Source organism: Saccoglossus kowalevskii, chromosome 2 (genome assembly GCF_978046115.1).
Source record: "Saccoglossus kowalevskii chromosome 2, keSacKowa6.1, whole genome shotgun sequence".
NCBI lineage: Eukaryota > Metazoa > Hemichordata > Enteropneusta > Harrimaniidae > Saccoglossus > Saccoglossus kowalevskii.
This window is the reverse complement of record NC_140642.1, coordinates 8,690,707-8,979,064: the sequence shown is the minus strand read 5'-3', so window position 1 is coordinate 8,979,064 and position 288,358 is coordinate 8,690,707. Positions and strand designations below refer to the sequence as shown.

Sequence of the window (288,358 nt, the reverse complement as noted above, 5' to 3'; positions counted from 1 at the left end):
GTAATTGACTCATCCAAACTATTGCTACTCATCAAATCATAAATTGATTCCAACATGAAAGCAGCGCGTTCTCCGTTCCAGAAACGGTGAAAATTTTCGCTATATTTTTCATCCCAGGCTATTTTATAAATTATTGGATCATCACTTGTAACCGGTGCAACATTCGAAGCTACTATAGCATTGCGATTTTGTTTCACACTAAAAATTAAAGGTTGGTGATCTGACTCAATTCTGTCACCCACATGGAAATTTGTTAGATCTTTCATAACTGAGGTATTACATAATAAATAATCCACAACACTACCACCTTGATTTTTTAAACACGTAAAGTAGCCGCTCTTGTCTGCAAAACGTCCATTCATAATACGTAACCCAGATGATTTACATAACTCTAAAAGGCGTTGGCCGTACCGGTTTGTCTCTGTGTCATGTGACCGTCTTGGTGGTATAATATCATCACTCAAATATTCTTCATGACAGGGAACATGTACAGTATTTGCTTGGCTTAAATAATCTACTAGATTCGCAGATCTAGCATTAAAATCACCACAGACCAAGCAATGGTAGTTAGGATACATTTGGGAATATTTAGCGTATTCAATTTCAAGTACATCAAATAAATTAATACCCGACTGCCAGGGTTCACATGGTTCGATATAACCTACTTTGTACTTTTTTTCAAAACCCTGGTTTTTTAAAATACAAAACAAAACTTACCCATCAGCCTATGTCACCAAACTACTGTATAATATGTCTGCCATAGAGACCCATGATAATATCGTTATAATACTGACAGAATGGCCACTATCCACTATTTTAAATACAACCACCATTTTCTCGAAAATTATGGTGGTTTCCTTATATTATCCAGGAGTACAAATTAATTGCATTATGAATAAATTCTGTGTATTTGCATTCACGTCTCGGATTCTACTTTTATTGACACATTATATTACAAGAGTGCGCCCTCAAAAAGTTATATATTTGTTATAGGGGGCGCTGTTTGAAGTGTAAAAACAAAACTGGCGGGACTTAGATAAAGTTGTCTGTTTCCTGGTTCTGATTCCTGCTTCTGCAGCTCGCATTTGGGTCGGTTTGATACGAAGTATGCGAAGTTGTTTCGTATATTCTTGGCTACTAATTTTGACTATAACGTTTCGATGTGATAAAGCAGTTCTCACAGATGAATCCCAGAACGTCAACTGGAGGTACGTTTGCGGTTTGCAATATGTGGCACATATTCTGGTAGTTCATAGCTCTCTTGATTGTCGGTCGTCATTTTCATTTGGTGTATATTTCTGGCCTCTGATATGTAGATCGACTTAGAACAAAATACGATCATGAACATGTCAGATAAGTAAAAAATAAGTTTAAAATCAGTCGTCTGTCGCACTAGCGACCCAGTGTCAAAGTTCTCTATAGCTGCGGATTCGTAGCTCTATCTTGCGACTGACAACTGTTTTACCTTTTTCTTTATTACTTGGACGTCTTCTTTTCAAATTTTGTGTTGTAAGTCGAATATAATGCGGGCCAGCCAAACACTGACGTCCAAAAACGGCCCTCATTTCACATTTATAAATATTTTATATTATACAAATCACGCCTTTATGAAGCCTGGTATGCAAGCAACTATGAAACATGCCTTAAAACTACACACCGAAGGGATAACAAAACTGACAAGTGTCTCAGTTTGTTTTGACAGCTACAAATATAAATTCTGCACTTGTTTGTAATTACTTTTATATCAACAGGGTCGTTATACCAGGTGTTAATCTCGGAGCAAAATTGACAACTAGAAAACCAGTAAGTATACATCAGTAGATTTAATATATACACTCAAACTAGTATTTCCATTTTTCATTATTATTGTTTTCTTGGTTATCCTTATTTTTTGCAAAAACTTGAAGAGTTTGTGATATTTTGCCCAATAAAATGTGTAAACTTTAATAAAAGAATTTGACGAAAATGACAATTCATGTAAAAACAAATTGTTTTAGGTCAACTTTTTGTTCAGCACAAAATTTTTGCCAAACTTCGTCAAAATAATAACCATCACAAAGTTTGACTAAAAAAATATAAAGCCAAAAATCAAATCAGATTGTTAATTTTATTTGTATGTGTTATATATTTCAGTTTTCACTGCAGTTGTTAGAAGATGCTGTAGATGTAGAGTGGAGTATATCTGATGATGGATGTCATTTTACTAATAACAGGTATTTGTTGTATTACAGCATATTGTGTGAGTAGTAATGTATTGCTCTGAAACAAGCTTCTATTTTTCTTTGTTCTGAATATTAAAACTATATTTATTGTTATTCTTTGTTCTGAATATTAATGGTTCAACTATTGTTATTCTCCATTCTGAATATTATCTGGGCATCTACTGTTCTTCTTTGTTCAGAGTACTGATGGTCCATCTAATGTTATTCTCTGTTTGAAATATTTCGATGATTCATCTTTTGTTATTCTCTGTTGCATTATTTATTGTTTTCACAGCTCTTCAGTCACCATGGTACATTGTAGTGAGTCTGGTATACATACAATAATTCTGTCCTTAGTCTTAGACACTGACAGTGTAAGTATAGAACGGAATAAATTTTGTTTTGTAATTATGTTATTATGTTATAACTTCAAATTCGTCAAATATTTTTTTGTGCAGTGCTGCCACCTCGTCTTCGTTATCACATGCTTTGTAACTCACTTGTATATACCATCTTGCTCTTCAATACAAATATGAACCACAATTGCATTTATTTTAACCTTAATTGTAAAATATTCAACTCATAAACATACTTGTCCCTGTCAATACAACATATACGGTAATTACATTCACAAACATTCCAGGTAAAACATTATGCAATTAATTTAATTTCTTTCCAAGATTTATTTTGATATTGTGCCTGTATATATATACTTTTAGAATACAACAAGATCTTACCAGTCTTCCCATGCAGTTTATGTAGATGATGATCCTATGTGTTATACTTGGTATTTTATAGCTCTTCCTAAAGATAGTGTCAGGTATAAAACTTAATGCTTATATCAATATTTCTATACCATATTTGCTTTATTAGTAGCTTATGTTTCTAATAAACATATAAACTAAAAATTGCATTCATTGTATGCTGGGTCATACATACATACCTATATCATTGACCTAAGCACATGTACTACATGCAGCAAATGTTTTGTGCCAATAGCTGCCAACGAACAACACATATTGTCACCCTAGGTGAGTATTGTCATCTTGAGTAAATATATCTTGGAAAAATACTGTTACCTAAAATTAATCAATATGTGTTTTATATATAGTATATGTTAATTATAAATGAACATATAATGTTTATTTCTCTAGTGAGGATTACACTCATCTTTTAAGACTATGGATTGTTGATCCTTATAATGCTGATGAGCAGGAGATGAACTTAACAGCAAGTGTGCCCTCAAAGGTAGGAAATCCTGTCATAGTGTGAATCAAGCTCAGCTTAGACATGATAGCCAGCAACTAATAAGAACAAGAATTGAATAGATGTAGTGTGGGAGGTGATGTAACACATGATATTGTTCTGTTCTCTCAAAGCAATCAGCAGATCTCACCATTCAGTTTATGGACAAGAAACAGAATCCAATAGTGAAACTATCGAAAAATAATCATATGCAGGAATTTACTGTAGTGTCACAGGACATAAATGACTATCTAGGGTAGGTGGGATTCATTGGCAGCCAAGCTAGGTGGGATTCATTGACAGCCAAGCTAGGTGGGATTCATTGGCAGCCAAGCTAGGTGGGATTCATTGGCAGCCAAGCTAGGTGGGATTCATTGACAGCCAGGCTAGGTGGGGTTCATTGGCAGCCAAGCTAGGTGGGATTCATTGGCAGCCAAGCTGGGTGGGATTCGTTGGCAGCCAAGCTAGGTGGGATTCATTGACAGCCAAGCTAGGTGGGATTCATTGACAGCCAAGCTAGGTGGGATTCATTGACAGCCAAGCTAGGTGGGATTCATTGACAGCCAAGCTAGGTGGGATTCATTGGCAGCCAAGCTAGGTGGGGTTCATTGGCAGCCAGGCTAGGTGGGATTCATTGGTAGCCAAGCTAGATGGGGTTCATTGACAGCCAAGCTAGGTGGGATTCATTGGCAGCCAAGCCAGGTGGGATTCATTGACAGCCAGGCTAGGTGGGATTCATTGACAGCCAAGCTAGGTGGGATTCATTGACAGCCAAGCTAGGTGGGGTTCATTGGCAGCCAGGCTAGGTGGGATTCATTGGTAGCCAAGCTAGGTGGGGTTCATTGACAGCCAGGCTAGGTGGGGTTTATTGGCAGCCAGGCCAGGTGGGATTCATTGACAGCCAGGCTAGGTGGGGTTCATTGGCAGCCAAGCTAGGTGGGATTCATTGACAGCCAAGCTAGGTGGAATTCATTGACAGCCAAGCTAGGTGGGATTCATTGACAGCCAGGCTAGGTGGGATTCATTGGCAGCCAAGCTAGGTGGGATTCATTGGCAGCCAAGCTAGGTGGGATTCATTGACAGCCAGGCTAGGTGGGGTTCATTGGCAGCCAAGCTAGGTGGGATTCATTGGCAGCCAAGCTAGGTGGGATTCATTGGCAGCCAAGCCAGGTGGGATTCATTGACAGCCAAGCTAGGTGGGGTTTATTGACAGCCAGGCTAGGTGGGGTTCATTGACAGCCAGGCTAGGTGGGGTTCATTGACAGCCAGGCCAGGTGGGATTCATTGACAGCCAGGCTAGGTGGGGTTCATTGACAGCCAGGCTAGGTGGGGTTCATTGGCAGCCAGGCTAGGTGGGGTTCATTGGCAGCCACGCTAGGTGGGGTTCATTGGCAGCCAAGCTAGTTGGGATTCATTGGCAACCAAGCTAGGTGGGATTCATTGGCAGCCAGGCTAGGTGGGGTTCATTGGCAGCCAGGCTAGGTGGGATTCATTGGTGGCCAAGCTAGGTGGGGTTCATTGACAGCCATGCTAGGTGGGGTTCATTGGCAGCCATGCTAGGTGGGGTTCATTGGCAGCCAGGCTAGGTGGGGTTCATTGGCAGCCAAGCTAGGTGGGATTCATTGGCAGCCAAGCTAGGTGGGGTTCATTGACAGCCAGGCTAGGTGGGGTTCATTGGCAGCCAAGCTAGGTGGGGTTCATTGGCAGCCAAGCTAGGTGGGGTTCATTGGCAGCCAAGCCAGGTGGGGTTCATTGACAGCCAGGCTAGATAGGGTACCTCGACAGCCAAGCTAGGTAGGGTACATTGACAGTCGAGCTAAGTGGGATATTCATTGACAGCCAGGCTAGATGGGATTCAGTGACAGCCAGGCTAGGTGGGGTTCATTGACATCCAGGCTAAGTGGAATTCATTGACAGCCAGGCTAGGCGGGCGAGTTTCAGTGACAGCCAGGCTAGATGGGATTCAGTGACAGCAGGCTAAGTAGGATTCAGTGACAGCCCAGCTTGGCGTGATTCATTGACAGCCGGGCTAAGTGGGATTCTGTGACAGCCTGGCTAGGTGGGATTCAGTGACAGCCCAGCTTGGTGTGATTCATTGACAGCCGGGCTAGGTAGGATTCAGTGACAGTAAGGCTGGATTTGGTTTCAGTGACGGCCAGGCTAGATGGGATTTAGTGACAGCAGGCTAAGTGGGATTCAGTGACAACCCAGCTGGGTGGGTTCATTGACAGCCGGACTAAGTGGGATTCATTGACAGTCAGGTGAGGTGGGATTCAGTAACAGCCCAGCTTGGTGTGATTCATTGACAGCCAAGCTAGGTGGGATTCATTGACAGTAAGGCTGGGTTATGGATTCAGTTACAGCCAGGCTAGATGGGATTTAGTGACAGCAGAGCAGACTAAGTGGGGATTCAGTGACAGCAGGCTAAGTAGGATTCATTGACAGTCAGGTGAGGTGGGATTCAGTAACAGCCCAGCTAGGTGGGATTCAGTGACAAACCAGCTGGGTGAGTTCATTGACAGCCAGGCTAAGTGGGATTTAGTGACAGTCAGGCTAGGTTGGATTCAGTGACAGCCAGGCTAGTTGGAATTCAGTGACAGCCAGGCTAGGTGGGATTTAGTGACAGCCAGGCTAGGTGGGTTTCAGTGACAGCCAGGCTAGGTGGGATTTAGTGACAGCCAGGCTAAGTGGAGTTCAGTGACAGCCAGGCTAAGTGGGATTCAGTGACAACCCAGCTAGGTGAGTTCATTGACAGCCAAGTTAGGTGGGATTTTGTGACAGGCAAGCCAGGTGGGATTCATTGACAGTCAGGCTGGGTGGGATTCAGTGACAGCCAGGCTAAGTGGGATTCAGTGACAGCCAGGCTGGGTGGGGTTCAGTGACAGTCCAGCTAGATGGGATTCAGTGACAACAGGCTAAGTGGGATTCAGTGACAGCCAGGCTGGGTGGGGTTCAGTGACAACCCAGCTAGGTGAGTTCATTGACAGCTAAGCTAGGTGGGATTTTGTGACAGGCAAGCCAGGTGGGATTCATTGACAATCAGGCTGGGTGGGGTTCAGTGACAGTCCAGCTAGATGGGAATCCTTGACAACAGGCTAAGTGGGATTCAGTGACAGCCAGGCTGGGTGGGGTTCAGTGACAGTCCAGCTAGATGGGAATCCTTGACAACAGGCTAAGTGGGATTCATTGACAATCAGGCTGGGTGGGGTTCAGTGACAGTCCAGCTAGATGGGATTCAGTGACAGCCAGGCTAAGTGGGATTCAGTGACAGCCAGGCTGGGTGGGGTTCAGTGACAGTCCAGCTAGATGGGATTCAGTGACAACAGGCTAAGTGGGATTCAATGACTCAGTACCTATCTCAGTATATCAGTACATATACCAGATTGACAGGATGTGTTCTAATCTTGCTTTCTTGCATAATTTATTTTCAAGGTGTTGGGAAATTTACTCAACTCTAAAATATTCTGATGCATACCAGATGGAAATCCATGTTAATGGAAAATCACATCTTGCTGTTGCTAACTGTTTTGTAAGGTTAGTGTTTTCTTGCATGAAGTTTTATGGGTTGAAAACATGTATTTACACCCTGTCTAATTAAACCCTATCAATTTAACTTAATATGTTTCATAACATGTGTATCCTCTATGGTTGAGTTTAAGGGTTAATGGTTGACATTTGTCAGGGTGATAGCTGTGTCTTTTCGAAGTGCAATAAAAAAGATTACTGGGTATCCTTGTCTCAATGAGTAGTTGATTTATACTGGATAATCTTCTACAATAAAATTGCTGTATTGTTTAGATTATTTGTTATTCAATAATAATTTCACTCCAAACTGCTTTGCAGCTTTTTTCAAAAGAAAAAAAAAATGTTGACAAACACTGGATATCATGAGGCAGCGATGAGGGGAATTTGAGTAAAATTGAAGCTAGCATTCCAACTAAATCAAGACTGCAATTATTTGCCTATTTATGTTGTCAAATAATAAAACATCCATCTTCTTTTTTTTAGGGGTACTCTTTAATACTCTCACCGCTGCACAACCTTGTATATGCACATCTGATATTCCTACCTAGAAATCATAATTGTTTTTCAGGTCACAACCTGTACTAGGAATTGTTTTTAACTTCTACCACTGCTTAAACTCAGATATCCATCCCAACCCTGCCACCCTGTACCTTTCTTAGATGTCTTTATTCCAGAGTCTTTACCATTTTAACCCATTATTAATCCAGCCAATTTGAACCTATTCCAGCAGGGCCTGAACTTCACAGTTGAAAGGACCCCTATTTCAAAGGAAGATTTGATAAAATTGTCTTTAGCATATAGGAATAGATTAAGGACAAACTGTATAACTAAGGCCACCAAGGCAAATTACTTGGATATTGAGACAATTGCCTTTAATGTGTTTCATCAAGTCCCCCCCCTATTCTAGAATTCACCATCTCAACCTGAAACTAACCAAACCCTGCATTAGCCAGTACTGTATTTTCTATTTGTTTAGGGACTCTGTGTTTCCTATTACACAACCCAAGTTTGTATTAAGTGATAATAGTGATTGGTTAGCATTGAGAGGGCACAGTGACAGACCAACTATAATACAGGTTGGTACATGTATATACTTATACACAAGAAGTTTTTAGACATTGGGTACAAGTAATCAATTTTTTTCAAGACAAAAATAAAAAAAACGATGAACAGACAATTTCTGTAACCACCTGTGCTAGTTAAAATGTCTGGAAGTGGAATTCTGTTCTTCAACTCACTATATTGTACTTTACTTTTACTGTTCATGAGTTTCTGATTGTTTCCAGGATGCATGTGCACTTAATGTTGTCATTATTCTAACAAGGTTTGTGTGTTCATTATCTTTGTTGATGTATTCAGTAATTATGGGATTTAAAAAAAAAATGCACATTTATTTGATTGCGCAGCTGAATTTGTACATGTATGTGAAGCCATTTCTGGGTTCCAGACTCACCTGCTTACAACAATTGGAAAAATGCATAGATATATGTAATAATGCGGTTTCTTAAAATAAAATCACTATGATCCTGTATATTTTGCTTATTTTATAATTGTATTGGTGGTTGCTTGGTTACAGCAATGGTATGTATATATCCCAAGATAATTTGAAATCAACAAACAGATTATGGATTCAGCGTCTACTTTTACAGGTTTGCTATAACATCTTTGTCCTTTCAGTTTTACATCAAATCATTGTAGGCTCACTAACACAGGGCAATATAAAAGAAGGTATTTAAATTTGTGGTTAATATCTGAATGAACAAATGTTTTAGAAAACATATTAGCCGGTAGATAAATGCACTTGTCGTAGCATTTGTTCAGTTATGCATAAAACATTACCTGAATTCTTTGAATCAAAAGCACTTTGTATGTTTTTGAATTTTGTTTATTAAGATGACAGAGTGCATTGACCTCATGTACTGCCCATATACCTAATATACAAGCTCCATGTGGTAGTCAATGCACTGTTTCTATAGTCACTTCTGCTATGCAAAGAAACAATTATGCATCATTATTTTGTATCCATCTATGTTACAATAGTTATACATGTTTAAAATCAATATGATAATTAAACCATGTGATCAAGCAAAATCTCAGTCAGGTGCACCAGTTCACATTTTGTTCAAAAAAAATGATATAAGAGAAAAATCAGAATAATAACAAAAGGCTTCCACACCCCTATTGGCTTGAACTCTTGATAATAAACTTTCCGTGATATTACAGGACATTGAACCAGTAGTTGAGAATGTAGCACTGTCAAGTTCACACATGTTTATATTAATTGGTGATACATTATATGCAAGAAACACTACACAAAGTCAGTTTGTAGAAATAATAAGTAAGTTGAACTTCTCTGACATTTGCATTCTACTACCTTGTGTTAGTTACTTATGAATGTACAAGCAGTACTTTCAATCAAAGATTACAAAATTTTTTTTCTGTTTTAGAGTTTTCAACTACAGACAGTATTGGTTTAAAATCAAGACAGTCTTATGTTACTGTTTGTAACACTCAGGTATTGTGTTTTTTTTCGTTTTGTCTAAAATGATAGTTCTGTTTCATATAAGATTGTTTATTTAATTCTTGCTTAATTTAGAGTGCCCATAGTGGTATATATACTAGAAATGTTTTTGTATTTCTTCTTATTTAGTTCATCCAAAACTTGGCCAGCTCTTGTTTCAGATTAAACTATCTTTGTCATATTATCAACTCTTCAACTGTATTTCTCCTTTTGTCACTTTATATACTCAATTTATAAACAATACATGGTTTCAGAGAAAAAACAAACCTTGAATGATTTATTGTAATTTTCAGTTTTCATTCATTCATTTTATCATTCATTTTATTGCATTGCTGAAAGTTTTCTGATGTTGTACTATGGGCTAATAGTACACTATACAGAATAGATATTGATTGTGATTTCAACATGAAGAAAACTGTTCACATTATATCAGATAAAATCTTGCAAAGCATGGATTCTATACCAAATAGTTCATCTGTAAGTAATATTATCAGTTCACCATAATGATTAGTTTTTCAATCGCCTTTCACTCTGCTTTCTGTTTACAACCATAATTTAATCAATTTGATCAAAAGATTTGTCATTAGAAAAAAATGTAATATTTTGAAAGAGAAAAAGTTTTGCTGATATATGGTTTACTATGACGCCTCAAATATCAACAAAGTTTACAGTGACTTACCTTCCTAATATTTAGTGGGTCTTTTAACCCTCTCCATTCTCCATTCTGGTCTGGAATTGTCTCCATTTAGCTCATTCACCATGTAAATTTATTCCAACTTCACAAAGTATGTAGTGGTCGAACTTTTAATTAATAGTTTCTGTGCCAACTATCAGTTGATACAGCACATATGGAAAACATACAATTGTTATTCATTGTTTGGGTAATTTCCATATTCAAATAAACCAACTACTAGTAATCACATTGCAACATTGTAACAACAGAGTGATATGAAGAGGGTCAATAGACCAATGAAATAAAAGGAAAGTAACCAGACTAACAGTGAATAAGCAATTGCTAAAACAACATAATATTATTATTGTATTTTTTTAATTGAAATTTTCAGTCTAATTGTTTTGTCTGCCAAAAGTTCAGCACAAAAAAATGCTGACCTAATTTTTGCAAGATTGTTCGACAGCAAGTTATATAATTATTTAAAAGAAATCTTTAATTGTAATTATTACACATTAGCATCAAAGAGTTGTTTGGTATGAAATTATTGTGTTGCTGTGATAAAACATGCTATTTCCATCTGTTTGGTGTTTGATACACATAAAGGGTTTAATGTGATATTGTTTTGTATGGATATACACATAAAGTGATAAAGTTTTGAATGGGAATGTGATCATGTTTTAAATGGGGCACACAAGTGATGAGGTTTTAATTGGGGACACATAAACTGATGACATTTTAAATGGGGACACACAAGTGATGAGGTTTTAATTGGGGGACACATAAACTGATGACATTTTAAATGGGGACACACAAGTGAGGAGGTTTTAAATGTGTTCTTACAAGAGGATGAGTTTGTTGTTTTGTTATGTTTAGCGTATATCATTAGTATCGGGAGTGATACTATATCTGAAGATTGATATATATGATCTAATTTATATTTACAATATAAACTTCTGAATCATAATTGCCTATATTGTGTTTTAGCTTGCAATACAGGATGTTGTATTCACTACTTTACCACATGAAGTCACAGTAATGGTTAAAGTTGAGGGTAGAATTGAATCAAATCTATTGTTTATCAATTGTGATTTACTCAGTGGTGAATGGACACTTTTACCATTTTGGGCAGAGTTAGGTACACCAGGTAAGAACACTACTATGTTTTGGGGCTGAGCTCAGTTCACCAGGTAAGGACACTAGCTCTATTATTGTGGGCTCTCCTGGGTACACCTGGCAAGGACCTTATCTTCTACCATGTTGGGCTGCATAGGTACACCAGGTAGTAAACTTCTATTAGTTTGGGGTGAGCTGGTTAAATACCAGGTTAAACCTAACATATTTGTATCTGATTATTTTGATTTGTAAATCGTTTTCATGCCAACTATTTTATCTGCCAAATTTGTATTATTTTCCGCTCTAAATCATGGTAATGATCCTCTATCATACTTGCAGATATATGTATAACTTGTAAAACTGTTTTCTTTTACAGCTCCATTTAACTTGTTGAATGTACCTGGGGCAAAGCAAAATACAATATTTTGGAATAATGATACTGTATTCCATAGTTATAACAAAGGTAAGATTAGATGTAGTTGTACTATTTATTGAAAATAACTATGTCAATGTCTTATCTGTTAAATATATTAGGCCTTATCCCATTATAGAGTGTATAGTATGAGATAATTACTTTGTTGGCAATGAATATAATAATTATTTCATGACATTTGTTATAGGATTTGATACTGGTATGATGAATGTCAATGAGTGTGATAATAAAACCAGCAATGAAGTGATAGATCAAGTGATACTAGGTCCAATGGCAGAGATTATTATAATCACATCAGAAAACAACTTATATTACACACTAGTTGGTCAGAAGAATTTACTCCAGGTACAGATTACTGATAATGCATTGATTATTGGAAAGTATTTTGAGCATTAACAGTGGAATATGATTTGGTGAGAGTATATAGTAGCCAATACAATTTATTTTTGCTGAATAGACTTTTTGGGTGTTTTGTTTATTTTCACTGATTACTGAAGAGCGGAATGTAAAATATATAAAAAAAAGTATATTCACTGGATTTTATTTTCACTGAATCATTCCTTCAGCGAAAAATAGCGAAAAAATAATTCCAAGCGAAAATTAAGTATACTACAGTATTTCATTAAGTAATGGTAGTGTGAGGTGAGAATTATAATAACCATAATTGTTTGTTTAGCTTTCAGCTTGTATGTTCACTGTTAGCAATGTTACTGTATTCATTGATAAAATGGGGAAGCTGTATGAAATATCAGAACAGTAAGATGCATGTTTTCATTGAAATATTAGTTTACCCACATTTATGTGATTGTGTTATATCGAGTAACGTTTGTGTTTTTTAATTTCACCTGATGTCCACAAAAATGATGTCCAAAAAATGTGCCGTAATTAACTTATAGTTTTTAATCATTTTATTCAGAAATGGTGAAATTGTGAAGATTGTTATGGATTCCCTTGAAGATCTTGTATCTATATCAGAGTATTTGATTGATTCACCTCAACCCTGTCCTGTAAGTATTCTTTCAACTACATTCTTCCACACAATCATCTTAATATTCATCTTTATATACTCCTTGTGATGATATTGGTAATAAAAAGGTAAACAAATATATGTTGACATATGTATGTATGGCTACATCCATTCAGAAAGCTGAAAATAATAAATGCGCATATAAGAAATTTAAAACAATTAACAGATGAATTTAAACCATATTTAATACATGTCAAGAATATCACAAAGTTTAGAATATCAATCATCACATGTTCTACCAGTTGAAAGACTAAAAACATAAACAAGGAAAGTATTCATTGTAATACCAGAGTTATTGTCTCAAGGGAGCCCCCTGAAAACTCATTCTTAACTTGAACAGACAAAATAACAAACATACCAAATCAACTACTTACGAATCATATCCTTATGTATGATATTAAGGCATGGTGTAATCCTGCCCAATGACTATCATTTAAACAGCAATATCTAGCATATCTTCACTACAGTAGGAGATTATATTAAATCTAACTATGTGGAATATGTCTTGTTTGAGTATCACCTGTGCTGACTGTTGTTTTTAAAACGTATTGCATCGACATTGGTGACTTAACTTGTGTATTTCCAGTCACTCAAGTAACTAAAATTGATTTATTTTATAATTTCAGTACAAATACTTAAGTTTCCAGCAAGAACAATCAGATGTTTATTACATTGATATTGATGACTGTGTGCAACTGACATCTCAACTCATTCATTCATCAGTTATATCAAATAATATAGAGGTAATGTTATTATGTACACATTGGAAACGGTCAAACACTGTGTATGCGTAGAAAGTACACCTATATCATCAAATGTAAAAATAGTGTGATTGTCGAGATGTAACTAATACACACTACAAAATAATAAAACCTGACTTCATCTCAACTCTCTGAAGCTTTAGCAGTGATATACATGGAACAACTTCGAAATTGTATATTCAAATCATGGAATAAATGCTGTGATTTTCTCAGAAGATATGAACAATAACATATATTAATATATTATATATATTTTGATTTTGTGTATTAGGTGATAGGCAGTTCCAATAAACTACTGCAATGTAATATTACTGAAACATCATCATATCACGCTGGATGGAGATCAAGAATCAAGGTTTTTTATTAATTTTACGTCATATTGCATCACTAATATTAAATGAAAGCATGCATTATAATTTCATTATTGAAACAATTGATCAACTTAATTGATCATCAGGTTAGTGGTAATATGTACAACGTCTTCAGATCTTTTTAAATTAAGAGTTGTGGTAGTGGTTTAGTTGTGTACCCACATTCTATTCTAAATGAGATTCACCAGTCATACAAAATAAACACATGACTGGTTTGGGGTACAAATAATCCAATACCAAAACAAGTAAAATCTTAGTATTCAGGTACTATATATATGTGTTTGTGTATTCATTAGTTTCAGTTACATATTTAATGCAAAGTATATGTCTTAAAAGTGCTTATTAAATCATTCCTGATTTCAGACTGTGTCAGTATTTTTTCAACAAAGTACAGACAAAATGATCACTGACTACCAATTAACAAATGAGGTAAACAGTGTCTATGTCTTAGAGATTAAGCCATCACAGAGATCAATGTCATGTCCAAGACCCTCTCAATTGGTGAGTAGCTTTAATAATCAATCAGATACATATGTCAAAATGTTCAAGAGTATCTCAAATAGTAAGTTGTTTTAGCATTAAACATGACTCCATTACATAGATATATGTCAAAATGTCCAAGAATATCTCAAATAGTAAGTTGTTTAGCATTAAACATGATTCCATTACATAGATATATGTCAAAATGTCCAAGAGTATCTCAAATGGTAAGTTGGTTTAGCATTAAAGATGAAAACATTACATAGATATATTTCAAAATGTCCAAGACCCTATTATTTAAGGTACTTAAATACTTAAGGTATTATTTAAGGTAAATACTGTTCTACCAATTGGAATATAATAATAATTGTATTGCTTTCTTGTAAATAAAGTGACAACTTATACAATCAACACAATGTATATATAAATACTATTATTCAATGGCCTCTCTTTTGTGTATATAGGTTCAGCTAAATTTGACAAACCTTTGTAATAATAAGTAATAATGTGAATAGAATTTTACTATTTTTCATTTCTTATGGAATCTTAATTTTTTACAAAGGAATGATTTTTTTGATTGATCATTACAGAACATTACATCAACATGCTTTCTTTATAAATCTATAAGTTGTATAATAGATCACATTTAAGTACTCAACTCATTGTTTGAATCTTGGCACTTCAGTGTTTAGATAAAAAGAAACATACAGATTGAATCTGCTTATTTTCTTCATTTGATCTCTAGATTTCATACTTCAGTATTGGTTGTCCACCTGGTAGACATATTAGAGTTAGAAATCCAGGTGCAAGTGATGAGGATTGTAATGTTATAAGCAGTTATCCAGTACTAATTAGGTATATTTAAGTTTTGATGAATTAATATTATATTAATGTGTGTTTAAAAGAACAAGAGAAGAGGTATTTATAGTGATTATATACGTTGTTAAATTATAATAACAACTTATTATATCAACAGCAACTACAGAAATTATTTTACAATCCATCTACAATGGATGAATGAATTTGAAATTACCCTGATAGTAAGAATAAGTACTTTGCAACTGTGGCTAAAGTGTTTAATCTTGTAATGCCTTCTAGTTACTTGATTATCAATAATTTTTTTTTTTTTTTACAGTGATACATTGTTGAACAAAACAACTGAAGAGGTAAGTCTTGGGAAGATGTTATGTCTTTTGAAATACATGAACCATAATTGTTTCCAGAAATTTTACATGTGTCAGTTAATGTCATTGAAACAACATACTACACAGAACTATTTAGGTGAAATGATTAATACTCCTCATACATCTTGTTGATGTTACCAACTGATTTTGTGCCAACACTTATGTCTCTTCCAGGATGTTTATAATAATATAACTGCATCTGGATGTCTGGTATCTAGTCATTATCTTGATGAATTCCGACCTGTTGTAGATCTGTAAGTTTTTTACCAAATTACACTCATCTGAAATAGTTGACAATTTATGTGTTTGATGAAGTATGTTTTAAATCAAATCTCTACTTAAAACAGTTATGATGGTGATTATTTTGTCAAAGAAGTGACAGCTAACTTTGTTGTATGGGAAACATCGAACAGAACTGGGTATAGCTACAACTCTACAATGGCACAGGTAAGGTTTTGTTCTCAAATGACTCTTCTTTTTAATTAAATTACATTACATTACATTACATTACAATACGTTACATTGCATTACATTACATTACAGTAATTACTTCACAAACAATTCCTTTATTACATGTTGCATGTCGTTTTGTGTGTCAATATATATGAATGTGAAATACTTGCTATAAAATAATTGTAACTTTTAAAAACAACACATTCATATTGTGGTATCCACCTGTCCTAATGTAGTGTTCATTACCAGGTTGGATGTCTTAGAGAAGCACAGACATGGACAACTATGAGGGAGTCCAATGACTTGCAGGATTTGTATGATGTCTGGGGTCCTCATGTGAGTATCGCAATCTGATTCAATTTATATTGTAGTAAATAACATCAATTGCTTAACTTGAGATATTTATAAAAAAAATTAACATTTGATATTAACTATTAGTTAATACCTTGTTTTGTCTTGTATGAATTGTTGACTGTATATATCAACTTACCCTGAGTTTTGCCATGCTTAAATATTTATTAATAACCCTGAAATATTATATTTAGTGTCTTCAAGGAAACTTACAATAAATTCACTGTTTCAGAATTATTACAGTTGCTTTACTGCAGATGATGTAGATGACAATGATTTGTCTCAGCAATATGAAATCATGAACAAGACTGGTATATCGTCTATGAAGTGGTTATCTCAAAAAAAAGAAAATGTGTATGAGTTCAATTTAGTTGTTATTGATCCAGCATACAGGTAATTGTTAAAACAATCAAAATTGTGTTTGTTAAGAATGATTTAATAAATAGTCATAAGAAAAAATCATTGTTATTCTAGTTTTATGAGATATAAGATATATATATATATGTATGTATTTGAGCATCGCCAGATTAGATATTTAATAGATTATATGTTTTAATTCCACAGTTTCTGCAGACTGGAAACACAGTTTGCTGTAAGGGTATATGGTGTAGCCACTGAATCAGATACATCATATGAGCTTAAAGTATGCCTGGCAACATTTGTTGCATTGTGCACTGTCATAATAATAGCATCATACTTTCATTTCCGTGAAATACATATCACAAACCTGGAGAAGAGAATTAAAAATGAGCTGGAAGAAGAAGAACATCGGGAATCTAAAAGGGAGTTCAGCCAAAATACTCAAGAAGCAAATGCCACACCTGGCCACATTCCAAAGTTTAATACCAAGAAAGTTATTGCCAGTAGTCATGACAATCAGGAAAATGTAGAAGCTTAGATATACAAGTATAAATGTAGGTGTGTGAAATATAACATGCAGTTTCCATATTGCATATTAAAATAAATGAAACTTGTCACATAAATGAAACTTTCACAGATAAGATTTATTAAAGGGAGATTGAAGTTTATAATTGTGATATAAATCTTGTGATGTGGAATGTTTGTAGAAGATCAACTTGACTGGAAGGTTAACTACCTATTGTGATAGTATTTTTGGGGAATAGTCATACTGATAATGACAAATATTAGTTGCATATGTACAAATCCAAATGTTTATTCTTAAAGACACCCAAGTTTTATCCTCAGCTTCCTTTGTGTTGTTAAATCATATCTTCTTGCCTTTCATATGCTACTCAACAATATTGTGAGGTTTTTAATGATCAATATGGTGTGGTCAAAAAATACATTTAGTGTGATATGTTATATATTATGTTTTCGTACTGAATTTTCATAACAGATGAATAACGAATGCTGATTTGAAAAATTAAACTATCAATAAAATATGTTGTTCTTCATAACGTGTTGTTATGCTCAGAATTTGGTAACTATCGAGTATTGCTAATTTTGTACTGCCTAATGCTTTATTTCAGTATGGACTATGAGTGGCAGTCTCAAAACTAATATTGCTGTTTGTAGACAAGAGGAATATCCATTATGTGCTGTCATTTTAGAATCAATTAAAAAGATGTTTCTGATTGTTGTTGGAGTTCATGAAAATGGTAAAAATAAAAAGAGTAGTTATCAATGGTCATAGATTATTTTGTGTGATTTAATGTGTGGTATATAGATATGAATTTGGCTATGCTTGGATTAAACAAGGTTGGAAATTTTACTATCACTTGTTGCACAAACAGTTAAAGATCATTCGATGCATAATTAGCATAATGATGTAGGGTCGTGAATGAAGCTCTATTAAGTATTAATCCAATGTGGCAAACATATTCCAGAAAACAAACAAATTTGTAAATACTATATTGCAAAGAACATTGTATTGGAGATGAATATCACTTGTATTTGATCAATTACAATGATTTGAGAAAGAAACTAGTTAAAGTTATATTTTCGGAATTTCCAACTGTTGATACATTGTTATCACTGATGCAGTAAAAAATGCTACACTACAAACTCAATCAGCTACTTACTGTGTTACTAGCCTCACATCAATAATCTTTATCAAAGTTTATTTGGTATTTATCGGTTTACAAGTCTCGAATCCTTGATTACGCAATGTGTATTTTGATTAATCACTTATATAAAATTCCACTTTTCGCAATTGTTGATGTCTACTGTATAACTGTATTTGTCCTTCCAATATATAACGGAACACTCTCCCCATGATGCATTGAAAAATCACACACAAAATAAGTCAGTGTAATTGTAAAAACTAAGCAATATGTGATATTCATACCAAGTTTGACCCAAAATATTCAGTGCATTATAAATCGCTGCTGCTTGTAATTATATGCAATAAAACCATGACCAAAAGGTTACATTCATTTTCTTTGGTACATGTATATGAGTAAAAATCACTAAGTGTTAGTGGTGATGTTGTCATCGAAATCACGTTCAGTTCAGGCCACAACTCTCCTAAGTAACATAAACAAATACTTGTGTTATTATTCAAAAATGTTAATGTACTACATCGCCGCAGACTAAAGTAAATTACACATTCGCGTTTCACCCACAGGTTTCACGACGAACGCCCCATATACTTCCACACTTTGATATATATGCCAATCTGATTAAAATCATTTCTAATTGGACTATTTATTTATGTTTTTAACATTTTTTAATGTTATTATTCTTTCTTCTCTTTTTTGTGTGTTATTTAGTTTTTCGATTATTGTTGTTTGTTTGACCGCGAAAGCCCAGAGATCTGAACAATCTCTATAGGATGTCTTGTTCAACTCTCACACTTTGTCGTTTATGCACACATGCCATGATCACTTTATACAAGACTAATCCAGTTATTTGCAGTCCCACGAAGGATAACTTCTATGGAGATTGTTCAGATCTTTGGACGTTCGCAGCCAGGGAATTAAAAAAAATCAAGGCCCAATATAATAAACATACAATTTTAATCAGATTATTATAATAAACAGCAAACAGCGTTTGGTAAAATCAATCAGGGGAGGCAAAGTACTAAGATGATGATTTTGATTATGAATTTGTAATTAATGTTATATGTGGTGCATCTGTTTCTGATTGTGTCGGAAGCGAAAATTAAAGAAACGAAATGGTGGGAGAAATGTTCGTTTTTATCTTTAAAAATATTGTGTAAATACTGTTGGCTGCCGGATCATGATTATTTTGCATAAAATCGAAAGTTGTAAACATATAAGATACAAATCAAATAAACTATGATAAAGATCACAGGTATTACTAGCTCACAGAAGGGGAAAGAGTTCCTTTTACATGTAGCTCCAAAATGATAATAATAAATGATGTTTAGGTGATATTGAATTATTCAGTTGCATTGTGACATCAATATAACTCTGTAAGTATTTGTATAAGAATTGTGGTATTCGTCTGTAGAGTAGACACTGTTATGCTGGCCGTAACTGGGATCTATATAAAAAAGACGTTCTCCGTTTTCACACGACAATGCCTAACACATCGAATCCAATACTGAATAAGTTTCTGTCATCGTATACTGAAACTGATACATTTTAAATTTGTGATAGTCACTGGATAGAATTTTAAGCAGTTATTGTATGAAAGATCGATCTACACCACAAAATTATATTCATGACATGAACTTTAATTGTGTTAAAAATCTGTTAACTGCTAATATTCTAAAACTTACATATATTTTTTTCTGAAAGATAATATCGACTCTGGCAATATTCAGGATACAAACAAATTACAGTTACATATTGGAATGCTTCTAATAAAAAAAAGTCGACGGAGTTAGCATCGATGTAACTGTATAATAGCATAATATATATGTATCCATTTCACTTCACCGTAATGTACATTAACTGTATTATAAAAAGTATCTAGAAATATAGTCAGTACGTATACAGTGGTGATGCCTCGACTGACTGCGTTTTCTTTCCATTCACGGTCACATATCATCGATAGTCTGAAACCCCAAACACATGAAGTATGTGGTTATTTCTACGAATAGATTTATTGTACAATTATGCTATACAAGTTTGTCATAGTAGTCTCAAGAGAGATGCTGAATTTTGAGTTACGAACATCGCGGTACGAAAACATCGACCTAAAAAAATGACCACGCCCACATTTTAGAAACTAAGTAATTCAGCATCTCGTCTCAACATACTAAATCAGAACATACTAGCGCGCGCAAAACAGCATGAAGCGTGATGGTGACTGTATTCATCACAAATAAACAAAATTATACTCACTTCTCGTGCTAGATCTGTTATTTTGTCCAATGTATCCTTCTGGGTTCGTAATATATGCCCATTGCATTCGATGGACGCCAACAGCATGAGAAAATGGCCCATGTATTTTCTTTCCCTGTGGAAGACTAACTTATGAATACCACTACATATGCGGAGAGATATTCTTTGAATTGCGGACAAGGAAATGCAGTAGCAACCCAGTCAAGGACACTCACACAACCCGTGTAGACCAAATATTGGGTTGAACTATTTTGTGGCACAAAAATGGGCAACTGCTGTGTCAGTATGTGAGCAGCTCATGGAGGTGAACTACTTATATCCCATCAATGTATAGTAACTACACATATTAATATATAGAAAATAATTATGTGAAACACTTTACCTTTCGCTGTACTTGTCTGAAGGGTAATAATCCTCTAATGTTTTATGTATCGTACCAGTATCGTAGTCAATATACGAACTTGCTCCTGTAGATATTATAATTGCACAGAGTAAATGTAATGAACAATATGTCATATATGCACACTTTATGTGTGGCATGTTCTGATAAATCTAACGAGAACTATACGTACAAACTTACTTGATGAAGCTTTGTCTGCAGTTTCATCTTCCTCAAACTCGCTCTCACATTCTTCCTGTCGTTATTAAAAGTCATAGTAAAAATATCATATGGCATGGTATAATCTATTTTTCCTTTAATATTTTAAAACCTGACTAATATGTACGCAAGGACGTTCGCGGTACTAGTAACAAAATATAGGACGTGGACAAATTGAATGTCACACTGTGCATGGATTCGTAATGATACACGCATGTCTTACCAATGCAAGTTTTCTTTCAGCTTCTCTCGCCGATGCTGCTTGTAGGGTTAACTGAAAATTGTCAACAAGAACAGCCACAAACAAACTGTTGAAATAACGACATATTGGGTAAAAGTAAATATAGCTGTTGTGATTGATATATATTATCTATTTGTAGCCTTTAACAAAAAGTCGAGCATTGGCGAGCTTTTTTAGACTTCGATTGTGATTGCGTAATCAAGTGCATCGAATCGCACGCGCAATCTTCCGACTGACAATTTTTTTTTTGGCGGTGAGCACCACACCGGCTTCTTATATGTCCATGTCTTGTGCCTAAAGGTCCTTTTCTGTTTTGCTAACTTTATATGACAACTCACAAAATCCGCTGCATTCGTAATAATTAAAAATTGATTGTGAACCGAGGGTGTGAAGTGTCACCTGCGTCACAGATTCATGGCACGCCACCAACGGCAAACTCAGTCGATGCTTGGAGAATGTATGTATCATTTTTTACCCTGCGTCACCGAGCAAAATTCTAGAATATTGAAATATCTATTCGCTATAGAAATTAAAAAACTGAATCCTTACATTTCTATTTTGATTTCGTAATCTCGAAATATACTTACTTGAGAAATATAAAGTACTCCACTGCTATATACGTTATTAAATAGAAAATTATGTGTACAGACGCTGTAAGAACAAAAATATAATTAAAGGGCGGCAGTCGTCGTGCCACGTCCTGTTCGATATGGGACTCATAGCGACGTATACAACGCGTGTAAAATATATTGTTTATTTACATGAAATTCGAACACGCGCTGCGCGACGACCACCGCGCTTTAAAGTGATCGAGATGAGGTAGGGTTTTGACTCAGACACACCGATATCGTAACAATAATATTAATGTTGCTTTAATGTTTATACATGGAAGTATAATATATATGAATGGTATTGGTTATATCAGAGGACAGCGATAATATTTACTATCATTGTCTGTAAATTATATTATATCCCTGGATGTATATTACTTCATGTACGCATTTCGTTCTCGTGTCGATAACATATATTTAGTGGAATTACGTATTAAACTAGAATATTGATACTGGGCGGTGATCGTCTTGACATTCATTGATTAAATTATTTATATATGAGTACATTGGGTGTACATCTAGTTCTTTGCAATATTCATGTTTTATATTATATTTACATGGATCAGCTTCGACAGCATCACTGTAAATGTAGAACCAATCATCTAAGGTAAGCAGCTGAAAAAGAGTATAACTGGCTGTCCACAAGTTGCCAAAACGACGTGGATCAACGTCGGCGTAAAGACCTCTTCCGATGACAGCAAACATATCTACAAGTGAAAATTAAGGACACGTCGCTTCTCGGTACGCATATTCGCTATTTCAGTTCCACGCAACATGGACTCTATTTTGTCCAATAAACGGCCGTGGCGAATACGAATTTGAGGTACTGTCCAATATTTTGTTACGTAATACTTTGATTTAGTCGATCAAAGTGCGCCAGGCGGATCGCAACTACTCGAGAATACTCAGTTGTCAACCACTGGCCGACATAAGCGTGTTAAAAAAAATCCCAGGACACAATTACAAAATTGACCGTATATGACTAAATAGTACATGTCGTCTTGGTGATCGGACTTGGCTATGTCATACCAAAAATTTATTTTCGGATAACTCTTATTTCAAAAGTGTTGGTTAGTACGAGTGACGTCGTGAGCTATGTTTTTCACTCATGTGTCAACAACCGTTTTTATATTTAGACAGCTATTAGTGAAATAGATGATAACATAATCTCTTTTTTTCTCTGCGGTTAGACACACATTATTTATCTGCAAAATAAAATCGATGGTGTTAATGAGCTCTGTTCATTTTCGAACCTCTTCCGCGTGCATTCTAGCTATCTATTTAAGTATGGTGCACACATGTGCCACACATTCTTCAAGTTATTTTGCCTTCATAGTTACATGTCATGCAGTTTACTCTCAGTCACTTGGTTTCCTGTTTTTAACGATCATAAGGCAATTTTCCAATATTTGTTTCTAGCAAGTTAATACAATACATAATTGTTAAGAACAGTCGTAAAACATGGCAAACCAATAAAGGATACACAGAAATAGCGAAATAAGCATAATGATAGCTCCCATAGACTGCACCGATTGTAAACATGTATTCATGATAACTTGCAAATTCTTTAAGAATCTGAAATTGGAAAATAATGCGCAATTATCGATCGCTTGCTTGTTATCGGCCTTGTTGTATGCACCCAGAGAGACCCCACCCCCGCTAGGGACGATGTTTGTCTTTCATGTCTTCAACCATTTGAACCGGGTACAATAGTGTAGTGTATTTCAATGTTATCCGTCTAGACATTCAGCTGTTCGAAATAACATTGTATTCACTGATATACTTAGCTTAATTACCTGACTGTTCGGAGAACCCGTAAAGCTCGAAGCGCCCTCATGGCACGGAACATGACTAGGAAATGAAGAATGTTTACTTCGTTGTCTAAAATAATTTGCGTTAAATAATCAGCAATGTTGGACAGTACGATAATGAAATCTGAAAATAGGCGGTAAGAAAACAATTTAAATCACTATTTGTGTTTCTCAGGTGTTTATAGTTTACATAGATGTGACAGCTGTTATTTGCTCTTTTAAGACTTAGAGTTATTAGCAATAATACTCATAAAACCTACCTATAACGTTCCACTGCTCTTTAAAAAAGTGCCAATGCCACACGAACATTTTTAGAGCACACTCCACGAAATATATAACCATTAACACATTGTCTATTACACGTGCATACCAACCTGTTGGTATAATAAATGGTCGGGAATGTATGACATATGATACTCTATTTGGAAAATAAATTTATGATTTACTACTGTAACATAGAATCTAACTAAGGCACGAACAAATCGACCATGATTGAGGGTAAGACGCAAAGATTTATGCCAAAACACTTCTCCGGCCAGCCAATGGCCGAAGGTCCTCTGGGGTAAATGTTTTATGAATGTTTTATAAAGTTCTATACAAAAAAAAAAATAAGTTCATGCCTCAGTAAAATTCAGTTTACTCTTGAAAGAGCTAGTTTTTTTAATTTCGATCACTTGTGATAACATGTTTGGACGATTGCTGGAATAACATTGTCAAATGGCGTCAATACCAATCAATGCGCCGTAAACTCGTTGATTGACAGACTGGATTCAAGTGTACCTGAGAGAATTATGCATGTAAGTACAATATTGCATTATATTTCTAGCGAATTAGTAGTCATTAAAGAAAGAACGTTTGCCAACTTTTCGTTTACATTACATACTTACCAAATCTGGTTTGTATTTCACTGAACGTCAACGCGCACAATATACCAGTATTGAGTAATATAATGGTCAGTATAAAACCATTAAAGAACGCGGATTCAATAAAAGTATACATACAACGGCGAATGACACCGGCAGTAGCAAATATCTCTCTCGTACGTAACTCCTTTTTTTGGGCTTCTTCTTCGTCTTGTTTCACGATTGTTGCAGCTTCATATCCATGGTTACTTTTTTGTTTTTCTGGTAACTTTGTGGGTTTGTGCTGTTTGAGTACTGTCGCACGACCTTTGAAGTCCGATGGCACCTTCTCTTTTGACAGCGACACGCATAGTGTGAGCGAGTTATCATGGCGAGTAGATATCTCTTGCACGGCCGGTTGCTTACACTTCGTGTCTACGACATCGTTGCCAGTATCGGGGTGCACCTTGTTACTATTCATTTGTGATATCCATATAAGCGTTTTCAAATTATCAGTAATCTAAAAGGAATTACGTAATGGTATTTTATTTTCAAAATAGGAAAAGCTCACTCAATGCCAACGGCGGTACATCGCGCGACTATATAACACCTAAATGAATAAGATGCAAAACATATCACGAACAAACAACATGAACACCGCTTAGATTTTTACTTACTTTTAAAAAAATATTTCTGATTACGAACTCAAATATCGCTTTACATTGTTACCCTATTTTCCGTCAGTTGCTAAAAAAAATCGTCTGCACTGCGAAATTGTTCTTTTGTTCGTGTTACCCAGAATGCCGTGCCACCCCCGGTCGCGTGACGTTATATATGTGATTTGCGCATGCTCTAATACACCAGTTTCTATAATCTCTGATCTGGTCGGGGATTTGGTCTAAATTGTCGTTTTCTTTATATAATATTAGACGTTTGATTTGGTCGAGATGGCTGACAGTGAAGAAAAGGCCATAAAGCTGATTGCCGAAGCTGAGAAGAAAGTGAAATCATCAGAAGGATTCTTCGGTGGTTTATTTGGGTGAGCGTTCATTGATTACATTATATAATTTCCAGTCGAATTTCATCGAGTTTATGTCATCACAAACCGCCCAAACATCTGTCTTTTCATGACAATATTCAATTCCTTACAGGAAGTCTCAGAAACTAGAAGAAGCGAGTGAATTGTACACGAGAGCTGCAAATATGTTTAAAATGGCTAAGAAATGGAGTGGTATGTACATATAAATATGCCGTATAAATAAATATACCTTACTGCAGTTATGTTGGCCCAATAATCTCCATGGCTCAATAATATTGTATTGAGTGCTTTTATTAACAATTGTGATCGGTGTAGTTTAATGATATATTTATATTTTGGTGTCTCTACGCTCGTTTTATTTCTTCCAAGACACGTGGAATTTTTTGAAGCACCTAAAAATAGCTGTGATTGCTTGTTGTGTTGTTATTATTTGAGGGGGGTGTGACTGATGTCACATGACTCATCAGTATAATGTTTACTTATTTCTTGAAATATTTATGCAATTTATAGGTCAGTCAGTTATATCACAGATGTATGAACAGTATTTTAGTCCATGGTTATAATGTTGCAATGATCTATTTGAAATGTTACCCTAATATAATATTCATCATTAATTTAATTTGTTTGAGTGTATATAAAGCATAAGATGTTATTAATGCACAATTGTCACAATAATATGGCTTTTTCATCTATTCATGCAAATTATATTAATATCTTTCATGGTACATCATTATTCTCACATTTGTGTTCATTTTGAACGATAAAAGATTGAATTATATCACCTGTCTTATGGTGGTATGAAATGGACCGCCCTACAGATGAGATTACAGGGATGAGAATTTTCCGTGGATCCGTGGATTTCTAAGCCCAAGGGATCAATTTTCTGAAAGGTCTAAATCTGAAGAAAAATTTTTAGGGGGTATTACAAAGAATACAAATTTTGTTCATTCACCGGAAGTAACCAGGTGTCATTATTGCTGCAAGAGGCCTGTATCAGTGTATGGTCGAGGGGAGACAATTCGTGGTGTCTCCAATGCGGGAATGTTCACGACTCTTTTCATCAGTGCAATCGTAAAATTTGAAGTGGTTTCGAAGTGTTCAAAGTAATATGTAATGATTGACTGGGTTTGCTCTGACGGGCCGATCAGTGAAGAGCTTTCATTTTTCTTGTCACCAATGGCGATATTTTATTATTTCAATTGTTAGCTGCGTCGGATCGTTGTTTACAAGTTTGATGAATTTGGTTACAAACAAGTCAGCTGTGCGAAAGATCTGCAAGTTTCGTAAAATGGTGGCTGAAACTTTCTAGAAATGAAATTGAACCTGAACCTTGCTGATTGCGGCATATTACACAGCATAACTTGGTGATTTTGTTTAGAAAACGAGTAAAATACTTCCCGTCGCTAACACTGCTTTTGGAGGCAGCCATGTTGTGTACGCCCTCAACATCAAAATATGTTCAAAGCTTGAGTTCTCGATGTCAAAACTAGCGGATTTCATTCCTGCAGCTAAGCTTTTCCTGACCAAGCTATGCTGCACGGTGTCAAAGCTGTGATTTTCATTAAAACGCTACACTTTCATTGGTACCCCTGAAATTCTAAAACAGTTGTGGCGTGGATTTTATCTGTATAGTCTTGATGTCTTAAAAAATACTATTATGCTCATTACAAGTTTCTACTCGTATAGACAAGCTGTATTGATGCAAATTAACCCCTATTCTTTCTCCTATAACAAGTACTACAGGTTATTAACAACTGGTGACAGGCACTACATCAGATTATTGAAATGGTTTTCTCTGCTGTTGATAGTTCATTTATACACTAACTAAGATTAATTATTTACTGATTTGCAGCGGCTGGTGGTGCATTTTGTGAATCTGCTTCAATTCAAATGCGTCTTGGTAGCAAACATGAAGCAGCAAGTAATTTTGTTGATGCTGGTACATGTTATAAGAAATCAGACCCACAAGGTAAATTCTACAAATTGTGTAATCCTATTAGTCTATTCTTGTTACTCAATACAAGTCAGTGACTGAGAAATAAGACATGTCCTCATGCAACTTTCATTAGCTGCCTGATAGGGTTCCAACCTTCAGTCCATTGCATTTTCTCAAACATTCATGGACTATTTTTTTCTAAACTTGTTACATAGTTGATACATAATGGTTTAAATATGCTCCCGTTTTTATCAATCATATTCAAAATGGCCTACTAGCTGCCATATTTGATCCAAAAATGGCCTTACAACCTCCATTTATACATGTCACCTGCTTGTGCTGGCCGATTCTGTTCATACTTAAAATAATGGGAAACACCTGTTCACAACCATTATTTTTTAAAGTCCTTTTGACTGTCCATCAAAGATACTTATTTTTGGTCATATTTGCTTAACATGAAAATGCATTCACTTATAAAATACTTCGTACAGAGGCAAATAGAATGTATTATTTCACAAACAATGCAATCCAATATGGCTTTTGATGAAAGTAAACTAATTTCAAATTCACACTGTCCAATTAGATCTAAACATGGTACATGCTCTAATATATATTTACATTACATGTGATTACTTATTTATTTCAGAGGCTGTGAACTGTTTACATAGAGCGGTAGAAATCTTCACAGACATGGGCAGGTTTACTATAGCAGCTAAACACCATATATCTATAGCAGAAATTTATGAAAGTGAAATTATGGATATAGAAAAAGCAATAAGTAATTATGAACAGGCTGCTGATTATTACAGAGGTGAAGAATCCAACAGGTAAGAATATAACACTTCCTTAATATGACACACTATTTGTGGGTTTTGTACATTGCAATCAAATTTTCCTGAACTGCGCTAATTTATGCTAAGTGGACATGTTTATAGTTGTAGTCATTGAGCGTTTCTTAGCAATGTATGTTCAAAATAAACTTTGAGTTGCCATAATCAGGAGATTTGGTGTCACACGAGTAATTGTTATTTACCGGTAGTCTGAAATTATTATATTGTTGTGATAAACACAGTACATTACTGGATTTGTTTCTGTCTGTACTGTTCAAACAGGCATACAACGCATGTCATCTGTGATATTTCACACTAAATGTTACAACTGTGAATGATATGCACCATGGGTATGTGATAATACATATATATACCATCCAAACTTGATTGTCACATTCATTGAGCTCTGCTTTATTTTTAAATATATGACGCATACAATGCATGCATGAAAAATACAATGTTATTTACATGACCTTTGATCATGTAATATGCGATGACTGTGTCACTTTTATTGACTCCCGTGTGCGAAGCACAAAAGGGAGTCTTTGCAGTTACCCTGTCTGTATGTCTGTATTTATGTCACTTTTTTTGTTCCACCATTATCTCAAGAACCACTAATCAAATTTTAGCGAAACTTGGTACATAGATGCTCTGGGATAATGCGCAGAGTTGATTAGGTTTTGGTAAAAATTTATAAATATTAATTACTTAATTTGCATGATAATTAGCTGATTTTTAGCTGTTCCATGACTGTTCCACTGATATTAGGGAACTGATCATTACCACCCAGCCGGTTTCCTGTGAGTTTGACTTGGTTTACTGTACCGGTCATTGCTTTACCGTACCGACCGTTGCTTTACCGTACCGGCCGGTGCTTCACTGTATCGGCTGGACAATTACCGTACTGATAAGACCAATACCGACTATTTATCATCTTCGATTAATGAATGCATGGTAAACAAAGCCACGGTAACTGATCGACACCCTGCCGGTAACCGTGAGTCATGCATAAATTAATTGGGCATTTTGCAAACAATAAGAATTTTTTTTTACCCATTGAAAGTGAATAATTTTAAAAGGACATGACTTGTACAACAGAGTGTTACATCCCAGTCGACTAGAGGACTCGATGGTTTAATGATTTGTTTATATTTGTCAGTAGCTCACACAGTGGAAAGAAAGTCTGACAACCATCGAAATACAAATAAATAAATTAAAAAAAAAAGTCTTTCTGAAATTCTTCGCATGTTTTTTTTTCAATATATGTGTGTTATTCACATATTCATGATCGCCTGTAACGCTATACAACGACAGTCCTACATCGTAGCTTACCCACGACGTTGAATAAAACGTCCCAACCTGTCGCATGAATTCGATGATACTTGCATAATGTGTCAGCGTGATTCGCTTGGCCGAGCTCACATGTATTTAAATTCGGGCTTTTCGAAAATCTGTTTTGATACTTTGTTGACAATAACACGCGCAACGCGTGCACGTAGTCCAGATAAAATTTGAGTGCATAAAACGGAATTTGACCTTGCTCTAGGTCAACATTTTTCCATTGCTTTTTGACCTCATTTTGTGATTTTGTTTATGGAATTGACCCAACATATTTACACACCCCTCCAACAATCCCCAATGTAACTTTATTATAACAAAACAGAGTGTGCAAGTGTGCCGGTATATCTCTTTTTAGAACATGTGATTGGCCCTGAAAAGTGTCGTTTGGTTTGGGGCAGAATACGATTTAGACTGGAAAGGTCGGGACTTTTTTTTTGTTTTACAAAAAAAAATATAATTACAGCCAATACAAAGTCAGCTTGGACTTTCAGTTGTGAGACATGACAAAATAAACGGTGCCAGCGATAGATTTTGCGAATGAAAGAACAAAATAAACTCAATCAAAGGCGCCGACCACGCGCGTTGAAAATAAACTAATAGAACGCATTGCGATGAGAAATCTCGCCTGCATCTATCATTCACGCAAACGCACAAACATGCTATTTTCATATGTTGAATACGTTGGCAATGTCGTAAAATATTTAGCCCAATCACTGAATAAAAAAACATCCAAGCACACGTGCACTGGCGCCAGATGAAGTGAAAAAATTAAAACAAAATTACATCTGCACTGTGCATTTGTAACAATAACCAAAACCATTAGGTTACGTGCCAAAACTACCGACTCAGGATTCATCATACACAAATATAGCCACTTTCATGGAACTGTTATTTTTGTAATCCACTTTGTCGGCTTAGTTGATTTGAGTGCACTGACCCCAATTTAAAAATAAAAATATTGTATAAAATAAAGACACAGTTCCGTCTGTAGTCATATATCCATCATTTGATTGTTCCAAAGTTGCGTTGACAACGACGGGACGCCTTGGTGAAGCTCTCATTTTCACCATGGACGTACTGGGAGGTTCATGGTCTCACAAAAATCATGTGTAGCATTATCACGCGCAACTTGAATGTAAATATTATGCAATAATAATGGTAAAGTTTATTCTCTGACAAATAAAAAGACGCAACAAATTGAACTGGTGGTGTATTTGACCTCGAAAGCTACTGCATAGCAAACTTGAACAAAATGATTTATAAACAGACTATAACTACAAACGAAACAAATTCTACTCAAATTAATTCTACAGTTTTGCTTTCTCTGGCGATTCTGTGCATAAAACTGAATTTTAAACAGGTCGGCAAAATCAATGCATAAATTAACTTGTCAGAAGTGTGAATTGCCTTCTGCCAGTACAGTAACGGTATGAACCGGCCTGAATGGTGAAGAACTGGCCGGTACGGTAAAGCAGCGGCCGGTACGGTAAAGAAACGCACGCCGTGGGAGACTCACAGGAAACCGGCTTGGTGGTAATGATCAGTCAGACCACTCATTGGATTTTGATGAAACTTGGCACATGGATGCTCTGAACTAATGCGCAGCTTTGATAAGTTTTGGGTAAAAATTTATGAATAATAATTACCTAATTTGCATGATAATTAACTGATTTTAAGCTGTTCTATGACTTTTCCACTGATATTTGAAGAACCATTCAAGGAATTTTGATGAAACTTGGCACATGGATGCTCTGAACTAATGCGCAGATTTGATTAATTTTGGGTAAAAATCTGTTTATATTAATTACCTAATTTGCATAATGATTAATCAATTTTCGGCTTTTCTCGAGTACTAATCATAACATTTCAATAAAAACTTGGTACATAGATGTCATATGACACTGCACAGACCTGATAGTTTTTAGGGTAATATCGGTACATATTAATTACCTAATTTGCATAATTAATTAATTGTCAGCTTTTGATATTTCGAGTAGTAACGATCACTTTTCAATGAAACTTGGTACATAGTTACTTGAGGACTGTGCAGAGACTTAATTAGTTTTTGGGTAAATATTTGTGCATATTAATCACCTTATTAGCATAATTAGTTAATTTTCAGCTTTTCACCTGATATCTCAAGTACTAATCATCACATTTCAAAGAGATTTGCGACATAGATCTTCTAGGACTATGCAGAGACCTGATTAATTTTGGGATAAATAATTGTGCATAATTTGCCTAATTTGCACAATTAATTAATTTTTTGCTGTTCTACTGATTTCTAAAGAACCAGTCATTGGATTTTAATGACACTTTTAAAGAGTACCCATCACATTACAATGAACCTAGGACTATACACCATATTAGTTTTTGGTAAATATTTATGCTTCTTAATCACTTAATTAACATAATTAATTAATACTGATATCTCAAGTATTGATCATCACATTTGAATAAAACTTGGTACATAAATGCTCTAGGACAATAGACTGCCTTATTAAGGGACAACATCAAAAGTTCAATGTAGGATAAAAACATAATTCCTTTAGTTTTTTTCCAAACCCCCCACTAAAACTTAATTGATAAATATTTACCATGGCGTCAGACTACATTCACCAATAACTACAAATTGATAATCTGACAGTAGTATGGCGTAGTAGTTGGTTGTCGGGTGGGTGTAAAAAGACTTTACTTTTTACTTTACTTTACTAATTTTGGGGTAAAATCTGTTCATATTAATTATCTAATTAGCATAATAATTAATAATTTTTTGGTTCTAATCATATTTAAATGCAACTTGGTACATTGTGCAGACCTTATTAGTTTTACACTTAAATCTGTTCATATTAGTTATCTTATTTGCATAATTAGTTTTCTGCATCAATATCTCAAGTTCAAGTAATTTTGTGTCTTCAATACTCTCAGCACACGGGAGTTCTTTCTAAGCTTTCTTTGATGTTTGGCTTTACTATTCAATAAAATAATACATGCATTATATAATATATATACCATATGTGGCATGAAATGGTTAGTTTGCCAGGATTTTTAGTTACGCTTGCTTTGAGTTTTGCCAACGTGCATAGCTACAGACATTCAATCTGTGATTGCGCAGTTTGTCTACCTAAATTATCGTCTCGTGTAATGGCACCACTTTGTTTGATTTTGTTACGAGAGAATGGTGTTGACATTGACATAAACCTATACTTAAGCAGTGTGCAGCTTATTTTTAGTCAGTGTACTAATGCGAACTAGAACGCAGTGTAGCCTATAGCTGCGCACTGAGTTGCGTGGGGCGTGTTTGTAAAAAAATAATTCTTCATCAGGCTGAAGCTGCTGAAAATAGGTTTATCAACACAACCATAATAAAACTCAATAGAATTCAATCACTGCTCTAGAACTATTTCCACTTGTATGTTTGTGTTCATACATGCATTCTGCTCTACGAGCGTGACCTAGAAGATTGCCATGATTGAGTGCCACAATTTATTTGGTATAATAACACAAATGTTCACCCTTGACTTCGCCTTGGTTTACAATGTGCTTTTCAGGTCACTAAAACAATATGTCCACCTCTGTTGGGGTGAACATTTTTATATTCACAATTTGCATGATTAGAGGTATTTACGCCTATTTGGAGAAAATAAAACATTGTTTTACGAAACAAGTTGAATTGAGTCATTAATTTCCACAGTACTTTTACACTAAACAAATGCAAATGTACAAAGCAATTTCTATCTTGCTTTGCTGTTTCGTAGAATTATTAAACATGGTTGTCAACAGGTCATTGTCAAAGCCTAGTCTTACCCATTAATATCCCATTCATGATATTCAATTACTGCATTAGACACTGAAATTTGACTATTTGGAAATCAGTGTCAATTTACCAGGTTACTTATTCGACGGCCAAATTTTGGGTGATTTAGAAGGGATGGGTAATAAAACTTATAGGGAATGGGCGTTTATTTTTTGTTATACAGTATTACAATATTTATTTTTAATTTCTTTGTACAGTTCAGCTAACAAATGTTTATTGAAGGTAGCAATGTATGCAGCACAGTTAGAGCTATACCCAAAAGCTATAGAGATCTACGAACAAGTCGCAACATCAGCAATGGATAGCACGCTACTCAAATACAGTGCAAAGGATTATTTCTTTAAAGCTGCTCTCTGCCATATGTGTGTTGATTTGTTGAATGCACAACACGCTATACAAAAGTATGAAGAAATGTTCCCTGCTTTTGCTGATAGTAGAGAACATAAATTAATCAGGGTATGTTTAATTATTATATTATTATCTGAATATGGCTGTTTAAAGGAATTCATTTGCACGACTAGCATACACTAAATGCATTATTTGATTTATATGAGCTTTTATTGGTGATACGCTTTTAATAGAACAAATTTGCCTGAAAGTGAAGAAGGTATGTAACAAAAAAAAGACTGATTCATGGCCAATCCCACCTTTTACAGTGAAGGATACCAAAATAATTGTTCATTTTTTTAGTAATCAGTTACCCCTCTCTACTAAAGTCGGACATTGGCTCATTCATTAACCACGTAAAATCATTTGCAACATCATGAAGAATGGGATAGTTGCACTTTTATCTCTGTGGCAACTATTAGTTGATATAGTGCATGGAGAAGACGCACAACTGTCACTCATTGTTCAAAAAATTAGCATCTTCAGATTAGCAACGTGCAATATTTATCACGAAAGTCAGTCACCTACTGACCTTAGCAGTAAAATCTTAGCAGTAGGTAACCTGTGGAACAGTCATTTGGCATCTAGGCTTGTGATTAACACAGTCTGCAGAATTAAATTCACATGAATTCAAACTTTCTGTATTTTTAAATTTCAGACTCTGATAGCCGCATCAGAAGAGCAGAATGTAGATGCATATACAGATGCTGTAAGTTTGATATTTATTGTTTTATTATCACAACATTGACAAGTTTATTGATTGCACATTTTAACACGTCCCTTTGTTTACGTTGGACGCATTACTGCTATATCTCATTGCAGAAATAGAATCCTGTCTCTGAACACAAATGTTTGTATAGTGTAAAAACCTTTTTTGTTACAACAAGCAGGAAAAATATGTATAATGCTAAGGCTATCATGAGGATATCGCAAAATATGCACTCAGAACTCATATCAGGAACTGATATGATTGCAATTACTACCTTCGTGTCTATTATTGTATTCTTCAGTGGTCGCGTTTACGCAAAAACATGCGTATATTACACATCAATATCACATTGTACGCAACAAAATAAACACAGTGCGTACTATGTACGCAAAAATACGACAATTTAATTTACTTTCACTAACCCCCTGATAGCGATCATTCGGTGATGCCGAACTAAACGGGTCATTCCAACACCGATTAACAAACACGCCGAATGTACAAATTCAGTAACACGTGTACGTGGCTAACACTCTCACAAGGCCACTGAGAAATTGACAACTTTTTTTTTCTCTGCGTCTCTGAACAATAAATTTAAGCCAATTGGAAACACCAAAAATCGCGTCATCCACCCGTCATTTTGACGCGATGGCTGATAACCGCGCGCGAATAGAGCACATGGTATTCACAACATGGAGAAGCCTATTTTTTCATATTTTTCAAGTTCTGTCACCACGAAAAGAGCAAGATCAACATTCTCAGCAGATGATCACAAAAACAAAAATGACTCCATGTTGCTGAATTACCGCCAATGCCCGGGTCTTCGACAGACTCTCGACATACGCACCCCGATGTCACGGATATTACAGAAAAAGGTGTTCTTTGCAGCAAGAAAGCCAAGTTTGTTCCTCAGAAAACGTATCAGTTAGCCTGGGAAGCAGAGTATAAATGGCTACGTCCGGAAAAACGGGAATGCGAAGATAAAACTGTCATGTTCTGCCGACTGTGCGAGGAATGAAGAGAAAATAATGCCTTCACAAAAGGATGCGGGGATTTACAGAAATCGGCATTGAAACGACACATGGACAGTCCCGGACACAGGAGAGCTGTAATGCAGTTGAAGCTAATAAAACCCAGTCCGACACAACGCGGAAAGCTGTTTTTCGCACGGTGTATTTTTTATCCAAACAAGAATTACCGAATGATGTTTATGGAGGGCTTATCGACCTACAGCGTGTGAACGGCTGCCAGGCTTTTAATTCTAAAGATACTGCAATCCCAACACACCATTCGAATGTGACAGAAATGCAGGAAACTATTAAGAAGAATTGCGGAAAGTCCCTTTATTGGAATACTTGTGGACGAAACTGTTAATGTGACAATTTATAAGAAATTAATTGTATTTTTCCGAGTGTTGAATGAGGACGGGAGAGCTGAAACTATTTTTGGTGGTAACTATACTGTTCAAAGTGGTGATGCTGAAACAATTTTTAATAAAATGCAAGAAGTAATAGACGAAAAAGGAGACAACCTGTTCAGCAAATTGGTCGGACTTGGGTCTGACGGCGCGAGTGTCATGATGGGAAGACACAGCGGTGTTGGAGTACGTTTAAAAGGGGCCTTGCCATTCTGCATTCACGTACATTGTGTTGCGCACTGTATAGCCCTGGCATCGTCAAATGCTGCAAAGAAAACCGCCAAAGTCAAAGAATTTAGAGACACCGCCAATTGTATATTCCATTTTTTTCAACATTCCGCAACCCGGTATGGCAGACTACGTGAACTTACTGCCGCCATGTCCGATGAAGACTTTTCAAGTCTCAAGGAGCCCTGCAGTGTACGATGGCTTTCATTGTCACGATCTGTTGCTAGTTTGGACAAAAACTGGGCGGTTTTATATCTTGAGCTTGGTGAGGAAGCAGCAAGAAATAATCCCAAAGCAGAAGGACTATTGCGAGCGATAAAATCATTTTCTTTCGTTGCCACGATGAAAATGCTTCGTGACGTACTTCCAATTGTTGACAGACTAAACCTAATTTTTCAGCGGGACAATGTTAACTTGGGAACTATTCGTCCGATGGTTGAATCTACAGTTCGGGAACTTGAAAGATTCCGTGACACCGATTTTTGTGGTGATAGTGAAAATGAATTCATAACAAATTTTAATCGGGAAACATCGGAGTACAAGAGAAACCGTCTCGTCTACAGTGCTGATGTAAATATAAACGCACATAATGTCATGCGTGCACAATTCATTCAGCATTTAATAGACAATTTACACAGTCGATTTCCTGAGGAAGACCTGTTCCTGTTAGCTAGTCTGGACACAGTGCTCAATGCAAGCAAGTATCCAAGAGATGACAGATTTATAGGTGAACATGGAAGCGTTAAATGTGCTTGCTGATTTTTTTGCCGGCGATGCAGAGGATGGTTTGATCGATGCCGCTACACTTCGCCGTGACTTCCGCCAAATGAAATTGACATTACGAGGACATGGTCACCCAAACTTTGATGAGTCTTGCAGGTTATTAATCAAAGACTACAGTGAAATATACCCAGCATATGCTTCACTAGCAGCAATTTCACTTGTAATTCCAGTAACAAGCGTACCACGTGAGCGTGGGTTTTCCACGCAAAATCGAATAAAATGTGCTAGACGATCTCGTCTAAAGGAAGTGAATGTTGAAAATCTCATGCTGATTTCGATGCATGGACCACCAACAGATCGTTTTGATTTTGATCGTGCACTTGAACTTTATCATCAGAAAAAAGATCGTCGCAAATTGTGAAGGTAACACACTTTAATACTAACTGTGGCTTGAAATACTTAGTTTGCAACATTGTATAAAAAACGTGCTGTTAATAAAAACTACTGAAATTAAACATGTGTCGTGTGTTAAGTGGGTGTACGCGTTGATGATCTGTGGAAACGCATTTGTTTGTGACTGATGCGTTCGATATACGCAACTTGTAGAAACCTAGCGCGATCACTGATTCTTGTGATAACCTCATATTGTGTATAACATCAGTACTTGTTTATAGTTACTGAGAGGGACGAAATCAAAATGATTGTACAATTATGTACAATCGTGAAGTAGCATGTCACTGAACAATTTTGCAACACAAACATGAAAATCTTGCTTTTATGGTTAGAACTTGAGGTTTGGTTTTATTCATATATTCAGTTGCAAAATCTTACCTACAGAATTGAAAACATTTCTGATGTAAATTGTTGATCTTTTTATAAATCAACTTATGTATGTTGTTATACTGTGTTGCAAATAACTAACTACCGCTGTTTTACAGGTGAAAGACTATGACTCCATATCTCGTTTGGATCAGTGGTTGACGACTATTCTACTCAGAATTAAGAAAGGTATTAGTGGAGATCCAGATCTTCGGTAGAAAGAAATCACCAATAGTACACAACCATTAAAAGATAAATTTAAAGACAAAAAATATATTAAAGCAACGCTATTAAATTCCTGGAGATACCATTCTTTTGACATGAAGACACTTGCTTAGTTCTGACATAATACTGTACCATGAGAACAGCATTTTTCACTATTTTTCTGTTTCAACAGTATAAACTTATATAAGTAATGTTCTACACCTCCATTTTTTCTTCTGATGCTCAACAAATTAGAAAAAAGTACTACAGGATGCTTCATTGCTCTAATATAAAGAAACAATAACAGTTAAAAGCATTATTTGATCACTGGTATTTTGACAAAACTATTTTTTAAACCTTTCTTTTCAATAGCATCAAAAGAATGCCTGTCAATTAATTCTAACTATTATTGTCTGGGCTTGGTTTAATTTTTCCAGATGAAAATGTACAAACCTGATTTGTTTACATAAATGTATTCTTTTCAAGCTGTTATTTATTTCAATTGGTGGTTCTTAATAAATGTGTATATAAGATTTTGGGTTTGAATAGGTAATAGATTTTACCATTGTTAATATGTAGATTATACACAGGGAAAAGATTTAGTTTAACCTGTATTCTAGAAATCATAGTATCTACCAGTGGTATCAGTTCCTTTCCATTGCTGGATAAAAACAAGCGACCGATCATGCTGGTATTTCATTCATTGCAGTTTGTGAGTGTTGAAATAGAAATTTTCAATTTTGAATATACATATATATATATATATATCAGTGTACATATTTTTCTCATTTGCATTTATGTTATCAATGCAGTGTGTGTGATGTTGTACAATATCAATGTATGCCAGTATATATCAAAAAGTACATTACTAAGCCAGTGATAACTGAATAAAGTTGTGATTGCATGGGGACAGGGTAACTGTTTTTGGAAGCTTGTTGACAGAACTGTCCTCCTGGGTTGATTATTATTTTTAACTAACAATTATAGTGAAAAGCTACATTCACATTTCCTATTATGTACCCAGTATGTGATCAACACAGTATATGAACTTTTCACCTTGTGAACATTATTGTGTCCATGTTATTGTAAAGTTTTCTAATACTGTGTAAACTATGTGTCAGCAGTGGATGGTTGTATGCCTGGTAAGTTATTGTGGATGCATTATTTCTAGATATAAATAGAAGAATATACTTACATGTGCTCTTGTGATATCTGCATGTTTCTATATGTACAGCAATATTGGATTTATGATATAACAGTGCAGAAGTTGCATTCTTAAATTCAAAACTGTTTAAGGGTTCCTAATAAAACAGTTCTTTGTCTCAGAATGCATGATAGTTGAAACCATGGTTTGGTAGTACTACCCGTTAATACACAACCTTCACTACTCATGATGGAAATCTTATCCTCTTGGATTTTCACTTTCATGTTATTCTTTACTGTGGTTGCACATAAGAGCCCTTTCTGAATAAAACTGAGATGATCTGTGGTTTTGTTCAAAGTAAATTTATAAATTTGTTTTTATTATCATTACTTGAAATACCAATTGTACAATAGTAGCCATGAATAGCTTCTAAATAGCATTGATCTGATAATAGTATATAATACATATTCAAAAATTTAAGACGGCTCTGTTTTCCTCGAAGAACCTTTCATTCATCCATACACAATCATATGGTTGTATTAATGGCGACAGTTTCAGAGCACAACTCGATAAAAGGAAAATTTCAATGTCTGGCTACCTCCTTATCTGGGTTGAAAAATTTGATCACAAGTTTTGATTTGCTTACTACCATACATCTTTACAGTATGATTGCTATTTGTGTATTACAGTTTGAAAGATGTTCTCTAGGTTCAGTAAAATTGGTTAGGGTTTCCACTTGTAGCTGTAATGAGATTTAATTTTTTGTGAATATGCACAAAATTAAAATAAATTTGTCATTTTCCAATTGTTTACATATGACTTGAATGCGGAATTATTAATAAATCCTAAAGTATGAACTTCTAGTTACACGTTTTATTTGTTATTACCATAAGAAGTGTTGTCCATTGTGAGAACTGAACACTAAATTTATTGACTGTTGAAAGATGGCTATGAGGACGATAATATTAGTTAAAGGCATGTTTGAGGTTGATCTACTACAGATACCCCAAACAGGCCTTTAATTATAGTACAACTGTACTTTGAACGAAGTACTGCGAAGTTTGGAGTGTTTTTTTTCTTCGGTCCAATCAGAGGTTGTGTTTTGTCACGGCATATTTGTGTCATGTAACTTCTTTTGTATATGAGAAAGGGTCAATGACTGGTAGATTCATGTACGTATCATACTTAGTTTATTCAGCAGAGTGACTATGCCTCATACAGTTGGTCGATCTGGAAATCATTGGTGTGAATAAAGGGTATCACTGCTCAAATAATGTACAATTATGTATTCCTAGTTTGCAAACTCTGAATATATGCTTCTAATATGTAGTGTGATAGGAACACACTCTACTGATTTTTGGCCGTACATGTAAACATCGGAAAGGCATAGAAACTATAGCAACAATCAATGTTTTCAATGTACCAGGCATAACTATATAAATCTACCATCAAAAAATAGAAAACCAAACATTGGATGGGATCTATGTTCCACATAAACAGATGGAGACACTGTGTCTAAAATTGGCATTACCAAGAACTTTTTCTAGTCAATTCCAGAATGAATGTTTTCTATATGTTATAAACCTTGAAAACAAAAATCGTGCCGAGGTGAAAAATGTATGTATCAAACATGTATCCAGCGTGTTTATAAGAAATTGGGCCAAAATGTAGTTCAATGTAAGGAATTACCGTGATGGAATCATACCACAGTCGCCTGTGGCATAAAGATAAATGCGCCTTTTATCAAAACATCGGAATACGACCGGCCTCTGCATTTGATAAAATGGCCGCTCATATCCCGATGTTTGATAAAAGTCGTATTTATCGCGATACGCCAAAGTGCCTTCTGCATTCCTTATTTCAGTTCAGTCTTTTATTTTAAAAAACATGTTGCAAACACATGGGACGGCAGGTAGACATCATGACCCCCCAACGTTTTCAGGACAAACAAGAAGAGAAATTTGTTTTCGAATTCATTATCAGATATTATCGAAGTTTTAGATCGGTGCCATATCGTGGCATTGGGCTCCGTCTTTGATTTTCTTTATTGGCTAGAATTCTCGCATACCAATTTACCAACGCTTAAAACTACTCGGAAGGAATTAAAATGGTTACAAAACAAAAACATACACTCACTAACAAAACTCACAATACACTTAACAATATTTGCCAAAAATTCCATTATAAAACACAGAATTCAATATATTCATAATTATCGATTCGGAAGTATTAGATCGATATTAGACAGTGGTTTGAGCCTCGTTTTTGGTTTTCTTGGGTCAGAATTCTCGGATAATTATCTAATTGATTTTAGATCGGTATAGGAGTTATATATGTAGTATATATATTTAGAAAGCTTATGTTTAGAAAGCTTATTAGTCCCCGTTCGGACGCAGTCCGAAAACGGGGACTTATGTTTTGACCTCGTGTGTCCGTGCGTGCGTCTGTGCGTACGTCCGGACCTGTATCTTAGGAAAGCATTTCTTGCATTTATGGATGGACTTTGTTCAAACGTATAACATACATAAGGCATTGCAGGTTCCTGATGCACGTCATTTCATTTTTCAGATTGGATTCAAAATAGCTGTCTGGCGGCCATTTTGTTTTAATGATTGTGCTTCGAGAGCCATATCTTTTTAAATGCTTTGACTGATTATACTCAAATTTTATATATTCGTTATACATCATATATATATATATATATGTATTCAAAATGGATGATTTTGAATGCTGTTCCAGAGCAGTATCTCTCAATATGGACAAGTACTTGTTTGACGATCAGATACAAATGTCAATCATTTTAATGTTAAAAAAATCATATTCCTGACATGTTTATATTCTAGCTATATTACTATAAACAAAACTATATATCTTAAATTTGATAACTAATGGGGACTGTACCATGCATGGCTTGTTTTTCAAATAATATGAATTTTTCATTTTGTCTGACATCAATCTGTATTGTATTGTATTGTATTGTATTGTATTGTATTGTATTGTATTGTATTGTATTGTATTGTATTGTATTGTATTGTATTGTGATTTTTGATTTACGGGTATGTAAAACGAAATTACATTAACGGATGTAACTGATAACTTTTCCAATGAAATCCTTAGCACCCCGTTGGCAGGCCAGTCACACTGGTTCTCATCACAAGAGGTTACGATCCCCCCTGCCAAATGCTAAGTACAACTGAAACTAATATCTACATATTTACATGAAAAATTGTCCACCTGTGCGGATCTATTTGTGCAGGAGTTTTACGACCGTATGCCCTTACTGACGTCAACCGAACTTGTTATGTGGGAAGTTGGCACCCAAGGCTCACAGGTGCTACACCTTGCCCAAGGGTGACCTGGAGGTAGTTGCGGCAAAGGGTAACCTCATTCTCCCGAGTACAAAAACTCCGCAACCGGATGCAATTTTAACGTCGTACCCAGGACATTGTATTGTATTGTATTGTATTGTATTGTATTGTATTGTATTAGTGTCCCACTTTAGTTTTTTTAAGAGACAGAATTATCAGATAGCTCTAGATAGTTTTAGATAGTTATTAGCAAAAGCAAATGTGGTTTGAGTTGGATTTCTTTTAGACTTAATAATACGATAATGAAAAAAATGGAATATCCTGCCCTCATGTAGAAAATACTGTCGACGATTTAAATGAGTTTTGTGCAATCATTTTAATAACATGATAATCCAAAACATACATGGATTACCTTACAAAGACATGTGATTTACATGATTTCAAAGATATATTGTACAACATTATGAAGTTGACGAGAAGTTTGTGAACGAGAAAATGGTTCTTCGATCTGAGCCTTGGTGTATGTAGTTCAATGACATAGTTTTTTACCATACGGAGAAACTAAAATACCTTAATAGTATTAGTAAATGTCATCGGGTGGTGTTTGTGCGCTTAATAAATATGCAGATTAGAATATGGTATACCTAGTTTGTGTATAAAAGTTGTCAAGGGGTTTACTTCTCGGGGCTTGCGAGTGGACCACGAGTGGGCACTGCCAATATTAAATTTTCCACTAAAACAAGTTTTACCAAACAAATTTTCAAAATAAATCTGCGAAGAAAACATTAACATCGAAAAGTTTACAAAGTTCAAAGTCACTGCAAGCACGGTTACGAGTAACCGCGTTGCAAGTGAAAGTAATTCCATCGAAATTGCGCCACCCACGGTAAAAAAGAAAACTGACCCTGCTTCTAAGCTAGGGAGTCATCTCTGCAACAATCCGCCATATTGGGATTGCGTTGCCAGTTGTCTCTTCTAACTTGTGTAGTTAAAGAAAAGTACACTTTTTCTCTTCGCAATTTGGTCAGTATGATTGGCTTAAGCATAAAATCACTCAGGCGACACACTGCCGTAAGTATTTATTTAGTGTGCAACCTACTGTAGTCAGTAATTTATTTATGCGCTGAAACAAAAGTTCGTGACGTGTGTGTGCTGACAGAACAAGTGCGACTTGCATGCACATTTCGTTCTAACCATGGGAATTTGATGGAAGCATTTATGCATTTAGCATTTTACTTGTCTGTTTGGGATTACACGTACAGTTTCCCTGGTTCAAAATGCTTGCACTTTTTCTATGTGTGTATATTGGGGTAAGGTCAAGTAAAGGTCAAATTACCAACTAATAATATACTGACTTGCTGCGCGGTGTTCTTTTCATATATGCGTGCCACGTTCGTTTGTGTGATTAAACCAACTTACAAATAAACAAAATAATAATAATCCAACGACCAAAGAAATGAGGAAAGTACCACACAAATGAACTGTCCAAGTAAAGACAAATACCCGTCCGCCGTCCGAAGTTCCAAAATGTGCAACATAAGTCAAAATCAGGATAAATATTTAACTAATTATATATTCATATACGCAAAGTACAAGCAGGGACAGGATTCTAAGTCAATGAAATTCTTGCAAACCTCGAAAGATTCCTGAATCGTTTTCATCTGTTGCAAAAATAAGTTGCTTGTTTTTATTATGGTATGGTGATTTGCGAAACTAATATTGCCAAAATTCAGATCATGTTTAGCCATAACCAAATTAACTTATCAGATAATGTCCTATTAATTGGTGGGAGGAGCAAAAGTTTTGTCCAAATAAAATGCTGCTGTACAAACCCAGTAATAGGACCTCTGATAAGCCAGATTATCACATTAAACAATAGGCGTGGTGTTGCTAGTCTATTAGGCTGTGGTCAAATGCAAGCCCACACAAATGCACCCACGTGGCAGCATCAAAACACGGGCTGCAGGTGTGGTTGCAGGTTGCTGGTTATTAAAGATTTGTAATAGAAACTTATTCATAGTGATGATATCCATTTCATGATTCACACCATCTTTTGCTCAGACCCACCCACCATGCAAGTTTACATTATATATATTTTACCATAAATAATTTATCTTGTTGGATTTATTTTCATTCAACAATTATCTTAATGTACTTATTAGTATTGATGTGTGTATAAATTTCTAAATGTTTATTTTGGCTTCCAAATTCTAATCAGTGTATAGATCCAGAAACATAGCTGAAATGCTTCATTTCAGTATGCAAGAGTTGGGTCTGTTTGTTATCAAGGATTAATGATTTATGTGTATACAAGAATTGTTGATTTTTGCAGGGCAGTGGGCATGTACTGTACTGTGCTTAGTGATCCAACAGAATCATAAATATATGCTTTATTAATGTGTAGAAATGTGACAAAATTGAATCTGTTCAGATAGCTTTAGCTGAAGTTCTGGTGATATAAATATTGTTGTACACACAAATTTTCATTGCTATGTTTGTATTTATTAGCTGATTCCACTGCTGGGCTGTGTAGGCTTGGGTGTTGTAGGTGCTACTTTGTACTTGGCAAGATTGGCGTTTACTGATCCTGATGCAGTGTAAGTACCTTTTATACATCTTCTATACACTTACATCTATGTATTGTTGTTTGCTATAGTCTCCCTGCTCAAGGCAATATACTTTGATGAGCATGTTTAACTGGTACTTGGAGGGCATACTCGGCTGACACAAAATGGTTCATAAATTCAGCTACCTCTAGGTTTTATGGCTTATCAAATGTTGACAATGCTGTTTAGTCTGTATTTTCCAATCAGACTGATAACGTGTACCGAACACTACTGTGAATATACTTGGGTTTAAGTTCAAGGTTGTACATTGAATTTGCTAATTTAAAAATTTAGTGTTTCTGGTATGAACAAATAAATTAATAATCCACCCTACAAAAAAAAAATGTGCGTTTGCAGTGAGTAAAGTATTATTTAGAAGATATAGTAAGTTGAATATATTCTAGTGAACTGTTAGCATGTCCCATTATTCATTATAAATTAGTTACTCATAATGCTCTGTTAATATTGGCGTATTTAATATTGCATATTCTTATCTCCAATACCAGCTTGAAATATGCACCACCACCAACACGGGCATAAACACCTGTTGTTGATAGCAAATCCTAGTTTAATGATGGGGGGGGGGGGGGCAATATTGTGCAATGTTGGCTGTTGAAGCATGTACAGTTTAATTTCCTGTGTAACATTGTATGTTGAGATGAGTTTTATGACTGTGCTCATAAAGATCCCTTGGAATGTTCACGAGCAATGAATCATTCTTCACTTGTAGTTAGCCAGACTAATCACATGCATGAAATAGTACCAGTGGGTTTTATTGTTTGCATGGATGGACAGTAGGAAAATTAATTTTTATGAGCTTTTATTTATTAGAAGTAAATGGGCACAAGGATGTTGAACTCTGACTGACCACTATGTGATCCTTCTAACACTTTCTGTGCTCTATGCACTTCAAAGTTCAAGGCAAATACTGTTAAATTGCCTCATTACCTTATTTGTGCAGATCTGCTTGGGATGCTCTAGTTCTCAAATGCTTTTTCTCACTGATAAATATTTATAATAAACTAAACCCCCCTAACCCTACCCATATCACCAGTGTAGTATATCTTTTTATTATAGCATTGAATTGAATACTTTCTTCATGCTATCTGCATGTCATATGCAGTGTCTGATCCCAAGTCGTATGATTCATACCGATTTTCTTAGTATTATGCGTTTCTAAGATTTTGGTGGCATGTTTTGCCTGGGTACTAACTAATTTTAAGGAATCTTGTGTAAGGAAGGGATCAACATTGCTTAAGCCTGCCCCAACAACTATTGATCTTGCCCATGGCTTTCACTACATTATTAACATATTTATTGATATATCTTCCTTTCGGGGCGCCAGATGGGACAAGAAGAATAACCCACACCCCTGGAAGAAGATCAAGCCCAATGAAAATATTAAGGTCAGTCAGTCAATAACTCTTTAATTCATACATTTGAGTTATCATTTTTTAGCATGTTGACATCCAGACTACTAAAACCATATGTATTGTGGCATTGTCAGTGTTAAGTCAGCTGGAATTTTTTTCCATTTTGAATCAAGGCACTTGTATTCAATTCTACAAGAGATCTGTATTGAACTAGTGATTTTGCAAACTATTTCTAACTTACTTGGTCAATGTTGCATGTTTGATGGTATAAACCATAAATACCCAATGTATTGTTAGGTTCAGACGTGTAATTAAAATCTGTGCTCATTGTTTGATACTTGTATGGTAACGATTAGAAAATTTTGTTTCATGAAATTTAAATTGCTAAGCTTTACAGTTCAACATTACTTCCATATATGACCTATGTGGAGAAAGGGTTGTGAATTGTCAGTGTGGGGAAAATGGTTCCAAACCATCAATGTCAGTGTGGGGAAATGGTTGTAAATTATCAGTGTGGTGAAAATAGTTGCCAACAAACATGTGTCAGTGTGGGGAAAATAGTTGCCAACAAACATGTGTCAGTGTGGGGAAAATAGTTGCCAACAAACATGTGTCATTGTGGGGAAAATAGTTGCCAACAAACATGTGTCAGTGTGGGGAAAATAGTTGCCAACAAACATGTGTCAGTGTGGGGGAAATAGTTGCCAACAAACATGTGTCAGTGTGGGGAAAATAGTTGCCAACAAACATGTGTCAGTGTGGGGAAAATAGTTGCCAACAAACATGTGTCATTGTGGGGAAAATAGTTGCCAACAAACATGTGTCAGTGTGGGGAAAATAGTTGCCAACAAACATGTGTCAGTGTGGGGAAAATAGTTGCCAACAAACATGTGTCAGTGTGGGGAAAATAGTTGCCAACAAACATGTGTCAGTGTGGGGGAAAATAGTTGCCAACAAACATGTGTCAGTGTAGGGAAAATGGTTCCAAACCATCAATGTCAGTGTGGGGAAAATGGTTGAAAATCATCTTGCAGTGAGGGAAAATGGTTGAAAACAAGTGTCAATGTGAGGTTAGGGTCGACAACCATCAGTGTGTGCATGTATTCATGTTTACTATTGTTTTTGCAGTTCTACTCAGCTGGCAAAATTGATTATGAAAGCAAAGAAAAGATTCATCCTGAAATTGACGAGAAAAAATAAAGTAGCTATCAAGAAGAATGTTTTAATGCTGAAATCTGCACCTCGTTTTTTGTTGTAATGAAAACTTAGGCTTAGTACAACATTTATTTCTATTACAAGAAGTTTGAGTCTAGTTTATATTTCTATTCACATCAGTGTTTAACAACAAGCCATAATGCAATCTTGTCAAATTGAAAATACAAATTGTTCATAACATTAATTTCAAAAGTACGTGTCAAATCATGTGATTAATTGAATGTCATGGCCAGTTACAGCAAGAACTACAGGGTTTATAGGAATTCCAGGGTAGTTTGCACTCAAATTATATTCAACACTGTCAATTTATTTTGGATACAATAAACACACCGCATTTGTATGAATATGCAACATGTAGGTTTAATGTTCGTATATGCATGTTTTTCACTCTGATTATACTGATTGACAATACTAGCTTGTGTGTAAATTTGAGGTTGTCAGGGAAAATCACTAAATGCTGCACATTTCATTTTTTGAAATAAATAAAACTTGGGGATTTAATTTGTGTGCTTGGACTTGTTTTATCCTTACTGTACATTGTTTTGCATGCATTAATATATATATTCAGAGGTTTTTCTGGGCCATTATAGGAGATATTGCGAGAAGCATTGATATTTTTTCGAGTGCATAGTGCAAGAACAAAATATCAATACTGAATTAAATCATACCATGCGTTATCTTCCTTGTTAGCTGTATAATGTATTAACCTTTTTTATCATATGTAAAATTGCAATAGTCTTTAAACTGACTGAGCGAATTTACAAGTGTGGAATGATCTGCAGTGAGTGTATTGCACATACTTAAATTTTGAAGTACACTAATTTGTTATGTGGTATTACTCTCAAACATAATGTGATTCACGAAATTACTGAATCCAAATAGATCTCTAACTATTCCATTAATTTTTGTGATCAGACTCAAGATAGCAGCCAAAATTTCATCAAAATTTATCATTTCTCCTGAATCACAAGTACTCCTCTGGTGTATAAATTCTGAACAGATGAGGCGTATTGTGAGAAGGACTTGTCACAGAAATGTAGGAGTGGGGTTAGACTGGCGCAGCCACCGCGATTAATTTGTTTTTTGTAGTTTAGGCCACACAGACTTAATTTTATGGATAACATCCGCGCGCGCGCGCGCGCGCGTATTAGTTTTCGCCTGTCCAAAAAAAAACAAATATCCGACGACGAGTCTCCACAGATCGGTTTTCTGTCCGGAACTTGCCGACTCGTATTGTCGCAAAGTGCCGACTTGACGTAAAACTCGTTATGGACTACCTCAAAACCAAACTCTGCACAGTTAGATGCACGTTACGTAAAGCGCAAAGACCTATGGGAAGGAGATTGTCACAAAACGTGCCAATTTTGTCATAAGTGATCAAACGTGGTGACCACACCACCAAAATATGTGAGCATACAAGTTAAGGGGTAAAACGGAGGTAGCGGCAAGCGAGTTTTGCCCAGACAACTTTAAGGACATATTGTCCTATTGTAGTGGCTGTCCCGTGTTGCTTCTGCAATGATGAGAGAAATGGGAGAGAAGTGGAGGTGTATGGTGGCCTAAAAGTTGGTCAGGCGACAAGTCAGTTTGGTTGCTTTGTTCGCATTGAAGTCGACAAAACTGCAACGAAAGCAGCGGAAGCTCCTCGGCCGAAGTCCCCTTTCGGGGTAAAGAAAAGTTTCTTATTTTTTTTTTCATTTTCTGATTTGGATAATTTGCTTGCACACACAGTCAGTAATATTTTGTAATATTACAGTCAGTAATAGTTAATTTCCAGGTTGCTGTTGACAAACTTATTGTTCATTTTAATTAAATTTTTTTTTTTCAATACAACACAGTAAGTTTTTCTTCATTATTGAGTTGATGTGTATGTCTTTGGCAAAGCTAACACCTGCCTTATCCACTTGCCTTTTCAAAATCAAAGGTGATACCTGTGACAGTATTGTAGTACGAGATGTGTACATCAACATGTGCCTCCTTCAAATCAAGACTTGTTGTTTTTTTGATACACTGTGGTCCAATTCGTAATAACAGCTCCGTAGTCCTGTGGTTTTAGCAGCATTTTTTTTTGGCAAGATTTTTTTTTTTCGCCCTCTCGCATTAGTTTTGGGGTCTTCAGAGGATGTCATCCATAAAATTAAATCAGTGTGGCCTTAAATAAAATTTTAAAAAATCGCACAATGGAGGTGTTAGAGCGAAATCACCCCGACTGGTTTATTCTGTAGGAAATTCATTGCTATTAAATATTCATGAATGCACATATTGTAATGAGGTGGGCGCAGAAATATGTGAATAATGAGGTCAACATGGTAAAGGTCACACTGCAGACCCAACATGGCAGCACGTTGAAATTCAAGTTTGTCGTAGTCGTTGTAAATAGACTTGGAATGTAGCATAGAAACTATAAAACGTAGGTTTTAATGTAGTTTCTAGATGTAGTGAAATTTTCTTTTATTGGCTGCTATAATCAGCCGACGTCTTCTCGGTCAGAGGTCAGTTAAATGGACGTTGTGATTGGCTTAGATGATTGTCAATTAGAACAATCATTAACATAATTACCCGTTGAGATAGATGGCCATGCAGAATAAACCAGTCGGGGTGATTTATTTAAACTACAAACACAAAATAATCGCCCGACTGTGCCAGTCTAGGGTGGGGTTTTAAGTCTGCAGAGTCCTTGTAGTCTGGCCTAATCCTAGTACTTTTCCGGCTTTATATACACTAAATGTCCTGTTTTTGGGTCACACTCATTTTATCAAATCTTTGTTCTCGTGTAAAAAAAAATAGTACTTTTATACAGATAACATATCAATATGCAACACTGACAGTTTCACTGTGCAAGAAGAAACCGCAAATGTTAGGTTCGAACACAGCTCGCACAACATTCGATCTGAGAAACTTGCTGATCATTGAGCTATCTAGAACCCTGTCGGTTATTGGCTTTCAGGGTACTATGATTTTTCTGTTAGATCATGACTATACGTACATGTTGTGTATATGACAATACTGATTACCAAGTCAACTCTAACGCATGCATGCATGTACTGCACGTTTGTATGAGCATTGCCATTTCAGAACTTGAGGTCACTAAAAAGGGTGTTTAGGGCCACCTAAACTAGTGTGCGAAAACAACAGGTATTCAAAATGCTTACAGCCAGTTAAATGGGTATTGGAAAGGATGTTGAAGGTAGTATATTTAGTAATTTAGGGAATTCATCATGCTCAGCACTTAATTAATATTGTTGTAATGATCAAAATGTTATGACTTCAGAGATCACTTGCCTTTATATGTGTGGCATACAATAACTACAGAGTATAGAGACTTGTGATCAGTAGCAGGGACCATAACCAGCAGTAACCCCATGCTTTCCCACGTTGTGCCGAGTGTCCGGGATAAGCCCGTACGTATTAACAGTAACAGATAAATGAAGAGATACATGTATGTAATGATTTAGGACAGTACTACGCGGACTGTGCCCCTAATGTTCACACACTTTTTATGTTCATGTGAGGCATGGAAATAGTTACTCAACTTGCTGGTTATGTAGGACGGAGCAAACCTTAAGGAATATTAGGGGCGTGTATAAAAATAACTGCTACAATGATAGCACACTGGGTGTTTGATTTCAGCATATACCGGTACCTGTACATTTGTATATAGTACCCAAGTAATAATTCTATGCACACGTATCCATGTGATGTTCTCCATGTGATGTATAGTGTTATATCTTTATTATCGATCATAATCAGTCAGGTAGAAAAAAATTGAAATCTTGTAAGAATCAATATATCATCACGAACATTATAATGACTTTCAAACTGAAATTCCGAATACTTCTTCCGTATTTGTTAACCACACACAGTTTATTGTTTACTATCAGCCGAAAAAGTACCATAAGGTGGCAACTGAATGTGATCCAGTGATGTTATGTTATCTTCTTAGAAGTGAAATATCCAAACCTCGCACATTGATAAGCGCCAGCCCAGAACGTATATTCTATTATCAATGAATTTGGCAAAATCGTTTAAAACATTATCAAATACTAAAAATTTTATTGAGATATTACACTGAAGTGGAGCTATTGCCCGAAATATCTGGTTATATTAAAATAAATAATCGTCATATATTGAATAATTACCAATGACTAAGATTACCTACTATTTCTATAAATTACAATTTATAGATGAAGATGAATATCCCGTAAAATAGTACATATACCAGTATATACCCCGGTGAAAGAGGTGAGTCACTGACTTTAAGTTACGTGATTTGTGCATTCAGAAACAGTTCATCCATGTAAGGTTTACCCGAGTGACCCCGAAAGATGTACATTTATTAAATCGTCTGTACCATCAATGCAAAGTATGTAACAAATACTCCAACAACCTGCAAAACAATTAGTAAATATTAGACATACTAAAGTGAATGAAGATACGACATGATATATTTAACTATGTATTTAACACCGTATTTAACTATGTATTTAACATATAATTTTTGGTAATCAGTACTGGTGTGTCACAATCAGACCATACTGCTCCATAAGAATCACCCGTTTCACAAATGTACTTACCGTTATAACGAATTCCTTTGTTATACAGACTAAACCCCACAATGTAAAGCCAATACTGCTTCCATGGAGTTTGAACAAGAACGTCGTCATCTGAAGAAAAAATATTATCGGAATACAAACAATTACAATGTTTTAAACACCCTAAGTCATATCTGTCGGGTACAAAAAACATACTTAAGGATGAGACCCAGGTTCGTGGCATATTTTTAACATGTTTTCCGTACGTCTGTTAGATTGGAAAAAAACTAAAAAAAGGCCTATTTTCGAGAGAAACACGCACACACTTCACTAGTTTGAGGAACAAATAAAATTTTCACACAATTCACACATAGAGTTAACTAAAAATATATAACACACAGGTAGCCATCTTCACTGTGAAATACAGGTATGAATATAATTGCACACGAACCTTAACCTTAACCTTAACGGCAGATTATTTAATTAAAGTTAAAAAGGAGAACGTTCATTTTCATAGTCACAATACAATCAATCAAATACATGGGCATTAGATCACAAAAATGATCAAATCAGTGAAAGAATAATAGGTGGACTTCAATGTATATGAACAAGAGGTCAAACCTCGTCGTACGACCCCTTAAAGCTGATGATTAGAATTGTATCTTTCTAACAATATATGATTTGTTTTGTTTATTTTGTATACAACTTCAGATCATCCCTGGGTCGTGAAAAGATCTACGAAAATCAATTAATGGTCGAATTGTACACTGTTGAGTGTGTCTGTTCTATGTTATCTGTGAATCTTTCTTTATATATTTACTTACCTGCATTAATGATGTATTATCTGGATACACTTTAAATGATATTTGATGTAGACAATGTACTGGTTGGTGAGCCTAAAATAAAAAAGGACATCCCAGATAACGAATCTAGATTCAGTATTCACTTCGAGAAGATTGTAAAGCTGTATCCAATATAAGAATTATGAATAAGTATGTATACTTACGTTTTTGTGTAACAGAGCAGCACACCAACACACAAGGGACATACTGAAAAATACATAAACCATCCAGAATAAAGCCGCAGTTATCACCGATACTGACAGCGTATTGTAATACGCTATGATCTTATAAAGTAAAAACATTTCAATGACTAAACCACTACTGAAGGTGATCAGATTAAACGGTCCATACAACACATCAGCATTCTCAATAGCGTTGCATAGACATTGATGCTCCTCTCGTAGTTCTCCCAGGTCACCTAAAAACGTCCCGTTTTTCCTTATTTGACGCATTAAACACTCATTCAATTTCACCATACCTTCGGATAAAGTTCTGCACACAAAAACAAACTGCAATAACGGAAAAACAAACGCTGCAGAGGCAAAGGCGAGGAATATTAACACGATCATGACACCACCTTCTCCGAAAGGCCATCTAATATGTTCTACTTGCTTCTTCAAATCATCGGATGCCCAGAGGTTTTGGTAGAAAAACTGAAAATTGATTGCAAAAAGAAAGAATACGCCAAATACAACTGCGACGGTTACTTTTTTCTTGAGTCTATCATGGTTCAAATTCAATCCAAGTTTCACGCTACGTTCGGACTGACATTTTCTTTGCCACACTTTAAGGAAATGTGTGAGTCGACTTGAAGAGTAACAGTTAATAAAACAGAGTGTTGCATTGCAGGCACACTGGAATGACCAACCCATAACTGATACAATTACAATAAAACTATCGCTGTCTTTGGACATCCACACCGCAGGAACATAACGGAAAAACGAAAACCAGAGCATCGTGGAGACCGTAAAGCAGTAAGCGCGAATAAAATAGAACTTACAATCTTCTAACTTGCTTTTCGGGTAGGTAACAGTTGGCAAATGGTGTAAACCAAGCAGCGTCATAGAAACGAATAATAGCTTCATGCCCTTGTAAAGCTCAATCCGATCTAGGAAAATATCATCGTCCGGGGTGTCATTACTTGTCTCTTTGTTATTCTCATCCGTGTTTTGCGAGACACTGTGCAGCTTCTGTTGAGATTCGCTTGGGTGGATTTGAACATTTCGTCCAAATCGTCGATCAGTCATGCTAAATAATGCTGCTTTATTGATGTATTGAAGCTCAGTTGATATAAACGACTTTCAAATACGTAGAAGCACGGCATACTCTTGCGATGTGAAATTCCACCTAGCAAACCACATTTTTATATGAGCTCTCGATTATTTGACAAGCAGTCTCGATTCGAAAGTTATGTTTAATGACGTTGAATTGTGTTTACAAACTTGATTGCACTGTGCATAGTTACATGTATTAAGTATTATATATCGTCTAAGTTTATATACATTGCGGATTTTAAAACTATTACATTTTTATGTACATGATTCAGTAGTTGGAACTGACTGATACACATACATACAAATGCTACTTTTCCCTCCGCAAATCATCTTGAAGCATACACTTTTACTGTTTCAAGTATATATGCGTGAGATTTCGCCAATATGCTTACTCTAAGTAATGTTTGCATGACCGTCCCGTTTCTAGGATACTTGAATAATTTAAAGTGAAATTAAAGTTACAAGCAGCTTTGCCGGGGCTTAAGCGGAAGCGGGTTAATGTATGACCTGATAATGTTTATATGAATGATAACATTCAAGGTCAGGTGGCAGGCTGTTATTTTTGTGTGTAGAGCCATTCATAAGGCATCGTTGCATGCAATTTTTATGAAGTTATTACATGTGATAATAATAATAATAATAATAATAATAATAATAATAATAATAATAATAATAATAATAATAATAATAATAATGTTTTCCAACCTTTGTATCGGTAGCATGAAAAAATAGTACATTCTCTAAATACATTCATCATTTCCTAATTAAAGCTGGTGAGGTATTTCCCACATTCTCTTTTATGCTCCATAGTGTATCACCAAAATAGAAATTGAATCTATAGTTTAACTCCCCTGAAAGAATGCTAATGTGATGAAGATTCAACTAATGCTAAATAAAACTCATTTCTATATATGATTAGATTACCTACATAAAGTGGTGAATGTCTTCTGTGCCCTGATTGCAGACTCCAGAAATTCCATTACCCCTGTAATTTTCCTATCCCATTTTGTTACCTTCAAGATCTAAAGAGCTTTACCTAATTTTGAAGACAAATGAGATTCCGTGATGATCATAAGGTTCCATTGTGTAATTTTCTTGTTTAACGTTTCGTTTAATCCAACAGTAGTGTTTTAAAGATTTACTGATTTTGTTAAAATCCATTTTGGGTTTTGGATTATTTCATTTCCATAGATCCATGTCATTACTTTCTAGAATGTTTTCTACATATTTAGGCCAATTCGAAGCCAGTTTAAATTAAATCAGGTGACCTGATTCGACGTGTCACGTTACTCAAAGCATGTTGTATTTGGACAATTTTTCAATATGGCCATGCAGGATTCACGTGCAAATAATGTAACAACATTGTGCTCAACATCTGTGATCTGTGGATGTTGAGAATCAACCAATATAAAACAATATAAAGTAGTATTGCCATCTATTATCTATGAGGATCAGTCGGCGGATCACAGAAAACATTCGTTTATTAAGTGACATTATTGAATGGTGTGAAGAAACAGGGAACAAAGGTGCACTACTGTTTTTAGATTATGCAAAAGCCTTTGACTCAGAGCCTTACAACTTTTTCGTTTTGGCCCGTCATTAATTAGATGGATTAAGACTTTTTATACAAAAACCCAAAGTTGTGTAATCAATAGGGGTACCAGCAATGGGTGGTTTAATCTGCATAAAGGTGTAAGACAGGGATGCCCTCTGTCAACTGCACTTTTTGTCATTTCGATCGAGTTATTAGCTGTATTAGAAGTAACGTACTTGTTAAAGGTATTATTTTACCCTCTGGCCATCAAAAAATACTCTGCTTATACAGATGATACAACACTGATTCTTAAAGTTTCTCTAAATATTTTGTCAAATTTTTCCAAATTATCTGGTTTAGCGCTTAACTTAGATAAAACAGAACTTGTACTTCTTGGTAAGGGGTATGGGAGCTTCCACAGGGCATATTGCCAACAAATAATCCGGTAAGAGTCCTAGGTGCTTATTTGGGCCATAATAAAATTGAAAATGAAAGACTAAATGTTGTGGATAGTCTACAAAAAATGAAAAATAAACTAAACATTTGGAAATCACGGGACTTGACCATCCAAGGAAAAGCTATTTTAGGAAAGTGCTTTGGTGCATCACAATTAATCTACATTATGAATAGTTTATCAGTACCAATCCAATTAGTTAAACAAGCCAGCTCTTTTCTGTTTAATTTTCTGTGGAAAGGTAAAAAGCATCATGTTAAGAATTCAACTATGATTGGAGACGATTCACAGGGTGGTGTAACAATTATGGACCTTGAACTAATGAACAAGGCATTAAAATTATATTGGATTAACAAAACCATAGACTCACAAGCACCATGGATGCACATACCAAACTATTTCTTTAATAAATTGGGCGGATTGAAATTTCTGTTAAACTGTGACTATTCTGTTGATCGTCTTCCAGTCAATGTCCCTAGCTTTTACAAACAAATTCTTACATTTTGGGCAGAATTTACCAAAAAATGTAACGATCCGGTGAATGACCGGCCTAGCCAATACATTATCTGGAATAATAAAAATATACTCGTGGGAGGAAAGTTTGTTTTCTACCGCGACTGTGTAAATAGAGGAGTAAAATCCATGAGCAACTTGGTTGACAATGACGGAAATATCCTAACTTACAATCAATTTAAAAGTAAATATAATATAAAAGTCGATTTTCTCACTTACAATAGCATTATAGTTGCTATACCCAGCCAATGGAAATAACATTAAAATCTTACCCGTGCGACAGAAAGAGAATGTGACCTCTAAACTGTCAAAATATAAATGTCAACATTTTTATAACGATCTGAAAACTAATAAATTTGAAAAAGCATCTGCCACAGACACTTTCAACAGAAAGGGATATGTGGGACACGTTGACTGGCGGGCAATTTGGTTAAACGTGAAACAAATAACTGTTCAAGAAAAATGTTCAATATAAAATACTCCATCGTATTCTCGCAACAAATTCATTTCTAAAACTCAACCAAAAGATTGATGATGATAAACGTAAACACTGTGACCAGACAGAGGATTTAGAACATTTGTTGTGGGAATGTAAGGAAAGTAGACATTTTGGAACTCTTTCAAAACTTTATGGACAAAAATCACGTTTATAGACACTGCACTTGGAAAGAAAGATATTATTTTCAATATTATAGAAGGAATTCAATCAAAGGCCTTGTGGAAGCACTTAATACTACTTGGAAAATATGAATTGTACAGAGTAAGATTTAACAATCTCAAACCAAATTATAATACTTATGTTGACAGTATAAAACAAATAATAGACCTGGAGAAACGTATGGCAAAAACAATCCAACAATATGGAGAGTTTATAGATAAATGGGAGAAAGCTTTATTGTATTTTAAAATCGCACACTAATTTAAATTTAAAGAAATCTGATTATTTTCTTAAATGTAATTTTTCTTTATCTGCCAATAAGGTATGTACTTCGTTCTTTTGACCTTGTGTTTTGTATTGTTCATATAGTTAAAAAAAACTTTATTACATAGTGCAAATTTCATAAGTTACGATTGAGAATAACTCGAGTATCATTTGAATGAATATTTACCTGGATATTAGCAAAAAATCGAAATTAAGTATGCAAATTGTTGTTGATTAAAATTGAAACTCAAAAATCTATAGTGCATACCTCTTAAGAGGATATTAAATATGCTTATACCAAGTTATTGGTTACTTCTCTTTATCTGACGTCAAATAGCTATGTATCTTGTGTTTTTTTCTTTTGAGTTTTGTAATGTTTTATATAGTTGAAAAAAAGTGGTATTGTTTAAAAGATCACCGTTGCTATTTGCATTACAAACATCAGATTCGTAACTAGACTCGCAACATGGGAATGCATTTATTAAAATATGCCAACACATTGGTTACAGGTTTATATCTGCAATCATGGTTAAATCCCTCGATCAATGTCAACCAATTCATGTATGCAACCAATCGAAATTGATGAGTCAGGTGACTAATGCAAAATATTTATATTTCGTTAAGGCGACCAAAGATTCTTCAACCCGATTTTCGAATTGTAATCTGTAGAACCATTCATTTTAAACAAATGTCTGAATATTTTTGGCAGAAAGTCAAGATGGCGGCCAATCCATGTAACGGATTAAAATAATTTTGTCATTGCTTTGTCCATTGCTTTGAGATGTTCGGTCACAGCTCTCGTGTGATACAATTTCCCCAAATTGTGGTAATATTTGTCAGACGAAATCTATGACTGATTAAAAGATGCACCGTTGTAAAAAAAATCGGATCTAAGTACTTTCCTATCGAAGAAATTAAAGATGACAGCCAAACTACATAACACATCGTCATCATATCACATTACACTGTTCCATTCAGTGGTTTTCTTGTAAGTAAAAACAAACAAACAAATCAGAACGATAACAACAGGGACCCAATTGTTGGACCCCGAATAACACAAACTTTGGTCGTACGTCAATGAGAGTGAACATGAACGTATTTAGTAAGCAAAAAACATTCGTAACGTTTCCAGTACAAAACTACCTCAACTAATTATTGGATGCCATAATATTTTTTGTTTTTGACAGATATTTTCGAAAACTGTAATTGTGAAGATATCACTTAACAGTTATCTACCTCGACGTCCACATATACAACCCGTTGAACCACGGATTGTGACTACGTATTGTTTTATGTCATTATTTAGATATACGGATTATGACTACGTATCGCTTGACGTTTTGTGACCCGCGAGTTAGAATCGACGTTATAAAGCTAGAAATCTGAAGGCATCGAACGAGGCTAACACGCCTAGTAGGGGTTTGTGTATTATTTGCAGGTTAATTGTTGTGTTCTTGGAATTTATATTTCGATATACTAAATATGATATTATATTGCAATATGCTTGTGTATTATATTCTAGTATATGTAGATGTGTTTTTCAGATTGTTGTTGTCGATATACAGATTATTGCGTCATGTTTGTGTCGTCGATTTGTTGCCGTGCTGTGCTGTGTATATATGTTGAGTATTTCTTTATGATCCGAGTTACAGTATCATTTCCAACCTTACATAATCAACATAAGTTATTGTATATTAGAGGACATTTTGACTTGGCTTCATACACGTCGACACAAAACACTTGCAGAGGAAATAATGCATATATAGCACTGGAATAGTTATTCCGAGAATTTATATTATCTAAGCACTCATTCGTGTAATCTTTGAATGTTCAAAGTTATTCCAAAATCATATAAATGTCACGCATTCATCCTCATTTTAAGATTGTGGGTTGGGTTGCTGGATGCTCTACTATGAGATGTTCTCTGACTGTAACCGCTATGGTGCATTGTTGGAAGTTATGAGTGTTCATATCAACAGCACTTCCTACTTGTATCTATGACTACTGAATTGAATCCTGTAATACTCAATATTCTCTGCTATCGGTGCCACATACATATGACTAATTGTTTACACTCAATGACTGTATGGTTTATACGTGACTTTTGAGTTTTTTATTTGTTTCCATGACAACATGCAGTTTAATGTATATTGCTCCATTACAACTTACACATTTATTAAATTGAGTCACGCTTAACCAATTTGGGTGATTTTTCTGCACTTCTAAATTATATGTATATAATTAGAAATCACAATATTATAAATATCCGATATTTCGCAGTAGTTACAGTATCATTTCATTTGTGGCTGGTAGATATTGATATTTCAGAATTTTTAAGTAGGTACTGATCAGGATATTTTGGAATTTTGGAACGTGGCAATGAAAAAACACGAGTTCATACATTGATATATCAGTGAGTACAGAAAAATATGATTACAAGCCGGGCCAACGTCATACATAGCCGAATTATGGTTGTATTCGGGAATATTCCGTATTTTTCAAGATAGACAATGTGATAAGAAGAAAGTTAGGTACAATTCACAACACATTGCTGCTTCTGATCAATTGGTTCGATTAACGAGGTATCAGTATTCTAGATTCCAAAAGACACGAATGATCACATATTCACATATGTGGTTTATGCATTGCGTTTTTAATATCACAGTTTGTCTGTGTCTTTGTGGACAGAAAATTAAACTGCGGCAATTATTCAATGACTGGAAGAAATACTACCAAATTGTAGAAAGCAAGATATTGGGTATGGGTATCGATGACAATTGGTTAAAACGCGAAACGTTCTTTATGTCGTTCATTGTAGTATTTGGCGTTGTTGCATATGCAATTAGTCTTCTATGTCAATCTACGAATACCAACAAAAGCGTATCGAATTTGTGTACGATTCCTTGCCGGTCAGCAACTTTGCTCAAATTAAACTTATTTTAAATTTTACTAATTCATTTGTTTAAACATCTATGAATTAGTATATTGAGTACGAGTTTTGATTATCTAGTAAACTCTTTTTGGAAATTATCTATGTAACGTACATGTTTTGTATAATCACTGGCCGTGTACAATAAATTACAGTTACTTTTAGTAACCGTGAAACAATCCTATTGCCGGTGACGTGTCGCCCACCCAATGATTAGCTGAAAATCGCACCAATTCAGAGCCGGAATTCTTGTTTTACAGTGAAAGTTATTGTTTGTTATGATGAGAATGACAACAATCAGGGAAAAATATGTGATATTGATGACGGTCAAGAATCTTAAGCGAATGTTCGTTTAATGCGATTAGAAAGTTGTCCCATTGTTGTTTTCTAATTTAACTTGTTAATAGACTTGGTAATAATTATTGATGTGAAGTGAAAGCGTATTATTTTATGTATTACATTTGTTACCATTGTGTTTGTGTCTTTGGTTCCTCGTTGATACCACTTTTCAAATGTCGGAAATACACACAATTCGTTGGCCTCAATATATTTATAGTACTGTACAATGTGTGTGTGATAGACAGAATGGTTTATATTATAATAAAAAAGTTGATATTGCCACAAGAATTTAGAGTATACGACAGAAAGATTGGATTGGATGTTTATTTCCACCAAGTGCATTCAATCTCTAGAATGTTATTACTAGTGTGATAACACGCCCATGTTCAAACACGCCTCTAAATACGTACATACATTTGGAAAAGAAAAAACTATCCATTCCAAATACGAAACATAAATAGCAAACCCTATTTGGAAGGGAAATCATCGTAATTCTGAACGTCACCTAGGATGAGATGCAGATTCACCCCGGAGATTCGCCGGTTGGTTCGCCAGGTAGATTAACATTAACACATGCATATTGAAAAATAAGCATTGTTGCGGTTATCTTTTCATGTTAGAAAAATTATCCTTTTTATCGATTTTAATATGTGCTTAGACTTGACTATCTGTTTGAAAACCATCCATATTAACCGTATTTGTGTTGCAGCATGCGTGCCAAATTCCAATTCGGGGGGGGGGGCACTCCCGGGGATAAGAAGACGATCACACGTACACTTTCCTTGCCATGAATGCCCATATATGGAGAAGAATGTAATAAATGTACCGGTACTTACACTTGAAATGTAATACCCAATTTCTTGATATTAGTAACCTTTACACAGAAAGCCCATAAAGACGTACTAAAACTTGCTGTATGTGACTACTACTGCTGACACGAGTCTTGAAATTGATTTCAGAATATTTGTTAATTTCGGGCTCTGCGTTGATAAAAATATACGTTGTTATTTGATTGGGCTGGATGTCTTGCAGCTTAGCATCAGTTCTAGACGTATGTTGATGGCGTGATATAGATGGTCAACATGATGAATTGTACACAATGTATGCGACGTTTTCATTAATGACTGTTAACACGTCTTTTTAGCTAGCATGTCATTTTTAGCTAATTTAGCTAATCTGTAATTTCACTAATTCACGATGTCGCTAATTTAGAATAAAGTATATATTCTCACAATGAGATTATTATCATTTTAGCTAAATTAAGATTTTGCTATATTTTATGTATTGAGTCAAATTCGCTAAATGGCATGTAGCTATTTCAATGTGTTTTACATTACATTGTGAATATTTTGAGTAATATTAAAACTGTACATTCCAGTGGATGCTGTGTATCAATTGATCATTAAAATAGTCAGCTGTACCTAGTGGTATTAAACGGTGTTCTGTGAATGTCACAGCATTATTCAAGCTAAAAAGGAAATACCGCTATCCCCGTTAGAAAATATATCGTATGTTTATTTATTTACGGAGGGTTTGAGCCAGTTTATATATGAATTAAAGGCGAGTTCCCACGGTCACCTGACCTATTTTTTTGAACTTGACCACAATTGTATTCTCTAAACATGAAATATGAACAAACCTTTTTTCATTATTTAATAACATTTTCTTCTTCTTTTTTTCCAAATAAACAAATTGAAATCCAACTATTGTTGCAGATATTCAGTATATTAATATCTTCATTTTAGAAAGTTAGAAAAGAAATTATGTCGCGCCATTGTTTTCTCATAGTCTGTGCATTTGTTCGTACAGTCTAGTGGTATTCGTGCAGTCAATATAAAATTGGTAACTTCAAAATTTATGATACACATAATATTAATACTGATTATTCATGTCAGGTTTTCTTTCATTTCGATCAAGTTCATTCATAACCCTGAGATGTAATCATATTTGTATGGTGTTTGAGAAACATTCATAAACGAATTTGACCAATTGATTGTTGTGTCGTCTGCAAATAGGCTTTTCAAGCTTCACAACAGAAAGGTAAAAAATGGTAAATTTACAGTAAGTCATTTCTCACCCTGACCATTGTATAAAATCTCAATGGAAACCCTTACAGTGCAATGGATATTTATATTAAAAACGGCACAAACTGTCAGAAATCAACCAATGATATATGCTGAATGTAAACGAATCTATGAAAACAACTAATCCAGTACTTATGTAAGAAAATTGTATAGTCTGTAAACAATCCAAATGCTATTTATAGATCGATACATGGCAATATTGCTAAAATTATTAAGGAAGAATCACAAGGCAGCTACTGGGTTCCCTTTTATTCTAAACACTTCTGGCTGTCGTATGAGGGCGCTATAATCTGTACATTGTCTACATATATTCAGAACGATATTACAACTTCTGTAAATTTGAAAACAAAGTGTGTAACCTATTGTAGTAAGTTATCAACATCTAGCACTACTTCAGCGTCAAATCAGTGCCTGGAATTGCTGTAATTCTATTCATGTTATATTTTAACATGCCTGATTGATTAATCATGTGATTTTGAGGAAGAAAAGATACAGATAATGTGTCTGTGTGTGATGCTGAAAGTATACCAATGATAAACAAATAGTAGAAAATATTTATGGTGAGTGATATACACCAGTGTCACCATAGATCACACTCATTCCAAGTTAGAAAAATAGCATAACTATCACAACCTTGCCCATTTGATTGACAGATCTTGGAAAGCATATTACTAACATCTAGTTCTTACCTTGTATATAGCACTTGCTCAAAATTGAACTTGACATAGCAATTGATGAGATTGCCATAAAAACAGCTGTGAGAAAACGTGTTTGAAATGCTTGCATTAGTTTCAATGCATTTGAGTACAAAACATATTAAATTATTGTTACCAAATTATGTGCAAATATTTCATAAAAATTGCAATATTATAATGTTAGTATGTCAATGTGGGCTACCTCTTGAAAGCTTGCGCAGCTCTAACTGCAGATAATAGCAATGAAGGAAAATTTAGATTCCAATACTATATACGAATTGGAGATAGTATCACGGTGAGCGGCAGGTGGGGAATCAACAGAAGTGTCAATGTTCATGTCGCCAAGTATAATAGAATCAGTACCCTTGGCTGACAACTGGTGTAGACATATTCAACTGTCAAAATATTCATATGAGATGTACGGTACTTAACGCCTATGATCATCTTTTTGTTATTTATGTGGGTTCGATTCACAGTGCATAATTTTGAATGTGACAATGCAGGTAAAAGACAAGGATTTGTGAGTGTAAAGTGCAACAACTCCACCATTTTAATTGTCACGGTTACATGTAATTAAATTATAGGATGGTAAATTATACTGAGAACAGTTGGAAGTTGAATTCAGCCATGTTTTGGTCAGGCCAATAAAAGATAATTATGTTTTATGACACCCACAAAGGAAACAAGTTCGTTGTTAGAAGTGAAGAGTTAGAATGTGAATTGGTCAACTGAGTAAGAAATGTTGTGTTGTGTATTTATAAACGTTCATGTTCATGTGACTCAAAGTTTAATATATTTAAGTGTATTAGCTGTCGGCAGTGGTGACCTCAGAAGACTAGCACTGGCTCCCTCACATTGTCATGTATAAATAGAATATGACAATTACTTTTATGTCATTAAAGCATTAATTCTAAACTCAATGTTATATTATCAATACATTTTGTCTGATGCAGGTTAAACAAATTAGCATATGTTGTCATCCACATTGTATTTGATATTACCGGTAAATGCATATTGTGTATACACTTAATAGAATCAACACAAATAACGTTTTTGTTTGTTCTTTTATTAGTTTTGTATCTGGAGATCATACAATCATAATATCAGTTAGATAAAACTATTGAATACTAGTCACTAATTCCAAGCATGCCTACCTATTTTTGCATTAGCACAATAAAAAATTTCTCTAGATGTACTCACAGTAGATTTAAATATACAGTCTTATTACATAAACTAAGATGATCCATGCACCCTGGTAAAAAATATTTGTACAGGTAATTAAAAAATTAAAATGATAAATAAAATTATCATATCAGATATCAGCTTTTATTGAATGCTGTGTTTGAATTCAATATTGGAATCAATAGTAGAATTAATCAGTAATCATAAAATATTTGTAAATTTAAACAAGAATATACAATGAATGAATATATTTATTATACACTGGATAAATATTCCTTCATGTCACCATGGATATCATTTGATTACATAACAGTTATAGTGATAGCAGAAGTTTTAACTTAACGTTTTAATTTAACGTTTTAACTTAATCCAAGGGCTTCACATGGATAATGATAGAAAACAATGTTTTCATATTTTTATCCTATATATAATTTTCTCAGATGAAGCATTTCTCACTACACTACTAACGCACTCGCACAGATATATACTAGTATATATATATATATATATATATATATATATATATATATATATATATATAGCATATCAGCTAACCTTGCCTTATATAGTGAGTGAGTGATGATTAATTAATACTGTCTTCTTTGAAAGAATCACTTTCTGATTGGCAGTTGTTCACCAATGTGCTGATTGCAATGAGTATCACTTACTCAAATCCTGATCAGGAGATTGGACATCAGTATATCCACATTTTTTATTCCCCCACTCTGTATTATTTATCCAACTACCATATTTGATTGTATCTTATTCAATTCAATTTACTACTGTAAAATGACTAATTTTCACTGGGTTTAAATTCCGCTGATTTACCATTTCAGGCATATTCATTGGGTTTTAAATTCACAGTTTTATCATCTAGGTAATGTGTTCTATGCTAAATTTTACATATTCACTGAGTTTTAATTTAGCGCATTTTCCAGTCAGCGAAATAAGCAAAATTAAAACCCAGTGTATAATTAACTCCTTTACAGTGTGTTTACATTTGTCTACAGAGCGAAAATAAATCTGCATCAGAATGTATGGAAAGTACATGCAGAAAAGCAAAGTAAAACATCTTTTTTCCTAGTTTTTCCTCATCTCATAACCATGCTGGTCACACTGGTTACATAAGGTTTGGCAAAAATGCTTCGCCATGTTTTTATTGTTAGCAGTAAGTTAGGAAATAGTACAGCCACTAGAGTTCTTAGGATCTTTGCCAGTCTGTGCAATATTAGCTTCTTTTATTGGTTTGATTTCCTCATCTTTTTTCTTATCCTTGAATTAAAAAAAAAATACATGATGTATTTTCAAGCATAATGCAATTACTCATAGGAGTTTATATATGGACATATGGTACTAAGACATTACAATATTTATATTGCATTTATTAGAAGTGCATGTACTTATGTAGGATTGTATGTAAGACAGTAAAATGTGAATAATATGGATGGAGATGGTTACATACACATACCTGTGTATTTTGTCCATCAGATGGTACTTTACTTATATCAAAAGCACTATAGAGCTCTGGTTTCCATGACGAATGAATTGCAGGAGGAGTGTATTGGTCAGGATTAGCCAAACCATAGGATGCCTTGTCTTCTAACTCAGGAACGATTTCCGGCACCTTGTGGAAGTAACTGTGGAATGGATAATAGTAACGTAATCTTACATGTAAAGAGCAAAAAATGTATAGCAACTGATCATTTAAAACAAATTATGTACGACAAATCTTACATGAATCCATTTTCTCTTGTACTTTTTTCTAGTGTTCTGTTAATCATTGGTCCAAGTTTTCTAAAGAATAAATGATTTTCAGGCTTGGCTATAGATCCTGGCCCTTTGGTTGAAGCATAGTCTTTGCACATTTGACAAGCCTTTTCATAAACTACAAAGAAAACATCAAAACACGACTATGTTATTCACCACATAGTAGTATAGACATGTTGCTTAGAATATAACCCTAATGTTAGAACTGATATACCTGTTCTATAATAAGTCATTGAAAATGACACAGTGACACAGTCCCCGTTAAATTTTTGAAAGTTCTCTTTGTGCTCATCATATTAAAGTGGAGGGGTTGTCGCGAGCATGTCCTTGAAACTTGAGTCTCAAGTGGTGTATACAACATATTGTTTATTTACATCAAATTCGAACATGTGTTGCGTGACGGCTCCTTCTGTTTAAGACATAGCAAAGAAAAACATAGATCACAAGTGAAAGCATGTCCAAGTTATCACATTTCAAACAAACTGGTGGCCTGCAGTCGGCCAAATTTGATCAAGTTGCAAATTGAATTGACATGCTAAATATCAATGAAAATGATACATGGGTGACAGAGATATAGTAATATGGCCACAAATAAAAACAGCTGTTATTCGGCCATCTTTGATCTGATTATGAAACAAAATGACATGTATGATGTATGTGCCAAATACAAATGAAAATGGTACATAAATCTTGGAAATATAGTAGTAAGGCCAAATAGTCAGATGACTGTCAATCGGCCATCCTTGATCCGATTTTGAAACAAATTGTCATGGACATGTATCCTAACATGTATAAAGTATGTGCCAAATTTGAATGAAAACTGACAAAGCATGTCCAAAATACAACATTCAAAAAAACAAACAAGATGCCTGCCAGTTGGTCATCTTTGATCCAATTGCGAAAATATTGTCATGGACATGTATCCTAACATGTATAATCTATGTACCAAGTTTGAATGAAACCTGACAAAAGTATGTCCAAAATACAACATTTTCAAAAAAACAAGATGGCTGCCAGTCGGCCATTTTGAATCGTATCGCTAAACCACTGCATGTGCATATGTCCCGCATAAAGTACTATGAACATGCAAAGAATGAACGGAATCAGTCAAAGGGATTCTGAGATATGAATCCGGACGGACGCATGGACGCACAGACGGAGACCAAATTATAAGTCCCCGTTTTCAGACTTCGTCCGAACGGGGACTAACTAGACAAATAAATTTCTGAAAAGAAATAACTGTCAGATGGCTATCAGGTATTAATTTCATAATATTTGGTTAACTCGTTCAAATCATCCAAGACATGGCATGTTTTAATCATTGCCCTCATCCACGTTAGCCCCATTGTCATTTTTGCCATATGCGTGATCAGTGTGACAGAAGACCGCAATTGGTATTGTAAGGAGTCCTGTACTCTGACAGCAATTGGTGTTAAAGTTCATGTGTCAATGTGCACCAAACATTAAACCAGTCATTTTTGACACAACAAATATGGTTGCCAGATGGCTATATTGGATCACACTGGAAACAAATGATGTGCACAAACAGAGTGTACAAAGTCACATAAGAACAAAGCAGGCTTTATTTATCACAAGATGTGAACACACAAAGGTAGTACAACTTACATTTTTTACTTTCTTGTAATGACTTGATTGAGTCACCACATTTATCTTTGCCCAGTAATGTGGTGCCATTGAAACAGTGAGCCTGTGAAAAATAAACATAAATGTGTGTAAATATTAATCCTAGTCCAGATGCTATGGATGGCTGCAGTCATATAGGTATATCAATGAACCATACTGTTTTTATTTCATTAGAACAACTTACATATGCCATGTAAATGATATACTTCAGTTGTAAATATTTTCTCCACTTCGCAACCATGGTAACATCCAACGATGTGAGGGAATCATCCGCTTTTCTGAATAGTTTAGCAGTCTCATGAGCTAACCCGGATACTAGACCGGAGTTATGTTTCAATTCTATGGCTCTAGCTACAGTCACTGTGGGGTAAAACATAGTGAATGTGATGATATGTCATGTAATTAAAGTAGAAACCTGTCGATTGTGTTGCCATCTTTTCTTTTTAATTAATAAATTGGCAATCTAAACCAGAGAAGAAAGACTAAGAATCAGAAGTAAATGATGAACATTTTAATAATTTGTATCATATATGTCAACAGTTATTTATGTTAACGTATTACTCCCTACATTTAACTGATATGCCCAATTCTCTTTCACAGTTAAGTTTTGCATTTTATCCTTTTATAGTATAATAATTTAGTCTTAGTCTTCTTTTTTCTCTGTAATGTATTAGCTTAGTTTTTTATTTTTCTATTTTATTTTATTCATTTTTTTTTAACCTTTGTTCTTTCTTAAACATATGTAACCATTACCAATCTCTCTGGGGAATGTGTATAGTGTTACTAAAATTATCTTACCCTAAATTTAACTAATACACAATCGTTTCATACCTTCTTGTGCTTCCGCTGTACATTGTTCTAAGTAAGCTGTCAATATCCTACTGTCCAAGTCTTCACCTTTTTCTGGTGTGTTCAATAACTTACCAACAAGATTTTCCTGCAAATAACATTTGATGTATTTCCTACATTAGAAGCATGTCTCCAAAATTGTATTGGTACTTCACATTTTGTTTTTGTATTTTAGTTCAAGTGGTAAAATATACTGAGCCAATCATATACATATATATTTAATATGAGGCACAATCCATTATTTCTGTAAATAGATGCATTTCTAACAGAAGTACAGTCAAATATTTTACTTAGTCCATAAAATAGGCCATTGAATTACCTTAACAAAGTTGAATATACCAGCTGCAGTTTTTAGACATGTATGACAGTCCTTAGCATCATCCATGGATACTCTGAAAACATCAAGTATTTTATAGAACATATTTTATTCTAATTATTGATTTACACTTCAACTGACTTCAACCAAATACACATACCCACTAATTTTGTTTGCTGTGCGTGGTGTATATCTTTGTACTTGTAGTCACAGCCAATTGAATTCCTACTGATCAACATATGGCACTTGTACAAAATAAATGGTAGTTTTCATACAAAACAAAATCTACATTGTTATTAACACAGCAACAAAACAAAATCTACATTGTTATTAATACGGCAACAGTGTCATGGTAACAGTGTCAAGGTAACAAGAACAATGCTATACTCATTTAATAATTGATGGTTGTAGTTATAGTTGTCATTTTAGAATGATGATACAAAATATGTTCATATATAAATATAATTAGGACTTGTGATACTACTTTAATCCTTGGTTTATACAGACACACGTCAGTCTAAATGGTTCAATGAGATTATGAAATCTTAATGATATATACTCACTCTTCATGTTCTCCTGCCACTTTGGATGCATGTTTGGTGTACCACAACCCAATATTTATTAACATGTGGCTCATTTCAAATATCACATCTTGTTGCGAGCTGAATATGGATATAAAGAAACATGTTAAGAAGTAGTAGGACCATATTTGCTCTATCAGAAGCACATGCGCTGACCTGTAAAAAATCACCATACATAGGTTTGTGTGCTTTGACACAGCCCACCAAATTACTTAATTAATTACCAAATTTGCCTCAATATGAACCTCTAATGGGAGATGCACTTTTAACATGGTACTGTAAATGCATTAATTATTCACTGGATTTTAATTTTGCTATTATTGCTGATAAGAAAATCCACTAAATTAAATCTATGTGAACATGTAAAATAACAAAATAATAAATTGTTTCCTTGACAAATTCGTAAAACTAAAACACAATGAATATGCTCAAAAAATCAAAATAGTGAAATTCAATGTCAGCGAAAATAAATGGTTTTACAGTAATTACAATATTCATAAACACAAATGTTGTCACTGTACAGACATCCCTAATATTAAAATCATCAAATGTTTTTCAACTAGCAGCTCATTGACTGATATACATGAAGCTATACTGTTTGTCTAAACAACAAAACAACAAAGATATTGTTATGAAATGGTCTATCTATATTTATTCTGTTTCACACACTAAACAATAATCCAAAATATCAGTACCGGGTACTATTTTAGGTAAGATCATGTAATCATGACCAATGTTGTTATGTTATTCAGTAAATTTGTATCGATAATTTAGAAATAACACCATAAGATAATATCACACCTTGGTTCATAACCCATTAAAGAGTTTGTCCACTTGTAATTCAAAATGTATCTCAGTTTACTTTCACCTCCCTTTTCATCACAGGCCTGTATGAAACCTTCCAAGAGAGAGAAATAGTCTTCCACAGCAGTTTTCATTGCACTTGTCTCTATGTTGGGATTACTGACAATTTCCAATAATTTACTTCTTGCTTCTCGTAAATCACTAAAATATAAAATGATGTAATAGAAACTGTAGACATAATTCACCATACCGGGTTTTCCTCTAAAATTCTGGTCAGAAGGCTCAATCAAGAAAGTTGGTATTCTTCATATACAGTATTTAGAAACGTAGGTGGCTAATGAGTTTCTATATAGCCAACATTAGGCTAATAGCCAATAGCACGAAGAAACCCCTGACCACATCAGAGCAAGGTAATTGTCTTTCTCCTTGACAGATATTTAGTTTAATATGCATATATGAAGCAAACAATTTAATCATATTAAAAAGAAAAGACTGCAAAAGAACTATTTGAGTTAGAAATTCAATAAAATGTTAAAAGATTTTAAATACACTAACCCACATGATGACAATTTTAGGAAACAAAGACTAAAAAAGAGAGAGTTGTAAACACAACAACGTGGAACTAAAATGAAAGATACTGAACCCTAGGCGGGAATGTTTCTGATTGGTGGAAGGTTCAAATTGTAGGTGCTATGTAATAAAGTTGTGATTTTTGGCATTGTTCGCATTCTAATTTGTTAAACTAGAAAATGTTTCATATCATCAACACATCTATTTATAGACAATGGTTTCAGACAATGGTTATGTGTATATTATATATTCAAATATGTAATAACGTTCTCATCTGAAAACACAGCATTTAAAAAAATATACGATAATAAATGTTTCAAACAATAATGATCAAAATGCTTAACACAAAATTTCAGTTTAAATTAAATATATGTATTAATAGTGATAAAAACAAATCAGGTTAGTGGTTGTAAAAGTACAATGTATGGTGACCACCGAACTCGGCCAGAATTCTACTCGGCCAGTGACCGATCACGGCCAGTGACCGTACTCGGCCAGCATATGTGTTAATGGGTTTGTCAAAGGGTGTCGATTTCAGTGACGCAACAGTAAAATGTTTAAAAAAAATACACGGGCACCAAGGGTTATCGATCTCAGTGATGCAATAGCGAGCGCGATTTCAGTGATGTCTATCGTGCTTTGTTAATAAAAAAAAGGGTTGTCGATCTCAGTGATGCAAGAGCGAGCGCTGTGTCTTTTGTCATATCACAGTAAAATGTTAAAAAAAATACACGGGCACCAAGGGTTGTCGATCTCAGTGATGCAATAGCGAGCGCAATTTCAGTGATGTCTATCGTGCTTTGTTAATAAAAAAAAAGGGTTGTCGATTTCAGTGACGCAACAGCCAGCGCTGTGTCTTTTGTCATATCACAGTAAAATGTTTAAAAAAAATACACGGGCACCAAGGGTTGTCGATCTCAGTGATGCAATAGCGAGCGCTGTGTCTTTTGTCGTATCACAGTAAAATGTTTAAAAAAAATACACGAGCACCAAGGGTTATCGATCTCAGTGATGCAATAGCGAGCGCTGTATTACAGACTGCCAGAGTCAAATCACAATACAATATAAAAAAATGTACGGGCGTCAAAGGGTGTCGATTTCAGTGATGCTGAAAGGGTTGTCGATTGTTAAAAAATAAAATATGGCCACAAGGATTATCGGTTTCAGTGACGCAGTGCTTTATGGTTAAAAACGTTGGAGTTCGTGTAACCGTGGTGTAACCCTCATGGTTAATTAACACATCTTGCAAGGTGTGATTCTTGTATTAGACGCTTGTTATTGTTTCCGTGTCACAAGCGGCAGCAACGAGCACTGCGTTATTTATGTAAAAATAAATACTGCACGGACGGCAAGGGTTTAATCAAGAATGGTGAGAGGCATGTAGTAATCTTCAGTGGAAATGAAATACAACAGTTTTGAAACTATGCCATGTTATTGTATATACAAACCGGAAGGCTGTTGGCGATCCACTCCACTCAAGCAAGCAACATGTTGCCATGACGATCCGGCCCTGGTTTGGACGATCCAAAACAGATTGGGTATAAATTATATTCGATATGCGTTCATATCTGAACAAACTGTTTCTTTGCACGTTGCGCTTCTGGTTGTTGAGCAATACATTTCAGGGTCCGCATTTTTGTGGTTTGTTAGGATGTGTTTTCGTGGGGGAGATTGCGTGAATAAATTGAGAACTGAAGTCGGAATGTAACAATGTAGCAAGATGTCCCACTCTGTCGCCAAGTTAAATGCCCGACTTCTTGTACTTTATACGCTAAGTTGCAAACAATGACCTGTCAATTGGCGGCAGATCATTGTTTAAAGAAAAAAATTCACGGCTTAAAGGTGTTAACAACATGAATAGAAGTGAGTACGTAATTGATGATGCCGCCTGTACTAAACTTCGACATGTCGCTTTCGAGGCATAGTTTGCAATAGAAAAGGTTACAACAAATAAATAAAATAAAACGAACTAAAATTGTCACTGGGGTTGGTGTCTTTTTTCAAAATATTTCTTTCCGGGTACCTCGCCACAGGGAGTGTTAGACCACTGTTGTTTAGCAAGGCTATGAATTGTGTCTTTGGTGGAAAAGTTTTGGTTTTTGCCGTTTCAAATAGAACATTTCTTTCGGGGGTGTTTCTTTGTGTCTCAATTTTCAAGTTATGGTCACTGAGGTAGAATTTAGTTAGATTTTCGCGCATCTCAATATTTTGCAGGGTAACAAGGTAGGTTTCTAAAGCAAAATTGTTTTTTAATTCACATTATGTTTCTTAACTTATTTTTTAAATGTGGCGCAATCGTTATTCGAAATAACAGTTTTCACTGTTTTCATATTTCCATGTATATTATCAATTTGTGTCATGTTTTTTTTTCAACTTTATGGTCACAAAAACAATGGAGTTCGCGTGATCGGTGCGTAAAATACTTCATAGCTACAAGCGTGGGCATACTAACTTGTAATCGACAGACATGGATGAATAAACACCTCGTGCGAGGCGCGATTTGACTGGTGGCATACGACAGGGGAGCTCTTCTTTAACAAGTCGGTAAAAGGTGTGACCACGTGTAGTTATCAACAGTATTTCCATTGTGATTTTTATGCCAAATATGTCCATTTTTATTGAAACACACAACTTATTACTGCTGGTTTATATTTTATGGGTTGCGTCGATCTCTCAAGATACGCACAGACACAAGCACTCATGATATTGCCAGGTTGTCCCGTGACTTTCAACAACTAAAATAGAATTTCCCCTATGTACAACAACTTGTACCTTACAAGCGCGGCGTAATTGCATTTAGTATTTACCAATAACTCGTATCTTACAAGAACGATGTATTTGCATTTATTTACCAATAACTCGTATCTTACAAGAACGATGTATTTGCATTTATTTACCAATAACTCGTATCTTACAAGAACGGTGTATTTGCATTTATTTACCAATTGCAGTGTTCAAATTGGTCTGTACTTTTCCTAAATAAAACTATTTTTTTGAAAGTAACAAGTCGTGTAAAGGTGTTTTCATTCCTAGCAGAATTTTACAAAGAATTAGGCTTATGGCTATCAGCCGCTAGAGGGTGCAGCCATGGCTGTGAACGTTCCAATAAAACCGGGACGCTTTGCCAAAATGTTTTTGTTATTCCTTGGAGGTATCTTATTAAATCCATGGGTTTTTTTCCAGCGATTAACCGTTATAATGTTCTTATTATTTTTATTTTCATTCATATATACTGCTCCCCCAGCTACGGACAATATATATGTGTGAGTGTAATCACATTGGGCGAGAAAAATGGTATAGATGATGTAACAATCTGGTAATAACCGCGTTGTGTTTTTAAATATATATGCAATGTATGCATAGCTTGGTTCCGCGCATGAAGCATTGTAGCCTTTTCCTGTTTGCCAAGCACAGTGACAAGTTAAAAATAAAGAACTTTTGGTGAGTAAATCTTGCATAAATCTTGTTTACCCACTACAAAGCCATCCGTGAATCGATCTAAACATGGAACTATAGTTCCATGATCTAAAACACTACTGCCTTAGTTCATTTAAACACACCGTGGGTTAGCGCCGATTGTGAATCACACTTGTAGCCTTGTCAAATGGTTTATTATCACGGTGACATGAGTCAAGACGCATGTGAATCATACTCAAGCATAGTCCATTATTATATATACTAGTAGTTTATTTTACCGTAACATAAAGTTTATCTATAACAGAAGTGATTTATTAAATGCAACTCGTAAATCTTCACAATATTTTGTAATGGATCTGAAAAATAAAATGCATTAAGGATCTCACAATAAAATGTTGCGCCATACAAAACTGCTACAAATTGAAACATTAGTTTTAGTGTTTTTACATAGCAGAGCTTTTTCTTTGAAAACTTGCGTCACTGAAATCGACAACAGTCGGGGAAACAGGAGCGTTTCTTTTTTTGTGTGTTGTGTTGTTACACAGCGTAGCCAGACGGTCGCCGATGTGATGTCTGTGATTCCGATGTAATGTCTGTGTTTTTTCTTTGAAAAGAAAATTTGCGTCACTGAAATCGACAATGTTCAGCCAATGTTGAAATCAACAACTTGAACATGTCGGAGAACCAGTAGCGTTTGTGTGTGTATGTAAACTTGCGTTGTTGAAATCGACAATAAAACAGTCACGGGAGTTAGTCAAAAACAGTCAGTGAAACCATGGAGGTAGGTGAAACGGATGCGTCACTGGGTATGTTGTGTAGCATATAACATCTGGAAATAAAATGCCGCCACGGCAACAGACGTGAAAGAAGGTGACAATTGTTGACCAATGACCAGTTAACACCTCGACATTCACAACTGGCCGAGTTGTGCATTTTTTTCGTGGCCGAGTTGAAATCTGGCCGAGTTCGGTTGTATTCCAATGTATATATGCACAGTCCCTGTGATAGAGAGACAGGGTATAGGTAAATAACACTTTATATCATATCATATCATATCATTACTACCATGTGATGTGGACTGTAGACTTGGAGATATTTCCCACAAAGTATGAGAGCATGAACCTAATGGCAGGTTATGACGGTAAATGAATCAAGGGAAGCTCGAATATTCCTGTTTATGACAAGCTGTGGTCTAGTTAGATAATAACATGCCCAGAATACGGGACGCACAATTTATTCCAACTGTAAATTTAATTACTGATGTACTGAAACAAACCAAACCAATAGCCATTGTTATTCAAAAATTTGGAATTCTTCACTAAATTAAAATCAACAATTACTGAATTAGTCATTGTCACTGTGTGTCTGACTGATAAGTTAATGACCACCAGAGTAGGAACTATAAGCGGTAATGTCGAACGGAAGCAAAAGCGGTCGTTAATCGAAACAATATTTACCACACACTTACCTGCACATTTTATTTGCTGGACCAGTGGTAGCCACCGATCGCAGGTCAAATTTCTGTACGGCCGTAGCCTTGATAGGATTCCTGTGAAACCAATGCGCCATTTTGTTTTGGTTTTGGGTACGACAATGACGTCATCAAAGAACTCGGGTCACAACGCCCTGGTATGGCGCCCTCGTGTGTCGACCCTATCATTGATGTCTTAACTAAAGACAATATTGTTGCTGTTGTACTTGTCTGTTGAATATGGCGGAAGTTGAGATTCCATCAACGTCTCCAGATAATAGAAAAATGGCAGGAAAAGAAGAGATAATCGACGAACTGAAAAGACAGGGGTATGACATAGAGGTTTTTGAGCACCCTGAGGTACAGTGTACACTCGTTTAATGTATATGTGTGTAATGTGTAGGATAGGATAGGATATTTTATTTGGAACGTACACAAAAACAAGTTGGTGAATTTGCTACCAAATTGAAAATGGTCGTCGCGCCATGACAATATACACGGGTACTAGGTAACTGTGGTGCATATGAAAAAATCTCATTTGTTGTATACAGAATCATATATATTACTATTTTGCCCATAGAATTTAGAAACAACTTTCTAATTAGCCCTGTGTACATGTCTGTTGTTCCCGGCCGCTATGTGTGTAGGTTGGCGTAGCGGCCGGAACAACAGACATGTACACAGGGCTACTTTCTAATATGCTACTAATACGACAAATATGGTATTTATGTGAACACAAAACGAGAATGCGAAGTGACTGAAAATATGGTTTCAAGCAAGTACAAACATAATTAAATATTTTTTTTGTAGGTATTCACTGTGGAAACTATGATGCCTTATGTTGGACACCTTCCCGGAGTACACACCAAGAACTTCTTCCTTAAAGATAAGAAGAAAAAAGGATTATGGTTGATGACTGTCAAACACGACAGAGAAGTCAATTTGGGAAAGATTTCGAAGGAAGTGGGTGCACCTGGAGGGCTTCGCTTTGCTGATGAATCCATTATGCTCGACAAGATTGGTGTGGGTCAAGGTTGTGTTACACCTATTGCACTATATAACGATAAGAACAAAGATGTGAAGTTCATTTTAGATAGTGATATTATCAACGGCGGACATGAACGCATGTACTGTCATCCCATGGTTAATTCAGCTACAATTGGGATCAAACCTGAAGATTTTAAGTCTTTTATTGAATCCACTGGGCACTCACCAATTTTACTGAACTTTTAATAATTTTATAATCTCTAAACGACCAGTACCAGTAGTTTTCTTGTAATAAATAATATTTAATTTCTTACAAAGGTATTGTTGCATTCTATCTGAAGATGTCTTGGTATGTTTATGCACACATTTCATGGAGAAAATTGCACACTAATATTAACATATAAACTGCCAATTATACTTCAAACCACATTTTTCACAATGGCTGAATGCTTGTATTCCAAGCCTTTCTACTGATTATAGAATATATAATTTCACATGCTGTGAACCAACTCATTTTTATTCAGCCAGTTCACTGTGTACATCTCAGCAATCCAAAATACACATGCCTTCTGACACAGAATACAGCTTCAATTTGGTGGATACAAGTCTGTGGCAGATTGATATCATTTTTTTTTTCAACATTTAGTTTTGTACAAATTGTCCACTGGCTATGTTCATTACTAGCCTCATGTGTGATGCAGACCCTACTAAGTATTAGTTTCTAAGACAAAAAAGTCAGGAATGACAGCAGTGACTTCAATGTCATGAAATGTCGCCTGGCACAAAAGCCACATTTGTGGCCCTTTTTATGATTTTATTTACACAGAAGATTTATCAGAAAATGTGCAATATTGTGCAGGAAAAGGACCACAAATACATGTAGACCCCCAGCTTCTTAGTAGTGCGCCCTCTAGAGACACACTCCCATTTGGTATGAATGGTTGCCAGTCTGTGTTTAATGTAATTTCATGTTTGAAGCAAAATTGTGATTTAATATAAACACACTAAGCTTTATTAGTTATTGTTACGTTAGTTATATTATTAATCAAGTGATTAACATCACATCACTCTAACAGGTAGCCAACCTCACAGCTGATTATATTATAAGTGCGCCCTCATCTGTGTTTTTTAAAAAAGGGTTAGAGATTACTGATATCCTACAAAATTATAAAATTTCATATCAATGAACACTTTTTCACTGAATCATATGGCCCTCATACTGTAAAATAATATTACTTTGATTTAATTTGAATCTGGCTTCTTTCCTGTGAAGCTATCATCTGTGTCATAATTACTAAATTATAATGGTATATTTATTTGGAAATAAAATTAGCACCAGGAAATCCAGTATATCTCACTAGGTTAATTATATGTGATCCAGTCAATGTAAAAATACTTGGGTTGACAAGATTAGGGTTAAATAAACTTATTTACATAATGTACAATTAATGCTTAGATATGTTATTACAATCATCCCAAACAACTTACCGGGGGGTAATTATTTTTAGGCGCATCATACCGATACAAACACTCTACAAATCTTCAACCAAGTCTAGTAATTTGTTTAAAATATTGAGGAAATAAGGTTGTGACTCACACTACATAGAACATGTATCTTGTTTATGTGGTTTTAAATAATCTAATTAAAACGGTGTCAACACATCATTTTTAAATTTTCTCTAGGATGAGAAACAAATTTTGTTGTTGTTGGCCTAATGTGTGGAGAAAGAAGAAATCTGCCATTCAATTAAGGTAAAACATCACTCACAAAAACAACTAGAAGACGACGATTTCAGAAAAAATGGAATGCTTTATTAAAATACCAAGTAACAATTTTTGCTCACATCATTGTGGATTGTGACGTAATAACACAATCTATCTAAAATGAAAAAACCCAATAATTTTTCAACTGACTTAAACTATGTACACATGGGTAGAGATAAGAATAGACCAGGAAAAATATAACTGAAAAGTTGTAAAATGGAGTATGTTTGGTGCTTTCAAAGATATGCAACATTGTACTGGTAAATACATTTCTTAGAAAACAGTCCATATATACCTAAATAATACAAATTGTACGATACATATCAGATCAACCAAAATACAATTTAAATACCACATCCACGTGGCAAAATGAAATAGCTTGCATGTATGAATACCACTGTCTTTATTAAATACACAATTTAATGAGTTATCTCATATATTAATACAGACTAACTAGTACAGTATAATATGGTCTTACAGTTAAATTATTGATGGATTTAAAGATTTATTTAATAATAATGGTAACTGTTAATGCCCAGTTGGTTTGTATTCATGTGAAAAAAATAATTCATTACGTGTGCAAACCATAAGATAAAACTTTATACACAAAACAAAAAGATTGTTTCACCACTGATACTTGCAGCACAGTTTGAATAAACAAACTTGAACTCCTGCACCATCTGATATTTAATATGCTAATTTGATGATATCCTTGTTGGTACAAGTTAGGGTGCAAAGATTATATACATCAGCCAGTCATTGGTTAAAAGTTTCCATATTTATAACTTTCCTATGGTGTAATTATAAAACATGACAGGTAGCATGGGTAACCCATTACTGCATGATAAATCAAAGACATGTGTATGAATAATTATTGATAGGTTACAGCAAATGTCTTCATCTGAGCAATGTTATGGATGAGAAGTATAGGGCCTTAATATTTCAGATAGAAATTTAGAAGACAGAATAGAACACATGCCAAGATTTGTTTATTAAATGCATTAAAATAAACTTTCCACATGAGCAAACATCACACACTTTTGTTGCAAAAAAAAAACCCTGTATATAAATAATTCTGTTCAAAACAATTTGTCACTTTCCAGATCAGAGCTAGCTTTGACATCAACAACATAAAATATCTAAGAGAATACAAACAGTATTGAAGACTCTTGAGTTTATGTTGAAACCAACATTTGAATATGGGCAATTATTGAAATATGAAATGTTGATTCACAGCAAACCATATCCCCTACACTATGTATGCATGTTCTATTGTCAATTCCTGCTCAATATCACCTATACTACAAGCGTGCGTATTTCCACAGTGTTACATAACATTCACATCACTGTTTGTCGCATACTGCCAAACTTTTTTCATTGTATGCACCGCCTGAAGGATGACCAGAGATTCTGGGTTTATACGAGGTTCGAGAATTACAGATTGTGGTAAAATATGCATGTTGTAAATATATAATCCAACAATATTTTCTCTTGTCAGTTATGTTTTTGTGGTTTTCAGAGCAACATCATTCCTCGCCTGTGGTTCAGATTGACATAAAACTTTGGCAGTAATCACTCGTTACTGCTGACGTCAGCCTAAGAGAAATATACGATAGTAGGATTATACATATAAGCACATTATGATATCTTATTATAAAATGTGTAGTATAATTTACTGCGTAATCGCTACACGTTACACTGTATTACACACAGCATATTTGTAACTCTATAATAATAAAAAAATCCCTGTCAATAAAATCTGCTACTCCTGAGGCGACTGAAGACCCCCGACACTACACGTACAATGTACTTCCGATAGCTTAGGGATGGCAAAATAATGAAGGGGGTGTTGTTATATTGCCTTTTTTTTTCAATGCCTACTTATGCAATATCTTTTTGACTTTTTTCTCTGCATGATATTACAACTCTTTGGATTCACTGTTCAGACAACTGAAATGTTACATAAAGTACACCACCTCCAAAAAAACCCACACACACCAATGAATTGTAAATTTGCATTGAAAGTGCTTTCAGAAATGAAATGTTCTTAGAGCCATTGGTTCACTACAGGAACAGATTTCTCTACTTACTCATAAAACTGTTTTGTATAGATGGAATACAATATTTGAGGAAAATACATCACCTTGCTGTAAAAGCAGATTTAACATGATCAAGTAAATGTAATTAACATATCATGTCTTTTTTTATTGTACAGGAAAAGTTACTGCTGATTTGTGCTAGCATCTATTACAATAATCTTTTAAAATCACACATATACTTTTACCATATTATCACCTACAGAATCTCAGTAAAAACTAGTATTTATTGGCAATGTTTTTGTCAATATTCATACTTGCATTATGGGGTATATTGTAACCTCTGTCAATGTGTCTTTACAAATGTATACATGTTCACATCCTGCTACACTAGAATGCAGTTTTATGCATTAAATATGTACATACAATATTATTTTGTTGTCAGAATTCGGACTTCTAATTTAAAGACTACCGGTAATACATTCTGATATAAATATATCATAAGAGAAAGATTTGTGCATGTATTGAACTAGATTGGGATTTATTACTTGAACACTGGTACTGATACCATAATGTTTGGTGTGAGTATCAGAGAAGTGCTTGCAGCATGTTAAACATATGGTCTCATTTTTAGATCAATCTTTAGTAGTGAAACTCTAGAATCTGTTTCTAGATAGCTTGAGGCCAGTTTTATGTAGAAGTCTGGGTTTGGTTCACAAATCACTTGATGTATCTCTTTTGATCATCTTTTTAAACACAGTTACATTTGGGAGAGTAGCAATATTTATTGTAAATGAAATTAATTTTATTCTATATTTCTACAAATTTGTCGTGCCAATTAGACAACAACAGATATAGCTCAAACTAATAAAATAGTGCTATGTAATGTTTTCTCTCTATTGCACAGTTTCCTTCTATAATTCCACCACTTATTCTTACTGGTTGTCACATTGTTTGAACATTACAGTGAATATGTGTGTGCAAGAACAATGAAAAACAATAGATCATGTACATAACAATGGGAGAAAACAAGAGTGTAAAAACATCATAATGTAATTAGATTTAATTGGCATTATATTCAACCTAAGTATAAATAAAAGATTGCTGCTTTTTTAAAAAGATTTTCTAATTATTAGTAAAATACAGTAATAGAAAGAAAGAATTCCATCATACAAAGTTGTTTACAATTAAAAAGCATAAAAATGGAATCTTATTGTACATATGAAATTATTACATTTACAAATACCACCCCCCTCCATTATAATTTAATTTACAAGCTATACCCATACACAGAAAATTATTTTAATATTATTTATCCCTGTACATTTTTTACATTGGCATTATTTGTAACTATCAAAGTGTTATTATTGTTATTGTTTTGTACATTGGTAGTAACAACTTGACCAGCTGACTGAGCTAGTTGAAATGCTGGGAAAACAAGTGGTTGCATTGATAGAGGTGCTGTCACATTACCGGGCTGCATGCTGGACACCTGTGGATTTACAACATTAGGAGCTATGGATAACGTCTGTGGAGATATGTTTCTTATTTGAGACTGGCTTGATGTAAAAACAAGTTGAGTGGCTTGGGGTGATGTCTGTAACACAGGTTGCAATACACTCTGTTGAGGCAAAGCCAAAGCTTGCAGACCTGCAGTGCCGACTGGAATCTGAACACCTGGGCTGATATTTCGCACTGTAATATATTGGACATTTGGATTAAGAGTAGGATTGATTGGACAAAATACAGGGGATGATACTTTGATTGCTTGTAAAGGCACATTAGTGGATGTGGTTGACGGAGTACTTCCTGGGATTGTCAGGATAGGTGTCAAGTTTTGTGGAAATGGAGCAATTCTTCTGTTACTAGATACAAGTGTGTGAGAAATACCTCCAGTTTGAAATTGTGGAGATGTTCTGGATGCAGGTATTCCAGTTGTTGGCGGGATCAACAACTGTCTAGAAGTCATCTGAGGAGACTGGGTTGTAGTAAATGTTAACTGGTTGTTGTCAATGCCACTTGATGTAGGACTGATGATGATTTGTGGGCTGGTCATCACGCCTGGTAATACAGGATGCTGGGATATGGTTGCTAGGTTTGGTTTGATTGCAATCTGTAAGGGATGTGATACAGAAGTCTTGGACAATGGTGAAATCTTTGGCGTGATTTTAGAAATAGGTACAAAACTAGCAGTAGTGATAGGTCTGGGAGGAGAGGACAACAGAGGTTGGTTATTCAAAGCAACAGGTGTGACCAGGAAACCTCCAGAATTATTTAACTGGCCTTGATTAACTACAGTAGCATCTACAGCTGGTTTGAAAAGTCTAGTTTGTGGAGGAGCAGGCATAGTAGAATTAGTGACTGTACTTCCTGTCATAAGAACATTGGTTGGTGAGCTGTTGACTTGTTCAATGGCTGCATTTAATCCACCAATCACAATTGGTTCAGTGTTCATTTTAGCATTAGCTGCTTCATGTTGTAATTTGAAAAGAGATTGAGGTGTGCCTCCCATATTTGCTGCAGTAGTTAACAGAGTAGGCACATGAGTTGTACCATGAACTATACCAGTAGGTGTAACACTCCTCTGAGAATGCGTACTCTGAGTACTTTCGTTAGAACTGCTTCTCTGTTCAGTAGAACTGTCTTTTTTCAATTTGCGCCTCTTTGCTAAAGGTGCATTACTGACGTCCATTAGATGGAAGCCTTGCCTAGCTGCCATGTGGAAAGCATCAAGAGTTACTTTGACAGCGGATTGTACAGATAAACTTGATGAGCTCAACACATCAGGTGTCATTAGTGGAGTAGAACTGTATACTTTGTGTCCTTGTATCCACTCATTTCTCATAAGTTCAGACATTGTTAGTCTGTTGTTTGGATCTACAGTCAGTAGTCCTGCAATAAAACAACAATACATTTGTAACAGCTGGCATCATAACTACAATACGCCAACAATGAGATGTAATTACCATTTTAGAGTGCAGCAAATTCTCATTAATTATCATGCAAAAAATGATTAATTGGTGGCAAATAAATTTATACCGGGGGTATTCTATACATCTGAACTTGCTTTGCCCTCCCCCTCCATCTCTCCTCAATAATTTTGAACCTGAAGCATGTATTTTGAGAATGTATACTTGCCTTGTATTAGACTCTTTGCTTGTTGTGATACTGTGTTCCATTCTTCACCTTTAAATGTGAAATCTCCTTCTTTAATTCTTTGCATAATATCTGAGGCACTGTCATTAGCACCTCGACTGCTCTTCTGAAATGGTACATTCCCTGATAACATGGTATACTGAAACAGAAAAATGTCCTAATTTCAGTATATTCACTGAAAACAAGGCATTGGTGACCAAGAAAATAACTTTCCTGAGCACTGTAATGAGTCATCTCAGGCCTTGTCTTTTGAAAATGGCTGGTGAGCTAAAAATGACTCTCCCGAGCACTGTAATGAGTCATCTCAGGCCTTATCTTTTCAAAATGGCTTGTGAGCTAAAAATTACTCTTCTAGCACTGTAATGAGTAACCTCAGGCCTAATCTTTTCAAAATGGCTGGTGAGCTAAAAATGACTCTCCCGAGCACTGTAATGAGTAATCTCAGGCCTTATCTTTTCAAAATGGCTGGTGAGCTAAAAATTACTCTTCTAGCACTGTAATGAGTAACCTCAGGCCTAGTCTTTTGGAAATGGCTGGTGAGCTAAAAATGACTCTTCTGAGCAGTGTAATGAGTTATCTCAGGCCTTGTCTTTTCAAAATGGCTGGTGAGCTAAAAATTACTCTTCTAGCACTGTAATGAGTAACCTCAGGCCTTGTCTTTTGAAAAAGGCTGGTGAGCTAAAAATGACTTTTGAACACAGTAACACAAGTGAAGCTATGCTACTAAATGATCCAAATTGTGAATAATTAGCTCCTGCAGGTCTTGATTTGTGAGAGTGATACTGGGCAAGGGGTGTCATCACTTGCTTCAAATAGCATGCCCTATAACAGAAAGGTATCATAAGTTTTCTACACTCTGGGCTTATGGTGTGTCACTGTATAATATAATAATAAGATACCGTAATAGCTAGATCATGTGACCAAGGAAATCTCATGACTCAATAAAAGGTCACATGATATTTTACAAGGTGTGTCTGCATTTTGTAGTTGATAACAATGAATTATCTTGAAATGGCAAAATTTGTGCAGTAAAATATATACTCCATTCGTGGTTCCAATATGTTTCATAAGAGTAAGCCCTCGTTATTTGTCCTGCAAAAAAACATGACAGTCCCTATGTATACTTTCATTGATAGAATATAGAAAAACTGCTTCAGTCAGTTCTATTGTTTTTGAGTCACTGCCAACTACCATTACTTAAACTATTTAGATATTTATGTTTCTATAGTTACATAGACATATATGGGATTAAACACCCACTGATCTATCTCTCTCTACATGCAGCATGCAGAACATCATGGATAAGAACAATTTCTAAAATCAGTTTGCCCATGTTCTCCAAACTTACCAGAACCAAGTCTTGGTGATTGCAAAATAGGTCATGACAAATGTGGTGGGTAGAGTAAATAGTTGGAAGTGACTATAAACAATGGAAGTGGCTGAAGCAGGTTGAACTGCTCTCAGCAACTTCCAGTTGATATGTCTGGCCATCTGAGTTGTGTTCCAGGAACCCTGCACCATGCTGAGCTACAGGTTCCTGATAATCATTCATTCAATGAATATTTTGACCAAATGTTAACACTGTAATGGAAAATTATGTTTTGCCAATGAAGTTGTACCTGATTACTGTAAAATACTTTATTTTAGCTGAAAACATTTTTTGGGTGTTTTGTATGGAATTTATTTTCCCTGATTTTTGACGAGTTGAATGTACAATATAGGGAAAAAGGTATATTTGCTGGATTTTATTTTCACTGAATCATGCCTTCAGTGTAAATTGCAAAAATAAATGCCAAGTGAAAGTATTTTACAGTACATCTAATGAAAAGTGGTATTTATACTTACCATAATGACTCCTAAACTCCAAAGATCGCAAGAATCATCATATCCAGTGGGGTCATTATGGTGTTTATGCAATGATGTCTGTCTTAGTACTTCAGGAGCTGCATAGTGTAGGGTGAAACATGGAGTATTCAATGGTTGATTATTGTCAGGTTTCATACGAGCAAACCCAAAATCAACAATCTTCAATTCAGCATCTTCACTATTATCTTTGAACAACAAATTCTGTAGAAGAGAAAAACAAGATTTAAAAAAAAAAAATCATTTTTGTAGTCTCAAAAAATACCAAATTCACTTATAGTAATGATAAAGATGTGTCTATGGTTATAACAAGTCATATTTTCATGATCCAGTATACAATACATTCACTTCTATTGAAGAGCTGGTTCCAACAGAGCAAATACCATACTCCTGAAAAGTACCACTGGTCTGATACAAAACACTAGACTCATAGTAATCACTGTAGGCTATGAAAAAGTGCGTTTTTAGTTAAGAATAATGAGAATTACTCGGTTTGCATAGTGAAATAAAATAACAATCTGAATTAAAATGTTAACTTACTTCAGGTTTCAGGTCCCGATGTACAACTTTTCTATCATGCATATATTTCACAGCTGATACTAATTTCTTCATTATTCTGCTAGCTTCTATTTCATCAAAATGTTGCTTCTTTTTAATTCTTTCTAATAATTCCCCACCCTTGCATAATTCCATAACAAGATAATGATGAAGCTGTAGAGATAAAAGAATGCAGAAAATTCATGTTCTGATGACAGCTGTTGACAAACATCTATTAAAATTAACATAATCCAGTAGACCCTCTAGTAGTTACTTCAATATTTAACACTAAAAATTAAAAAAAAAAAACCTTGCCTGGAAAATGAAATTAAATCTTTTTCACAATAAAAAAACTAACATTGTCATCCCACACGGCAGTTGTTTACCCAGAAACACACTAGCTAACTTAGCATTTGTCCACACATAATAACACATAATATATAACAAGCATCACTTGCAATAAAGCACCAGCTAAACACCAATAAACGGTGAAAATACTACCCATATACTACAAATAACAGCTGAAATAATGCAACTAATTAATAGCATTATTATACATTTGTCACCGAAAGTTATAGCAAGCAAATGCCAAATATGGAACAATTACGTGATATTTTAAAGAAAATAATGTTCAAAGTAAAAAAGTGGCACTGATTTCCACCAGCTTACTTAGTTCCAAGTGTTATTGATTGCGAAGATGTATAATAATAAGGTTACAATGAAGATACCACAAATACCAGTATGGACACAGACAGCAAGGTAATCATATCAATCTTTGATACACATCACCCATGTGCTGTCTTCATGCATACTTTGCGATATTCCCATAATGGAGGTATATAATCCTGATGTACTTACCTCATCATGAAAGACGTCATATAATGAAATTATATTAGGATGACCTTGACATTGCCTCAAACAATGAATTTCCCTTGTACAGTCTATCCTACGACTTACAATCTTCACTGCATATTCTGAACCAGTTTTCCTATGTGTACACATTCTGAGAGCAATAAAGTCAACAGCTATTACATAATGCATTAAAGAAATTGACTACCATTTACCATAAGCTGACAAAATCCTGGTAGAAAAAAATCACTTTTTGTACAAAACATTCAAACTCCCATAAAAATGATGATTTTTAAACCATTTACCATTGACCCTCATTGGTAAGAAAGGTTTCTTCATCATAAGACACAAATCATATGTAGTCATAGTCATAATTATTGGTACAAGAACATCAATTCCTTAGAAAATAGTCTAAAATGGCCTATTTTTGCATGTTTCCAGACAGTTTTTCTCCCAAAATAATATTTCATACTGAGTAAAAAATCAGAAAAGTCAATGACTCATCTAAATCAATAATTATGTAACACTTTAAAAAAAAACTACCCATACAACTATCATGTTGTCAACATCCAATCCTCCCAATTTACTGCCCTCTGTTAACTAACTAAACCTCTCAATACACTTACAACAATCACCTCCTGTCTATTATCTATCTTTCCACACACCTACAAGTCACTTACTGTCCACTACATTTCCATATACCTACAAGTCACTTACTGTCCACTACATTTCCATATACCTACAAGTCACTTACTGTCCACTACATTTCCACACACCCACAAGTCACTTACTATCCACTACATTTCCATATACCTACAAGTCACTTACTGTCCACTACATTTCCATATACCTACAAGTCACTTTACTGTCCACTACATTTCCATATACCTACAGGTCACTTACTGTCCACTACATTTCCATATACCTACAAGTCACTTTACTGTTCACTACATTTCCATATACCTAAGAGTCACTTTACTGTTCACTACATTTCCATATACCTACAAGTCACTTTACTGTCCACTACATTTCCATATACCTACAAGTCACTTACTGTCCACTACATTTCCATATACCCACAAGTCACTTACTGTCCACTACATTTCCACACACCTACAAGTCACTTACTGTCCACTACATTTCCATATACCTACAAGTCACTTACTGTCCACTACATTTCCATATACCTACAAGTCACTTACTGTCCACTACATTTCCATATACCTACAAGTCACTTTACTGTCCACTACATTTCCATATACCTACAAGTCACTTACTGTCCACTACATTTCCACACACCTACAAGTCACTTACTGTCCACTACATTTCCATATACCTACAAGTCACTTTACTGTCCACTACATTTCCATATACCTACAAGTCACTTACTGTCCACTACATTTCCACACACCTACAAGTCACTTACTGTCCAATACATTTCTATATACCTACAAGTCACTTACTGTCCACTACATTTCCATATACCTACAAGTCACTTACTGTCCACTACATTTCCACACACCTACAAGTCACTTACTGTCCACTACATTTCCATATACCTACAAGTCACTTACTGTCCACTACATTTCCATATACCTACAAGTCACTTACTGTCCACTACATTTCTATATACCTACAAGTCACTTACTGTCCACTACATTTCCACACACCTACAAGTCACTTACTGTCCACTACATTTCCACACACCTACAAGTCACTTACTGTCCACTACATTTCTATATACCTACAAGTCACTTACTGTCCACTACATTTCCATATACCTACAAGTCACTTACTGTCCACTACATTTCCATATACCTACAAGTCACTTACTGTCCACTACATTTCCACACACCTACAAGTCACTTACTGTCCACTACATTTCCATATACCCACAAGTCACTTACTGTCCACTACATTTCCACACACCCACAAGTCACTTACTGTCCACTACATTTCTATATACCTACAAGTCACTTACTGTCCACTACATTTCCATATACCTACAAGTCACTTTACTGTCCACTACATTTCTACACACCTACAAGTCACTTACTGTCCACTACATTTCCATATACCTACAAGTCACTTACTGTCCACTACATTTCCATATACCTACAAGTCACTTACTACTGTCCACTACATTTCCATATACCCACAAGTCACTTACTGTCCACTACATTTCCATATACCTACAAGTCACTTACTGTCCACTACATTTCCATATACCTACAAGTCACTTACTGTCCACTACATTTCCACACACCTACAAATCACTTACTGTCCACTACATTTCCATATACCTACAAGTCACTTTACTGTTCACTACATTTCCATATACCTACAAGTCACTTTACTGTCCACTACATTTCCATATACCCACAAGTCACTTACTGTCCACTACATTTCCATATACCTACAAGTCACTTACTGTCCACTACATTTCCATATACCTACAAGTCACTTACTGTCCACTACATTTCCATATACCTACAAGTCACTTACTGTCCACTACATTTCCATATACCTACAAGTCACTTACTGTCCACTACATTTCTATATACCTACAAGTCACTTTACTGTCCACTACATTTCCACACACCTACAAGTCACTTACTACTGTCCACTACATTTCCATATACCTACAAATCACTTACTGTCCACTACATTTCCACACACCTACAAGTCACTTACTGTCCACTACATTTCCATATACCCACAAGTCACTTACTGTCCACTACATTTCCATATACCTACAAGTCACTTACTGTCCACTACATTTCCACACACCTACAAGTCATTTACTGTCCACTACATTTCCATATACCTACAAGTCACTTACTGTCCACTACATTTCCACACACCTACAAGTCACTTACTGTCCACTACATTTCCATATACCCACAAGTCACTTACTGTCCACTACATTTCCATATACCTACAAGTCACTTACTGTCCACTACATTTCCACACACCTACAAGTCACTTACTGTCCACTACATTTCCATATACCTACAAGTCACTTACTGTCCACTACATTTCCACACACCTACAAGTCACTTACTGTCCACTACATTTCCATATACCCACAAGTCACTTACTGTCCACTACATTTCCATATACCTACAAGTCACTTACTGTCCACTACATTTCCACACACCCACAAGTCACTTACTGTCCACTACATTTCTATATACCTACAAGTCACTTACTGTCCACTACATTTCCACACACCCACAAGTCACTTACTGTCCACTACATTTCCATATACCTACAAGTCACTTACTGTCCACTACATTTCCACACACCCACAAGTCACTTACTGTCCACTACATTTCTATATACCTACAAGTCACTTACTGTCCACTACATTTCCACACACCTACAAGTCACTTTACTGTCCACTACATTTCCATATACCTACAAGTCACTTACTGTCCACTACATTTCCACACACCTACAAGTCACGTACTGTCCACTACATTTCCATATACCCACAAGTCACTTACTGTCCACTACATTTCCACACACCTACAAGTCACTTACTGTCCACTACATTTCCATATACCTACAAGTCACTTACTGTCCACTACATTTCCACACACCTACAAGTCACTTACTGTCCACTACATTTCCATATACCCACAAGTCACTTACTGTCCACTACATTTCTATATACCCACAAGTCACTTACTGTCCACTACATTTCCATATACCTACAAGTCACTTACTGTCCACTACATTTCCACACACCTACAAGTCACTTACTGTCCACTACATTTCCATATACCTACAAGTCACTTACTGTCCACTACATTTCCACACACCTACAAGTCACTTACTGTCCACTACATTTCCATATACCCACAAGTCACTTACTGTCCACTACATTTCCATATACCTACAAGTCACTTACTGTCCACTACATTTCCACACACCTACAAGTCACTTACTGTCCACTACATTTCCATATACCTACAAGTCACTTACTGTCCACTACATTTCCACACACCTACAAGTCACTTACTGTCCACTACATTTCCATATACCTACAAGTCACTTACTGTCCACTACATTTCCACACACCTACAAGTCACTTACTGTCCACTACATTTCCATATACCTACAAGTCACTTACTGTCCACTACATTTCCACACACCTACAAGTCACTTACTGTCCACTACATTTCCATATACCCACAAGTCACTTACTGTCCACTACATTTCCATATACCTACAAGTCACTTACTGTCCACTACATTTCCACACACCTACAAGTCACTTACTGTCCACTACATTTCCATATACCTACAAGTCACTTACTGTCCACTACATTTCCATATACCTACAAGTCACTTACTGTCCACTACATTTCCATATACCTACAAGTCACTTACTGTCCACTACATTTCCACACACCTACAAGTCACTTACTGTCCACTACATTTCCATATACCCACAAGTCACTTACTGTCCACTACATTTCCACACACCTACAAGTCACTTACTGTCCACTACATTTCCATATACCTACAAGTCACTTACTGTCCACTACATTTCCACACACCTACAAGTCACTTACTGTCCACTACATTTCCATATACCCACAAGTCACTTACTGTCCACTACATTTCCATATACCTACAAGTCACTTACTGTCCACTACATTTCCACACACCCACAAGTCACTTACTGTCCACTACATTTCCATATACCTACAAGTCACTTACTGTCCACTACATTTCCACACACCCACAAGTCACTTACTGTCCACTACATTTCTATATACCTACAAGTCACTTACTGTCCACTACATTTCCACACACCTACAAGTCACTTTACTGTCCACTACATTTCCATATACCTACAAGTCACTTACTGTCCACTACATTTCCACACACCTACAAGTCACGTACTGTCCACTACATTTCCATATACCCACAAGTCACTTACTGTCCACTACATTTCCACACACCTACAAGTCACTTACTGTCCACTACATTTCCATATACCTACAAGTCACTTACTGTCCACTACATTTCCACACACCTACAAGTCACTTACTGTCCACTACATTTCCATATACCCACAAGTCACTTACTGTCCACTACATTTCTATATACCCACAAGTCACTTACTGTCCACTACATTTCCATATACCTACAAGTCACTTACTGTCCACTACATTTCCACACACCTACAAGTCACTTACTGTCCACTACATTTCCATATACCTACAAGTCACTTACTGTCCACTACATTTCCACACACCTACAAGTCACTTACTGTCCACTACATTTCCATATACCCACAAGTCACTTACTGTCCACTACATTTCCATATACCTACAAGTCACTTACTGTCCACTACATTTCCACACACCTACAAGTCACTTACTGTCCACTACATTTCCATATACCTACAAGTCACTTACTGTCCACTACATTTCCACACACCTACAAGTCACTTACTGTCCACTACATTTCCATATACCTACAAGTCACTTACTGTCCACTACATTTCCACACACCTACAAGTCACTTACTGTCCACTACATTTCCATATACCTACAAGTCACTTACTGTCCACTACATTTCCACACACCTACAAGTCACTTACTGTCCACTACATTTCCATATACCCACAAGTCACTTACTGTCCACTACATTTCCATATACCTACAAGTCACTTACTGTCCACTACATTTCCACACACCTACAAGTCACTTACTGTCCACTACATTTCCACACACCTACAAGTCACTTACTGTCCACTACATTTCCATATACCTACAAGTCACTTACTGTCCACTACATTTCCATATACCTACAAGTCACTTACTGTCCACTACATTTCCATATACCTACAAGTCACTTACTGTCCACTACATTTCCACACACCTACAAGTCACTTACTGTCCACTACATTTCCATATACCCACAAGTCACTTACTGTCCACTACATTTCCATATACCTACAAGTCACTTACTGTCCACTACATTTCCATATACCTACAAGTCACTTACTGTCCACTACATTTCCATATACCCACAAGTCACTTACTGTCCACTACATTTCCATATACCCACAAGTCACTTACTGTCCACTACATTTCCATATACCTACAAGTCACTTACTGTCCACTACATTTCCACACACCTACAAGTCACTTACTGTCCACTACATTTCCATATACCCACAAGTCACTTACTGTCCACTACATTTCCACACACCTACAAGTCACTTACTGTCCACTACATTTCCATATACCTACAAGTCACTTACTGTCCACTACATTTCCACACACCTACAAGTCACTTACTGTCCACTACATTTCTATATACCTACAAGTCACTTACTGTCCACTACATTTCTACACACCTACAAGTCACTTACTGTCCACTACATTTCTACACACCTACAAGTCACTTTACTGTCCACTACATTTCTACACACCTACAAGTCACTTTACTGTTCACTACATTTCCACACACCTACAAGTCACTTACTGTCCACTACATTTCCATATACCTACAAGTCACTTACTGTCCACTACATTTCCACACACCTACAAGTCACTTTACTGTCCACTACATTTCTATATACCTACAAGTCACTTACTGTCCACTACATTTCTATATACCTACAAGTCACTTACTGTCCACTACATTTCCACACACCTACAAGTCACTTACTGTCCACTACATTTCCATATACCTACAAGTCACTTACTGTCCACTACATTTCCATATACCCACAAGTCACTTACTGTCCACTACATTTCCACACACCTACAAGTCACTTACTGTCCACTACATTTCCATATACCTACAAGTCACTTACTGTCCACTACATTTCCATATACCCACAAGTCACTTACTGTCCACTACATTTCCATATACCTACAAGTCACTTACTGTCCACTACATTTCCACACACCTACAAGTCACTTACTGTCCACTACATTTCCATATACCTACAAGTCACTTACTGTCCACTACATTTCCACACACCTACAAGTCACTTACTGTCCACTACATTTCCATATACCTACAAGTCACTTACTGTCCACTACATTTCCACACACCTACAAGTCACTTACTGTCCACTACATTTCCATATACCTACAAGTCACTTACTGTCCACTACATTTCCACACACCTACAAGTCACTTACTGTCCACTACATTTCTATATACCTACAAGTCACTTACTGTCCACTACATTTCTACACACCTACAAGTCACTTACTGTCCACTACATTTCTACACACCTACAAGTCACTTTACTGTCCACTACATTTCTACACACCTACAAGTCACTTTACTGTTCACTACATTTCCACACACCTACAAGTCACCTACTGTCCACTACATTTCCATATACCCACAAGTCACTTACTGTCCACTACATTTCCATATACCTACAAGTCACTTACTGTCCACTACATTTCCACACACCTACAAGTCACTTACTGTCCACTACATTTCCACACACCTACAAGTCACTTACTGTCCACTACATTTCCATATACCTACAAGTCACTTACTGTCCACTACATTTCCACACACCTACAAGTCACTTACTGTCCACTACATTTCCACACACCTACAAGTCACTTACTGTCCACTACATTTCTATATACCTACAAGTCACTTACTGTCCACTACATTTCTACACACCTACAAGTCACTTACTGTCCACTACATTTCCACACACCTACAAGTCACTTACTGTCCACTACATTTCCATATACCCACAAGTCACTTACTGTCCACTACATTTCCACACACCTACAAGTCACTTACTGTCCACTACATTTCTATATACCTACAAGTCACTTACTGTCCACTACATTTCTATATACCTACAAGTCACTTACTGTCCACTACATTTCCACACACCTACAAGTCACTTACTGTCCACTACATTTCCACACACCTACAAGTCACTTACTGTCCACTACATTTCCATATACCCACAAGTCACTTACTGTCCACTACATTTCCACACACCTACAAGTCACTTACTGTCCACTACATTTCCATATACCTACAAGTCACTTACTGTCCACTACATTTCCACACACCTACAAGTCACTTACTGTCCACTACATTTCTATATACCTACAAGTCACTTACTGTCCACTACATTTCTATACACCTACAAGTCACTTACTGTCCACTACATTTCCATATACCTACAAGTCACTTACTGTCCACTACATTTCCATATACCTACAAGTCACTTACTGTCCACTACATTTCCACACACCTACAAGTCACTTACTGTCCACTACATTTCTATATACCTACAAGTCACTTACTGTCCACTACATTTCCATATACCTACAAGTCACTTACTGTCCACTACATTTCCACACACCTACAAGTCACTTACTGTCCACTACATTTCTATATACCTACAAGTCACTTACTGTCCACTACATTTCTATACACCTACAAGTCACTTACTGTCCACTACATTTCCATATACCTACAAGTCACTTACTGTCCACTACATTTCCATATACCTACAAGTCACTTACTGTCCACTACATTTCCACACACCTACAAGTCACTTACTGTCCACTACATTTCTATATACCTACAAGTCACTTACTGTCCACTACATTTCTATATACCTACAAGTCACTTACTGTCCAATACATTTCTATATACCTACAAGTCACTTACTGTCCACTACATTTCTATATACCTACAAGTCACTTACTGTCCACTACATTTCCATATACCTACAAGTCACTTACTGTCCACTACATTTCCACACACCTACAAGTCACTTTACTGTCCACTACATTTCCACACACCTACAAGTCACTTACTGTCCACTACATTTCCATATACCTACAAGTCACTTACTGTCCACTACATTTCCACACACCTACAAGTCACTTACTGTCCACTACATTTCTATATACCTACAAGTCACTTACTGTCCACTACATTTCTATATACCTACAAGTCACTTACTGTCCACTACATTTCTATATACCTACAAGTCACTTACTGTCCACTACATTTCCACACACCTACAAGTCACTTTACTGTCCACTACATTTCCACACACCTACAAGTCACTTACTGTCCACTACATTTCCATATACCTACAAGTCACTTACTGTCCACTACATTTCCACACACCTACAAGTCACTTACTGTCCACTACATTTCTATATACCTACAAGTCACTTACTGTCCACTACATTTCCATATACCTACAAGTCACTTACTGTCCACTACATTTCCACACACCTACAAGTCACTTACTGTCCACTACATTTCTATATACCTACAAGTCACTTACTGTCCACTACATTTCTATATACCTACAAGTCACTTACTGTCCACTACATTTCTATATACCTACAAGTCACTTACTGTCCACTACATTTCCACACACCTACAAGTCACTTTACTGTCCACTACATTTCCACACACCTACAAGTCACTTACTGTCCACTACATTTCCATATACCTACAAGTCACTTACTGTCCACTACATTTCCACACACCTACAAGTCACTTACTGTCCACTACATTTCTATATACCTACAAGTCACTTACTGTCCAATACATTTCTATATACCTACAAGTCACTTACTGTCCACTACATTTCTATATACCTACAAGTCACTTACTGTCCACTACATTTCCATATACCTACAAGTCACTTACTGTCCACTACATTTCCACACACCTACAAGTCACTTACTGTCCACTACATTTCCATATACCTACAAGTCACTTACTGTCCACTACATTTCCATAGACCTACAAATCACTTACTGTCCAATACATTTCTATATACCTACAAGTCACTTACTGTCCACTACATTTCTATATACCTACAAGTCACTTACTGTCCAATACATTTCCACACACCTACAAGTCACTTACTGTCCACTACATTTCCACACACCTACAAGTCACTTACTGTCCACTACATTTCTATATACCTACAAGTCACTTACTGTCCACTACATTTCTATATACCTACAAGTCACTTACTGTCCAATACATTTCTATATACCTACAAGTCACTTACTGTCCACTACATTTCTATATACCTACAAGTCACTTACTGTCCACTACATTTCCACACACCTACAAGTCACTTACTGTCCACTACATTTCCATATACCTACAAGTCACTTACTGTCCACTACATTTCCACACACCTACAAGTCACTTACTGTCCACTACATTTCCATATACCTACAAGTCACTTACTGTCCACTACATTTCCATATACCTACAAGTCACTTACTGTCCAATACATTTCCACACACCTACAAGTCACTTACTGTCCACTACATTTCCACACACCTACAAGTCACTTACTGTCCACTACATTTCTATATACCTACAAGTCACTTACTGTCCACTACATTTCTATATACCTACAAGTCACTTACTGTCCACTACATTTCTATATACCTACAAGTCACTTACTGTCCACTACATTTCTACACACCTACAAGTCACTTACTGTCCACTACATTTCCACACACCTACAAGTCACTTACTGTCCAATACATTTCCATATACCTACAAGTCACTTACTGTCCACTACATTTCTATATACCTACAAGTCACTTACTGTCCACTACATTTCTATATACCTACAAGTCACTTACTGTCCACTACATTTCCATATACCTACAAGTCACTTACTGTCCACTACATTTCCATATACCTACAAGTCACTTACTGTCCACTACATTTCTATATACCTACAAGTCACTTACTGTCCACTACATTTCCACACACCTACAAGTCACTTACTGTCCACTACATTTCCACACACCTACAAGTCACTTACTGTCCACTACATTTCTATATACCTACAAGTCACTTACTGTCCACTACATTTCCATATACCTACAAGTCACTTTACTGTCCACTACATTTCCATATACCTACAAGTCACTTACTGTCCACTACATTTCCACACACCTACAAGTCACTTACTGTCCACTACATTTCTATATACCTACAAGTCACTTACTGTCCACTACATTTCCATATACCTACAAGTCACTTACTGTCCACTACATTTCCACACACCTACAAGTCACTTACTGTCCACTACATTTCCATATACCTACAAGTCACTTACTGTCCACTACATTTCCATATACCTACAAGTCACTTACTGTCCACTACATTTCTATATACCTACAAGTCACTTACTGTCCACTACATTTCCACACACCTACAAGTCACTTACTGTCCACTACATTTCCACACACCTACAAGTCACTTACTGTCCACTACATTTCTATATACCTACAAGTCACTTACTGTCCACTACATTTCCATATACCTACAAGTCACTTACTGTCCACTACATTTCCACACACCTACAAGTCACTTACTGTCCACTACATTTCCATATACCCACAAGTCACTTACTGTCCACTACATTTCCACACGCCTACAAGTCACTTACTGTCCACTACATTTCTATATACCTACAAGTCACTTACTGTCCACTACATTTCCATATACCTACAAGTCACTTTACTGTCCACTACATTTCTACACACCTACAAGTCACTTACTGTCCACTACATTTCCACACACCTACAAGTCACTTACTGTCCACTACATTTCCATATACCTACAAGTCACTTACTGTCCACTACATTTCCATATACCTACAAGTCACTTACTACTGTCCACTACATTTCCATTTACCCACAAGTCACTTACTGTCCACTACATTTCCATATACCTACAAGTCACTTACTGTCCACTACATTTCCATATACCTACAAGTCACTTACTGTCCACTACATTTCCACACACCTACAAATCACTTACTGTCCACTACATTTCCATATACCTACAAGTCACTTACTACTGTCCACTACATTTCCATATACCTACAAGTCACTTACTGTCCACTACATTTCCATATACCTACAAGTCACTTACTGTCCACTACATTTCCACACACCTACAAGTCACTTACTGTCCACTACATTTCCACACACCTACAAATCACTTACTGTCCACTACATTTCCATATACCTACAAATCACTTACTGTCCACTACATTTCCACACACCTACAAGTCACTTACTGTCCACTACATTTCCATATACCTACAAGTCACTTACTGTCCACTACATTTCCATATACCTACAAATCACTTACTGTCCACTACATTTCCATATACCTACAAGTCACTTACTGTCCACTACATTTCCACACACCTACAAGTCACTTACTGTCCACTACATTTCCACACACCTACAAGTCACTTACTACTGTCCACTACATTTCCACACACCTACAAGTCACTTACTGTCCACTACATTTCCATATACCTACAAGTCACGTACTGTCCACTACATTTCCACACACCTACAAGTCACTTACTGTCCACTACATTTCCATATACCTACAAGTCACTTACTGTCCACTACATTTCCACACACCTACAAGTCACTTACTGTCCACTACATTTCCACACACCTACAAGTCACTTACTACTGTCCACTACATTTCCACACACCTACAAGTCACTTACTGTCCACTACATTTCCATATACCTACAAGTCACTTTACTGTCCACTACATTTCCATATACCTACAAGTCACTTACTGTCCACTACATTTCCATATACCTACAAATCACTTACTGTCCACTACATTTCCATATACCTACAAGTCACTTACTGTCCACTACATTTCCACACACCTACAAGTCACTTACTGTCCACTACATTTCCACACACCTACAAGTCACTTACTGTCCACTACATTTCCACACACCTACAAGTCACTTACTGTCCACTACATTTCCATATACCTACAAGTCACGTACTGTCCACTACATTTCCACACACCTACAAATCACTTACTGTCCACTACATTTCCACACACCTACAAGTCACTTACTACTGTCCACTACATTTCCACACACCTACAAGTCACTTACTGTCCACTACATTTCCATATACCCACAAGTCACTTACTGTCCACTACATTTCCATATACCTACAAGTCACTTACTGTCCAGTACATTTCCACACACCTACAGGTCACTTACTGTCCACTACATTTCCACACACCTACAAGTCAATTACTGTCCACTACATTTCCATATACCTACAAATCACTTACTGTCCACTACATTTCCATATACCCACAAGTCACTTACTGTCCACTACATTTCCACACACCTACAAGTCACTTACTGTCCACTACATTTCCACACACCTACAAGTCACTTACTGTCCACTACATTTCCATATACCTACAAGTCACTTACTGTCCACTACATTTCCATATACCTACAAGTCACTTACTGACCACTACATTTCCATATACCCACAAGTCACTTACTGTCCACTACATTTCCATATACCTACAAGTCACTTTACTGTCCCCTACATTTCCACACACCTACAAGTCACTTACTGTCCACTACATTTCTATATACCTACGAGTCACTTACTGTCCACTACATTACCATATACCTACAAGTCACTTTACTGTCCACTACATTTCCACACACCTACAAGTCACTTACTGTCCACTACATTTCCATATACCTACAAGTCACTTACTGTCCACTACATTTCCACACACCTACAAGTCACTTTACTGTCCACTACATTTCCACACACCTACAAGTCACTTACTGTCCACTACATTTCCATATACCTACAAGTCACTTACTGTCCACTACATTTCCATATACCTACAAGTCACTTACTGTCCACTACATTTCCATATGCCCACAAGTCACTTACTGTCCACTACATTTCCACACACCTACAAATCACTTACTGTCCACTACATTTCCATATACCTACAAGTCACTTACTGTCCACTACATTTCCATATACCCACAAGTCACTTACTGTCCACTACATTTCCATATACCTACAAGTCACTTACTGTCCACTACATTTCCACACACCTACAAGTCACTTACTGTCCACTACATTACCATATACCTAAAATACATGATAATACTCACCTACATATTGAATAACTACCATCTCCAAGCATTTCAGATTTCAAATTCAATTTATATTGCTTATTAAAAAGTGAATCCTGAGGAAAAATATACACAAATATAGATAGTAACAATATTCATATTTATTTCAGTATTCATATCCGCAGTAGCAGTGCAATTTGTAGTTTTAAAGTAAATATCACTAGGATATCATGAGCATGTACCTTGATAAAAGCTGCTCTGGATACCATTAGATGAGTAGGTTTTCCAGTGTCTTGAGGGGCTTGTAATGGATCAAATGTTATTGCATTATCACTAAATAAAACTGAAGGAGCTACAAAAGAATATCCCTGTAAACAAAAACAAAAAAATACATGATGAATTACAAATAAGTAAATGATGAAATTTCCAGTGTAAGATGGATGGAAATTGTTGGCTATGATAAACTTACATGTTTTTTTAAACACCAATGGCAGTAAAAATCAGCAATGTTACAATTACATTTTTATCTATATTCACGGAATAGAATGACTGTACTTAAGGTTGTATGTTATCCTATTATTGATTAGTTCAGTTATAAATTTTTAATATACAAGATGTGATCTCATCTCCCTGGTCGACCACCTGAGGGCATTGGATTCTATGCCTATAATCCATAATCCCTTTTTTGACCATATATCATCCAAATGATGCATGATTAGGAAGGTGAGGTTTTTTTGTTTTAAGTGATAATTGCAAGTGCATAAACACCAGGAATAAAACCCAGAACCTCCCTGATGTGCAGCAAACATGTAAACCACTGTACCACCTTCCATGGTTCTTCAATGTACAGTTATTGTATAGTAACAGAGCATTATGGTTGGTGACAGTGACAAAATTCAGCCCCAAATTGTCCCAATATCATGTTGTTTTTTTTTACATTCATATTCATAATTATTCATCCATATTTTCATAGAGACTCCGTAGATTCCTCAAAATAGATTATAACTGATTAATGTGGCAATTGGCTTGAAATGTATATTCATGGTGTTTGGGGGAGATCCTTCATTTGAATGTTTGAGACCATGTATGACAATGTGTTAGATGAATGCAGATGTGGATTATGCATACCTTGAACAATTTGCCATCTGCTGTCTTGGGTATTGCAGCAGGGGAATCAGCTGGTATCATTGTTGTAAATTCTTCAGCAAAATTGCTAACATCCATTTCATCATTAATTCTTGGGCGAAATGGGGCAGGGACTTTTTTCTCTGCCAACTTTTCCCAATTAAGACCCTAAAAAGTGAGAAGATAAATATTATAAATATTTCAAAAGAAATGTTGTTACAGTAGTTAATTAAATTCATCTCAGTGACATCAATAAATATAGGGTATTTTGTAGACATATTTTATCTGGTGTCATGTTAAAAGTTTGAATTCAATATTTGAAGTTTATCTTGATTATTAGAAACAAACAAACAAATCCAAAGGCAGTATGCGTAACAATAGCAAGAAAATCATATACAGTCACCTCCTGTCCATTAGCTACCTTCCCATACACCTACAACAGTCACCTCCTACCCACTAGCTACCTTCCCATACACCAACAACAGTCACCTCCTGTCCACTAGCTACCTTCCCATACACCTACAACAGTCACCTCTTGTCCAACAGCTACCTTCCCATACACCTACAATAGTCACCTCCTACCCACTAGCTACCTTCCCATACACCAACAACAGTCACCTCCTGTCTACTAGCTACCTTCCCATACACCAACAACAGTCACCTCCTGTCCACTAGCTACCTTCCCATACACCAACAACAGTCACCTCCTGTCTACTAGCTACCGTTCCCATGCACCTACAACAGTCACCTCCTGTCCACTAGCCACCTTCCCATACACCTACAATAGTCACCTCCTGTCCAACAGCCACCTTCCTATACACCCACAACAGTCACCTCTTGCCCACTAGCTACCTTCCCATACACCTACAATAGTCACCTCCTGTCCACTAGCTACCTTCCCATACACCTACAATAGTCACCTCCTGTCCACTAGCTACCTTCCCATACACCTACAACAGTCACCTCCTACCCACTAGCTACCTTCCCATACACCTACAACAGTCACCTCTTGTCCAACAGCTACCTTCCCATACACCTACAACAGTCACCTCTTGTCCACTAGATACCTTCCCTTACACCAACAAGTCACCTCCTGTCCACTAGCTACCTTCCCATACACCTACAACAGTCACCTCTTGTCCAACAGCTACCTTCCCATACACCTACAAAAGTCACCTCTTGTCCACTAGATACCTTCCCTTACACCAACAAGTTACCTCCTGTCTAACAGTACCTTCCCATACACCTACAACAGTCACCTCTTGTCCACTAGATACCTTCCCTTACACCAACAAGTCACCTCCTGTCTAACAGTACCTTCCTATACACCCACAACAGTCACCTCTTGCCCACTAGCTACCTTCCCATACACCTACAATAGTCACCTCCTGTCCACGAGCCACCTTCTCATACACCTACAACAGTCACCTCCTACCCACTAGCTACCTTCCCATGCACCTACAACAGTCACCTCCTGTCCACTAGCCACCTTCCCATACACCTACAATAGTCACCTCCTGTCCACTAGCTACCTTCCCATACACCTACAATAGTCACCTCCTGTCCACTAGCCACCTTCTCATACACCTACAATAGTCACCTCCTGTCCACTAGCTACCTTCCCATACACCTAAAACAGTCACCTCCTGTCTAACAGTACCTTCCCATACACCTACAACAGTCACCTCTTGTCCACTAGATACCTTCCCTTACACCAACAAGTCAATGTAAGAATTGTACAAAAAACAATACAAAAGGACTTAACTAGGATTTAAATGTTAAATAAATCTTTGTGTTGTGTAAATATAATTGGCCAGTTCTATAATTATGCCAGGATCTTTGCTTGAGAGTATATATGTGAACTGTATATTTTTATTGTTATTATCTTTTCTAAGGCTATGTTTTAACGAAACATAACACTTTTTCTACTTGTACAAATAAAGTGGTTAGGTCGAAGTATTTGGGGCATTGAGGGTCTTCTACTAGCATTTACCCATGAAAATTGTCTCTATCCTGATCAAGCAATGGCAGACGCTTCTTTGTTTCAATTTGTTTCAATTCAAATTTGATCCAGGTTGCGTGTAAATACATTCCATGTGTGAGGGACGTCTCGTAAACATGCGGACTTATCACTCAACATGCACTTTATTTCTTTATTATATACTATGTATTATGGAATTGTCTGCTAGTTAACACTTTGGTTGTGGCAAATTTAACACCTCTCCGAGGTGAGACTACTTTTGAAACCTGCCATTGTCTTCATTTAAACGGCGGCGCGTGACACAAGAATTCTGTGACCCTTCGGTGAACATGCACCCGTTACTAACTACAATTATAATTCTATGATTCTTTAATCGCTGACCACGGGTTCATACTAATTTTACCGAAAAGAAAAAACAATTTTCACATGTTATGCGAAGTGTGCTGGCTGGTCATGGCCGTTTATTAAATTATTGTGCTTTCACGTTTCCTGTGCAATTTCGTGAAGAGCAAACATCGATTCTATGCAAAAGACTGAACGGACTTTTTTGATACAGCATCATGCCAATCTTAACCAACCATGTACACATCATTTCATAACCATGCTAAATATTTTATTTTACTGTGATAAAACACAATTGAACGTACGTTGTTATATTATAAGCAAACGTTACAAGCCTTTGTATTACCCCTCGCATAGGGCTTTTTTGCTACTAGCAAACGATACATTTTACCACTCGCATATGCCGTTTTTACCACTAGCATAAGGCATATTGTGCTACTTGCGACTCGCAACTTGGTACTCGCATACGGCACTATTTCTAGGTCGTACATACCTGCCTGTCCACTAGCTACTTTCCCATGCACCTACAACAGTCACCTCCTGTCCACTAGCCACCTTCCCATACACCTACAATAGTCACCTCCTGTCCACTAGCTACCTTCCCATACACCTAAAACAGTCACCTCCTGTCCACTAGCCACCTTCTCATATACCTATAACAGTCACCTCCGACCCACTTGCTACCTTCCCATACACCTGCAACAGTCACCTCTTGTCCAATAGCTACCTTCCCATACACCTACAACAGACACTTCTTGTCCACTAGATACCTTCCCTTACACCAACAACAGTCACCTCCTGTCCACTAGCTACCTTCCCATGCACCTACAACATTCACCTTCTGTCCACTAGCCACCTTCCCATACACCCACAATAGTCACCTCCTGTCCACTAGCTACCTTTCCATACACCTACAACAGTCACCTTCTATCCACTAGCTACCTTCCCTTACACCTACAACAGTCACCTCCTGTCCACTAGCTACCTTTCAATACACCTACAACAGTCACCTTCTATCCACTAGCTATCTTCCCTTACACCTACAAGTCACCTTCTGTCCACTAGCTACCTTCCCATACACCTACAACAGTCATCTCCTGTCCACTAGCTACCTTTCAATACACCCACAACAGTCACCTCCTGTCTACTAGCTACCTTTCAATACACCTACAGCAGTCACCTTCTATCCACTAGCTACCTTCCCTTACACCTACAACAGTCACCTCCTGTCCACTAGCTACATTTCCATACATCTACAACAGTCACCTCCTGTCAACTAGCTATCTTCCCTTACACCAACAGTCACTTTTCAATACTATCCTTATATTTTACGACAGGCATTCAAATCAAACAAAATTTAGGATTGTTAGGATTGAAAATAAATGTAGCAAAGCAGGCTCAGTTGCTGAAAGCTTTAATAAGATGGTCCAATGAAATGAAAATCGTTGGTATTTGTAATTTTTACTATACATTAATGAATATGTTAATTATTTAGTCAAACAGATGCTGATATCTGACGTAATATATTTGCTTTAACATTTTTATGATAACTTTATGGAAAACTGAACAAAACCAATGCATTGCCACAAATGCTACTGATAGTACTTTGAATAGATAGCCAACAGGTGTCAGTGGTGTATTGTGCAGAATTAATCAAATCACATGCGTCCCAAAACAGTTTTCAGTAAAAACTGGGCTAAGCTTTACAATTGGCATGTATAAAAACACAGCTGAACAAATGTGAACAAAAACTGCCAAGGCATGCATAAGATACCACATTTTCAAAAAACAAAATGACTGCCAATTAGCCATCTTGGATTGAATCAATAATCCACTGCATGTACATATATCCCAGATAAAGTACTAGGCACATGCAAAGAATGAACATATTTGGTCCATAGAAGGACAAACAGACAAAGACCGAATTATAAGTCTGTGTTTTGATTTTGTTTGAATGTGGACTAAAAAATAAAGCAAAGGGTCAAGGAAAGAGTGTAAGATCAGAAGACTGTTATGCTGCAGTAAACAGCAATTGATCTCATAAAGCAAAAATTATTGTATTTCATTAATGCCATCTTGAACAAAGATAAAACCAATATCCTACAACCTTGAATATATCTGTGTACATGTACCATGGATATCAATTTGGTGCATGCATTTGATATAACTTTATTATGATTGCACAATTTGTCTGGGTAATTATATACTGCATTATCTCTGATTTTTCATCACTAGAATGATTTACATAGAATGATTTCTTTTGTTTTCTGCTTATAGAGACATACAAATAGCAAAATAGTCATCTAAACATAGGTTGGCAGTATATCACACAAATAATGCCATACAAATTTTCAGTTCAACATTTTTTGATAATTTTGAAAAACTACAATTACTGCTAGAGGTAATTAACTGTCCTTCTAAAATGAAATGCATCATTATGGCAAGGAAAAAAATCATGCTTTATTTTTTATTTTGTTACATGTATTAAATGAAGACACGGTTTTTATAAGATAAAGGCATGCAATTTTTATATCTAAGTATGATAAAGATCCTATTCCACTTGTTTGTCAATCAAATACATTTTTAAACCAATGGCATCACAGAATGCAGTGAGCACTTGGGAAGGTTTGACTGGGTTCAAAAATGCAACACTGACATAATTTGTACGTAATTTCTTTCATTGTGGTCTATGGGAATCACTACTAAACTGCTATTTTATGCATGTTATTTGATTTTTGACACAGAAATAAAATATCTGATTATAGTAGATAATTGACAGTCATAACGCATTGTAAGAAGTACTAATTTATTGAATCCTACTAAAACAAGACATGAATGTCATAATCCCTGTATTTAAAAAGAATACTTGATATATCGTAACTAAATTCATTCTCAAACTCAAAATGAAATGTTTTGTTTTTTCCACTGTGTGAAATATTTTCCCCTAACATTTAGACATGCATGATTTTTTCTAAGATTTCTTCAAATTTGGACTTTTTTTACATTTTAAAACAAATATTATGGAATGTGTTTTCTGTGACAAAATGGCATTACTTATGTTTTACAGTCAAAAGAATGAGAGTGCAAATGCATTTATAGCCTATGATGTTGATTCTATAGATATTATTCAAATATCATTTTACACAGTCTATCTGGGTCAATTTCGAAATAGTAAAACATCTACAACTGTTTGGCAGATTATTTTTTGTAAAATGAAGAAAAAACAGCTTCGAAAAATCAGTATGAATTTTTTTCAGATTATTCAAGTGTTGTCTACTATGACCAAGTATATTTCCTGTTATAAGGATGCAACAGAACCCATTGACCTAGATTTGACTTGGACGTAATATTTTATTTCCATCACTGTGAGTGACTTGATGAACTGCCAATTTCAGACTCGTGTGATGTTTTTAGTAGCAATGGTTGTCAAATATTGTATCATTAGATTGTGGATCAGTAGTAGACTGTGCCTGAACGGAAACTATAAGATACGCAGCAATACAATATTAGAATTGTACCAAGATACCAACTGATTGAGCACACTGACATAAGATGATTTGAGTCCAAGCCTGCATATTCTACACAGCATAAGATTATGGAAAAGTAAAAAAAAAAAGTTTGTACCTTGAAAAATGGGTGTCTCTTGATTTCTGCAGCACCACTAGTTCCAGATCCCAAACGCTTCCTTGGATCTTTCTGGAGAAGTTTCAAAATAAAATCTTTGACTTCAGGAGAGAACATTGACAGCATTGGTGGATTATTCTTTAAAATTCTCCTGAAAACAAAACAGAGCATTGTCTGGTGAAAACAGCAATCAATTTGTCAGATCTCTTTCAAAAACAGCATTGTCAGATTGTTGGTAAATTCAACTCCCTGTCTCTATTTAACTGACATTCACAAATTTTGAGAATCTTAAATCAGATTAATGTTAAGAGCCCTCTAGAAGGCATTTGAGACCAGTTTTGAGACTCTCCCACAGAGGAACATGCCATTTGAGACAGTGTTTGAGACCGATTTAGAGACTCTCGGATGCCACATAGACAGCAAATGAGACCGTGTTTGAGACCAGCTTTAGAGACTCGCAGATGCCACGCAGATCGGAAATGAGACCGTGTCTGAGACCAGCTTTAGAGACTGTCAATTCACGAAGTCTGATTGGACAACCTTCTGACATCCGAAATTGTATTCTACTCTTGTCATCATGGATTTAGGAATGGAAAAATTGTTGACAGATTTGTTAGCGTACGAGAAAATTAAGACGCTAAAAAGAGAAAAGAAAACGTGACAACAACATAAATACCTCATTTGGAGAATAGTTTGATGACATACAAGACTGTATTATGATGTAGTGTATTCTGAAACATGAAGCTCGGAATATTTAGTAACTGTGTTGTTTATGGCAGTTGACATAATCGTTAACAAACCCTACATGTATATTATCCAGAAAAACAGGCGCAAAATTCACGCAATTTAATAGCCAGTTAACGGATAGTAACCTCGCTCTCTGGGCCTTTTTAATTTTTGAACTCTACTCATCAGGTGAGTAACTAGCAGGTTATTTTTAGCCAACGGAATGTCAAGCACTTAATACACTAATACATAATAATTTAATACACTGTGTATATAACTTCTCATTAACAAATATAAAACTTACTTTGATATTTCAGTTTGTGAGTTTCTTTCTCCTTCTACTGTAAAGGGAGATGCTCCTGTCAGTAATTCATATGTTAGTACACCGAGTGACCACCAGTCAACAGCTTTATCATGACCATCACTTCCACCTCTGACTACTTCTGGTGCCATGTACTCTATTGTACCACAAAAAGAATAGGCTCGATTCTCCTAAAATACAGACAAATTATAGTCATTAGCATGGTGTTAAGATCAAAATCATATAATGTATATATTTTTGGAATAATGACCACTATCAGAATTAGAGGGCAGAAATAACAGGGCACAGACAGGGATGACTGAGCCACACACATTTTTGTTTGTGCATTGACTTCAATCACTGCCTTGTTTTCATCTGATAATGCATGTACTGGTCGGCCAAAAGGAACAACTGTATTTACTGTAATTTGATGTTCATGACTGATAATTAATATTTCCTGTTTGATGAAAATTTATACATTTTTAAAATTAGCTCATACATCAGGTACACAGAACATTAGTGAAAGTAAAATATGACAAATTTATTAATAATTACTTTAAACAATCTGATTATTATTCTACAAAGTATTTTTAAATGAAATAAAATTATTATACATCATTGCATTACTTGAAAAACAATTTTTACAGATAATTACTGATAAATTATAAGCTTTCATAGAAAAATCCCCCACTGTTTCAAAAATAAAACAAAAAAACATTGGCTTTGGTATCAAACGTGGAACACATCTGATTATCAGTATTCCCCTATGTATTTTTAGGCCATTTTAAGCACACACACAGTACAGTTTAATGTCTTCAATTTAGGCTATGTGGATTATAAACAGCGAGTTCAATGTCTTCAATTTAGGCTATGTGGATTATAAACAGCGAGTTCAATGTCTTCAATTTAGGTTGTGTTCAATTGCATTTCTCAAATCTTCAAAATGAATAATATATGTAATTATATACTCAATGCTATTGATTGCTGTGATAAAATTTCACATTTTATCGATGATAATTACTATTTATTGATGAGTTTACTATAAAAAGATCTATTTATATTGCCTGGTTCACGTGTAATAAAAAAGGAAAACGTACACACTGTAATATTGTTATTTCCACACAATAAATTAGTCCATACATGTTTATAGTTGAATAGATTATTTTTTCATGCACATGCTATAAACATTTGAAAGGTGGCATCAGCTGAGGAAGTAACTATCATTAAAATATGTTTTGAATGTCTCACAATATTATCAGATTGTTTGCATCTGTATGGTATGGTATAAAGCACATTGCTTGGAAACACACTTATTTTTAACACATTTCATGGAATACATACAATGCCACTGTACCTATCTTGGTACACATCCTTGTTACACACATGTATATTATTCAGTAATATTATTCTACAAATATCAGCAATTCAAAAAATAATATCATGCAGTTATAGCAGATAAATAAAAACCATGCAACTCGTATAATGGTAGTAAACATTTGATAAAAAGTAATTGTTACTGAGTAGTTAATTTAGATGTATTATTTAAAGTAATCAATGATACAGAAGATACCATTCAATTATTGAATTCAATTGTATGAACTACAATAACTTCAAGGGGTTTACAGATAAAATACAGATTGAAGCAATTACTTCAGACAAAATCTTTTATTAGAATTAATCAGATCATTAGCTGTAACTTTTACATTTTTCATATTCACAATAAATGTAAAGTCATAGTATTCACAGTAGATCATTAGGACAATTACCCTTACTACTAAATGCTTTGTAGTAAATATCACATGGCAACTACCAGTACATTTAATGATTTAGCAGCATAAAATGATGGTATACTGTAAAACATGTTTAAATAGCTACATGCCATTTTAGCAAATTTGACTCCATGTATGAATTAACTGAATCTTAATTCAGCTAAAGTGCCAACAATCTCATTGTGAGAATATACTTTATTTTAAATTAGTGACATCTTGAATTAGCGAAATTACAGGTTATTTAAATTAGCTAAAATAACATGCTAGCTAAAGACACACAGTCAATATCTTAGCTGTCTCATTTTCATTGCTTCAATAAAATATGAAGCATATAACATGATGTAAAATAAAGTTGTAAAGTTTGATTGCAATCAGTCAGAGACATGAGTCCAGACTAGCATTTGCATTTGGCCATTTTGAATCTGATCTGGAAAAAAATTATGGTTTCATTATATATACATATTTAATGTATGTATCATGATAGACAATAGCTGCCCTTGCATAACCAACATTAAAATGGCCATCATTCGGCCATTTTGAAACGGATTGTCAAATTAATGTGCATATATTTTAGAACATGATTCTTAAAAGCATGCAACAGCATTCAACAAAACAAAATGGCCACCAGTTGGCCATTTTAAATCCAATCTGATCCGAATAACAAAATAGCCACTATTTTTAATTCGATCTGAATAACAAAATGACGTGCATCATGGTTCAATACACAACTAAGATCTGGTTCCGGAATGGCAAAAATGTTGATTTTGACGAATTTATAATGTTAAAATGGCCACCATCTTGAATCTGATGGTTGAACAAATACACATGCATGTGTGCGACAAGATGTACATGTATAATGTATATATAAAGTCTTAACATGATTAATACTGCTCTGGAACAAACTATAATACGACAAAATGGCCACCAGTTGGCCATTTAGAGTCCGGTATGATAACGCAAAATGACGAGCATCAAGGTTCTATAATGTCCTATGCATGTACCAACTTTGAACAAAATTCATCCATAAACAACCAAGATCTGGTTTCGGAAGAAATGCTCAATTTTTATTCAACTTGTAACATTAAAATGGCCATCTTAAATTATATTGTGAAAACGAATGGATATGCATATGTATCTCAAGATATACATGTATATGTGCGTTAAGTTTGAATGTGATCAGCCAAGCCTGATTTACATACAGGTCCAGACAAACTGACACACACAGAGGTCAATCCATGAAGTCCCTGGTTTTGAAAAATGGTCTTGAGATATATATAGATATATATGTATCTATATATATAGGAAAGTAGTCGATTATTCCAGGTGAGAGTGCTCGATACTAAACGATGAGTTTGTAGAGCAGATTTACATACGTGGACAGAGAAAATAAGACACGACTACATGAGTAAAGTTCACTCTACAGTACTGTTTCATAAAGTACATGGAGTACCTCACTCATCAGGAGTTAAGACTTTATTAAATAAACCACCGAAACAGACTACATTATAAGCGCTACAGATTTGCATAACAATGGAATGTGTTTACAATATTAAAACTAGTTGTTGCATAGCAACGATTTGGCTCTGTGTCTACAGGAAGAAAAAAGCTCATTTCTTTTATTTAAACTACAGTAATGTGGTTGGAAAATTATAATATATTTCTCTCTAATACATAAGTTGCAACGTTTGCTTGAAGTATTGTATGGTGCAGCACGCGATAACACTCTCCATTTGATGTTGTAATCGATGTTATTGTCTTTTAATGACCAAGCGTATTTACTGAGCTCTGTTGCGTTTCTCAATGATTGGTTGCGTAGCAATGCAGTGTGGTTTCTGTACCGGGTTTTAAATTCATTTCCTGTTAGTCCCACATATGTTTCACACTTGTTGTTGTCTTGCCGTCTGATATTAGCTTGGTAAACCAAGGCCGATTGTAAACAATTTCCGTCTAAGGGGCATTCAGATTTCTTACGACAGTTACATAATCTGTTGATCTCGGTACTGGGTGTATTGGTGTTGTCCGCTGTAAGTTGTTGTTTGTTTTGATTGCAGATTATTTGCTTCACGTTATTCGTACAACTGTAGCTCAATTTGATGGTGTTACGGCTGAAAATTTTCCTGAGTTTGTTTCCCTGTTGGAAACACTTATCAACCAGGGCGAGAAATCTTCTCCCGACGCTGTTAGTGACATTTTTACTGAAGGGAGGGTTAAACCAGAGGATGTTGTTACGAGGTCTGTTTGTTCTTCTTCTTTCCGTGGGGGGTTCGAATTTGAGGTGATAATCATATCCACTTTGATTTAGAGCTGTCTGGTAAGGTGGCGCGGCTAGATCAAAGTGTTTTTCGTCTGATGAAAGATATGACAATCGTTTGTTGATTCCCGCCGGTATATTCTTTGTGATGGAGGGTGGGTGGTTGCTCTCTCTATGTACGTATAGTGGGTGGCTGTTGGGTTTAATATATGGATTGTAAGAGCTGTCAGTGAGGTTGAATGTGACGTCCAGGAAGTTGACAATATTTTTATTAGCTTCGATTGTGATTTTCAGACCGTGTAGTTTGAAAATACGACAGATGGCTTTTTTTATTCTGTCAGTTTCTTTGGGTGTGTTGTCTACAGCGGCTAAGCCATCATCTCTGTACAGGCCGATCATTTTTCCGAAAAATATCATGTAGCTGTGACAATAAAAAGCATCCAACTAATTCACACGTCTCTGCGCCGTCGAAACTGCCCATAGTTACGTCGAATGAGCTGGTGCTCTTCTTCTGCCAGTAGTGGCCATTATGTGATAACAGAGACTTTTTTGAATGTAGAATAATATTTATTTCTTCTTCCGAAATATGGTCGTATGAAGAGGCGAAGTGTAACGCTTTGAGAAGAAGATCTTGGTTAATGGATGGGTAGAATTTTACTATATCAAAGCAAATAAAACGATGTTTTTCTTTGTGTTCGATTTTGTTGAACCATTCTATTACAGATGCGGTGTTTTTCCATTGGTTTGCTCTTGTTTCTGTAATAATTTTCTTATTGATCCTGTCTAAAATTTGTTTACTTACTTTGCCAATTTCTGGTTTGGTAGGGTTGATCAATCTGCACGCAGGATTATTTGCAAAGTTTGGTTTGTGGTCTTTCAGGGTGATGAAGGCCTCTCTATTTGCGGTGACGTCGACGCGGTCATCGATGTCTAATTTCACTGCAATATTTTTGTCTTCTTGTCTAATTTTTCTAGCCGTATCTTCTGTAGTTTTTTTGTAAGACTTAGTTATGTTTTTCTCCAGTAGTTTGCTGTACGTTGTTGGGTCCATCTTGTAGAAGTTTGTTGTTTTGTCGGCCGGTACAGTCAATGTGCTGCTGTTTTTTATGCGTTTGACGTCGCTGTAGAGATCATTGAGAAAATTACTACTCACTGGTTTAAACTTGGTGGATCTGATAATGTTAATCATGCCATCCTCGAATTCTTTTAGTTCGTCTATGGGTGGGGTTTTTTGTTGAATTGAAGCCGTAGTTCTGCTTGGTGGTTGAGGCCTTGTTCGGGTGTAGGAAGAAGTAAGCTTTCCATCGCATTCTTCATATGAAGTGTGCTGTTTTCTCTATAAGGCGGTGTAGATAATCTTTCTGGGTAGGTATTGGTATGTTCTTCGTGGAGTAGCCAAGATTTATTTCCTTCATGTCGGATAATCGTAGAGTGCTCGACGAGTATATACAAGGAGCGTACTTAGGAAGGTAGTCGATTATTCCAGGTGAGAGTGCTCGATACTAAACGATGAGTTTGTAGAGCAGATTTACATATTACGTGGACAGAGAAAATAAGACACGACTACATGAGTAAAGTTCACTCTACAGTACTGTTTCGTAAGGTACATGGAGTACCTCACTCATCAGGAGTTAAGACTTTAAATAAATCACCAAATATATATATATATATATATATATATATATATATATATGTAACGGTTGCTATGAACACAAATATTCCTGGTTGCTGAGTATATTGCCAATGAATCTGACATCGCATGGAAATACCAACAAGAATATTATTGAGAATCAATAATTAAGTGACCCCGTTGTACCATATGCCCAAATTTACACACTCTCGTTGGAGATGACAGGACAGGCAGTCACACTGATTTGGAAAATGACAGGACAGACAGTCACACTGATTTGGGAGATGACAGGACAGGCAGTCACACTGATTTGGGAGACGATGGGACAGGCAGTCACACTGATTTGGGAGATGGCAGGACAGGCAGTGACACTGATTTGGGAGATGACAGAATAGGCAGTCATACTGATTTGGGAGATGGCAGGACAGGCATGCAGTCACACTGATTTGGGAGATGACAGGACAGGCAGTCATACTGATTTGGGAGATGGCAAGACAGGCAGTCACACTGATTTGGGAGATGACAGGACAGACAGGCAGACACACTGATTTGGGAGATGACGGGACAGGCAGTCACACTGATTTGGGAGACGATGGGACAGGCAGTCACACTGATTTGGGAGATGGCAGGACAGGCAGTGACACTGATTTGGGAGACGATGGGACAGGCAGTCACACTGATTTGGGAGATGGCAGGACAGGCAGTGACACTGATTTGGGAGATGACAGGATAGGCAGTCATACTGATTTGGGAGATGGCAGGACAGGCATGCAGTCACACTGATTTGGGAAATGACAGGACAGGCAGTCATACTGATTTGGGAGATGGCAAGACAGGCAGTCACACTGATTTGGGAGATGACAGGACAGACAGGCAGACACACTGATTTGGGAGATGACGGGACAGGCAGTCACACTGATTTGGGAGACGATGGGACAGGCAGTCACACTGATTTGGGAGATGGCAGGACAGGCAGTGACACTGATTTGGGAGACGATGGGACAGGCAGTCACACTGATTTGGGAGATGGCAGGACAGGCAGTGACACTGATTTGGGAGATGACAGGATAGGCAGTCATACTGATTTGGGAGATGGCAGGACAGGCATGCAGTCACACTGATTTGGGAGATGACAGGACAGGCAGTCATACTGATTTGGGAGATGGCAAGACAGGCAGTCACACTGATTTGGGAGATGATGGGACAGGCAATCACACTGATTTGGGAGATGGCAGGACAGGCAGTCACACTGATTTGAGAGATGACAGGACAGGCAGTTACACTGATTTGAGAGATGACAGGATAGGCAGTCATACTGATTTGGGAGATGGCAGGACAGGCAGTCACACTGATTTGGGAGATGATGGGACAGGCAGCCACACTGATTTGGGAGATGACAGGACAGGCAGTCATACTGATTTGGGAGATGACAGGACAGACAGGCAGACACACTGATTTAGGAGATGACAGGACAGGCAGACACACTGATTTAGGAGATGACAGGACAGGCAGTCATACTGGTTTGGGAGATGACAGGACAGGCAGTCATACTGATTTTGGAGCTGACAGGACAGGCAGTCACACTGATTTGGAAGATGACAGGACAGGCAGTCATACTGATTTGGGAGATGACATGACAGGACAGGCAGGCACACTGATTTGGGAGATGACAGGACAAGCAGGCACACTGATTTGGGAGATGACAGAACAGGCAGTCACACTGATTTGGGAGATGACAGGACAGACAGCCATAATGATTTGGGAAATGACAGGACAGGCAGTCACACTAATTTGGGAAATGACAGGACAGGCAGCTACAATGTAGTCATACTGTTTTGGGAGATGACAGGACAGGCAGTCACACAGATTTGGGAGATGACAGGACAGACAGTCATACTGATTTGGGAGATGACAAGACCGGCAGTCATACTGATTTCGGAGATGACAAGACAGGCAGTCACACTGATTTGGGAGATGACAGGACAGGCAGGCACACTGATTTGGGTGAAACTTTCTTTTGTAAATTCTCTAAAATAGTGGCAAAATTTAAATTTAAAGGCAATGAGTAATTTTTACAATATTTGTAAAACACTTTAAAATCGAAAATTACTGTTAAAATTATCTTATGGTTTTTAGTTTCTTATCTTAATTTCTTATCTTTCTTATGACCCATCTATGACCATTGATTTTATAATTATCCATTTTATTATTAGTCAAGTGTAGACAGGGCCAGAGTTTATTGCAGAGATCATGTGATATGATAGATTACTGATCTACAATTCATAAGATAAATGATACTATTAAACAAATAATTAATAAATCATTGATTGCACAATCCAGATATAACCATGGCAACAAGGATCTAATGAATACTGGAATAAATCAAATGCCATTTTCCCGTGCAGTCTCCAATAACAATTTTGTATAAAATACATCCATAATAAGGTTGATCAATACAGTTTATTAATATTTATTGATACAAGGTCATACTGAAGAAAATATTTTGGAGCCATAGACGAAATTTTTGAAATAAACATGTTATTAGTTTATCCAGACTACATGTAAATAGGACTCTATAGAGTAAACATGACCTGTTCAATTATGAAAAGTTCTACATGTACATTTTCTTGAAACTCTTGAAAGTAGATAATCAAATATTGAGTTTTCTCAGTCCATCTGGTTATTGATAAGATAAAACCGAGATGAACCAGACACTCTTATCTCAGTTCATTTAGTATTCGGTTGATAAGCTAAAACCAAAATGCAACAGACACTATTTACTTACTATTTATGAAGGAAGTGCTGATGAAATTTTATTCTCTATTAAGTCACATGACATTCATACTTGTGCCTATGCCTATCACATAATGTACAATTATTAATAACTCAACATTGACTCATTTCAAATTCTCTTAGTACTTGATCTACACCTGTTCCTGTATAATAAAATAAGGGCAAATTACCTATATAGCCGACATTATACATTTAAAAGCACATGAGATTTCGAAAAAGGTGAAGACATCACACAATGTATTGTATTAACTACATGTATTCGGTGCACTGATTACTTTTATAATCTGAAATTTGATACTACGGAAATCGTGCAATTGAAAATAAATTCTGCAATTCAGTTTGGACAGCATATATACTTATATTTAAAATTGCACAATAGTTAGCTTAATATTACCAATGAATAGAACACACCATATAATTGTCACTATATATGTGTATCAGCAGTCAATTAAGGAAAATGTTCTCATTTTGAAAAATTTGGGTCAAGTCTCAGTAGAGACAGTAGACATTTGGGTATCATAATTTTAACACCTGCACGTATTTTAATCAATACTTTCTTACATATTTCTACCTTGCAACACACTGTTTATGGCAGGCTACATAATTGTTCTCAGTTTGAAGTGAAAACCACTATCATAGCATGTGCAGCTTTATGCAATGTCCCAATGTGTTGATAAAGATATTCTATCAAACATACATGTAAAATTTAGTTTTTATACTTGCGTTAATCAACCAAGACATATTTACATTTGAGAGGTTTTAAATAAACCTTAAAAATTTTGCCAGAACTAATTTCACATCTGTGACAACGATTTTCAAAGATCACTGACATTAGGGAAACACCTCATATCCAAAAGAATATGACCCAGCCACTATACATTCAGCAACCAAGATAAAAAAAACCTGAAGTTGGTACACTTGTGGGTTTGTTTGCAAAATTTCGCTCATTTTTGGGAATGTTATCAGGTCAGATGGTTGATCAGTTTGGTGATACCAGTGTTAACACTACCTTGTTAGCTGTCTGCAGCTTGAGGTGATCGGCAGCTATGAGTGGAAAAGTTGGAAGGGCATAAGCTTTCATGTTCTGCAATGTCATTGCTAGTGTGCCCCAGGTCATGACTAGGTCACATGGTGTTTGTGACATGAACACTGGTATCTTTTGGTTCTCGACTGAAAGAGTTGCAACTCGGTCGCTTATAGTTTGCCATCATGGAGTTTTGCCATGAAAATAATATAATTAGCTCTCTACCAGCGAAGTATTTTCAATGCCAGTTTGTTCTACATTGCTGATTTGGTTCTCCCTTATTTGTTGAGTTATCGTACCACTGTTATATTGTTGCAACATTGCATCACCATTCTGTATTCAGCTACAAATGTACAGTACCGATAGGTGTCTCAACACTACCCTGGGAATAACATGATAAAATGAAACTTGTGGAACTCGGAACTCGCTGACACTACATATCATACCATTATTTAAATCCCCCAGCTCCTTTCACAATTCATACCGATGTTATAATGTCATAGGTCTAGAATTGACAACAACGGTGCATGTTTTGATGAAGTTTCCCAAATCCAAATGTACTAGGGTTAGGAAAGTACTCCAACTTGGATTAATTCACAGAAAAATTAACTGTAGAATCAAGAAAAACTGGCTTTCCTTAATTTAGATATAAACTTAAATATTAACTAGCTGCCTGGGCGGTCTAAGCAACATGCTTTTGATCATGAGTAGTCCCCCTAGGGCCAGAATTGAAAGTATTTCTGGCAAAATATCCAATATATTTGAGGTTGATTCAAAAACCTCTCATACTACCGTAGGTGGGTTATATCTATTGTTCTACATTTCTATATTACTTACCTTGGCATCAGGTAGAAATTCTTTACTCAAACCAAAATCTGTTAATACTATATGGCCATCTATATCTAGTAATATATTCTCTAATTTAATATCTCGGTAAATGATATCCAACTAGAAAATAAACAGAAAGAAAAGTGACTGACAATGAAAATAAAACATAATTAACTGTTAAACAAAACTTAAATCTCACGGTCCTTTCTTTGAAAAAGAAATACATAACCTTATATACCATGAACAACTAAAGAAAAGTGAATATGTTTGAGGGTATCACTTGAAAAAAAAGTTTCATTACATGAAATATACCCAGTCCACATCAGTAGGACTGGTTGCTAATGCAGTGCATTTGAATATAACGGTAAGAAGAGAAATCTTCATTAAATCTGGTCACTGTGCCTTGCATTTCAGCCAAATATGTCAAGGAACATGCACAAACAAATCGACTGATTGTCAACTCACAATGTGTTAAAGAGTACATAATAATTAAAAACAACATGGCTTCCAGTCGGCCATTTTCAAAACAATCTGTCCTGCATCAGTAACTCATCATGTGTGATGTCCATACCAACAAAATTGGCCAAGGCATGTTGAACAAACTGCTGATGACATATAAAGACTGTATTCTTTGAAATTATTTTTCTCCATGAAAATGGTTGCAAATCATTTAAATTACATCAAAATCCAAAAAATAACCTAAGAGAACATGCAGCTCACTATGTCTTGCCTTTGTACCAAATATTAATATAATCAGGAAAAGTGTATTGAAACAAAATGGCTGCCAGTGCATTAGTAACCCACCATGAAGTCAATGAAAAACAAATCAACGTGTGTAGCAACATATGTATTATGACTTCTCTGTAATAAAATCTAGATTTTATGAATGTTCAGATGGATGAACAAACCGCTGAACAAAAAAAACTGAACTCAAAACCCATTTCAGACTATGATGTCCAACACATACGAATAATCAATCCTTGTCATGTTTTATATTTGTCAAAATCATTAAATTGCTTACATTTTATTATTTTACTAGTTTAATGAGGTTTCATCTGAATTTCCATATCCAAATTTAGCCAACCATTTACTGTTGGAACAAACAAGTGTTCAAGGTACATGTATCTGCTATTACCTCATAGACCTCATTACCCCATGTAGTTATCAGATTTCATCTGAATTAGATGATGATGATTTACCCATTTAAGGTAGAATGCTACACAGAAGTAAAAATATTGTCATTTTCACATATTTGATATTTTATGTCACAAGTATGAAAAAATAGAATAAAAAAATTGGGGTCATCGTACTTTGTTCAGAAAAAATCTATGTACAAAATGGATTGAAAAATGTGTCTGTTTTAGGGCATTTACCAGGGTTTCCTACAGAATATATAACGAATATATCTCAAAATTTCGCTCTGTGACATATGGTTAAAAAAGATATGGTACTTTATGATGTCTGGAAGTATTAAAGAATTGACAATATTTTTAAATCTATAACATGATGTACAATGAATATATAAAATTTGAACATAATCAGTCAGTCAGAGATATGGCTCTAGAAGCCCATTCATTATAACAAAATGGCCACCAGTCAGCCATTTTGAATCAGATGTTAAAAATAAAATCATGTGCATCAGGAATCCGTAATGTCTAATGTATGTTATAAGTTTGAACAAAATCCATCCATAAATGCAAGAAATGCTTTATATTTGATGATTTTTTTAGCACAAAAAAGGCCACCATTCAGCGACTTTGAATAGGATCGTCAAACCAATATATCTGTCTATCTGTGACATGATGTATAATGAATATTAAAAATTTGAACATAATCAGTCAAAACAAGTCAGAGATATGGGTCTAGAAGCCCATTCATTAAAACAAAATTGCAGCCAGTCAGCCATTTTGAATCCGATCTGAAAATAAAATGACATGCATCAAGGTCTTATAATGTCTAATGTATATACCAAGTTTGAACAAAATCCATGAGTAAACAGCCGAGAAATGCTTGATTTTGGTGATTTTTTAGCACAAAAATGGCTGCCATTCGGCCATCTTGAATCAGATAGTGAAACAAATTGATGTGCATATGTATAATATCATGTATGATGGGTGTGTGAAGTTTGATTATGATTGGTCCAGGCATTTCTGAGATATAGGTCCGGACGCACGCACACACACGCACACATGCACATGGGTCAAAACATAAGTCCCCGTTTTCGAACTGCGTCTAATAATTGTAGACAGACTTTGACATAAAATAAAGACCATATGTGCAAAATATTTTGTATGGAATCTGACGGAAATAATATAAAAGACACTTGTAGTTTCCTTGATGAAAAGCCCAATCAATCATAAACTGCATGGAAAAGTAATGAGTTGTTAATACTTAACAGTCTTGCAAGCCAAATTTTAACAATTTTCTATCAAGATTAGGTTTACACTGGTATAAGAAAAAAAATCATCATAACATGCCGACACGTAGAATAGATACAATATTAATTTACGATAATATTCCAGATAAATCAAGATTGTAGGTCTGACAATGGATTTGAAGTGATATTTGATCAAGCTTCAAACGAGATACAACTTTGCTCATTTATGTAGTAAAATCTTTAGATCATACTGCACACATACTTAAAGAGACGCATGTGGTTGATTCAAAGGCTTTATGGATAGACATATGTATCCTTGAACAGCAGTATAGGAGCATAGAAAGTAGGTCATCTCACAGGAAGGTTATATAATCAATTGAAATAGATCTCTCAAATGATCAATCAATCTGTCTAAATGCTGTCACATTTTTTTTTATGCAGATTCATCAACCAGTAAATTGCACAATATAAATATACAAAAGTTTGACAATATGACCAATGACCAACTAATGACAAGAAAATGTCCTCTGTATACATAGGTACGACTCGCACAGTTAATTAACAGTTCTTTGCCAATTTTACTTTTCTCTAGGGGTCTAGGCAATCTGAATTTAACATAATATAAACTACAGCCACATTAAAAATATCAGTAGTCATGCGACTTTTGTCGCCGTATTGAATTTTCTGAAAAACTTGACAAAATGCTTTAAAGTCTTTTTCAGTAATGAAGACATTGTTCTAAAATTTAGTTATTCACATCCACATTGCAAGTATGTTGGGCATTAAAGTAAAAGTGTCCTTTAACAATCGGTCAAGTGGTTTAGCCGTCACCTTGGATTGAATACAAACTGAAAGAGTTCAATTACTCCTACTTTTGGTTGCTTTAGGTCTAATTGCTCCACAGATCTGAAATTTGTGTGCATGTTTATTGCAGCAAATTCCCTACTGAACCAATTAAATGACACATGCTGCATTCAGCATGGCCCTTCCTTGGACCCTGCTGTGCTATTCACATGCAGTCTATGACGCCTTCCAGTCCTTTTGTTATCGTTCTGATTTTCCTATTCTTCTATCACATTTTGTGTGATCCCATGTGAGGAAACAGCTGAACGGAATGCTGCCAATTTTTCTATGATGACAGGGAATAACATGAACTGGTCCACTTAACTTTGAAAATTATGATTGGTGATGTGGTTTGGTGGCCATATTGATTTAAATCAAAACCGGAAGTGGTTAATTTAATATACCGGTATTTCTGGTGGTCTCTGAAGTGCCATTGAAAACCCGCCATTAACCTTTTGACCCCGAGGTCAACTTTTGTCGGTATGTCACAAAATAAAACATTTTTTTCTTTATTTTTTTTTGCCACTATAAGCAAATAGAATTTATTTGAGACTTTAAATATGTGAATTAAAAGCAGATTTCACTGTAAAATAGATCTCTGGCAAGTTGTTGTTGATCATTGTTTACGTTTAATGTCAACAAATAAGGAACCTAAAACAGCAATATGTAAGCTTATGTACATGAATAAAAGGGTAAAACAAAGACAAGATTATTATGAACCACATTTAACCATTCGCAAGGCAGGTATCTTGTATTTGAATGCTGTTGTGTTTAATGTCCAGAAATATATGCTAAGATCAAACTAACACACAAATACATGCCAACCATACATTTGTATAAGCTACATCAGAAGTATGTTTGCTTATGTGAATTACGGTGTGTTTTTATGGGAAAAGTAAGTCATTCAGTATACAACTCACATAAATTTTGGTTTTTATGTGCAAATACAGTAAATGATTATAAACTCAAAATCTGGAGGGGGGCTGTTCATTCATAATACTTCGGGGTCCCATTAGTGAATACCCAGTGTGTCCTCAACTTATTAGCAAAACCTGTAAAATGTTAACTCTATGAATAATTAATCTATTTACAATGTATAAGTTAACCTCTCTCTACGAACCTGAGAAATTCAATTTGCAAATTACCTACTTATGCAAGAACATGGTACCTAAACTAAATTTGATTAATGTTCATTTTTTTGTGGGTTTTTTTTCTTGCAAATAGACAGACACACTTTGCTTTAGACACACAGGTGCTAAAAGGTTAAAAGTTAATCATGTCCCATATACTATATACCGTTAAAATCCAAATATAAACCGTGGTTTATATTACAATGTATCAAATACAAAATTGGGATCAACAGCTCAAGTTCGGGGTACGGTTTCTATTACGTACATATTGCAATCACTAAATAGGCGTGGTAATGTTTTTCCTACATCACTTGCACAAAACAAACAATACACCGTACAATCTTTTGAATATATATCTAACTGAATCGAATCACTGTTCATAGTGATTTCTGGTAAATGATTCCTGTCGCTCTCTGAGCCTATCGTTCATTTTAAATCAATGAAAATCGTAACAAAAAACATCATATTTTTAGGCTTTGTGTATGTGCAGAAATTCTTAAAAGAGGTCTTATATAATTACTACCAAATGCCTTCGTTTGTCGATTATAACCTCGACAACAATATACCTAACATTTTATGCAGACCACAATATGGGAAGAATCATGATTTATACACTCACTCTGAGTAACACAGACCTTTGAGAATTACAGTGTAACATCACATGTTTCCACAATGAAGAATGGCTATATTATAAGTGGATATGTGTCAAAGTTGTATCAGAATGCAGCTTTTTGAGTGACATTCTTGACATACCAAATACAGCTATGTTGAGACACATTTTTACCAATATTTCCAAAAATGTATGTACCAGACTTGCAAAGATTACATATAGATTGGAGATAAATTACTTGAGTTACCCTGGACATAAGAAATTGTTAACAATGAAGACCACGCTGCCAGACGGACTACATACCACCTCTATACTTTTTTTTTTCATTACAGGCCAGGCAAAACTTACACAAAACTACATACAAATTTACAAAATGTTGCACCAACATTTGGGGGGGGGGGTTATGGCATTTCCAACTAAATCTTGTTTTATCATATGTTACCTTATGCAAATGTTCCAAAGCCAGCACTATTTCACCAACGTAGACACGAACTTCAGATTCTGTAAATTGTTCTCTCAAATAAAGATGAGTAAATAATTCCCCTCCGCTTACATAATCTGTAAACAACAACAATTATCATGATAAGGGGCAGTTATCATAATGTACAAAATACAAAATAGTTGATCTGTTGTACAGGAGATCACACTGACCTATCTGCATAGCGACCGGTTTGTAAGAACTGGTCGTTGGCACGCAAAGATAAAATACTGTTCTAAGCTGCTGTTGTTATTAAATATACATGTACATGTTTCTGTTAATAAAACGAGTTGTTGGTATCAATGTCACAGCAAATCACAAGCTAGTGTTGTGACAGTGAAATAAAGTAATAAGACATTTGTTATCAAAAATTCAACATGCTGGTTGGCAAATAAGATGGTCTACATGCATATCCAATGTAACATGATAGCCTCTCTACATGTATGTACTGAGTGAAACGCTTGTAATTTGAGAGAAGAATTATTGTACATGTACAACAACTGTTGATAATATTCAGTGTGGGAGGTCTGAGGTTGATCTGATAATATTTTGGTGTTTGGTTCGTGTTGAGTTCCTTGCTGCAGAATCATCATCTTATTGCGCTTTTACAAATCATCCAATTTACCTACCACCAAAGTCAACTTAATTTGTCATCTTTTTACATAATAAACCTGCATAATTTGTTTTTATATTTTATAAAAAAGTTTTGTTCCAGATCTACACCCAAAGGGGAAATTATGTCACTTTGGTTGAAAATGAAAAAAAAAAATTATAGAATAAATACAAATTTGCAAAATATTGATAGGAAAAAAAATATGATGTTCAAAAGGAAAGGATGTGCGAGACTAACTGCTTCTGACACAGAAATTCTCTGTGACTAACAGATTAAAAATCTAAGGCAAATTTGTGAACATTAGTTGTATAATTTTTGACCAATTTTCAATATTTTTTCAAATGATAAAGATTGACATCGACCATTACATAACATGATTAGTTATTCATGAAGTCATTAATACCAAGGACGAAGTCAGTGATAAGTATTTTGTTGTGAAGTATTTTTGCAAGGATGTAAATGTCACATGGACATGAAATAATACAACGTTTCATAAAGTATTAAGCATTCTATAGTTAGGTAATTAGTGAAATGCTGTACAGAATCCATACAAACACTATACAGCTTTCCTGGTAATTATGTAAATAGCAAAAACCTTCCTTTTTAGCATAGTAACCTTGTATCACCTGTCGTAAAACAGGTAACTTTCAGATTTCATAGCCACAATAAATTACACCTAATAGAGCAGTCAGTCACTGAAACAATCAAATACCAAATTGATCTAGTACTCTGTTTTAATCTACATCAAGAGACATATTACCGGTACCGGTAGTTGCAATATTTGAAAATATGAAATATAGTATTTCAATTTAACCATATAGTGAGTAATGCAACATGACAGCAAAGAGTGTTTGTGCTTTATTTTCACCAGTGTTCTCCCTAAGCAAATTCATCACTGAGAAATGTTGAAACATCATTTAAGACAGACAACTTCTTGTTGGTCTAATAAAACATAGCATAACTATTACAACCTTGCCTGTTGAGAATCTGGATATTAAATAACAAATGAATTTGAATAGATAGACGTTGTTTGCTCTCCTAAATTCAATAGCAAACAAAACTGAAATAAGTCAGCTATGACACAAATGACATAATATAGTATGTAACAAGATAGACAATAGCTGCTCATGTATAACCAAGATTTGGATCCAGAATTGCAGAAATCATTGATTGTAATGCATTTTTACATTAAAATAGTGACCATTCTGCCATCTTGAATTGGACCATCAAACAAATTAATGTGTACATGTATATGTGACACAATGTAAGATTTATCTGTGAAGTTTGAACATAATCAAGGCATGTCAGAGATTTGGTTCTGAAACAGTTTTCATTCAAACAAAATAGCCACCAGTTGGCCATTTTTTTTATCCAATATGAAAAACGAAAAGTTGTGCATCAATGTCCCATAATTTATAATGTATGTACCAAGTTTGCACAAAATCCATCCATCCACGACCTAGATCTACATGTAGTTCTGGAATGGCACAAATGTTTGATTCTGATGAACATGAACATTAAAATGGCCACCATTTGGCCATCTTGAATCTGATGGTCAAACAAATGCATGTGCAGATGTATCATGTGTTTATGAAGTTTATTCAATTTTAATTGAACTTACCTAATATAAGATGCAACTTTGCATCTGTCTGGAAAGCATAGTGCAATGTTACAAGAAATGGACATCTGCGTACTGCCTCTAGTACTTGTCTTTCTGTAACTGTATGTTCTGTGGTCTTGGCTTTCTGTACAATACTGGCCTTCTTTAACACCTTCATAGCAAACAGTTTGCCTGAGTCATGACCTCCAACTTTCCGCACCAAAAATACTTTGCCATAAGCTATTGCAATAAACAGAAACAAAGAAATCATTGACTGTGTGCATTGGTATTGACACAAACAACATAGCTACAATTCATGTTAACAATAAGTCTGGCCAGAGAGACAATTTTGAAATTATTTGTTTGATGCTTCTGACAGAAGTACCATGGCATGCAAACATGATCATCTCCAGTTGACCATTTTGAATAAAAAAAAAATAAACAAATTGATATATATATATGTTTGTCCTTAGTGTTTAGACTAAACTTCATTGAAGAATATACGTCGTTGCATTAGAAACAATCTCAGACACAAAGATATAAAACTAAATGGCAAAAAGTTGATCTGAATCAAATCTAGCAACAGATGAGGCATTTGTAATCCCACACGTTCAAACATCACACCAATAAATATTATGATGATGGATAGCACCAAATTGTTGAATTTCACAGAATAACAAATATTGAGATTTAACATATACATGTATGCAAATAGGTTGAATGTTTGTTTTCCCCAGAAAATTAATATTACATGACTATGTCTTTATCACAATGAAGAAAATTATGTAAACCAGAAAGTCATCAGAGATAAGTAACTGGTTGAATGTCTGTATCTGCCGTAGGATACCAGATATAATAGTTTAATATGAGGTCACATGATCATATATTGACGAGATCGAGTATGCAATGTCTCAAATAAAGCACTGGTTAAATGTCTATCTGCAAAAGTGCTCCATATAAATTTATGTATATTTGAGGTCACATGACCATATATGGTCATTGAATATGTTGCCCAGATCTGGTGTGCAATGTCTTTAATATATATTTGTACCACTGTGTGCACGTCTCTCTATATGTAAATAACACCGAATAAACGGCAAGGTAAAGACTATGTCTAATTATAGTAAATACGTACTGCGTGCGTGACTCGAACCGGTGCTCGCGTACGGCACCTAATCGTCTAGCTTCACGCCACTACACGTCTTCCCCTCGGCCACCGGGCATCCCCAAAAAAGGATGCTTAATAACCGAGCTTATTACGTACAGAGAACATGAAACCCGTCCACGCGATACGCGCCACACAGCATGGCCAGAATGCGGCAAAGGCTTTCAGGCCTTCTTTCTCTATATGTAATTGTTTTCCTGATATGACTTCATATGGACATATAAAAATACGGGCGGATGGACGGACGGACGGATGTACAGACGGATGGATGCTGATGACCACTATATCCCCCCTCTCGCATGTGCTGGGGGTAAGCTTCTGCAGATTGTTCACTATTTCCTTGATTGAAATTATTATTAGTATTTTCAATGATATATGATATAGACGATTAGGAAAGGTTCAATAACACCTGGTACCATGTAAGTGCAGTCATGGCCAATAATAGCACTAATTGAAAATTACATTAATGTATTACAAATGATCACCACTCAATAACTAATCCATTAATTCACTGAAATGTCAGGACAGTCAAGAAGGAACATGTCTTACAGACTACACAAACATATAAACTAACCATTCAGACAGGTGTCATGGGACCATGTCTTACAGACAGATTACACAAACATATGAACTAACCATTCAGACGGGTGTCATGGGAACATGCCGTACAGACAGTCTACATACAATGAACATATGAACTAACCATTCAGACAGGTGTCATGGGAACATGTCTTACAGACAATCTACACAAACATATGAACTAACCATTCAGACAGGTGTCATAGGAACATATCTTACAGACAGACTACAAAAACATATGAACTAACCATTCAGACAGGTGTCATGAGAACATGTCTTACAGACAGTCTAGACAAACATATGAACTAACCATTCAGACAGGTGTCATGGGAACATGTCTTACAGACAGACTACACAAACATATGAACTAACCATTCAGACAGGTGTCATAAGAACATATCTTACAGACAGACTACAATGAACATATGAACTTATGGTAACCATTCAGACAGGTGTCATGAGAACATGTCTTACAGACAGTCTAGACAAACATATGAACTAACCATTCAGACAGGTGTCATGGGAACATATCTTACAGACAGACTACAATGAACATATGAACTAACCATTCATACATGTCATAGGAACATGCCATACAGACAATCTACAATGAACATATGAACTAACCATTCAGACAGGTGTCATAGGAACATGCCAGTCTACAATGAACATATGAACTAACCATTCATACATGTTATACGAACATGCCGTACAGACAGTCTACAATGAACATATGAACTAACCATTCAGACAGGTGTCATAGGAACATACTGTACAGACAGTCTACAATGAACATAGGAACTAACCATTCAGACAGGTGTCATAGGAACATACCGTACAGACAGTCTACAATGAACATAGGAACTAACCATTCATACAGATGTCATAGGAACATACCGTACAGACAGTCTACAATGAACATAGGAACTAACCATTCAGACAGGTGTCATTGGAACATACCGTACAGACAGTCTACAATGAACATAGGAACTAACCATTCAGACAGATGTCATAGGAACATACCGTACAGACAGTCTACAATGAACATAGGAACTAACCATTCAGACAGGTGTCATAGAAACATACCGTACAGACAGACTACAATGAACATAGGAACTAACCATTCAGACAGGTGTCATAGAAACATATCTTACAGACAGACTACAATGAACATATGAACTTACGGTAACCATTCAGACAGGTGTCATGAGAACATGTCTTACAGACAGTCTAGACAAACATATGAACTAACCATTCAGACAGGTGTCATGGGAACATATCTTACAGACAGACTACAATGAACATATGAACTAACCATTCATACATGTCATAGGAACATGCCATACAGACAATCTACAATGAACATATGAACTAACCATTCAGACAGGTGTCATAGGAACATGCCAGTCTACAATGAACATATGAACTAACCATTCATACATGTCATACGAACATGCCGTACAGACAGTCTACAATGAACATATGAACTAACCATTCAGACAGGTGTCATAGGAACATACTGTACAGACAGTCTACAATGAACATCGGAACTAACCATTCAGACAGGTGTCATAGGAACATACCGTACAGACAGTCTACAATGAACATAGGAACTAACCATTCAGACAGATGTCATAGGAACATACCGTACAGACAGTCTACAATGAACATAGGAACTAACCATTCAGACAGGTGTCATTGGAACATACCGTACAGGCAGTCTACAATGAACATAGGGACTAACCATTCAGACAGGTGTCATAGGAACATACCGTACAGACAGTCTACAATGAACATAGGAACTAACCATTCAGACAGGTGTCATAGGAACATACCGTACAGACAGTCTACAATGAACATAGGAACTAACCATTCAGACAGGTGTCATAGGAACATACTGTACAGACAGTCTACAATGAACATAGGAACTAACCATTCAGACAGGTGTCATAGGAACATACCGTACAGACAGTCTACAATGAACATATGAACTAACCATTCAGACAGGTGTCATAGGAACATACCGTACAGACAGTCAACAATGAACATAGGAACTAACCATTCAGACAGGTGTCATAGGAACATACCGTACAGACAGTCTACAATGAACATAGGAACTAACCATTCAGACAGGTGTCATAGGAACATACCGTACAGACAGTCTACAATGAACATAGGAACTAACCATTCAGACAGGTGTCATAGGAACATACCGTACAGACACTACAATGAACATATGAACTAACCATTCAGACAGGTGTCATAGGAACATACCGTACAGACAGTCTACAATGAACATATGAACTAACCATTCAGACAGGTGTCATAGGAACATACCGTACAGACAGTCAACAATGAACATAGGAACTAACCATTCAGACAGGTGTCATAGGAACATACCGTACAGACAGTCTACAATGAACATAGGAACTAACCATTCAGACAGGTGTCATAGGAACATACCGTACAGACAGTCTACAATGAACATAGGAACTAACCATTCAGACAGGTGTCATAGGAACATACCGTACAGACACTACAATGAACATATGAACTAACCATTCAGACAGGTGTCATAGGAACAGACAGTCTACATGAACATTTCAAAAACAGTAACTACAATTGCACAATTAGTTGTTTTTGTCTGATAATAAATAGCCTTGAAATGTTATAACATAAAAAGCTGTTGATCTGGTGTAAAACGTAATGTATTCTTTCAATTGACATACCAAGGTAGATAACCAATGTCCCCAAGCATATTAAATTATACTATATACATGTAAATATGTTACTGAAACGTAGACATGAAACATGCAAATACCATTGTCACAAGATTTAACATGCATCTTAAAGGAAATATAACCAATATGGATTGAACAAGAAAAGACAAGAAAAAAGAGGCTAAGTTGGTCATTCCTGTTTACATGATAGGAATCCACTGTATAGAGTACTATACTAAGGAAGAGAAAACATTAAAAAGTGGTAGTAAAGTGGTAAATAGCCTTCTCGAAGAGCTCCTTTCAGGTGGCCTTGATTCTATAACTAGCCATGGGAACAGTTTGGTGTCTGTGAAAACACACAGTAACAATCTCATTGAGAATTGCAAAGTACAATTGGTATGGTGGGTTGGCTATTTTTACTCACATGGGAGGTTACAAGGGTTTTATATGGTTATTAAAAGTAAATGGCGAGTTAAAAGTAGCAGACAAAGAGTCTGCAATGATCAGACAAGATCTGTCCACCGTTAGAAACAATTCTACCCCTTGTAGCAGATCAGAGAAATAACACAGATATGAACAAACTTATTATGTCAATGTTCATGTTTCATCCAATTTCTTCCAACATACAGAAAGTGCATTATGAGAACATGATTTATATATAAAGCTCATTACATGTAATAATAATAATAATAAAAATAATAATATTTAATGCAAAATCGTATTATTTTTGAATATTGAGTCAAGTTAAAAGTACAATAAAAAAAGAACTATGAAAGTAGCATACATAAAACAGTAAAAATGAAACAAAAAACTAATTAAAAATAATTAATGTATGTCAGACATTATTTTATTAATCCATGTAATCCTTCATATAGAATTATTGTCTAAACACGAGAAGCTAAAAATATCATTAGAAATACAATGTTGCTCATCAATTGTTTTGAATTTGAAAAGCAAAATTATGGTGACCATATGGTTTACACATCAACGACCATGGCCTTTCTGAATATTATGCTATAGAATATTTGCTTTAGAACATACAGTATACATGAACATGATACGCATCAAATATAGAAATAAAATAAACAGAAGTACTGAAATTATTTGCTCAAAATATGTTACACTCTTGTACAGTGATATCATATTTGCTTTTTTAATGCATGTGATACTACACAAGTGATAGAGGTGTGTCCATTGTCAAAATACAGTGTACAGAAAATGCAACAATTGCTTTACATGCACTATTATCGGAAGTGTGCTTCTAATAGAGCAAATACAGTATGTATTTCAAAAAGCATCCAACATTTTATCTAAAACACCTGAAGATGACTTTTAGTGTGTGCAGTTTTAACAATCGATATAATGAAATGAAGCAATGTATTTTCACCACATATAGGATTAACTACAGAAATCCATGACATCAAAAACTAGTAAGACAGACCTTGTCGAGTCTTTAGTGACTGTGTGAATTATCAAAAATGAAAGATGTACATTATAATTAAATATATTTAGCATGTTATGTTACTCCTTGAGTAAAGACAACTTTCTCAGCGAAATGGTAGAACCAACACGGCCACCAGTTGGCCATTTTGTATCAAATCACACATAACAAACTGAAAGGTCAGTAACATATCATTTGTGATGGTCACACCAAGTTTAATAAAATTTTGTGATTTTTTTGTGATCAGTTGATTAAATTTTATTGAAATCCCAAATATCTGAAGCAGTATACAGCCTAAATGTACCGGTATATAAATGTCTTGCTTTTCCACCAAATTTTAACAAAATCTGTAACAGTGTACAGAAAAACACACTTTATTTTTTATTTTTATAATAAATGCAATGTCAGCAATGATATCAGAATAATGAACTACAACTTCCTGAATGCAGACTGGTGGCAGTGTGTTGGCCAGCCACCAGTCCACCACCAAGCGAACTGGCAACTTTGATTTTGGACTGGCAACTTTTTCTCATTTTTTTGTTTTTTCCAATTGTTCTTCGATAATTTTACCAAAATATATCCAAAACCATCTACATTTTCATGAAGTTGAATTATTTTGGACTGGCAGTTGCAAATTCCTGGCTAACAGTCTGACTGGTGGTGATTTTTAATGAATTTGTTGTCATAATGCTTGATGAATACATGCAGCATGTTTTTACTACAGCAAGAGGAAGCAGTGGAAAATTTTATAATGAACCAAATGAGACATTACAGTGTATACACAATAATCACAGACACATATTGTGAAAATGTCAATAGGATTAATATAGCACAGAATATCTTTAGAGGGCAAGGCATTATGATTCTAGATGAAGGTTTTGTGCCTTGAAGCAATCTACCTAGTAATGGGTTTAATGACAAAAATGATGTGGTGAAAAGAGATCAAAGAGTTATTTGCATGCAATAGACAGATAAATCTAGACAAATATGACTGATAAAATTATAGTTGTCAGACTGCAGTCTGCCACACAGACAACCTCTTTTGAATTATACTACACAGACCTCATATTATACACGCACACAATCACACATTACATACGTTAAAATATCTTCCCTGCGATCCTTTGATGCATTATGTTTCCAATACCATGGTGGAATCATAGTTATTGACAGCAGATATTGGTATCCCAAATACCACAGTAGAATCCCAGGGATTAAGAACAGATGTTGACCCCTATACCATGGTGGAATCCCAGGGATTTACAACAGACATTGATGACCCCAATACCATGGTGGAATCCCAGGGATTGGCAACAGACATTGGTGACCCCAATACCATGGTGGAATCCCAGGGATTGGCAACAGACATTGATGACCCCAATACCATGGTGGAATCCCAGGGATTGGCAACAGATATTGGTGACTCCAATACCATGGTGGAATCCCAGGGATTGGCAACAGACATTGGTGACTCCAATACCATGGTGGAATCCCAGGGATTGGCAACAGACATTGATGACCCCAATACCATGGTGGAATCCCAGGGATTGGCAACAGATATTGGTGACTCCAATACCATGGTGGAATCCCAGGGATTGGCAACAGATATTGGTGACAATAATACCATGGTGGAATCCCAGGGATTTACAACAGACATTGATGACCCCAATATCATGGTGGAATCCCAGGGATTGGCAACAGACATTGATGACCCCAATACCATGGTGGAATCCCAGGGATTGGCAACATATATTGGTGACTCCAATACCATGGTGGAATCCCAGGGATTGGCAACAGATATTGGTGACAATAATACCATGGTGGAATCCCAGGGATTGGCAACAGACATTGATGACCCCAATACCATGGTGGAATCCCAGGGATTGGCAACATATATTGGTGACTCCAATACCATGGTGGAATCCCAGGGATTGGCAACAGATATTGGTGACAATAATATCATGGTGGAATCCCAGGGATTGGCAACAGACATTGATGACCCCAATACCATGGTGGAATCCCAGGGATTGGCAACATATATTGGTGACTCCAATACCATGGTGGAATCCCAGGGATTGGCAACAGATATTGGTGACAATAATACCATGGTGGAATCCCAGGGATTTACAACAGACATTGATGACCCCAATACCATAGTGGAATCCCAGGGATTTACAACAGACATTGATGACCCCAATACCATGGTGGAATCCCAGGGATTGGCAACAGACATTGATGACCCCAATACCATGGTGGAATCCCAGGGATTGGCAACAGATATTGGTGACTCCAATACCATGGTGGAATCCCAGGGATTGGCAACAGATATTGATGACCCCAATACCATGGTGGAATCCCAGGGATTGGCAACAGATATTGATGACCCCAATACCATGGTGGAATCCCAGGGATTGGCAACAGATATTGGTGACTCCAATACCATGGTGGAATCCCAGGGATTGGCAACAGATATTGATGACCCCAATACCATGGTGGAATCCCAGGGATTGGCAACAGATATTGATGACCCCAATACCATGGTGGAATCCCAGGGATTTACAACAGACATTGATGACCCCAATACCATGGTGGAATCCCAGGGATTGGCAACAGACATTGGTGACCCCAATACCACAGTAGAATCCCAGGGATTGGCAACAGATATTGGTGACTCCAATACCATGGTGGAATCCCAGGGATTGGCAACAGATATTGATGACCCCAATACCATGGTGGAATCCCAGGGATTGGCAACAGATATTGGTGACTCCAATACCATGGTGGAATCCCAGGGATTGGCAACAGATATTGGTGACTCCAATACCATGGTGGAATCCCAGGGATTGGCAACAGATATTGGTGACTCCAATACCATGGTGGAATCCCAGGGATTGGCAACAGACATTGATGACCCCAATACCATGGTGGAATCCCAGGGATTGGCAACAGATATTGATGACCCCAATACCACAGTAGAATCCCAGGGATTGGCAACAGACATTGATGACCCCAATACCATGGTGGAATCCCAGGGATTGGCAACAGATATTGGTGACTCCAATACCATGGTGGAATCCCAGGGATTGGCAACAGATATTGGTGACAATAATACCATGGTGGAATCCCAGGGATTTACAACAGACATTGATGACCCCAATACCATGGTGGAATCCCAGGGATTGGCAACAGACATTGATGACCCCAATACCATGGTGGAATCCCAGGGATTGGCAACAGATATTGGTGACTCCAATACCATGGTGGAATCCCAGGGATTGGCAACAGATATTGGTGACAATAATACCATGGTGGAATCCCAGGGATTTACAACAGATATTGATGACCCCAATACCATGGTGGAATCCCAGGGATTTACAACAGACATTGATGACCCCAATACCATGGTGGAATCCCAGGGATTGGCAACATACATTGATGACCCCAATACCATGGTGGAATCCCAGGGATTGGAAACAGATATTGGTGACTCCAATACCATGGTGGAATCCCAGGGATTGGCAACAGATATTGATGACTCCAATACCATGGTGGAATCCCAGGGATTGGCAACAGATATTGGTGACCCCAATACCATGGTGGAATCCCAGGGATTGGCAACAGATATTGGTGACTCCAATACCATGGTGGAATCCCAGGGATTGGCAACAGACATTGATGACCCCAATACCATGGTGGAATCCCAGGGATTGGCAACAGACATTGATGACCCCAATACCATGGTGGAATCCCAGGGATTGGCAACAGACATTGATGACCCCAATACCATGGTGGAATCCCAGGGATTTACAACAGACATTGATGACCCCAATACCATGGTGGAATCCCAGGGATTGGCAACAGATATTGGTGACAACAATACCATGGTGGAATCCCAGGGATTGGCAACAGATATTGGTGACTCCAATACCATGGTGGAATCCCAGGGATTTACAACAGATATTGGTGACAATAATACCATGGTGGAATCCCAGGGATTGGCAACAGACATTGCTGACCCCAATACCATGGTGGAATCCCAGGGATTGGCAACAGATATTGGTGACTCCAATACCATGGTGGAATCCCAGGGATTGGAAACAGATATTGGTGACCCCAATACCATGGTGGAATCCCAGGGATTGGCAACAGACATTGATGACCCCAATACCATGGTGGAATCCCAGGGATTTACAACAGACATTGATGACTCCAATACCATGGTGGAATCCCAGGGATTGGCAACAGACATTGATGACAACAATACCATGATGGAATCCCAGGGATTGGCAACAGACATTGGTGACTCACATACCATGGTGGAATCCCAGGGATTGGCAACAGACATTGGTGACTCACATACCATGGTAAGACCCCAGGGATTGGCAACAGACATTGGTGACTCCAATACCATGGTGGAATCCCAGGGATTGGCAACAGACATTGGTGACCCCCCATACAATGTATCATGGTGAGACCCCAGGGATTGGCAACAGACATGGGTGACAACAATACCATGGTGGAATCCCTGGGATTGGCAACAGACATTGGTGACCCCCCATACAATGTATCATGGTGGAATCCCAGGGATTGGCAACAGACATTGGTGACTCACATACCATGGTGAGACCCCAGGGATTGGCAACAGACATGGGTGACAACAATACCATGATGGAATCCTATCGATTGGCAAGACATTGGTGACTCCAATACCATGGTGGAATCCTATCGATTGGCAAGACATTGGTGACTCCAATATAGGGATAATAGTACGACTTTTTTTTTGATAGAATTAAAATTGCAAAATTAGTTGCATCATCACTGATTTCCACAAGACTTTTACAATAACAAGACAGAAATGATCCTGAAAAATACACACATTTTAATACTGTATATTATTTACATACCATAAGAATTTATGGTATAAAAACAATCAAAATCATTGCATATTTTCGATTGTATGCAAACTCCTGATGCAAAGAAATTTCTGCCATGTTTTTCTTGCACAATTTGATAGATCAAGTCTGTTATTAACAAATCAGAATGCAGTGTTGTACTGATGCAATTCTCCATGAATTCCAAAAGGCATTCTGGTAACACAATGAGGAAGTGAATTATCAATACCAAAGTACAATCTATTAGAATTGATGTCAGAAAATTAATTTTTTAAATGATAATTCACAATTTTTGAATGTAAACTGAATATATTTAATATCTTTCATGGTTGTTGACAGGTCATTGTTGAAACATAGTTTACGCGTAGTTACAGTGGTCTAAGCATTCAGACGATATTTACAACAGTTGATATCCATGCTGTATTATATAAATTTGATTAATGGTATTCAGGAAAAATTAAACAATGCTCAATGTTCAGGTTTTATGACTCAACAGTAAAATTTGAAGCATTTTGAACAGGATGGGCACTTAGCCGAACGTTAACCCGCAAATACAAATGCCACAGAAGTGGGGGGTGGGTGTTTAGTCGAGTATGGGCGCTAAGTCAGACATGTATGGTACTGGAATCAAGTATCACTTAATTATTAATGCCCTAGTAAATAGTGTTTCAGTGGATATCGCTAAGGTATTTTTCTATTTCTATGAATGACTAAGAATTGAAAGAAGCTAGACTGTTTTCTTAACCTAAGAAAATAAATAATTTGTTTGTTTATTCTTCACCATGTAACTTCATAATATTTTATAACAAAAAGTTATATTATTTATAACGGATTACTGGTAATACAGAATTAAAACAGAATTGGCCTTATTATTAAATTATGTAACTGACAGCCTTGAAAAAAATTAATAATTTGATAGTAAAAGAATACTACAACAAGGACAATAAATATGTAATTAGATAGAAGATAAAAGATAGAAATTATTCAGGGGAATATTCTTCTCACTGATTTGCAAAAATATCCTTGGTAGTCTTGTTGTATAGATTAAATATAGAATCCTGTCTAAAAATACTCATTTATTTTGAGATCAAATTATAAATGTCAATTATGGAGGTTATAGTGAACTCATAAATCTATGTACTCTAAGTACTGACAGTATTGAGAATGAGCAAATTGATTAGTGTTCTAATATCTTTAATTTAGAATACAATTACAAAAATAGTTTATAAGCTGACATTTATTACAATGTGCAAAGTTTCAGTGAGAATAGCCTGTATTTTTATACAGGTCAGATAACAAACGCCTAATAGGTAAAATTCTCAACGTCCTCTGGGATTGGTTGAAAATCAATGTCAGTTTCCTTAATGAGAGTGTTGATGAATGTATACACATGTACAATGTAGATCAGTTCAAACACAGTATACATGTAACCTAGATTTTGGGCAATGTACCAGAATGAATCATACGGTAATCACTGTATTAAAAATAATATTGTGAATTTAATGTACCAATATACTATTTGGGGGGGGGGGGGTGAATAAAACAAAAAAATTATTTATTAGAAGCCGTCTGTGTCATTTTACATGTTGGAGGGTAAATTACGTTTGAGATATTCAGTAATTGCAATTACACTATTTGGGGGGGGGGGGTAAAACCAAAAAAATATTTATTAGAAGCATTTTACATGTTGGAGGGTAAATTGAGAAGTTTGAGAAATTCAGAAAGCCTAATACTTGCTAAATATAAGTATATACATCTGTATGTAAGCAGTGTTTGAAATTACTGCACCTGTACACCCAACAATTAAAACTGGCATGCCAAATGGTCTGCAACATTTGTTCACAGTCTGCAATTTTACTAAATAATATTATATTGGATACAGTTTAATGCCACACTTCTCTGATGGCTGATACAAAGTTAAGGAAACAAAGAATGAAATAACGGGAAATAAATGTTATCCATTGTGTGTTACTTCTTTAAAATGGGAACAATCTTAAATGCAAGGGTTGTAACCTGGCAAGGCTGGTGAAATTTGAATGTTATCTGCCCTGGTGTCTGGTATACAATTTTGGGAAATTTCAAACACTGATGTATGTAAGTAAGAAATTAGAAATATATGGACCAATAAGCAATATGACCTTGAAATAAAAGTAAATGCAAGTATACTTCTTACTTATAAACAAAACATAACAAACCATAGCTATTTAGTATATCCAAGATACGAGGGACATTTACCAATAATAAATTGTCATATTTTTTGAGATATGAATGTTGCTTAACAAAATTCATTATCTTTCTTTATGTAGTCAGAGGTTAGACATCAACTTTCACAAAATAAACGCACATACATTTTTTAGCCATTTTGGTAAAAATCTGTAGCTAATACAAAATTATGCCCACCTCGTATACCAAAGAAATTACAGAAAAATGTACTTATACAAATGTTCAAAATGCTTCATCAAAACGTTGGTAGGAAATATTACAACATTTAAAGGGTGAAGAAGTTGATTTGTATTTTGACCAACATGCATAATAGTAAGATACGAGGTGTTTTGCTAATCAAACATGTCGTATACTGATATATCACTCATAATACTGTTACTGTTAATGTTGATGTTTTTCACTTTTTATATTAGAAGAAAATAAACTGAAGTGAAATCATTCCTGGAGCTTTATTATGGACTTAAATAAATAAATATATGTGAAATATTTGATGGTAGAAATATGTGGGAATTGCTGGAGTAAATATGATGATTCGTCCAAATTACTACAGGTAATTTGAAACTGAGGTGAATCTTCATATTAAAAGCACACAAACAAAGATACAAATTTTCTCCGTTTCCCTATAAAGTGATATTGTCAGCTAATATAATGTCTACCGGGTACTATGTTCCGGTATGTGCCAATTCTAGGAGACAACCATAGACCACCACAACAGTACAAGCAACTCTTCAAAGTTTCAAGGATGAACTACTAAAGCTGTATCAAGAGCACAAAAGTCATAAGGTCATCATTGTATTGACTGACTGTATTTGAAGCTAGAGTTCTACACAAACAATTGTCAAGAAAAAGAAGTGGTGCAACCTATTGAGCTACTTCCTATAAAATGTAACACACAAAAAAATCTTGGGCTGAAAATCACGGAATATGCAACTATATCTATCCTAACTGCATTAAAAAATGGCTTCCAAGAAAAGTCAAGTTCATACAGTTGATGCTATTTAAACAGTGTGGGGGCTGGAGTCAACTAAACAACAGAGACACATGGTTGTGGCAGAAGATGAGAAATAAAAAAATAAATTAGAATAAGATTCAACCTATTAAAAAATAAGATTGAAAACAATTTTTTACCCAGCATGAAATTTTGTTTTTGGAGACATACTGTCTGAAAACATGCAAAAAATGGGCTATTGTTAAAATATTTCCATTTTTTTTAGAGCATTATATCATCAAAAATAAAGTCGCTATTTTCAACCATGTTGACATATTTCTTTAAACGCAAAGTAGTTTGTTGACCTTACTTTTCTCTCAGAATTTTGTGAGCAACAGTATAAAATAAAACCATATGGTGATGAATTTCAATCGTCGCCAACTACTTTAAGTGATCATATTTGAAAGAAGACTAACCTAGTTCTTGAATACAAGCAAAACACACAAAAGATATTACTTACAATAATGTTTTCTATTTTAATACTGTTCACTTAGTTGCATTGTACTCGGATGACTTTTTCATTTAGGTTTTAGAACTATTATGTATGCAAAATATACATGTTCATGGTCTGGATATCCGTGAATTCCAGGAAAAGGTGTATTTGTATGCAAACCGTCAAAGTAGCAAATTAAATAATTATATTTCTTGTGAACAGGCATAATAAACCTTGTAGAGTAAAAAGTTGCAAGTTTTGTAATTGTGGATATTCAAACATCTTGCCCATCACATACAAGTTTTGATACAATAAATTTTTTTTCAAATAAAAATAAATACTTGTCTAATTTTGTATCAAACATGTAAATTGAATTTCAGTGCTGTAATAAAAAAGTTACCCTGTTAATGTAGTGACAGATATAGGAATATCAATGTATTTGTACCCCCACCCTCCCCTAAAGACAAAACACGATGGTAATTTTTGTCAGTAATTGTTTTTACAGAAACAAACCAGGTAAATGATACTCTAGATCTGCCCCTGGAATGCATTACAGCTAATTGATTCATGTATACACTGTCTGATTTGCAACAAGTAGTGTGAGATAAGATAATACATACCCCCTGTTCCTAGGACCTTTAGTAATTCAAAGTTTTCTCTTCCAACTTTCTCAGGATGTCCAGTGAGATTAGCTAGAAAGAAAAGATAGTAGACAGTTAAATTGAGATAATCAGGAATGAATTTTGTCTTAGAAATAACCACTATGCAAATGGCCATTTGTATAGTTGTAGCCTCAATATCTCAAAACAATCCTACATTTAATGTAGTCATACAGGTGCTTGAGTTTTTCACTGCAATATGGCCCTTTACAGCAGAGTACAACACTCTCGCTATATATCTAGTGTTTATGGTGTAACTACCAGTGTTTTCTCCTAGCAAAAATGACCACACTCCATTATGATGTTCATGATGAGGTGTAACTGTTAACAAAAAGTTATGTTGGTAAATAATTTAAAGTCTACAAGTTTTGATCTATCAGTAGCTTATGTACTTACATAAACTACAAATGTGTTTCTATAGCCAACATAATTTAATGATTGGGTATGCAAATTTTTGGTTTATATGCACTTCTGTTGTAGATGCATGTGCTTCTAATAGGACAAATACAGTAATGACTTGTTTGACATTTTAATTTGTCATTCAACATATGTCATATGTGTTGACATTAATGTGGCTGTGATTTGGCTCAAAGTATAGCCACTGTATACTATAGTTCGGAACAATTAACAAAGTCGGAAAGTTTCATGTCAGGATTGACAATTATTGAATTACAAAACGGGAAACATCAACATCGGCTTGAAACAACAACAAAATAATAACAAGTAACCTGTAGAATACTGTGTGGGTAATATTTTTTATATTGATTTTTGTTGCATTTGCAGCAAATAGTTACCAAACAATGAGAAATCCATAGGATTGAATATACCCCACAGCTGGCTTCACATGCATTGTTCATAGTTCATATGGTGCTTACACCAGGATTTAATTACAGCACCTAGGCGGTATGTGGTTACAGCTTAATGTTCGAGTAATCGCAAGAAATTGACATGACAATAGAAATTCATTAAAGACTGCCACTCCCATACAATTAACAGCGAGTGAAATTCCTGGGATTGAAACATATATTTTGAAGTCACTGGTGTAGGCAACGAATAACTGCAAGTTGACATAAAGACGAGGTAGTTTATTTAATCAGTGGTCAACTAGAGGCTGAAATTATAATTAATTTGTTTATTTCAATTTCTCCTGACGTCAAATAGAATACACTGGTGAAACATGGTAGTAACTGTGGGTGAAAGGATGTTTTGGGGTGTAGTTTACATTGTATATAGAGTGGTAGGGTCGGGTGTAATGTGTTCATTTCCAACTATTATGAAGTCACGTAGAATTTCACTTAATTTATTTTTTCTGACATGTTTTCAAGCATTACATGTGAATCCAATTTTCACTGCGCTGTGTCTCAATAGAGTATGAGGGAAATGACATATTCCCTGGAATTTATTTCAGGGGAAAAATGTTTTCAGTGATAATGAAGTATTATGACAGATACCCTCCCCGTGGCTTTCATTGCGTATGGAAGTTATTTTCACGAGTGATGCGGTGTATCCTGCTGCCGTACTTTCACGAGCGAAGCCACGGGGAGGGTGTGGGGTTCTGTTATTATACACATGTCCCATATTTGATTATTTCATATTAAAAAAAGAACGTGCAACAAACCGGGATAGAAATTTAGATCGGGGAACCCAATTGCCCATTAATATGCTCCAAGACAGTGCTGCGACCTAGCAACGCTTGTCAGTGTAGAACGCGTGTCGCTGTACGTGTGAAAATAAAATAATCAGACGTCTAATTTAAGTCATTGTCCGAATAAATAACTCGTGGATGTTTAAGCGCGGTGGTCGTAGCGCAGCGCGTGTTCGAATTTCATGTAAATAAACAATGTATTTTACACGCGTTGTATACGTCGCTATGAGTCCCATATCGAACAGGACGCGACACGACGACTGTCGCCCTTTAGTTGGGACCACGACAGAACCAGAACTTAAACTGGGCGACTACGATACACGGTTGATGTTGAAGTTAAAAGTTCCTCCACAGATCTGTGCATTGGCAAACATGCCGTGCAACTGCAATACTCCACTGACGGAATGACTTTCGTTGAAATCGGTCGTCGCTGACTCGTGAGCTGCACACTACAACCTCGTTTGTGATGTTGCTTGCTTGTCGTGGATGGACTGAGTCTTGGTTACCGGTTAAATTTTGCTAATTTGGCGTTGGTAATCTTTATTTGGAACTGAGTAACGCCGCAACGTCGCCAACAGAAACCTCATGGTATATCGATGTTGATGGTTGCGGCTCCATATTAATCGGAGATTTTACTGCGGGTCCAGGCAGCGGGTGGATCTTCCGAGAGCCCTTCAAGATTTATAAAACTCAGATTCCAGGTGGTCAACAAACATTAAGTTCTTCCAATCCTAGCATTCTATGTGATGCACATCTAACATGCCAAAAATGATGGTGAACGATTTGAACCTGACAAAAATACTTGAAATAGATACCAGGAAGGGGAGGGGGATAAAAGAAAAGTTATATAACATTTTATTATTCAATAATTTATTAAAATACATAAGTTTGTCCAACTCCCTGTGATACAACACCTCAGACATAGCTCATTGTACTCGGCTTGAGTGTGGGCAAAAAGTTACTATTTGAATTTTTGATATCTGTTTTCATTAATGAGAAAGTTGACCCCGAAGTTAGAGTAACTGTTCAGCAGGAATGGCTTTTTAACTCTTCTGTGATTTTTTTTTGGCTTGGCTGATTTTGTCACGGTTCATACTTGACAGGCAGGTCGTACCATCACTAATTGGAAAAACAATCCTGACCCACCGCTACCATGGCAACAGCCAAAGTCTTGTAATAGCAGTGCCCAAATGATCATGCCTTTTATTGTGGCTACGTTGCGCACTGGTAAGAGATCACCGGCGCCGACATTGTTACCACTGTCAACGGAATCCCAACGCAGCTTTGAACTTTGAATAAAATGTAAATGCTGCCTCCAATCTAGAAAATACTATCGCAAAACGGTTGGAAATAATACATTTAACGGCTGAATACGTCCTAACAATAAAATAAAGTGACTTCTAATGACTGCCATGTTATTTTGCGAACCTCGTATAAGGTGCCCGGTTTTAGACGTTAGCTTCACGTTCATGTCCCTTCTATGATAACAGCCGAAAACATATTGCTTGTTTTTTACCGGTTTTCATTGGCAACCGAAGTATTTTTATTTTGTAAACAAATTTTCGTCTGCTATTTTTATTCAGTTCAAATCGTTCAGCAACATTTTTGGCATATTAGGTGTACATCACATGGAATACTACGATTGAGAGAACTTGATGTATGTTGACTGATTTTTATCATAGTACGAAGTACCAGGAAGTTACTCAGTTCCAAATAAAGATTACCAACGTCAAATGAGCAACATTTGACTGGTAATCAAGATTCATGTAATCCATGGCTAACAAGCAACATCACAAGCGAAGTTGTAGCATGCAGTACCAGTAAGTCATCCCGTCAGTGCAGTACTGCAGTAACACGGCATGTTTGCCATCAGCATTGTATTCAAACGAATCACGTGGTGTGCCGTTCTCGTTCAAACCCGGGATTCGATCGATAGGGGAGTCCCATTAAAAAAACACATTGCAAATCATGCAAGTTCAACATTTTCAAACCAATATACTAAAACAGAAATGCTCAGAGATGCAAATGAAGGATAGATATTACTTTTCACTATACACATCTCTGTTGATACTATCCCTCACATATTCTACTCCCAATTACTCCTGCGTAAAATGGACTAGCCTCTTCATGTTGACATTCAGACTAAAATCACGTGACAGGCTGTTAAAATTGGCTGTTGTATATTCTTTCGCCGGTCTGGAAAATGTGTTTAATTAGCTCACATTCAAGCAACAATGCAGATTTCCCAGTGGGAGTGAGACTATTCGACTCTGCCACTAAAAAAATAGGGGTGTTTTCAGCAAAAAACGAATAACCCTGGAATACACACAATATACTGAATTTCGGAACAAATCGTGCATTACTTACAGCAGCAGAATACCACAGAAATATCAGACGAAACATGAAAACACTATATATTGTATTTCAGCTTGAACCCTCTATATTGCAATTCTAGGAATTAACCCCATAAGTGCATCCATTTCCCACCTTGGTATCACCCACCCCTGAAAACAAACTCTTAATACCACGCTGAAGCGTTTGGTAATAACGATAATAATGGCGCGAGGATCTCCAGTGTCAAATGACACGAAACTCAAGTTGTGATAGGTCAGTTCTAAACCAATCACTGATCGTGGTAATAACGTCATAAGGATATGATGTAATAGGAATACAAATAATCTAAACTAAACATCAAAGCTATTGCTGCACAGAAATAATACAGCAAATGGAATAATAATTATAGAAAACATTTTGAAGTCTACCTAGACAATTCCACTTAATTAGAAAACACACCTACATTGTATGATTTGCATCTTGCCCCAACAATTAATGAGACTAGGCATACATGAACTTGTGTACACATTTTGCAATGTACATTGTCTTAAAGCAATTTGTGTACTGTGAACTTTGAAATGTACACTATTACATATGATAGGCATATTGTGTCAGAAAAGATGTAAGTGTCCTATATAAATACTGAAAAAAGTAGATATACATGCAGATATGAAACAAGTCATAAGTCGCAAGATTAAAAAGAAATGTAATGTATTTCAGGTAAATCACCCATTAATGTACTTATATATGTATATAGCCATGTATCAAGTTTGAACAAAATTTATCCATGACTGCATAAAATCTGGTACCGATGGTATGATGGAAATGTTTGAAGTGAGTATATTTTAGCAGCTAAAATAACACCTCGAATCTGAGCATAAAAAAAAACATATATGCACACTTAAGAGGGGCCATGTGTAAGACTATGGCTCTGTATGTTTTGAAACAAAATGGCAGCCACTCATACATTTTTATGACAGTAAAAACAAAATGATACACAATAGAGTTCTACAATATATATATATTTATCAAATTGGATGGGATCATTATGTGGTGTGTACTTGTATATTGTTGTGCCAAGTTTGAATGAAAAAGCTATATTTCTGACAGAATTTGCTACAGCATTAATCTTTTTGAAACATACATATTTTTACTTAATGCAATTATACAGAAACTGTATCAACCATAATGTTTAGAGAGAATGTCAATTTTACCCCACAAATCATAAATAAACAGTGTATACCATATAGTATTTTACCAATGTGAGTTTAGAATAACTTGACTTAACCCTATAAAACTACGGTACATGTATAAGATGAAAGTACATGCATATACATCAACAAACATACTGTGCATGTGGACTAATAAAAGGTCATGAAATCTGAAGGTACCAAAGGTCAGTATTTACAAATATGTTTGAATTCTACTTGTAGATTTTCAATTTAACTTGAAAAGAATATGATACGTTTTAGTTCTGTAAAATTCACATCACATAACAAGTTTGGTTTTACTTTTTACATTTAAAAAAAAATTGCCTTCACAAATTTAACTGCAGTAAAACAAAATGGCAGACTGCAAAATTTTAACATAACTGAAACATGAGCTAGATTTTTATAATTTTCAGCAAAACCTACAACTGGTTAGCAAGACATCATCATAGTAATAATTATAAACATCTGGTTCACACAAAATCATTAAGACTATTTACATCAAAGCCTATTATGAAATTTCACTGTGTACTGCATGCATGTGTAACAGGTGTTTGAACTATTGATGCACCTATATTTTGTATACCTGCACACATACTGAGCCTTGACCTTGAACATGCCTATGAAACAGCCAGGGTTCTTTAGAACTACTTCATAATATTAACAATTATACATATAGTGTGGACAATGTGGTTTATTATTTATGAGATAAAAATTATTCTTGATAATAAAATTGACTTTTTGATACTCTTATCAACTGCAGATGACCTATTAATAAATATGCATGTCTTATTTTATGATGAACAAGTTGATGTTAAGTTGATATCCGAACACACATGTAACAAAAATACTGGTGGAAAGGACCTGATTTGGCATACATGTACAATGTTTATTTGGGTTAAAAGGTTGTACTTTGGGCTTGTTCAGATTTCATATATTTGTGCCTACATTTTATTCAAATATAAATTCACTTCAAATGATATCAATGTGATAAGAACTGTGAAAGCACACTGCTAAGAGACAGGCCTGGCAATTATCAAAGATTGACATACTAGTATATTACACACAAATAAAGTGAAGCTAATTTTTATGCAAATTAGGTCATGATTTAAAACAATAATTCACAATAATAATAATTATTATATACATCACTATTCATAGACATATTCATATAGAAAGTTTTATTTTTACTATATTTTTATTCCTGATGATAATTTCTTTTAGTCTAGTACATGCACAAGCTTGATATTACTCTTTGAAAATGAGATGAGTGATGTCAATGAGAAATGGTTGATGACATACTCAGATGTTTATTTTGGTGGCAAAATGGCAGTTCACATTTAATTTTAATAAAATATCAAAGAAAGCTTAGAAAGAGCTCCCATGTGCTAAAGGTATTGAAGGCATGAAGTACCAATGAGGAATGCATCTCGTCAAATAGTATGCTTGAATTTCTACCAACAACTAATACATAATGCAATAAATATTTTTTTGAAAAAACTGGGTAATTATTATGCATAGATTTTAACACTGAACTAATTAGGTCTGTGTATTGTTCCAGGCCACATAAGTACCAAGTTTTATTATAATGTGATAATTAAATCTTAAAATTGGTAATTATTATGGATGTATATAAACCTGTAATTAATTAGATTGTTGTATTGTCTTAAAGTATTAATGTATTTCACTGAAATAAGATGATACATACTTAAGATATTGAAAAAAAAGGTGGAAACTAATTATTATGCAAATCAGGTAATTAATTTGCATAGATTTTCATGTAAAACTAATAAGTTGTGCTGTAATTTACTATGGTATTGACATGATAGTGTACCAAACCACATACATATTTTGTCTGATTATGTGGATTACTGTGGTATTTATAATAGTGTACCAAACCACATACATATGTTGTCTGATTATGTGGATTAGTATGGTATTGATGATAGTGTACCAAACTACATACATATGTTGTCTGATTATGTGGATTAGTATGGGTTTTATAATAGTGTACCAAACTACATACATATGTTATCTGATTATGTGGATTAGTATGGGATTAATAATAGTGAACCAAACCACATACATACGTTGTCTGATTTTGTGGATTAGTATGGTATTGATAATAGTGAACCAAACCATATACATATGTTGTCTGATTATGTGCATTAGTATGGTATTAATAATAGTGTACCAAACCACATACATATGTTGTCTGATTTTGTGGATTAGTATGGTATTGATAATAGTGAACCAAACCACATACATATGTTGTCTATGTGGATTAGTATGGTATTTAAAATAGTGTACCAAACTACATACATATGTTGTCTGACTGCGGATTAGTATGGTATTAATAATAGTGTACCAAACCACATACATATGTTGTCTGATTATGTGGATTAGTATGGTATTTAAAATAGTGTACCAAACTACATACATATGTTGTCTGATTTTGTGGATTAGTATGGTATTGATAATAGGGAACCAAACCACATACATATGTTGTCTGATTGTATGGTAAACCTCTGGTTTTCGTCTCAGTGAAAAAGTACCTGGGCTATATGGTGTCATCAGATGGCAAGGATGAAGCTGATATGAAGCGACAATTGCGGTGTATTTATGCTAGGGCAAATTTTATTTTACGAAAATTTATAAAAAGTTCAGAGTACGTTAAGTGTTTGTTATTTAGAACGTATTTATGCAGTATATATTGTCTGAATGTTTGGTGTGATTATCGTACACAAATTGTGAATACTGTGCGAGTGGCTTATAATAATGCTATAAGATTGATCTTTAGCCTTAAACGGGCTAGCAGCGCCAGTGGTAATTGCGTGAGTAGAAATATTTTCAACTTTGAATCTCTTCAGCGCAAGGCATTATATAACTTCAGTCAGCGTCTACTTACGAGCGATGCTTTAATTCGTACTTGTGTCAACTCTGACAGTTTTTCTCTTATCCAAATTTTGGACTAATCTTAGACGTTGTATTTATTAGTGTTCGTGTTTGTTATGTATTTAATATGGGATTTTTTTGGCCTGAAATAAAGGATTAATAATAATAATAATAATAATAATATGTTGTCTGACTATGTGGATTAGTATGGTATTGATAATAGTTAACCAAACCATATACATATGTTGTCTGACTGTGGATTAGTATGGTATTAATAATAGTGAACCAAACCATATACATATGTTGTCTGACTATGTGGATTAGTATGGTATTGATAATAGGGAACCAAACCACATACATATGTTGTCTGACTATGTGGATTAGTATGGTATTGATAATAGTTAACCAAACCATATACATATGTTGTCTGACTGTGGATTAGTATGGTATTAATAATAGTGAACCAAACCATATACATATGTTGTCTGACTATGTGGATTAGTATGGTATTTATAATAGTGTACCAAACCACATACATATGTTGTCTGACTATGTGGATTAGTATGGTATTGATAATAGTGAACCAAACCACATACATATGTTGTCTGATTTTGTGGATTAGTATGGTATTTATAATAGTGTACCAAACCCACATACATGTTGTCTGATTATGTGGGTTAGTATGGTATTTATAATAGTGTACCAAACCACATACATATGTTGTCTGATTATGTGGATTAGTATGGTAATGATAATAGTGCACCAAACTACATACATATGTTGTCTGATTATGTGGATTAGTATGGTATTTATAATAGTGTACCAAACCACATACATATGTTTGATTATGTGGAATAGTATGGTATTGATAATAGTGAACCAAACAATATACATATGTTGTCTGACTATGTGGATTAGTATGGTATTGATAATAGTGTACCAAACCACATACATATGTTGTCTGACTATGTGGATTAGTATGGGATTAATAATAGTGAACCAAACCATATACATATGTTGTCTGACTATGTGGATTAGTATAAGATTAATAATAGTGAACCAAACCATATACATATGTTGTCTGATTATGTGGATTAGTATGGTATTAATAATAGTGTACCAAACCACATACATATGTTGTCTGACTATGTGGATTTGTATGGTATTTAAAATAGTGTACCAAACCATATACATATGTTGTCTGAATATGTGGATTAGTATGGTATTGATAATAGGGAACCAAACCACATACATATGTTGTCTATGTGGATTAGTATGGTATTGATAATAGGGAACCAAACCATATACATATGTTGTCTGACTGTGGATTAGTATGGTATTAATAATAGTGAACCAAACCATATACATGTTGTCTGATTATGTGGATTAGTATGGTAATAATAGTGTACCAAACCACATACATATGTTGTCTGACTATGTGGATTAGTATGGTATTTAAAATAGTGTACCAAACCATATACATATGTTGTCTGACTATGTGGGTTAGTATGGTATTTATAATAGTGTACCAAACCACATACATATGTTGTCTGATTTTGTGGATTAGTATGGTATTTATAATAGTGTACCAAACCACATACATATGTTGTCTGATTATGTGGATTAGTATGGTAATGATAATAGTGCACCAAACTACATACATATGTTGTCTGATTATGTGGATTAGTATGGTATTTATAATAGTGTACCAAACCACATACATATGTTGTCTGATTATGTGGAATAGTATGGTATTGATAATAGTGAACCAAACCATATACATATGTTGTCTGACTATGTGGATTAGTATGGTATTGATAATAGTGTACCAAACCATATACATATGTTGTCTGACTATGTGGATTAGTATAAGATTAATAATAGTGAACCAAACCATATACATATGTTGTCTGACTATGTGGATTAGTATGGTATTAATAATAGTGAACCAAACCATATACATATGTTGTCTGACTATGTGGATTAGTATGGTATTGATAATAGTGAACCAAACCACATACATGTTGTCTGATTATGTGGATTAGTATGGTATTAATAATAGTATACCAAACCACATACATATGTTGTCTGACTATGTGGATTAGTATGGTATTGATAATAGTGAACCAAACCATATACATATGTTGTCTGATTATGTGGATTAGTATGGTATTAATAATAGTGAACCAAACCACATACATATGTTGTCTGATTATGTGGATTAGTATGGTATTTAAAATAGTGTACCAAACTACATACATATGTTGTCTGACTGTGGATTAGTATGGTATTAATAATAGTGAACCAAACCATATACATATGTTGTCTGACTATGTGGATTAGTATGGTATTAATAATAGTGAACCAAACCATATACATATGTTGTCTGACTATGTGGATTAGTATGGTATTGATAATAGTGAACCAAACCACATACATGTTGTCTGATTATGTGGATTAGTATGGTATTTATAATAGTGTACCAAACCACATACATATGTTGTCTGACTATGTGGATTAGTATGGTATTGATAATAGTGAACCAAACCATATACATATGTTGTCTGACTATGTGGATTAGTATGGTATTGATAATAGTGTACCAAACCACATACATATGTTGTCTGACTATGTGGATTAGTATGGTATTAATAATAGTGTACCAAACCATATACATATGTTGTCTGATTATGTGGATTAGTATGGTATTAATAATAGTGTACCAAACCACATACATATGTTGTCTGACTATGTGGATTAGTATGGTATTGATAATAGTGAACCAAACCATATACATATGTTGTCTGACTATGTAGATTAGTATGGTATTGATAATAGTGTACCAAACCACATACATATGTTGTCTGACTATGTGGATTAGTATGGTATTGATAATAGTGAACCAAACCATATACATATGTTGTCTGATTATGTGGATTAGTATGGTATTGATAATAGTGAACCAAACCACATACATATGTTGTCTGACTATGTGGATTAGTATGGTATTAATAATAGTGTACCAAACCACATGCATATGTTGTCTGATTATGTGGATTAGTATGGTATTAATAATAGTGTACCAAACCACATACATATGTTGTCTGACTATGTGGATTAGTATAAGATTAATAATAGTGAACCAAACCATATACATATGTTGTCTGATTATGTGGATTAGTATGGTATTAATAATAGTGTACCAAACCACATACATATGTTGTCTGACTATGTGGATTAGTATGGTATTTAAAATAGTGTACCAAACCATATACATATGTTGTCTGATTTTGTGGATTAGTATGGTATTGATAATAGTGTACCAAACCACATACATATGTTGTCTGATTTTGTGGATTAGTATGGTATTGATAATAGTGAACCAAACCATATACATATGTTGTCTGACTATGTGGATTAGTATGGTATTAATAATAGTGTACCAAACCACATACATATGTTGTCTGACTATGTGGATTAGTATGGTATTAATAATAGTGTACCAAACCACATACATATGTTGTCTGATTATGTGGATTAGTATGGTATTGATAATAGTGTACCAAACCATATACATATGTTGTCTGATTATGTGGATTAGTATGGTATTAATAGTGTACCAAACCACATACATATGTTGTCTGACTATGTGGATAAGTATGGGTTTTATAATAGTGTACCAAACCACATACATATGTTGTCTGATTATGTGGATTCGTATGGTATTTATAATAGTGAAGCACTGAAGCATCCCTTCAGCAAAAAAAGCGAAAATAAAGTATTCTACAGTAGTGTACAAAACCACATACATAATGCTGTCTGATTATTTGAATTAGTATACTAATTTTTTTGTTGTGAAATGATGCCAAATTAATTAAATAACATTTCAGGTAAGTAAGTCGAAAATTTTCCATTTACTTTTTTCAAAAGTGGCGCATTAGTAAACCTAAAAAAATACATACAAGGATACCAAAATGTACCGGTATGCATGAAGGCGGGAGTATCGGTAGATGCGCAGCGGAGGATGATGCGACCGCGTACTGTCTGAGTTCATACTTTGAGGTATCCTCGTAATAACCTTATTATTATATATCTTTTCTACCCAAAGATACATCATAGAGATGCCGAAATACAAAAAGTTTAAAACAGATTGAGCCAACTTCGTTGTATGGGGTTCGGTCAAACCCTGGGGGCTGCCATGTTTGTTTTTATTATTAGAGGATGTCTATGCTCGTAATCGTTCCATATTTGGAATTCGCATTTCCTAGTATGGCAATACCGCAAAATTACAGCATGATGTAACTTATAGCGTTACGGTGACAGATGTATAATAATGTATTTTATTTGGCAGCTTATGTTTTGTATTTCTCCATAGACCCTCCAGTACTGAAGGGTCTATGATTTCTCTAATTCTGAATTACTAGTGAAAAGAACAAGTGTGTGTTTGTTTGTTCTATAATGATTCATGCTGTTTACATATAAGCTTACATGAATGTAATGCTAATTGGGACATGATACATGTACTTGGATTTGGTCACATTTTAGGGATTATTTCAAATTCAGGACAATGACAGTTCTTCTGATTATTTTTTTTTATTGGAACTGAGATACTAGTATATATAATTACAGCAAAAATTATCAAAATCTGTCTAATTATTTGTTAGGGTAGGGGATCTATCTAAGTTAACAGTATTTATGAAGTTAAAAAAATGTATATATGCCTGCATTTATGTTAAAACCATTGTCATGTTAATGAAATTGACCTGCTGACACCAAGCCAGAATTGGATACTGGATACCTTAGAAAGTCTTGTAGGCTAAATTGCAAACATATACACTAATTATTGCATAACATTAATAAAATAAAACTAAAGAAGTAATTTTAATTATTATCTACATCCTGTTAAAAATGTACATAGTATGGTATGGTACAAGCATTGCAAACAAAAACTAAAATTTACTGAAAAATTACTTAAAAGCCTGGCCAGGAAATAAAACAAATTTATTTGTTCCATATTTGAATATGGAAAATAACAGGGGCCAAATATTAACAATTCAAGATTTATCAACGTGAAATAATATAGAGCATTGCATCAAAATGAAATGGCATCATTTCTATTAGTATATTATCTTGTCAGTAAAAACAATATCCGCATTATAATATGTTATAATTTCTCTGACTTCAGCTGGGTTTTCCCAAACAAACCACGCAATTGTTGTTCGATTTGCCTTACAAGCAAATAATGATGTCGCACTATTTTTTAGTATAACTTTACGTTTTAGGCACTGTTCTGATGTTATTTGCAACAATTAAAAAACTAAAAATCTGTGATAAATTTGCATATAGCAAATTACCTGGGTTATACATTTTTATTTTTTGTTTTATTTATTGTTTTTTATATGGGATACGAAGGACGATTCCTGCGACGTGGGTCAAAACATCATATGTAGAGAGATGCACGGATAAAGTTTATCGTGTAAGAACATAGCAATAAGATTGTCTTACCATCTTTGAGCTCGTGTGTTATCGTTTTTCGATTCTCTGTAGCATTTGGATCCATCGTAATCACGATTCTGGGCGAATAGAGGGTTGCTTCACCCCTCCAAACTGCACGGCGCAGCCAAACAACTATCCTGTGGTCTGTCAGTAATTTCTCCGTCGCAAGGCCCTCTAACCAGTCATCGAAATGTTTTAACAAAGAGCGATATAACTCATGGAGCGTGCTTGACGAAAAAACAATCTTTTCTTCTTTAAATCACAGACAACGAGAATCTTAATTTTGCACGAAACGAATACACTTTGGTGCAGTCAAGAATCGCATTTTGAAACATTATTCGTCACATTTTTAGTTAGCTAGGGGAACGTTGGTACTTCCCAACTCTTTGCAATTCGATTGGTCGTTGAGTGTTCCAACCACAATTCTCCCCACTTCCGTTCTATAAAACAGCTGATCGCAAGGTAAACACGTTTGTTTCTTTAATTTATTAATATCGCTTCAGGGGAAACTCCCACTTTTCTCTATATTAATTTGACTAGTTGGTTCATTTGATTTTTTTAACAAGTACATTTATTTATATTTGGCGTGAACAGAACGTCGATCCATTGTTATTCGGGGTAGTAGGGTAGTAAATAACTGGATCAGGTTCCATGCAATGAATTGTGGCGACAAACAACATGCACTTGACAGCTCACAACGATGATAAATAGGAGAAACTACGAGCAAGCGTACATTTATAGATACATTACCTCGAGTAAATCGGCAGAAAGCAATGGTTATGAACTCCGTCTCAAGATATTTGTTGTTGTTGTCCATATATATGCTTTAAATAATTTGTATGTGCTTATTTAGATCACATAGAGATATTTTAGATGTGTGATTTTTTAACTTTCTACTTTCTTTCTACTAATCTTTATTGCTATTAACTGATAGAAACATTGTATTTCTAAGGATGCAATAAAGTTATTATTATTATTATTATTACACTAAAAAAACACAACAGAAAAAACAAAACAAGAACTTGAAAGTGTGGCACTCTTTCATACTGCCTTCTATGATGCCGATTGGTAATTGAATGAGGCTGAGATTTTTTGTAAAATGGAAATGTCCACATTTCACCTTTTTATAATATGAAAAATATCTTACAACAATTTTCTTTGCAGTATAAGTAGTGAAAATTGATATTATTCATGTTCTTGATGATAAAAGTTGATTTACCATCAAACTACCAATTTAAACCAATAATCACTACCGATAATAACATACAAGCACCTGGAATAATGCTAAGCCCTGCAGTAGACTCATCACACATCCCAAAGTGTGTGGGCTGTAGTACACTATGGGTTGCAAGTTTCCCTGGTTACCTTCCTTTGGCCCTCTCCATTATAGTTAGGAATTGTTGACAAGGTAGGCACAGTTGCACTTTTGTCTCTGTGACAACTATCAGTTGATACAGCATATGCAGAGAACAAGTAACTGTCACATCATTGTTGGATTCATTAGGATTTATTAACCAATGAACGTTGTGGTCATCCAATGACCATATGAGCTAAATCCAGGCAATGTTTTCAGACGACCAGGTAGTATGGGGAGAGAGGGCCGAAGGACCTGCCAAATAACAGGGAGGTGAAGGCTAGTATGTATAAATTTGTTTTGTAACTCTTTTGTACCGCCCTCTATGTAAGGGGCATAACACTTCATACCATAGCATAACATAACAAAATTCACACCAAAGTTATGCATTTGCTGAATTCTGATTCAAAACAGCTGACTGGGTTCAGTTTTGTTTACTAATGGGGTAAATACTATCATATTTGTTAATATTATGAAAATAGCTTCAATTAATTCTCTATCTTAGTGAATATTTTTTGTAGAAAATGTCATTTTCAACTTTTTCTATACAGCTTGCCAAATTGCTCTGATGTTTGATTTGTATTGTAGGTGGACCACTATTTGTAAATGTACTGCAATGCATTTCGGGAAATGGTGTTATAGGAACGCATTAGAAATGAAACTATTATAATTTATTGACTTGATCTAAATTAAATTGACCCTGGAGTAAAATGGTTTGTTTTTTATGAAAAGGCACGTATGGGTTTTTTTTTCTGAAACTGACTACATTGTTGCTTTTAACATTTTTTTTTACCAATAGTTAAAATGTTCAATACTATAATACTTACTGTACAGACTGAGACGTTTTTACCACCTACATTGTCCTAGAAAATGGAAACTGCTCTTATCGCTGGTTGAAAAAACATGTGCTTCGAAACAGAATTTTCTTCAATACTAACCTATGTACTCTTTCTATGGAAGAAATGAACCATCAAACTACAATTGACAGAGCTCCAATCCTTACAGGCAAAGGTTACCAGTACAAGAACATTCACATAATTGATTATGTAATCTCAACTTGAATCGTAGGAATGCATGGGTTGGGCAACACAAAATTAATGATCTCATTTGCATAATTATGATTATTTGACTTTAATCAGTTTTCTGAACTTTTTTGCAAGACCTGATCTGATGTGATCAACACAATACTTGACCTCATTTCTGAAGGATGCTTAAAAAGATTTTCAATCTTTTAATTAAAAGTGTTTCTAATTTCTAAATAACTTGTTCAAATCTTTGCCTCCAATAACTTCAGCATGGAACATTTACTTTTCTAAAAGGGAGGATTTTTAATTTATTTATTCTTTACTGGTATCTCAAACTTAAACTGACAATAGTATTAATCATAGAACCTAAACATTATATTTATGTTTTATAATAAATACAATGCTGTCTATATCTGACACTGTTTGCTTTTATAAGATCTGCGACTGAAGGGAAAAAAATGAATTCAGACAAGAAGAAGAACTTTGTTAATGTAAACACTTTGACGAATGCATCTCCATTGGAAGTCAGGCTGAAAATACGTAGCAAAGAACTTCCAGATGGACAACCTACAACTGGCATGTGTGCAGGTAAACATTATATACCAATATACTATATGCAATCACCATTACTCTCTAGTTATGTAAATTGGTGACCATAGTTTCTGACAGTTCAAAGGTTCCTGGTATGAATATGTCAGGATTGGTCACAGGATTGGTGACCATAGTTCATTTATGTTGCAAAGGATTTCAACGCTTTGTAAACTGTCTGCAAAGTATTTAATTTGTTGCAATGGATTCTGACTTGGAGACTTTCTGCAAAGGATTTTGACTTCTAATAAATTGTGTGCAATGTATTTTCATTGGTTGCAAAAGATTTTGACTTTTTTCACTTCTTGAATTTTTCTACAAAGTATTTTGAATTCTTGCAAATTTTTGTAAAAATTGCGACAGTTATTACGAATATCATGCTAAGCTTATTAGCTGCAAGGTATTTTAATGATTTTTTGGCAAGTGTCAGCAACTTGTTTTTACTACAATGTTTTCATTTTCATAAAGTAATAGTAATATTACACATTCTTACATTGTGTTCTACATATGTTTTATCTTCACCAGGTTTCACCCAGGCTAACCTAGCTATTGTGCACCAATCTTTAGCAGATGATTTTGAAAAGTTTTGTCATGCAAATAGCGGTCCATTACCTTTGCTGTACCAATCCAAACCTGGTGAATTTACAGCACCTGGTATAACTCATAGTGACTCTGACATCAGGTGAGTTGTCATACCAATACTGGTCCTTGCTGTCTACCATTATGCAAATTGGAACATGTACAGAGTGACAAAAACCAGACCTCTGTTCCTCTTTTAACGACAAGGAGAGGAGATGCGACAAAAATAAACAGCTAATCAACTATCTTGTATCAAGTAGAGCGTTTTTTTTAACAGGCGACCAAAACACCCAAACCATGCAATTGAGGCATTACTAGCTGAAAAAGATGAGTACAGGAAAAAACGAGGACAGGGAGTGGCAAATCACGAAAATTGTGCAACTCTTAAATGTAGAATCTTTCAGAGTTGACAGTTTCATTATTTTGTTAATATATGTGTCACCTTGCTGACCAAGTATGCCACAAACAGCTTGCAATGTTGGCATAAAAAATTGTGAAAAACTGGGTGAAAAAATGCAGCATCGTTTTTTGGGGGTTTGGCAAACAACCTAAAAACACTCTACACGCACGGTTATTAAAAGAATTTTGAAGTAACCATGCTTAGCGTTGCCATTTCCGCCATTTTGTTCTTTGGTTTATAGCGCAATGTTATACAGCGTCTGATTGGGCACCTTTCCAAGCAAATCAAACTTGGCTGATCCTGCACGGGTTGGTGGCGTTGACAATAAGTTGGCACCAACAAACCGTGCAATTCGGATGATGCAGCATCTAGTAAAATATCATTTAGTTTTGTGATTTGAATAAAGCTGGCAGACTGTGGGCCATTTGGTGTTTATGTGGTCACAGATTTATTATGCAAGATGCCATAATGATTAAATGTCCTTAGTATCAGCATTTTGAAAATGTTGGAAATTTTATGTAAAATATCCTTAATGAATCTTTAGTTACCGGTACTGTTTTTCAAACTTTATCTTTGAGGGTGCAATCATACACTTTTCTCACTGTGTATGACACATTTCTTGCTGTGTTTAACACTTTTCTCTCTGTGTTTACCACTTTTCTCGTCAGTAGACACTTTTCTCACTTTGTTTGACACTTTTCTTGCTGTGTTCGTCAATTTTCTTGCTGTCTTTGACACATTTCTTGCTGCTGTAACTGACACTTGTCTCACTGGGTTTGACACGTAATTTTGATCTGAATATTGTAACAGGACTGATGTCTCCATGTACAGAGTGGTAGAAAATGGGAAATTTACCAAGTCAGTTGGAAGTTTAATGGATTACAAGAAGGAGATGGAAGAAATGTGTACTTTTTATGTAGGTTGTAGTTATTCATTTGAAAAAGCATTAATGAACGCTGGTGTACCGTTACGTAATGTGGAAGAAAGTGTTACTGTAGGAGTATTTGATGTAAGTAATTTAGAAGAATCGCAGATTATAATCATATACTTGTATCTCTGTTTGGTGTGTGCTTAAACTTACTTACAGGTAGATTTGGGATTCTGTTTCAATTTTCAATTCTGTTTCTGTTAGAATGTTTATGTTTACCTTATGTGTATTGAAGATGTGCTTCTAATATAGTAAATACAGTATTCCTTATTTGTACTTCATGCCTCCAATACAGGAATTTTTTCCAAGCTTTCTTTGATTTGAATTAATTTTAAATATTCCATATATCTAATTTCTGCCTTCAGTTAAAATTTGCATGCTATACCCTTAATATTTTGTCTGTTTTGAGTTTATATTGGATCAATCCATGCAAGATTTCCATTTAAAAATATGATATTGGTTTATAATATACATCAGTTGTAAATGAAAAGATAATTATTTACCATCATTATGAATAAATGTATGATTAACATATTATTGTTTTATGGCAGAGTAATATACGCTGTTACCCTGTCGGTTCTTTCAATTGCAAACAAGTGTTATCCATGAGACCAATTCCAAAAAATTTGATAGAGACAGCATTTCAAGTCACACATGTAATGAAAGAAGTACATGGTGCTCCAGCACACATTGGAGATCCAGGTATAATGAGCTGTATTCAGTATGCCACTTTGTAACTTTGTTACTTGATCCAGATATAGTGAGCTGTATTCAGAATGTCATCTTGTAACTTTGTTACTTGATCTATGTATAGTGAGCTGAATTCAGTATGCCACCTGTAACTTTGTTACTTGATCCAGGTATAGTGAGCTGAATTCAGTATGCCACTTTGTTACTTGATCCATGTATAGTGAGCTGTATTCAGTATGCCACCTTGTAACATTGTTACTTGATCCAGGTATAGTGAGCTGTATTCAGTATGCCACCTTGTAACATTCTTACTTGATCCAGGTATAGTGAGCTGAATTCAGTATGCCACCTTGTAACTTTGTTACTTGATCCAGGTATAGTGAGCTGAATTCAGTATGCCACCTTGTTACTTGATCCAGGTATAGTGAGCTGTATTCAGTATGCCACTTTGTAACTTTGTTACTAGATCCAGGTATAGTGAGCTGTATTCAGTATGTGCCACCTTGTAACTTTGTTACTTGATCTATGTATAGTGAGCTGAATTCAGTATGCCACCTTGTAACTTTGTTACTTGATCCAGGTATAGTGAGCTGTATTCAGTATGCCACTTTGTTACTTGATCCAGGTATAGTGAGCTGTATTCAGTATGCCACCTTGTAACTTTGTTACTTGATCTATGTATAGTGAGCTGAATTCAGTATGCCACCTTGTAACTTTGTTACTTGATCTATGTATAGTGAGCTGAATTCAGTATGCCACTTTGTAACTTTGTTACTTGATCTATGTATAGTGAGCTGAATTCAGTATGCCACCTTGTAACTTTGTTACTTGATCCAGGTATAGTGAGCTGAATTCAGTATGCCACTTTGTAACTTTGTTACTTGATCTATGTATAGTGAGCTGAATTCAGTATGCCACCTTGTAACTTTGTCACTTGATCCAGGTATAGTGAGCTGTATTCAGTATGCCACCTTGTAACTTTGTTACTTGATCCAGGTATAGTGAGCTGAATTCAGTATGCCACTTTGTTACTTGATCCAGGTATAGTGAGCTGTATTCAGTATGCCACCTTGTAACTTTGTTACTTGATCCAGGTATAGTAGGCTGTATTCAGTATGCCACCTTGTAACCTTGTTACTTGATCTATGTATAGTGAGCTGAATTCAGTATGCCACCTTGTAACTTTGTTACTTGATCCAGGTATAGTGAGCTGTATTCAGTATGCCACCTTGTAACTTTGTTACTTGATCTATGTATAGTGAGCTGAATTCAGTATGCCACCTTGTAACTTTGTTACTTGATCCAGGTATAGTGAGCTGTATTCAGTATGCCACCTTGTAACTTTGTTACTTGATCTATGTATAGTGAGCTGAATTCAGTATGCCACCTTGTAACTTTGTTACTTGATCCAAGTATAGTGAGCTGTATTCAGTATGCCACCTTGTAACTTTGTTACTTGATCTATGTATAGTGAGCTGAATTCAGTATGCCACCTTGTAACTTTGTTACTTGATCTATGTATAGTGAGCTGAATTCAGTATGCCACCTTGTAACTTTGTTACTTGATCCAGGTATAGTAGGCTGTATTCAGTATGCCACCTTGTAACTTTGTTACTTGATCTAGGTATAGTGAGCTGTATTCAGTATGCCACTTTGATACTTGATCCAGGTCTAGTGAGCTGTATTCAGTATGCCACTTTGTAACTTTGTTACTTGATCCAGGTATAGTGAGCTGTATTCAGTATGCCACCTTGTAACTTTGTTACTTGATCTATGTATAGTGAGCTGTATTCAGTATGCCACCTTGTAACTTTGTTACTTGATCTATGTATAGTGAGCTGAATTCAGTATGCCACTTTGTAACTTTGTTACTTGATCCAGGTATAGTGAGCTGTATTCAGTATGTGCCACCTTGTAACTTTGTTACTTGATCCAGGTATAGTGAGTTGTATTCAGTATGCCACCTTGTAACTTTGTTACTTGATCCAGGTATAGTGAGCTGTATTCAGTATGCCACTTTGTAACTTTGTTACTTGTTCTATGTATAGTGAGCTGTATTCAGTATGCCACTTTGTAACTTTGTTACTTGATCCAGGTATAGTGAGCTGTATTCAGTATGCCACTTTGTTACTTGATCCAGGTATAGTGAGTTGTATTCAGTATGCCACTTTGTAACTTTGTTACTTGATCCAGGTATAGTGAGCTGTATTCAGTATGCCACTTTGTAACTTTGTTACTTGATCTATGTATAGTGAGCTGTATTCAGTATGCCACTTTGTAACTTTGTTACTTGATCCAGGTATAGTGAGCTGTATTCAGTATGCCACTTTGTTACTTGATCCAGGTATAGTGAGCTGTATTCAGTATGCCACTTTGTAACTTTGTTACTTGATCCAGGTATAGTGAGCTGTATTCAGTATGCCACCTTGTAACTTTGTTACTTGATCTATGTATAGTGAGCTGTATTCAGTATGCCACCTTGTAACTTTGTTACTTGATCTATGTATAGTGAGCTGAATTCAGTATGCCACTTTGTAACTTTGTTACTTGATCCAGGTATAGTGAGCTGTATTCAGTATGTGCCACCTTGTAACTTTGTTACTTGATCTATGTATAGTGAGCTGAATTCAGTATGCCACCTTGTAACTTTGTTACTTGATCTATGTATAGTGAGCTGAATTCAGTATGCCACCTTGTAACTTTGTTACTTGATCCAGGTATAGTGAGCTGTATTCAGTATGCCACCTTGTAACTTTGTTACTTGATCTATGTATAGTGAGCTGAATTCAGTATGCCACCTTGTAACTTTGTTACTTGATCTATGTATAGTGAGCTGAATTCAGTATGCCACCTTGTAACTTTGTTACTTGATCTATGTATAGTGAGCTGAATTCAGTATGCCACCTTGTAACTTTGTTACTTGATCCAGGTATAGTGAGCTGTATTCAGTATGTGCCACCTTGTAACTTTGTTACTTGATCTATGTATAGTGAGCTGAATTCAGTATGCCACCTTGTAACTTTGTTACTTGATCTAGGTATAGTGAGCTGAATTCAGTATGCCACTTTGTTACTTTGTTACTTGATCTATGTATAGTAGGCTGTATTCAGTATGCCACCTTGTAACTTTGTTACTTGATCCAGGTATAGTGAGCTGTATTCAGTATGTGCCACCTTGTAACTTTGTTACTTGATCTATGTATAGTGAGCTGAATTCAGTATGCCACCTTGTAACTTTGTTACTTGATCTATGTATAGTGAGCTGAAATCAGTATGCCACCTTGTAACTTTGTTACTTGATCTATGTATAGTGAGCTGAATTCAGTATGCCACCTTGTAACATTGTTACTTGATCCAGGTATAGTAGGCTGTATTCAGTATGCCACCTTGTAACTTTGTTACTTGATCTATGTATAGTGAGCTGAATTCAGTATGCCACCTTGTAACTTTGTAACTTGATCCAGGTATAGTGAGCTGTATTCAGTATGCCACCTTGTAACTTTGTTACTTGATCTATGTATAGTAGGCTGTATTCAGCATGCCACCTTGTAACTTTGTTACTTGATCTAGGTATAGTGAGCTGTATTCAGTATGCCACCTTGTAACTTTGTTACTTGATCTATGTATAGTGAGCTGAATTCAGTATGCCACCTTGTAACTTTGTTACTTGATCCAGGTATAGTGAGCTGTATTCAGTATGCCACCTTGTAACTTTGTTACTTGATCCAGGTATAGTGAGCTGAATTCAGTATGCCACCTTGTAACTTTGTTACTTGATCCAGGTATAGTGAGCTGAATTCAGTATGCCACTTTGTTACTTGATCCAGGTATAGTGAGCTGTATTCAGTATGCCACTTTGTAACTTTGTTACTTGATCCAGGTATAGTGAACTGCATTCAGTATGCCACCTTGTAACTTTGTTACTTGATCCAGGTATAGTGAGCTGTATTCAGTGTGCCACCTTGTAACTTTGTTACTTGATCCAGGTATAGTGAGCTGTATTCAGTATGCCACCTTGTAACTTTGTTACTTGATCTAGGTATAGTGAGCTGAATTCAGTATGCCACTTTGTAACTTTGTTACTTGATCTATGTATAGTGAGCTGTATTCAGTATGCCACTTTGTAACTTTGTTACTTGATCCAGGTATAGTGAGCTGTATTCAGTATGCCACTTTGTAACTTTGTTACTTGATCTATGTATAGTGAGCTGAATTCAGTATGCCACCTTGTAACTTTGTTACTTGATCCAGGTATAGTGAGCTGTATTCAGTATGCCACCTTGTAACTTTTTTTATGGACATTCACCATAATATTATTGACTCTTGTTATCACTTTTATTTGTATAGCAATGATTGGAATTGATGACCATCGTAAACCAGATTGGGGAAATGATGTTACATTTAATGAGGATGAAGTTCCTGTATTTTGGTCATGTGGTGTAACAACAGCAAATGCTATTGCTTCAGCTGGTCAGTATTAAATATTAAAAATCATTAGTCCCAAATAAAATGCAATTTTCAAAGGTTCTATCTCTGATATACAAAGTCGAAACAGAATGATTTGCATCTACATGGCAATTTGTTTTTAGTTTTTTAGGGAATAATGGCACAGTGGAAATGGCTTAGGCTGTAATAATGGCACAGTGGAAATGGCCTAGGCTGTAATAATGGCACAGTAGAAATGGCCTAGGCTGTAATAATGGCACAGTAGAAATGGCCTAGGCTGTAATAATGGCACAGTGGTAATGGCCTAGGCTGTAATAATGGCACAGTAGAAATGGCCTAGGCTGTAATAATGGCACAGTGGAAATGGCCTAGGCTGTAATAATGGCACAGTAGAAATGGCCTAGGCTGTAATAATGGCACAGTAGAAATGGCCTAGGCTGTAATAATGGCACAGTGGTAATGGCCTAGGCTGTAATAATGGCACAGTGGTAATGGCCTAGGCTGTAATAATGGCACAGTAGAAATGGCCTAGGCTGTAATAATGGCACAGTGGTAATGGCCTAGGCTGTAATAATAGCACAGTGGAAATGGCCTAGGCTGTAATAATGGCACAGTGGTAATGGCCTAGGCTGTAATAATAGCACAATGGAAATGGCCTAGGCTGTAATAATGGCACAGTGGTAATGGCCTAGGCTGTAATAATGGCACAGTGGAAATGGTCTAGGCTGTAATAATGGCACAGTGGAAATGGCCTAGGCTGTAATAATGGCACATAGGAAATGGCCTAGGCTGTAATAATGTCACAGTGGAAATGGTCTGGGCTGTAATAATGGCACAGTGGCAATGGCCTAGGCTGTAATAATGGCACAGTGGTAATGGCCTAGGCTGTAATTATGACACATTGGAAATGGCCTAGGCTGTAATAATGGCACAGTGGAAATGGTCTAGGCTGTAATAATGGCACAGTGGAAATGGTCTAGGCTGTAATAATGGCACAGTGGAAATGGTCTAGGCTGTAATAATGGCACAGTGGAAATGGTCTAGGCTGTAATAATGGCACAGTGGAAATGGCATAGGCTGTAATAATGGCACAGTGGTAATGGCCTAGGCTGTAATTATGACACATTGGAAATGGCCTAGGCTGTAATAATGGCACAGTGGAAATGGTATAGGCTGTAATAATGGCACAGTGGAAATGGTCTAGGCTGTAATAATGGCACAGTGGAAATGGTCTAGGCTGTAATAATGGCACAGTGGAAATGGTCTAGGCTGTAATAATGGCACAGTGGAAATGGCCTAGGCTGTAATAATGGCACAGTGGAAATGGCATAGGCTGTAATAATGGCACAGTGGAAATGGCATAGGCTGTAATAATGGCACAGTGGAAATGGCCTAGGCTGTAATTATGGCACATTGGAAATGGTCTAGGCTGTAATAATGGCACAGTGGCAATGGCCTAGGCTGTAATAATGATGCAGTGGTAATGGCCTAGGTTGTAATAATGGCCACAGTGGCAATGGCCTAGGCTGTAATAATGGCACATTGGAAATGGCCTAGGCTGTAATAATGGCACAGTGGCAATGGCCTAGGCTGTAATTATGGCACATTGGAAATGGCCTAGGCTGTAATAATGGCCACAGTGGAAATGGCCTAGGCTGTAATAATGGCACAGTGGTAATGGCCTAGGTTGTAATAATGTCACATTGGAAATGGCCTAGGCTGTAATAATGGCACATTGGAAATGGCCTAGGCTGTAATAATGCCACAGTGGAAATGGCCTAGGCTGTAATTATGGCACATTGGAAATGGCCTAGGCTGCAATAATGGCACAGTGGCAATGGCCTAGGCTGTAATAATGGCACAGTGGAAATGGCCTAGGTTGTAATAATGGCCACAGTGGAAATGGCCTAGGCTGTAATAATGGCACATTGGAAATGGTCTAGGCTGTAATAATGGCACAGTGGAAATGGTCTAGGCTGTAATAATGGCACAGTGGAAATGGCATAGGCTGTAATAATGGCACAGTGGAAATGGCCTAGGCTGTAATTATGGCACATTGGAAATGGCCTAGGCTGTAATAATGGCACAGTGGCAATGGCCTAGGCTGTAATAATGATGCAGTGGTAATGGCCTAGGTTGTAATAATGGCCACAGTGGCAATGGCCTAGGCTGTAATAATGGCACATTGGAAATGGCCTAGGCTGTAATAATGGCACAGTGGCAATGGCCTAGGCTGTAATTATGGCACATTGGAAATGGCCTAGGCTGTAATAATGGCCACAGTGGAAATGGCCTAGGCTGTAATAATGGCACAGTGGTAATGGCCTAGGTTGTAATAATGGCACATTGGAAATGGCCTAGGCTGTAATAATGGCACATTGGAAATGGCCTAGGCTGTAATAATGCCACAGTGGAAATGGCCTAGGCTGTAATTATGGCACATTGGAAATGGCCTAGGCTGCAATAATGGCACAGTGGCAATGGCCTAGGCTGTAATAATGGCACAGTGGAAATGGCCTAGGTTGTAATAATGGCCACAGTGGAAATGGCCTAGGCTGTAATAATGGCACATTGGAAATGGTCTAGGTTGTAATAATGGCACAGTGGAAATGGTCTAGGCTGTAATAATGGCACAGTGGAAATGGCCTAGGCTGTAATAATGGCACAGTAGAAATGGCCTAGGCTGTAATAATGACACGATTGAAATGGCCTAGGCTGTAATAATGCCACAGTGGTAATGGCCTAGGCTGTAATAATGGCACAGTTGTAATGGCCTAGGCTGTAATAATGCCACAGTGGTAATCACAGTGATGGATGTTGGATATATGTACTGGTACTATATATTGCAAGTTCTGAACTCCGGGTTTCATTAAGTTCTGGAGTAGGTGCCAATTAGTGATACTTTTTCATAGGTTGCTAGTCTTAAAAATACAAAGTAGCTGGCTGAATTAGCCAAGTACATCAACAGCTATTTATCTGGTAGTCAAAACCTAAGAAAACCATTGTACGATTTACTTTTTTACAAGTATTCCTTCGATTCAAATTTCCCACCTTGTATAGACTGCGAATCTGAAAGTGTGCAAGAAGTGTGACGAACATTGCACAAGTCATGGCATACTCCTGAAATTCTCAGATGAAAGAAATGTTATAGTTAGTTATTTTATCTATATCAACTCTAAACAGGAAGTAAATAACTATTCATGCTTGCTTTATTAGTCCCTGTTCGAAACAGGAACTTAAAATTCGGTCTCCTTCTGTTTGTTTGTCTGTCAGGAGTCATATTTCAGAACCTGTGGACGAAATCTGTTCATTCTTTGCATGTGCCTAGTATTCAATCCAACCTGGCTGACTGGCAGTCATTTTGTTTTTCATGAAAATGTTGTATCTCATTCATCCTTAGTCAGTTTTTGTTTAAATTTAGTACATACATTATACATATAAGAATACATGTCTATAATGATTCGGTTCATGATTGGATCAAAGATGGCTGACTGGCAGTCATCTTGTTTTTCGGAAATGTTGTATCATAGACATGGTTTGTCATTTTCATTCAAATTTGTTATATACATTGTACATTTTAGATTACATGTCTGTGACAATTTGTTTTACAATCACTTTTTAATCATACTACTATTATATCTCCAAGGCTTAGGGATCATTTTCATTCATCACCAGAAACGAGGGGACAAGATGGCCGACTTCCGCCCTGACCAGTGTTCCCCAGTCAAATAAACATCATAGAATGTGCCATAGAGAATGCATTGCATAAACATATATTAAAACAAAATTTAATTTTGAGTTTATATTTTTCATTTTTTCACTTTTGTGTGCTTCGTAATAGACAGGTGACGTTCCAAGCTTTCGATATGTTATAGACGTTTTCATCAAAACTCCACCAATAAATGCCCAACTTGCCGTAAAACCTGATGATAAATCCTACACTGGTCCAGTGTATTACCAATGGACGATGTGTATTTGTGTGCCAGACTCTATTTTTAAAAATAGGAAAATGCACTAACGCAGGTGACTGTTCAAGTTTGTTTGCTTCGTTCTGGATACTCTCTGGTTCAATGAACACGACGACGCAGCTGACGCAGTTGTAGACGCAGTATTCGCTGCCCAAATTAGAGTTGAAATTCATGCATTTTTTACACAGATATACAATTCAGTTGTTAGCAAATATAACTGTTTTAATCCAATTAACAACAGGAAGTAACCTGAATCAAGATTTCTTTTATGCTCGTTAGTTCATGGAGGTAAAAAGAGCATGGTTAGTCCATGTTAAATCACCCCACTTTTCGAGCGCAAACCACTATCGCCATACTGCTTTTGATGCTGAAGGTCAGACCGCAAGATCGATATATTGTATCGGTCGTTTTCCCTTTTTATAAAAGAGGCGTTTCAGCCCACTGTCTGTCCGTGAGTTGTGTATTGTTCCACGACAGTCTTGACTTTTGTTTTATAATGCGTCAGACAAATGTAGTTTGCGTACCAATCGCCATTGACGAAAACAATGATATTTACAAGATTAGTCTGTTCACATATTTTTGTATTAAGTATTTAATGGGTGGCTGTCTTCAATACCACCATAAGAGTGTACCTAATGGTATCTCGTTCTCTGGCAACTAACACCATTTATTACATGGCTTCATATGATCAGCTAACAAATACAAGTGGGCACAGAATAAAGGAAACAAAAGATTACCTCACTTACTATTGTTTCCAACCCCAAGCTGTGAACTACTTAAATAATTAAATTATATAAACTATAACAATAGACTCTCAATTAGGCTAAACAATAGATCTTTAAAGTCTATTACATCATCCGTTGTCTTGAATAATTTTGCATGTAATTATAGTCACTGCAATGGTATAGACAGGAAATCCCTACTTGACCAGATTCTATTGTCCATTTCTGGCAATGCATATTTGGCACATACATCATACATTTTGGAACTAATGCCCATTTCAGTTTGTTTCATAATCATATAAAAGATGGCCGACTGGTGGCCATATTGATTTTTGACCATACTACTATATCTCCAAGCCTTTTGGACCATTTTCATTCATATTTGACACAAACATCATACATCTAGAAATACATGTCGATGTCAGTTTGTTCCATAATCAGATCAAAGATGGCCGACTGGCTTCCATCTTTTTTTTGTGTTAACAACAACTGGTCACTGGGTATTTATATTTCCACTGTGTCATTATTTCCTGTGCCATTTCCACTGTGCCATTTGTATTTGTGCTATTATTACTATGCATTCCAAAAGCAATACATGAAAACCCACTGAAAATGCACCTTATGTCTTCCTTAGTTGATCCAGGTATTATCCTGACAATGTATTGTTTTATACACAAACCATTGATTTTAAATCTAAATATTTCTGCCTCTACAGTATGTTTGTTTTTCTATGTACTTTATTGAATTAGGTTTTTCCTACTAGGTTCGCCATTGGCTTTTACCCATTTTGCTGGCTGTATGTATATTTCTGACAGCCCTGCAACATTGAATGTAAAGATTGATGACAACGACAAACCCAGGGTCATTACCATAAGAGAAAATCCATTCTTTGCCAGTGCAGTTGGAGAGTCAGTGTTAAATAAAGTTCAGCAACTAGAAAGTGCTATGAACGAAGATCCTGGTAAGTGTAGTGGTACATAATTTACATATTATGTAAATAACTGGCATCACACAGTTTTTATCATATGAGTGATTGTTCGTCGTCGTCTTTTGTCGTCGTTCGTCATCGTCTGTGTCAATGTTTTACTTTTTCGACTTCTTCTTGAAATCTACAAGCCTGAATGCTTTGATACTTGGTGTATATGTACCTTGGGTAGACCTCTCTTAGATTTGTTCATTTCATGATGATATCTTCAATTCTCAAATTTTGGTGAATATTTTTTCGGCATTTTTGGTAAAAAATGCTATTTTCGACTTCTTGTTAAAAACTGTAAGTCCGATTGCTTTGATATTGCATATATAGGTACTATATGTGGACCTTTCTTAGATTTGTTCATTCTTTAATTCTCTAATTTTGGTGAATATTTTTGTAATTTTTGATAAAAAGTGATTGCTTTGATACTACATATACATATTGTTCATTTTCTAATGATATCTTCAGTTCTTTAATTGAAATGTGCATTGCTAACAGCAGAGCTATCTCAGCCGACAGGCTACTTGTTCTAGAATATGTGGAATTCAAAAGGTCACATGTTTTATTATTATAGAATATTTCTTTAACCTAATTCTGACCTGACCCATAATCTATTTGACAGTAGGACTATGTATTCATTAAGCATCGTACAATGATTAGTGCTTGGCTGTAGTTGTTTAATAACAATGCTTTGTTTGTTTTTTCAGGTAATCGAGGCATTTCTTCTCTCATAGTGAAAGGAGACCTGATCAAGTCTGCTCTCAACATATCTCATGCATCTTCTGTTGCCATAACAACAGGTTTTCCCTGTCTAACAAATAAACCTGTTCCATATGAGAATGACGGTTTGTCAGGAACTTTTGCCATGGCAACTATGCTGCAAGCAATGGGAAAGCAAGTTACCATTGTAGTAGATACTGAAATGGAAAAATTAATGAATGACATTGTTGCTGACCTTGTCTCGAAAGGTAATGGAAAAATGTTGTCACAATTGATCATTTCACAGACTTGCAAAATATGTTTGCATCTTATGATTTTTCCTTGTAATCTTTATTGCACAGAGCTTTATATGTATAAATTATTAACTGCTTTTGAACATATTGATTTGTGTGTGTACCAGGGTTTTTTCTAGAAAAAATGAACAAGAGGGAGCACACACATATTGGAAGCTTTCTGCGCTGTTTTAACGATTTATCTATCGCCATTGAAATATTTTTGGAGTATTTTTAGCGTATTTGGTGTGCAGACACATTGTCAGCTGGTGTTTCACGGAGAAAAATATATTTGAGAAAGATTTCATGTCGTACGGCAGCATGGAAGTTCACAACTCAAGAAATATATTTATGACTTTAAAGTTAAATCGGCAATTTGGTAAGAGGGCGCCAGTCGAGAGTATCAGGGCGCTGCGCCCATGTTCCTCGGTTTAGAAAAAAACCTGGTGTACCAATATCAACATATCATTGAGAGATCATTTATCAGAAAACTGTCAATTACTGTTTATTTATTAATTTAATAACTAATTTATTAATTATTTGTTTCATTATACCCTGTTCAGGCTATAGTTTGAGATTCATTTATCTGTGCATTCATATGTATGTGCTTGAAGCCTAAATTCTCATCATTAATTTGATATTCATCCAATTGTAGGTATCCTCTCACAACAAATAGATGTATTGTCATTCCCACCTCCTGGACAGGAAGCATCATTGGAGAATGCCAAACTATTCTTAAATGAAGTAGATGATTTACATCCCAAATATGGACATTTAATAGCTATAGAAAGAGCAGGAAGAACAAGCAAGAAAGCATGGAAAACTATGAAGAATGTTGATATTACATCACTTGTATCTAACATAGATTTATTGTTTGATGCATCCAAAGATATGACATACCTTTCAACTACTGGTAAGTAAATGTATGTTATAGTTTAATGAGACATCATTTTTTTTTTCATTTGTGGTGATATCCATTCATGAACTATTGCTGTCAGACACAATAACATGTATGGTCATTGACAACTCCCGTAAATGTTGCACACTGAGATCACCAATATCTGATGCTATGAAAACAATGATTTCTGAATTTGCTCATTTTCCAAATTACTGTAGGCCTCAGTGATTCAGAGTTGATGCAAAGCTTTGTGAATCCAAGAGTATTGAATCACTATTCCAATCATTTGGCAAATAATCAAGTAGCAACTGAAATGATCACCAACATTTTGACGCCCTAAAAAATTCATTGGAAATTGGATGTTTACTATTATATAATATTCTCTCTATTTATAATGCATGTGTTCTCATAGACTAAATAAAAACTCTAGAGTAGATTGGCTTATGTATATGACTGAGGTATGTCTATGGTCAAAATAAGTCATATTTGAACCTTTTCACCACCAGTTCCCTCTTTTTATCACAAATTCACAAAAAAAATCATGTTTATAGTCTGCACTTTCCTTCAGAAGACAAAAATAGCCAAATTTTTTAATACAAACTGAAAATTGACTCAAATTTTGTCAGTTGACTACAAAATTAGGGTTCATTTCTAGAAATATTGAAGAATATAAGAAAACAAGTGCAAACAAATTTTGGGCAAGAAATTCTGGTGCCCTAAATTGTTTGCACTTTTTTTAAATGCTTCTATTTGAGATGGGCGATCTTCTGAGAGAAAAGATTCTATTTGAGATGGGCGATCTTCTGAGAGAAAAGATTCTATTTGAGATGGGAGATCTTCTGAGAGAAAAGATTCTATTTGAGATGGGCTATCTTCTGAGGGAAAAGATTCGATTTGAGATGGGCTATCTTCTGAGAGAAAAGATTCTATTTGAGATGAGCTATCTTCTGAGTGAAAAGATTCTATTTGAGATGGGCGATCTTCTGAGAGAAAAGATTCTATTTGAGATGGGCGATCTTCTGAGAGAAAATATTCTATTTGAGATGGGCTATCTTCTGAGAGAAAAGATTCTATTTGAGATGGGCTATCTTCTGAGAGAAAAGATTCTATTTGAGATGGGCTATCTTCTGAGAGAAGAGATTCTATTTGAGATGGGCTATCTTCTGAGAGAAAAGATTCTATTTGAGATGGGCTATCTTCTGAGAGAAAAGATTCGATTTGAGATGGACTATCTTCTGAGAGAAAAGATTCGATTTGAGATGGGCTATCTTCTGAGAGAAAAGATTCGATTTGAGATGGGCTATCTTCTGAGAGAAAAGATTCTATTTGAGATGGGCTATCTTCTGAGAGAAAAGATTCTATTTGAGATGGGCTATCTTCTGAGAGAAAAGATTCGATTTGAGATGGACTATCTTCTGAGAGAAAAGATTCTATTTGAGATGGGCTATCTTCTGAGAGAAAAGATTCGATTTGAGATGGGCTATCTTCTGAGAGAAAAGATTCTATTTGAGATGGGCGATCTTCTGAGAGAAAAGATTCTATTTGAGATGGGCTATCTTCTGAGAGAAAAGATTCGATTTGAGATGGGCGATCTTCTGAGGGAAAAGATTCGATTTGAGATGGGCTATCTTCTGAGAGAAAAGATTCTATTTGAGATGAGCTATCTTCTGAGTGAAAAGATTCTATTTGAGATGGGCTATCTTCTGAGAGAAAAGATTCTATTTGAGATGGGCGATCTTCTGAGAGAAAAGATTCTATTTGAGATGGGCGATCTTCTGAGAGAAAAGATTCTATTTGAGATGGGCGATCTTCTGAAGGAAAAGATTCTATTTGAGATGGGCGATCTTCTGAGAGAAAAGATTCTATTTGAGATGGGCTATCTTCTGAGAGAAAAGATTCTATTTGAGATGGGCTATCGTCTGAGAGAAAAGATTCTATTTGAGATGGGCTATCTTCTGAGAGAAAAGATTCTATTTGAGATGGGCGATCTTCTGAGAGAAAAGATTCTATTTGAGATGGGCGATCTTCTGAGAGAAAAGATTCTATTTGAGATGGGCGATCTTCTGAAGGAAAAGATTCTATTTGAGATGGGCGATCTTCTGAGAGAAAAGATTCTATTTGAGATGGGCTATCTTCTGAGAGAAAAGATTCTATTTGAGATGGGCTATCGTCTGAGAGAAAAGATTCTATTTGAGATGGGCTATCTTCTGAGAGAAAAGATTCTATTTGAGATGGGCTATCTTCTGAGAGAAAAGATTCGATTTGAGATGGACTATCTTCTGAGAGAAAAGATTCGATTTGAGATGGGCTATCTTCTGAGAGAAAAGATTCTATTTGAGATGGGCTATCTTCTGAGAGAAAAGATTCTATTTGAGATGGGCTATCTTCTGAGAGAAAAGATTCTATTTGAGATGGGCTATCTTCTGAGAGAAAAGATTCGATTTGAGATGGACTATCTTCTGAGAGAAAAGATTCTATTTGAGATGGGCTATCTTCTGAGAGAAAAGATTCTATTTGAGATGGGCTATCTTCTGAGAGAAAAGATTCGATTTGAGATGGACTATCTTCTGAGAGAAAAGATTCTATTTGAGATGGGCTATCTTCTGAGAGAAAAGATTCGATTTGAGATGGGCTATCTTCTGAGAGAAAAGATTCTATTTGAGATGGGCGATCTTCTGAGAGAAAAGATTCTATTTGAGATGGGCTATCTTCTGAGAGAAAAGATTCGATTTGAGATGGGCGATCTTCTGAGGGAAAAGATTCGATTTGAGATGGGCTATCTTCTGAGAGAAAAGATTCTATTTGAGATGAGCTATCTTCTGAGTGAAAAGATTCTATTTGAGATGGGCTATCTTCTGAGAGAAAAGATTCTATTTGAGATGGGCGATCTTCTGAGAGAAAAGATTCTATTTGAGATGGGCGATCTTCTGAGAGAAAAGATTCTATTTGAGATGGGCGATCTTCTGAAGGAAAAGATTCTATTTGAGATGGGCGATCTTCTGAGAGAAAAGATTCTATTTGAGATGGGCTATCTTCTGAGAGAAAAGATTCTATTTGAGATGGGCTATCGTCTGAGAGAAAAGATTCTATTTGAGATGGGCTATCTTCTGAGAGAAAAGATTCTATTTGAGATGGGCGATCTTCTGAGAGAAAAGATTCTATTTGAGATGGGCGATCTTCTGAGAGAAAAGATTCTATTTGAGATGGGCGATCTTCTGAAGGAAAAGATTCTATTTGAGATGGGCGATCTTCTGAGAGAAAAGATTCTATTTGAGATGGGCTATCTTCTGAGAGAAAAGATTCTATTTGAGATGGGCTATCGTCTGAGAGAAAAGATTCTATTTGAGATGGGCTATCTTCTGAGAGAAAAGATTCTATTTGAGATGGGCTATCTTCTGAGAGAAAAGATTCGATTTGAGATGGACTATCTTCTGAGAGAAAAGATTCGATTTGAGATGGGCTATCTTCTGAGAGAAAAGATTCTATTTGAGATGGGCTATCTTCTGAGAGAAAAGATTCTATTTGAGATGGGCTATCTTCTGAGAGAAAAGATTCTATTTGAGATGGGCTATCTTCTGAGAGAAAAGATTCGATTTGAGATGGACTATCTTCTGAGAGAAAAGATTCGATTTGAGATGGGCTATCTTCTGAGAGAAAAGATTCGATTTGAGATGGGCTATCTTCTGAGAGAAAAGATTCTATTTGAGATGGGCTATCTTCTGAGAGAAAAGATTCGATTTGAGATGGGCGATCTTCTGAGAGAAAAGATTCGATTTGAGATGGGCTATCTTCTGAGAGAAAAGATTCTATTTGAGATGGGCGATCTTCTGAGAGAAAAGATTCTATTTGAGATGGGCGATCTTCTGAGAGAAAAGATTCTATTTGAGATGGACTATCTTCTGAGAGAAAAGATTCGATTTGAGATGGGCTATCTTCTGAGAGAAAAGATTCTATTTGAGATGGGCGATCTTCTGAAGGAAAAGATTCTATTTGAGATGGGCGATCTTCTGAGAGAAAAGATTCTATTTGAGATGGGCTATCTTCTGAGAGAAAAGATTCTATTTGAGATGGGCTATCGTCTGAGAGAAAAGATTCTATTTGAGATGGGCTATCTTCTGAGAGAAAAGATTCTATTTGAGATGGGCTATCTTCTGAGAGAAAAGATTCGATTTGAGATGGACTATCTTCTGAGAGAAAAGATTCGATTTGAGATGGGCTATCTTCTGAGAGAAAAGATTCTATTTGAGATGGGCTATCTTCTGAGAGAAAAGATTCTATTTGAGATGGGCTATCTTCTGAGAGAAAAGATTCTATTTGAGATGGGCTATCTTCTGAGAGAAAAGATTCGATTTGAGATGGACTATCTTCTGAGAGAAAAGATTCTATTTGAGATGGGCTATCTTCTGAGAGAAAAGATTCTATTTGAGATGGGCTATCTTCTGAGAGAAAAGATTCGATTTGAGATGGACTATCTTCTGAGAGAAAAGATTCTATTTGAGATGGGCTATCTTCTGAGAGAAAAGATTCGATTTGAGATGGGCTATCTTCTGAGAGAAAAGATTCTATTTGAGATGGGCGATCTTCTGAGAGAAAAGATTCTATTTGAGATGGGCTATCTTCTGAGAGAAAAGATTCGATTTGAGATGGGCGATCTTCTGAGGGAAAAGATTCGATTTGAGATGGGCTATCTTCTGAGAGAAAAGATTCTATTTGAGATGAGCTATCTTCTGAGTGAAAAGATTCTATTTGAGATGGGCTATCTTCTGAGAGAAAAGATTCTATTTGAGATGGGCGATCTTCTGAGAGAAAAGATTCTATTTGAGATGGGCGATCTTCTGAGAGAAAAGATTCTATTTGAGATGGGCGATCTTCTGAAGGAAAAGATTCTATTTGAGATGGGCGATCTTCTGAGAGAAAAGATTCTATTTGAGATGGGCTATCTTCTGAGAGAAAAGATTCTATTTGAGATGGGCTATCGTCTGAGAGAAAAGATTCTATTTGAGATGGGCTATCTTCTGAGAGAAAAGATTCTATTTGAGATGGGCGATCTTCTGAGAGAAAAGATTCTATTTGAGATGGGCGATCTTCTGAGAGAAAAGATTCTATTTGAGATGGGCGATCTTCTGAAGGAAAAGATTCTATTTGAGATGGGCGATCTTCTGAGAGAAAAGATTCTATTTGAGATGGGCTATCTTCTGAGAGAAAAGATTCTATTTGAGATGGGCTATCGTCTGAGAGAAAAGATTCTATTTGAGATGGGCTATCTTCTGAGAGAAAAGATTCTATTTGAGATGGGCTATCTTCTGAGAGAAAAGATTCGATTTGAGATGGACTATCTTCTGAGAGAAAAGATTCGATTTGAGATGGGCTATCTTCTGAGAGAAAAGATTCTATTTGAGATGGGCTATCTTCTGAGAGAAAAGATTCTATTTGAGATGGGCTATCTTCTGAGAGAAAAGATTCTATTTGAGATGGGCTATCTTCTGAGAGAAAAGATTCGATTTGAGATGGACTATCTTCTGAGAGAAAAGATTCGATTTGAGATGGGCTATCTTCTGAGAGAAAAGATTCGATTTGAGATGGGCTATCTTCTGAGAGAAAAGATTCTATTTGAGATGGGCTATCTTCTGAGAGAAAAGATTCGATTTGAGATGGGCGATCTTCTGAGAGAAAAGATTCGATTTGAGATGGGCTATCTTCTGAGAGAAAAGATTCTATTTGAGATGGGCGATCTTCTGAGAGAAAAGATTCTATTTGAGATGGGCGATCTTCTGAGAGAAAAGATTCGATTTGAGATGGACTATCTTCTGAGAGAAAAGATTCGATTTGAGATGGGCTATCTTCTGAGAGAAAAGATTCTATTTGAGATGGGCGATCTTCTGAGAGAAAAGATTCTATTTGAGATGGGCGATCTTCTGAGAGAAAAGATTCTATTTGAGATGGGCGATCTTCTGAGAGAAAAGATTCTATTTGAGATGGACTATCTTCTGAGAGAAAAGATTCGATTTGAGATGGGCTATCTTCTGAGAGAAAAGATTCGATTTGAGATGGGCTATCTTCTGAGAGAAAAGATTCTATTTGAGATGGGCGATCTTCTGAGAGAAAAGATTCTATTTGAGATGGGCTATCTTCTGAGGGAAAAGATTCGATTTGAGATGGGCTATCTTCTGAGAGAAAAGATTCTATTTGAGATGAGCTATCTTCTGAGTGAAAAGATTCTATTTGAGATGGGCTATCTTCTGAGAGAAAAGATTCTATTTGAGATGGGCGATCTTCTGAGAGAAAAGATTCTATTTGAGATGGGCGATCTTCTGAGAGAAAAGATTCTATTTGAGATGGGCTATCTTCTGAGAGAAAAGATTCTATTTGAGATGGGCGATCTTCTGAGAGAAAAGATTCTATTTGAGATGGGCGATCTTCTGAGAGAAAAGATTCTATTTGAGATGGGCTATCTTCTGAGAGAAAAGATTCTATTTGAGATGGGCTATCTTCTGAGAGAAAAGATTCTATTTGAGATGGGCTATCTTCTGAGAGAAAAGATTCTATTTGAGATGGGCTATCGTCTGAGAGAAAAGATTCTATTTGAGATGGGCTATCTTCTGAGAGAAAAGATTCTATTTGAGATGGGCTATCTTCTGAGAGAAAAGATTCGATTTGAGATGGACTATCTTCTGAGAGAAAAGATTCGATTTGAGATGGGCTATCTTCTGAGAGAAAAGATTCGATTTGAGATGGGCTATCTTCTGAGAGAAAAGATTCTATTTGAGATGGGCTATCTTCTGAGAGAAAAGATTCTATTTGAGATGGGCTATCTTCTGAGAGAAAAGATTCGATTTGAGATGGACTATCTTCTGAGAGAAAAGATTCGATTTGAGATGGGCTATCTTCTGAGAGAAAAGATTCGATTTGAGATGGGCTATCTTCTGAGAGAAAAGATTCTATTTGAGATGGGCGATCTTCTGAGAGAAAAGATTCTATTTGAGATGGGCTATCTTCTGAGAGAAAAGATTCGATTTGAGATGGGCGATCTTCTGAGAGAAAAGATTCGATTTGAGATGGGCTATCTTCTGAGAGAAAAGATTCTATTTGAGATGGGCGATCTTCTGAGAGAAAAGATTCTATTTGAGATGGGCGATCTGCTAAGAGAAAAGATTCTATTTGAGATGGGCTATCTTCTGAGAGAAAAGATTCTATTTGAGATGGGCGATCTTCTGAGAGAAAAGATTCTATTTGAGATGGGCTATCTTCTGAGAGAAAAGATTCTATTTGAGATGGGCTATCTTCTGAGAGAAAAGATTCGATTTGAGATGGACTATCTTCTGAGAGAAAAGATTCCATTTGAGATGGGCTATCTTCTGAGAGAAAAGATTCTATTTGAGATGGGCGATCTTCTGAGAGAAAAGATTCTATTTGAGATGGGCGATCTGCTAAGAGAAAAGATTCTATTTGAGATGGGCGATCTTCTGAGAGAAAAGATTCTATTTGAGATGGGCTATCTTCTGAGAGAAAAGATTCTATTTGAGATGGGCTATCTTCTGAGAGAAAAGATTCTATTTGAGATGGGCTATCTTCTGAGAGAAAAGATTCTATTTGAGATGGGCTATCGTCTGAGAGAAAAGATTCTATTTGAGATGGGCTATCTTCTGAGAGAAAAGATTCTATTTGAGATGGGCTATCTTCTGAGAGAAAAGATTCGATTTGAGATGGACTATCTTCTGAGAGAAAAGATTCGATTTGAGATGGGCTATCTTCTGAGAGAAAAGATTCGATTTGAGATGGGCTATCTTCTGAGAGAAAAGATTCTATTTGAGATGGGCTATCTTCTGAGAGAAAAGATTCTATTTGAGATGGGCTATCTTCTGAGAGAAAAGATTCGATTTGAGATGGACTATCTTCTGAGAGAAAAGATTCGATTTGAGATGGGCTATCTTCTGAGAGAAAAGATTCGATTTGAGATGGGCTATCTTCTGAGAGAAAAGATTCTATTTGAGATGGGCGATCTTCTGAGAGAAAAGATTCTATTTGAGATGGGCTATCTTCTGAGAGAAAAGATTCGATTTGAGATGGGCGATCTTCTGAGAGAAAAGATTCGATTTGAGATGGGCTATCTTCTGAGAGAAAAGATTCTATTTGAGATGGGCGATCTTCTGAGAGAAAAGATTCTATTTGAGATGGGCGATCTGCTAAGAGAAAAGATTCTATTTGAGATGGGCTATCTTCTGAGAGAAAAGATTCGATTTGAGATGGACTATCTTCTGAGAGAAAAGATTCGATTTGAGATGGGCTATCTTCTGAGAGAAAAGATTCGATTTGAGATGGGCTATCTTCTGAGAGAAAAGATTCTATTTGAGATGGGCTATCTTCTGAGAGAAAAGATTCTATTTGAGATGGGCTATCCTCTGAGAGAAAAGATTCGATTTGAGATGGACTATCTTCTGAGAGAAAAGATTCTATTTGAGATGGGCTATCTTCTGAGAGAAAAGATTCGATTTGAGATGGGCTATCTTCTGAGAGAAAAGATTCTATTTGAGATGGGCGATCTTCTGAGAGAAAAGATTCTATTTGAGATGGGCTATCTTCTGAGAGAAAAGATTCGATTTGAGATGGGCGATCTTCTGAGAGAAAAGATTCGATTTGAGATGGGCTATCTTCTGAGAGAAAAGATTCTATTTGAGATGGGCGATCTTCTGAGAGAAAAGATTCTATTTGAGATGGGCGATCTTCTGAGAGAAAAGATTCTATTTGAGATGGGCGATCTTCTGAGAGAAAAGATTCTATTTGAGATGGGCGATCTTCTGAGAGAAAAGATTCTATTTGAGATGGGCTATCTTCTGAGAGAAAATATTCTATTTGAGATGGGCGATCTTCTGAGAGAAAAGATTCTATTTGAGATGGGCGATCTTCTGAGAGAAAAGATTCAATTTGAGATGGGCTATCTTCTGAGAGAAAAGATTCTATTTGAGATGGGCGATCTTCTGAGAGAAAAGATTCTATTTGAGATGGGCGATCTTCTGAGAGAAAAGATTCTATTTGAGATGGGAGATCTTCTGAGAGAAAAGATTCTATTTGAGATGGGCTATCTTCTGAGAGAAAAGATTCGATTTGAGATGGGCTATCTTCTGAGAGAAAAGATTCTATTTGAGATGAGCTATCTTCTGAGTGAAAAGATTCTATTTGAGATGGGCTATCTTCTGAGAGAAAAGATTCTATTTGAGATGGGCTATCTTCTGAGAGAAAAGATTCGATTTGAGATGGACTATCTTCTGAGAGAAAAGATTCGATTTGAGATGGGCTATCTTCTGAGAGAAAAGATTCTATTTGAGATGGGCTATCTTCTGAGAGAAAAGATTCTATTTGAGATGGGCTATCTTCTGAGAGAAAAGATTCTATTTGAGATGGGCTATCTTCTGAGAGAAAAGATTCGATTTGAGATGGACTATCTTCTGAGAGAAAAGATTCGATTTGAGATGGGCTATCTTCTGAGAGAAAAGATTCGATTTGAGATGGGCTATCTTCTGAGAGAAAAGATTCTATTTGAGATGGGCGATCTTCTGAGAGAAAAGATTCGATTTGAGATGGGCTATCTTCTGAGAGAAAAGATTCGATTTGAGATGGGCGATCTTCTGAGAGAAAAGATTCTATTTGAGATGGGCGATCTTCTGAGAGAAAAGATTCTATTTGAGATGGGCGATCTTCTGTGAGAAAAGATTCTATTTGAGATGGGCTATCTTCTGAGAGAAAAGATTCTATTTGAGATGGGCGATCTTCTGAGAGAAAAGATTCTATTTGAGATGGGCGATCTTCTGAGAGAAAAGATTCTATTTGAGATGGGCTATCTTCTGAGAGAAAAGATTCTATTTGAGATGGGCGATCTTCTGAGAGAAAAGATTCTATTTGAGATGGGCGATCTTCTGAGAGAAAAGATTCCATTTGAGATGGGCTATCTTCTGAGAGAAAAGATTCTATTTGAGATGGGCGATCTTCTGAGAGAAAAGATTCTATTTGAGATGGGCGATCTTCTGAGAGAAAAGATTCTATTTGAGATGGGCTATCTTCTGAGAGAAAAGATTCTATTTGAGATGGGCTATCTTCTGAGAGAAAAGATTCTATTTGAGATGGGCTATCTTCTGAGAGAAAAGATTCTATTTGAGATGGGCGATCTTCTGAGAGAAAAGATTCTATTTGAGATGGGCTATCTTCTGAGAGAAAAGATTCTATTTGAGATGGGCTATCTTCTGAGAGAAAAGATTCTATTTGAGATGAGCGATCTTCTGAGAGAAAAGATTCTATTTGAGATGGGCGATCTTCTGAGAGAAAAGATTCTATTTGAGATGGGCGATCTTCTGAGAGAAAAGATTCTATTTGAGATGGACTATCTTCTGACAGAAAAGATGGTAGTACCAGTACATGTTCTCACAATTCACACACATTCCAAGCATCACAAATTTTGAATAATATTTCTAAGGCCCTAATAAAAGTTCAAAATGATCTCATGGTGCAACTTTAACTCGGCAAAGCAAATTAAATAATTTGTGGATGTAGTAAAATTCATTGAGAAGTCACTTAACCTGCACAGTCAAATATTGTCTTCTACATCAATTTATGTTTTTTTCCTGAGCTGTTTTGTCTTGTTAAATAAAAGTATTTTATAATGTGTGCATGCACCAATTTATATATGTGTATATGGCATGTACTAATTCTAACTACATGCATAGATAACATGAGTTCTCCTCAAGGAGTTTTAAAGAGGTGCATCTCAGGTTCAGTCAACAGATTCCTTTTTGTTTTGTTCTTGAAAATTTAATTTCAAAACTGAAAATATATGTTTTCTTTTTATAGAAAAAAACACATGCTGTTCTATCACAAAGGACTGTGCTTGGTAGTTTGGCATTATTTCCTGTTAGTTATATCAAAGTTGATTGAAATTAGTTTTTACACAAAGAAGTTTAATTTAGTTGTGAAGATAATTCAAGAACATCAATATAGTAATTTTACAGTGTATTTGAAGCTGGTATTCAAATGAAAGTGGCTAATTATACTTTTACATTTTCCTGATTGATATATGCTAATTATATTCAAGTTTGCCACCCTCCTGAAATTTAATTTGGGGAGACCCCTTGATTCTTCATAATATGCAAGTCTGAAACAATTTCAGTTTAGAAGAGAGCTCAAACCTGGCATACTTTTATGTACTACTCTCCTTTCCCTTTTCTCCCCATATGGATTTGTAAGTCTAACTATCAATTTGTGTTCCACATGTGTGTGCGTGCATGCGACTTGCATCAACTAATTTCTTTCAAACTTGTTACAAAGACATACCAATGTATTATACATAGCCTGTCAATTTGCCCTTTCAAGCAATGGCAGACTGGTGACCATTCATAACACTGGAGATTTCCTTCTTCTAGTATACATCTGGCTTGATATAAATTAACTCTTATCATTAGAAACTTTGGTAATGGTATCTAAAATAATGTTTTTCTCTTAGATATAAATAATGGGAAATGTGAGACAAGGAAAATAACAAGTATGGGTATGTTGTACAATCAATTGTTGGAGTATTTTTCCTGACACAGTTGGACATATTACATTTATGAATATTATAGCTTGTTGTGAATATCATTCAACAGATTTCTGTTTTTCTGTAGCAGGAAGAGAAGGAGGCTGTGCTATACAAACCCTAGTCTCTATCTGCGTTCTAAGTGACTTGCCCAAGTACTAATTGATATGTATTTCTAGTACAGTTTGATATAATCAAAGATGTTATTGCAGTCATCACAACAGAACTTCAAACAAAAAGTTCATACTTTCATACGTTTGCACTGCTGATTGACTTGGTTTCATAATTTTAGTTGATATTGAAGTCAAATTTGTGTACTATTTACAGGCAAGATCACTCCCTGTGATCATCTCATGAGCTGTGACAATTTCCTGAAGAGACTATTATTTTCCATTTTAATAAACAAATTTCCCCAACTTTCTCCCTGTCTGCATGCATAGTTAAACAAAACTGTAATATAACTGAATTACCCTGTAGAAGGCAGTAGAACTTAGTGTAACAATTTTATCCATATTGCTGACACAATGTCTATGGTTTGTCTACAATGTTGCAAAACTGAATAATGGTATAAATTCAATTTGAGTGTATCAATATTTGAAACAACATTTTTGTTTGTTCTTCTGTTGTAACAACTGTAATACCCTGCTCTGACAATAGTTATGGGGTTAAGCATGTGTGTCTTGAGAAGATAAACCAGGTAAAAAGTGAAAATAACCCATGACAGTCAGAACCAGGTCATCACCAACAGTGCATGTATGGATTGTGAAAACAAATCTGCTCACTGGTTGGGTAATCAGGTGCTAATGATACATAAATGTTGGTTGCCTTATGTCTTTTGCTTGCTGCAATAATAACCTTGATTGCTTGAGCAGAATATCACTAATATTGTATGCCATTTCTAATACTACTCACTGTTTGTTTGAATGTCACTAAGTCTGTATACTCTCAGCGCAACAAAAGCTTTCCTCCATCTTTATAAATATTTATACAATTTACAATTCAAAATAAAAGGTTTCTATTATCTGATTGAATAACATTGAAACATTTACGCGCGCTGTGCTTGTTGATTGGCTGGTTGGATTCGAAGGCCACAGAAATTATAAATATCATGTATTTATGAGAATGCCTTTGTTGTGCTGAGATTAACATAAATCAAGAATAACATGTTTTGATAAATGGTGAAAGTAGAAGAGTAAAAGTTGCATGATATGTGCATTACATTGCTCTTGTAGATTCTCAGCTATAACGTATTTTAAACTAGCTACATAATATTATATTTATATTTATTTTTTCAAGGTATTGGTGATGGTGGCAATGAGCTTGGAATGGGCAAAGTACAGGAACAAGTAATGAAATATATTCCCCAGGGTAAAGAGATTTCCTGTGAAGTAGCAGCTGACTATGTTCTTACTGCAGGCGTATCTGATTGGGGTGGTTATGCACTGTGTATGGCTTTATATGCTGTCGGTTTGTGTCCTATACATGATAGATATGTCAGACAAAATATTGGATATCCACGATACAGTAAAGAAAAATTACAAGCTGCTTTGCCAACTGTTGAACGGGTAAGATAGTCATCTAAATGACAATTTACTTATCGCACATGTGAAGATTTAACTTGTTCTACATTCTTGAAACAAACAAATTCACACTCAAATTCATCTGGTAGATACCTTGCTCAAAGTGTTTGTTTGATCATGAAATGCTTCCAGTTATGGGCGAGATATTGTTTAAAGGAAGCCATATTTTGTTGCTATGAAAGCTACATTGACTGATCAGAGACTGGATTCTATATAATGATATACACATCTAAACATATTTGGTGCTTAAAACGATAATGCTTTCATCCTGGTATTTACATCATTTTTATCCTGGTATTGACATCATTTTGACTTCACAAAGGTGTTTTCTTGATAGAAACTTATAAGAACTCAAGTATACCAAGACTTGTTTTTAGTTTGAGCATGTGAACAACAAAATATAATACAGTAGTATGTCTTGTCTGTTTGTCCGTGTTGGACTTTTTGGTCATTGTTCAAAATATGTACAAATGGTTAACATGTATGTTGATTTGCTTTTTGTGTCAATGATCTTTGACAAAATGGTAACTATTTTTGTCACAATAATATAACTGTTTCTCAGATATGCCTGGACTGATTTTATTATTAATAGTATTGACATCTTTAAAAGTGGGTTACTGACACACGTAATTTTGTTTCATGAATTGATTCAATATGGTCGGTGGCCATTATTTTCTCATGTGTCTTACTTATTTTTCAAACCTTCCTTGACAAATTTTCTTCAAAGTTTGTACAAAAACATGATTATGTTTCTGCAAATGTCAATTTACCAACTGCAAATGTCATCACTGACATTGAATTATTAATATTGATATCATTGGTGTTATGAGTTTTAATTCAACCATCACATCAATGTCAATTACAAAGAGTTTATAATATAACATTGTCATATATTTTGTTTTCAGCAAGAAGCCATGTTGAGGACCTTGATGGATCATGAGATAGGTGATGGTATATTTCCTGAATTAAGCATGAGTATCGATGGCCTTCCATTCCATCCTGTCCATGAGAAGAAAATCAAACAATTATGGAAAGATTTCACTTAAAGTGGAAGCCCACTCATAAATTAAAATACCCAGAATTTATTCATTTTGCAATCAACTGTACTCCAAGGCAATATAAGGATATTGACCTAAACAAAATTGGGGGTCCCCAGCCTTTTTTTCAAGAAATTGATGGTTGTATTTTAGTGGGAAGTCGCCATTTTGACACAATTGAAACACTTTTACCACAGGTTCCTATGGCAGAGATATTATGCAATATCTCAAAATCTAGCCTGGTGACAAAATCATATATTGTTATTGATGGAGTACTTTTTGTTGTTCTTAATTATTTTTTAAAATCTGGGTTTTAAAAAGTCTCCAAAAATGCAATTTTTCTTTAACATTGTGTTCTATTGAATTGTTCTAAAAATAGCAATTTTCAAGAAATATTAGGACACGTTTCTCAAAAAGCTGAACTGTAACACACAAAATAATGCTATTTCATTGTACCATGGGACATTAACTTCATGATTGTACATAATAAACTAATGAACACTGTCATGCAATTTATGACAAACTTTGACAAACAATTATGACTAGGCTACTTCTACCTTAATGAATGAATACAATTTTCTTTAATTGAAAATGTTAATGTAAATAATAAATATAGTACACAAATGCTTAAAAATTCATTGTTAATAGGAGAAACAAATGTATGAGCAGTAACTTGTTTATCATTGGTAATGTGTTAAACCATTGAAATAAGATAAAAAACTTCATACTTTATCAATATTTACATTTTTAGTCTGTCAACAAATTTGCATATGAAACACAAATGCTTGAACGGACAAACAATCATATAATTGGTGAGTATGATACATAGTCAAATTAGGGAAAAATTATAAATAAATGTAAATATATGCAAATATATATGCAATTATGTAATAACTGCAATAAATATAATGACAATAAGCTGTTGTATGATTGACATAAACTCATTTCCTTCATTATTACAAATATTTTAAAATGTTAATGACAGTTAATCCAACCAGCCAATAAAACAAGCGTAGTGTGTATTGACTTTATTTGAACATTTTTAATGTTATTCCATTGGCCAATAGAAACTTATTGTTTCAGTGTGAAATTTGTTTGTTTGTGTTAATAAAATACTGAAAATTATAATTTACTTAAAAGTCTTCCTTTATTGTGCTATACATTATCATATTTGTTGTATCTTTGACTTTGCTATGCGCTTCTTGTACTTTTATTCATTGAGTTATGGTTACATAATCATGTGTCATGACCATGACTTTATTAGCTAATCACATTTTGCCATGATCATGTTAACTTGTATGTGTGTCTCCCTTTTTATTCTGATACGTTATTTTTCACATAATTAAGTTTACTTTGTAGCAACATGGAAGGTACTAACTCCATGGTAGTAACATGGAAGGTACTAACTCCATGGTAGCAACATGGAAGGTACTAACTCCATGGTAGCAACATGGAAGGTACTAACTCCATGGTAGCAACATGGAAGGTACTAACTCCATGGTAGCAACATGGGAGGTACTAACTCCATGGTAGTAACATGGAAGGTACTAACTCCGTGGTAGCAACATGGAAGGTACTAACTCCGTGGTAGCAACATGGAAGGTACTAACTCCGTGGTAGCAACATGGAAGGTACTAACTCCATGGTAGCAACATGGAAGGTACTAACTCCATGGTAGCAACATGGAAGGTACTAACTCCATGGTAGCAACATGGAAGGTACTAACTCCATGGTAGCAACATGGAAGGTACTAACTCCATGGTAGCAACATGGAAGGTACTAACTCCATGGTAGCAACATGGAAGGTACTAACTCCATGGTAGCAACATGGAAGGTACTAACTCCATGGTAGCAACATGGAAGGTACTAACTCCGTGGTAGCAACATGGAAGGTACTAACTCCATGGTAGCAACATGGAAGGTACTAACTCCATGGTAGCAACGAGCTACAAAAATATGTGTGTTGGATTCATATACTACATTCATTTATAAAATTTAATTAAATTTTCTTTTTAAAATAACTAAATACCGATAATATAAAAAAAAATGACTGCCCCAAAAATACATTGGCTATATGAGGCTAAGATTAAATAATTATTAACTTTAGTGCTGTGATGTATATGATAGTCTATACCATACTAAATGCTTGACATGATTTTCAAAATTCACCAGTTTGTTGTTTACTTATGTTGTTTCCATGGTAATGATTGGGTTAATTACTAAATTATCACAAGGGCTAACTTAGTTAGCCAATTAAGTCATACCCTGGTTCAAAATCTCCAGTTGCTTTTTAGTTTCACCCTCTGACCCAAATCTTTTATCCATATCATACTGTTGACTGTCACCTTCTATGTGAAAGTTGGTGAGCGTTTCTAGCAATCCAAAAGCAAATTATTTCATCATTTATTTCATTCATTCATTCATTCATTCATTCATTCATTCATTCATTCATTATAACTTCTATTTTATGATGGACACCACCATCAATGAATCTCAACTGCCTGATTTGTCTGATGCTCATTCTCAACATTTGATTGTGATTAGTCTATTACTAATTCCAAATCTGTTAGTCTGTCAGCCCTTACAATTCAGGTTGGCAAAATAACTGCGCACTTTTGTGGATCAGAGGAAAAAAGGAAGTTTTAAAGTTACCCCAAGTTGATACAGTACAACTCATTACTATTATACAGTAAGAATGTTACCCTTGGTGATGGGTACCTTATGCATCAGGCCTGTTCAGCAACAACTGCTAGATGCATCTGGGTCCTTCCTTTCTCAACAGACCAGCTGTATGAAAGCCTTCCTATGATGGACCAAGCCTGGCCACATTTTGGTGAGATTTACATTGTTACATGCACATACCCCAACTGTGTCAATGCTAACATTTACACGTGATGAACCAGTACATCATTGACTGTCCTGGCTCTTCTGCACATCTAGTGGGAAATGATGAAGGCGTTTCCACTCAAACTCTTGCTCACGTGTGGTAACCCAATGTCTCATAGCCTACCTCCAAGGATGAATGCATGGCAACTCTCCTGAAGCCCTTATCATTGCAAGTCAGTGGTGCTTCATCAATTTAGATGAAGATACACAGAGCAGAATCACAGATCACGACTAAGATTCCTGTGATATTTTCAAACTCTAGCCACTGAATTTCACATCGATCTCAACAAACACAATGTACTGACAATTTTCAGAAAGGTTTCACTGCTACTACCACTAGAAATTTACACTGGCAATTGACAAAAGACACTATTAAGCACTGTTGTCATGGGCGTGGCCATGGTAGCTGTGATGTCATGCAAAAGGGAATGTCCGAAAAGATGTACACCCAAATACGAAGGTTATGGTGGTTTAAAAAATACACATTACTAATGAAAATTCTATATAACAAGCGATATGATGGTTGAAATAAGAACAAATAAGCATTGAAATCGTGATGGTATAAAATATGAAATTGATGATAGCGTCATATTAATCTGATAGACATTAAAAGTATCAAGTATAAAGTATCAAACCAATCAGACTGATCCCATAAAAAAATAATGACATTGTCATGAAATGAACAAATCTGTTAGAACTTCATCAAAGATACCTTGTATCAATGCAATCTGGTAGTCTCCACAACAAGATCTATTAAAAAGTGATGTTTTTCATATATTTACCAGATTTCTGATCCGAATAATCAAAATACACTTCATGGTGCAATCAGAATATTGCTATACGAACCACAAACAAATTCGCTACAGTTAGGTCGCTTAGTTTTGGAATTACAGCCCAAACAAATTAACAACGAAAACAAACGATTCCTTGACATTCTGTATGCACACAGAAATACATGATTATGCGATTTTCCTATTTTGGGGGGAATACCAATCAATCAGAATATAACAAACATATTCTCGAGATATCACTACTAAATACTTTCAAGAACATTCTGTCTCACCTACCTGACGAACAATCGTACCAAGACTCAACTAAACAGACTACAAGGTTTTCCAAAAAAAAGTTCTATTTACAAGTCACATTGTTTGCCTTTCTCCCAATTGTTGACCAACAAATTACGCCTGACTACACTCCTTAACAATACACATCTCCAAAAACGGTTATTAAATTGGCCGAACCCAATTTACAAAAATAAGAAGAAGAAAAAGACGAAGCTTAAAAATGATGAGTCATAGATTTGAAGAAACTGGTAAACTTGTGACCTAAATTATTTGAGAAATAAACCAGATGTTACCCACAGTCACAGCATTGCCACATCTGTCCTTGGAGAAACTATGAACACACGGCTCATTTACAGACATCACACATACACATTAAATTGAAATTAAAATTAATAATTCAGATGAATATAATATAAAATACTAATGTACTTTATTTTCAAAACAATCCAAATGACTGAATTGTGTATGTATCCAAATAGTGTAGAATATTTAAATATAATACTATAATAGCATCCTAGTAAAAAAAAAGAAGTAAAATATTAAGTACAATTTCAATAGATAAATTATTAGATGAATCATTAAGCAGTTTTCACATTAACAATTCAATATTAAAAAACCCAAAATGGCACACAAAGTTGAGTATTTACAGCCAAAACAAAGTCAGCTTGGACGTTCAGTTGCGAGACATGACAAAATAAACGCAGCGAGTGCTACATTTCGAAAATAAAAATACAAAATAAACGCGCCGGCCATGCGCGTTGGAAATAAATAGAACGCGTTGTGAAACAGTCTCACCAGCCACTCACGCAATATAATTATGCTATTTTAAAACGCATTGTGCATATGGGAAATCGATGAGTAAACTCGAGCAAAATTATGCTAGTGCGAGAATTCGCTATATACCCGGCGGAGTACTCGCCAAAACATCGAGAAAATTTGCCATTTCAAAGTGCACCCCTTACAAATAATTTTGTGAACATGACGTGCAAACAAGGATATAGCAAATTATCTTTTTTTCTGTAGTATTCGTGTGTAATCAGTAATTATGGAAATAATTTATGGGTGCAATGAATTATTCTTAATATAAATTTCTGAATTATCTTGTCAAAATCATTTTTTTTTCAGTTTTTTTTTCTCCCAAAAATCGAAATAATTTCACAATGTCAAGAACTAAAAGTAGTGTTCAACATTGTAAAATGTTGACTTCATGACACAGCAAACTCATGATATCAGTATTATTATCAGTATGATCTTTTATTTGATGGTTGATTTGAATAATACACCGAGGCCATTGACCGTATCGACCCAAACAATAATGAAGCATTTAGCGTCAATTTCCAATGATTTCCACTATAGATATATATTTATTATTGCAGATGTTATATGTTTAATATTTATTACTATTCAACAGCAATATTTGCGGTATGTACCTCGAAGATTTTGATTGTGCTAGTATACGTATATTTCTACTTCATCAAATTGATTTAAATGATAATTTTTTTCTTAGTTCAATAATTTTATTAAAATGTGTGCCATTAATTGTCGGGCCATCAACAGGATTCTTCTGTATCTTTAAATGTCCAACTTTCGTCTTGTGCAGAATAGTTCGTATAGATTCGTCCTATCAATAAACACAAACAAGAGCAATAAACAACGTTTAGCGTGCATAAGAAATGTACCTTTGGGCACATTGTGTGCGTATTTAGAAAAACATACAAACATTCAATAATAAACTTTACCTTTCCGTCTGTGGGCAAGGCAGATTGTAATTTGTCTCCACTGTGCAGCTATATTTTGTCCGCCATATCACAAACTGACAGCATATAAAGCCATACAGAGTGCATAACCACCCCAATCAGATACGCCTGCAGTAAGAACATAGTCAGCTGACCATTTTTCCCCAAGTTTTCTTTATTCCAACAATACCTAATGAAAACAATATAATGTAATAATCAAAAGTGAGTTTAAAGAATTATTGTGTGCTGTATGACGGATGGAATAACTAGCCTTATTTACAAAACAATATCGACAAATACATTACAAATCTACTCATCATTAGTTACAACGTATGCCAGATCTCTTGCTGTAGTAAGTAATAGTTCTAATAACTGACGGTGATGCTTCATTGCGTGGACAATTCATCATGGCAACAATATGTCCGAATTCGGGATGCATTTCACCCGTTCCTCTTAAGAATGTGATTACTTTGTCCAGAGTAGATTTCTCTCCAGATATCGGAAAAGATATGACATCGATAGTTTCTGGAAGAATTTCTAGAGTGTACATACAATATACATAAGGGGGATTTTACGTTTTTATTTAACCGTAATATACTTGTTATTTTAATTAGTTGATTAGCATTTTGATAATACAAACAAGTTGTGGATATGAATGTAGACACACATGATGCATCAATAATTATACCTACCTTTAGAAACAAAGTAAAATTTTAATAACAAATATTTAAAAACAAATATTTTTTTAATTATTTCTACCACCCATTCTATCGCAGAATCCCTTATTCCTACGTAACCGATGCTCGTTATCCGCAGTTTACCTGATGATTGCGTTATAGATTTGCAACTCTCGACTTCACGCACATTTATTCGTTAATTACAAATCGAGAATGACCCATATTACTATGGACATAACAGTATAAAAACATACATTTACATCTTTTTGTTCAGAACAGACTCATGACCAGAATACAGGGACTTCAGAATCATAGAATGTGACATTTCATAACATTGATGATACCTATCTTTGATATGTGTAAATATGTAAATCTAGTATCTAATTGGGATAAAAAGCGTAATATCAATAATGACATGTTATATATAAAAAACAATATTTGAAAAGTTGTTCATGGAATAATTTTTAAAATCAGAAACACAAATATTTAATCATGCATATTATCACCATACCTGGATCATCAATATGAGCTGGAATGTAATTCCCAACATATTTTTTTGAATCGGCCTCATTGAAACTATTGATTAACACAAGAAACGCCCACATTTACTTTTTGGCATTTCTTATTTGTCTGAAATGTAAAAAAGTATTGTGTTACTTGTCAAAACTTCTGGTAGAAAAGATGACATGCTGTCTTATGTATTTAAGATAGATTGGTACATGCCTTAAACATTCTTACTGTTAAACCTTCTACCATATTACGTATTGTTATCCCTGCATCCATTAAATAAATTTAAAATGAGTAACTGCATCCCAAACAGAATGATCACATTTTCTCCATCTCTGCTTTAATGGTATTAACTAAATGTCACTCCAACAATATTTATAATCTGTCAGGTAATCAGTGCACTGTGAGGCGTTTGCCAACCATCAAATCAACAGACATCATTTGATGGGTATATTCATGTTACATTATGCTGCGAAAGGGACGTAAAGATGAGAGAACTCGCGGATATGACACTGTAAAGATACCAGGTTTGTCCCAAATGAATACACATTAGTTCATTACAGATATTCCAGCTTTATTCATCAAAATGACCAGCTGAGGTAACGCCTCACTGTCTCCTTCTCTCCAAAATTCTTACAAACTCCAATAAAACTCTAATGGGTGACATTGTAAACATGCGATCATCTAATCGCTGTTGGCACGATCAGGAATTACGAAGGGTGAGTTACACGGATAAAGCATTGCGAAATTGCCACTACCGAATATAATTAGTGAACATTGTATTTATAAAATTCCTGTAATATATGTTTATGATGTCTACGCTTAACATGCAAGTTGTTGGTGTACATGTTGTCATTATGGTAACAACTTTCCCTTCATTTTCAAATTTTGAAGTGTCCCGTTGCTAATGCTACGTTGCTAAAGATTTATAAATCAATATATTTAAACTCGCAAATTGAGGAACTATTCTAATAAAAACACATTAACACACACACAATTCTGAAAATCATGTGGGGCAATATCCTTCCCATCATATTCTGGACTCATTAACTTCTTAAATAACTTTATAAAACCTTAAAATACTTCAAAAACTATGTGTTGCAAATACGTCGTCTACTGAGAAATGTTTAAATTTACCATCATAAAGGACCTCACAAAGTTATTAAATATCAGTTCAAAATGTAGAATATTGGCGTTCATAAAATATAATTCAACATCACACAAAATCGTTCATAAAATCGGCAATAGGAAGCATGCATTATGTAACACAAACTAAACAATAGTTCCAGGATTTTGAAAACGTTCATCGCCATTGAATTCTGCATGTGTTTTCCGTATCAATATCATTAGTTATACGGTCTGCTTGGCGTAGCATCTTTCATCTTTGTTAGTTCGGTATTTACATTGGTTCAGTTGAATGTAGTTTCTTGTGCTTTTCATGGATATACTTATATCAGTTTCTTGTGCCATGATGTTTCTGGTGTGGTTTACTACATACTGATAATCATCTTTATTGAGGTTTTCTTTGGGGTTTTCTGGATTCTTCGTCTTGTCAACGGCGTCTTACAATCTTACAGACTCCATTAACTCTGCTCTAAGAGGTGGCAGAATAAACATGCGATCCAAAAATCGAAGCAGCTGTTGGCACGATCATAACACGTTTATTGACACAAAACTGACTTCAGAAAGTACAGCAGTGAGATCACTAAAAAACAACAATTATAAAAGTTAAAGACAACACTAAAGAAAAAATAATACACTTATTAAAATTAATAAAATTTAATTACAAACATTAACGGCAAATACATAAAAATATAGGTAATAATAAAATCTAGAAATAAAATAATATAAATGAGTACATTGTACAGTTGTCAATGAGAAAAAAAATATTTAATTATTTAGGAGGTATTGTTGTCTCATTTCAAATCCATTTTTCAGAAATTACGAAAGGGGAATGGACATGTGTTTGTTACTCATCACATCACGTGATGGCTGAATCTGAGCAGTGTGAAACTCGTGTGCTGACATGCCATGGTGCTTGGGACATTAGATGCATAAACGTCTATACACCGTCCTCTGCTATAAATTTACTGTACACTCATACTACAATGTTTATTGAACAATTAGAATTGTGTTTGGTATTTCTTTTATCACGTATTTTAAAATTACAATCATGATTTCCGTTTCCAATTGGAATAAAATTAGAAATATTAAAACGCAAACACTGAATTGTCATTAGTCATGTTCAGAAAACATTTACTGTGTTAATATATCATACTGGGAAAGTCACGTGATGCCCAGAGTTAAGGTAGCGGGACTATTAATTGCATACTTGTTTTCATCTTCAAATTGTGACTAAATGACTACAAATAGACCCGGGAAAGTATATATTTTTAGAATCGCCAGACTTTTCACAAGTGTATTTTACATGCCCGTATCTGCAATCTACGACGCGTTACTCAATCAAAGGTGAAAAATTACTTTTTCTGTAAAACAAATAATTACGCATTTATGCTGGCGATAAGAAGTATTTTTTTCACTTTTCCTAGTTGTTCAATAGTCTGGTAAATTGAATGTGTCTGGTTAGTTTTATTCAAGCAACGCGTTTTAAAAAATAGTGTCCTGAATTTCAATTACTGTTTTAGTCGCATTGCCCCCAACTCAAACCACAACTCGTTGGTAAATAATCGATGAAATAGTTTGTCTGGACACATTCAAGTTCCTCTCATTGTCACCTTAAAGCTGTGAAAATTTGGTGTTAATCCGACGACAATAAGTATACGTTATTTTTTGTTAAAGACCTTGTATTTTGAAAAACATAAACTCTTAGAAAACGTCCATGAAGTAACAGCAAAGATTTTCAAGCTTGTTTATCGGCACAATCAATTTGTTTTCCCATCAAGGTCTGTTTTACCATGTGTAGGGACATCCAAATGTGTAAGGCTATTGGAAACCAAAAAAATAAAGGAATGGGATAGCTATAATTGGATAAATTCGGCATATGAAAACACCAAAATCAATGATTTTTTTTCAGTGGCTGTGTGACCTTGTGTCTGACACATTCATATGCAAATGACTAATCTGTGAAACAAACAGGGGCGGACACAAACCACTCGAATGTTTGGAAACACTCATTGTGTGTCAGATAGCTACTGATAACACATCCTAACATTGCTTTGTCTTGAGTTTATCTTTGAAACTTATAGGCACACAGATTAAACCTGTGTTGTTGATTTTGGAAAACACTAATGAGGCTGCCTTGCTTCCCTTCAGAAAATCTATATTTTAACCAACTTACATGACATTCTATGTTATATTGACTTTATCATATGAAAGTGTATGGTGCATTTCATCAATTAATAAATAAATGTGAAAATCGTAATTTTCAACACAAATAATAGTCTCGCTACCTTAAGTGAACTCGGGTTATAATGGTATTTACTTTTATGTCATGCACTTCGGTTAACAAAAATATACATTTTGATATTTTGATTACGCCAATTTACATTTGTTTTTCTTTCGTTTTTCTTTTGAATACTCATACCAAGTATTCACTGTCATGCATCCCAATACGCATTGTAATGGATTTTCATCTTTCATTTGAAAACTATAAATATTTGATATAAAAACAAATTCGTGCTTTCAAGACGATTTATTCATAATTGAATTTTGTACTGTTGTCCGTGTTGTCCTGTACGATAGTGTAATTTATTTTGTATTTGGGACTTTTTCATATTTTCCTATGACTAAAACAATTTGAGTTGTGTGAAAAGCTGTATTTCTTGCTCGTCATATGAATTGTTTCTATGTGATATCATTCGAGAATACTCGTTAAGTATATTTCATAGCTCAAGGTTTCTGTTTATTTCCTACACTCAGTGTCACATATAGTAGTAATTCATGTGTAATTAATCAATATGAATGGTTATATATACATACTGTTGGTTGAGAATAAACTGTTATTACTATTTCATTATCACATGGGAAGCAGGGCGTATATCATGAGATATATCAGTTGTTTGTCTTCTTGGGCTTGTAAATTACCTGGATTTGGATATTGTTTGGGGTGTTGTTATTTCTACATTACCATCAAACAATAAAACTTGCAAATAGTGCTGCTTTAGTAATAGAGGGGTGTGTAACTATGTGGAATAGAAAATTATTAACCCACTATATATTAATTATTGACAAACGGTTTTGTCACTTTGATTGTACATATCAGATTAAACCAATCCAGGGTATACAGTATTCACCAAGATGGCTGCTAAAACTGAACACCCCCTTCAGCGTGAACTCTCCTGTCCAGTTTGTTCTGAGCTATTCAGTGTGCCATTACTTCTTTCATGTGGTCATAGCATTTGTAAAACGTGTCTGGAAAATCAACTGAAAATATGCGAGGCCTCACGCTCAAGTATTACCAGCGTTAAATATAAAGCTTCTGATAAAGAATTGTCTGGATCAAAGATGTCATGTCCAAGGTGCCGGGTCAGAATCGATCTACAAAGCGGACCAGAATCATTGGGAAGAAATCACCTTCTAGAAAATATCATTGACAAGTACAAAGCATCAGGCGAATGTGAAGGGGCGGGCTTGAAGCATAAAGACGAGATTGTTGCGTGCGATGCATGTGAGGGGGAACCTCGCCAAGCTATAAAGTCATGCACGATTTGTAAGCTGTCTTACTGCAATGAGTGTTTAGCGGTATTTCATCCTGGTAGGGGTGGTTTTGCCTCACATCGTATGGTACGCGCTACAAGTAGTTCGACACCAGGTGTCATCAATTGTAGTAGCCATAAGGATGAACCGCTAAAGATGTATTGTACATCCTGTGGCATACCAATATGCTATCTATGTGATAGATTTGGCGATCATCAAGGTCATCAGGTAGCTGAGCTGAACGCAGTATGTCGCCAAGAAAAGGTTTGTGTGACACAAATAAAATATTTCTATTGTCATCGGAATCTAGTGTTAAATGTTCGTTCAACATGATACTGGGCCATTATAAACTTTTTTGATTTCTGATGATTTGATTTCAATATGACAGAGAACGCCAAGAATATCAGTCAGATATCTTGTGGAAATACAGAAAAACGATATACTGTAAACTACTTCAGAATATCTTTTAAGTAGTTTCAAGTGAACTTATATTTATTTCATTAATTATGTAGGAGTTCCTCGGAAAAGAAATTAAGGTATTGAGTGAGAGAAATTGTAAGGTTCAAGAATTCATTAAAACTCTGGCTATAACTACTAATAAAATTAAGGTAAGTATTATGTCAAGTAGAATCTCAGACCGTTTGTATTTGAAGAAATGTGTTTCATTTCTTTGTGTCCAAGGCCCAACTACTGTCGCTAAAAGGTTCCTGATAATGAATGTACCTTTTGATTTCGATTAATAAATATTATATTATATCTGATTTACTGTTATATCAAATAATTGTTATATCAGCAACTAATAAAACATAAGCTAGATGTTGTCAAACGTCTGAGTATACAGTGATTTGCCATAATTATGGTCCAGGTCGATTTGTCACCTGTAGAGCAGGACATTACTTCTAGGCCTAGGATGTGTATATTATTATCTAACTGCATTCACCATGTATTATTATGTGTTTTTTATTTAGTTGATTATTGTATGACAGTTGAATTGAGTTCTTGAACTTGTACTTCTATATATGGGAAATTAATTTTATTCTATTTTGAAATCGCTGCGTTCATACTACTGTGACAGGAAAGTGGCAAAGAAATGGATAAACAAATCAAGGATGAATTCAGTAAACTACACGCAGTGTTAGACGAAGCAGAAGAGAGAGTCCACTTAGAAGTTGCATTGAATAATACAATGAAAACCGACTGTGTCTCGCAGCAATCTAGCACTTGTTCCGATGTACTAGATGAAAATTCAGGCACTGTTGAGATTATACAGCAAGCTCTTGAAGTAGAAGAAGTTGAGCCGTTTCTTCTGGTATGTGTTGCATTCTGGGAAACGTTTATTATCTATATCAAAATAGTTCGTATTTGCCATTTGTTTCAGGAACTTTATATTAATTATATTGTATTATATAATGACGTCACTAATCGGGCAATGTCATCCTGGCACGAATAAACCAGTTTTAATTTATATTTTTTAAATATATTTACCCCTAACAGAGTGCATCCAATTTAAGAAAACGGTGAGTCGTATTTTACTTACTTTTCCGATATATTTGGACAAATAACTGAGGTGTTTCCTTTATGCTATGCAAGTAAACATATATATCACAAATCATTGTCAATGACACGTCCCCGTTCCGTTCATATTTGAGTGACATATACATTCAAAGCAGATCATGACCGAAATGCACCTGCATATGTACAACACATTGTACTAAATCTGAACAAAATCCATCCATGCATGACTGAGATCTGGTTCCGGAATTGTGAAAATACGTGATTTTAATGCATTTTCTGTCTTAAAATGGCCATCATTCAGCTATTGTTAAGCGGATCATGAAACAAATGCACATATCTATTTGTGACATGATGCACCATGTGTGTGTGAAGTTTGAACTTGATCAATCCAGACATGTCTTGGATACGGATCCAGAACTGAATTCTTTAAGAAAATGGCCGCCAGTCAGCCATTTCGAACTTGATCCGGAAAAAAAAATGACGTGCATCAAGGTCCTATTATGTTTAATGTAAGTACCAAATTTGAATGAAATCCGTCCATGCATAACTGAGATCTGGGTCCGGAATGGTGAAAATGTGCGATTTCAATGCATTTTCGGCCTCAAAGCGGCCGCCATTTGGCTATCGTTAATGGGATCATGAAACAAATGCACATACATATTTGTGACATGATGTACCTTGTGTGTGTGAAGTTTGAACTTGATCAATCCAGACATGTCTCGGATACGGATCCAGAACTGAATTCTTTAAAACAAAATGGCCGCCAGTCGGCCATTTCGAACTTGATCCGAAAAAAAATGACGTGCATCAAGGTCCTATTATGTTTAATGTATGTACCAAATTTGAACGAAATCCGTCCATGCATAACTGAGATCCGGGTCCGGAATGGTGAAAATGTGCGATTTTGATGCATTTTCGGCCTTAAAATGGCCGCTATTCGGCTATCGTTAATCGGATCATGAAAAAAATGCATGTGCATATGTCCCATATAATGTGTGATGTATGAGTGAAGTTTGAACATAATCGGTCCATGCATGTTCGAGATACAGGTGATCACGGACGGACGCACGGACGCACGGACGGACGCACGGACGCACACAGGGCAAAACATAAGTCCCCGTTTTCGGACTCCGTCCGAACGGGGACTAATAATGTCAGTGAAAGTATCTGTTACCAGTATATTACAGTGAACGGTGGGTTTATTGTCATGTTCTCTTTTAGAGTAATTGCTGCTAATACAGCTTTTGAAAAGTCTGCCCTGGTGCCTGTAAAAAGTGAGACAACAGACCCTCTTGTGCTGAATACTACTGCAATACGTAATGTATTGTCTATATTCAACCTAGGATACTTAAAGGGTAAGTCATTTTCTTTCTTTTCTGAATATTTTGCAATATGTAATATAATTTTTAAACAACACAACTTTTTTTTTTTTATAGTTTTTTACTTTAGTTGGAATGCTGGTACTGCTCATCCGAGTTTAAAGCTTGATCAGCAAACAAAAACTGTTGCGCTCACCAGTGACCAGCCTCTGCGAGAGACTAACCCTGGAAGTAATTCGGGTCCATTTCTCGGTCCGTCATTTGCCGTTCTTAGCAACGATGGTCTAGTAGGTGCTTCTGGATCACACCTATGGAAGATGGTTATTTCCAAAGACTGCCCGCCTTTAGAAAAGGGTGTGAACTTCATGATTGGCATGATGACTGGGGCATACCGAGATAGACACATCGATGCTAACCATGGTAGATACCTTTCCAGATGTATGGTACAAGGCAAACAGGGCAGTCTCTACAAGTTTAAGTTCATCTCAGATGGAAACTTGGTTACAACCTTGGAAGTAGAGAAGGACATCACTGAGCTGATCATAGTAATCGAACTCGGTGTTCGAGGCAGTATCACATTTAAAGACGGGCATTCTATGAGAACAATCCATGCTTTCACTGATTGTAATTTAGGTGAAGTCTATTTGTTCCCCGCGGTTGCCATATACAACCCAAATTATAAACTGACAATCAAATAATTGTTCACATTACAGTGTTGCCAGTGCAAGTAAACTCATTGTAGGTGTACAATACTTGCTTTCACAGTTATCTGAAGTTAATTTTAGCAATTCGAAACCCAGGTGCTCATTTATATGAACAAATGTTGCCAGAATTGGCTGTATGATTAGTAAATTTATGCACGTTTCTGTTGCCATGTGATTTAAGCATATAGATTGGCTATAATTGTGATGCAACGTGTTAGTCAAAACTGATTGCCAGCAGAAATGCCGAAGGTATATAGTGCTTATGGTCTTTGTTACCTAATTTGCATATATGATTATGTTTACATAAATAAAGCAGTCCTTCAAATACAGTTGTCATTACTTCGATTTTTTATTTGATTCCTAAAACGTGAATTTTTGTACAAAAGATATATTTGTATCTGATCTAAGAATTCATCATGTGTGTTACCTACAACGAACAAAACAGTTTTAGTATATAATACTAACAAGCAAATTCAATTTAAGGGTGTGGACTTTCTGAAGAGTGCACGCCAATGTTATTACACTATGAAAAATTGAACAATATATTTTCAGTGGAACACAATAAAAACGACTGATGCACTGTTTTGCTAATGATATAGCTATATATCTCACAATGTAACCATTGCTTTCTATGGCAACACTTTGTGTAATTTACCTATTTTGTTAGCAAAACAGTGTCAATATTGCCGTTCTATTCTTTCGGTCACATTAATAATTTTGGTTAGATGGTGCATCTTATCCTTGAAAACTGGGGATGATACAACAATTACGATACACAGTCATTCAGCGTGGTTGCCATGGTTATGCACTGATTTACAATGGTTATGACTTTGGACTCGCAATGGGTTGATGGTTCAAATCTGAACCTCCTCAATGTCTCTGTGTCACGTGGTTACCTCAGCCATAAAGAATTATGGGTATTTGGAGAGGGCAGTAAATACTACGTGTATAGTTTGCTCTATTGTAATGTGATATGATCAGGCCCACAGCAATGCGAGGATTGTTTACTGATTGATTCATACATTGTGACCAGGAATACTAATTAATTGTTGTTATGATTTTTATTGAAATTTATAGATATTAAATAATTATTTCAGTGCTAAGTAAAAGGTACATAATTCACGCAATTGCCAGTCGTTATACAGGTGTCGTCACAGCAACAATAACAATATTTACAGCAATTCTAGGCACTGATTTGACGCTGAAGTAGTGCTAGATGTTGATAACTTACTACAATAGGTTACACACTTTGTTTTCAAATTAACAGAAGTTGTAACTAGAAATAGAAACATCGGCTGCAAATCAGAGGAATGATTGACAGATATTGCCGACAATGTTTTCTATTTTTGCTACAAAGTCAGGTACACCTAGACTTTGAGGCGCGTCGGTCTTTCATTAACTTTTGGTCGGCCGTCGTGTTGATTGCGTGTCTACAAATCGGCAAGCACCACGATGGAGAAGCAAGGAGTCAAAAAACCAGTTGAAGTGAGAATAAGAGCACAGGGAGCCCAGGAACTATGATCAACTGTACGCACTCCCTATGAGCGCGCGCGCGGGGGGGGGGGGGTATCGGCTGGTATCTAGTGTAAGAAATAGACAAGGGATGAAGGCTCCAGCCAGCTCACATTTTTTAAACTCGAAAAAACAGACGAAAAAAATAAAAAATAAAATCTAAAAAAAATACCAGTTAAAGAATATTAGTTGCTCCTTCGAATTTCGCCAAAGGGTATCGGCTGGTATCTAGTGTAAGAAATAGTCTATTTCTTACACTAGATACCAGCCGATACCCCCCCCCCCCCGCTCATAGAGACTGCGTACTACAGTTGATTATAGTTCCTGGGCTCCCTGTGGTACTAGTACGAAATTAAGGGAGCCTCGATCGTTTATTTGAGGAGAAATTCAAAACTAATGTACCGCCACTTTTATGGGCGGAGCTTTCTACCGGTGCGTTTCAATTTTCAGACTTGCTGTCTGCATTATTTGTAACAACTTCTGTAAATGTGAAAACAAAGTGTGTAACCTATTGTAGTAAGTTATCAACATCTAGCACTACTTCAGCGTCAAATCAGTGCCTGGAATTGCTGTAAATGAATTTTACTATGATATAATTATATTTACCACGCACTATTTCTGAACGAATTGGCGATACACTAAACTGTTCTAATGTCAAGGCTGAAGAAATCACGAAGAATTTCCGGTTTCTATCTGAAATGATACATACACCCATACGAACGTAGATAGTTCTAGATTCCAACTAATACAAAAGTGAGATTATGGAATTACAGACCACGGTGAGACTATGTCTAGATTACAGGTTCCGTGAGGTCATTATATTCAAGTACATACAATGTATGTCATTATTAACCTGCGTATCCTATGCACTGTGACGTTTTGTTTACACACTTCATTAAACCTTTGTATAGCAACCTAGGCACTCAGGCGCAACATGCAAAACAACGGTCGCCAGCGAGCTCTACAACGAGGTAGTGATTTAAACAGTCTAGAAATAGCTTGATATAAATATGGCGGCGAGTACTAAATGTAAGTAGAAATGGTACTAAAATGTCTAATGGCGTACGTGTACGTAACCCATCTCTCTGAGTTTTACTTCAAACTGCAATGTACAAAGTGTCAGTAAGTGACGAACCTGTTGCTTTTTCAATATACTATGTGGGTCACGGAATTAAGAGGTTGTCATCTGTTCCTTACCATATGGAATGTATATATTGCCATTGTTTTTACTCGAGACGGTATGGAAGAGCAAAGACAGCGCTGCACTATAAATATATATAATAATATACTACTTACTAATTAAATGTAGCTATGGTGAGATTCGGAAGACAGACTTTAATCGGGCGTTACTAGGGATAGTATCAATACTGTAACAATCACGTTAATCACTAAACGGCGAGCACTTCCCTGACATTCAAGATTTAACTGCGTTTATGTCGATATAAAATACGATGGTTTGAGTATCCTTGGAAACAGTACGTGTCTCAAAGCGATCAAATGGTGCACAGTTGTTACATTCACTGTGACCCTCGGTTGACGTTTAATTATATTGGTTTCAGCTGCTGCTAGACGGCCTACTCCCAACCTACCTGTGAGGGTCGCCTACGATAGATTTGAATTCAACCCATGCGGAACCAAACTGGATGTACTAATAAGACAGGACCCATCGAGAGCCCAGAGAATACATGACATTTCACAGAAAACCAACGACGAGGCTGAGCGACTGTTGCGACATGGTATGTTTCGATATTACAGTCATACAGATAAAAAACAATGATAATTTCTTTTTAAGCGGGGAATATATTCATACAATAATATCTCTAGTGCGAAAATTAAAATGCATAAAAATAAAGGTGATTTACTGGTTGGCCTCTAATTGTATGTGCAGTTATATTGTAACATACAGTATAAATACGTAATCATTAAAGATTTATCTTTTTATCTCCTGTAGGTCGTTACACGGGACATCAATCAGCTTTTCGACATGCTCTTTTGATGTACCGCATTGCCTGTGAGTTTGGAGCTGATGTCGCTAAGTCATTCGGTGATGCACACGAGTTGGCATCATCTGGATCATTGGGTGAACGCTTAATGAACCTTTACAACAACTGGGTAGGGCGTACTTTAGCATGTGATCCAGCACACAAGGGAAAATTGAATAAAGGTGATATCAATTTAATATGGGAAGCGCTCCATGCCGGTCATCTTCAAACACTGGCTGACTCAACGTACGCTCCCTTACCCACGGATAAGAATAAAATTGGTTCTAAAACTTATCATGGTTTTCTGTGAGGCTAAATATGCCATGGGATGGATGGGTGTCAGTGTGTGCGGGTTGGGTACTAATTGGGTTGGGTTTGTTTTACTGTGAATATATGTATTTGTAAACACACGTCGATAAATTCAGACATTTGATTATTGTTCTCGTGTTTTTGTTAAGTTGTAAACATAAGTCTATTTTGCTATGTACTTTACAATCATAATATCAATAATAAAATTAATAATTACGTGATACATTAATATGCAATGTACTAACCCCATGATGTTTTCATATTTCACGCAGATCAGTCCTTACATTCATTGTGTCCTGGTCTGATATCCAAACTTTAGCTAATAATAAACCACACCATTGTATATATATATATTCAATGACACCATGACGATAGCCACAGGCTCGGGTGAAGTCTAATATCTGACAGTTGCACAACCACGAGTACATTATCAATACCGACTTACTACAACACGTGAACCAGTCCGAGGGACGAATGCATTTTGTTCGCGCGAACACCCTGAATCTTATTTTGTTCCTTTTTTTCTCATTTATTTTTCATTTTACGTAGAAACGAACCGGGAAAATAATATTCTGGACCCGCACCTGTCAACCGAACCTGGACGAATCACGTTCAGATAATTTTAAAGTATACTCAACCTCGACTGGCTACATTATTTTAACAGTTATGGACAAACAACTTTCTGCCCTGGTCAGATGTCTATGCCTGCCTGTTTCAACGTTGAGTGCTCGTCCAGAAACATGAAATCTAAGTGAAGCGTGCAAGAAATCCGCATTGTCAACACAGTGTAAATTAGATATTTTCTAAAATTATATAATGAGAGTGGTGGTCTCTAAAACAAAGTCACGACTTTGTATATTGGTGACTCAAGGCGGAGTAATAAATTTATATTGCACTGGTGGTGGTGCAATATCTTTATTTTACACTGGTGGGGGACATTATTCCTCTAAATACGGAAGCTTTTCACATGCAACGTATCACTTACCGCATAAATGTGTACAAATAATGTTGAGCTAATTAATTATTCACAGTGCAGTATACCAGAGATGGATTAGAACTTTATTTACTTATTGTGTATGTATTTTTATATCTAGATTAATTGAATATTTATTATGCATATTAAATATTAGAAAAATTATAATATTGATTTGTCATAATTGATTGTACGCGAATTTGTGTTCTGTTTTGTTAACGATACTAATAAATAGTGATACATAATTACCGTATTGAACAATTTTTCTGTTCCACGTAATATGTGTATTCTTACATACAACATATGCCAATATGGTGGGCAGTCTATCTGTATTCTTGCATATAAATACAACATATGCCAAAACTAACGCGGAATCATTTGCTTGATTCCAAATTGCATTGTATTGCATTTGAATAAGTGTATGAGTGATTAGTATGTGTGAACTAAACGACCAGACACAACGTCTACTCTATTCATAAAATGCCTTCAAGTTGTTATTTTAGTTGTCTTGATAAAGCGGAACATAGATTGTTGATTAGTGTGAATTGTGAGTTTGATATGGTTTAAAACAAATTTTCTATGAAATTAGTTAGTGTGAATTTTACTTCCCGTAAATTTCAACTACTAGTACATCCTTAAACTGGATCAATTATGATGATGCACAATACTCATATATATCAAACGATAAATCGTTTTATACTGTATTCAATACTTCTATAAATGTGATCTCTTAGCATGAATTGACTTTAAAATGACAGGACAACACAATGACCATTGATACATTCGATATATGGTAACATATGCTATACGTATACAACATACGTACATAATAATAATAATAATAATAATAATAATAATAATAATAATAATAATAATAATAATAATAATAATAATAATAATAATAATAATAATAATAATAATATTATTGCATCTTTAGAAATACAGTATTTCTATCAGTACAGTAGCAATAAAAGTATAATAATAATGAAATAATAAAGAAAGAGAAAATATTATAATGTTAAGTATAAAAGTAAAATGTAATGTGTTAAATTTTTTACTAATACTAATAAGTTTAATAATAATAAAACTAAGACTAATAATAATAAAATTCAAAGCTATCAACTATCTATTCTTTCTTGAAAGGCTTTGTAAATAAACTGTGAAACCTTTTTTATAATTTCACAATCATCTGCACTGAGCAATCGAATGAATGTATTGTGTGCATCATGTGATAGAAAATTAAATTCAGACATAAGTTGTTGGCGCAAGTTTCCATATTTTGAACAGATCATGAGAAAGTGAAATTCATCCTCAATCACATTCATGTTGCACTGTTTGCATTTTCTTTCATTTACTGGTGTTTTAGGGTGTGTGTACCTGCCCTTTTCAATTTCAAGTTTGTGTGTGCTTGTTCTCAATTTTAGTAATGCATTTCTATGGTTAATGTTTTGTAGTGTCAAATACGGCTCAAAAGAGTATTTAAATTTGATTTTTGCAAATGTTCTAAGTTTACTATTATCATTTGAGATTTGTGACTTCCACTGGTTTACATATTTTTGTTTTATATTTGCTTCAATGTTATTTATAATCTTATGAATGTTTCTTTTTGGAATACCTGTTGTAAAATTTATTAATGATGTGTAATAATTATCTTTTAATATTTTATTTACTGATGATAACCATGTATGTTGCTGTGATTTTCGTTGTTCATAGTATGCTTGTTTTGCAAGGTTATCCTCTGGCATATATTTTAGTCTTAACCAGTATTTTATTAGCATTTTTTTAATTTCTATTAATAGTGGTAGTTCGCCTATTTCACTCTTACATGCTGCGTTACTTGTATATCTGTTTAAACAAAGTGTTCTCTTACAAAATTTTAAGTGAGTTTTCTCAATTGGACATTTCTCCCATTTTCCAAAATCCAAAATGTCTGATCCCCAGACATCTGGACCATAGAGTAAAATGGGTTTAATGTTTGAATGAAATAATTTCAGAAAAAGTTTGATGTCAGTGTTCCCTTCCAATGTTTTGTTCAGTATAAACATAGCTTTGCCTGCTTTCTCTGCTAATGTTTTCTTTGCTTCTATAAAATTTCCAGATGATGAGATTATTATCCCAAGATAAGTATAACTTGTCACACAGCAAATAATTGTATTTTTGTAATAGAAGTATTCAGATGTTTTTAATGATTTGATCCTAAAAATTAAGATTTTTGTTTTAGATAAATTTATTTCTAGGTTCCATTCAGAACAATATGTCTCCAAAATATTTATTACATATTTATTTACATATGTTTTAGGAAGTGGTTGGGGTGGGGTTTTGGTGTTCCATGAATAAAACTTAGCATTTAGCGCCCTCTGTAGTTTATGTTTGGAGTTTCAGTAGCGAAACATTTTCCCGTGTGACTGACGTACACTTCGACTAAATTAATAAACTAACAACTTAATAAACAAATATGATTTTAACGTAGATGATTTTTTTCATGTGAAATTGGGTATTAAAAGGGACGGATTGGAACTTCCGCATTGATATTTTATTTCTACTTCCGGTTGAAGGTCAGCCCAGCTCGGAAGTAACCTACGATTATTATCATCATCATGGTAGGTGGAGTTATTTATTCTGGATTTCAGTCAAATATTTAGATTTTGTTGACTAACATTAACACACTATATTCGTGTCTGATTTCCATGTATTCGTGTCTGATTTCCATGTATTTGTAGTCTCAAGCCGTGACTGTGTGTGATGTGGACGGAGAGCTGAAAGCCAAACTCAAGAAGTTTCGTCTTCGTAGAGCTAAGAACAATGCGGCTATCATCAGTGAGTATAAGCCATTTCACGCTAAACGAAGATGTACTGCCTAAGACCGTGCCGAAATACAAATTATGCTCTTGTGACTATTATGCGATATTAGTGTGAACGAAAACGCAACCCAAACATCAGTATTGCAATATAGCTCACTGTTTTGCTACCCATTACAAACTGTGAAATTTGAACCACAGGCGGTCTTCGCATTCCTTAGTTAATGTTGAGATCGTAAATAGTAAATATTAACATATACCGTTGAGGACTGTGTAGGATCATAGGGTCAATAATCACCCCACCCCTGGTAACTACAGTCCTACTTCCTACTAGAGGGCTTGTTGATCATCCTCGTTTGAAAAAAAACATCTTGAACTTGATTATGTTGAATATATCTGTGGATATAATTGTGATGACCGAAACCCTGTCGTCATAGCACTATAGAGAGTGGTTTGATAGGAGGGCATTTGCCTGACCATATAACCCCCCCTATCACACACACTATATATTGTATGAGAACATCCTCAAAGACACTATCAGAGTGAAATAGTTTCGAAAAAATAATATTATAGTATATTTTATTTGTTATGTTGCATTGTGATTTATCTTTCTGAACATGAAAGTCTGCAACATGACTGTTATAGTGTGTGCAATTCTCAGTGTACCAAGAGTAGTTCTTTGTTCTTCACTGTCTCATCAGTAAGGCAATCCATCATGCTCTCATGAGATACATATTAATCAAAACTTATTATTGATATTCTATGTACTTGATTGCAGTGAAAATTGACAGAGAAAGTCTATTAATAAAATTTGAAGAAGAATTTGAGGTAAGTTTAACTTTAAATATAATTTTTTATGAACACAAAATGGCTATTATAATGCTGATTAACCAATCTAGTGCTGGTATTGTGACATCATGATGAAATGAAAATAGTTCAGTGCTGTGGACTTACAGTTTGATTTTCTTGTTTAGGACTGTTCTTTAGAAGATTTACAAGACGAATTGCCGTCATCACAGCCAAGATTTCTATTGTATAGTTACTGTTATACACATGATGATGGTAGAGTATCGTATCCACTCGTCTTCATTCATATTAGTCCACAAGGTAAGTAATCACAATCAGGAGGAGAGGGCATAATGACATAAGAGGTTAACCATTAGAAGCTCAAGGGGAGACACTACTAAACATTTTTCTTATTCTCTTTTGAAGTACCGGTAGATTTTTTTTTTCACAATGTTTCTCATTTGTGTTGTTCTTCATAAGTTACTTCATTTATTCTAAAAGTTTTTTTTTGGTTCTATGTTCTATGTGCAGATTTTATTTTTAAAAAACAAAATCCTCTCCTTCTCAAATTTGAGAAATGGTAATGGTTGTTTTTAATTTTACTGCTTTATATTAGCTCAGGTTGGAACTAATCACATTTCATGATTTGTCTGTTGCCATCTACCACATTAATTGTTGCTAAATTGAGTAATTTTCAGCATATTCAATGTGTTTTATTGTATATTTACATGTATGTTAAGGTAGAGATGCAGTTTACATGACAGCTATTTTAATTAGTTAATTAGGAAACCAAGATGACCTCCCTTGTTCACAAAACTAGATATTTTCGGAAAGCTTATTGTATGAATTTAAAAATTGTTTATGGTCACTGTAGTTTGAAATATGCACAAAAATGTGCTTTTTTGGTCAAAAGTGATTTAAAAAAAAATTAGCTCCTAAACTGTCTACCAGTTGTCAATTTTGCAGGGCAGCAGCCCAAATTTCACTACTTCAAGTTTATGCATATATTAACATCCAGGCTACTTGTCTGTACGATTGTTGTAACACTGTTCAACCAAAAACATTGCCATGACGGCATTTTGAAGATAAACACATTGTCAATCATTTGTGAAAATTTCAAAACAAAAGGTCAAAGCGTCTAGGAGCTATTTTTTTAAAGTTCTGATATGTGCACTAAAAAGAAGCTGAGATAATTGCTAATTTGCATAACAATTCACTCAGTAAGAAGTTTGCTAATCCACATAATTAAAATGGCTGTAACAGTTCCAAATTTATCGTTTTGTTAAAAGTTAAATATAGTGCATAATATGGAGATCTCGTCATTTCTTTTTTTCACCATGTTTCTTTTTTATTATTTATGTACAGCCTTGCTAAATCTTGCTAAACATTCAAAAGAGAGAATGTTTGCACCTGTTATCTATATTTTAAAATCGTTTTTTGAGTATGTTCCACTATTCACAATTCTACAAAATTTTAACAGTCTATAGCCAAGACTGTTTGGATAATAAAAAGCAAAAAAAAGAAATTTCACTCCCAAGTGCCCACAAATCTGCATCTGTACCTTAAATGTAAGTTTTAGTAAAAATGTGATTTCCAACTGCTTCCAGAAAATGCTTTGACAATTAGTATGCAGGGAGAATAAGTATACATACTGGTATACATAAGTAGATTTGTTATTGCTATTCCTATGAATATTTATGTCTTGGTAAAAAAAAACTATTTTGTACTTTTTGAAAACAACCAGTCTGATTGCATATATGATACCTGGATACCATGCATTGAGTACTGTTTCTATATTTTGTTTGGTTGTGTTTCTAGGAGGCAAACCAGAGCTTCATATGATGTATGCAGGGAGTAAAATAAACCTTGTAAATGAGACTGGACAAACCAAGGTGAGTGCAGAAATCAGTCTCTAGGTCACTTTATTGTGGACACACCTTCCTTGAGAACACTGTATTACATTATATTAGGCAATGAAATTAGCTATTGGCACTGCATTGTTAGGCTAGTTGCATTACTGACCAAACCACTTTGCATTACTGACCAATTTTAATGTGGCTTCACTGTGTGGGACAGATCGCGTGGACGGTTTCATGCTCTGTCCGTGTAATAAGCTTGATTACCAAGCATCCTTGTTTGGGGATGCCCGGGGGCCCCAAGGGAAGATGTGTAGTGATATGAAGGAAGGCGATTAGGTGCCGTACGTGAGCGCCAGTTCTAGTCACGTTATGCAGTACGTGTTTACTTTGCTGTTTATTCTGTGTTATTTGCTTAATGTGGACATACATAATATAATGTGTATTGAAAACCATATGGACAAGATTGTGATAGTTTCGCTATGTTTGGTTAATTAAATTCATCTTTGCTCTATAGGTATATGAAGTCCGTCATGTAGATGAACTCACTGAAGATTGGTTGAAAGAAAAACTAAGTGTCCTTCGTTAATATCTATTGTACAATAAAGCAGTGGAAGCTCCGTTTTACACCGTATGTACTGTACCTTAATAAAATCTCACTAACTTATACTTAAGAACCAAGCTGTTGTATTTTCTTATAGGCTCTCATTATTTAATATTTTTATTAAAATGAATTCTAGGTATGCAACTGTTGTATTGATGTGTAAAAACACTATGTCATTTAGTAAAGGCTTCATTAACATTGTATTAAATCATTGATACCATAATCAGCATTCCATAACATTGTATGTGTTAAGGTATTATCCACCTCTGCAGATGAAATGCTCCTATGATCTCTTGATTCTTATTTTGTACAGTTGATGCCTTCAATATCATTTTCTTTCAGAAATATCCAGTCTTACATTATTTAACTTTGGTTTATGTATGGTACATTTTTTGCTTATGAATCTTATCAGTAAAAACACTCTGGGACTATGTCATTGAGAATGACGTGTTCTATTTTGGTTTCAGTAATGTAACAAAGGTCATAATTAAATTAACCTAATCATTTTGTACATAAATATGGTGGCCTTTTTAGCGTTTGAGTAAATACAAAGGGCAATAATAATATTATTTGAATGAAGTAGTGTAAATGTAAACTGTATAATGCATCACTGGCTTGTTTCACTATTGCTGCCATACAGAATGCAGCAAATTCTGTAGTTCCACATTCCCTCCAAAGTTTTGCATTCATTACTTAACATTGTTAAATTATTAAATTTGAGGCTGAATTTAATTTTGTTCGAATGTAAAATCTTAAAATGTTTTGACATCTGTATCAATTCACATTTTATTGATTTCTGTAAATGTGGTCAAAATACAACTACCACAAATGAGTTGCATGCATCCCTTTTATTTGCCCTCATAACACCACGGTGATTTTTCTATTGGTGATGATTTCTGGAATGACCAGAGCCAGCAGTGTTAATCCAATCAAAATTACTGTATACAGTTTACTTTTTACAGGAAGAAAATTATTTTGTATCAGTGTTGGATCATGTGTGCACCCCATTCCACCACCAGGCCATACATGTTTTCAGCTCATAATTGTTAATAGAAACTCAAACTTGACAAGAGACGCATGTTTTTTTCTGAATTGCTATTTTGTATTTGACAGTGTAGTTTATAAATGTCTGTCAAACTTGATAAGACCTAGGTACACAGATACACATTTCTTTGTCAATAAAATACTGTGCACCTTCAAAACAAATAGTTTTAGTTTAAACAAATTTTAGTGCCTTTGACATTGAGAAGTCAAAGGCTTGACACGTCATTTTTTGATCAACAGAAACAGATAGGGACATGGCAACCTGATGCCCATGAAAAATGACAGTCCCAATCAAATTTTTTTCCTACATTGTCTATGTGCACAAGACATGGCAAAAAAAAAAAAATATAGATCACAAATAAAATTAAAACAACTTGGGGTGCATGTCACTGTACTGTTAAAAATGTTTAAAAGGTAATTAAAGTACTATTCAGAAAAACAAAATGTTAGTGATTTGTTTTTGTTGTATCAAGTCATTACATAGAGTACTGTAATCGAGCTTAGCCTTTTTGTTAGCACAGATGTATCTTAGAGGCAGTCAGTGCATTCAAAAGAACCTGATGTACACCACAAAATGGCAATCGACCATATTTGATAGAATATGTTTGCAGAAACTTGAGTATTAGTGTTCAACAATTTATTACCAAAATGACTACCAGTCAAATTGAATATGATCATATAACATTACAAGTTTTGAACAGGAAACCTGACCATCATTCAAGCTCAAATTCCAAGGATTCTAATTTCTGAAACATTTATGATGCCACATGTGAACTTCAATGAAGTCAAGGTATACATTATTTTATTCAAGTATTCACATACTCCATCAACACAAATTACATTATCTAATAAAGACTCATTTTCAAAACTGGTAAAAAACTAACATTATTTTAGCTTACAGGACTCAGGACTGAGCATGCATGCACGAGTTGTTTTTTTTTACCTACATCATGTACACTGTGTAACCATTAAAATATATAGCAGATAAATGATGGCCATGGTTCACAATGTGGTATCTTAAGGTGGAAGCCTAGTCATAATTTTTGATAAACGTTCATTAGTTTATTATGTACAATTATGAAGTTAATGTCCATGGTACAATGAAATAGCATTATTTTGTGTGTTACAGTTGAGCTTCTTGAGAAATGTGTCCTAATATTTCCTGAAAATAAAATAAATCCATCAAACACAATGTTAAAGAAAAATTGCACTTTTTAAAACCCAGATTTTTTAAATAATTCAAAACAAAACAAAAAGTATTCCATCATTAACATATAATTTTTTCAACCCGTGTCACCAGGTAGATTTTGAGATATTGCATAATATCTCTGCCATAGGAACCTGTGGTAAAAGTGTTATAATAGTGTCAAAATGGAGACTTTCCACTAAAATACAACCATCAATTTCTCAACAAAAAAAAGGCTTTTTTTTGGTCAAAATCCTTATATTGCCTTGGAGTAGTTTATTGCAAAATGAATAAATTTTGGGTATTTTAATTTATGAGTAGGCTTCTACCTTAAAACAAGCCTTCAGCTAGAAACACTTTGGATGCCAGCAAAATGTGCAACTGACTCTTTAGTAACTCTACAAAAACCTAGTTACTCTGTAAACATTAATGTTTGAATTGAACATGTCTAAGGCATGCACACACGGTGTGTAGTCATGACAACCGCCTCTGTAAGTTTCACACTACAAGTCAATGTGCGAGGTCGCATAGGCATCCATAAAAGTAATTGTATTTTGAAAACAAGTTTTTGCAAAGGATGTCATATTTTTATATCAGATACCAGAATATTAGGAGTTTAATTGTAGTTATGACCAGACCATTTAAGTATGTTTCCTACAGCACGTGCCTAATTATTTATTTATTTATTTAGATCTAAATGGATTTTTACACTTGTGTATGAAATTCATATAAAAGTCGTGGTATTCAATACCACAAATTTAAATCCGCACAAAATATAATTGTCACATACAAAGATATCGTGAAATTACAACACTGAAACAGCAGCACCAATTATGGTAACATTTGCATGGAGAGAATAGAATATTTATTATAAGAACGAATTCTCCAGACAACCTTACTGGATGACAAGTCAATTTTACGCAAGAACTGCATGCGATACTGTAGGCGGTAATTTATTGTTGATGTAATACACTTAAAGAGAGGTATTAGGGACGACGTCAAAAGATCGATGTCGGATAAAAAACTTATTTCCTTTAGTTTGGGGGTGGGGGGTTTTTGACCTCAAAAAGTTTCCATCCTACAAAAACGATTTTATTTTTTTAATGAAGTCAAAAAAATCTTGGAGTATTTGTAGTTCGTTTTTTTTTTCTATCCAATCATGGACAGAAATAACCGAAAAGGAAAAAAAACCCCAGAAAAATGGTTTGGTTTGAGTGTAAATCTGTGCGTCAAATGAGGTGCATTTGTAAAATCTTTTTACACCCACCCGACAACCAACTGCTATGCAATACTACTGTCCGATTATTAATTTGTATTTAATGGTGAATGTAGTCTGACGCCATGACCAATATTTATCAATTAAGGTAGCAAGACTATTATTTGTGTTGGAAATTACGATTTTCACATTTATTTATTAATTGATGAAATGCACTATAAACTTTCATGTGATAAAGTCAACATAACATAGAATGTCATGTAAGTTGGTTAAAATGTAGATTTTCTGAAGGGAAGCAAGGCAGCCTCAGTAGGGTTTTCCAAAATCAACAACACAGGTTTAATCTGTGTGCCTATAAGTTTCAAAGATGTCTACTGTATTTACTTATTGACTCTTACACAATCCCCAGAGGGAAAGAAAATGGTCACAAAGTACAAGGAGAAATATATATATATAAAAAACAAAACAAAAACACAATATACTAAAAAACAAATAACAAATACAATCACTAAATTACTAAATAAAACAAAATCTCTAAAATACAATCTAATATAAAATTACAAAATTGACAGCAGGCATTAAGATGTCAAGTAAGACCCTGCTTCCTGACTTCAAAGCTTTTACTTATGAACTGTGCTACTGGTATAATAATGTTTTCATTCTGTAACAATTCCATGAATTTTTTCTCTGCAGGTTTATTTTCAAATGCTGGGATCATATCCTTAGCTTTATTGAACAGTTTGGCACGCAACTCATTATATTTGTTGCATTCCAGCAGAAAATGCATTTCATCCTCAATTAGACCTTTGTTACACATGTCACAAACCCTGTTGTTTAGTGGGATTTTTTTATGACGACCCATTTCAATTTTGAGACTATGGTCACTAAGACGAAATTTGGTAAGCACACTACGCAGTTCAAAGTTTTTTAGCTTGACTAAATATGGCTCAAGTTTTAAATCTGATTTGATTAGCCGATATGTTCTTAGTTTGTTTTTCTCATTTGCTTTGGTGCGGTTATCATTATAGACCTCACCTTTCCATCTTGTTAGAAATAAATCCTTGATGCCTAAATCAATTTGTTTCATTTGTGCCGAGGTTAGTTTATCACCGTTGTTAACTGAATGATATAGTTGGATATTGTTTAATAATGATGTCACTTCTAGATACCATTTACTTTTAATGCTTTGGTTAACCACAAAAGCTTCCTTGAGTAACGCATTATTAGAATTCATGGCCCGACTGTAATATTTAATTATTTGTTTTTTTATAAATACGTCTAGGGGGTATCTGCCTAACTCGCTATACATGGCCATAATTGGTGTGTGTTGTGACACCCCCAGTAGATACCGACAATAACTTAATTGAACGTCTTCAATAGGTGATTTAGTGGAGAACTCATCACCCCAAACATCACAACCATAAATGAGGATAGGTCTGATGAGTTTGTCAAAAAGGGAAATTGAAACTTTTATACTTATGTTTTGTATTGAGCCAAGCTTTGCTTTCATTGAAAACAGAGCTTTTTGAGCCTTACGTTTAAGGTTTTTTAGGCCATCCTTAAATTTACCATTGGCACTAATGACTAGTCCCAGATAGTTATAAGATTTAACTGTATCAAGTTCGATACCTCCAAGAAAAAATGTATCATTATTCAAACGTCTGTTTGATTTATTGAAAATTAAAATTTTGGTTTTGTCAGTGTTGACAGAGAGCTTCCACGTTTTAGCATACAATGCCAAACTATCAAGACATGTCTGTAATCCCTGTTTAGTTTTAGAAAGTATCACAATATCATCGGCATAGAGTAGACAGCTGACATGCGAGTTTTCTAAATAAGGAGGATCACAGGTATTAGGATTGAAAATAGTGGGCAGGTCATTTAAAAAAAGATTGAAGAGAGTTGGACTAAGATTACATCCCTGTTTAACACCAATATTGGACTGAAATTGTTTTGTTAAGCCTTCTTTACATTTAACTTTATATTTTACTTTACTGTACATGTTTTTGATAGTTTTATACATTTTTCCAGTTATACCATATTTGATTAATTTTTTGAATAGACCATCATGCCAGACACTGTCAAAGGCCTTTCTAAGGTCAATAAAGCAGGCATATAATTTTTTTGATTTTTTAATATTTGTGTTATTTTGTTTATTGGCGCACTCTGACTTACCACTGTAGAGATATTTATTTACCAGGGTTTTTAGTATGAAAAGACAAAGCAATGTTAGGATGTGTTATCAGTAGCTATCTGACACACAATTGGTGTTTCCAAACATTTGAGTGGTTTGTCTCCGCCCCTATTTGTTTCACAGATTAGTAATTTGCATATGAATGTGTCAGACACAAGGTCACACAGCCACTGAAAAAAATCATTGATTTTGGTGTTTTCATATGCCGAATTTATCCAATTATAGCTATCCCATTCCTTTATTATTTTGGTTTCCAATAGCCTTACACATTTGGATGTCCCTGCACATGTTAAAACAAACTTTGATGGGAAAACAAATTGATTGTGCCGATAAACAAGCTTGAAAATCTTTGCTGTTACTTCATGGACGTTTTCTAAGAGTTTATGTTTTTCAAAATACAAAGTCTTTAACAAAAAATAACGTATACTTATTGTCGTCGGATTAACACCAAATTTTCACAGCTTTAAGGTGACAGTGAGAGGAACTTGAATGTGTCCAGACAAACTATTTCATCGATTATTTACCAACGAGTTGTGGTTTGAGTTGGAGGCAATGCGACTAAAACAGTAATTGAAATTCAGCACACTATTTTTTAAAACGCGTTGCTTGAATAAAACTGACCAGACACATTCAATTTACCAGACTATTGAACAACTAGGAAAAATGAAAAAAATACTTCTTATCGCCAGCATAAATGCGTAATTATTTTTTTTATAGAAAAAGTAATTTTTCACCTTTGGTTGAGTAACGCGTCGTAGAATGCAGATACGGACATGCAAAATATACTTGTGAAAAGCTTGAAGTCTGGCGATTCTAAAAATATATACTTTCCCGGGTCTATTTGTAGTCATTTAGTCACAATTAGAAGATGAAAACAAGTATGCAAATAATAGTCTCGCTACCTTAAGTTTCAGTGGGGGGTAGGGGGGTTTGAAAAAAACTAAAGGAATTAAGTTTTTTATCCGACATCAATCTTTTGACGTCGTCCCTTAGTTCATGTGCTACAAACGACACAAAATTTGTGGTTTAATCAAGCAGGTTGTAAACTGACTGTTGAAACAATACATTTAATTTATAATTTAATCAAGCAGGTGATAAACAGACTGTAAATGAATGCCAGCTGCCAGTCTTCCTTCACATTATAAGTACATTATTTTCCAAAGATGGTAGTCAATAACTCAGATAGTCATTCAACCATACAATACTACCAATACTACATTAAAAGAGAATTTATTAAAATGTTACTTCATGCTTATAATAAGACATTAAATGTTCTATTTTTTTTCATAATTAACAAATCTTTTCTATCAAATCTATCACCTATTTTTTGATTTAATGGTACCAATAAACTGAAATAGGTAATAGAACTCCACAAGTTTGTATTACCGGTAATACATGTACACAAAATATACATACAGATACATAAAAATAAACAAATAATTGATTTGTGTAGATGCAAGAGTTATTCAATACAAAACTCTGTTGAACACATCATTGGTTAGTGCATGTAAAAATGAAAATGATCGGATCAGCTGTGAGCATGAATACAAGTATCATGGTAAACCAAACTCCATCTAAAATTATAAAAAAATACTTACAAGAATTACATACAATGTCAGCTGTGGACAGATTAATTAATTCTAATATTTTGAAAGTTGTTTTTATAAACTACAAAACATCATTTTAGTATCAAACATTTCTTTGTCGTTGAGAGATAAAATCGTAGCAAAGGAAAAATTGAAGTCATGTGGCAAAATAATTTCTCATATGCTTGGAGACTTTCTGAATTGTGAAGAGCAATGTCTGGAGATTCAGTCATTTTCTGTACCATCAGATACCTCGTCATATCAAGCATTTAGTGTTGAAAGCATACCACACAGTTTGAGATTTCTTATCTTGGGTTAGATTCTTATGGTAGAATTGCCTCCATCCCTAAAGTGAATGTTCTGTTTTCATCTAACGTTGACAATACACAATGGATGTGCATTTATGCAGAACTGGACACCAATACATATATCATACTGTGAACAAAGTAACAATTATTCATTAGGAAATATTAATGATTGAAAGTGACGATATGCAAATCCCCAAAAACAACAGTGAGGTAACTATATCTGTAGCAATGATCTTACCTGTACAGATAATAAAAGAAAGAGAGAAGAAAAAATCCCAACTTCATCCAACCTTCTTTCATACAGCGTGATAGGACATCAGCATTCATTATTGTAGTGGGATCATAAAGACCTGGCTGACTCATCACAGGACGATTGGCATACCTGGTGAATCAAACACATCAAATATTCAACTTTACTAACACACTAACTGACACTTAATGGGGACTTTAGTTTAGTCATTATGCATGCATCCATAGCTTTATCTTTGACACAGTTTGACAAATTCTCTCCTAACTTCACACGTACTTAATATCTTATGTGATACATATGCACATGCAGGGATTATGTGATTTGGTTTCAATTGTTTAATATTTTAGTCATAAAAATATATCTTGTACATACTTTGGGCAATTCACTAACTTTATACATGTACATCATAGCATGTATACAAACACAATAATTTAGTCATCTGATCAGAGATGGCCGACTACTCACAATTTGTTTTAAAAAAATTAAAATCAGGTATTCTGACAAGTCTGAAACCACACCACATACTCGGTGCACATCGTTTTTGCAAATTTTGAATAAATTGACATATCATTTACTATGTTTTAAATGTGATGTATTTTCCCATTATATACATTGGAAATTCTTCCACTTCAGCCATGGTATATGTGCAGTAGATGTCAAAATTTTAATTCAACATGAATTTCCTTAAAGCAAAGCAATTCCTAGTATACTGATAATTGTTCTGTATATCTTATATATTACTTGAAAATGCTCAAAAAATTAAAAAAGCTTTGACATAATTCTCGCAAATGGTATCTACCAATACTGTTATGTTTTTAGTCACAACAAACAGTTTGCAACCATTTATGTTTGCTAGACTTAGACAAGGCTATGTTTATCAACATTTAGACCAGTTCTCCTCACATCAGGCAAGTAGTTCTAATCTGACATGGAATTTGATGTGTCAAATATGCCTGTCAAATGTCACCCTCTGGTTGAAACACTGCAATATATTAGGTAACATGCGGTGGCAGAAAAAAAAAAGCATGGATCTTACCTATAAATATTATAACCAATGACTGGCATGTTTAATGCCACTGTCCCAAACTGACCAGCTAATAAAAATAGAATTGTAAAAAACATATGCAGTCCATACTCTGGTAAAACAAGCTGAAAAGAAATCAATGTACTTCATTATTTGTGTATTGATAACACTCACTTGGGATTACCCAGGGATGTTGTGAATACAAAAGAAAGGTTGTAATTTCCAGTTTGGATGCTCTTTTATACTAGCACTGCCCTCTTTCACTGCCCTCTTTAGTGACACTAATTGCTGATTAGAGTGGCTCAGGTCATTTCAAAATTATATTCTTTTACACTAGTCACATCTAATTCACTGGCTGTGATTGATTAGACAGTTTTCAATCACCCTTTGTAGTTACAAAAGGCTCTTTAAAATAATGAAATTAACCATAAACCTCATCTAAGAATTATCTTAAAAAAACGGATATTGCAGTGTGCTACAATTCAGTAAATATAAGACACTAGAAAGTCACAACAAGTTGAGCTCACAACTTTATGATGTACATGTATTAATACACTGCAAAACTGTTTAACAACCTACTTTCCTGATCGAGAGAGACGAACAGATTTCACAAGTTAGGCAAAATTTGTAGCAGTAGACATTTCATTAGGATCTTTAAGACACAAATCATAGTGACTATCATATACACCACATGCACAAAGTTCCGAAGAGAGGTCAAGTCCACTTTGAAGAATAATAAAATAATGGCAATACACTTACTGGATTCAAGCTATTACATTGATCTATAGGATTCTTGTAGTCTGTTTTGAGCTCGTCAAACGCAATAATCTGCAAAAAAAGAGATGAATCTGTAAGTTTGTGTTTTTAGGACTCATTTTAACAAACATGATTAATTATAATTACACATACAAAGAAAATCATGGCAGCAGATAATATTGTAATGCAGGATTTTAAAAATGTAAAAAGAGCCACATTGTGAGCTTCGAACACTAATTTTTGAAAGAAAATTGCTAATTATTAACAAGAGTGGGAGAGTTTAATGACAAAGAAAACATACAACAAGGCATTTTGTGCAATCTGCATTGACAGATGACTAAACAAGAAAAGGACAGTTTTTCAAATACTGATATGCCAAAGGAGCACTCCCGAGACTGTCTGCTGCCATCCGGGCACCCTCCAAGGACTGTTTGGTACCTCCTGCTTGGTAAATTTGGGACTAAAAGTGACCTGAAAGTGGTGGAAATGGTTGGAAACACACAGTAATATCTAGTAATTATTGTGTTTTTTCGGCGTTTTTCGAAAAACCTGCAATTAGGCTGCGAAAGTAGAACATTCCGGAGGGGTGAAACTGGAGAGCATCGACAGGCGATGGACGCAGGGCTCTTTGGCAACGACTGCAAACATAATGTGTCCAGCCATTGGTTGGCCACATACATGTAGAGGTCAAAATATGCGTTTTATTTTTACGCGTTAAATTTGGCTATTCTGTTTCACCCCCTCTGGAATGTTCTACTTTCGCAGCCTAATCGCAGGTTTTTCGAAAAAACACAATAATTACTAGAAATAATCTAGTTTGGGGCGGATTATTGATAGAGAATAATGTCTTTATTACAAAAATGCTGAAAAACCATGAGTTTTTGCTTTGTTATTTTTTTATCGGTGAAAAACTGCGAACTCGGCAAATTTGGTTGCACAACTTCCGTCTATCATCTACACCCAGCGACACCGATGCCAGCTGACTGTGTACTTGATACACACATCTGTTATCATTCTGTTCAATGTATTTTATTCTAACTACAAAAAAAGTTAAATTTTCCAAATAGCTACACAATCTCCCGGACTGCACTAAAATATAATCTAACTAAAAGGATATCAGAAAATGTTTACAAATAAATTTAAAGTGCCTATGAAATGGCTGCTATTTTCACGCCTAAAATTATCAATTGATTGACATAAATATTATTAATTTTTATGTTTCTAAGCATGAATTATTTTTTTAAGTGAAAAAATGTGTTTTAAACTCAGTCTACGGCAACTTTATTTTTGTGTATTTTAAAACGAGGCTCCTCATTAGCTTCTCATTTGCATACAGAAATTCCCCTTGTGACGTCAGAAGGGGAAGTCGCGTGGCAGCTTGCATTGCCGATACGTGTAAATAAGGCAAATTTCTTGTGCAGTTTTCTCGTCTTTGAATATATTGTCACTTATGTACTTGTTCGTCGAGGAAGAATAGACCATAATGAACACATAGTATCAATTTTTGTTGCATGGGGTTGAGTTAGATGCGAAATATGTTCGTTCTGGTGTAGCTGGTCACCGTGATCGTCACCGACACCAGCGCACGTTTGTACACTGTTGCTGGACAAAATAGAATTTGACGTCGGAATTATCTCGTTATTTAGCAGGTTACTAGGCACATCACTACACGGTTTTATTTCAGCGATCGTCTGAGTAAAACTTTCAAAATTAAAATAAAAGAACATATTTTGACATTCTAAACATTAGACTATAGTGATCACTATAAAATAATTAAAAAACGACAAATCACAGTTACTAAATAAATGACAGCCGCGTGGAAATAAATTGACATTTTGTTGAAATAGGTGAACGCGTCGGGTCACAGCGAGGGCAAGTACGTTAAAAGCGGCGTTTAATTGGATAACAAAAATAATCAAGATCGACACACATACATGTACAGATAAATTCAGAGTGGATTCGAGTTAGCGTGATTCATTGCATGATTGTCATAATTATAACATCGTATTAAAACTTTATTTGGTGGAAACACATTGACCAAGCCCGGATTCTTATTTCATAAATTATTACGCAGATCAAGCTGCAAGCATGGAGGTAAAAAAGAACAGAGGTGTGAATTCGACATTCAACACCAATCAATTCAGAAACTTTTAGCCTTCGAAAATGAAAACAGTTAGCAGTGTGTAAGGGCTGTGTAATTTCCTGTTTGTCCGACGCTTCGTTTTCGTGTCACTGTCAAAATTATTGCTACCTTTTACTTAACAGGGACTAAATGGTCTCTATAAAACGATAATCAGGATCGCAAAAAAAGTCAACTGATTTGAAACACTTGCCGGACGTCTCTCTCTCTCTTCTGAAATCCGCCTCGGTGATCATGGGCTGGTCCGGAATCTATTTCTTTCAAAAGTGTTGCACCAGGTTTACTTTGTCGGCGTTTCTCTTTAAACCTAGTCGTTTTTTTATGGACGAGGACAGTTTTTCCCAAAAAAATGAATCTAAGGTTAAGTGATGTCGCACCTTCGGATCGATTAGAAACGTGTGAATACATACACTATGGCTATACGTTTCACTGCAACTGCCCACAACACAACATCTAAAAACTCTCTCAAAAAAAAAAAAAAAAAATAGAAAAAAAAAGAAAAAACGGCGACCGAAAAATATATATAGTTTAAAAGTATACTGAATGACCAGTGTTATTACGGCTCAGGGGTATGACTTCCTCTCACATTTTGTCATTTGGTGGCGCACTTTCGGCGAGAGTCTGAAATCCGGAAACAGTCGACCGTTTCACGATAGGTGGGCGTGGCTACAACACGAGAAATATTCCAAATTTACTTGGATACGAGTAATCATTTTCAGCAAAAAAATCAATAACTACCCTTTTCAGTGGGACACAGATCTAAAATGGGAAACGTGAGGGTGGGCATTGCACAGGCACTTTAAATCTATTGTGACCAGAATGTATGACCAGCACTTCAAATTATATTATCTCTGAATGAAAGTGCTGTTATTAACTGGGTTAAGGCTACTGCATCATGTAATTTCTTTTGTGTAGCAAAATTCGCCGTGACAGTAAGAGCCCACAAAGTTGTTAACAAACTAGTTGATATGTAACGCCCAGTTTCGCTGTGGTTCCTTTTTTTTCTGTCGGAAGGGTTATGTTTTTCGTTGTTTGGTGATCATCGCGAAACCTCCACGACGAAGGAAATAACCCCACTGACACACAAAAAACGAATTACAGTGAAACCAAGAGCTAAGTAACTGCAGCTAAGAAGTTGAATGGAATTCAAACAAGGAGTTGTTTAAATTTCAATCAATGTCATTCAACTATCGAAGGAATGCAATGAAAGTACAATATGCTGCAAATACATTGGAAGATAACGAACGTAACTTACGTGGTAAATTGCAAAGAAAATCAACACGGCCGACAAAATCATTGCCAGTAAATAACAGAATGCAACAAACGTGAACGCCATTTTTGAAAATTTTGTGTGATGTTTATTGGTTTTCCGTGTCGTATCTCCACTAATATATACTCGTATAGCGCCCTCTTCTTACGTTTCTCTTGTACTTTTTCGTTTTTATTAATTTGTATCCAGAATATGAAATATCATTACCCACTTACGTCATTCGTCGTACTACAGTAAATCAAAATCAATTATAAAACAAGTAACCTGTAGAATGCTGTGTGGGTAATATTTTTATATTGATTTTTGTTGCATTTGCAGCAAATAGTTACCAAACAATGAGAAATCTATAGGATTGGATATACCTCTCAGCTGGCTTCACATGCATAGTTCAAGACTGCCTAACCGGTGCTTATACCAGGATTTAGTTGCAGCACTGTGGTCTGTGGTTACAGCTTCATTTTCCGAGTAATCACAAGAAATTGACATGACAATAGAAATTCATGAAAGACTGGCACTCCCATACAATTAATAGCAAGTGAAATTCCTGGAATTGAAACATAGATTTTGAAGTCACTGGTGTAGGCATTGAATAACTTCAAGTTGGCATAAAGATGAGGTAGTTTATTTAATCAGTGCTGAACTAGAGGTTGAAATTATAATTAAGTTCGTTGTCATATAATTTGTTTATTTAAATTTCTCCTGAATTCAAATAGAATACACTGGTGAAAGGATGTTTTTGAGGTGTGGTTACATTGTGTATGGAGTGGTAGGGTTGGGTGTCATATAATTTTTTCATTTTCAACTCTCATGAAATCACACAGAATTTCACTTAATTTATTTTCGATGAAAAGTTTTCAAGCATACGGTGTGAATCAAATTTTCACTGTGCTGTGTCAAGTCTCAATAGAGTATGAGGGAAATGGCATTTTCACTGGAATTTATTTTAGCGGAAAAATGTTCACAGTGAAAGGAAGTATTCCACATTATTACATATATACTGCAGTTTATTTTGATTCGTCCCTGAAATCAAAATCTGTACTTCCACACCCATATGCAAATGAGGTCTGAGAGCGAATAAAGTAGTCCGTTCAAGAGTAGCGTTTTTCGAAACATAGCAGAAATAAACATTATTTAGAAGTACGATACTTTACGTTTGGGTACATGAATATATTTGCCGAGTGAAATGAAATGTGAACAACAGTAATGGTACTTCTAAGCAGTAACTTATTTTGACTAAAACTAATTTGCATATCACCCATGCAATGATGTTTTTGGTATTTTCACGGTCAATATGCAAATGAACATGGTATTGGCGATTCGCTCCACTTGGATTGCCCTTAAAATCACTTTAATTTTGTGTATATGTGTGTGTGTGTGATTTCTAGTGTTTTCACGTATTAATTCTTCTGTGATTTGTTTGGCTTGGCCGATTTCGCTCAAACTTAGCAGGTAGGTCACACCTTCACCATAGTTATATCAGGAAATGTATCTCCTACAAATTTTGGATGCAACACCTCAGACATAGCTCATTTTGCTCAGCTTGAGTGTGGGCACAAAGTTACTATTGGTAAAATCTGAAAACAAATTCTGACAACCGTTTCCATGGAAACAGCCAACAACTGAATGTTTTAATACCTTCACGTCAAATGTATCACACCCTACATTTCTATGATTAAAAAGCATGGACGTAGCTCATTCTAATCCGCTTGAGTGTGGGCAACAATTTACTGAGATTTTTTTTTGGCTTGGCTAATTTTGTTTATAATTGACAGGCAGGTCGTACCGTCACTAATTGGCAAAACAATCCTGGTCCACAGCTACCATGGCAACAGCCAAAAACTGTTTTTTGAATACTTTCGACCCCAAATTTATTACCTCCCACTAGTCTTGTATTCATGCCTTTTATTTTGGCTACGTTGCACACCGGTAAGAGATCACCGACGCCGACATTGTTACACTGTATCAATGTAATCCCGACGCAACTTTGAACTTTGAATGAACTGTAAATGCTGCCTGCATTCTAGAAAATACTATCGGTTGGAAATAATAAATTTAAGGGATTGTTCAGTTACTCTGGCCTGGGGGGTCGGCAGATTCCATTTTGTCAGCTGTAAATCTCAGTTGACCCACCCCTATCAACAACAAAAAAGTGGGCGACCCCCTAACATTATATTTTAAAACATGCTGCCCCCCCCCCCGAAAAACAAAGAAACATTAACAGTTTTGGCTCTGACATGATTACAAAATGTATGATGTGCATTGAAAATATCGTGGTTTGCCGTAATTTTTAGTGTTTGCATTTAATAGACCAGTCACCTTAGGAGGGGAGGGGAAGCATGATAAAGCCAAAAAACGACTACAGAAAAAGCTGCAGGAAGTAGGGAAATCTATGCTGCTAAAGATAGTAAATAAAAACAAAGCTGTGGAGTACTCACTTGATAAACGCCCTTATAAGATAGGAAAAGAGGATTTGAATCTAGGCGGTTCGAAAACTAATTTGGATTTAATATATCTTTCATATCTTATAGACCAGGAAAGCTTTACACCTGAAGCACAGTCTGTGCTTATGAAAACAAAGGACACTTTGATTTTTGTATAAATTTGTGTTGGATTTTGGTATTTTATAGAGCAAAATATGCATATTTAAAAGTTAAAAAAAAACAAAAAAACTATTTATTTATATACATGAATCCATTTAACTTTTTTGATTTGCTGAACAAAAACTGTCACTGCTCTTTGTACTAATTGCTGTGTTTTTCCGTCTCCAGCTACAATTGGATAAATCCAGTAAATATCTTATACAATGGTGACTTCAGACTTTAAATAAAATAATCTGATATCACATGGACTTGGGATGTGTTCAAAACTTAACTGTGTAATTGCATGGGGCTCTGCCGCATTGCATAATCTGTTAGTTATTTGTCAACTTCAACCCCAAAATATTTAGCCTATAACATTTTTTGCATCAACAAATTTATAGGCAATATGGGTAATAGTTATTATTAAGAACACATTTGTACGATTAATTTTTTAATCTATTATTCTGAAATAAAATTTAAAAAAATATATACATAAGCGCGTGTGTGAATTGTGGAAAACAGGGTGACCCCCCCCCCATTCGCAAAATCAAAAACAGGGTAACCCCCCTACTGATCCACCCCCAGGCCGAAGTAACTGACCAATCCCTAACAACAGCTTATGTCCTTGCAATAAAATAAAATGACTTCTAAGGACTGAATGTTTTTTTGCGAACTTTGTATACGGTGCCCAGTTTTAGTTATAAACCGACGTTAGCTTCACGTTCATGTCCTACCATGGCAACAGCCGAAAACATATTGCTAGTTTTTTTTTAGTGGAGTGGATCGCCAACCGGCTTGTTTTCATTGGCAAAATCGTTCAGTAACATGTTTGGCATATTAGGTGTACATCACATGGACTACTACGATTGAGAGAACTTTATGTATGTTGAATGAGTTTTATAAACCCCGAAGGGCTCTTGGAAGATCCACCCGCAGTAAAATTAGCGATTGCCATAGAGGCGCAACCATCAACATCAAAATCCCAGGAGGTTTCTGCTGGCGACGTTACCCAGTTCCAAATAAAGATCGCCAACGCCAAATAAGCAACATTTTAACCGGTAATCAAGATTAATTCAATCCACGGCTAACAAGCAACATCACAAGTGAAGTTGTAGCGTGAAGCTCAGCGACTACTGCTGACAACGTAAGTCATGCTTGCGTGCCTTCACCATTGTATTCAAACGAATCACGTGGTGTGCCGTTCTCTTTCAAACCCGGGATTCGATCAATAGGGGAGTTTCAGTAAAAAAACACATTGCAAATCATGCAAATTCAACATTTTCAAACCAGTATACTAAAACAGAAATGCTCAGCGATGCAAAAGAAGGATAGTTGTTACTTTTCATTATACACATCTCTGTTGATACAATCCCTCACATATTCTATTCCCAGTTATACCTGCGTAAATGGATTAGCCTCTTTTGAGGTTGACGTTCAGACTAAAATCACGTGACAGGCTGTTAAAATTGGCTGTTGCATACACTTTCGCCGGTCTGGAAAATGTGTTTAGTTAGCTCTCATTCAAGTAACAATGCAGATTTCCCAGTGGGAGTGAAACTATTCGACTCTGCCATTAAAAAATAGGGGTGTTTTGAGCAAAAAAACGAATAACCCTGGAGTGCACACAACACACTGAATTTCGGAACAAATCTTGCATTATTTACAGCAGCAGAATACCACAGAAATATCAGACGAAACATGGAAACACTATATATATGTATTTCGGCCTGAACCCTCTCTATTGCAATTCCAGGAATTACCCCCCATATGTGCAACCATTTTCCACCTTGATACCACCCAAGCCTGAAAACAAAATCTTAATACCACGCTTAAGCGTTTGGTAATGAAATTAGAATATGATGCCTATATTACGGCATGATTTTAATTTCATATATTTTATTTTATTAGTACTATATTTTTTATCATTTTGTATTTTTTAATTATTATTGTTTTATTACGTACATCTTGTTTTGCACTATTTAACTTTCTCACGCGATTAAAAAATAATAAAAATAAATAAAGTATTTAAAAAATAAATATTAAAAAACACACAAAAAGGTAATGAATAAAAAGCTCAAATTAGATTCTTATTTGAATCAGATTGTAATTGAAAGTTAGCCATATTTGTTCCATGTTGGAGCCTAATTACTTTGGGGAGAGAAGCATGAATAAGGTTGAAAATAAGCTTCATAAACAAGTATTTCTGATTTGTTTGATTTATTCAGAATTATTTGCTTGAACATGGTAAGAAATGTTATAGTGTATGGCTTGAAATGTTATACTTTTGCCAGCAGACTTTTTCACCCAAAGTTTTCTGCATGTCACACGCAACGTAATATTACCGTAATTGATATAGTACAGGTGTGATGGTTCAAATACCAAAATGGCAACAGTAACAGAAAGACTTCCTTGGCGGCGATGATAAAATACGAACATGTATCTCCTCCTACCAATTTAGGATAAAACTCCTCAGACATAGCTCATTCTACTTAGCTTGAGTGTGGGCACAAAGTTGATTTTTTGATATCTTTTTTTATTGCTGAGAAATTTGACTTTTTTGGTTGGGCCGATTTGATTCAAACTTGGCAAGTCACACCTTCACTCTAGTTAGGTTGTAAATTCTAAAAACAAATTCTGGTCCACCGTTTCCATAGCAACAGCCAAAAAAATTATTTTTTTGTATACCTCAGGCTTCTCACCCTACAATTGTAGGTTTAAGTAGCTCATTCTACTCAGCTTGAGTGTGCATAAATTCACTGGTTGTTTTATGTCTATTTTCATTACCGAGAAACTTGACCTCAAAGTTGGGGTAACTTTTCACCAGCAGCTTTTAACTGCTCTGTGTTTTTTTTGGCTTGGCTAATTTTGTTCATACATGACAGGCAGATCGTACCGTCACTAATTAAAAAAAAAATCTTGCTCACCGCTGCCATGGCAACGGCCAGAAACTGATTTTTGAATACTTTCGCCCCAAATTTATTACCTCCTACCAGTCTTGTAATAGCAGTGTATATGATCATGTTTTTTTTTTTATTTTGGCTACGTTGCACACTGGTAAGAGATCACCAGCGCCAACATTGTTACACTGTATCAACATAATCCCAACGCAACTTTGAACTATGAATGAACTGTAAATGCTGCCTTCAGTCACAGTCCCTCTACAACCAGCCTACCGGCTTGTTTTATAAACTGGCCTGGCAATTCCCACCACCAATTAGACCATGTCACAGCATTTCGGCAACTTTTCCAACAAATCCAAAATCACTTGATAATCTTGTGTACTTTACATTTGTACCACAGGGAGCCCAGGAACTATAATCAACTGTAATACGCAGTCTCTATGAGCGGGGGGGGGGGGTATCGGCTGGTATCTAGTGTAAGAAATAGACAAGGGATGAAGGCTCCAGCCAGCTCACATTTTATAAACTCAAAAAAACAGACGAAAAGAATGAAAAATAAAATCTAGAAAAAATACCAGGTTGAAGAATATTAGTTGCTTCTTCAAATTTCGCCAAAGCCATACCTATATTTTACCGATATCTGCAGAATAAATCAAGAAAACTACACAAATTTACTCCATTTAGGAATTCCTAACGGTTTGCCCGAACGCACGGCACAGTTGGAGACGTGGCCTGTTCAGCATTTGTCAACAACCAATCACAAGACTGGTTACGAACCACATCGAGGTCACGACTCGGTTAGTCTTGCTCAACTGGTTCGTAACCAGTCTTGTGATTGGTTGTTGACAAATGCTGAACAGGCCACGCCTCCAACGGTGTCGTGCGTTCGGACTAACCGTTAGGAATTCCTAAATGAAGTCAATTTGTGTAGTTTTCTTGATTTATTCTGCAGATATCGGTAAAATGTAGGTAAGGCTTTGGCAAAATTCGAAGGAGCAACTAATATTCTTCAACCTGGTATTTTTTTTAGATTTTATTTTTTATTCTTTTCGTCTGTTTTTTCGAGTTTAAAAAATGTGAGCTGGCTGGAGCCTTCATCCCTTGTCCATTTCTTACACTACACACCAGCCGATACACCCCCCCCCCCCCGCGCTCATAGAGACTGCGTATTACAGTTGATTATAGTTCCTGGGCTCCCTGTGTTTGTACTATGATTACATTTTAAGTTACTATAATTTTAATGCATACATGTACACTCACAAAAATACCCCCAAAATAAGAGAAAATAGGATATAGCCTTGACAAAAAGGCATTATTTTTCCTTGTCTTAATACTGCATTTTGTTTTATATCTGTGTAACTTCATGTGGATATCCTGATGAAATTTAAAGTTCAGTTCAGTTCAGTTCACAACTAACGGTTTTGCAATATTAGAGGCTGTGAACTTGTCCATGGAGGCTGCAAATTAATAAATATTGTATTCACTGACATTTATTTTGTATTTACATTTGTAATGAGTTTCCACAGTATCTTTTTCTTAATGGTGTGGCTACAGTGAATGTGAAGTGTTTTTGTTTTGTCGATTGTTGTCAGTTGTTTGTTTTGTGTTCTTGGAATTTTGTAAAAAAAATCAACAACGGTTAAATAGGTATGTTATTTTCATTTTGCAGTATATCGTAGACAGTACTTGTATACTTTGTTATCCAGCATCATAAATATCAGATTGTTCGGAAGAATGGTATTGTAAATTTCGTTCATTAATTTTGTAAGATGACACTTTCTCCGGGGCCTTCAGAGTCCAATGTTGACTATGTCCCGGTCCCTTTACTCACGTGTTGTCAGTGTCTGAGTGGTATATACAAAATACGACCAAGTAAACGTTAGAATATTAAAAAACAGAAACCTAAAAATCAGTTGCCCATGCCAAGAGAGCCGCAAAACCAAAACAATCTGTCGGCCGTCGCCGTCCACAGCAGCGATATGATTATACACATCGAAATTGAGAATCGCATGTGTAGACATATTGCATGAAAATGAACACTTAATACATCTATCCCGGCCAGCAATCGAATCATTAATCTTCATGAGTGATGTAACTGGCATTTCCATCTATTTGCTTCTATTCCCACTATCCTAAAACGCTCAAGTGAATGTTGTCAAATTCGCGAGTGTGCGTATTTTCGTACAGTGGCGTAAACATTGCTACAATCAAAGACGCGCTGAACAGAAAGTCAATTCTGGGCTAGTACCATTGTCAAATTCTGGGGAGTAAAGGACTATTTATGTGGGAGACGTTACAATAAGGAACTATTAAAATTGTTCGATTTGCATATCAAAATCCTTTATTGGAACAGATGATGTTCTATATTCACCAAAAAACAAAGTTGTTATGTTTCTAGACACACAACAGATTCGAAACAATAGAAACCGTCCGATCCGAGCGACCTGCGTTCTTGAAAATCGAGTCTTATCGCCCTTGCGTTTCCGAGCAAAAAAACGTTGAGGCCAAAAACGACCGATTATCGCCCAATCTTCTATGATTTTTTCATAATTTAGCTAATTCAGTCCAGCGGTTAGATAGGGTATTTATTAGAGACGCCAGGAGAATCAAAATTTGGGACGTGAATCACTCCGGCGACTGAAAATTGGCGAAAATGGCCAAGGGGATGAGGGACTGCACTTCAAAAACATATTTTATATACTAGTATAGGCACAGGGAGCCCAGGAACTATAATCAACTGTAATACGCAGTCTCTATGAGCGCGGGGGGGGGGGGGGTGTATCGGCTGGTGTGTAGTGTAAGAAATGGACAAGGGATGAAGGCTCCAGCCAGCTCACATTTTTTAAACTCGAAAAAACAGACGAAAAGAATAAAAAATAAAATCTAAAAAAAATACCAGGTTGAAGAATATTAGTTGCTCCTTCGAATTTTGCCAAAGCCTTACCTACATTTTACCGATATCTGCAGAATAAATCAAGAAAACTACACAAATTGACTTCATTTAGGAATTCCTAACGGTTAGTCCGAACGCACGACACCGTTGGAGGCGTGGCCTGTTCAGCATTTGTCAACAACCAATCACAAGACTGGTTACGAACCAGTTGAGCAAGACTAACCGAGTCGTGACCTCGATGTGGTTCGTAACCAGTCTTGTGATTGGTTGTTGACAAATGCTGAACAGGCCACGTCTCCAACTGTGCCGTGCGTTCGGGCAAACCGTTAGGAATTCCTAAATGGAGTAAATTTGTGTAGTTTTCTTGATTTATTCTGCAGATATCGGTAAAATATAGGTATGGCTTTGGCGAAATTTGAAGAAGCAACTAATATTCTTCAACCTGGTATTTTTTCTAGATTTTATTTTTCATTCTTTTCGTCTGTTTTTTTGAGTTTATAAAATGTGAGCTGGCTGGAGCCTTCATCCCTTGTCTATTTCTTACACTAGATACCAGCCGATACCCCCCCCCCCCCGCTCATAGAGACTGCGTATTACAGTTGATTATAGTTCCTGGGCTCCCTGTGGTATAGGGTATATAAAAAGAGGGAACTGATGGTGAAAAAGTTAAATTTGAGACCCATATTGGGATTATGGAACATTCTCCAGCAAAAAGTAAACAACTGTGTGTTGTTCCATGCAATATACTGCAGAATACTTTGGTTGCAATTGATTTACGTTATTTTCGCTGAAGGAATGATTCAGTAAAAATCATAAAATCCAGCAAATATACCCTTTTCCCTATATTTTACAGTCAAAGATCAGTGAAAATAAATTCCATACAAAACACCAACAATTTTCAGCGAACATTAATTTCAGCTAAAATAAAGTATTTTACATGATTGATGTTTAAAATTGTCACTAAATAAGGAAAGGAGAGGTCTCCGCACACACACCCCTGTTTTATACCCACTATATCCAGAGAATCGCATAGGTCAAAATAATACCACGGCAGTGGGGTGGGACGAGGGCAAAGCTCTAAACAACTCCACGCTGTCATGTGGCTGCTACAATAGGCAAATTCAAAATGATTTCCCATCAACAAAAAATCATCTAGTTTCCACCATCTATGGACACTGGCCTCTCAGTGTCCCAGATCATACCAGAGGTACATTACTTGGGGTTTGCAACTCGCAATAGTACTGTATGGTGACATCATGTCAAGATCCCATTCAAGTCTCTTCTCGTAGATAGCGAGACTGAGGCTACGACCTGACATGACGCATATCAATGTTCAAGGTTTGTAATGAAAAAAATAAACTTTTCTTGTCACTATCATAGTGAAAAATGTAATACATCGAAAATGTACAGAAAATATAGTTCTCGTAATCCGTCATATCGTGGGCAGCTATTTTGATCCACCTGGACATCCCAGTATCCCAGTTACCTCGGGCATGCGCATTCGCATTTTTTCTGAGTTGGAACGCTTGTGCGAGAGCGAGATTGTGACGGGATCTTGGTATCATGTCACCGTAGTTACAAACCCCAAGTAATGTACCTCTGATCATACCTGTTTACTTACTCTAAACAACAACAACAACATTAAATTATTCGTGAAAGCTGTGGGGAATTATTATTGTCTCTTTTCTTTTTTTGCAACTTTCATAGCAACCACATGTCCCTCGAGGTGGCGTGGCGAGCGTCGGGGTTGACTAGCGCATAAACCAATATTGGATTTCCTTTCAACCATTTACTCCTCTAGCTCTGTTATGGTATTAGAGCGTCTTCAGATGAGTGCCGATGAAATTGATTCTTGACGCTGACACTACTGTATTTCCTTTTTCCTCGGCAAAAATCAGTGAAAAATATTCATACAAAACACCCAAAAAGTCGAAAGCGAAAATTTGTTCCAGCTAAAATAAAGTATTTTAAGGTATTGATCTGTACACCAAAAACTACACTAGTTAAATACCCAATCGCCTTATCCTGATATATAAATATATATATATATATATATATATTCACAATTTACTACCAGGCTATATCTCCTCCTATTTATACACTCAGTATTTTAATAGTTTTGAATCTATGGAAATAGGATTTGTTACTGCATTTGTCGAGTATTAAAAATCTGCATACTTGCATTCCAAAAGTGGCAGAAGCATTCAGTCTTTGAATACCCAAAACTGAACTTGCTAAAAATGAAATGCATGATGACAATAAAGGAAAAATCATAAAAACAAACTCCGTATATACAGGCTACTAAAAACTGATAATATTTTTGAAAACTATTTAGAAGTTGTTAAAAACCCATCACATAGAGCTGCAATGACAAAATTAAGAATCAGTGCGCACGTTTTACAGATAGAAACAGGAAGACACACCAACATAGATATATCCAACAGAAAATGTCCCATTTGTAAAACTAATGTAGAGGATGAAATACACTTTCTTCTAAACTGTAAATTATACATAAATGAAAGAAACGATATATTCAAAGAAATAAAAATACAACCTAAAAACAATACCAATAGAGGGAAATTAGAAACTCTTCTAAATAACAAAGATGAAAAACTGATTCTCAAAATACATTCACAAATGCTTTCTTATGAGAAAAGAAAATATGCAGAGATTGCCAGCTGCCCTGAAAATATAATGCATTCTTACATTTAAACTATTTATTTACTACTTTGTTAAAGACTTTTTTTAACAGATATTTTTTTTCCCGTTATACTTTTATTTATTGTTGTTGTATTTTTTGTATTTTAAATATATATTTTAATCTTTATTGTATGTTAGTCCAGATCTCAATGGAGATAGGTTGACAATAAAGTTATTATTATTACCAAATATTGGTCGATAAACCGACCGGACGCTCGGGTCGTTACGTGTCCCGACCGACCAACTTGTCAATTACAAATACATGTAGAAACTTGAATTACATGAAAGAAAACGTAGAACAAACACTTTTTTAAAAGCTAATAAAAAATAATAACAATGATTGATTGTCACTACTATTATGATAATATAAAACGTTAGTTGTTCACGTGCGTCACAGTGTCAAGGCATAATAAACTTCAATTTATAACACATGGGACGTTCCTCGGGGTGAGAAGGCTTGAAAATTAACAGATATAATTTAGGTAATCCGGACTATAATTCAAATCGATAACGAAATCCTTGATTTCAATAAATTCAAAATAATTAAGTGGTAACTGTTGCTGTCTCAGTCCATCTGATTTCGATTTTCAGATGGATGCGTCGATCGCCTTACGTGTGTGCACTGCAGGTTGAGGTACAGGTGTATTCCATGAGTTGAACCATCGTTAAAGATTCCATACTCTTTCGTGCGCAGTCAAGTTTTTTCCATCCAGGATGTTACACAAACCGTGAGTTGACCTAAAAACGCACAAAACTATACAATTCTTCAGTTTTTCGTTAAAATGTCTGTGTTGGAATTTCCCACAGTGCTCCAGTCAGCTGTAGGTTTCAGTGACGTCACTCAACAACATAAAGCCGAAATAGATTTTCATTCTGCGTTGTTGTTGTTGTTTGGTCGGCTGCGTAAAACGCTAATATTTTATACCATTTTTGTTGTTGTATATTGTTCATATAGAAGCGATTATATCAACGGTTGTTTTGAAGACATACTGGCCTCCTCCTCGGATTCAGATAACGGTGGGTTGTCTCCGCCACCGCCGAAAAAACAACGTCTGGTCGCCGCCATGCACTCTGCCAATGGCTCCCCGTCCGCTCAGCACAATGGAGACACCAATGACTTTACAAACGGAGCCACGGCAAGTAATGGCGAAATCGCCGCCACTGATGCCGCAGATCAAGATACTACTATTAGTCCAAACGTCAAAATAGTCAGTCAAAATGACAAGGAAATCGTCAGACTTATAGGGCAGCATCTAAGGATGCTAGGTCTCAAGTGAGTTTAAATGTTGATCTACCGTCGCCATCTTGAAGTATTTTGCCAGTGCTATATGTCTCTGTTTTTATCTCGGAGAGGTAAAAGACAAATTATTTCTGAATGTTTATTCTCTTTCATTTATAGCCGGACAGTTGATCAACTCATGGCAGAGTCCGGTTGTCGCCTGGAACATCCGTCAGCGGCGAAATTCCGATCTCACGTCATGGACGGCGAGTGGGACAAGGTAAATACCGGTTTGATAATTTAAAAAAAATTTTTTATCTAAAAACATTGTAATTCAAAAATATTTAAATATTGCGCATGTCATTTATTATCAAAATCTATTGTAAACTACAGCTGTTTAACAATGTACGCCTTATTGATGCACACAAATAATACTGGTATATTTTTTGAATAATTTTTTTAATGTGATAATAATGTTTATTTTGAAGGCGGAGGAAGATCTGGAGGAACTGAAGCCTCTTATAGAATCAGCAGATGGAACTCTGGTAAGAACAGGTTACTTCTTGGCAATTATAGCAAAATAGTTTGTATATGCTGTTATTCCTTCAGTCCATAATACATTAATATATTTGAAAGAATCACTACTTAGTCAATGAATGCAGATTATTTTGCATAATGACAGTATTCATTTAGTGAGAGTTACACATGTATGGGAATCTGAAAGGTTAATATCTTAACAGAAAGTAGTCTATTTTTGTGACAATTATGAAATTTTCTAATCCAGAGGTCAGCAGCCTCACTTTCAAAACAAAACATTGTGCAAGGGTCTGCTGGTGGGAGGGTGTATTTTATTCATATATTCATTGTCATATGTAAACAGATGCACTAGGTACATATATTTGTCTTTTATACTAAGGGCACAAACTTAGACTGTATATTATTTATGTATTTCTGAACACATTTATGCAATAGATATACAATGTAGATAAAATAGCCATGTCAAGCCCTTTATTAGCAATGAATCAAGCATGTACAAAATGTAGCAGCTGTGAAGATGACTATGGCGCATTGATATAAACTGAGACTCTAAATTGAATTCTTGCTCTTGCAATCTGGCTAAGGATTCATTGTGCATTGTCATTCTGTGATATGTAAATATTGGGAAGAGACCTTTTCATTGTATACCATTCAAAGGTCAAGGGTAAAAAATAGAATTATGATAAAAATCATATTTGCATATTTTTTGAGATTGCAATTGGGGGATGCAGGAACATGCTTCTCCGTTGTCATTTGTTATCTTAGCTGTCTCATCTCTGTTTTCGGGGCATAAAACACTATTTCTGTAGACATATAACCACTAAATTCATATCTCTTTGGTGTCATAATAATAGGAATCCAAAATCTTGTAATAGTAATAAATCCAGTATAGAATATGCAACCTGTGCAATATTTAATTCGTATGTGATTGGTTTATTACACGCAATCTGTACACAAGAAGACAAAGATAACCACTACTCTGTAATATTTCAATGACAGTACTGTATTAACCATACTATACTGTACTGTATGCTTAAAGGGGAATCCTATGGATTGCACTGCATCATAGAATCAGGGGACACTATTGTTTAATGTTGTTTCAAAGTTAATCTATCTTTTGTCATCCATTGTAATTTTAATACAGAAAGTAAATTTGTTGTGAGATTAGGCTTAACTGAAAGTGCCCCCTTAAGGTTATTACATAATCTCTATGATATTCTGTTGTATTTTCAATGATATTGTGTTTTGAAGAGTTTCCATTCAATTGGTCAAAATATTAAAAACATCAATGTTTCCAACTCACAACGTAAAAATTTCCCTCAATAAATCTGCCATCATCATTCAACTTACTCGTACCAGCCTCTGAAAATTTGCACATTATTCTGTCGAAGCAAGAAAAACGAACGTGCAAATTATCTTTGGCTATAGCGTAATATTTAAAAAATTTTTTTTGGGGGGGGGGGTATTTTGGGAGTTGAAAAACTTGCAGTCATATTTATTCAGTAAAACACACACGTACCATCTCTATTTCAGTCCATTTTGTGTGAAAAATCATCTTTTTCAACTGGAAATCCATGTTTCTCAGCCACCTTATTGTTCCGAACATCAACATTGCCAGCTAAGTTGCTGACTGGTTTGTTATGCGCATCTCAAGATTAATACATGATCAGAACTGGTCACTGCGCAAACTACTTTTACAAGGTTGCGCAGTTCGACTAAACTGACATGCACCAGACACACCATCGCCTGTGTCCAGACATTTCATACTGTGTAAATACATAACTTTGCCATTTATTATATACGAATGTGTAAGATTGAATAAAATATATTATTCATCGTGATCTTCTATTTATATTCAAATGTGTCTGAGTCCCCAACTAATAGTTTGACTTATCTTGTTGAGGTTGGAATGACCCAACTTGTTCTAATCGCGAAATGATCTCCAAGTGCACTTAGTAAAACCAGTCAGCAACTTAACTGGCAATGTTGCTGTTTTGGTATTCGGAACAATATAGCGGTGACTAGTCGTTTTAGGTGCCGTCATTTGTACCCACCCACCCACACTCACTCCACTATCTTTAAAAACTGTTTCAAATATGCTGCTGACTTCTTCCGTGGTTGCATGTCTTGGTACGTTCTAGGTAGGTTCGCATGCGCTAATAGAATTATATCGCATCATACTTTGATTCAGGAATTCTTAAACGTATGTAATGTTCAGTTCACACAGTAAAAATATTCTCTGTATGATGAGTATGATTTGAATACAGCATCATATTTTTACTGTTGAGCATTTGAAGAATACGGATGTTCCATGTATGTAAAATATAATTAGTCCCCGTTCGGACACAGTCCGAAAACTTGAAAACTTATGTTTTGACCTCCGTGTGTGCGTGCGTGCGTGTGTGCGTGCGTGTGTGTGTGCGTCTGTGCGTGCGTCCGGACCTGTATCTTATAAATGCCTGGACCAATCACAATCAAACTTCACACATACATCATACATGATATTATACATATGCACGTCAATTTGTTTCATGATCTGATTCAAGATGGCCGAATGGCGGCCATTTTTGTGCTAAAAATCATCAAAATTAAGCATTTCTTGGCTGTTTACAGATGGATTTTGTTCAAACTTGGTATATACGTTAGACATTATAGGACCTTGATGCACATCATTTTGTTTTACAATCTGATTCAAGATGGCCGAATGGCGGCCATTTTTGTGCTAAAAAATCGTAAAAATCAACCATTTCTCGGCTGTTTATAGATGGATTTTGTTCAAACTTGGTATATACATTAGACATTATGGGCCCTTGATGCAAATAATTTTGTTTTTCAGATAAGATTCAAAATGGCCGACTGGCGGCCATTTTGTATTAATGAATGTGGTTCTCGTGCCATATCTCTGACTTGCTTTCACTGATTATGTTCAAATTTTAAATATTCACTATACATCATGTCATAGATAGACAGATATACTGGTTTGACGATCCTATTCAAAATGGCCAAATGGTGGCCATTTTTGTGCTAAACAATCATCAAATATCAAGCATTTCTGGCATTTATGGATGGATTTCGTTCAAACTTGGTACATATATTAGACATTACAGGTTCCTGATGCACATCATTTATTTTTCAGATCGGATTCAAAATGGCTGTCTGGCGGCCATTTTGTTTTAATGAATGGGCTTCTAGATCCATATCTCCGACTTGTTTTGACTGAAAATATTTTCAAATTTTAGATATTCATTGTACATCATGTCATAGATAAACAGATATATTGGTTTGACTATCCTATTCAAAATGGCCGAATGGTGGTTATTTTTGTGCTAAAAAATCATCAAATATCAAGCAGTTTATGGGTGGATTTCGTTCAAACTTGGTACATACATTAGACATTACGGGTTCCTGATGCTCGTCATTTTATTTTTCAGATTGGATTCAAAATGCCTGACTGGCGGCCATTTTGTTTTAATGATTGGGCTTCTAGAGCCATATCTCTTAAATGCTTTGACTTATTATATTTAAATTTTATATATTCGTTATACGTTATATATATACATGTAATCAAAATGGCTGATTTTGAATGCTGTTCCAGAGCAATGTCTCTCAATATGGACATGTACTTGTTTGACGATCAGATACAACTGTCAATCATTTTAATGTTAAAAAATCATATTTCTGTCATGGTTATATTCCAGCTATATTACTATAAACAAAACTATATATCTTAAATTTGATAACTAACGGGGACTGTGCCATGCATGGCTTGTTCATTTATAGTGTTGTCCTTTGCTGCATTTGAACGACGAGAACCCTTTGTTTGAAAATGGCCATGTGTACACATTTGACTCAAGCCGACTCGAGGCAAGTTCGGCTCCAATAAACCCTCGGGGTTGAGCTCTTACCATGTAAACTCATGACATCATATAGATTATTTAACACAGTAGATTCAGATAAACTACAATTCCTAATTTTCGAGTTGTTAGTTTTCCTCGGAATCCCGCTAGAGGGCACATCCACAAATACCCGGATGACGAGCCTGAGTGGGGTTGTTTGACGTTATTGACGTTCTGTATTCTTACATGTGTAAATCAATAGATTGGAAAAACGAAATTTGCGGAGTTTCCAGAACTCCGCAAATTTCTTCAGGATCTTGGTATAACGTGCAGCAATGTTCGTAAAGCTAAACTTTTTGAACTTGTTGAGTTTGCAAACGAGTTAAATGTTCGCCTTTTGGAGACCGATGATCCAGAAGTGTCAAACAGTCGTCGTCGTACAGTAAAACACGGTGAGTTGACGATAAAATTGGCAGCTCTGTATAACGTAAAAAACTTGGCAAGAAAACCTTCATACTTTGCCTTCGTTTGAAATAGCTGATATGTTCGCATATTTGTTGCATCAAAGTGACTGGACAACAGCCAGACTGAAAGAATATCAACTTGATAATGGTTATTTATTTCATCATTTCCGTAAAGCTTCATCATGTACAGCATACAGAATTTATTTTCATTATGGTAGAGTGTATTCGGCAATGATCCATGAAGGGAAATCCTTACAAGCCATGGTTTATTATTAAATCAAACTCTAAAATAGTTTCTGGTGTTTGTAACTGTGTAGTGTAAATTTGATTTAATATTTTATTCACCAGGCGATCAGCAGATGCAGTTATATAAATGGACGCACGTTTTTTCCTTCCGTAGTAATTTTAACTTCAACTTTGCAAAAATGCCATCATAAGGATTATGAACAAGAAGATCAATGTGGGAATAGGCAACGAGCGAATTTTCCATCAAATCTGGCTCAATGTTTTCGTTTGCGCTCGTCTCAGGAAGCCGACAGTCTTCGTTTTTCAATCTATGTATAACTGCGGTTGAAAGACGGCTGTCTCCAGTTATTGAACTCAAAAAATACTGGTACAGGATGGAAAATGCCGTGAACAAACCCGAGAATATAGTTTTGACGTCCACTCAGGTTCCCATGAAGCATTCGAATCCACTGGCGTCGAAGTGTTGATTTCTTGGACTAAAGAAATGTATGAAAAGTTACGTCATATCTCAGGATATTTCGCTGTTTTTTTTCCTTTTTAATCGAACTCGAGGAATAGCCTGGGGCATTACAATACCAGTTAATCATTTTGACCAATTCTTGCAAAACGTTTGTAAAAAAATTAGACTTCGGCAACAGTAACTACTAGTATATTGCTTGCAGCAGACGCCGCTCAAATTTCAACCCCACCACGTACGTTGAACAGGCTGTCATCCGGGTACTTTGGGAACGCCCTCTATCCAATTTTGTGAGAAAAATAGTAACTCGGAAATTAGGAATTAGTTATATATTAGTTAACAAATAAACAACAGGGTACTTCAGAATAAGAGAATTTATGGAGTAAAAAGTTTTTAATAATAAAGTCAGGATCAGATAAAGTTGTCATTAATAATTATCATACAGCAAACTGTATAGTCTCTTTGTTTATCGCAGTTAAATATGACACCCATGTTTGTCAAATAAAGAAAATATTATTTCAGGCGGCATTCCATAACTGGATCTTGGCATTTATGGATGGATTTTGTTCAAACTTGGTACATACGTTGGACATTATGGGACCTTGATGCACATCATTTGTTTTAATAAATGCAGTTCTAGTGCCATATCTCTGCCATGTTTTGACTGATTATGATCAAATTTTATATATTCATTATACATCATGACATAGATATATTGGTTTGACTATCTGATTCAAAATGGCCAAATGGCAGCCATTTTTGTGCTAAAAAAATCATCAAAAATCAAGCATTTCTGGCATTTCGGAACTGGATCTTGGCGTTTATGGATGGATTGTGTTCAAACTTGTTACATACATTAGAGATTATGGGTTCCTGATGCATGTCATATTATTTTTCAGATCAGATTGAAAATGGCTGACTGGTGGCCATTTTGTTTAAATGAATGCCCTTCCAGAGCCATATCTCTGATATGCTTTGACTGATTATGGTAAAATTTTATATATTCGTTTTACATCATGTTATAGATAAATAGATGTATTCAAAATGACCGACTGGTGGCCATTTTGTTTTAATTAATGCTGCTAGAGCAATATTTCTCAATATCGACAAGTACTCGTTTGATACAAGATGTCAATTTATGTCATTTTAATGTTGAAAAATCATCTTAATCAGGCATCATCTACTGGATCCATCTACTGACATGTTAATGTTCCAACTATAAACAAAACTATATCTTAAATTAGATAACTATCGGGGACTGTGCCCATGCATGGCTTGTTTGTACTGTAATTAGGGCCTGCCCTGGCACCCCTTCCCAGGCATGACTTATTTAGGCCAGCCTTAATATTTCGCTTTATGACCTGTATCCATACAAAACCTGGAACAAAACTCTCCTGTACAAGAAGTCCCTCTGTATAAAAAGTACTGTGATTATGTTGTAATAGTAAATGCAATATTCAGTCTACAAAGTACATGTATGTGTGAAGACTGGAACAATTAAGGTTATCTTAGTAGTGAAAACATGTGATGCATATGTTAAATTACCTATTGTGATATGCATGACTATTATGATATTATGACTCTTATCTTTATATGTTATGTTAACACATGCAACACATGAATTAAAATGATGGAAAACATTTTGTCCAACACTTCATGTATACAAACAAAATCAGTAGGATCAAAAACTATTTATGCATGTCAGTATCATGTGGTATTTGGAAAGAGTTCCTTTTGTACCCCCCATCACTAACCCTAATCCTAACCCTACCCTCCAGCACTCCCCATTTAATTGTACATGCCCCTCCCCTACAGACATCTATAGTTATCTAGAGGGGGCATATACAAATGAATTGGGTAACTGGGAGTGAGTGTTAGAGTTAAGGTTAGAGATGGGGGTACAAAAGGAACTCTTTCCTGGTATTTTGTGTTTTATACAATGTGCTGTCTCATTCATAGCCACCAAATAATACTGACTAAAATCATCGTCCAAATATTTATCTACCATACCACTTCATGGCAGGGGTAAAAGTCCATAAAGTCCTGAAAACAGATTCAAATATTATATGTAAAAAATGCATCAAATAAAGTAAAGATATTTAATTTCAAGAAGATTATACATGTACATGTTAAAAAGCATATATGTATGTTAAATTTACAGAGGCATCAAAGACAATTGCCTCAATCCTCAAGGGTTTGCCTAAATGCTCTTGAAGAATATATTTTCCAGATGTTATCCCTATATGCAAAGGTAATTTTATTTGGTCTAGTGTGTTCTTAATAAAAAAGAAATAAAGATTGTAACGTAATTTATCTATAACAAATCTCTCATCAAAAGTATTTCACATAAAGCTTTATGTGGTTGATCTAATAATTGATAAATCAGTACTTTACCATTCACTGCTCTGTGAGTAATTAAGGCTATATTATCTGTTAAACTTGTTTGAAGATTTTTACATGTGTAGTAAAATGAGCCATGAATTGGAATCAACAGCTATGGTGTTCATGAATTATGCGTGTCAGAACCTGAAATCTAATATAAATTTAGAAAGAAAGGGACAGATCAACTTGAGAAGTAAGTGGTCATCAAACAAATCCCCTTACTTGGTTAAAATTTTGAACAATTAGGTAGGCAGTATTAGACAGACGTCAGTTGCACATGTGGACTTCTTGATGCCATAAGCTGCCGAAAATCACAGCTGTATCTACATGAATGCTTCACAATGTTTGAATGCTGACAATTTCGAACACAGATATTTCGTGAACACCATAATTGTTGCATTTAATATACGACACATTCTACTTACATATGTCAAATGCTACAAACCCAAATATATCAGGTAATACATCTTTAAAGCAGTTTATTGTAGCTTAGTTCCTTGGTCATTGTTGGTTATATCGACTATGTGATGGTACTTGACTTCAACCATTAAGAAAACTCTGGCTTCTTAAGGTAGCAAAAAGGGAAATTTTCACTTTTATCTTGATTTTTCAAAAATTGATAAAACGGTTACTTTAGACCTTGATACATCACCCCAGGTTTACAAAAAATCAAAATTGCGAAATAACGTTGCTCAAATTAGTGTTTTAAAACACTAGCAGAAAAGACTACAACTGGCGTTTCGTGGATGTTTGCATAATGTTTATCTTTGAAAGGGTTTAAATGATAACATGTTATCTGTATACTCTGTTGTTGACGATTCTGATATAACGGGTGATAAGCTTCCAGTTGCAAACAATAGTTGCGTTCACGCACAGCTCCTTAGCATGGGCTAAGAGGTCAAATTCCTTAGCCCGTGCTAAGAAAACGTGCGTGAACGCTTAGCACGGGCTAAGGAATGCTAAATACGGGTTAAATCTGATCCGAATTTAAGACGCGGTCTAGACCTTAGCACGAGCTAACGAAGTATGCACGAACGCTTAGCCCAGGGCTAAGCGCCCTCTGCGGTGACCTTTGGGTGTGAAAATTGTCCCATGTTCGTATAACGACACTATTCCACCAGTCATTACTCCACGCTCGCTTCCACACTAATCGGGTCACTGTAGTAGTAGAGCTTACAGCAGCTCCAATCGTAGACAAACAAAATTTGGTTCGCTGTCTGCGACATGCATTAATAAAACTCCGTATTCTGTTACGCCCGTTGTATACTGTTTATGTGCATCCAAATAAGTTGGGTCAGTCTTCTCTCGCGTTCCTGTGCATGTCGCTTCAAAATTAGAACGAAACATGCCAGCAGCAGAACCTAGCGCGTGTCATCCATTTTTCGTTCGTAAATAGCGACTTACCAAAGGTCACTGACTAATGGCACCCCTTAGCCCGTGCTAACGACTGGCACTCCCTGTGCGTGGACGCAATTGGGTCTAGCCAAAATGCAAATATGCTAGATAAGCCTAAATCAGCTTAAATCTTAGCCCGTACTTCGTGTAACGTGAACACAACTAATGCCAGTCGAGACTTCGTCGGAGAAACATGGTCATACAGTACTCATTTCGCCCAACTTTCCGCTTTTACATCGACCGCTTATCGCTTAATTTCCGACCACGCAGTCTTGTCCGACCGGAAACCGACCGCATTTTAATCGCGTTTTTGTTCCGCTCGTTCGCTCATTGAAAACATTGACCGCTCGCTCAAACACTGATCACTGGCACATGGGTGGTCGAAATGGTGGTTTTGATAGTAAAGTGTGAACATACAACTAGTATTAACTATTATTACATTCTGAACGACACTTCAAATCTTAGACTAATAGTTGTATTACACTTGTATCGTGAAAGCAACTGAACTGGGACCTCTTGTTACGTGTTTTGGGTGCTTGTTACAGTTACGTGAAAAAAGCCTAGGTAACTCCTTTTGACAGAGCAGAGAAACGAGGAAATGTTAGTGATTAATTCCAAAAATAACAATACCGAATCCACATCCAAAATTTGACATTCAATTTTTAAAATTAAGTCACGATCATTGAATGAGTTCGGTCTATACCGTATACGTACCGTAAAAGTGTTCCCACAAAAAATATTTTCGACTAAAAACGGCCATATGCCCTGAAAAAATCGAGCTTGACATATATGAATAATTTATTGGGCTTAAAAGAAAAACGTGTCAAATTTAGTTATAGCCATAACTATTTGGTGGCCAGTCGATGAACAATTCGAAACTCAGGATTCACACGGAAGTCCTTCAAGGCTGAAAATCATCGACCCTACTCTGGTTTACTTTATTTCACAACTTGCAGAGAAAACTGATTCGCATGAACTCTAATGTATCTTAGCCTAGTATTTTCTTTTTGAACTAAGGTCAAACTCCATCAGTTTGTCAAAATATATGTTTTTCAGCGAATAATTTTGAAGCCTGTCACAGCACAAAAAACTATGTGAATCGACGCCGGAGATTGGATGGTACGACGACCCTTCAATTTGCGTCAAATATGCTTTGTTACAACATCATTGATTGGCTGAGAGTCACCTGATCGGAGCACGACCTGGGTCACAGAACCATATTTGTCCGTATTATCAACAGGACTTCGCAAGATAACCACACCCACATTTTCATTTTTTTTAGCGCGGAAGTTGCCAACAAATGTAAAAAAAATCGTGAATTTCATGGATTCGAATAAAATAAAGCAAGCGATTGATAAGGATGATTATTAATATTTTCCCTGATGCTCTTCGAATTTTTATATTTTTTATTTCAAGGTAAAAAATAGCTAGTTGAAGTTGCATCGTCTTCAATGCGGTTGTTTCACCGCGAACAACTCTAACTCTGTTTTGGGCATGGTTTAGTTTTGCAATGTAAAATAAAATATATATTAAAATAATAATACTTGTTTAATTATTTGGGGTTTCAGCCCACAAATTACGGACATGATCCCCATGAATTACGGTCAATGTTTGTCTTCTCTCGGCTGATTGTCACGGTGTTGATCGACGCCCTACCTGAACTCAGTATGGAGAAACCAACGGGGATTGACATTCCAAACAAACAATCAAAATTATCAACGAAAGACGAGATTTTTCTAGATATTTACAAACATACTGTCATGACAAACATGTGTAAAATTAACAAATACACAAAGAGGTGTAATATTAGGTTTTATTTTAGGCTTAGAAATATTTTCTTTCACACAGCCCATGTATGTAACTGCCATTTAGCTTTACGGTCCTTCAGCATCGGGGGAAAACAACAATAATTATACAAAACACATTGCGAAGACTCGACAATCAGGAAAGAACCATGTCGTACTTGTGTTGAAATACATTTTGTATTTCACGTCAGAATATTGTTTAAAATAAAATATTCAGTCCAAGCCAAATCGAGGTCAAAGGGTCAGGTTGCGTGCATATAATTATAGATAGTTAAAACAAAAAGTATTTGAACTTTTGTCAGCTGTTCAACATCTATAAAAACCAGAAAGACAATTATAAGACAATGTGAACCTCGGAAATTATTCTGTTAGTCTGAATTTTAAATGCGCGCGAGCGAGCAGGTGGGCGGTGATATTTCGCGGTTTGCTCGGTCAAAAATAAAGCGGAAATTGTCCGGTCGAATTCAACAAGCGGTCGCAAAGGCGAGAGAAAAAGGTGATTGGAAAGCGGAAGCGGGCGGGAGGTTGTGCAAAAGGAGTACTGTAACTTTGCACAACTTTCTTTTAAATCATTTTATTTTCCAAGTCAATATTCTATTTTACTAATACAATTTTTTTCTAACGCAATGGTGAAGAAAAGAAAGAAAGCGTTGACAGACGAGGCAAAGAAAAATCTGCCACTCAGTGTCGCACTCTGACACAGCAATTTTTTTTCAAACATCGTCCATTTTGTTTCACCATGAAAACCGTTTTATTAGTTGTCTTATCAGAGACACTTGAAGGATTAGCTTGTTTGTAAACTGTCAGCGTGTACAGTGGGACAGTAATGTTTGTCAGAGGATTATCCCTCGTTGTTCGTTTGCATAACAATGGAAAACCCGAACGTTCCTGGAGTACGAACTCAAATGCCAGCAGTTTTCTTCATTTTTCACGCTCGAGCTTGAAATTATTCATTATCTGACACTCTTTATGAGTTCTATGATGTCAGTGGTTAATATGTTTGGCCATTTTTAGTGTATATTTATAATAATGCAGCAAATCTACAGTATTTTATTAACCAAAACTGTTTTTCGCGTTTTTCTCGAGTTGAAGTTTTGATCGAGTACGACTCATTGGGACCGCCGCCAAATCAAGTGCGTTCGGACTAGGACATTCAAACTCGCAGTTATCGTTCAAAAGATAATGATGGTGCGAAATATGTCTGGGTTTTTAAAGAAAATGCTTTGTCACAGAATAATAGTCTGTTAAAGGTGCTAAGTATGAAATAATTTGGGGACAAAAAAACAAACCTGCATAGAAATCGGAATAATAGGTCTTTTGATTATCGGAGACGCATTTCAATGGACTTGATTACGGACAATCTATGACGTAAATTTCACCAGGAAATTCCGCAGTGTGCTCATGCAATCGCGGACTTAGTCATTTTTACAAGGTTCGCCATTTTTGATGTCAAGTGATAATTATGTAAACAATGTCTGTCCAGTTTGTGCGAACTTGCACCTCTATACTTAGTCTTTTGATATATATAACCTAAATTTCTGTTCTGAACGAGACCACAGACAGAGAATGTTTTATTTAAAAACGTCACAAAACCCTTCTCGCTACCTTAAAAAATTCTGGAGTCTGGATTTACTATTTATTCATATTTCAAAATAATATGTTATCTATTCATAGCTTTAATATTTTATTTTAATCATAGCTTATATACATATGTATGATAATTAAATATATAGTCTAGGGTTTTCAAACTGTGTATCATTTTACTTCTTCATTTCATTGTTCAGCTGTGGTCCATCTCTAGGAAACTTGTGTTCTTTTTGTACTGAAAGTGAGATGCCATACAAAAGAAAATAATGGCTTATTTGAGACCATAATATATCCTGAACATAACTAGGTCAATATTCAAGCTTTTATGTAAAAAATTCTCAGACTTTGTAATAATTTGGCATATATTCAAATATTACAGCTGGGTCATATTGATTCCTTACACACAAAATATTGAATACTAGTATCTAATAATAATAATGATAATAAAATACTTTAATAATAAAAAATACAAGCTATATGTACATAATGTTTTCAGTTCACTCAGTAATATAAATATGTTTTTTTCATCATTCATAATGTGCATTGTCGAATGCATCTTTTATGCTGTTATAAATAGGATTTGTGTTTCTAGAATACAAATATAACAGAATGGTTCTTTGTAGTTCAAGGTCAGTTTTGTTGATTTGCTCTCAACTGTTCAACTGCAGAGGTTTTATGAGCTTGTCAAAAATAGCTCCTGCTGCTGTGTTATTGTATCCAGCAGTCTACAGTGTGTGTTGTTGCACTCGTATTTCAAGATTCAGATACATGATACTTGGCATACAATTGTTTTCGCTTTCAGTTTTGTTTCTGTTTTACTTTATCAGTGATCTTTTTCTTCTGAATTTGTTATTTGTAACTATTTCTTTCCCTCTGGGGGATTGAGTTTAGTGTGAATAAAAATTGATTGATTGATTGTACATATATGCTTTACATGCTACTATCAAACATAGAATTGGTCTCAATAATCATACAAACCAAACACAACTGAGGGTGAAAATCCAGATTTTCTGCAGATCCACGAGTACTGTATGTACCGTATGTTGCATTAAAATAATATATATTTAAGTCATATATTTGAAACAATAATGTACTCAAACATTATCTTGCATATACTACCATAAATTTATTATACAAAACTGTACTAATTGTACTAATTAATACATTTCTAATAGTTGCGCATAAAATCTTATGATAGTACGATGAAAAAAATACATCTGTTTATTGATTGTGACATGGATGATGTATCTATGCATGTAATATTATGTGTGAGGCATAATACTTGCATGTTATATGAGCTAGGAGTTGTTCTAATAATAAATTATCCTCGTACAAATGCTTCTACATTATTGAGGTCTAAACTAAAGTTAAACCTTAACACAAATCAATAGCTATATATAAATAAATAAAATGAATAATATTGAATAATCTTTCACTATATTACATAGACTTGCTTGCAGTCTGTTGCGATTCCGATGAAAAATTCGTGAAAAATAAATATAAATTGCGTAAACGAGGGGTGAACGCAAAAGTCATGTGACCGCGAAATCCCAACAGATTGGCCATCAGTGTAAGCGCCCTCACATTACCGGCCAGATTCGGGCTTGTAATGATTGACATGTCTAATATGTTTTAACCAATCAGAAGACTAATTAACATATCAAGACCGCACACAATACAAATAATTTCTTGGGTTCTCGGAGAAACGATGGTTGTTTTTTTCAATTTTGTTTGCGTCAACAACTTGGTAACATAACGCGAGACAAGTAAACACAGGCGCGTGCGATGTCCGGTTTATTATTATGATCCGTGGCTCGACTGCTCCACTCGCCGTATGACGTATATGCAAATTTACAAGCCCGTATACGTTCGAGTTAAATTGCGTTTACCATCTGGCAATATTCAAAAATTTCTGAATACGTTTGGCTGTCACCTCCCAGCATTCTAATTGGTTAACAACCGACTTAAACTGTCAGTTCCAAAAATAATGTGGGTTATCTGACAAATATGGTAGTTAGTGGCAGAGTGCAGAACAGTGATTGTAAACATGTATATTGATTGATACATTAATTGTATTCATTAGCCTTTATAATTTGATTAACTGATTTTTGTTGTTCAAATTTTGTTTAGAAAATGAAATTCCTGCTTTTAGAACAGAAATATCTTGAACATCTTGAAGAGGGACAGGTGCTAGAGGCATTACAGTGCTTAAGACAAGAACTAACCCCCTTGAAGTACAATACTGAAAGAGTGCATGGGCTGAGTGGGTAAGTTCATTTATGGATTCACAGCTAAAACTTAGTGTGTTATTGTGAAATGCAGTGTTCAAGAACCAGTTACCAATGACATATATCAGGTTAACAAACAAACTTAACAAACTTAACAAGTTAACAAACTTAGCAAATACTAGGTGTGTGATGTAGCCCTTGAAAACCCTTATCATTTGCAGTATATCACTTTGATAAAATCTGTATTAGAGAACCAATTCTTTTTGAGCAATTTTGAGCAACCTTTCTCCTGCCCCAACATGCTTACATGCATACCCATATTTGTAATGCATGCATGTATTGCTACCTTTCTCCAGCCCCAACATACTCACATGCATACCATATTTGTAATGCATGCATGTATTGCTACCTTTCTCCAGCCCCAACATACTCACATGCATACCATATTTGTAATGCATGCATGTATTGCTACCTTTCTCCAGCCCCAACATACTCCAGTGTTCTCCCCACATAGAACAAAGCATGGCGGTACCGCCATGCTTGGCGACCTGGCTGCCACGCTTGGGCTCGGACCGCCATGCTTACAACTTAACCGCCATGCTAATAGGATGCATTGTTTACATCCTTTTGACCTGCTCACACGTAGCACTGCATAAAGTATCACCGTCTACGCCACGGCGGTTTGAACTTGCCGGGACAAATTAAACAGTCCCATTGTTAAACACGTGTGAAGTACAGACGCTGTCAATGGGGAACAAATTGTCACTCAAGTTGCAAACACCGAGATCTATACGACTAAACATGTAAAGGAAAAATAGGTGATGCCGCCCGGCTAAAACGTACAATCACCGCTAGCACAGCACAGAAACGGAAGCGTGTAGAAACACGGAAACGACGTGAGGCTGGTTTTGATGAATCGTGGAAAAAGACATTTCCCTGGTTAAGGTCAATTGTTCAGGTAAGATTTCGTAATTTTAGAAATAAAATGCCAGTGTGTGTATGTTTTGCCGATCGTAAGAACACCGAACATGGTAGGCCTACACCGATTTCAATCAACATCTTAGACACGAGGCTGGTATAGACACGACATGAAAAAAAAAATCATCACTCGTTACTGTCAACTTTTTTTAGATTATTTATGGATATCTTCATAGATTAATGGGTACGCGTATGTTATAATTTGTCCAAGCAAAATAAAAAATCGAATTTTGTAATCTTCCGGTCACATGTTGACCTGTGTAGGTATTTCCAAGATGGCGGCCTGTCAACGTCTTACGAACGACAGCTGCTATCATCACGCGCTATGATCGATGGAATCCCGATTTGTATACATAATTCTATCGTTAAGTTTTAATTTTAATTGAATAGTGACCTCATGTTTTTTTTTTCCTCGAAATTCCCGAGTCTCCTTGTCGTTGACCTGACAAAACCAACATGTAAACAACATGTTTTGCAGACGAAATGCTATACATACGGCACTGGGTTCCCGATCGTGGCACAATTCAATCGTTATGTTTACATTTATTTGTAACCTCAATTTGGAACCTCAATCCTCATTGTTTTTTTTTTATTATTTTTCATTTTTTCCCACTAGGAATGTTGTGCAGTTAATGCTCAAAGCACGTCTATGACGAGTTTAACTACAGTAAGGCAGCCAATGTTTGGAGCACAACAAAGTCAGAAGGATTAGTTTAGACTAAGTTTTATGGAACAGTTCACATTAAATGACGATCTTGTCAAATTATGGTATATTATGTAAAGTATTATGTAATTTAAATAAAGTCTCTCATACATTTTAATACTGTCTTGTATGTTTGTTTTTGTGAGAGTGAATCCTGAAAAATATGCAAATTAGCATGCAAATTAGACCGCCATGCTTGCCTCTGAGCCTGGGGAGAACACTGTACTCACATACATACCATATTTGTAATGCATGCATGTATTGCTACCTTTCTCCAGCCCCAACATACTCACATGCATACCATATTTGTAATGCATGCATGTATTGCTACCTTTCTCCAGCCCCAACATACTCACATGCATACCATATTTGCAATGCATGCATGTATTGCTACCTTTCTCCAGCCCCAACATGCTCACATGCATACCATATTTGTAATGCATGCATGTATTGCTACCTTTCTCCAGCCCCAACATGCTCACATGCATACCATATTTGTAATGCATGCATGTATTGCTACCTTTCTCCTGCCCCAACATGCTTACATGCATACCATATTTGTAATGCATGCATGTATTGCCACCTTTCTCCAGCCCCAACATGCTCACATGCATACCCATATTTGTAATGCATGCATGTATTGCCACCTTTCTCCAGCCCCAACATGCTCACATGCATACCCATATTTGTAATGCATGCATGTATTGCCACCTTTCTCCAGCCCCAACATGCTCACATGCATACCATATTTGTAATGCATGCATGTATTGCTACCTTTCTCCAGCCCCAACATGCTCACATGCATACCATATTTGTAATGCATGCATGTATTGCTACCTTTCTCCTGCCCCAACATGCTCACATGCATACCATATTTGTAATGCATGCATGTATTGCTACCTTTCTCCAGCCCCAACATACTCACATGCATACCATATTTGTAATGCATGCATGTATTGCCACCTTTCTCCAGCCCCAACATACTCACATGCATACCATATTTGTAATGCATGCATGTATTGCTACCTTTCTCCAGCCCCAACATGCTCACATGCATACCATATTTGTAATGCATGCATGTATTGCTACCTTTCTCCTGCTCCAACATACTCACATGCATACCATATTTGTAATGCATGCATGTATTGCTACCTTTCTCCAGCCCCAACATACTCACATGCATACCATATTTGTAATGCATGCATGTATTGCTACCTTTCTCCAGCCCCAACATGCTCACATGCATACCATATTTGTAATGCATGCATGTATTGCTACCTTTCTCCAGCCCCAACATGCTCACATGCATACCATATTTGTAATGCATGCATGTATTGCTACCTTTCTCCAGCCCCAACATGCTCACATGCATACCATATTTGTAATGTGTGCATGTATTGCTACCTTTCTCCAGCCCCAACATGCTCACATGCATACCATATTTGTAATGTGTGCATGTATTGCTACCTTTCTCCAGCCCCAACATGCTCACATGCATACCATATTTGTAATGCATGCATGTATTGCCACCTTTCTCCAGCCCCAACATGCTTACATGCATACCCATATTTGTAATGCATGCATGTATTGCTACCTTTCTCCAGCCCCAACATGCTTACATGCATACCATATTTGTAATGCATGCATGTATTGCCACCTTTCTCCAGCCCCAACATGCTCACATGCATACCATATTTGTAATGCATGCATGTATTGCCACCTTTCTCCAGCTCCAACATGCTCACATGCATACCATATTTGTAATGTATGCATGTATTGCTACCTTTCTCCAGCCCCAACATACTCACATGCATACCATATTTGTAATGCATGCATGTATTGCCACCTTTCTCCAGCTCCAACATGCTCACATGCATACCATATTTGTAATGCATGCATGTATTGCTACCTTTCTCCAGCCCCAACATACTCACATGCATACCATATTTGTAATGCATGCATGTATTGCCACCTTTCTCCAGCTCCAACATGCTCACATGCATACCATATTTGTAATGCATGCATGTATTGCTACCTTTCTCCAGCCCCAACATACTCACATGCATACCATATTTGTAATGTGTGCATGTATTGCTACCTTTCTCCAGCCCCAACATACTCACATGCATACCATATTTGTAATGTGTGCATGTATTGCTACCTTTCTCCAGCCCCAACATGCTCACATGGACTTGTCATCGTTGTCATAATGATGAATGATCTGATTGTTTTGCTACATTTAATATCTCTTCTAGATGTTTTATGCTTATTTAGCAAAGTTTCCATCTATTATACATGTAGCAATGTTATGACATTGCTTATGGTATTGAGTGCTGAACATATTGGTTCAGCTTGTATCTTGCATGTGTATGTGTGTGTGTTATCATGTCATCATTTCTGGTAATGTAGGATAATAATCTGAGTATAAATAATAGTGTTGATTGAGGTATTATTCTGTATTAACTGAACAAGTGTTTTAAAGCTACAGGAGTATGTACATGTATACTAGTGAAAGTAGCCAATCTTTTGAGAATAGTGAACCACCATCATGTCAATAACATTTTAATTCTGTAATTTTGTTTATAGTTTCAGCCTAATTGTGCATTCACATACATGACTGTGTTCACACATCAGTGCACTGCTGCTTCTTGGTTCTGTCTGGAGCAATGGGTCAGATAAATGTACCATGTCAGATCACATTCCAATTATAGATAGACAAGTAACCTGTAGAATACTGTGTGGGTAATATTTTTTATATCGATTTTTGTTGCATTTGCAGCAAATAGTTACCAAACAATGAGAAATCTATAGGATTGAATATACCCCACAGCTGGCTTCACATGCATTGTTCATAGTTCATATGGTGCTTACACCAGGATTTAATTACAGCACCTAGGCGGCATGTGGTTACAGCTTAATGTTCCGAGTAATCGCAAGAAATTGACATGACAATAGAAATTCATTAAAGACTGGCTATCCCGCATGCAATTAACAGCGAGTGAAATTCCTGGGATTGAAACATATTTTGAAGTCACTGATGTAGGCAACGAATAACTGCAAGTTGACATAAAGACGAGGTAGTTTATTTAATCAGTGGTCAACTAGAGGCTGAAATTATAATTGATTTGTTTATTTCAATTTCTCCTGACGTCAAATAGAATACACTGGTGAAACACGGTAGTAACTGTGGGTGAAAGGATGTTTTGGGGTGTAGTTTACATTGTATATGGAGTGGTAGGGTCGGGTGTAATGTGTTCATTTCCAACTATTATGAAGTCACGTAGAATTTCACTTAATATTTTTGCTGACATGTTTTCAAGCATTACATGTGAATCCAATTTTCACTGCGCTGTGTCTCAATAGAGTATGAGGGAAATGGCATATTCACTGGAATTTATTTCAGGGGAAAAATGTTTTCAGTGATAATGAAGTATTATGACAGATACCCTCCCCGTGGCTTTCATTGCGTATGGAAGTTATTTTCACGAGTGATGCGGTGTATCCTGCTGCCGTACATTCACGAGCGAAGCCACAGGGAGGGTGTGGGGTTCTGTTATTATACATATGTCCCATATTTGATTATTTCATATTAAAAAAAGAACGTGCAACAAACCGGGATAGAAATTTAGATCGGGGAACCCAATTGCCCATTAATATGCTCCAAGACAGTGCTGCGACCACAGTCACTTGGGGGCTGAAAATCAATAAATACTAATTTTCAAAAAAAAATCATCCGCTATACGTATAGTTTATTTATATACGTATAGCGGATGATTTTTTTGTTGAAAATTAGTATTTATTGATTTTCAGCCCCCAAGTGACTGTGGCTGCGACCTAGCAACGCTTGTCAGTGTAGAACGCGTGTCGCTGTACGTGAGTCATTGTCCGAATAAATAACTCGTGGATGTTTAAGCGCGGTGGTCGTAGCGCAGCGCGTGTTCGAATTTCATGTAAATAAACAATGTATTTTACACGCGTTGTATACGTCGCTATGAGTTCCATATCGAACGGGACGCGACACGACGACTGTCGCCCTTTAGTTGGGACCACGACAGAACCAGAACTTAAACTGGGCGACTACGATACACGGTAGATGTTGAAGTTAAAAGTTCCTCCACAGATCTGTGCATTGGCAAACATGCTGTGCAACTGCGGTACACAACTGACGGAATGACTTTCGTTGAAATCGGTCGTCGCTGACTAGTAAGCTGCACACTAAAACCTCGTTTGTGATGTTGCTTGCTGGTCGTGGATAGACTGAGTCTTGGTTACCGGTTAATTTTTGCTAATTTGGCGTTGGTAGTCTTTATTTGGAACTGAATAACACCGCAACGTTGCCAGCAGAAACCTCATGGTATATGGATGTTGATGGTTGCGGCTCCATATTAATCGGAGATTTTACTGCGGGTCCAGGCAGCGGATTTATAAAACTCAGTTTCCAGGTGGTCAACAAACATTAAGTTCTCCCAATCCTAGTATTCTATGTGATGTACATCTAACATGCCAAAAATGCTGGTGAACGATTTGAACCTGACAAAAATACTTGAAATAGATACCAGGAAGGGGGGGGGGGTAAAAGAAAAGTTATATAACATTTTATTATTCAATAATTTATTAAAATACATAAGTTTGTCCAACTCCCTGTGATACAACACCTCAGACATAGCTCATTGTACTCGGCTTGAGTGTGGGCAAAAAGTTACTATTTGAATTTTTGATATCTTGTTTCATTAATGAGAAAGTTGACCCCGAAGTTAGAGTAACTATTCAGCAGGAATGGCTTTTTAACTCTTCTGTGATTTTTTTTTGGCTTGGCTGATTTTGTTCATACTTGACAGGCAGGTCGTACCATCACTAATTGGAAAAACAATCCTGACCCACCGCTACCATGGCAACAGCCAAAATCTGTTTTTTGAATACTTTCGCCAAATTTATTGCCTCCTACCAGTCTTGTAATAGCAGTGCCCAAATGATCATGCCTTTTATTTTGGCTGCGTTGCGCACTGGTAAGAGATCACCGGCGCCGACATTGTTACACTGTATCAACGTAATCTCAACGCAACTTTGAACTTTGAATGAAATGTAAATGCTGCCTCCAATCTAGAAAATACTATCGCAAAACGGTTGGAAATAATACATTTAACGGCTGAATACGTCCTAGCAATACAATTAAGTGACTTCTAAAGACTGAATGTTTTTTTGCGAACTTCATATACGGTGCCCGGTTTTAGTTAGGATGTTTCTGCTGGCGACGTTGCGACGTTACCCAGTTACAAATAAAGATTACCAACGCCAAATGAACAACATTTTAACCGGTAATGAAGATTCATTTAATTCACGGCTAACAAGTTACATCACAAGCGAAGTTGTAGCGTGCGGATCAGCGACGACCGCTGTCGACGAAAGTCATCCCGTCAGTGGAGTACCGCAGTAGCATGGCATGTTTGCCAATGCAAAATTCTGTGGAGAAACTTTTAACTTCAACATAAATTTGTGTCAACCCAGGGTCAACCCTTCACCATTGTATTCAAACGAATCACGTGGTGTGCCGTTCTTCTTCAAACCCGACATTCAATCAATAGGGGAGTTTCAGTTAAAAAAAACATCGCAAATCATGCAAATTCAACATTTTCATACCAGTATACTAAAACAGAAATGCTAAGTAATGCAAAAGAAGGATAGATGTTACTTTTCAGTATACACATCTCTGTTGATACTATCCCTCACATATTCTACCCCCAATTATTCCTGCGTAAAATGCACTAGCCTCTTTCTTGTTGACATTCAGAGTAAAATCACGTGACAGGCTGTTAAAATTGGCTGTTGCATACACTTTCGCCGGTCTGGAAAATGTGTTTAATTAGCTCTCATTCAAGCAACAATGCAGATTTCCCAGTTGGGGTGAAACTATTGGACTCTGCCATTAAAAAATAGGGGTGTTTTGAGAAAAAAAACGAATAACCCTGGAGTGCACACAACACACTGAATTTCGGAACAAATCTTGCATTATTTACAGCAGCAGAATACCACAGAAATATCAGACGAAACATGGAAACACTATATATTGTATTTCGGCTTGAACCCTCTCTATTGCAATTCCAGGAATTACACCCATATGTGCACCCATTTTCAACCTTGGTATCACCCAACCCTGAAAACAAATTCTTAATACCACGCTGAAGCGTTTGGTAATAAATGGTGACCTTTTTTTTAAATGCCCACCTTTGTGTATTTAAGATATCATATGCATGGATTTATGTAATTAAATCATAAACAGATCATAATACATGTAGGTGACATTCATGATATTTGATTGAAAACATGACCCACAAATATATAAAGACTGCATGGCGAATCAATTATTCTGTCTCTTGTCCAACTATATATCAAACATTGTTATTTTTCTGTCAAATCAATGAGGCGCATTAATTCCTAATTTAGTTCCTTGTTCAGACTTGGTCTGAAAATTTGGGACTGCTATATAGTTGTCTGCATTTCGTAGGTTTGTCTAGGCAATCTTCAGAAAATATTTTTATAAATACTCAAATAACAAATTCAATACAAAGGCAAAATATAATCCTTTTATACCTATATGTATATGCATCACTTTGATTCTAGCAAGACCCAAAATGTCAACTTTCTCTGCAACGTCTGGGCCTGTTATGTTCAATCCTTGATATGACCAATTTTATTTAAACTGATATATTTTGTAGCCATATTGTTTATTATGTGTCATGTATCAGACGTTCTTAACAGATTTTTGTGAGAATGCAATTCAAAGTAGTTTATGTCAACGACATAATAAAATATTTTCTTTGTCCTCAAATGTCAATTCAACCAAATTCAAATATAATGTTTCTAAAAATAGTTATATTCATATAAACATGGATATCATTTAAAGCCTGTAATTGCAATTTAAATAATAAGGTTGGCTGGCTATTTTTAGCATTTTGCTATTTCTGTTAAACATATTGTTGATGGGCTCTATCCATTATATCACTCAGCTTCTTAATGCATCAGACAGTGTCATTACTTGTTCATCTTAATTTTCCTGTTCTGTTCTGGAAACCTTGTAACCTGTACTGTATAGATTGATATCAAATAACCCATGGGAAAATATGCTTTCCTGTCATCTGTAAAAATGTGGCTTGTCAGAAATGTTGTGATTTATAGGCATTGGAATTCTTGTTACTGTGGAGTATGCCTCTCCCCTAAGGTTAATTAAATCATGTGGTACAAATCTGTCGTCCTGAAAATATCACTGCCTTACTGAGTTCATCAGAATTGAGGTGTAATGTAATGCATAAACACGCATACTAGAGATATTGACAGCAGGTTAGGGAAGTATGGAATATATTCTTCTCTACTTGGTTGAACAGGCATGATAAATGGATGGGCAGTGACATGTGATACTCTACTATTTAGAAGTTTATATATTATACATCTTTTCAAGCTTGTGGTCATAAAATAGTGAGATATCAGAATCAAGATTGTGTGATTGTTTGTGTTCAGTGATCAGGACGACTAAATTCTATTACTGTCAGATCAGATGCAATGTATACATTTTGTAATAATTGTATGATCTGTTTATATTGCTTACATAATACATGATGGAGCAGTATGAAGTACCCTGTTTGCTATAATACAAGCACCCATAAACCAAAAATATGACTCCCATTTAAAATGGTACAATGCAACAGAGGGGATGTGGCTTCTATTAGAGCATCTACACGTATGAGAAATGATGAATTTTTAGTTCTAAATTATTCAAAAAGAAACAGTGCGACTTCTAGGGATGCAGCTTTTAATACAGATTTTACGGTACTAAATGAGTAAATATGGTATCTGAGGATATATATTATTAATAGTACTTGGCATTCAAAATAAAATATTTGGTTGGAATGATACATTGTAGTTATATTCATTTTATATGTAACAAACATTACAAACATCTGCTTTGTTTGGTCAATTTTTAATTTATTTCACAGATAGATTTATGATATTATTTCTGCATGTACTGTCTAGTGGTTTGCAATTCATTTGACAACTGTTCACCAAACTGTTGACTTCTGTTTTTCGTGTTTAGTGGTACGCATGTAGTTTTTGTATACTGCAGAATATTATTTTATAAAATTGTAATCATTTTTTGATAATCAGAAGTGAATATAAAATTAAATCAATATTTAAGTCCCGTATGGATTTTTATGACATATGGTTAGGCCAGGCAATACAAACAATTGAATTTGTAAATCACTGTAAATGGATGTGATACAATTGATTTATTCTGTTATGGTAATGAATATTAGTACCTACATTTGGAATACTCCAAAAATGATTTCCAATATATTTACTGTAAAAGTATTCATTTTCAGTGGCATTTAATTTTGTTATACGTATGTACATTCACTTATCAGTAAATATTACAAATGTAAAAGAGGGACGGGACATACTGAGTAATGGTACATGTATTCAATGAGTCGAGCATTGACAAATAGATGAATTTATTAATCACAAATTGACACATTATAAATTGTTTTTTTTGTTTTTTTAGATTTCTCATGTGTACTTCCCCAGAAGATCTGAAGAGAGAGGCAAACTGGGCTGGTAAAGGAGCTGTTTCAAGAGCCAAATTAATGGAGCAGCTTCAGAGTAAGTAAATATATTCATAAAATCTATGAATGCACTTCAGTTTTGATGTGCACTTAGGAACGACATCAAAAGATTGATGTCGGATAAAAAACTTATTTGCTTTAGTTTGGTGGTGGGGGGTTTTGACCTCAAAAAGTTTCCATCCTACAAAAACGATTTTATTTTTTAATGTAGTCAAAAACATCTTGGAGTATTTGTTGTTCTATCCAATCATGGACAGAAATAACCGAAAAGGGAAAAAAAACAGAAAAATGGTTCGGTTCAAGTGTATATCTGTACGTCAAATGAGGTGCATTTGTAAACTCTTTTTACACCCACCCGACAACCAACTGCTATGCAATACTACTGTCCGATTATCAATTTGTATTTAATGGTGAATGTAGTCTGATGCCATGACCAATATTTATCAATTAAGTTTCAGTGGGGGTAGGGGATTTGGAAAAAAACTAAAGGAATTAAGTTTTTTATCCGACATCAATCTTTTGACGTTGTCCCTTACAATCATCTTATATTGAATTTTATTCAATAAATGTAGATATAAATAAATATTCTATATTAACAAGAATTATGAATTTTGGTAGCACAGAGGAAAATACTTCAATAATGAATTTGTAATTAGTTTTATAATAAGTTTTTGCTGTCAATTTTAAAATAATCTGAATTATACATGTACTGTGTTGTGTATTTAGGCTCTCTTTCTAGTCATTACGCAACCATTTTAGAGGGGGTGTTCTGTTTGAACCAAAAGTTGTTAAGGTCACTTTCACACACTAGAGTGGATCTAGTTAACTTTATTTTTCACCAAAGGTATACTATGACTGTGAAAATTTGGTGTCATTTGATTACAGCATATCTCAGAAGTATTGGGGCAGCCAATTTGCAAACTCGCTAGCGAATTGGTTAACTGCTTGGGTTTTGGCTAAACAGTTGGCTTTCGAATTTTGCTGGCACCGTCTTGTGATCACGCCGACTTACGGCGAATCTATATAACAGTAGGGGACGATCGTCATACTTGAGGAGCTAATCAGTGACGGTTTTACAGTTGGGTGGCGATTTCGCTTTCAAATATACTAGGGAAAGTGTTCTATTTCTTTCGTATCCACGTAAAAATAACAAATGGCTTTTTCAGCGGTCGGCTTAATTTTACCCCAACGGATCTTTTGTATGTGAAAGTTTGTTATTTTCTCCCTGATTTGTAGGAAAATGTTTCTCAACTTGACTATTTAAATTTTGTATTTTCAAGCAGTGTTCAAGATGGCTACCCCCCATATAAATCGGTGAAATAATCGCATTTATCATATTATCACTTGTACGCCAGCTGACTGGTTATTTCCAGGCTCAAACCAGGGGCTCAAATTACTCAGGGGATTCCAGACATGTACCAGGCTGCGTAAAAAGCATTTTATGTCCCCTACTGCAATATAGACTCGCCCAGAGTGAACGCGATCACAAGTCGACGCCAGCGAGATGCGAAAGCCAATCGTTTAGTCAAAACCCAAGCAGTTAGCCAATTTGCTAGCAAGTTTGCAAATTGGCTGCCCCAATACTTCTGAGACTTGCTGTAAAGGGTTGGGTGACAAGAGAATTTTGTAAACAGTCATAAAATATTAAACAGTTTTTTTAGCTCCGCTGTCGACTTTGTCGAGCGGAGCTTATCATATGAGTGATTGTCCGTCGTCGTCTGTGTCAATGTTTTACTTTTTCGACTTCTTCTTGAAAACTACAAGCCTGAATGCTTTGATGCTTGGTGAATATATGTACCTTGGGTAGACCTCTCTTAGATTTGTTCATTTCATGATCATATCTTCAATTCTCTAATTTTGGTGAATATTTTTGTAATTTTTGGTAAAAAGTGATATTTTTGACTTCTTGTTAAAAACCGCAAGTCCAATTGCTTTGATATTACATATATAGGTACTACATGTGAACCTCTCTCAGATTTGTTCATTTTGTAATGATATCTTTAATTCTCTAATTTTGGTAAGTATTTTTGTCATTTTTGGTAAAAAGTGATATTTTCAACTTCTTGTTAAAAATGACAAGTCCAATTGCTTTGATATTACATATATAGATACTACATATGGACCACTCTCAAATTTGTTCATTTCATGATGATATCTTCAATTTTCTAATTTTGATGAATATTTTTGTCATTTTTGGTAAAAAGTGATATTTTCTTCTTGTTAAAAACCACCATCATTTATGGTTAAAAATTGTATTTTTGAATTCTTGTTGAAAACAGCAAGTCCCATTGCATTGATACTATGCATATTGTTCATTTTCTAATGATATCTTCTGTTCTTTAATTGAAATGTGCATTGCTAACAGCGGAGCTATCTCAGCCGAGAGGCTGCTTGTTTATAGTTTGAGTCATTTGTGAGTTGTGTTCACTTACAACACTTACAATTAATTATTGAACCATAGTGGGGGGGGGGGGGGGGAAGTTATCTGTACAAAGAAATTCAGAAAAATTTTCAGGAAAAATACAGAAAAAATTGGGTAGACAATTTCATTAATTTAGAATAAATAATATTAGGCAACAGTTCAAGTTATTAAAAAAAAAAGTAAAATCTGGCACATATGAATTGGTTTATGAATGTTTATGAATTATGAATGAAAACAGATGGCTGTAAGATTATTGTTTGTGTTTCAGCTCTATTACCACCATCAATTATGTTGCCTCCAAGGCGATTACAGACGTTACTTAGTCAAGCTATTGAACTCCAGAAAGACAGATGTCCATATCATAATACTAAAGATGATACTGGTATGCAGCTGTCATTATTGGTAGATCATACATGTACTAGGTAAGGAATTCACCCCAGTGTCATTATTGGTAGATCATACATGTACTAGGTAAGGAATTCACCCCAGTGTCATTATTGGTAGATCATACATGTACTAGGTAAGGAATTCACCTCAGTGTCATTATTGGTAGATCATACATGTACTAGGTAAGGAATTCACCTCAGTGTCATTATTGGTAGATCATACATGTACTAGGTAAGGAATTCATCCCAGTGTCATTATTGGTAGATCATACATGTACTAGGTAAGGAATTCATCCCAGTGTCATTATTGGTAGATCATACATGTACTAGGTAAGGAATTCATCTCAGTGTCATTATTGGTAGATCATACATGTACTAGGTAAGGAATTCATCCCAGTGTCATTATTGGTAGATCATACATGTACTAGGTAAGGAATTCATCCCAGTGTCATTATTGGTAGATCATACATGTACTAGGTAAGGAATTCATCCCAGTGTCATTATTGGTAGATCATACATGTACTAGGTAAGGAATTCACCTCAGTGTCATTATTGGTAGATCATACATGTACTAGGTAAGGAATTCATCCCAGTGTCATTATTGGTAGATCATACATGTACTAGGTGAGGAATTCATCCCAGTGTCATTATTGGTAGATCATACATGTACTAGGTAAGGAATTCACCTCAGTGTCATTATTGGTAGATCATACATGTACTAGGTAAGGAATTCACCTCAGTGTCATTATTGGTAGATCATGTACTAGGCAAGGAATTCACCCCAGTGTCATTATTGGTAGATCATACATGTACTAGGTGAGGAATTCACCCCAGTGTCATTATTGGTAGATCATACATGTACTAGGTAAGGAATTCACCCCAGTGTCATTATTGGTAGATCATACATGTACTAGGCAAGGAATTCACCTCAGTGTCATTATTGGTAGATCATGTACTAGGCAAGGAATTCACCCCAGTGTCATTATTGGTAGATCATACATGTACTAGGTGAGGAATTCACCCCAGTGTCATTATTGGTAGATCATACATGTACTAGGTAAGGAATTCATCCCAGTGTCATTATTGGTAGATCATACATGTACTAGGTAAGGAATTCACCTCAGTGTCATTATTGGTAGATCATACATGTAGTAGGTAAGGAATTCACCTCAGTGTCATTATTGGTAGATCATACATGTACTAGGTGAGGAATTCACCCCAGTGTCATTATTGGTAGATCATACATGTACTAGGTAAGGAATTCACCCCAGTGTCATTATTGGTAGATCATACATGTACTAGGTAAGGAATTCACCTCAGTGTCATTATTGGTAGATCATACATGTACTAGGTGAGGAATTCAACCCAGTGTCATTATTGGTAGATCATACATGTACTAGGTGAGGAATTCACCCCAGTGTCATTATTGGTAGATCATACATGTACTAGGTAAGGAATTCACCCCAGTGTCATTATTGGTAGATCATACATGTACTAGGCAAGGAATTCACCTCAGTGTCATTATTGGTAGATCATGTACTAGGCAAGGAATTCACCCCAGTGTCATTATTGGTAGATCATACATGTACTAGGTGAGGAATTCACCCCAGTGTCATTATTGGTAGATCATACATGTACTAGGTAAGGAATTCATCCCAGTGTCATTATTGGTAGATCATACATGTACTAGGTAAGGAATTCACCTCAGTGTCATTATTGGTAGATCATACATGTAGTAGGTAAGGAATTCACCTCAGTGTCATTATTGGTAGATCATACATGTACTAGGTAAGGAATTCATCCCAGTGTCATTATTGGTAGATCATACATGTACTAGGTAAGGAATTCACCTCAGTGTCATTATTGGTAGATCATACATGTACTAGGTAAGGAATTCATCCCAGTGTCATTATTGGTAGATCATACATGTACTAGGTGAGGAATTCATCCCAGTGTCATTATTGGTAGATCATACATGTACTAGGTAAGGAATTCACCTCAGTGTCATTATTGGTAGATCATGTACTAGGCAAGGAATTCACCCCAGTGTCATTATTGGTAGATCATACATGTACTAGGTGAGGAATTCACCCCAGTGTCATTATTGGTAGATCATACATGTACTAGGTAAGGAATTCACCCCAGTGTCATTATTGGTAGATCATACATGTACTAGGCAAGGAATTCACCTCAGTGTCATTATTGGTAGATCATGTACTAGGCAAGGAATTCACCCCAGTGTCATTATTGGTAGATCATACATGTACTAGGTGAGGAATTCACCCCAGTGTCATTATTGGTAGATCATACATGTACTAGGTAAGGAATTCATCCCAGTGTCATTATTGGTAGATCATACATGTACTAGGTAAGGAATTCACCTCAGTGTCATTATTGGTAGATCATACATGTAGTAGGTAAGGAATTCACCTCAGTGTCATTATTGGTAGATCATACATGTACTAGGTGAGGAATTCACCCCAGTGTCATTATTGGTAGATCATACATGTACTAGGTAAGGAATTCACCCCAGTGTCATTATTGGTAGATCATACATGTACTAGGTAAGGAATTCACCTCAGTGTCATTATTGGTAGATCATACATGTACTAGGTGAGGAATTCAACCCAGTGTCATTATTGGTAGATCATACATGTACTAGGTAAGGAATTCATCCCAGTGTCATTATTGGTAGATTATACATGTACTAGGTGAGGAATTCACCTCAGTGTCATTATTGGTAGATCATACATGTACTAGGTAAGGAATTCACCTCAGTGTCATTATTGGTAGATCATACATGTACTAGGTGAGGAATTCACCCCAGTGTCATTATTGGTAGATCATACATGTACTAGGTAAGGAATTCACCCCAGTGTCATTATTGGTAGATCATACATGTACTAGGCAAGGAATTCACCTCAGTGTCATTATTGGTAGATCATGTACTAGGCAAGGAATTCACCCCAGTGTCATTATTGGTAGATCATACATGTACTAGGTGAGGAATTCACCCCAGTGTTATTATTGGTAGATCATACATGTACTAGGTAAGGAATTCATCCCAGTGTCATTATTGGTAGATCATACATGTACTAGGTAAGGAATTCACCTCAGTGTCATTATTGGTAGATCATACATGTAGTAGGTAAGGAATTCACCTCAGTGTCATTATTGGTAGATCATGTACTAGGCAAGGAATTCACCCCAGTGTCATTATTGGTAGATCATACATGTACTAGGTGAGGAATTCACCCCAGTGTCATTATTGGTAGATCATACATGTACTAGGTAAGGAATTCATCCCAGTGTCATTATTGGTAGATCATACATGTACTAGGTAAGGAATTCACCTCAGTGTCATTATTGGTAGATCATACATGTAGTAGGTAAGGAATTCACCTCAGTGTCATTATTGGTAGATCATACATGTACTAGGTAAGGAATTCATCCCAGTGTCATTATTGGTAGATCATACATGTACTAGGTAAGGAATTCACCTCAGTGTCATTATTGGTAGATCATACATGTACTAGGTAAGGAATTCATCCCAGTGTCATTATTGGTAGATCATACATGTACTAGGTGAGGAATTCATCCCAGTGTCATTATTGGTAGATCATACATGTACTAGGTAAGGAATTCACCTCAGTGTCATTATTGGTAGATCATGTACTAGGCAAGGAATTCACCCCAGTGTCATTATTGGTAGATCATACATGTACTAGGTGAGGAATTCACCCCAGTGTCATTATTGGTAGATCATACATGTACTAGGTAAGGAATTCACCCCAGTGTCATTATTGGTAGATCATACATGTACTAGGCAAGGAATTCACCTCAGTGTCATTATTGGTAGATCATGTACTAGGCAAGGAATTCACCCCAGTGTCATTATTGGTAGATCATACATGTACTAGGTGAGGAATTCACCCCAGTGTCATTATTGGTAGATCATACATGTACTAGGTAAGGAATTCATCCCAGTGTCATTATTGGTAGATCATACATGTACTAGGTAAGGAATTCACCTCAGTGTCATTATTGGTAGATCATACATGTAGTAGGTAAGGAATTCACCTCAGTGTCATTATTGGTAGATCATACATGTACTAGGTGAGGAATTCACCCCAGTGTCATTATTGGTAGATCATACATGTACTAGGTAAGGAATTCACCCCAGTGTCATTATTGGTAGATCATACATGTACTAGGTAAGGAATTCACCTCAGTGTCATTATTGGTAGATCATACATGTACTAGGTGAGGAATTCAACCCAGTGTCATTATTGGTAGATCATACATGTACTAGGTAAGGAATTCATCCCAGTGTCATTATTGGTAGATTATACATGTACTAGGTGAGGAATTCACCTCAGTGTCATTATTGGTAGATCATACATGTACTAGGTAAGGAATTCACCTCAGTGTCATTATTGGTAGATCATACATGTACTAGGTGAGGAATTCACCCCAGTGTCATTATTGGTAGATCATACATGTACTAGGTAAGGAATTCACCCCAGTGTCATTATTGGTAGATCATACATGTACTAGGCAAGGAATTCACCTCAGTGTCATTATTGGTAGATCATGTACTAGGCAAGGAATTCACCCCAGTGTCATTATTGGTAGATCATACATGTACTAGGTGAGGAATTCACCCCAGTGTTATTATTGGTAGATCATACATGTACTAGGTAAGGAATTCATCCCAGTGTCATTATTGGTAGATCATACATGTACTAGGTAAGGAATTCACCTCAGTGTCATTATTGGTAGATCATACATGTAGTAGGTAAGGAATTCACCTCAGTGTCATTATTGGTAGATCATACATGTACTAGGTAAGGAATTCACCCCAGTGTCATTATTGGTAGATCATACATGTACTAGGTAAGGAATTCATCCCAGTGTCATTATTGGTAGATCATACATGTACTAGGTAAGGAATTCACCCCAGTGTCATTATTGGTAGATCATACATGTACTAGGTAAGGAATTCACCTCAGTGTCATTATTGGTAGATCATACATGTACTAGGTAAGGAATTCACCCCAGTGTCATTATTGGTAGATCATACATGTACTAGGTAAGGAATTCACCTCAGTGTCATTATTGGTAGATCATACATGTACTAGGTAAGGAATTCACCCCAGTGTCATTATTGGTAGATCATACATGTACTAGGTAAGGAATTCACCTCAGTGTCATTATTGGTAGATCATACATGTACTAGGTGAGGAATTCACCCCAGTGTCATTATTGGTAGATCATACATGTACTAGGCAAGGAATTCACCTCAGTGTCATTATTGGTAGATCATACATGTACTAGGTGAGGAATTCACCCCAGTGTCATTATTGGTAGATCATACATGTACTAGGTAAGGAATTCACCTCAGTGTCATTATTGGTAGATCATACATGTACTAGGTAAGGAATTCACCCCAGTGTCATTATTGGTAGATCATACATGTACTAGGTAAGGAATTCACCTCAGTGTCATTATTGGTAGATCATACATGTACTAGGTGAGGAATTCAACCCAGTGTCATTATTGGTAGATCATACATGTACTAGGTAAGGAATTCATCCCAGTGTCATTATTGGTAGATTATACATGTACTAGGTGAGGAATTCACCTCAGTGTCATTATTGGTAGATCATACATGTACTAGGTAAGGAATTCACCTCAGTGTCATTATTGGTAGATCATACATGTACTAGGTGAGGAATTCACCCCAGTGTCATTATTGGTAGATCATACATGTACTAGGTAAGGAATTCACCTCAGTGTCATTATTGGTAGATCATACATGTACTAGGTAAGGAATTCACCCCAGTGTCATTATTGGTAGATCATACATGTACTAGGCAAGGAATTCACCTCAGTGTCATTATTGGTAGATCATACATGTACTAGGTGAGGAATTCACCCCAGTGTCATTATTGGTAGATCATACATGTACTAGGTAAGGAATTCACCTCAGTGTCATTATTGGTAGATCATACATGTACTAGGTAAGGAATTCACCCCAGTGTCATTATTGGTAGATCATACATGTACTAGGTAAGGAATTCACCCCAGTGTCATTATTGGTAGATCATACATGTACTAGGTAAGGAATTCACCTCAGTGTCATTATTGGTAGATCATACATGTACTCGGTGAGGAATTCACCCCAGTGTCATTATTGGTAGATCATACATGTACTAGGTAAGGAATTCATCCCAGTGTCATTATTGGTAGATTATACATGTACTAGGTGAGGAATTCACCTCAGTGTCATTATTGGTAGATCATACATGTACTAGGTAAGGAATTCACCTCAGTGTCATTATTGGTAGATCATACATGTACTAGGTGAGGAATTCACCCCAGTGTCATTATTGGTAGATCATACATGTACTAGGTAAGGAATTCACCCCAGTGTCATTATTGGTAGATCATACATGTACTAGGCAAGGAATTCACCTCAGTGTCATTATTGGTAGATCATGTACTAGGCAAGGAATTCACCCCAGTGTCATTATTGGTAGATCATACATGTACTAGGTGAGGAATTCACCCCAGTGTCATTATTGGTAGATCATACATGTACTAGGTAAGGAATTCATCCCAGTGTCATTATTGGTAGATCATACATGTACTAGGTAAGGAATTCACCTCAGTGTCATTATTGGTAGATCATACATGTAGTAGGTAAGGAATTCACCTCAGTGTCATTATTGGTAGATCATACATGTACTAGGTAAGGAATTCATCCCAGTGTCATTATTGGTAGATCATACATGTACTAGGTAAGGAATTCACCTCAGTGTCATTATTGGTAGATCATACATGTACTAGGTAAGGAATTCATCCCAGTGTCATTATTGGTAGATCATACATGTACTAGGTGAGGAATTCATCCCAGTGTCATTATTGGTAGATCATACATGTACTAGGTAAGGAATTCACCTCAGTGTCATTATTGGTAGATCATGTACTAGGCAAGGAATTCACCCCAGTGTCATTATTGGTAGATCATACATGTACTAGGTGAGGAATTCACCCCAGTGTCATTATTGGTAGATCATACATGTACTAGGTAAGGAATTCACCCCAGTGTCATTATTGGTAGATCATACATGTACTAGGCAAGGAATTCACCTCAGTGTCATTATTGGTAGATCATGTACTAGGCAAGGAATTCACCCCAGTGTCATTATTGGTAGATCATACATGTACTAGGTGAGGAATTCACCCCAGTGTCATTATTGGTAGATCATACATGTACTAGGTAAGGAATTCATCCCAGTGTCATTATTGGTAGATCATACATGTACTAGGTAAGGAATTCACCTCAGTGTCATTATTGGTAGATCATACATGTAGTAGGTAAGGAATTCACCTCAGTGTCATTATTGGTAGATCATACATGTACTAGGTGAGGAATTCACCCCAGTGTCATTATTGGTAGATCATACATGTACTAGGTAAGGAATTCACCCCAGTGTCATTATTGGTAGATCATACATGTACTAGGTAAGGAATTCACCTCAGTGTCATTATTGGTAGATCATACATGTACTAGGTGAGGAATTCAACCCAGTGTCATTATTGGTAGATCATACATGTACTAGGTAAGGAATTCATCCCAGTGTCATTATTGGTAGATTATACATGTACTAGGTGAGGAATTCACCTCAGTGTCATTATTGGTAGATCATACATGTACTAGGTAAGGAATTCACCTCAGTGTCATTATTGGTAGATCATACATGTACTAGGTGAGGAATTCACCCCAGTGTCATTATTGGTAGATCATACATGTACTAGGTAAGGAATTCACCCCAGTGTCATTATTGGTAGATCATACATGTACTAGGCAAGGAATTCACCTCAGTGTCATTATTGGTAGATCATGTACTAGGCAAGGAATTCACCCCAGTGTCATTATTGGTAGATCATACATGTACTAGGTGAGGAATTCACCCCAGTGTTATTATTGGTAGATCATACATGTACTAGGTAAGGAATTCATCCCAGTGTCATTATTGGTAGATCATACATGTACTAGGTAAGGAATTCACCTCAGTGTCATTATTGGTAGATCATACATGTAGTAGGTAAGGAATTCACCTCAGTGTCATTATTGGTAGATCATACATGTACTAGGTAAGGAATTCACCCCAGTGTCATTATTGGTAGATCATACATGTACTAGGTAAGGAATTCATCCCAGTGTCATTATTGGTAGATCATACATGTACTAGGTAAGGAATTCACCCCAGTGTCATTATTGGTAGATCATACATGTACTAGGTAAGGAATTCACCTCAGTGTCATTATTGGTAGATCATACATGTACTAGGTAAGGAATTCACCCCAGTGTCATTATTGGTAGATCATACATGTACTAGGTAAGGAATTCACCTCAGTGTCATTATTGGTAGATCATACATGTACTAGGTAAGGAATTCACCCCAGTGTCATTATTGGTAGATCATACATGTACTAGGTAAGGAATTCACCTCAGTGTCATTATTGGTAGATCATACATGTACTAGGTGAGGAATTCACCCCAGTGTCATTATTGGTAGATCATACATGTACTAGGCAAGGAATTCACCTCAGTGTCATTATTGGTAGATCATACATGTACTAGGTGAGGAATTCACCCCAGTGTCATTATTGGTAGATCATACATGTACTAGGTAAGGAATTCACCTCAGTGTCATTATTGGTAGATCATACATGTACTAGGTAAGGAATTCACCCCAGTGTCATTATTGGTAGATCATACATGTACTAGGTAAGGAATTCACCTCAGTGTCATTATTGGTAGATCATACATGTACTAGGTGAGGAATTCAACCCAGTGTCATTATTGGTAGATCATACATGTACTAGGTAAGGAATTCATCCCAGTGTCATTATTGGTAGATTATACATGTACTAGGTGAGGAATTCACCTCAGTGTCATTATTGGTAGATCATACATGTACTAGGTAAGGAATTCACCTCAGTGTCATTATTGGTAGATCATACATGTACTAGGTGAGGAATTCACCCCAGTGTCATTATTGGTAGATCATACATGTACTAGGTAAGGAATTCACCTCAGTGTCATTATTGGTAGATCATACATGTACTAGGTAAGGAATTCACCCCAGTGTCATTATTGGTAGATCATACATGTACTAGGCAAGGAATTCACCTCAGTGTCATTATTGGTAGATCATACATGTACTAGGTGAGGAATTCACCCCAGTGTCATTATTGGTAGATCATACATGTACTAGGTAAGGAATTCACCTCAGTGTCATTATTGGTAGATCATACATGTACTAGGTAAGGAATTCACCCCAGTGTCATTATTGGTAGATCATACATGTACTAGGTAAGGAATTCACCCCAGTGTCATTATTGGTAGATCATACATGTACTAGGTAAGGAATTCACCTCAGTGTCATTATTGGTAGATCATACATGTACTAGGTAAGGAATTCACCCCAGTGTCATTATTGGTAGATCATACATGTACTAGGCAATGAATTCACCTCAGTGTCATTATTGGTAGATCATACATGTACTAGGTGAGGAATTCACCCCAGTATCATTATTGGTAGATCATACATGTACTAGGTAAGGAATTCACCTCAGTGTCATTATTGGTAGATCATACATGTACTAGGTAAGGAATTCACCCCAGTGTCATTATTGGTAGATCATACATGTACTAGGTAAGGAATTCACCCCAGTGTCATTATTGGTAGATCATACATGTACTAGGTAAGGAATTCACCTCAGTGTCATTATTGGTAGATCATACATGTACTAGGTAAGGAATTCACCCCAGTGGCATTATTGGTAGATCATACATGTACTAGGTAAGGAATTCACCTCAGTGTCATTATTGGTAGATCATACATGTATTAGGTGAGGAATTCACCCCAGTGTCATTATTGGTAGATCATACATGTACTAGGTAAGGAATTCACCTCAGTGTCATTATTGGTAGATCATACATGTACTAGGTAAGGAATTCACCTCAGTGTCATTATTGGTAGATCATACATGTACTAGGTAAGGAATTCATCCCAGTGTCATTATTGGTAGATCATACATGTACTAGGTGAGGAATTCACCTCAGTGTCATTATTGGTAGATCATACATGTACTAGGTAAGGAATTCACCTCAGTGTCATTATTGGTAGATCGTACATGTACTAGGTAAGGAATTCACCCCAGTGTCATTATTGGTAGATCATACATGTACTAGGTGAGGAATTCACCTCAGTGTCATTATTGGTAGATCATAAATGTACTAGGTAAGGAATTCACCTCAGTGTCATTATTGGTAGATCGTACATGTACTAGGTAAGGAATTCACCCCAGTGTCATTATTGGTAGATCATACATGTACTAGGTGAGGAATTCACCTCAGTGTCATTATTGGTAGATCATACATGTACTAGGTGAGGAATTCACCTCAGTGTCATTATTGGTAGATCATAAATGTACTAGGTAAGGAATTCACCCCTGGGGGATTTCACTGCTGGTGGGCCCTTATTTGGGGTTCAAAATTTCAAAAAAAATGATCAATAAATATTTTGTAGGGACTTGTATTTTCATTGAAAAATCCACCTACACTGGCAGTTGCACCACCCAAAACGAAAGAAACTATTGCAGAAGCTAATCTAAAATTTTATACATTTTTTTTCTTGCTGAATTAAAAAGTAGACCGCCTACAATTTCATTACAGTGTCAGCCAGCGCATCTTTCTCAAAAAAAAATCACATTAACGAACCTTGTTCGTTTGTTTTGTTACCCATATTTTGTTTTTGTCATGCAACTTTAGTGGCCCTTACTGTTGATTTCCCCGGAGACAGTGTTGTGCCTAATAAATATATACCGGTATGTAAAAATCAAGACAAATCTTTCAACTCTTTCTCTGTATCTATATACTCAATTGCAGTCTTTCTTATTGTGATTATTTACAGGAAACATTTCCCATGTGAAACAAGACAGATTCTCAATGAACATTGTGATGAAGTATGGTTTTGTAAATTTTCCCCAGATGGTTCCAAATTAGCAACAGGATCCAAGGATACCACAGTCATTATATGGGATGTTAATTTTGTGAGTTTATGTCTTTATAGAATTTCTCTTTTCTGATTTGACTATTTCTCTAGCCACAGTTACTATTTACAATTGATAAATGTCTTGATATCTTTCTTGGTTATTTTCTTGTAATGTACTTGTTATTCCAACTAGACAATGTTTATTACAGAGTCAACATCATCAACTTGTCATTATTTGTTTTTCAGGACACAAAAGAACTTAGACAACTACATACATTTGAAGGACATGCCTTTGGTGTTGCATTTTTAGCATGGAGTCCTGATAATAAATATATCATAGCCTGTGGCCCAGAAGAAAGTTCTGAACTATGGATATGGAATGTTGATGTAAGTACAGTCGTCTGATTCTACTTTATACCAGTGGTCGAAACCTGGTTTCCAGTTAGACAATCACTTTGGAAATCGTGTTGTTTATATGAAAATATCAGTGTCCAATAAAGATTTAAAGTTTAACCTTTTTTAACACCAAAGCCAAGATTGCCACTGCTCACAAAAAAAAACTTTCATATTTGGTTGCAAAAGACAAAAGTGGTTGTCCAAGACAACTACCGATTTTGATGCCTGGATAAAATAAAATGAAATAAAGCATAGTATAATTATGGTCAGAACAATCAAGCTAAATGAATGGGAAAGAACAACATCAGCAGGCTAGTTTGCTATCAGCTGGCTTTGCATTTTCATAAAAACTGACTACTTTAAAGTGTTATTGTCATCAACAAATTCAATGTATTACCTATATTACTAATATGAGACAATTTATCTGTATGGTGGTTTTGAAAGAAAGCTGAATTAACTTTAAGCCAGTTCAAAGCTAACTTGATGTTAGGTTATGCTTGGTCTGTATTGTAGTTGAATTACCGTAGTTAGAATGTCAAATACTGGTTCATTGCATTGAGTCATTATTGCATTAAATTACCTGTTTCAGTTTGAATAAGGCTTGAAATGATTATATACATTTAATAATGAGTGTGAGAACAAATTAGTGACGACTGAGATCTTCTTTTCTGTGGTAGACTGGTGATCTTCGATGTAAAATGAGTCAGTCTCCAGATGATAGTTTAACATGTGCAGCATGGAATTCAGATTGTAAAAGATTTGTGGCTGGTGGTATGAAGGGACAGTTCTATCAATGTGTAAGTAAACCAGTTTTTAATGTAATGCTATATTGTATGTCATCTCATTTTTTTACTTACACTTGAAGTCATCAAAACCATGCAGCAAAGTGATAATTGTTGTATTTTGAAGTTTTCTTTATAAATATTAACCAAATTCAGGTTTCACACTAATAATTTATTTGATTATTCCTACCACATTTTATTGTTGATACTATTTTACTTGCACGTTTTAGTACCTACAATCCAATAGTCTGTGGACTTGAATAGCACCAAGGCATATACTCGTGTTATTGTATGTCTGTGATTACAGGCTGTGTTCATACTAAAATGAATTTAACAAAACTGAAACATGTAACATGAATATTTGCATCTCCAGGACAGTCTAGCCAGTACATTGGTGATGATAGTGCAATGTTCTCCATTCAGTGTGCCAACTTTACAGTTTAATAATACAGAGATGTTTTTGGTTTTGCAGGACATTGATGGAAATGTTCTAGATTCATGGGAAGGTGTTAGGGTTCAATGTCTAGCAACTAAGAGGGACGGTAAAACTATTTTAGCTTCAGATACACACCATAGAATAAGAGCATATAACTTTGAAGAATCTTCAGACCACAAAGTGTAAGTATTCTATTATCACACTGGAGTATATGTATGTATGTATGTGACTGCTGAGTGGTTGTTCATGTATACATTAATATACTGGAATATCCATGACATTTCAATTATATGGATCAAGGTAGATTTAGATTATTCGCTGAATTACATTTTAAATGGTAGCTCAATGAGTGTGGTGAATAAAGCATTTCAAGGACTTACGAATTTACCTATGTGCGTTCTTGTGTTGTACATCTATCTGTCCATTCATCCACATCTGTATCTCAGACATACCTGGACCGATCACATTCAAACTTCACATTTCTATCATGTCACACATTTGTACATGCATTTGATCTGAAGGTGGCTGAATGCAAAAAATTCTTCAGATAAGAAAATTGATTTTGACAATTATTAGATTAATGATATTGGAAATATAGGATTTAATTAAATTAAAATACATTTAATATTCGGACATACATGGACAAACAATGAGCAGATACAATAAAGAAAAATGTCAGCTTGTTACATGGTTGTGTCTCAATGGTGTCATTGGCTTTGGCTCAAATGCATAAACCCAAGCTTTATATAAACACCATGTTTTTACATGTATTTGGAAATTAGATAGCTGTATATGCTTGAGTTACAAATACACTTACATAAGTGACTGAGGCAAATTTGTTTGTAAAAATGCATAATTAAATGGCTTTGACAACAAGCATTATTGGTCTATAGATAATACATTTTCATTATTTACAGACTTCAGGAAGATCATTCCATTATGTCATTCATATTGAATGATTCAGAACGTCTAGCTGTACTCAACGTAGCTACTCAGGGTGTACATCTATGGGATGTTCAAGATAAACTCCTCATAAGAAAATTTCAAGGTGTTACACAAGGTTTTTATACAATATTTTCCTGTTTTGGAGGCATAAACCAGGATTTCATTGCCAGTGGCAGTGAAGGTAAGTCAATCAAAACTTGTAGATTAAACCAGTGATTTATAATATAAACTGAATATAATATAAACAACAGGTGCAATATGTGCAAATTGTGAGGTGACCATGGACTCCCAAGGCAAACATATTTCTAGAAAAGTCTGAGAAAGATGCAGTTTGTCTTGGAAGGTTTTTTCTATTCACGCAACAGCTGCGATGAAGATTCCAATGTAATTGTGAAATGATCATGAACTCGCAAGACAAACATGCATTTCTAGAAAAGTCTGTGAAAGTAGTACTTCATCTATGTTCTCCCCAGAAAAGTAATTGCCAATTCAGTTTTTTAGTTTTGTTTAACGTGTTAATTAATGAACACTGGAAATAGTAAATGTGCATAACAGATTGACAATAAAAGTTGAAAGATTAGATCACCCGAGATGGGATTTTTTTCAGTGTTCTGGTCAACCGGTTAACGTTGCAGGCAAGCTGTCAGATTAGTGGCGTAAATCTCAGAGTAGCTGCCCCGTTATGCTAAAATGATTCGGGGAGCACTGTTTATGTTTGTATTGGAAGTTTTTTTTTAGTGTCCTTATTGACGAAGTGTGTATTATGTTTTGCTTTTTTGAACAGGGCGATAATCCTTGCTAATTTCTGTCCATGTAATAAACCCTTTTCCAAGCTTCCATTGCATTCTGTGATGCCATTGGTTAATAAACCCTTTTCCAAGCTTCCATTGCATTCTGTGATGCCATTGGTTAATAAACCCTTTTCCAAGCTTCCATTGCATTCTGTGATGCCATTGGTTAATAAACCCTTTTCCAAGCTTCCATTGCATTCTGTGATGCCATTGGTTAATAAACCCTTTTCCAAGCTTCCATTGCATTCTGTGATGCCATTGGTTAAACTACATATGTATATTTGATTGATACATACATGCATACTTGCATGAACTCACATGGCATAAAATCTTCAGCTCAAGATAACTACTCAGCTGCCGGAATCAGTGTATGCCTGCAACTTGATAGGTTGATGCATTTCCTCAACAGATAACCAAGTTTATATTTGGCATCATAAACGAGAGCTTCCCATTGCTGTATTACAAGGTCATACCCGGACAGTCAATTGTGTTACATGGAACCCACATGTACCTAGTATGTTAGCTAGTGCATCTGATGATGGCACTATACGTATATGGGGACCATCAACAGAATATCTTATGTATGGTAAGTGGAACCAATATCTACCAAGTTAGCTTTCATATGTATTCTAATGTAGGTGTCATTTTTGGAACAATTATTCTTTCCTGGTGCCTAAATTAGAATCCAATTTATGGTTTGCGTAGTCACTGATGATGGATTGATTTTTGTATGTTCTATTATGACAAAGTGATAACAATAATCAAATTTTTCACACCTCAAACGACAGTAAATTATTCACCTATGAAGTGTACTATTCGTATTTGTTTTCATTTGAAACTTGCTATATACTTTTTATTATATTTTTGTTATCACATGGAAAAACCAATATTTTTTTCTATAAAATGTCAACGGCTTGAGAACCAAAGTATACCAGTAGCCTTTCACTCTCGTCCAATGCCTAGTAATTGTACTATTGAATTATTTAAGTTATAATTTACCTGTAACCATAGCAATGTATATATTTTCAAGAAGCTTAGGGAGTAAAAGAAAACTCTGTACACATTTTGTGTCTTTTTTTAAGTTGAAAACTGAGTAAAAAGTTGTTTTCACGATCAGAGACAGTACATGGTGTTCAGTCAATTGATATGTTCATATATTTGGTTTGTTATGATAATATCACCTGTCACAGAAATTGGAACTCTTATTGCAAGACATTGCAAAATACTTGAATAAACAAGTACTCAAGATGTATTCTGAAAATGTAAATGTTGCTACTACCGGTATTACTACATGCTATGCAAGTTATGGAGAATATTCTAATTGCAAATATTATTAGTACCGGTATGTATTTTATCTGTGCTATTTTAAAAAATCAAGTTGATGTACTTGTGCTGCATTCATTATATTAAAATTTTCCTTTTCAGATTGCCAAGTGCAGGATACACATAGTTGCAGCAGTAGTAGTAGTAGTAGTAATGGTAGTACTAATGGTGCAAATAGTGGCAGTACATCGGTGTAGTTGGTGGTGAAAAAAACTAGCAGCAAGTCAGACCTGTTGTGCCATATCTATTCCATGGATTGGCCAAATAAACCCAGCAGTTAAGGAACTCTTATGGCAGCAAATATTTTATACTTGTGGAGAAGAAGTCTTTGTTTCATGGATTTTATTTTAATATATATGGACCCTGTGAAAGAACTTCATAAATGGAATACTTGATGTTAGCATGGAATGTTAATTCTGTGTCCCTCATAACCAATGTGGTTATTTGCTGAAATATGCAAAATTTTGGATTTGTATCGCATTCTATGGCTGCTCCTGTCCAGGATGGACACAAGAAAGACTACTCACTGGATTGACTGCACACTTCCTGTCATTGCTGACTGAATCCTTTATTTAAAAAGTGCATATATCGATGGAGTAAAGCTTATTTTATGCAATTTATTGTTTTCGTTGCTCCTCCGAACACTTGGTATTGCTGAATGATATAACATTTATTCAGTGAGTACTTCTCAAACTGATACGATATGGTACTAAAAACATTACAGGTCTGTCTTTAGTGCTTTTAAAAAAAGTTATATATCAAATTGCATATTAATTTATAAAAGTTCATGATTTTAGAATGGGATTTTTAGTGGCTATTTTTATTTACTTTACCCCTTGTTTTCTGTCCTTTTGATTATAAGGTTTTTGTTTTTTTTCATTTCCTTTCATGACTACAAGGTTAGGACGCAAAGTTGTTTTGAACTATTTTTTGTTTCCATGAATGTCTTCATAGTATTATTGTATTGTGTATAGTTTAATATTGAGAAGAAACATCATATTGTATGGAACTTTATGGCGATGTTTCTTTTGTTATGATGTGTTAACCAAATGCTGGCTACTTGGGATCCCTTTGCTAATTTGGGGGGAGGGGGTGCCTTCTTTTGTTATATGCTGAATTGACCAGATCCATGCTGCATAAAAAGCCTATTGTCGTGTGTGTTTTTTAACAGCCCATAGTCATAGGAATAGATTAAAATCCTTTATTTTACCTTGTGTCTAAATACCAACTGCTGGTTATCAACCCAAAATGTCATCCAATATATCAAATTGGTTCAGACTGCAAACAGTAGACGTGATAAACGTTGGACAATGGAACACTATTGGGTATTAAAAACAAGTCTTGTAACCCTCTCGCTCTCAAGATCTTGGCGGAAAGTCTATTCTCATTAAATCAAATTTATTTAGCATATTACAAGCATTTTGATATAGAAGTGCTTGGGAACTGATTAAAACACTATGAGATCTTTCCCCTACAGTCATGGGCAAGAGTTTCTTTTGTTCCCCTCATCCCTAACCCTAACCCTAACTTTACCCCTACCCTCCAGCACTCCCCATTTAATTGTACATGCCCCTTCTAAGGACATCTAGAGGCAGCATATACAAATGAATTTGGTAACTGGGAGTGAGTGTTAGTGTTAGGGTTAGGGATAGGGATGGAGGGTCCAAAAGAAACTCTTGCCCAGTTGAGCTTGGAAACTGATTGAACACAATGAGAGCATTTCAGTATAGCAGTGCTTGACTAGCGTGCACCATGAGTTCATTTCTGAAATGATTTTAAAGACTTGAATCATTGGGTTGAGAGCTTGTTGTACATAGAATGTTGATACATTGGCAGCTTCCCATATCACATTCAAACCATCTTGGTATTCCTATGCATGATATATCCAGACAATAGGTATGACATTATCGTATATGACATTCAAATGGTCCTAGTATCCCTATGTGCGTTTGATCAGTTGCGAAAACATTGTTCTGCTAGTTAATCCTTAACTTTTATTAATATATTAGTCAAGAATAGTCCACCAAAATACAGTATAGTGTTTGTATAGACTGACATGTAATGAATGTTAATGCAACTGTTGAACTGTCAATATTTATATTGATGATAAAAACACCAGTAATTGCTGACTTTCTTATCTCCAAGTGTACATTTGATTGTGTCTTATTGTCATAACATGCACTGTTCTTGTTTATTTTGCAGTCATTTTGATTTAATGATTTTCAATACAAATAAAATATATCATGTTTAAATCAGGGTATTTAGTGGCTCTATGACAAATTAACTTATCTGGCCAGTGACATCGTACTTGTTTGGTCTTGTATAAAATACACATAGGTTTCACATGTAAGTGCAGCAAGTAAAATAAGTACCCAGTTGAACTTTAGACTGAGTAATATATCTGTTTGAAATCTAGAACACTTCTTCATAAATGTGGTGTAAGGATGTGTGTTTTTTTGTGAACGAATAACCTGCCTTGGAATGTGAGAGAATTGAATTATACAACCCTGCCTGTTTCATCTGTAATTGATTAAACCACTCCCCTGATTGTCTGCCAAGGCAAAATACAGCATGTCCATGTATGACAATGTATTTTGCTTATCAAATGAATTGTCAAATCATTGCACTATTCAGAATTGTTTCATCTTTCTTGCTGTGTGATTTTGCAATGAACTATTAAAGCGACAATAGCTGTAACTGTCGATTGTTAAAATATTTCCAGTGTCATTACTGTCAAATTGTATCGGCCATCACTGAACTGTAGGCACTGAAAGCATATCATATACGCTATACACCAACGTTCTACATTAAATCACTTGCAAGTGAAAAAAGATGGCTGCAGTGTTTCATCAGTTCTCTAAATGGTGACGTCTGTTGAAATCTGTTATAGTACAAGAGGACAACTTACTGGGGCCCCTGAGAGCTTTCTAACTAGTGATTTTATGTGTCAAGTGTGTCACATGATTTTCTACGGTCCTCAGCAAATTATGATTTAAACAAAATAGCGACTACTCAACCCTTAGTTTTCACATTGAATTTCATGTGGCACTCTAGCTTTGTATAGGGTTATCTTGTCCATGCAATTGTGTCTAAAACAATATTTTGGCATTTTTTTGGTCATCTTTATGTGGGTATATTTAAACACAGCTAAAAATCACAGCTATTGTCACTTTAAGATTTTCATATACACAGTAGTTTTGTATTATATATTTTAAATATTTAAGGATGTTCATACAGTTTCACTAAAGATTAAGAATTTTCTCATTTTTGATACACTGTGAGATAATAAAATGAAAAAATACCTAGTTTTCGAAAAAAATTTTATAATGTGCATGTTTGAGGAAAATTGACCATTTCAAATATCAAAATCATTGACTTTTTTTTGAAATTGTGAATGATAGCATTTTTTTTTTTAAAATGGTATTCAGGTTTTTATAATTTGTGCCCCCACTAATACATGTGTGATAGAGCATTTTCTCACTTGAAATAGGTTTTGTGTCAAAGAATGTATGACGTATAAACTGTAACAACCAAAAATATGTATATTCAAAAAAATGAAATTTTCTATCATTGCACTGAGATTCATAGTTATATATATATATATATATATAAGGAGAAAATAAATCCCCAAGATAACAGTTATGAAATGTAAAACGGAGAATGCCCATACAAGAAATATTGTGCACACAACACAGACTTGAAACTGTATTGAATATCCTTAGTTTAAGTCAGGATGAGATTTGTAGGGAGTATATAATGAATGACCATTTTTCCCACCAGTCATTTATGTATGTATGTATGTATGTATGTATGTATGTATGTATGTTTGTACAAGACTAACAAATATACCCAAGTGTAAAACATGTTTTCATAAAATAGAAGTGAATGTGAATGTGTACCATCAAATTCTCAACACATAAACAGAATATGGCATGAAGGATAGATGCTGTTAAAGTAATAGCACACTAAATGTACGTGGTGGTGTTTGTTATGAATTCAATGGTTCATATTAGATGCATATCGTAATAACAATTACGTTACTTTGTCACTTAGAACAGCTTCAATCTGGGGTTACCAAGTCAAATCATCATATGCAAATTTGATTATTAAAAAACAAAGTTTGGGATACAGGTATACCCTGAATAGTTCTGTTTAATCATACATGTACCTTATTATTCTATTTTGTTAAGATATTACAACTCTTAACCCCAAACACACCTTCCAGCCTCCCCCTGCCAGTTATTCTGTTTTCAGTGGTGATGGTGGCAAGTTTGCATTCCAGTGAGAACAAAATGATTTCATTTGGACTTTCTTTGTGTTCATTTTTAAACTTTTATTTTATATTTAAATGGCTTTGTATATTGTTATGATATAAAGGAAATAAATCACAGAAACTAATGATGTTTTTCCAAAACAATTTATTTTTGTCTGGTGAAAATACAAGACATTAGAGGCTATTCAAAACAAATAAAAAAAAGGAAAGTTGCACAAACTCCTCTGTGATTCAAAAGCAAGGTTGGGTTATATCAAGGATTTATTCCTCAGCTCCTGAGAGCGAGGTTATTTGTAGATATGCTGGCGATCGCCTCTGTGTTTCCGGAAGTACTATGGGGGATTGCATGATGGGAGTGGAAAGTCTTTTGATCGGTAAAATAATTTTAAAAAAGTAAAAACTAGAGTGACTGTGAAATGAAGGTTGGTTTTAAATATTAAATATCGTGGAATCTGGATGAAATAATGAAAGGAAACTGAAGTGGTATGAAAGGGCAGTAAATGTGGCAAGAATGCAAGGTCAGAATCCAGGGTCAAAATACGCAATACATTCACCAAGGCGGTTGCAAGTGTCAACAACTATGGATGAGGTAAAAGACTTCGTTTGCAGTTTGCGTGAATGGCCGGAGAGAAAAAATCGTGCAAATTCTATGCTTCAGTAACAGTATTTGCTACTTTTTTGTGCAATGGAAATTAATACAAGAAATACTGCCAAAAGACATGTCCTTCTAGTAAACAAAACAACATTAGGACATTTATCTTGAGAAATTGAGAAGACGAAAATCCCTTGGGACAGTGGTTGTGAAACAATAGACATGCTTCGCCAGGGTATCAAGATTATTTTGATTACAATGTATTTGAAGATGGAAACTGCTGCTTTATGGAAGAGCAAAGTTCAATGTCATTGGCATAGTAATGACGTTTTTAGAGAGATGACTGGCTAGAAGTATTCGCCGTGAATCCGGCCTTTTCATTCGGTTTTATACAACACTTA

At 35.6% G+C, this 288,358-nt stretch overlaps 12 protein-coding genes and 2 long non-coding RNA genes across 14 annotated transcripts; 9 read left to right on the top strand and 5 right to left on the bottom strand.

Moving 5' to 3' along the window:
• Window positions 1-1,107: 1,107 nt before the first annotated feature.
• Window positions 1,108-17,987, top strand: LOC102802064 (cation channel sperm-associated auxiliary subunit epsilon-like). Its single transcript, XM_085504605.1, has 28 exons — window positions 1,108-1,208; window positions 1,752-1,803; window positions 2,134-2,213; window positions 2,497-2,575; window positions 2,921-3,021; window positions 3,356-3,449; window positions 3,581-3,702; window positions 6,879-6,980; window positions 7,948-8,047; window positions 9,195-9,309; window positions 9,419-9,486; window positions 9,832-9,969; window positions 11,150-11,309; window positions 11,655-11,741; window positions 11,899-12,056; window positions 12,388-12,467; window positions 12,628-12,718; window positions 13,365-13,481; window positions 13,771-13,854; window positions 14,234-14,371; window positions 15,096-15,205; window positions 15,486-15,516; window positions 15,709-15,788; window positions 15,882-15,981; window positions 16,237-16,323; window positions 16,571-16,731; window positions 16,903-17,256; window positions 17,829-17,987. Exons 1-27 carry the CDS (start codon window positions 1,108-1,110, stop codon window positions 17,234-17,236), a joined length of 2,970 nt encoding a protein of 989 aa, XP_085360731.1. The 3' UTR covers window positions 17,237-17,256; window positions 17,829-17,987.
• A 2,318-nt stretch (window positions 17,988-20,305) lies between these two features.
• Window positions 20,306-25,196, bottom strand: LOC144357918 (cation channel sperm-associated protein 1-like). The gene is made up of 11 exons (XM_078011966.2): window positions 24,761-25,196; window positions 24,134-24,247; window positions 23,859-23,997; window positions 23,546-23,637; window positions 22,620-22,769; window positions 22,039-22,102; window positions 21,434-21,518; window positions 21,193-21,247; window positions 20,995-21,079; window positions 20,613-20,727; window positions 20,306-20,323 (listed from the first exon to the last, which is right to left on the bottom strand). The coding sequence occupies exons 1-11, from the start codon at window positions 25,194-25,196 to the stop codon at window positions 20,306-20,308; spliced, it is 1,353 nt and encodes a 450-aa protein (XP_077868092.1).
• A 361-nt stretch (window positions 25,197-25,557) lies between these two features.
• LOC100369575 (alpha-soluble NSF attachment protein-like) lies at window positions 25,558-40,169 on the top strand. Its single transcript, XM_006820354.3, has 7 exons — window positions 25,558-25,754; window positions 25,867-25,946; window positions 27,607-27,723; window positions 28,337-28,517; window positions 33,876-34,134; window positions 34,724-34,774; window positions 38,078-40,169. The coding sequence occupies exons 1-7, from the start codon at window positions 25,663-25,665 to the stop codon at window positions 38,174-38,176; spliced, it is 879 nt and encodes a 292-aa protein (XP_006820417.1). The 5' UTR covers window positions 25,558-25,662; the 3' UTR covers window positions 38,177-40,169.
• Window positions 40,170-43,533: 3,364 nt separating this feature from the next.
• Window positions 43,534-48,309, top strand: LOC100370168 (cytochrome c oxidase subunit FA4-like). The gene is made up of 4 exons (XM_002737925.4): window positions 43,534-43,685; window positions 45,123-45,211; window positions 46,566-46,626; window positions 47,722-48,309. The coding sequence occupies exons 1-4, from the start codon at window positions 43,644-43,646 to the stop codon at window positions 47,791-47,793; spliced, it is 264 nt and encodes an 87-aa protein (XP_002737971.1). The 5' UTR covers window positions 43,534-43,643; the 3' UTR covers window positions 47,794-48,309.
• Window positions 48,310-66,192: 17,883 nt separating this feature from the next.
• LOC100370023 (BRO1 domain-containing protein BROX-like) lies at window positions 66,193-76,637 on the bottom strand. The gene is made up of 10 exons (XM_002737924.5): window positions 76,525-76,637; window positions 71,067-71,270; window positions 70,248-70,346; window positions 69,688-69,760; window positions 69,351-69,456; window positions 68,704-68,879; window positions 68,502-68,583; window positions 66,843-66,993; window positions 66,577-66,745; window positions 66,193-66,380 (listed from the first exon to the last, which is right to left on the bottom strand). Exons 1-10 carry the CDS (start codon window positions 76,623-76,625, stop codon window positions 66,282-66,284), a joined length of 1,260 nt encoding a protein of 419 aa, XP_002737970.3. The 5' UTR covers window positions 76,626-76,637; the 3' UTR covers window positions 66,193-66,281.
• Window positions 76,638-76,674: 37 nt separating this feature from the next.
• On the top strand, window positions 76,675-77,831 carry LOC100369876 (prolyl-tRNA synthetase associated domain-containing protein 1-like). Its single transcript, XM_002737923.4, has 2 exons — window positions 76,675-76,887; window positions 77,338-77,831. The coding sequence occupies exons 1-2, from the start codon at window positions 76,768-76,770 to the stop codon at window positions 77,758-77,760; spliced, it is 543 nt and encodes a 180-aa protein (XP_002737969.1). The 5' UTR covers window positions 76,675-76,767; the 3' UTR covers window positions 77,761-77,831.
• Window positions 77,832-79,304: 1,473 nt separating this feature from the next.
• Window positions 79,305-156,747, bottom strand: LOC102808677 (ribosomal protein S6 kinase alpha-5-like). The gene is made up of 15 exons (XM_085490776.1): window positions 156,431-156,747; window positions 142,805-142,876; window positions 127,765-127,983; window positions 125,495-125,610; window positions 120,102-120,212; window positions 109,801-109,988; window positions 108,771-108,921; window positions 102,827-102,991; window positions 101,941-102,066; window positions 101,738-101,814; window positions 87,729-87,873; window positions 86,874-87,044; window positions 86,316-86,537; window positions 84,453-84,609; window positions 79,305-84,206 (listed from the first exon to the last, which is right to left on the bottom strand). The coding sequence occupies exons 1-15, from the start codon at window positions 156,483-156,485 to the stop codon at window positions 82,627-82,629; spliced, it is 3,555 nt and encodes a 1,184-aa protein (XP_085346902.1). The 5' UTR covers window positions 156,486-156,747; the 3' UTR covers window positions 79,305-82,626.
• Window positions 156,748-156,817: 70 nt separating this feature from the next.
• On the top strand, window positions 156,818-189,299 carry LOC100368287 (D-glutamate cyclase, mitochondrial-like). The gene is made up of 12 exons (XM_085490770.1): window positions 156,818-156,883; window positions 159,237-159,388; window positions 159,914-160,070; window positions 161,178-161,376; window positions 161,847-161,997; window positions 166,332-166,454; window positions 171,884-172,081; window positions 172,801-173,061; window positions 173,741-173,998; window positions 185,472-185,516; window positions 186,840-187,108; window positions 188,029-189,299. The coding sequence occupies exons 2-12, from the start codon at window positions 159,259-159,261 to the stop codon at window positions 188,167-188,169; spliced, it is 1,932 nt and encodes a 643-aa protein (XP_085346896.1). The 5' UTR covers window positions 156,818-156,883; window positions 159,237-159,258; the 3' UTR covers window positions 188,170-189,299.
• Window positions 189,300-193,384: 4,085 nt separating this feature from the next.
• Window positions 193,385-206,159, bottom strand: LOC144355831 (uncharacterized). The gene is made up of 3 exons (XR_013421317.1): window positions 206,033-206,159; window positions 193,850-194,036; window positions 193,385-193,731 (listed from the first exon to the last, which is right to left on the bottom strand). It is a non-coding gene; the product is annotated as an uncharacterized LOC144355831 (long non-coding RNA).
• Window positions 205,664-207,157, top strand: LOC100378379 (uncharacterized). Its single transcript, XM_002736581.4, has 3 exons — window positions 205,664-205,765; window positions 206,296-206,472; window positions 206,688-207,157. Exons 1-3 carry the CDS (start codon window positions 205,747-205,749, stop codon window positions 207,026-207,028), a joined length of 537 nt encoding a protein of 178 aa, XP_002736627.1. The 5' UTR covers window positions 205,664-205,746; the 3' UTR covers window positions 207,029-207,157.
• Window positions 207,158-210,535: 3,378 nt separating this feature from the next.
• LOC100378228 (glia maturation factor gamma-like) lies at window positions 210,536-214,267 on the top strand. The gene is made up of 6 exons (XM_002736580.4): window positions 210,536-210,600; window positions 210,721-210,817; window positions 211,577-211,626; window positions 211,773-211,905; window positions 213,403-213,476; window positions 213,958-214,267. Exons 1-6 carry the CDS (start codon window positions 210,598-210,600, stop codon window positions 214,027-214,029), a joined length of 429 nt encoding a protein of 142 aa, XP_002736626.1. The 5' UTR covers window positions 210,536-210,597; the 3' UTR covers window positions 214,030-214,267.
• Window positions 214,268-221,425: 7,158 nt separating this feature from the next.
• On the bottom strand, window positions 221,426-227,097 carry LOC100378078 (protein cornichon homolog 1-like). Its single transcript, XM_085490758.1, has 5 exons — window positions 227,004-227,097; window positions 223,612-223,680; window positions 222,865-222,977; window positions 221,817-221,960; window positions 221,426-221,705 (listed from the first exon to the last, which is right to left on the bottom strand). Exons 1-5 carry the CDS (start codon window positions 227,082-227,084, stop codon window positions 221,672-221,674), a joined length of 441 nt encoding a protein of 146 aa, XP_085346884.1. The 5' UTR covers window positions 227,085-227,097; the 3' UTR covers window positions 221,426-221,671.
• An 11,824-nt stretch (window positions 227,098-238,921) lies between these two features.
• LOC100368138 (WD repeat-containing protein 26-like) lies at window positions 238,922-287,490 on the top strand. The gene is made up of 13 exons (XM_085490750.1): window positions 238,922-239,363; window positions 239,490-239,589; window positions 239,798-239,854; window positions 254,149-254,285; window positions 264,479-264,576; window positions 267,230-267,383; window positions 278,339-278,477; window positions 278,666-278,806; window positions 279,493-279,612; window positions 280,070-280,215; window positions 280,951-281,159; window positions 282,179-282,355; window positions 283,195-287,490. The coding sequence occupies exons 1-13, from the start codon at window positions 239,155-239,157 to the stop codon at window positions 283,287-283,289; spliced, it is 1,782 nt and encodes a 593-aa protein (XP_085346876.1). The 5' UTR covers window positions 238,922-239,154; the 3' UTR covers window positions 283,290-287,490.
• On the top strand, window positions 254,912-256,045 carry LOC146748095 (uncharacterized). The gene is made up of 2 exons (XR_014931098.1): window positions 254,912-255,204; window positions 255,841-256,045. It is a non-coding gene; the product is annotated as an uncharacterized LOC146748095 (long non-coding RNA).
• Window positions 287,491-288,358: the final 868 nt, after the last annotated feature.

Excerpts from the sequence above, each read along its gene's own strand:
- LOC102802064 (XM_085504605.1), top strand. The coding sequence starts at position 1,108 with ATGCGAAGTTGTTTCGTATATTCTTGGCTACTAATTTTGACTATAACG. Across the intron at positions 9,310-9,418 it reads TCAGTTTGTAGAAATAATAA|AGTTTTCAACTACAGACAGT; the intron begins GTAAGTTGAACT and ends TTTCTGTTTTAG. Across the intron at positions 16,732-16,902 it reads GTTATTGATCCAGCATACAG|TTTCTGCAGACTGGAAACAC; the intron begins GTAATTGTTAAA and ends TTAATTCCACAG.
- LOC144357918 (XM_078011966.2), bottom strand. The coding sequence starts at position 25,196 with ATGAATAGTAACAAGGTGCACCCCGATACTGGCAACGATGTCGTAGAC. Across the intron at positions 22,103-22,619 it reads TGCTGTCGAAGCTGATCCAT|CGTCTGTACACATAATTTTC; the intron begins GTAAATATAATA and ends TTGTTCTTACAG. Across the intron at positions 20,728-20,994 it reads TCAGACAAGTACAGCGAAAG|GGAAAGAAAATACATGGGCC; the intron begins GTAAAGTGTTTC and ends AGTCTTCCACAG.
- LOC100369575 (XM_006820354.3), top strand. The coding sequence starts at position 25,663 with ATGGCTGACAGTGAAGAAAAGGCCATAAAGCTGATTGCCGAAGCTGAG. Across the intron at positions 34,135-34,723 it reads GAGAACATAAATTAATCAGG|ACTCTGATAGCCGCATCAGA; the intron begins GTATGTTTAATT and ends TTTAAATTTCAG. Across the intron at positions 34,775-38,077 it reads TAGATGCATATACAGATGCT|GTGAAAGACTATGACTCCAT; the intron begins GTAAGTTTGATA and ends GCTGTTTTACAG.
- LOC100370168 (XM_002737925.4), top strand. The coding sequence starts at position 43,644 with ATGATTGGCTTAAGCATAAAATCACTCAGGCGACACACTGCC. Across the intron at positions 45,212-46,565 it reads TTTACTGATCCTGATGCAGT|ATGGGACAAGAAGAATAACC; the intron begins GTAAGTACCTTT and ends TCGGGGCGCCAG. Across the intron at positions 46,627-47,721 it reads AGCCCAATGAAAATATTAAG|TTCTACTCAGCTGGCAAAAT; the intron begins GTCAGTCAGTCA and ends TTGTTTTTGCAG.
- LOC100370023 (XM_002737924.5), bottom strand. The coding sequence starts at position 76,625 with ATGGCGCATTGGTTTCACAGGAATCCTATCAAGGCTACGGCCGTACAG. Across the intron at positions 69,761-70,247 it reads GTGGCAGGAGAACATGAAGA|AGTATCCATGGATGATGCTA; the intron begins GTGAGTATATAT and ends TGATGTTTTCAG. Across the intron at positions 66,994-68,501 it reads ATTACAAGAAAGTAAAAAAT|TTTATGAAAAGGCTTGTCAA; the intron begins GTAAGTTGTACT and ends TTTTCTTTGTAG.
- LOC100369876 (XM_002737923.4), top strand. The coding sequence starts at position 76,768 with ATGGCGGAAGTTGAGATTCCATCAACGTCTCCAGATAATAGAAAAATG. Across the intron at positions 76,888-77,337 it reads AGGTTTTTGAGCACCCTGAG|GTATTCACTGTGGAAACTAT; the intron begins GTACAGTGTACA and ends TTTTTTTTGTAG.
- LOC102808677 (XM_085490776.1), bottom strand. The coding sequence starts at position 156,485 with ATGGATCCAAATGCTACAGAGAATCGAAAAACGATAACACACGAGCTC. Across the intron at positions 120,213-125,494 it reads CTTTGGAACATTTGCATAAG|TTGGATATCATTTACCGAGA; the intron begins GTAACATATGAT and ends TTTATTTTCTAG. Across the intron at positions 84,610-86,315 it reads GGAGTTTAGGAGTCATTATG|TATACCATGTTATCAGGGAA; the intron begins GTAAGTATAAAT and ends TTTCTGTTTCAG.
- LOC100368287 (XM_085490770.1), top strand. The coding sequence starts at position 159,259 with ATGAATTCAGACAAGAAGAAGAACTTTGTTAATGTAAACACTTTGACG. Across the intron at positions 160,071-161,177 it reads CATAGTGACTCTGACATCAG|GACTGATGTCTCCATGTACA; the intron begins GTGAGTTGTCAT and ends ATATTGTAACAG. Across the intron at positions 172,082-172,800 it reads TGCTATGAACGAAGATCCTG|GTAATCGAGGCATTTCTTCT; the intron begins GTAAGTGTAGTG and ends TTGTTTTTTCAG.
- LOC100378379 (XM_002736581.4), top strand. Across the intron at positions 206,473-206,687 it reads TGAGCGACTGTTGCGACATG|GTCGTTACACGGGACATCAA; the intron begins GTATGTTTCGAT and ends TATCTCCTGTAG.
- LOC100378228 (XM_002736580.4), top strand. Across the intron at positions 210,818-211,576 it reads GAACAATGCGGCTATCATCA|TGAAAATTGACAGAGAAAGT; the intron begins GTGAGTATAAGC and ends ACTTGATTGCAG. Across the intron at positions 211,906-213,402 it reads CATTCATATTAGTCCACAAG|GAGGCAAACCAGAGCTTCAT; the intron begins GTAAGTAATCAC and ends TTGTGTTTCTAG.
- LOC100378078 (XM_085490758.1), bottom strand. The coding sequence starts at position 227,084 with ATGGCGTTCACGTTTGTTGCATTCTGTTATTTACTGGCAATGATTTTG. Across the intron at positions 223,681-227,003 it reads TTTTCTTTGCAATTTACCAC|ATTATTGCGTTTGACGAGCT; the intron begins GTAAGTTACGTT and ends CTTTTTTTGCAG. Across the intron at positions 222,978-223,611 it reads AATGTAATAGCTTGAATCCA|CTTGTTTTACCAGAGTATGG; the intron begins GTAAGTGTATTG and ends ATTTCTTTTCAG.
- LOC100368138 (XM_085490750.1), top strand. The coding sequence starts at position 239,155 with ATGCACTCTGCCAATGGCTCCCCGTCCGCTCAGCACAATGGAGACACC. Across the intron at positions 239,364-239,489 it reads CTAAGGATGCTAGGTCTCAA|CCGGACAGTTGATCAACTCA; the intron begins GTGAGTTTAAAT and ends TTTCATTTATAG. Across the intron at positions 281,160-282,178 it reads CATTGCCAGTGGCAGTGAAG|ATAACCAAGTTTATATTTGG; the intron begins GTAAGTCAATCA and ends TTTCCTCAACAG.